The sequence below is a fragment of the Anguilla anguilla genome, chromosome 1 (genome assembly GCF_013347855.1).
Source record: "Anguilla anguilla isolate fAngAng1 chromosome 1, fAngAng1.pri, whole genome shotgun sequence".
Classification (NCBI taxonomy): domain Eukaryota; kingdom Metazoa; phylum Chordata; class Actinopteri; order Anguilliformes; family Anguillidae; genus Anguilla; species Anguilla anguilla.
The window spans coordinates 46,405,506-46,667,215 of NC_049201.1; the positions used below are offsets into that span (position 1 = coordinate 46,405,506).

The 261,710-nt window shown below is 40.5% G+C and overlaps 10 protein-coding genes across 14 annotated transcripts; 5 read left to right on the plus strand and 5 right to left on the minus strand.

Annotated features, from left to right (window-relative positions):
* The first annotated feature begins 54,215 nt into the window (after window positions 1-54,215).
* LOC118234455 (zinc fingers and homeoboxes protein 2-like) lies at window positions 54,216-82,033 on the plus strand. Of its 2 annotated transcripts, XM_035430994.1 has the most exons (4): window positions 54,216-54,685; window positions 61,459-61,569; window positions 77,885-80,520; window positions 81,108-82,033. In XM_035430994.1, the coding sequence occupies exon 3, from the start codon at window positions 78,063-78,065 to the stop codon at window positions 80,508-80,510; it is 2,448 nt and encodes an 815-aa protein (XP_035286885.1). In that variant the 5' UTR covers window positions 54,216-54,685; window positions 61,459-61,569; window positions 77,885-78,062; the 3' UTR covers window positions 80,511-80,520; window positions 81,108-82,033. The 2 variants fall into 2 exon arrangements, with proteins under 2 accessions (XP_035286885.1, XP_035286894.1); XM_035431003.1 differs by lacking the exon at window positions 61,459-61,569.
* Window positions 82,034-94,016: 11,983 nt separating this feature from the next.
* tbc1d31 (TBC1 domain family, member 31) lies at window positions 94,017-110,695 on the plus strand. Its single transcript, XM_035394268.1, has 22 exons — window positions 94,017-94,445; window positions 95,021-95,167; window positions 96,047-96,162; window positions 96,547-96,725; window positions 97,038-97,189; window positions 98,045-98,204; window positions 98,785-98,985; window positions 100,593-100,760; window positions 101,148-101,227; window positions 101,322-101,468; window positions 101,827-101,960; window positions 102,049-102,182; window positions 103,093-103,272; window positions 103,913-104,145; window positions 105,293-105,445; window positions 105,973-106,108; window positions 106,710-106,802; window positions 107,230-107,370; window positions 107,705-107,899; window positions 108,545-108,680; window positions 108,793-108,948; window positions 110,092-110,695. The coding sequence occupies exons 1-22, from the start codon at window positions 94,369-94,371 to the stop codon at window positions 110,283-110,285; spliced, it is 3,312 nt and encodes a 1,103-aa protein (XP_035250159.1). The 5' UTR covers window positions 94,017-94,368; the 3' UTR covers window positions 110,286-110,695.
* Window positions 110,696-112,115: 1,420 nt separating this feature from the next.
* Window positions 112,116-118,303, plus strand: LOC118235601 (protein FAM83A). Of its 2 annotated transcripts, none has more exons than XM_035433143.1 (4): window positions 112,116-113,283; window positions 114,680-114,847; window positions 116,040-116,164; window positions 117,421-118,303. In XM_035433143.1, the coding sequence occupies exons 1-4, from the start codon at window positions 112,768-112,770 to the stop codon at window positions 117,941-117,943; spliced, it is 1,332 nt and encodes a 443-aa protein (XP_035289034.1). In that variant the 5' UTR covers window positions 112,116-112,767; the 3' UTR covers window positions 117,944-118,303. The 2 variants fall into 2 exon arrangements, with proteins under 2 accessions (XP_035289034.1, XP_035289121.1); XM_035433230.1 differs by having other exon boundaries at window positions 116,043-116,164.
* Window positions 118,304-119,419: 1,116 nt separating this feature from the next.
* On the minus strand, window positions 119,420-123,830 carry zgc:101716 (uncharacterized protein LOC492784 homolog). Its single transcript, XM_035433585.1, has 6 exons — window positions 123,491-123,830; window positions 123,171-123,266; window positions 122,935-123,078; window positions 122,192-122,664; window positions 120,478-120,610; window positions 119,420-119,651 (listed from the first exon to the last, which is right to left on the minus strand). Exons 1-6 carry the CDS (start codon window positions 123,593-123,595, stop codon window positions 119,454-119,456), a joined length of 1,149 nt encoding a protein of 382 aa, XP_035289476.1. The 5' UTR covers window positions 123,596-123,830; the 3' UTR covers window positions 119,420-119,453.
* Window positions 122,548-235,623, plus strand: LOC118235692 (tumor necrosis factor receptor superfamily member 11B-like). Of its 2 annotated transcripts, XM_035433359.1 has the most exons (6): window positions 122,548-122,632; window positions 127,968-128,078; window positions 224,909-225,278; window positions 232,773-232,973; window positions 233,882-234,106; window positions 234,775-235,623. In XM_035433359.1, the coding sequence occupies exons 1-6, from the start codon at window positions 122,606-122,608 to the stop codon at window positions 235,164-235,166; spliced, it is 1,326 nt and encodes a 441-aa protein (XP_035289250.1). In that variant the 5' UTR covers window positions 122,548-122,605; the 3' UTR covers window positions 235,167-235,623. The 2 variants fall into 2 exon arrangements, with proteins under 2 accessions (XP_035289250.1, XP_035289345.1); XM_035433454.1 differs by lacking the exons at window positions 122,548-122,632; window positions 127,968-128,078 and adding an exon at window positions 221,155-221,237.
* On the minus strand, window positions 125,038-137,802 carry LOC118235542 (zinc fingers and homeoboxes protein 1-like). Its single transcript, XM_035433021.1, has 3 exons — window positions 137,367-137,802; window positions 133,493-136,367; window positions 125,038-127,229 (listed from the first exon to the last, which is right to left on the minus strand). The coding sequence occupies exon 2, from the start codon at window positions 136,234-136,236 to the stop codon at window positions 133,513-133,515; it is 2,724 nt and encodes a 907-aa protein (XP_035288912.1). The 5' UTR covers window positions 136,237-136,367; window positions 137,367-137,802; the 3' UTR covers window positions 125,038-127,229; window positions 133,493-133,512.
* Window positions 141,358-145,491, minus strand: LOC118235829 (CCN family member 3-like). The gene is made up of 5 exons (XM_035433712.1): window positions 145,362-145,491; window positions 145,005-145,233; window positions 143,875-144,129; window positions 143,338-143,552; window positions 141,358-142,890 (listed from the first exon to the last, which is right to left on the minus strand). The coding sequence occupies exons 1-5, from the start codon at window positions 145,416-145,418 to the stop codon at window positions 142,597-142,599; spliced, it is 1,050 nt and encodes a 349-aa protein (XP_035289603.1). The 5' UTR covers window positions 145,419-145,491; the 3' UTR covers window positions 141,358-142,596.
* Window positions 163,885-175,087, minus strand: mal2 (mal, T cell differentiation protein 2). Its single transcript, XM_035434131.1, has 4 exons — window positions 174,707-175,087; window positions 173,549-173,719; window positions 166,349-166,534; window positions 163,885-165,183 (listed from the first exon to the last, which is right to left on the minus strand). The coding sequence occupies exons 1-4, from the start codon at window positions 174,824-174,826 to the stop codon at window positions 165,106-165,108; spliced, it is 555 nt and encodes a 184-aa protein (XP_035290022.1). The 5' UTR covers window positions 174,827-175,087; the 3' UTR covers window positions 163,885-165,105.
* Window positions 179,219-187,656, minus strand: colec10 (collectin sub-family member 10 (C-type lectin)). Its single transcript, XM_035434009.1, has 6 exons — window positions 187,513-187,656; window positions 186,619-186,690; window positions 182,671-182,742; window positions 181,257-181,310; window positions 181,035-181,130; window positions 179,219-180,146 (listed from the first exon to the last, which is right to left on the minus strand). Exons 1-6 carry the CDS (start codon window positions 187,625-187,627, stop codon window positions 179,743-179,745), a joined length of 813 nt encoding a protein of 270 aa, XP_035289900.1. The 5' UTR covers window positions 187,628-187,656; the 3' UTR covers window positions 179,219-179,742.
* Window positions 235,624-247,251: 11,628 nt separating the features above from the next.
* Window positions 247,252-249,209, plus strand: LOC118235903 (tumor necrosis factor receptor superfamily member 6B-like). 2 transcript variants are annotated; one of them, XM_035433815.1, is made up of 4 exons: window positions 247,252-247,412; window positions 247,678-248,059; window positions 248,339-248,521; window positions 248,721-249,209. In XM_035433815.1, exons 1-4 carry the CDS (start codon window positions 247,410-247,412, stop codon window positions 249,059-249,061), a joined length of 909 nt encoding a protein of 302 aa, XP_035289706.1. In that variant the 5' UTR covers window positions 247,252-247,409; the 3' UTR covers window positions 249,062-249,209. The 2 variants fall into 2 exon arrangements, with proteins under 2 accessions (XP_035289706.1, XP_035289784.1); XM_035433893.1 differs by having other exon boundaries at window positions 247,270-247,485.
* The last annotated feature ends 12,501 nt before the right edge of the window (window positions 249,210-261,710 follow it).

Sequence of the window (261,710 nt, forward strand, 5' to 3'; positions counted from 1 at the left end):
TCTGTAATATTTTGCTTTATTTGGCTTTACATTGTGCCATGTTGGTCTGGCATTTTTCTCAAATTGTATGAGCTAGCTATTTAGTTATTGATGTCGTAACTGAACTACTGGGACAAATACATATTATAATACTGTATCTAATCTAATTGATGGTCATAATATTGATCCCAAGTTTGCAATTCCAGTAATTCCTTTCTATAGACCTATTGAAGGCTTGTTTATAAATATCTGCCCTCAAATCTAACTGCAAAGAAATGTTAAAATGAGAGATATTGACTATTTTGAAGTATTTGTAACTTATGATATGAAAGTGAGGCTCATCACATGAAAAGATGGAGAATACCCATTGTAGGCTACACAACTGTAAATAGTAGGTCAGGCTATGCCTTGCAGAGTTATCTTTATGATTATCAACATTCTGACATTCAACTGATTGTGTTGTATTGCAGCCATTGATTGTGTTCATGAATAAAGATTTGTGAATGGATTAACTCATATTTGCTTATATATCTGTAGCCTAACATTTTAGCATCAACTTACAGACTTTTCAATGGCCATCACTGCACTTAAATGTCCTATATAGCCTAAAACAATAGGTCTAAACACAACTAATGATTAAACATACTTAGCTTGTGATTTTATACATTACCTTGTTAAATTAATTATTGTCTTAGCATTATTACTGTGATAGTATACATTTTTTAGCAGTATCAATTCAAAATCAATGTACAGATGGCAGTAGTAGACCACGGAAATTGGCAGTACACCAGGGCACTTTGAGCCCCGCTTTTTAATGGAATTAAAAGAGGTAATTTGATTGGCTATGACTGAATCCAGCTGCAACATGCCTACTGATAATATATTCAGCATAATCAAGCCCATTGACGAGGTGTGGTCAGGCCCATTGTTTGCGTACTGCGAATTTCATGCAGCTGAAAGCGAAGGCACTATGACCAATAAAAACCTGGCCTTAAATCATGTCATAGTTGTTTCATTGTTATTTTCAGGGTGCAATTTTAAGATGGTAATGAGTCCCTGCAAAGGTGAGTAAACAACATGTGTACACCCTCCTGTCTGTTACACACACACACACACACACGCACATACACACTTGATAAAAAAGATTACAATGTGAAAGGTTATTAATGTGCATATCAAAAAGCACACAATAAAATAAAAAAGTCCTGTTGATCCCAATTGTACAATTGGAGCAATGACAATTAAAATGACCCATTTAATTGGGGAGCCCACTTCATCAACATCCAGCTGATTTGTGAGGCTATGTGGAAGGTTACACATGTATTCACAAATTATCCGGGATCAAGACATGACACCTTATATTGGCCAACCCTGCCATCCTGCAGTCTTCCAGGGGAATCCCCCATCTGGAGGGCTGGCTGTTAGGGGACAATGGCAATCAATTAAAGACATAGCTGATAACACATGTATTGTGTGTGAATTGTCATTCAGTTGAAAACTCACGCAAAAACGCACAGTTAATAGAAAATGCGCTTCAGATGTTTCTATAAGTCAGGTGGAACATTACAATGCAGCCCTCAGAATGCAGTCTGAATATTCTTTGTGGTGTGTTGTGCGTTGCATAACATTGCCAAAAGTCATGGATGTCCTGGACATACATGATAACACATTACAGGACTTTAGAAGGCGTGATGGTGAACTGCATGTGTCAATTAATGAACTGAGGCACGGGCAAGGACGAATCAACTGGCAGAACAGCTGCCACATCTACAGCCTGTTAAGCAAATGAAATGGTTTGTCTGACTGAAAAAAGTTCTGCTAAATACATATAATGTAATGTAATGTCCAGTTTTGTCATCCAGGATGCTTGTATCATGTCAAAGAAATAAAACATTAAAACACTTATCTTTGTGCTGGGTCTCATACTTCACTCATGGCTCATCTGTCTGCTACAGGATGGACGGAGTTCCCATTTACCCAAATTTCAACCTCCCTTTTGTCCACATTTTATAGACCATTGCTCACAGCCACCTTAACACTCAATTTAAGACTGGAGTCAGAAAAAGGATTTTACTCAATGGAATCGTTCTGCAGTTTGTGTTTAAGGTAGCTCTCTGGGAATTGTGTTTTACGCACTGACACGTGTCTCACATTACCTAATGCAGGAACACTTCTCAGAAAATTGCCTCACTGACCTTCCATGAAAGAGTGTACCACACATGAAGCAGCAAATGTTATTTCAAAAAAGAAGAAAAAATGTGATTTCAAATGTATTTTTAATAGATAATGTTTCATAAACATATTTATTGAGCCCTGCCGAGCAGCATATCTCCCCAACATATAACATTTCTTTATTTTATTTGGGGGCGGGGGGGGGGGGGGGGGGGGGGGGGGGTCTTTTGGCTGCAGCCAATTTCTAATATTCCCTCCACTCTAAAGTTGTTTCCATAAAAATAGTCTGTGCAACCACCTGGACATCTTTGACAAATCACACCTGCTTTTTACCACTATTTTAAAAATGTTTCATGGATTATTTGCAGTATATCTCTAGTTTCCCACTGAAAAAACTGTTGCTTTGTACATGTCAGTGGCCTCAGCATGCGGCTGTGTTTGGACATGGAATCATTTATAGGCTGAATACCCCTACAAACAGCATGTTGCTATCACACACTCACAAAGAGAAGAATTGGAAAAGAAAGCGTCCCATTTTCAAGATGACGCTGCCGACAGCTGTGTTCGCCCCGGCTTGCCTTGTGAGGATGTGCCAGCACAAATGTTGACACGTCTAACGCAAGCCGCGGAATCACGCCGTACTTTGTTAATTCAGAATAAATCAGCTTCTCACCTTCCTGACGGAGATAACACGGGAGTTTATGTAACTTCACTGGGGGGCAATGAGACGAAGCATGGCTACATGCGTAATTTAATGTGGCAACATGCGGCGAGGTTCTCCCTCTGTGGAATATATGCCCATTGACTTGGGATGCAACAGATGTACAACAATCTCCGAGAGTGCAGAGCCCATTCAACTACAATAGAAGATATGAAAGGGCTTCGGTGCTGAGTACTGTACACGTTAGAACACATTAGCCATCTGTGAAGCATATGTAGCCTCTCTGCGCTTTTTTTATCCTTTGAACACCTTTTGCCAAGTGCAGTCAACATAAATAAATGACTGTGGTGTATGTATTTGTTTTAGTAAATGTTTATTGCTGTGTCCTCATTTCTTTATTTGTTTCAGCTCTTTTACATCCGATACCCCCTCCCCTCTCCAAGCCCAACAGTAAAATGTGTGAGCCATCTAAATAATAATGATGATAATAATAATAATAATAATAATATTATTATTATTATTATTATTACTATTATTAATAATATTGTGTCTAAATAATTTCAGATTTATTTATGTTAATTTCATAATTAACAAACATTAATTTGGTCATTTTAAAAATACACATTCATACACAAACACACATATATATAGTGGCTTGCAAAATCATTCGGACTGTATAGTTTTCATATTCAGTTGCCTCCCAACCTTTTATTATCTGTTTAATTTCTCATAGATAGTAGAGATGTCTTGATCGCACATTTAGTATTTCAGACCATTTTCTATGCAAATAAGGTTGTTGGTAGGCACACAGCAGGAAAGGGGGGGAAAACTTGATTGTGGTCAACTCAATCGGAAGTGGATACATGTATTGTTCCACTGTCTGTGTGTGTGTGTGTGTGCGTGTGCATGCATGGCGCATGCAAGGATTAAAGTTCTACACGTACATATTTTATTAATGAAGCCATTTGTATTGGATATAACTGTACATGTGCCTGAGTACATGGTCATGTCCTCACATGGGAGCATGCACGCAGGCACATTAACTGTTATATCCAATATAAATGGCTTAATAAAATATATATGTGTACAAATATTTTTTATTCTTGATGACAACAAATTTATTATCTGTAATTTCCTGAATTTCCTCAGGAAATTAAAGACAGAACAAATGATGGTTTTATATTTGCACTGTAAGTTGCTCTGGATAGAAGCATCTCCTAAATGGCAGTGAAGTGTTGTATTTTTATAATGTGATTGTGTCTGATTTAGATTAGTGATCTCATATTGTGAATATTGATGCCTGTTACAAATTGTCTGCTCAATATTTCCACATGTCCAAAAGGTGATTATTCATTGAACATAGCCATCAGTAACAATAAAAAAGTGGGGGCAAGTGGTGCAGTCCATAATGCAGCTTAGAATTTAAGTGCCCAACATGGTGGTTTCATTCCTGTAATCCCATGTCTACCCGTAGATCCCTGTTTGCTCCTGAATAAAGAGAAAAAATACATAAGTGTGAACTGTCTCCTTAGAAAATAAAAAAGGGAAGTAAACTTAAAGTTTGATTTTATTAGCAATTTGGGAAACATGGATGTTTATTAGTTAGATAGCTACAGTAGCTAATGAAATAAATCACATTGAGACAATTACTATGGTGTCAAAATATTAGGTAATGTTCACATGTTCTATTTAACTTAGCTTCATTATTTACCCTAATGCAGTACAGGTATACCCAGATTGCTATAACATCATATCATTACTGTATATGTAATAACTAGATAGATAGTTGTTGATATTGTAGTACTTATTATAGCAAAAACATTTCAATACTTTTCTTTCCTTTCACATTTTTTAGTAATCTATTTTCATATATGTTGTCCTGTTTTAAATACAGGACACCCAATGATATTTATGGGTCCTACGAAGTAGGAACCCTATTGTTTTTGTTAGTATTATTATTATTATTATTATTATTATTATTATTATTTTCCTGGAAATGGTCAAATAACTCAAAAAGTCCTTGACCAAAAATGATATAAATTACCAGGCCGAAACTAGAGACCATGAGTAACTATGCCAGAAGGAATGACCATGATTCGTCCATAGGTGGCGCTATAGTAACCGATTCAAAACACAAATTTCAAAATGCTGGCACGTCAACCCCATTTGATGAAAATTCATGAAACCAGGTGTACTAGTGTCATTCTTCATGAGGAACAAATATGCCTCAAGAACCCATGAAGTCCGCCATGATGGATATTTCTGCAGATTGAAAATTTGGCAAAACCTATAAAAAGTTTATTCTAATCAACCGTAAGTCCAATTGATCTGAAATTGCCCATGTACGTGTATCGTGCATGTCTCCCTATAGCTAAGACATTAATTCCAAGATGGTGGAGAAACTGGTATTTTACAAAAACAAAATTTGGCCACGAATTTCAAATGCTTACAACTTTTTACAACAATAATCTAGGGACTTGAAACAGACTGGGCATAAAGAGGGAACTACCATGTTGTACCATGTCGACGCAGTTGCAGATATCTAAAAAAACAAGGAAATTACAAGAATTAGAATTTTTGGCAGGAAGCTAATGCTAATATAACGCTTTAACACTCATCTTCTCATGAACGCTTTACCTGATTCCGTCACTATCGCACATGTGTACTCATGGGTATTCTCTCCATCAAGGGTGATAAGGAAAAGTCGTTTCGTTAAAAATTGTGTGATTTGTGGCGTGACAAAATTAGCACTTAATTCTAATGCACATTCATGTTTCGAAGTAATGTTTCTTATGAACCAAAAGTTGGATCGTCTCATGCACAGGTATGTAGATTGTCCAAAATCCTGAAATCGATGCCGCTAGGACTCTTTTCTCCTTCGACTAGTATTCAACCGGCTTGGACATGTTCGTAGGGCCCCGCATTGCTGCTTGCAGCTATATTGAAACTTGACATGATGAAAAACAAATTCACTGTATGTAAGTTCATCTTTAAATTAGGTTAGGTTGTGATAGCCGTGCTTATTCCATATTTGGATATATCCTCTTCACATAAATACAAACGTTGGTTGATAGTATTTCTTAATGGTATTTTGCCCCCCCAAAATGCCACTCGGCCCACCCTGACTCGGACAGCTGGAGCCGGGCCTGATTGAAACTGTTGGAACCTTTGAAAACATCAGAAAACCCCTTTAAAATTGATGGAAAACAAGGTAAGTATCATGAATACTATAGTACAAATGCAAAATAATATGAATGAGGTCACTTGAAAAACAAAAATGTTCTCCCTAAAAAAACATGCATTTATTACTCATTGTCTATGGTCATAGGTACATATGCTACTGGAGACTTTTTTTGGTTCATTCAAAATCATTAACAAACCCATGTCCTAACCTTTCTTCAAGCTGCTAAACACAATCGTGAACTTGCCTCAACCCTCAGACTTACCATTTTCCTAACCCTAACCCTAACCATAGCTGTACCCTAGTTTGAGCCCTAAACCCTAATTGAAGCCATTGGTACCTATGAAAACATCAGAAACCCATTTAAAATTGATGGAAAACAAGGTAAATATCATGAATACAATAATACAAATGCAAAATAATATGTATGAGGTCATTTAAAAAACAAAAATGTTCTCCCTAAAAAAACATGCATTCATTACTCCGTTTCTATGGCCATAGGTACACATGCTACTAGTGAATTTTTTTGGTTCATTCAAAATCATTAACAAACCCATGTCCTAACCTTCAATCTGCTAATCACAACCGTAAACTTGTGTCAACCCTCAGACTTACCTTTTTCCTATCCCTAACCCTAGCTGATCCCTAGTTTGAGCCCTAAACCCTAAATGGGCTTGGACTTGTTCGTAGGGCCCCGCATTGCTGCTTGCAGCTGTATTTACACTTGGTTTTTCAGCTGCAATAATCCATACACTGAGATCCATGTAAAACAAACAATCAAAAACACCATGAGGATTAAGACATAATTTAAAGGACACACTGCATATTAAGTATAAAATTGCAGTCCATAGAAAGATGTCAGCTTTGCATGGTTCAGGTACTACTCTCCCAAGTGAGGCTTTGCCTGGCCTGCACTCCCTGCTTTTAAAGAGGATCCCAATTATCGTGAGTATACTTGTTATTGATTTCTTTACTCTGAATACACCCCGTTGTCATTGCATTTACACAGTTCTGTCAGGACCACTGTCATCAAAGTAGAACTTTATTTACAATAAAGGCAATACAGTTATGTTTGGCGGTATAGCTCTGTTCTGGAGCTCTCCCGCCAACCACGCAGCCCGCGTGGATAAGGCCGGGAGGCCAGCAGCCAAACCCCCCTAGAGGGGTACACACAGAACAGATACAGCAGCAAGTTCTTAACACATGGGGATTGAGCAATACAAATTCTTAACACATAGCAATGGAGAATGCAAATTCTTGACGCATGGGGATGGAGCTGGGGTGGTGGAGGGGATTTACGAAGCAACGTGCAGCGCTTGCATGCAGGAGGAGCAGCCGAATGAGTAGAGGGAGGTTGTTTAAGTAGACCACCCTGTTAGTGAATGTACTGTGATAGGCGAACATCACTCAGCTGAGCCATCAGCTGATTCAGCCGGAGCGCTTGACTCTCGTGGCCTGCCATAACTACGCGATGCTGATTTCTGTCAGTGTTAGTTTTCTCTAATTTTAGTTTTGGTATTTTTTTTGTTAAAATGTACAATATATGGCATTGTTCTTATTCTTTTCCCCAAAGACCATTAAGAGCTTAAAATGCACTGTATTCATTCTATATGAATCATCTAAACAGTTTGGTTTCATCTAAACCGCTTAGCCTGAATGCTTTCTTGAGACTTCCAGACAAAAATACTTTCTGAGCCAATTGAAGAGCTTCATGAGATATTATAAGAGTGTGCTATGAGGTCTACTGTAACAGTAGCGATTTAATTACCACTTCTGTCACACTTAATCTTATCTGAACACAAACGTATGTGCAATTTATGTCAACCAGGAACACAATGATGCTTGTCAAGAAGGGATTAAATCGACAATAAGTTTTACAAAGAGATTTTCAAAGAATATTCAATATTCAAGGAGAGTTTAACTGAGGAAAAAGTAATTCAGTTCAAGTCTCGTATCTTGGGAAGCACTCTCAGGAAGGTGACCTGCAATCCTCTCATATTTGACAGATCCCAGGTGCAGCCAAGCACTGTACCTCCTCAACAGTAGTTCTTGAGGGCTGCACTATGAGTGAATGACCCTCAACTAGACAAGGGGACACTAAATCATAAGCAGTTGTTAGAAAATCAAAACAGTTCACAGTCGTGACCAAACATAACCCATAGATGCTACAACAACAGCCTTTGCAAATAGTGTGCATCAAAGTTAATGTTGAGCTTGGACATTTACTGACAGCTCAAAGAGCAACTTATCCTAATTTATATGGAGTGACACTGGTTTCTGCTTATTGAAACTGGGAGATTTACTCCACCAGCACACCAACAGGATCTAAATAAATCACAGTCCACTTATATGATATAATATACACCAAATTCAAGTAGGGCATTCCATAAACAAAGACTTGGAACAAGTGTAAAAGAGGGCAGCAAAAGTAGCATATACACACTAATCTGTCCACATGTAGTATCATTCAACCTTCAAAAGCTCTTTAAGTTCACTAAATCACACCAAGAATGATGTCAAGAAACCAAAAGGATCACCCAATTACAGTTTTGCTGTTCACATCTCATTATGGCTTTACAGAAAGAAACCCGATGCCCTCTCAATGTCACAGTGTGAAGTTATCCAGTTCGCTCACAGTCAGCAAAGAAAGCAAGAATTACATCAACAGCTAATCATTCAAAACAAGCCATGACCCTTTATGTGGACCACCAAAAACTTTGGTCTCATCCTATTTTTGGTCTTACACTTATTTTCACAATTCTTATAGTGATGACATGCTACATCAACACAACAACACTTCCTCATTTAAGTTTTATTGGTCTCTTAACGTCAGATTTCAAAACATTTTCCAGGAAAACTTAATCCCCATTTGGTGACAAACAGAAAATGTGTAAAAGCACACACACTTAGAAACAAACACATGGACACGGACAGACACACACACACACACACACTCAACAGCAATTCATTTGCCATTTTTATTAGGTACACCTTGCTAGTACCGGCTTGGTCTTCTGCTGCTGTAGCCCATCTGCTTCAAGGTTCGACATGTTGTGTGTTCAGAGATGCTCTTTTGCATACCTTGGTTGTAACGAGTGGTTATTTGAGTTACTGTTGCCTTTCTATCAGCTCAAACCAGTCTGGCCATTCTCCTCTGACCTCTGCCATCAACAAGGCATTTTCGCCCAGAGAACTGCCGCTTACTGGATATTTTCCCTTTTTCTGACCATTCTCTGTAAACCCTAGAGATGGTTGTGTGTGAAAATCTCAGTAGATCAGCAGTTTCTTAAATACTCAAACTAGCCCGTCTGGCACCAACAACCATAACACGTTCAAAGTCACTTAAATCACCTTTCTTCCCCATTCTGATGCTTGGTTTGCACTTGAGCAGATCGTCTTGACCATGTCTACATGCCTAAATGCATTGAGTTGCTGCAACGTGATTGGCTGATTAGATTCCATAACCAATACCATATTGATGCCCATAATTTTGCAGCCAGAAGGAGAAAACTTGTGTAAAACTGTGTGTGTGCGTGCGTGCATGCTTGTGCATGTGCATGAAAAATCATTAATAATCCCTGCTATGCAATTATATAAAACTAACAAACTGGCAGCAAACACATTAGTAATGATACAGCCATTACTTTGGTTTTATTGAAGGGTCCATTTATATCAGTCTGTCTAAACTGAATACCTAAAAAGTACATTGTGTAAAGTTGTTGTTTTAAGCAGAGTAAAAACAAGTGAAGTAAAATGTCTGCTGTAATATGTTATTTTAGCTAAGTGGACGATGTAGACCACACCAGAAAAGACAGTAAAACACTTTTTCTCTCTGCATTAATGTCAAATGAAATATGACTTCCTGATGATTAAATAAATATTTTGGAGGCTTATCTTGTTTTGGAAAAATTAGGCATCAATGACCTCTCCCAGTATAAGTCATGTGGTTCGGATAGATCCAGGATGGACAACAAAGTGGTTTCCATAACAGTTGGGTGATTGTAATAAAAGATTGACCTCATAATGTAAACATGAATAATCTGAACAAATTGAAGCTCTCTCTACCATTGTCACAAGGCCCAGCTCAATTTACAGGAAATTATTTTATAATCTCCCATATTCATCAAATAAATGATGTACTGAATGTAATACACAGAAAGTGGTGTAATTATGGAAACCTGAAAAGGCACTGAAAAGTTACTCCAGTAATTTAATCACCAAGCTGATCGATGTACAAACCTTTTTTAGCTGAAAAATGTGAAATGCTAATGGGATTTTCTCAGGGACTGGCTTCTGGTCTTCATTTTGTTGCACAAAACATCTGATCTGGATAATCCATCAAGCAGTGGATTTGCATTCCATGCTACCAAATATAAGATTTCAGTGCAAACCCAGGGAGGGTTACTGGAGAGGGAACTGCAGTCTCACAGATGTCACTTCCTGTTGTCATTTGATTTCCATGGAAGGTCTTACAACGCCAAGTCAGTTTACCGCTGTGAACAGGATCACTGATATTGTATGATCTTCCCTGGCTTTATTTGGTTTAAAAAAGTGCCAACTCCACACCTCCCACAAAAGAACATCTTATGAGAGACATCTGATTAACATACAGTATCATTATCCACGTCTTCCATTGCAGTCGTAGACTACGGAAATTGACAGTGAACATGGCTCTTTTGACTGATTTAATAGAGGCCATTTGATTGGCTATAAGTAAATCATTCTGCACCACACCGACTGATAATATATTAATCATAATCCAGCCCTGTGTTGATCTGTGCCACACACTTTTAGCTGCGCACAGCACTCCTCGCCTCTGGTCACAAAAATACCAACAATCGGTAGCCATTCCCAGTGCACACATGCACCGCGCCATTGACTGCATCCATGCGACATTGATTCTGGAAAGTAGAGCCGAGAGGAAGGAAAGGAAAAGGTGGAACTCTGTAGATGCCTCTTCCTGCTTGACAGCTTGATTTTTTGATACTTCTATGGCCACGCTAAAAATTTGGCCATTTATAAAAACAGCAATGGTGCAATGTAGGCAAACAGAAATATCTTCCAATCACAGTGATCATGAAGGCCGTAATAACATGGCATGAGTGACTCAGTCAGTGAATGGCTTTATTTTAGGGGCTTTCATGCATTTGAAAGAAAAGATGTCGTGCTTTTGAGTTCACCACCAATATATTACACAATTTAGACAACACATAATTTTTGGGGGTAATTTAAAATGTAAAATTAACGTGTATAATTCAGCAGTGCCAGGCTTTCACCCTATTGAGCCCTATGAGAGAACTAAATTTATTTGGTTGACTGTTAGAAGAAATCAAAATCTATTATTCTGCAGCTAATCATGACGCATGATGAGTGACACCTAATACATAGATGCTGTAGCTGAGATCATTGAACAATTGTAAAATGGAGTTTCTAATTTCATAAGCGAAAGCCAGGAATCATTTGTTTTGTGCCAAAGATGACAATTATTTTAGGACTCAGTCAACATTCCCAGCCAGTAAGTATTAAAGCATTTCCATTCAAATTCTGAGTCAGTCATAAAATTGGGGGAAAAAAAGTTTTTCAAGTCTATTAATCATTTAATTAAAATTTTGGATGTGGTGAATGAAATTAATTATTACAACATGGAAAACTGATGCTTTAAATATATCTTTATCAATTGTTTTATTCTCAGCAGCAGATCTTCAATCTCATATGGTTTGTAGCACGTTAATTCTTGAGGTATGACTTTCAAACCTAAAGCCAAATACATTGTCACGTTACTCTGCTCAGTGGAAAAGAAACCGCTGTTTTATTTTTGAATGCCAAGGAATGAAGTGCAAAACCTAGCCATGTAATAATGCATGTTGTTTTAGAGGCATACTCTGATTTTAAAACTTTGTTAATGGGAATTTATGGAAATTACATTGTGGCTCTGCTGGGTGCTCAGAGACGCATAAAACGTTATTGTATGGTCTGTGATTTGTAGGCCACAGCCTGACCCCAGCTTCCACAAGGGTACTTCCTCCTCTTTATCTCAGGCCCTGAAAATGGAGGCAATTTATAGGGTTCACCTCATTCAGAAAGACCTTCATGTGCAGGCACTTAAATTCATAAGAATACAGGACATCCACAAGTGTTTTCTAATGACCCCGTAGTAGCGGTTTGCCCCAATCCCCTTAGATTTTAATGTTCGCAGGATGCTGTCAAAACCATGTTTACACCCCTAATTTGCACCCCCATCCCACATCCTGGTAAGCAGTGACCTGACATCTCTCTTTAGGCTTTAATGTTCTAACAAATGTGAAGGCTGAGGGTCAATAGAGCAATCATAGTCAAGTTCTGTTGTAAAACCAGTAATACCGTGAATGAAAATATTGATATGGAATATTATCATGGCATAACTGAAGAAAACACAGTCCTGTATAGTTATAGAATCTAAAACAATGTCTGGAATAAATACATTTTTTGTAATCTGCACATGGTTTGGAAATGCTTCACTCTCCTAGCGTATATAAAACTTGGCCTCAGGCTGGACAAATACATTTGAATTTCTATGTGATTATGACTATCATATTGCACAATCTGCAAATCTATAAGCAACAGAGTACAATATACAATGCTAATTTAACACTTGCAGCGTCAAAACGTGTTCACACTATCACTGTAAATTGTATTCTGTCAGAGTTAATTTAACACTGAACATTGAAAGTGGCATTGAAAGTTCAAGAAAGTAATTGTAAAAATGTCTTCATTTTATGTTTTCATGTCTGTTAGAAATAATTGCATGATGGCATTGATAATTCTAACTTATTTTTTATTGGACGTATTGTGAAACACCGTGTTCCCCTGAGTCTGACTAGAGTGACCATAATGATATTTAAAATTGCTACAACATAAGGCATTTCATCAGTGCTTCAAACCAAACTTCTCCAGAAACTAAATCAAGGTCAATGTAAAGCATTCAGGCAATTCTTCTATTGGTAATGTGAAGTATATATGTAGGCTAATCTGCTTAAATGCTCATTCATTACGGTTTGAAGTTTTCAGCAGCCTGTTAACTGTGAGTCTGTGCCAGAATAAAGGGGGACGCCAATGTGGAAGTTATTAAGGGGGGCTTGAGCAAGCAGGATATTTCTCAATGAAAGCGAATGGGGTGTACGTCATGTTAATTATCATACGCTTTCAAACGATAGTAATTATTCCCGTACCTCAAGCGATGTGAGTACCACATCCTAATAAATCCAGAGTCTTTATTAAAAACACATGTTATCAGGTGAAAAAAGAAATAAATATATATTACACTTAAACCTGGGGAGCTTGCAAAAAAAAAGTAAGGTTTTAAAAATAAAAATGAAAAAAGGAAATAAAGTGAATGAATGGACATGAGCTGGCTCAAACCATCTGAGGTGTCCTGTGTAGAAATACCATGTACGTGTCTGTGCACCCTAGAGCTCACCAGACAATGCCCCATTGTGAAAAGCATCCATTTCCACGTATGTGAAGCACTGCCAGAATAGCAATCATAATTTGCCTCTGCGTGGTGTTGGTGGTTTTGATAATAAAGTCCAGTTGTTTTATTTCGCATTGATGAAGCTCTCAGGTTGGATTGATTACACAACCAAGCAATGCAAATATGACTAATGGTTGTTTCATTTTACCGTAAGAGAGTATTTAATGCTATTTTAAAAAAGAACAAAATTAGAATGCTTTTTCAAAAAGTTTACTATGATGTGCACATCTATATGTACAAGTGAAGTTTTTATGCTGATAGGGGGCACATACAGAGGTACTTGTATTACTGCATCCTAACAATAGACTCAGATGATTTAATGATGCACAAACACAGCTAACAATTGTGGTTCCCAGAGTAAACGTTCCCAGCATTTAAAAATGTCTGGTTTTCTGGATGTCCCTGAAGCAGTATGATGTAACATTTGGGAAGTGGTTTTAGGAGGTTGTTCATTCTTGTTATGTCTGTTAAAGACAGAACTGAATTGTGGACATTCATTCATGTGGATTTTCTTGTGAGGTTAGCAATGTCTGATGAATATTGTGGCAATGATTACAACGGGGGGTGGGGGGTGGGGGGTGGGGGTGTGTTTCCCAAGTGGAAAACTGAGTTGGATAACCAGTGCGGAGTGCATTGGCAGTATCATGTGACGTGGAACAAATTCAGACTATGCCAATCAGCCTGGTGAGAAGACATTTACTGACCATAGCATTGGTTTCAATTAACAGGTTATTCGCCATCTGCTGTTGTCTCATTTTAAACATTTTTTAATGTTGTGGGGTGTTACAAAAAGTGTCATTCTCATTATTTTATTAAGTTCCAAATGTACATTATAACTTGTTTTATAAGGAGATGTTGATTACATAACAGGAGACATATCCTGAACATTGAATTCTATAAGCTTTAAAGTTGAGGCTCTTTTTCTGATAAAACCACGATATGTCTTTCAGCCTCTCACATCAAGGTAGTCCAGGATATGGACTTCAACAGCACATTGCTTTTGTGCCCTGTAAGAAAGCCTGACTCATTGTTGAAGGTGGACATTCCAGGAAATATACACATGTGAATTATGGGAAATGTGGTCCATGACGACAAGAAGCCTTGTTCTGCAACCACATATTGTAGAGAGAGGGCCTTCTGTGGTCTGTGGGGCAATTAATGGGTTTGCTCAGCAGGCCCCATGTGTATGCGAAAAGGAGCTGTGCCATCTATTTGACTGTGCTACAGTTTGTTGCAACAAGAAACAGTTCAAACATCATGCTGCTTCACCTGTAATAGAGTAGAACTAGGGTTTCTCTCTGGCCTTTGCACTAGGGAATACAGTTATTTCTATATGAACCTTAAATTTCTACTGACAAAGTCTCTTGGAAGTCCTGGAAGTCTCCTTGATTTAAGCCTTCAGCCACCCTAAATGCCCACAAATGACATAAAGTCTCCTGGAAATGGTTCAGATAAACTTAAACAATTAGGTGAATGGAACACCTTTATTTACTGAAATGTCCTTGAAGATTCAGCCAGTACTTCTCTCAGCACTTTCCTGACACCACCGACCCCCCACACAACATTTCCTTACTGACGTCTCTCAGAAACGCCTCCCAATCAGGGCCTGAAATGCCTACAGTATCAGTGGCAGCACTTGTCCTGTCTATTTGTTGTCTATATTTTAGGTTTTCTGACACATGCAACAGTGTCCAGATGTGCTATGCGCTCAGAATCATTCTCAAAATGCACACTCTTATCCAGCACTTTCTCACTGGACTGTGGAGCCAATTTAAGGGAGTGGAAATCAAACATTTCAGGTTCATAACATTGCCTTTCTGTGAACAGGCAGACTGACACACTGATGTGAGGTAAGCCCACCCATTGTTTGGGGATAACTAGTCAATAAATAAACCAAGGGTCAGTTATTCTCTCTGGGGAATCATATTCTTATAAAGGTTGGGCTCTAACTGGAGATCTGAGTCAAGTCCACTCAACCACTGACTTCTAACAAAACACCCGCTAAAACTTGCTAGAATCTAACCGTTTACAGCTAAGCAGTCTCACAGATCGTAAATTCTCTTTCCCGTCTGTCTAGAGATAGAGTACTTGGGGTCAAAACCAACTCTGAACCGTTATAACCAACACAGCGGAATCACTTCTGCATTTTTCCATTTAAAGTTTAGATTGTACAAGTCACAAGAAGAAGAAGAAGCCTTTTTTAGTTCTGCTAAGCCAGAGGCAAAATCTCAGAGCAGATAATTACCAGATGGGTGTTTACATTTGATCACATCTGTTACAGCTCTGCAGCTGCCCATTCTTTCCGATACCAAACCGACACTCCAAACTGCAGCCTTGGGCACACAGTTTGATTTATTCAGGCTCTCCATAGGATTGTGAGCAGTGAAGCGGATTAGAAACTTTCCCTAAATGAAGCATTCACAAGGCCATTAAGCACTGGGGTCCCGGTGTCCCGGTCTCTGTGGCCTGAGAAAGGCAGAGCTTTGGTGGCATTAGGTGTTCAGCTGCAGAGAGTCACGGTGGTTGGGCTAATAAGAACAGCAATGCAGCCTGGCTGGTGTTCAGAAAGTAGATTGAGGGTTGCCAGACATGCTGAGATCATAGGTGAAGCCATGTTGGATCAAGTTTTATGTTATTTTCTGCCATATACAGACTTTGTTAAACAAAAGAAAGTGGGGTTAAATGTGAAAGACTGCCATGGCTTTGTTTGAAAACTACCTTGTGTTCTGGCCAGAAAAAAAATTAACTATTGTTTTGTATGTGTGTATGTGTATATATATATATATATATATATATATATATATATATATATATATATACACACACAGTATATCATGGGGCTTCAGGAAAACAGTGATGAATATTAAAAGTTGTTCTAATGAGGTGCGGACAGAGCTGGGGTTGTTAATGTTGTGGTGGGACTTCCTCATTCACTACATGATATTAAAAAAGTACTGAACAGATTTATGTGGGTTGATCTGGCTTCAGTAATTATTATAGTAATCAAGTTATCTGGGCTGTGTGGGTATGTGTGATTCTGTATGCGTGGGAGGGTGTGTGTAGCCTGCATTACTGCATACTTGCATGCTCGTCTGTCCATCTGTCTGTCTTTTTGTGTGGGTGGGCAGGAGGGTGTGTGTGTCTTGCATTCCTATGTGTTCTCACAACTGTCTGTTCGCCTGTCTGTCTTTTTGCGTGGTGGGTGGGAGGGTGTGGGTGTATTGCATTCCTATTTTCTCTCATGTCTGTCTGTCTGTCTGTCGGCCGGTCTGTTTGTCTGTTTGTCTGTGGATAAGTAAACTGAAAATGGTATTTTCATTATCTGCAAATGAACTTCCTTATGTCATGAGAAAGTCTTCTTGGAGGGTGGGGCATTGAACCCATCTGGCAAGACACAATTCTGATTGGACAGATTTTGTGGCAGTGTTGTCATAGACATATGTATGCACTCCTGCAGTGAGAGAAGGAGAAATATGGGAAGTGGCTTTTCTGTCTACAGATACGTCTACAGGAACGAAGTGTAGCACAGCGGGTAAGGAACTGGGCTTGTAACCGAAAGGTTTCACTTTGTCGAAAAGAAGTCCGAGAAGAAGTTATTAATGTTGGCTTGTTCATGCTTGTTCTTCAAGTGGTGTCTCTGTAGTCTTCTGGTATTGTTACATTCTTTGTAACAATACCATAAAATATAGAAAATAATGGTTTTTTAAAATTATTTTAGATACTACATATGGCAGCAATTTATATGGGGAACACTTTTTAAAGTGACCACCAATGACTTTGATTTGCAGAGATCTTAATTGATATAATTTGTCTCCAAGGATGCCCAATAACGGTTCCAGAATTTAGCACATAATACTTATATTGAGTCTAAGATGTTGACCTCAATGTATAATTTCTCGAATTTCCATGTTTTACCCCCTGAAGGAAAACGTGCAGTCGCCTATTTCTGTTTACATAAAGTCTTTAGTGTACAAGGGTATTTGGACAAATAAACATTATTCCAGCTACGTCTCTTAAATTAAGCCCCATGCATGGTTTTCTTAAACATTAAAATCAGGCTTGCATTCAGCCATGCATTCCCTCTGAATACACCATAATAGGAATGAATGGCTCCTTGCACTAAAGAGCAACAAAGTGAGTTGTTTGCCCCCTCCTCCTCTGCCCTAGTTGGCCCTCAGGATAGGTAATCTATTTTCATGAGGGGCTCTGGAGCCGTTAAGAGGGGTGCTCCAATCAAGGTTTTGTCACTCATGGACTTTTGTGCTGTAAGGAGCTTTCTGAAGTTCAGTGAGAAATACCTCAGAACTCCAAGCATTTTCTTTAGCGGTGGCGAGCAAATATTTTTCATTGGTTTGAACAAACTGGCCACCGTCAGCTGACTGCAGTTCTGCACGCAATGAGGGTCATGAAGTCCCACTCTTCCTTCTCCACTTATCTCCTTTGTGATATGGTGAACCCTGGGTAATTATCTTTTTAAAAATGTCAATGCGACCTAGTGAGTCATATCACAATTCCACAAGAGAGCAGCAGATGACCTTCTTAATGTTTCCATCTGCAAGCATCTATAGCGCATAGAAATTCAGGAGAAACAAGGACCTGTAGTCTTAATTTGCATTAAGTCACGGCAACCTTGCTGAGACTTCAATATAAACCAGCTATGACCAACCCCAGCGTATTGGGGTTGTTTCTGTGGTGACATGACTGTTTTAGAGAAACCCTTTGATGTATAAATGTTTAATAACATGATCAAATTACCACGGCCGAGGGGTAGAGATTATCCTGTTCTCTACAGTAATAGAGCCATCAGAAAGTCTCTTTAGGTGCAAAAGGGGTTTCCCCGGTCATCATTCGATAGGGACTGCTGAGGCCTCTGCATCCTCAGCCGTGATGTCACGCATCAGTGCTGTCCCTCAGTCCGCACGCAAGGACAATGATGATCTGTGGAAATCTCAAAGCATTGCCCTGTCTGCCAGCTCATAATTCAACTATGTTGTTTTAACCATTGTCTGACACCCTTAAGGTCAAGCTTGTAATACTGAATCAGTTGGATGTATGGTGTTGTAATCGACACGGTTGCCATTAAATCCCAGTGAGCTTCTTAGGCTCGTATTGTTTACTATGAAAGGCTATTCCTCAGTGGGCAATTGCATATGTTATTGCACACATAGATCACCGTTTGGCAATAATAAAACAAGTCCTTTGGTGCCCCGCGGTCCAATGCGTAAAGCCCTCTTTGAATCATGCGCGATTTTAAAATCACAGGCTTTGAGCATCAGCTCAGCTGCATTAAAGCCTTCTCCCAGCATTGGCAAACTGGGTCCATAATTCCACATACCTTACACCGCGGCCAAAATAAGCACCTAAATTTTTGTCTGATCGTGCTTTTGTTTTCCTTCAGAGGTTTTTGCCTTATGGTGAAAATTAGGACATAAAAGGAAAAACAAACAGACAGGATGATGAGAGAAAGATTGACTGTCCATTGTTGCCATGGTTTCAATATCTTGTGCCATACTCATAGAGGTTTATTATAGGCCACTCAGCTTACCAAAGCTGCAGAGTTGAAGAAAAAAACATCAAAAGACAAAATTTAGGTACAATTAGATTGACTTATTTTCTGAAGAAGTTTAACTACAGAAATGATATATGTTTACATTTCATACACAGGGTGTGTATGTTTTGTCCTAAGTGTCATTGCACATGCCATGCTTGTAAGAAACAAAAGTCCAACTCCCTATTACTCATACGGAAGGGAATTGTTCCACTATGTTGAATATGATCTCTTTACCTGTGTATGGTCTCTGTGTAGCAATCAAGGACAAGACCAAATTGTTTCTTTGTGTCTTCGAAAAATGAATGGGTTTCTTGGTGTTCTTCAAAATGTATGATTTTTGATGTTATAAATGAGTCTCATGTGAAACTTGTTTATATATATTTTATTCCATGTTTGAGCAAAGCTTAGGAACCTATGAAGCAGAAATGTATTGTACTATTTCTTGGTGATTATATGCATCTGAGGAAATGTGGGAACCAAATGAATTTGTTGCAAAATCAATGTCTCTCAGTTAATGATTTAGCAGTCATATTAAATAAGTTTTTACCAAGTCATTATTACAACAGTAAGTGCACACAGACCTACAGTATAGGCATAAATGCTAAAAGAAAATTACTGCATTTTAATTCAGTTTGCTACATTTTAATTATCCCCAAAGAGATAATGACAACTAGGCCACAGTCTTGGGGAATGATGCTTACTGCGAAAAGTTTATGGTTACCTTTTATTTATTTTCATTGTGCTTTTGTGTTTTAAGGATTCCATTGGTAACAAGATGGTTCTTCACAAGGGGAATATCCTTTCAATACATTTCTTGACTAATAGGGATTTTGTGGGTTAAATGCAGTTTTTCTTTTGCAGTCATATTGTTCTGTTCTTATTCTTCTTTTTTTCTTCAAGCTAACAACTGTAGGTTTCCTGAGTGGTTTGACTAGTTGATACCCATTCGTAGTTCAGCGATGAGCCTTAAAACAATTTGGACCATAAATATTACACATTGTAGATTTTATATCTACAGTGGACCTGTGTTACACCATCCCATTATACCTCCATGGTTGCCTACCGCCCACAATTGCTCATGCGCAAATATCCTCCCATAGTATGCTCTCCCGCTTTGAAGGTTCTGATCAAAAGCAATGTCTCCTAAAGCAGTGGTTCTCAGTCTCAGTCCCAGGGGACCCCTGTGTGTGCTGGTTTTTGTTACAGCCGATCTCTCACTCAATAAAGTTCAACAAGTGTTTAAGTTCCTTCATAATTTTTTCCTTCCTAAACTTGTTAACACAATGCAAGTTTGGCTCATTGTCATTTGCTTTATCTTTCAGTTCTTCATTATCTACCAAATGCTTTGTTTAGTGGCCACATTTTCATCAATTAGGCACCTATTCATTCACCTCAATTTTTAATTTGATTTAATTTTTACCTCTCGTTATGTAATTGCTAGGAATATAGCACTGTACAATTATTACTCATGGCAAGCATAACTATTTCTGACATAATGTGGCTTGAGAGGGTAAATAATCCTTCAAAACATGAAACACTTGATTAAGAAAAATTTACATCTGGGATTGCAATTGTGCTTGGAACGAAACCCAGAATACACAGCGGTACCCCAGGATCAAGTTGAGTACCACTGTCTCAAAGCATGCCAATTTGGAGCGGTTGTCCACTATTCACCACGGAATTGTTCTAGTTACCCGTAAAGTTTTAAAAGAGTGAGTCTGTGAATTTGGAAACATGAATGGCTCATGAATCAGTGAGAAACACATGGGCTGAAAAGACTGTTCAGTCTCATGGTAAAGTGACATGTGTGTTTGTTGGAAAAAATATTTAGGCAAGCCTAGTACAGTATATTAATATTTTTTAAAATATAGTACCCTGCAGTTTTAAGTTGTGCATTATTTACTCACACATTTTTCCCCCACACTGGTTTTATTGCCACCCTTGCTTTTTGTCAGCTTTATCCCTTAGTTTTCAACAAGTGAAGTAATGCAGGAGCATATTTTCATCAATATGCCTTCGCCAGATTCAAACAAATCTAACAACATGAATACAGTACATCCATCTAAAATATATATGTCACAACCATTGACTCTGAACATTTTACTGTAATATTTTATGGGGGAACATAAACCCTCGATGGGTTGTTTCCGACTGAAAACACTGCTGTCAGGTTCGTAACAAATTCTATGACCCACTTACAGTAGGTCATGCTCTCGAAAGCTTTAGAAGCTTTTAGAATCAGGTGGATGGAAAACAGCACTGACTCCAACAGTTGCAATTTTTTTAAGGAAAGGACAGTATGCCTGCCCATGATTGGCATTTTATATTTCTAAAGGGACAAATTTTATCATTGCTCCTCGGCTCTGTAAATCCAGAATAGATTCCACAGAAAGACAGAATGCTGTAACCAAATAAAACGGTGTGTGAGGAAAATGACATAATAGCTCCTCAACCTGTACTCCACACTTTACATTATATCTTTAAAAAAAAGGATTATTGTAACCAAGGATATATAATATATATTTAGACAAATTATTAAAATTCCAGCCATATATATTATTAATGTGTTATTAAGGCTGATTTGTTTAAATATACAAATGTACACAATACTACAGGATGAATTAGGTTTTAGGCCAAAGTGTCTGGGTCCTTTGTGGAGTTCATTATACTATCCATATAAACAATGTGGTACATTTGGAGACTTCGCTTCCCCAAAATGTGGTCAAATTTTGTAGATCTCCAAATGTAACCCTAGGATTTTTCCCTTCCCAAACCATCTGCCTCACTGTCCAAGATATAGTACTTGCATCTTGCAATGTAATTGATTTTTATTATAGTTGAGATATTCAACTTTCTCCTTGGTGATGAATCCTTGGTGATGAATGTGCACCCCAAAACTTTTCTCTCCTCCCCTCCTTTTCTCAACTCCTCTCCAAAGGAGAGAACAAGGAGGCACAAAGAAAATTAGGATGGCTTATCTGCTTCTCCGTCATCAACGACGAGTCAAATCAACATCGATTGTTGATGAAGCCCTATCATAAGTGTTATATTTTTGCTGAGCCCACAAATAGTCCCATAGCCAGTTACAGATGTTACACATGGGCAGCCCATTTAAAGTGGCAAAATAGCTTGTAAGTTTCAAGTAGCTACTTGTAGTTGCATGTACAGTAGCCTATACACGTGCCTGACTGTGAAGAGATGCCCAATTTGTAGGGCCGAACGGAATCTTTTTCTATTTTCTGTGGTAATTTCTGACGAAAATCTATGGAATTTAGCTGAAATGTTTTTTTTTTTTTTTTTGTTTTGTTTTTTTTGCCTCAAGGACATACTACCATCACTTGATAGCATTCCATCTTCATACTGAGTAGATACATTTTTTTATGTCTGATTCATATATCTCCCCAGGATTTTCCATACACTGCTACTGCGGTATGGAAAATGCTCGATAGCTGTGCCTTTTTCAATCCTATTTTTAGTGAGTTTGAAGTGAAAATAGCAATAACTGATTTCAGCAATTCTTTCATTTTATTTTGTAATAAATTGTAATACTTCAGTCTTTCATAGGTGAGAACATATTACCTTCCCCTGATACTTCTCATGCTGTCAATCTGATCTGGATCCTAAAAACAATTATGGTTGCTCCACGATTGGCCTTGTGTTTGCCACACTCTCCAGTAATGCACAGCTATTTTCAGTCATGCAGCAACTGGGCATGCTAAAATATAGTGCTTTTTACTGTTCTGCTTTCACTGTTCCGTCCACTGGAGGAGTGGCTACTGTATGCCGAGGATAGAGATGCCCTGCCAACCGTAACCCACCCTCCCTGGACTACACTATGACCACTTACATGCTGCCCAGGATTTTATCAGACTGAGTGACATAATAACACAGTAAACCACATTGCAAAGACCTGTGTCACACTTGATGGACAGAAGGTGTGCACAAATGGGAGAGGACAGGTTTTGGCCCGTACTCAGAGAGCATGTAGGTTAAATCAAAAACCCCCGATCTGTATTAATCTGAATTCTGATGAGTGTAAATGTCCCTTTATTGACACACACAAAGCATCCATACTGAGTTTGTGTATAAAAGCTTAAGCCTGAATTCCTTTTGGAGTTACTAGTTAACAAACTTCATAATTAAAACATAAATGTTATATTATCTTGATTCTATCCTTTATTCAAGCAAACAACTTGGCAAATATCAGCCCTGTGCTTACCTGGATGAGACTTGCAATTTGAGGTTTATATGGAAAGACCCACCACAGAATAAGGGCCAGTCAAAGCTGTGCATCTTGTGCAGTTTTTTCCAATGCGCAGCCCAACACAACTGTACCTTTGTTAGATGTAACCCATGCTTGTCCAGCTTGGCTCTCTGTTAATTGTTGTTTGCATCTATCTTTAAAGTACTTCTTTTTGACAAACGACCCCCACCCCACAACTCAACCGCCCCCCCCCCCCCCCCCCCCCCCCCCGACCTTTAAGTATCCCCCCCTAGTGCGTTGGGAAGAGACCACCCTGTGAGGTGATTGGCCTGAGACCGACTTTAGCGTTTCTTGGGGATTTTTTTTCTGAAGCATCATGGTTGAATGTATCACTGGGGCAGGAATTTGTTTGGGATGAAACATCATGACTGGCACGGCATCAACGGGACCGAGCACCGCTATAAAAGGGAAGTGCACCACCATTACCGTGTCCAAGTCTAAGGGTGCGATCGAGGAGCATGATACCCCCTGCTATGCCGCGTGTGTGGAGGCAGGAGTGCCTTCGCTAACCTGTTGGAGACTCGTGTTATTAATTAGCAGGAGGGGGGGGGGGAGAAGGGACGTGAGGCCCGGCTACACAACAGCGCCTCTCAGAAGAAAACTCGTTTCTGGGGGATTCAGTGAAAGTTTATTTGCTCTTGGCACCGTTTGACAGACGGCGTGCCAGAGGTCAGAGGACTGGAAATGAATCAGATGGCCCATTCCCAGCGGACGCCGTAGGAAGTGACTAATCTCACGATTGATTTTATGGTCGTGTAAACACTACCGATATTCCCTTTTGCCCCTTGCCCACCTTGCACTTAATTCCACTGTAATTGCATTTTTCAGTTGGCAGGATTTACTGGAAGGGGTAATTATCTTCTATTCATTCAAGCGACTCTTCACACTTTCTCCTTCTCTATCGTGCCTTTTTGTTTTTACAGGGCTATGCTTTTGTATCTCCGAAGGGATCGAACATGATATCTGTGAAAACAATGTCATTTCAGTGATGTCATTTTTCTAAGCTGAGGGAAGGGGATCTAATTGCACACCTCCGGAAAGTTGAGAGTTATTTTTATTCATATTAGAACAAAAATATATGCTTACACGTTTTATTTACTATTTATAACTATTTTCTATTTTTATTTTTTATTTTAAGCGACTCCCACATAGATAAACCCAAGTAACCCTTGTGATACATATCACATTATGATAAATATCATTTTGTTATCAACCCAAAATATATTTGCCGACATCATTTTATAGTATCAATAATTATGTGCATACAGACATTTGTTTGTGTGGGTATATTACTTTCACACACAATTCCTGTCATGATGATTGCATTTAGACTCTGCATCTTTTCGTGACAAAAAGAAAATTTTTATTTTCATGAAATAGGCTTTCTATTAAGAGGCAGCCCTTCAATGTGTTGTGTGGCGCAGTCTTTACAAGTACAGTGACACTTGGTGTGCATAATCCACCAGCATTATGCCATAGCAATTCTGTAAGTGAATGACTTATTCCTTGTCACAAACCCAACCAATTTGTTTCCAAATCTAGCTGTAATAATTTAACATTAGAAAGACAGAGACCAAATAACAGACAGATGGATGAAAAGATGGGGGAAAAAATATCCACCACTCCACATAACTGTGGCAGACAAAAGTTTAAATTACAAAACAGATGGCATATCTATTATCTGATATATTATTTATTAATTTGACATTCATAATGTGGACAATAAGTTAAGTTTGCTCAGGATTAAAGTAAGAATATAGTTGCATTAACAGAAGAATTCTGTGTTGAAGGACATGTTGAAGGAATCAATATGTTCTTTGTGGTTGAATGTATTTAAAAATGTGGGAATTTTGGACAGGGAGTTAACTAACAGTCTATTAATGTTGACTTACCCTGAGAAACTGGTCGTCCTGGAAACAGTATTATCCAGAGCAGACCTGTGTGCTATAACATAGAGGAGGGTGTGACCGACTTCTGTTTCTGCAGCCAGACAACAGGCAACTTGGGATTGAAGCTTGAAACTGAACGCCAATTACAGTGTTGATTTTATTACTAAGAAACATCATGAGGCTTTCTACTTTTGGCATTTGAATAAAAGTTATTTATCAGAAATGGACCGCCACATAATTTAACATGATTTGTTTTGGTTCATGTCTCCAAAATGGCACTTTCATTTTTGAGAACCTGATTTCATGCATTTCATTTCAGCGCCCTGTATGTCTGCACTTATATCTCCAGAGGAGAGAGGCTTGTCTTTAGAAAAACAAAGAGGTTCAAGACTAACAAAAGAAATGTTTTCTTCCCAACCAAATGATGGAATAAGTGTATTTTCTGTTCATATTCGCCCACACAGATGTCTCTAGCCACAGCTGTTGAGGCTGTTAAAAAAGTCACATCAATCATTGTATAGGAGTGTACATAAGGTTGAACAAGGACATTCTGCCAGAGGCAGTATAGCAAGCCTATAGCATGTTCAGATATTACCAGTAACTCCTCTGGCTGCTTGTGTTCTGAACATTGATACCTAAACTTAGGGACAATTGTATCTTCATCAGCTGCCTTTCATTCTTGGTTCCAACTTGCTATTTAACATTTATTTATTTGTATACTGTTATATACAGTATATGTTGTTGAACATCTTTATTTAGAAAAGATCACTGTTGAAGGGTCGTGTATTCTCACATTTCTATATGCTGTGTCCCATTGCACTTTGTCAACTTAATATTATGGTGCATGGTTATTTGAACATGTCATGTTTCAAGGGAACGTAAAATCATCGATCCCATGCTTATGAATGTGTTTGTGTTTCTTTTTGTAGACCTGAAATGGTGGTAAGGCCAAACACACAGTGGTGAGAGCATTTTAGTTTCAGCAAAGCAATACCCCTAAGCCAGCCAATACTAAAGAGTGTTTTAAACTGAGAGGATGTTGATGTGGTAATTGGGGAGACAGGAACCCAAGAGAAAATCTTTAGAGGATTCAAGCAGTTAGATTCCCTCTGAGTCAAAGAGTATTATTGCATCTGGCAACCACGAGAAGGTGTCAATGTTACAGACTGGAGTTCTGAACAACACCCAGCCAACGCCTCATTCAACAAGTGCTGAACTGTGGAGAGCTTAAAGCTCCATACCAACCACAAAGCTTGTTAAGCACCGTCTGGCAAAACCTCAGATTCTGTTTTATCTGGCAACCATTTTGTGCGTATCAGTGTTTCTACGTAATTATAGACAAAAAAGGGGGAATTTGTTTCATGGAATTTCAACTTCACAAGCCAACATTGTGTCTACTGAACTAAAAATCACTTCCATTGTTTCTTTTTTTATTGTACCGTAGTGTGTTTCATGGTGAGGGTACTTGTAATATTTTGAGTATTTTTAAAGAGCTGACTGTCATGGAAATGTAATATAAAAACAGGGACATTGCACCTTACTTTCCAATATAAACCAAGGTGGAATCTACTGACATATAAATATTTGACATATAAATATGTAATATTTATATATCTCCACTGTAATATGTGGAGATATGCCACCATGGCAATATGTATTGTTCCTTCAAGCTGGCCAAGAGGAAGGCCTATTTTGCTACAAAGTCATCCTTAATCTGTTTTGAGTGTGTTGCATTCTTTTTTTCTCTTGGCCTTTACATATAAATTTTATTGTGCAACTGTGGACAGTGAACACATCTGCCAGAAAAGTTTTGTAACATGTATTCTTACTTAATACTGTCATTCTAAATAATGGTTTTAGATTGCCACGTTAAGTTCTTTTAGTCAATGAAAATCATAATTTTAAGCCAAATGTTTCGCTTCCCATTTTAGAACACATAGTCATCTGAGATATATCTTATCATTGTTGTATCTGAGATACAACTAAAATAGGCCTAAAATAGAGATTAAATGCATCAAGCAAGGTTTGCCTAAATTGATCTATGTTCATGAGAACATTGTAGCTGTGAGATAAGCTTACAGTTATATGATTGGAGATGTCATCCCAGAGTAATTGATGGAGGAAATGTTGTATCAGTTTCTAATGAATCGGCATGTCAATGACTCCCACATCTGGGGGGCCAATGTTGGTTCCAAGGGGATCACCATAGTCACCCCCCACCCCGTCCAACCACTGCCATTTGAGATTAGGTTTACAGCTGTGCATGTTGTCTGGTTTTGACAAATTCTAAATCTGACAACCCTACCCATCACATAATTACAGCTTCACATACAGGGTTGCATTCTGAGCTACCATTCACACGTGTACATTTTTGCTGTTTTCCATTAGTGTAATAAATCATACATTTTTATATTTTGTACAGTTGTATGCATCATTGTAAATATCTTTGAGGTTATTGTTGCTGTTCTTGTCAGTAATTTTAAGTATTCTTTAAAATTCGTTTCTGGCCAACATTAGCTTTGACTAGCTGCCGGGTCCTGCTCGAAAGGTCTTGTCACGGAGCCACTTGCTGTGGTGTACACAGCATATGCAGCAGTTAGCTTGCTGTTAGCAAAATACTTGCTTTGGTTGGAAAGTGCCATTGGAACTCAGTGGATCCAGCGTCAATTAAGAAATAAGTGAGCGGACAAAAGCATCCGGTAACTCAACTCTACAATAAGGTCACATGAATTGGTATTAACTAATGTAGTTGTTAACATGAATTGATGATGTGCAAATACATTAATTAAGCATGAAATTCAGTAGGTAGTTAAAAAACACATTAACTAATGAATTAGTTTAATGATTATTTATAATTAAGCAAAAAATAGAATAAACTTATAATTAGTTAACCATTAACAAATACATTATCTGTTTTTTTACCCCAATATGAATTGATGTTAGCATAGTTGTTAACATTAATTAATGATGCACAAATACAGTTACAAAGCTGTGCTTTTCAGTAGTTAGTAGTTAGCCACTACATTAGGTAATACCAATTCATGTGACCGTATTGCAAAGTATTACCAAACATCCAAGTTTTAAATGCCAGCTTAAACTAACTGGGACAGATACGTGAAACTCCATTCATTTTCTTTATAGAGAAATTCTCCTTTGATCTGGAAATCCATATATGGGCAAAGGCTTTTGCTCTGCAATACGTCAGATTTCTAAGGCCTATGAGATTTACTGTGATGAGAATGTATTGTAATGTGAGGTAACAATTCCACATGAAAGGCTGGACAGTATTGCAGGAGGTCTTAATTTAAGGTGTGTTCTCTAATAGGGATGTGGCTGGTATATACTCTAAAATTTTATCTTTTTCAAACCTTCTGATCGGGGTTGCTTTGTGTCTGTGATGGGGCTTTGAAGCAGCAGCATTAAGGGTCTTTCCTCTGACCTTAGACTGAAGTTCACTGGTGGGGTTGGCTTCGCGTCAGTGATCACGCTCATTGAAAGGTGGCGGGGCATGGGTTGTCCTGCAGCTGTCGGCATGCTGAGAAACAGTCTGTCTGGGCCATCCTGCCCAGAGCACAAAGGGCACCACTCAAGACTTTAAATGAAGATGAGCAATCATGAGCAACTATTTAAGTTGAAGGTGTTCAGTGCTCTCTCTTTCTCTCTCTCTCTCTCTGCTAATTGAGAAATTGAGCTCATTAATATGTATGTCAATATTCACCAACAATAATTACTATGACACACTACAATAAAAGCAAGATGCTGTGAAAATAGCTTATATCTTACTGCCAGAGGAGGAATGTCCAGGTGTCAGAAAGTAAAAGTCCTGCTATGTGATTCTTCCACCCATTAACTAAACCAGCTGATTTCACTAATTAGATCCACCTCCTGGCTGAAGAACTGTGCTCATTAGCAAATCCAGGTGACGAGAACAAAATACTGGTAAGGACTTTCACTTTGAGAACCTGGATTTTTCACCTCTGCTTAGTGCATTGTTTCACCATACTTGCATGTGTGAAATGTACATTTTAGCACAGGTATAACTGTCTAAGGTCTGGTTGCAGGCTTCATCCTGGTGTTATTGTGCTGCCGACAACATGAAGAACTGTATTGTTATTACCATCAATGCATTGAAATTCAGTTAGAAGTCTATGTCACAACTATGTGCACTGCAGTAACCCCACACTACCGCCCAAACTGGCTATGGACCAGCAAAAAGTCTCTGAGGTTATATTCTGCTACAGTGGTCCTACACATCAGATATTAATCAGACTTTGAGAAAGCAGGGTTGATATCACTCCAGAAAAGCACATGTTAGCTATTAGATATGTACTGAATTATCACTACATTGGTCTCATTTACATTAAATGTTGTGTTGGTACTGTGTGAGAGTATCCTTTCCACAGTGGCTTAACAGTATGAATGAATATGGCCTTGAAGGTACGCTGCAGCCTCAGTGTTCAACTCAAACAGAATACATCTGAATCCGAAAAGGACCAAATATGTTTTACCAGAGTAAGATGTACTCCACCAGAGTTAAATGTATTCTATCAGAGTTGATTTCACACTGAACATTTTTATTGTGAGGCCGCAAAAAATAAGGTCTGAGAGGGACAACAACGTTTAAAAAGTTCACCAATAGAACTGAGATTATATTTCTAACTGTGTTTGAAATGGTTAGTGGTGAAGCACTGAAGTGGGAGCTATGCTGGAACAGTGTGGGGTTGCCTGGAAACAGTTCTGTGGTGCAGCACAAAATGTCTTCCTCGCTGTGTGTCCCTGCAATGGGCAGCAATCACGCAGAGGCTATCCCTGGTGGAATAATTGAAGTGACAAATCTGCAATATGAGGCTGGGTGAATGCAGCGCAAGTTGAGCCTGGCGAGATGCCAGATATTATGGCAATGCAGCAGGCAGAGATATGGCATCTGAACAAAGGCACACGTGCAGTGCAGAGCCAGGTCGCAGGAGCCGTTGTGGGGACCATCAGTCTTCAAATTTCTGACTTTGGGCCAGAAGTGTTGCAAAATCCCCAAGCCCTCCCCCAACACACCCCCAGCTCAGACAAGACCCCTACCCTCTCCTGAACAGGACTGGATCTGTGCTTCACTCTTTACAACTGGGAAAAATCAAACTGCCAGAAAACTCAAATCACCACTTGGCAGCAGTGGCAGAGAAACTACATCATATTTTGACCTGCATTTATGGTTTTCAGAAAGCCATTGTAAGGTATTAGCAAGATCTTTTTATTTTCTATTTTGTTGAGAACTCTGCAAAACAAAACACTACTGGATGTACTTACCAAGATGATAACCATTCAGTTTATGTTGCCCACAGCAGTTTTCAATTAAAGAATGAAAAAGCAAGTATGAAATGAAACACATTTAAGTGATTTGTGTGCCTTGCTGTGAATAAAAAAAAACATTAATTAAAAGAACTTAAGACAACAATGCCATCCAAACTTAAACCTTAGTTGTGTTTATGTTTTGTGTCTAATCCTGAAGTACAGTACTCTCAAATTACGAACAATGTTACTTTATTCTATGAGTTGGATTGAGAAACTGTTTAATGTTGTCCAAATCTACAAGCAAATGTTCTATGATGTCATTTTTCTAAGACAAAGATGTTTACAATATCCCCAATTGACTTTAATACTAAGGTTTTCAACACAAGAAAGAAGTTAATTTGAGCTTGGAATAGAGTTTTCGAGCATGTTTCAAACATGGTTTTCTGTGTTTTTTTTGAGGAAAGAGTACAGGATCACAGAAAATTGCACAGACTACATATTTGTTAGATAATTAACATGATTGAGGTGTTTTGTTGATCCACGGAGAGCTTGTTTGTTTTTTGACAGCCTTTTAAAGTAGAACTCTAAGCATGACTGTTTCATGCCAAATTCACTAAATAACTTACTGCTGCACAACTTCACTAATACAAATGTCAGCAGCCAAATTAACAGTAACCTTTTGCTGCTTTAATGTTGAACAGCACTTTAATTTAATGTCTCCTGACATGTATTGCTACTTAAAATTGGATCAGGAAAATTGCTCACATTCCTGCAAAGCTTATTAACTTTGCTGACCAGCATAGCAGCCCTCTCCAGACTAGATCAGTATTGACTATTTATCCTAATTCTTTCTAACCGTTAACTAAAAATTTCAGAGGACACGGTGGAAGGAACAGCAGTAGGGTGGTGGTGATTCAGTATATTATTCTAACAAGAGGTAAAATGTGAAGCGCTGGTAAGCCCTCTGTTGAAATAAGCAACCGCACTTCCAATGCTTTTCATAACAGGAAACCCCTGTGTCAAATGTTTCATTAACTTTTTTTACCTTTGCTTGAAATTTCCTTCCTTCTTATTTCTACAATCCCTCTTTTTAAGAATATCGGTACCACCAACAGGCACAGAAGGAATTTAGAATTACCCAAAGGTTAAGTCATTTTAACCCTGTCATTCTTCTGCACACCACATGTTTTATGTACTGTATTCAGAAAGAGTGATGGCTATATGCTCATTCAGTAATTTTTTCAGTTTCCTTGCATATTCTGTGCTGTGGTGCAGTGATATATCATTTAAAGTAGTTTATTGTCACATAAATTGATTCTACTTGAAAATTAAAAGAAGCCTAAGGCATTTTTGTGAGAACATTAAAACTAGGGAAACTCTCTGATTGACCATAGCAGTCATTTCTTAATCAGGCTTTTTAAAGTGTCTGACTTGGTGTGGTTTGTCCAAATGTACTGTCTGTTTTACCGGAGATCATTTGAATTTTATTAGAATTTTCCAAAAGGTTCTTATGAGACATACATATTGAAATGTAATTGGAGGGCAAATTGCTCATGATATTCACTTGCAAGTGGCAAGAAATTATAACACATAATTCAAAAGGGGAGTGCACATATAAGTACACAGTAAAATGTCCAATGTTAACTCAACTGTAACAGAGTAAATATGAGTCCAGTAGGGACCATAGGCACTCTGAAAGAGCTGATTTACTGTAACACAACATATTTAGGCAAAGAACAGATTCAAAAGGCCCCAAAAAGGAGTAGATGTTACAAAATTCCTAGAAGCTGAATTTCTGAACAATTTCTGAAAAAGAATGAGGAATGTATACATTTATATTCAACTCTCAGTTCCAATTAGTATCTCATACCTGTGATAGAAATGTACAGAAGCAATGCCTGTGTGTGGTTTGATAGTTCATAATAGACAGTCAGTCTTATCGTATTTAAAATAACATTGTTAGCAGAGCAAATTGAAGTTAATAGCTTTCTCCATCAGATCTGACATATAGAGATAATTCCATGCATAGCTGAAGGAAGCTGGTGAAACATAAAAACCCTGATGTTGCAGATCATGCTGCATAAGATAAGTTTTTACAGAAATGAAACACAATTAAAAATAATTATTCAGTTTATATGGGTATCACCTCACTGGCTAATACTGTAAAGTAAATAAAAAATCAACAAAGGTCTATACAGTATTTATATTATAAACAAATATAGACACATTCCCACCCCCATCCTCCCCACCCCACCACACACACACACACACACACACACACACACACACACTTTATGAGGACATTGTACAATACAGTTATGAATAATGAGTTTTAAATTACACACAGGTATGCAGGCCAAACATGTATTAATGCATTGTATCCTGACATGATGAATAATTCTGTAAGTTGCACTCTGCTCAGTGAAAGCTGGTGACATTCTTTGGGATGAGCAGCCCCCCTGTGGACAGTAGCTACAAGTGAAGGTAGTATTACCACTGCCGTAGATCACAGGTCAAAGATGGGAATCATCACTGGGCCACAGGACATTGCCTGGGTGACCGAGTTGGATCCATCCCTGTCTGTTAGTTTCAGCGCACCGCACATGCTCGTATAGGTGGCAGACAGGCAATGAGCCCCACAGACCAGCCAATCGAGTCACTCCTGGCCTGTGACACGCCCACATGTGAGTAACTGTGGACGTAGTCTCCCATCTAGGGCTCATTAACTCCTGATCGCTGGATGTGACTCAACCCCAGGTCAGCCCTCCTGGTTTGTCGGTTTCCACTAGGCATTGCCAACATTCGTCTTGCTCAAGAGAGACCATCGAGATAATAAACAGAAGTGCCAAATTGGTCCAATGAGAGCACGCAGATGTGGCTGCCTCGCTGCTTGAAAACACGTTGGAGCCGCTTTTCCAACCATGTCACATAAATGTTACATGAGAGTTAACCTGCAGGACACAGCCCCTCCTCCGAGACCTATTGCATACATTGTATCAGTTACGGCATGCTCCTTCTGAATTTCCACCCTACGCCACGTCCATGTGCCACTTTTATAGACTTCAGAAGTTTTATGGACTGACTACTGCAGAGTTTTCAGAATGTTAGCTTATGAAGTATATGTCATCTCCAACTGCTCAGGCCAGTTGCTTACAGCTTATTAATGCAAGTGTTTGTTGTGTTATTCATGAATTCATTCAAGATTTACCAGAGCTGAACAAGCATGACGTGAAAAAAATAATTCCATTTGTCTGTTCTTCAGTTTCAGCACACAACGAATGCCTCCAAAATGACCGCAGGCTTCAAGACAATGTTTTGTTTATTAATCCTCAATAAACACAGAAAATGAAGTTATTGTAAACAGAACGAGGCAGGCACTTGAGAAGCGAAGGAAGGCAGCGAGAAAATCTTGAGGAAGAAACATTATCCAGGCTCACTGCGGCGGGCAGACATGTTACATTATATGTAGGTTAAATAAATTGCAGTTGAGTATCGTGGTGCCTGAGCCAGTTTGACCCCTGCACAGGAGGAGAAGCATTCAGCAGCACATCTGCATCTGCAGGTCAGCCTGGTAAGGAGCAGAGAGATGAGAGAACCAGATGATAGAACCCCCTCACCCCACCCACCCCCCCTCGAAGGCCGTCTGTCATTGCGTCAGCCCAGGAAGGCGACGGAGGAGAGGAGGGAGGGATATGACTCACCCACTGAGCCCACAGGTGGAGGGTTTCCCCGAGTGACGGAAGTGAATGATGCTGGTGACGGGCTAGGAGACGGGGGCGTGTGGAGCGGTGGGGGGCAAGGGGCAGTCAGGAGGTCCCCTGGGTAAGAGAGTGACCTGGTGACGGCAGACACAGCTGACCAACTGCTGGGCCCGATACGGCCGCCTCTTTGAACTCGATACCCTCTGAAGAGATTACCCAGCGACGAGAAGCCGTCGCCTTGACGTCAGACCCTGGAACCAATAGCCCCTCACATGGCTGATGTTGTTTTAGCCGAAGGTCGGTCACTGTCTCTGAACTGCGTGAGACGTGAGAAAAGGTGATTACAGGCCCTGTCTTGGACGACCCCGTTTGCTGAAGGCTCATCTTCCAGTAAATCTTTTTCATGCTAAGGAACATTGAGCAGCTGGCTGTGTGAGACAGTGACCCAACATCAAATGCAGAGGCGTTCTGCTGGAACTCTGCTGTCCGTGGCCAGACCCAGTAGACAGACACCCCAAGACAGGGCCATCGCCGTGGAAGAAAGTAGTAAACTCATGGAGGCCTGTGCCCTGTTGCGCAGTCCAGACGGTCGACGTACGTGTGTGGCTGGCTGAGTCACACGCAGACCCCTGGCTTTCAGCGCCGAATTCAGGGGAGATAAAAAGGCAATATGAGGGGGGAAGACTGTGGGGGGGAACCTCATCTGAGTGACTCTCCTACGCGGTTCAAAGGCCTCTGAATCACGGAAGACTGTGACGTGCTTAATAAATTCTGGCACTAAATATATCTGACTTAATATGGACCTGGCCTTTCTCACTCTGTCATGCTGTCCTACGCACACCCTCTGGAGCTAGCTGATAGGGGGCCAACCCATGTCATAATCCACGGGGTAGGGGTTGTGCCACAGCAGGGAGTGTGGCCTTTTGGACCATTAAAAAGAGAGATAAACACGAAAACAGATGCTGTGTTTTGATCTGAGGGTCACAAAACAAGCAGAAGCATATCTGAGACCCACAGGAACAAAGTTTTTGCATTGGAATCAAACTTAAAATAATCACCATTTAAAGACATATGCTTTCCACACGAATCCTAGTCTACTTTCTCTATCCTTGACTTCACAGTCAAAACTCAGGAGATAAAGAGCACCCAGGACCTCTATGGATGCAACATATGGTTTTAACATATACACTCATCTTTCTGGCTGGTTTTTCTCAACAATACCCCTGATCAGGGCTTATCGCCAAAACACAATGGCTTTAAGGTTTTTAACGACAAAAACACGTCTGTACTTCCATTTTTCTCCAAGAGTGGCTGAGATTCTGATATCCAGCTGATCCACACCGATCTCTGACCATTTCAAATCTGTTTTTTTACCGGGGAGAAGAAAACCCACACCCACAAGCCCCACAACGTGCATTTCTGTGGAAAGGGGCAAATAAACAAACGTGTAAGTCCTCCATCAATAAACTCATAATATAAGGTGCCAAGCACTGAGCCATCCACACATATACAATCTCCGGCCTGTGGTGTAATGAGACATGGAAGAGGGAGATCCACCTGACAGATGTTGTCCAGATGGCTCTTATCTACTGTCCTGGCCTCCCGTTTGTAACGCGGTGATCAATAACCGCCCTTGTCACAGTTGTGGCCGGCCGCTCGCTGGGGCCAGTGGGAGTGCGGCTTCCTCTTCGGTAATCCCCCGGCTTTGATGCGGGATCAGGGAGTGCGTTTCCACGACCCGAAATGCTCCGAAGGTCCCCCCCCCTCGTCTGCCCATTGCAGCGTCACGCCACTGACGACCACTTCCTGCCCCTAAACTAAGCACTCTGATGATGCCGTATCCCGGAATGTGTAAAGACAAAAAACCGTTGTATTATTTTGTGTGTGTGTGTGTGTGCGTGTGTGTCTACACTACATTCAACTGTAAATAGAGAAGACAAAAATAACTTGTAAATTTAAAAGTTTTCTCAGGTAGATATGTCAACATATAGTGACCAATGTTGGTTTTGTATTTATTAAAATTCTGGATGAGTTTTGGAAGATGATGAGGATTTAGCCTTGTAATAACAGAACCTTAACACATAATCCCCACCCATAATTTTTGCAATTAATTTAATTTTGTCCCCACATATTATATATCACACCATATACTGGAGCTAATCATTTGACCTGTTATTCTCCGGAAGAGGATTTAAACTAGTATTACAGCTGCAGTACCAATGCAGGAGGAGTTCCTCACTATAATCCCTGTCAGCCATATGCCAGCATGTAACATATTGATAAAGGCAGAGAAACATATGCTGTTTGCATTAAGTAATGTCACAGACCTGCCAGAAGCCTGATAATCTGTAAACAGAGCATGTGGTGATGTAATAATCAGCAATAATTAAGATTTCTCTTTCGCACTCCCTTTAAATCAGTAAATACTACCCCATGTTTAGTTTGCCACACACACACGCACGCATGCATGCACACGCACGCACACACAAATATCCAGGCTCATGTGTCTCATAAACACTCTTACATACACACACTTCTCTTCCAGTGCTTTCCATGAGTTTGTATATGTGTTCGTCCATCTATTTTATCGTTCAAGCATAACAAACGAAATTGGAGATTGTCAGTCATCCTGAATGTCAAAGAATGTGTGCCTACCATCCTGCTTCATCTGTTGAGACTGTTGAGCTAATTTTTTAAAAACAATTTTGCCCCTTTTTTCATCCCCGATTTGGAATCGCAAACTGTGCCTCTCATATCCCGGAATCACACTCACTCCACCCCAGCTGGGATGAAGCCAGTTGTGTCCTCTGTTGTGAAGACACTGAGCTGAATAGCTGAGCTGCCTCAGCTACTGCAATGGAGAACCACACAGCTGATGCAGACTTGAGTAGGCACCTGATCGAGCAGGGGAGGTACAAGTGAGAAACGCATTGGTAACTATCATGCCAACTGCAACCCTCCCCCCCGTGTGACAGTACCTGACTTATATGTCACCCTCTCAGTCTGAATCACCCTGCCACGGCCAGCACTGCCACAGCCTGAACATAAGACCACAAGAATACATAATGATGAGAACAAGCCGTTCAGCCCATCTGGAATATATCTGGATTTCAGTGCACACTACACTACTAAGCACCAATTCCATATATAAAATATAAAGAGAATCTGTTGTACTCCAGATGGGCCAACAGCTCTCCACGTGGTCTATCGCTTATTTCAAATAGTACAAACCCAATATATGGCGATGAACAAGAAACTGAAATACAGGGACCACTTCATTTAAAAAACCTGAACATCATTCTGTTTGAAACAATCTGCTTTCCTCCCATGTGTCTTGCGTTAGCACTGCTTTTAGATTTCTCTAAGTGGTCTTGGAAGATCAGGTTCTCTAGAAATTCTAGAAGGATTTCCCTCTTTATGCAAGGGAAATGTTATAAAAGCAAACACGTTAAGGTGCATTACTGTTAGGAGAGAACTTTCATTTTCTTTTCTCATACAGCCCGTCTCTTCCTGTGGTGCTGTCAAAGTGGGTCTTATCAGCGTGTGGTAAAAACTACTCAGTGGATTTCTCATTTCTGAATGGGATATCCAAATTTAGCTAAGCTGTAAGCAGCCCATTTCTAGACCCTGAGACCTTATTTTACTTTCTGCCTTGTGATGATTCTAATCATGCAATTAATCCCAGTACTATCATACTGTCATCTCAAGAGATTAATGCATACTTAGCTAAAAATGTTATTCTTGCTGTTTCTATGGCAACCGCCTTGTGAGGCTCCATTGTTAAGTGAATTCAAAACAGTGAGTCAGTGATCATCTGGGAAAGAAACGGTTTAAGCAATCTCCATTGAATTGTGTGGGATGGTTTTTTGGAGGGCAGTTAGCAAATGGCCCTTTTAATTTATAAGCCTCCTTAGAGAAAACCAAAATGCTTAACAGCCAGGGTCAACCCAGTCTGGTTAAACCCCAAATAAGGTAGCAATGAGTGTAAAATTCTACAAAGAGCCTAGCAGTGAAAACTCTGGCTGCCTATTCAGGGGAAACCCTTTCCACATCCATAGTCTCTTTCTCCTCCACAATGACTGCATTGGATTTGACTAATAAAAAAGGCCCAGGCATTAGTTTTGCTCCCAGCATCCGATCTGCAGGTCCATCCCAGTTGAGGCCAAGACAAAATAATCATGAGTAATTAGAGTGGGATCTCTGCCACTACACTGTATCTAAGATGTGCGGAATAGGAGAAGCAGCTGAAATGCATAAAGTGTTGAGTGGCCCAATACTACTGTGTGCCCTGTAATGTGGAAAACAGTCAATGGCTCACAGGTCTTTGGAGGAGTTTACATAGTCTGGTTGCGATGCTTCTTGTGCAGGTGTGGGTGGCACATAAGTTGCAGAAATAGCATCACAGCTGATACACTGCAGAGGACTGAGACTCGAGGGCTGTAATCAGTGATTCTGAAGGGGAGAAAAGCAGAAACAGATAGCATGCTTTAAAATGCTCTGCTTGATGCCCACTCTACAAATATGAACACATTTTAATGCTCTCAAGCTATGATAGGCTCTTCAGTGTCACCAAAGTCACGCTGAAGCTGTTTCTCCTAAATAAGCGGGGCGATTGTTGCGCATGCAAGGGATGCGTGTGGCAAACTTGAGAGCCAAGGAGCCGGTGACAAGAAAGCCACAGGAGAAGCAAGAAGACAGAACCCTTTCAAACGGGCACTTTCTAGGATTTCCTGTTTGGCGCATGGGGACCATGGGTAGAGTTTAACGCAGTACAAAAGGAGCAGTCATAGAGGCCGAGAACACACAGAGGAGCCGCGGAACACTGCCAGCAGGTGACAAGCAGAGTCAGATGTACCGGTTGAAATGAAATGAAATCTACACAATCAGCATTTCAGAACTAATCATGAAAAAACATGCAATATTTTTTACAGAGCAATATTTTTGTAAGTGAAGAAGATAGCAGACATTGACAAAGCTTCTCTTTTCTATGATAAAAGGAATATGTTTCTTCTCCTGGTCTTCACATAATTATATACTGCAGCAACCAGATCAAAAGAACTTTCATACCATGTTTTGGCTAAATTGTCTTCAACTGAATCATCTTCCATCATCAGCTTTAGTCATAATTATTTAGCATTTATGGGGAGGGGAATCTTTCAAAAGCCTTTGTAGTTTAGTCTGTCTTCCATATTTCTTTATTGTATTGCATGGCGATTTTACTTTCTGTTAAAAAAAGAGTTACAACAAACAAATCTGTACTGAATCTACTTAAAGAGCTTACCTTATAAGCATAAGCAAAAGTTTTAATTTCCATTGCTCTTTTGTTGGCAGGGGTAACCATAATAGATGGTGTGGAAGTATGCATGAAGGCTGGGACAATTCATGCAAGGTTATAAATGAGTTATTTCCCCTTCTAGGACCTATGCTGCTGGGTCTTCAAACACAAACAGAGGTGTAATGCAATCCATTTGTACTTTGATTGTGAAAACCAATGCCCCTGCTGGAGGCCAGACAAGTCCCATCCCACAAACACACTGGCATTAAATTCTGTCATTAGCAGCAATGGCAGTGTAGAGAATACAGTGTTTACTCACCAACTGTTAAGTCTTTGTGGAATTTCAGTGAACCTTAGCAAGGAGAAGGAAAAAATAGGGTTGGTGGGGGGGTGCTGGATGAAATGAGCCAATGAAGATTGGAGTTGCAACACAGAGAAGCCTTTCACTGGTGCCCAACATATCATTTCCACCCGCACCACCAATTCTGCCCATTAAAAATGGCATGAGAAGGCCAAGGGACAGTCCTGTATTCTCTCTGAAAGAAGGCTTGGACACAGGGCTGCAGGGCTGTAGGGCTGTAAGTTCAGTGTGAAACAGATGCTGCGTCGTTCTATAACTATAACCAAGAACAGAATGTGTAACTGAGCTTGCACCCCAGGGGCAAACTATAATCTGTTACTGACTCTTTAATCACAATCTGCAGTACGTGTACAGTAGCCGTATGACTAAATCTATAACCCAGATTGGATAGTATGTTTTTAACGTGTATCCCTGAATGAATGTTTTCAAAAACCACAACATATAGTGACTTACAATTAGAGCCCATAATCCACAACCAGCTGTTTGTTAGTTGAAGCTGTTTCCCACAGTAGAATGTACATTACTGGATCTGTACCCAACAGCAGATGGTATGTTACTGAGCCTATATCCTATTGTATGCTGCAGGCCTAACAGTGTCTGACAGAAGACATTATTTATACCTTTATGGATCTGTACCCCAGTGGCAGATAGAATGGTACTGGAAGTGTATACGACAGCTAAGAGTAGAACCTAAAACCAACAGCTTTGAGGAGAAGCCTTGCTTTTGGCTTTTTGTGTATGTAGGTGAAATGTAAAGAGAAAGTGTCCTTAGATGCTGTACAGAGCACATGCAAGTATTTTCCAAGTCATGCTGTGCTGCCTTCTTATTACGGCTGGAGTCCCGATTTACAGGGTGCTTGTATTGTTGTTTGTTGGTTGGTGCCAACAAGTTAATTGCATGCACTGAAAATATCTGGTTGCCCAAAAAGAAGACAATCTGAAATTCAATTGACATAATAAGAGGGAGGATGCAGCCAATACCGTTCTGAAGATTATGGGTAAGTACTGGCAGGCTTTAATTACAGACCAGGCATATCACTCATATGAAAACAATATTGTGCACCTGGGCCTGTATTACCCACACAGAGCCAACTGGGTTACAGAAGAAGTATTAGATGCAGACTAACATTATTCTTTGACTCTGATTCTGTGTTTTAAATCTTAATTAGAAGGTTGATTTTCTGATGCTATTTCAGAAAATGCATTTCAGAAGGTTTTTCTCCTGTAACATTTCACCATAGATACAATCAACTACAGAGAGCTCCTAATGCTGTTAACGAATACCCTTTAAGGACAAAATACATATCAGAAAAGCCTGGGGTGCCACCAGCGATTTTGTGGCCCATGAAAACTGCGGGGCGCTGTCAGTTAAGGCCCTTGGAATTGTCCTAAGGATGCCACCCCCCCCCCCCCCCCTCCACAAAAGGTACTGATTCTAGCACAGTCAAGTAACTTAATGGATCACTTAAACTGAAATCGCTTAAACAGAAATGTGAAATAAATCCATGAACAGTCTTATTAATATTAACCTTAGAGTGCAGCCCATGTAGAATGAAAATGAAAAATGTGTTTGTGCTGTACTTTTGCTAATGTTGTCTTTAACAATCCCCCATTTATGTTTTAAATGGTAAATGGACTGCATTTATATAGCGCTTTTATCCAAAGCGCTTTACAATTGATGCCTCTCATTTGCCAGAGCAGTTAGGGGTTAGGGGTTAGGTGTCTTGCTCAAGGACACTTCGACATGCCCAGGGCGGGGTTTGAACCGGCAACCCTCCGACTGCCAGACAATCGGTCATACCTCCTGAGCTATGTCGCCCCTAATGTCGAGCTATTTTACTGTCCAACCGCACAATGGAAACAGTTTTGCTTATGCACAACACTACAATGCCTTGCTAAAAGCTCTTAGCATTGAGTTGAGCTACTGCTAAAGCCTTATTAGAGCCACATGTGTATGCCATTAGGACATATGGCCAAAGTTAGAGCAGCAAAAGCCAATTCCCAAGTAGTTTATTTTCAGCATCGAGACATTGGCCCAAGACTAGAGTCTTTTTGCTTCTTGCAAACAAGGTTTTTTCCTCTTTTTTCTCATAATGAATGTTTGGGATTTTTACAAATTTGACAGCTTTCACCATTATCCAGCAGATTTTGAAAAGCATAGCCAACTACTGGGCTGCTTGGAAATTCATTACCTGTAGTTTTTTATTACCTGTACTTTTTACTTTCAACTTCCTGCATAGCTGCCTCCTGGCAACTGTCACACCCAGACAGCAATAGGATTTTTTCTTTTCGTACCATATGCATGTCAGAACACTTTGCAAGCCAATATTTCCATGTAGCTTACACAGTTTCTGACAGGCAATTTAATGCTCATCTGCTGTGTTTAAGCCCAGAGTATCGATGTCTGAGAGATTACATTATGGACTGGATTCCATCCAACTCTGTTCGCTTGCACCGTATCATATAGAAACTCCAGTTCTGAGCAGCAGCAGTCAGAGGTATTCAAATCGTTTAAAACATCCAGACAACACACAAAATAGGATGGTGCCAGACTGGAGCTGCCTGTCCACACCCACACAACAGAAGTTGTTGTATCACCAGAACTTACAGATCTGGCTACCTCCTGCATATTCCGCATAGAAACAGAAAGGCTTCTGTGTGCAGACAAACTGACTGACAAGAAGTTGCACACTTAATCAGATTCAAAGCTGAAAATGAATACACCTGTGACCATTGAATGCCACCCAGTCCTGTATCCCATTAGAAACAGCCCAGCATACACCCAGGTCCATATGCCAAGACCACGGTGGGACCGTGCTGCCAGTTTCCACACCACAATGCAGTGAAGCCTGTCACTGGATGGAACGGAAGCTGTTTTTGTTCCGCAGAAGCTGTATGATGCGAGCTTGGTGGGAACACCTTTAGCACAGAGATCAGGAACTCACAGAGGCCTTAGGGGGCTCAAAGGCTGTATTTAGAGGATTGAGGAGGGTCTGTAATCCTTGGCATTCTGCTTCACTGTCACCATCGGATCTGGGGGGGGTAGGGGTGGGGTGGGTCAGTCTGTTTTCTTAAGGGAAAGGATCATGGGCTGATCCCCGAGCTTGGCACTTTATTTTCTGGGATCAGAGGTGATAAAAAAAGATGAGAGACCTGGGGGGACCCACAGGGAAGGCCTGTGAACTGATCTAAAAACTAAAAAAAAACAACAACAACCAACTGCTACGGAACATTCCGTGGGATCTCTGCCTGAAACATTTATTGTTAGGATTATTATTAAGTCGCCAAGCAGACGAGCCAGCCAGGAGGCCAGTCAGCGCCATGCTCAACATCTGGGCTGCGGCAGTTCCCAGGTACAAATATTTCCCCTTTTGATCTCCCTCTCAACAGTCTCTGGCCCATTTGCAGGGGGAACCCCCGCTGGACTTACTATACACACTGAAGCCCCCTGCCTGGGACCAGGGGCCGCCCGATTGGGACACCTGGCTCACACCTCTCGCTCACACTGATGTCCCCAGAGCATCCTGAATTTGTTAAAGATGGCTGCCTAAACTATCCCTTTTCCTCTAATATGAATATTAATATAACCTCTATAAGATGTTTTCTTTGTATAAATTTCAATGCAAACTAGATGATATCTCTGTGGGCTTTCGCTGCCTCTTTTAAAGAAGGTGCGAATATAGCCCATTCATGAACTATTCTATTTCACTGAGGCTGTGTCACTCTCTATTTCCTTAGAATCTTTTTATTCCTTGTTTTTTTTTTTTCTAATTTGAAAATCATTATTGTATTTGTCCCAATGCTTCTGCCAGTTTCGGAGAATGCATATAAGCACGTGTTCTCTGAAATGCAAATACAGAGTTAGGGCTTCTTTTCCCTTTGCAGTCACTCTGCTGTTGAGCTGTACAGTTACTGTAGTGGGGGTCTGTGCAGCTGCACAATTGCCCAGAGCAGTCATTATTGTGAATTACGATAGGGAATAAAGACAACGCTGTCTGAAACCATCCTCTCCCCCTGAGCAGCATGATGGACAGTATAACGTCTCACCCTACATGACTCCCACGCATTGTTGGCACTGGCATAGTCAGGAACGGGTCCAAACTTTTGGATGGATGACAGCTGCAAAAATAAGTCCTTTAGCCAGATATGCTACCCAGAAGCAATTGTGTGTCACGCTCTTAATTACAGTGGTGTGACAACTACTGCTATAAGCAATGCAGTGCTTGAATTAATGTAGACTACACTTATACGGCTCTGACCATTTATACAAGCAGACTCCCAGACAGCAGGCCCAAAAGCAGGCTTTTCTTTAAGTCATTATGAATACATATACAGTATGATGATGCATTTTTTGGACCATGTCAAAGTCCTTAGCAAAACAATGTATGGCAATCAGCAATGCACTAATCAAGCAACATTCATTTTGTCAAAAGTTGTACTTTTTATTATTAAAATAGACTTTTTACTGAAAATATTCACTGCAGCCCCAAAATTTCCAGTTGCCAAGTGGCTGCAACCGTTTGAAGCTAGCCTTTACCCCGTCTGCTTATCACAAATTATAGAGAAATGCTAATAGTGCTCTTCTGGGGTAAAACCAACAACCCTTGGACAAGATTTTTAAATCCCTTATTAGTACCAGGTTTGTAATTTGTTGCAAGCAGGTGGGCCAAAGGTTTGATTATATTGCCAACATGAAAGGCACTCCCAAATCCATCTCCTGAAGGCAAGATTTCAGTTAGGTACTTGCAATTTGATGTGTGAGGTTTCGTGGAAAATGGCCTCAGTTAGACAATCCATGATAATCTCGCATGTCGGCAGGTATAGTCTTTGCGCTGACCCTGAGCTCAATGGTATTTCACTTACATTTTTCTTCTGTGGTCAGTCCACAGTCATCAGCACTTCCTGTATTCAAAGTATGCAATGTCAGTGGCTGGGAACAGTGCATCAGTGCATTAGCCACCACACCAAATAACCTTGCACAAAGAAGAGGCCAGCAAGAGAATAATGTTATTATTGATGGAAAAAATGACCAGTCAAGGTCGAAACGCACTCCTAAAGAAGCCAAACCAATATTTGTAGGATAGGTCCATGGTTTTTTCAGGAAAAGTTGAGTTTAACTCACACATGCTTCATATAATTTATTGACTAATTTTTTTAAAGTGTGCGTGTGAGGGTAGGGGGTGGTAAAGAGAAAAAAGGGAGATGGGAAGAATGGTAAAAATCACAATCACAATTTCCTCTTCCCAGAAGCCTTAATTCATCTACAGTACTGGCACATTTTAAAGAACACAGTGTAGGCCTTTTTATAATAGCAGTCTTCTTATTTTCTACTGAGCTCATGAAATGCTGATGAAAACCACCTGTTTGTTTTTCATCAAAAGAAACTAACATTTTTAAGTGTCCAGTTGTACCATGCATAATATGGACTTTCATTGCTTACGCAAGACTTACTCATCTACAACAAAAAAATAGGGAAGGACAGCCTATTAAAAACACACACACATGCACACAAGTGCACACACACAGTAATATGCGTACAGTGTGTTCCATAAGTATTCAGACAGTGTCACAATTATTTATTTATTTATTTTGTTTTGTTTTGTTTTGTTTTGTTTTTTTGGCTCTGTACTCCAGCACACTGGATTAGAAAGGAAACAATACATATGAGGTTAAAGTGCAGAATGTCAGCTTTAATTGTATTTGCATCCATATTGGGTGATCGGTGTAGGAATTACAACACTTTTTATACATAGTCCCCCGCATATTTCGGGATCAAAATTAATTGGACAAATGAATATAACCTGAATAAAGTTGTCATGTGTAGTACTTGGTTAGAAATCCCTTGCATTCAATGGCTTGCCGAAAATTTAAGACCCATAGGCATCGCCGAACACTGGGTATATTCCCTGGTGATGCTCTGCCAGGCCTATACTGCAGCCATCTTCCTTTCTGTTTGTTTCAGAACCTTTTTGCCTTTCAATCTTGTTTTCAGAAAGTGAAAAGCATTTTCAGTTGGATTCAGGACAGGTGATTGACTTGACCAGTCAAGAACATTCCCCTTTTTGGGCCTGAAAAACTCCTTGGTTGCTTTAACAGTATGTTTAGGGTCATTGTCTTGCTGCAAAGTGAAGTGCCGTCTAGTGAATTTTGAGGCATTTGGTTGAATCTGAGCAGTTAAAAAGTTTCTGTACACTTCAGAATTTATCCTGCTGCTGCCCTTAGCACATAATCAATAAAGACAAATGTGCTAGTTCCAGTGGCAGCCATACATGCTTAAGCCATAACACCATGTGTCACATATGGGGAGGGGGGGGGGGGGGTTATTTGGATCATGAGCAGTTCCTTTCTTTCTCTACACATTACTCTTTCCATCACTTTGGCACAGGTTAATACTCATCTGATCTGCCCATAAGACTTTGTACCAAAACAAATTTTTGTATGTAGTTTCTAGCAAACTCTAACCTGGCTGTTCTGTTCTTGAGGCTTAGCAGTGGTTTGCATACATGACCTGTTCTGTTAAAAATTAGTTTTTCTTCACAATCGAAGGTATTGTTCAGTTGATTTAGTCTGCTTTGTCAGCCTCATGGCGGTCGGCTTTACTGGCAATGACACTTTGTTCCTCATGTTGAGAGACAACAGCAACTGACTCCAAATGCAAATACCACATCTAGAATCAACTCCAGACCTTCTGTTAGCTTTCTTGTACATGGACTGATGATGCAATGACACACAGCTGGCCTGGAATCAGCTGAGCAGCTCATGGTCCAATTACTTTTGGTCCCTGTCACTGCCAAACTATGTATGGACGGTACTGTACAAGTCTTTCATATACTTGGAGATGTTAATTAATATTTTATGTAATGAATAGCTTCAGGGTGCTGCATTGTGTGAATAAGTCATACATGTGAATGAAGAGAAGAGTTTGTTGGTTGAACTGAGCTCAGTAGGACTATCTTTCTGAACAGAGCATAATCAGACTGGCAGAAGATCTTGTAATTATGATAATAACAATAATAATAATAATACATTTTATTTGTGAAGCACTTTTCCCACACTCAAAGTGCTGTACAGCACAATAAAATGAACAATACAGAACCCAGCATAAATAGCATGAGTGAAATAACATGAGCAAAGCAATAAACATAATATACACAAGGAACCAGGAGAGAGAAGCATAACCACTGTACAAACAGAAGAGCCTACTATGTAGGACAACCAGTGGCATAGGCTTTCCTAAATAGGTAGGTTTTTAACTGTGCTTTAAAAGAGTGGATGGAGTCAGAAGACCTAACATACTCCAGTAGGCCTTTCCAAGGCTTGGTGCAGCAGTGATAAAAGCCCTGTCACTCACAGAGTGGAGTTTGGGAGAGGGTAGAGTAAGCATGCCATAACCGGAAGAGTGAAGAGGGCCTGGAATGTAGGGATTCAAAAGCTCATGTAATGGAGTGCAAGACCAGATTGAGTCCTGTGAATGTCAGATAAGATATTACAAAGAAAAGTAATCTTATGAAGTGCGAAAGAAATGCTGGATTTTTGCAATTCCTCTTATATATTTTGGTTAAAATCATCTATTTTGTCATTTTGTTTCAAACTGTGTGGACTATCACATCTATCAAGGGTAGAGACTGCATTGAATTAATCTGAACATCATTAGTGGTTCATTTGTTCAGGCTGAATGCCTTTGTGTGAGCAAATTTTAATTTGACTGGTAAGCTTGAACAAGCAATAGAAGGCTTGACTTGATTATGTGGTTCATTGCCACACACGAACGGTCTAACCTTTAGACTTATTTTTTAGTTTTATTTTTTTCTTGTTTGAGACATACACAAATCCCTCACCCACATCAAGTTAAAAGAAGACATTACAATGCACAAACAGCTGAAGATCAGCCCAGGAGGAGACCTGGAACAGTTTCAGATCAGTTCAGAAACAGTCTGGTATTAGCCCAGCATCTGTCGAGGTGATACAGAGACAACACATCAAGTGAAAACAATCCTGAATAGTGTGCCCCAACTCCAACCCAGAAAATCCTGCATCCCCAGCAAGTTCAGTGTCAGGCTGATGTGTAATGTGATGTAAACCAGTAGAACAGCCTATGTACTGTATATTGTCATATTCATATAACTGAGAGTTTTTTCAGAATCATACTGATGACAGGTTTTTGGGGAATAGCCTTTTAAAAAGCCAAAATCTTTTACTGAGAGTCATACAGTCCTCACCCCAGTAATTATTCCATTGTCACTAGAACGGATTAATCTTAATTAGTAGTGTGCATGATTAGTTGTGTTATACAGTATCTGACCCTGTTAAATGGGAGACGACCCTCACATAATAGGCTACACACGCAAGACAAGCCTTATTATGTTTCTTCAAAATAAATGGCATCACCTAGAGTGGGATTAAACCTTCGGACTCTTTGTTCCTTTTTTCCAGAACAATGATGAAAGAGACTTTTAGCACAAGGACAAAAGTAGACAATTAGAAAGGTTTACTGAGGTCGAACTGACGTCAGCTGGGCTTGTATAACAACCTTTGCATGGCTTTCAGTTAAAATAATATCCCAGAGACACAGTGAATTATTTTCCATAAAGCATATCTAAAGGGTAAAACTGGATATCATTCAGTGCAGACTTAAGATTAAATTGCAATATATCTGATATATCTGTGCATTGTCTGTTAATTTGCTCGCATTGGGTATTGGTTGTTTAGTCTCACGTTAACCAAATTTAAATCATACCACAAAGAAGTATAATATTGAGCAGCTAATTTTATGTACACTTCATTTTCAAATTTTGCAGTAATCTCCACCAAGCATTTGTATTCTACTATAAAAAGCTTGATGAAAATCTAAATCTGTCAGCTGGCTGTCTTGACAGGGAATGACTCATACCCCTTGTACCTTCATATGCAAGCTGTTTCTGCTAATTAATGAGTTGGGTATCAAGCTGCTCTACACCACCATCAGTGTAAGACTGTCCATTGTTTTCAACTATATGGAAAAGTGTTCTGCAATCAAAAGGATAGTATTTGTATCCTATACTGGGGACAGCTGCACCAGCAATTCAAACAGGAAGTGGTATGACAGGTGTGTAGCTTTAGCCCAACTCAAACTGAATCCACCACCTTGAAAATTCACCAAAGTTGAATCAAACTTCTGCACTAAAATATCTTGTAAAAATGCACAGGAAGAGCAAACTCTTGGAGCTTTGCTGCTGATACCCTATAAATCTTTCTGGTGAGAAGACCCAGGGAGAGCCTTCAACCTTCCCTGTGATCCTGCCTCAACGACCGTGGTCAGACACATCACCAGCCCCCCCACCGAGATCATGGCCATCACCGGCACCATTTGTCCATAACCACAGTGGGTGTCTCTGGAAAGCACTGTGGGGAATGTTTAAGAGGTCAATGCTCTCATCGACACTTTCTGATCATGGTAACATAACCCCTAAGTGACAAAGTCTTGGAGAAGCAACCGCTTGGTTCCAACATCCAGGAAAGGTTGTAAATTCACAATGCAATTTGTGTCACCAACTTGATGGTGCCAATAGTTTTTAACTGCCCCTTGTTTAGCGTCTGAGGATGCTTTCTTTTTCACTCCCCAGAGAGACCAATGTGTTCAATGCAGTGCGTAGGTTAACAGGGTAATTTACATACAAGAGACCCTCGAAAAGATCTGGCAGAGGGCAACTGATTTACATTGCTCTCGCTTTCCCTTAATGGCAGTGTCTATTTCACACTTAAAATCTGAGAAAATGTGACCTTAGACTCCTGATCAACACCGAGAGCCACACTTGGGGAAAAAATTCCAGGAATCTTTATGTAATGCTTCATGACTTGGAAACTTAACATGGCATGGACACCGCATGTTCACACAGACCGATATCATTAGTCATTCAATTGAACTTGAAGAGTGCATGAAATACCCTCAAACACTGAGATAACAAGAAAGCAAAGAAAACCATATGCTTGATTCAAAATAATAACAATTTATTCTGCGTGATGCACTGGCACTTGTCTGTTTATTTATATTTCAATGGCTTACCAAACTGTGGGAATCTGAATTTAAGATGTACTGATGGCATGCTATAATATCTCCTGAGAGACCAGAAAATCCTTCCTCTCCAAGTGATGTTTTGAACATATTCCATGTGTCTGCTGTATAGGATGCTATATTGTAGTTTGCCAGTGAGATGATAGTGCCAAGTTTTACTGGCAAAAACGGATCATTAGAGCTATAGGCGATTACCTCCCTCTAGTGGATCGTTAGAGCATAATTTCAAAACCCTGCTGCTTCCTGCTAATTCTCGTAAAACTGTTTGATAGTAACTTCAGCACGTAGGCAAAGGCGATTGAAACACTGTGATTGGGGCGAAACCCAATACCTTGTATAGAGTTTCAGTAAATGTAAATGCATGCACTTTCTTCGCTTACACCAAGATTAAGCATATTGAGCAACCTTTCTGCCGTCTACCAAACTGCTAATCTCTCTCTAAATGTATTTGTTCCTGACAATATTGCAGAGCTCGAGATTCAGGGTGAAGTAGTAATAAACTATTAATTTAATATGCTGCGTGATTTTCTTCCACGCACCCGTTTCGAAGATCACAGTAAAAACCCCTCAAGATGTGTAGCGTTGCGGAATACATCGTGGCACGTTGCGTGGAGAGACTTTGATTATACTGTACGGTGACTTAACAAGTGGAGTGAAACAGCCTTCTTGTGTCTTTCAATCGTCTGTGTCAATATGCGAGGTGAGTTATAAATCTATGATCTCACTGGCTCCAACTTCAGATTAATGCAGCCCCGGATGGGGAAACCCTGACCTTGGAGGTGCAATAAATATCGCTCCGTTCCAATTTTTTTTTTTTTTTTTTTTTTTTTTGAGCCGGCGATTTGGCACCGCTCATTTTCTAAATTCTCTCAAGAGCGATGCAGAGGCTACCTTAGATGTCTCACAGGAAGGTAGGCTACACGAATGGGCGGAGGAGAGAATGACAGAACGTTATGGAAAGTGGGACTCCTGAGGTCCGCCCCAGATCCAGGGCATTTCGTGATCTCGGCCCATCACGGGGGGTGGGGGTGTTCCCTGTGACCTGGTCGCCTCCGTCCCCTGCCAATCTCAGATCACTTTCTTTCCATGTGACATTTTCCCCTCAATAAAACGATTGTACAGATGACTTTCCATCCTGTGCGTTGCTCAAACGCTGTATATTGATTCATCTTTGTATCTGTTGAAAATGTTGGAAAAAATATTACGTTGAATATGATGTAGCCAGTGCGTGCATGTTCGTCTCTGTTTTTTATTTTTAACGGAAAGGCATTTTTAAATGTTAAAAACCAGTCTACAATGTGTTAGTAACTTACATATAACTGAATGTTGTCACATCGTAGCCTACGTCTTATGTGTCGTTATATTACTGTTGCTGCATAACCTTCAAATACATGTTTAAACTATGCTAAATATCAGTAGAGTCAAGTCTTTTTTTTTTCTTTTTCTTTTTCTTTTTCTTTTTTTAAATCGACTCTAGACATAGCCCACAAATAAATGAGATAGTGGTTTTAAGGTGACTTGCCCTCTGGCACCATCTATGGGAAAAGATATAATACAGCATTTATTCTGTACATCAATTCCAGTTGATCTAAAATTAAAGTATCATTTCCTTAAACTGTCATTTAATCTTTAATTGTCAATTCCTATACAATTGCATAGGTGTTTTGATCGAAATTCCTCAGTGTCTCAACTTTCATTGCAGTTCACCAAATATTGGGGGTCATATACTGTCATATTGTAATATTATAGGAATTAATATAGTAACACACACATGCACATTTATTTGAATGGAACATATATGGAATAATTTTTTTTTATGGAACTCTCTCTTGCTCTCTTTTATTTTCCCTTGATTAGGCTGTATTTAGATTCAGTGTAGCTCACAGCCCATGACTATCATAAATAAGGACCCTCTCCCTTTAAATCACATATTTTCTTTCAGTTTCAGCATTCAAAAATGGGCTTGACTCACTTCAAATAAAAAATAGGGGGACGTTTTCTTAGAAATAACATTTCCTTCTCTTTGCTTTGAGGAACCAGATGTAAAATATTATAGGCTTCAGTGCCCCACTTTGAGATGTTTTTTGCTCATTATCCTGAGCAAAGTCTTTCTCAAATAGTCACCCTTTGAGGAAACAGTCATTTGGCATGAGCAATGTGAGGATTATCAGAACAGAAAATGAGAATTTAGAAGCATGAATAAAGGAGAGTGCATTTCAAACAGAGGACAGAAATGGACAATGCAGATGGCCTGATTTACATACTAAATCTCTGCACTTTTGATGTTTCCAGCATGTGTACTGTGACACATGTCGACTGTTTTAAGCATACAGCATATATGTGTATGAGAGAGAGAGCAATAAATATGTTTTCAAATCAATACATATATTTTAATATTTGTATACTTGTGGCCCTTTTAGTTGGTTAAGGGGAGAGATTTTAAGCATAATTTTTGATTTTAGAATATGTGTCGTCATTGTATGTAGGTCCATGAATGTGCTACTATATATTACTACTATAACTGTCAGATTGAAGTGTTGGTCAAAAAGACAGTACATACTGTAACTGACCCAGTTTATTGATGAGCGGGTAGCAGGGTGAAGGGGTACTATACTACCAGGTGATAATAGTGCAGCTCCTAGAGACATGCCGTACAAACATTAAACTTTGGATGTCAGAAAATACATTCAGGTTAAATGAAGACAAAATGTCTGACTTATTATGACTTATGACTTATACTCCAAAACACAAAGATAGCTTGCAAAATTACCTTGGACCCCTGGCTTCAAGCAGCAAACCCCATGTCAAGGTGGTTAGGGGTTATTGTTGATACAGAGCAGAACTTCAAAGCCCATTAAAACAATGTGACAAAACTCTCATTAATTTTGGTTGCAGCCACATGTGCACTCATCTGATTGAGAAAATGAGGCCCTTTCGCAATTGACTGTGTGTGAGTGTGTGTGTGTGTGTACAAGTTAGGGTGGATGAAAGATCTGTAAAAAGGCAGCACCACAGTGAAGATAAGAAAAGAATTGTTAATAATGCATTAGCTGCTCATTTGTATGTAAATGTGTCCACACACCGTAGCGGCCCGGTTCCGACTCCTGAATAATGCATGAAGTAAGCCTTCTACCACTGCAGAGAACGATGAGCAAGCAATTACCAAAACCTCACCCAATTAACTTTCTTTTCCTTTGAATGTAATTAAATTCAGAAAACCTTCGTAAAACATTGGTAGTCAGTACAACTAGCTTTTATATTTTTTTTGTGTAGCCTACTTTAGGCTACTTAGGCCTATTGCCACGAGTAAGAACTCGTTAATACCCTTACCCTTGAAAATAGAGGGTCTTTATTTAATTTGTACATCCGCTGTGATGCTGTAGTGTTAGATAGGCTATACAAGATCATCAGCTTACAATACAATTCCACTGATCGAGGCAATATGTCGAAACGTTTAAATATTGTATCCAATTTTTATTTCATTTTAACGCTGAGTGCGGATCTTTCCTGAATGTAATTTATTCAAGTATGCATTATTACAAAATTCCATATTTACTGGACAGTGTTATTGAGACTTTATTTACATAAATTTATTGAATGTAAATTATAAATGATAGATTTCAACAAAATCAGAGTTTCACAATGATTTTAATCAAATGACTTGTTTTAAATGATATCAAACTTTAAAAAAATAGACCTTCATAGGCATTGAACACAAGAATGCATTTTTCCATTGATATTTATTTATTTATTTATTTATTGCCGTTAGTTTGGGAACAAAAACGACCTAACTATAGTTTACTGTTCTCAGAAATAACCACAGGGTGTCGCTGTTTACCGTATTTTATTTATTTATTTATTTATTATTTTTAATTCATTTATTATTTGTTTGCTTATTCATTTATATATTTGTTTATTTATTTATTTACAAACGTGTAGTTAATATACAGCCTATATCCTATATGTAGAGGGATGCTTCTTATGCATCGTTTTATTGGAGCATCCGTTAGCTTATTTGGAAAAAGTATGGTGTGCCTGGTGTGAATACATATTTATTCCTTTTCTTAACTATATCAAGATTTTCTGCTACCTCTCTTGATATTTTCTAAAAATATATGTTTTATTTTCAAAAGTAACAAATACATTTTACGTTCTGTGGAAAGACAGAAAGCGCCACTTTCCATTTCCAATTTCCATTCATGGCACAGATATAGAACGATCCAGACACCTGCCAAAACTACAAGGAAAGGGGCGAGAGGGGAGGGAGGGAAAGAGAGAGAGAGGGGAGGTGGGTCCGACGTCTCAATGGTATATTAACCTGAAACATTCAAGAATGCAACAGTTCAGAGAAAATACAGAAGGGGTGCCCCTTGCACTGTCTGCAACTCTAGGTTGCGTACTTAATATTCAATTACGTTGTTTACTGGTACAGGGGCCGTCAAAACAACAGCAATTCATTCATTTTCAAGGAGGAAGCTCTGTTGCAGCAACCACTTTCTTTGCACTCTTTGCCAAGGATAATTACTCGGCTACTTGCCCTAATTTACAACTTTTAAGCACAATTATCTGAACTCTAGATTGGAAATGCTTCTGGTATCGTATGCAAATACGTATGCTGACGTAGGTGATCATGTGGTTTTTGGCGTAGATCCCCCAGTGATCGAGGTTTTTTTTCTGCTGTTGTCTTTAGGATTCGGTAGAATCTTTAGAATTAATCCTCGTATTCGGTGTTCACCTGGCCAAGAACCTGTTTTGAAACCCCGGTGTCGTTGTCTCATCATTCCAGCACCTCATTATCTGTGGGCAGGTAAGGATCTGGTAAACTTAATATTTACCGAATGATGAAGGATATTGGCTGAACAAGTCTTAAAGTTAAAAGCCGTGTTGGTCGCTAGCTAGTTAGCATGATATTCCATCACAGTTCTGCACTGTTAATATTTTAACTTAGTCGCTGAACTTTGGTTGTCCCGGCCATATTGTATGAAGTGGACACCTGAATACCCGCGCATAGTTAGGTAGCGACCTAGCAAGCTATTGATTTGATCTCACAATCAGGAAGTTTGACTGAATTGTTATTGCAGACGAGACGAGACGAGACGTCCGAAAACATGTCTACTTTTCACCGATGTCGAAATAACCAGCAAAATATGGCTTCCAATTTCGACATGGCGTTACGTCGTTACGAACGATTATCGTAGTTAGCCATCTAGAGAGAACCATTTGTACATTGCTGCTGGCCCTCACGGTAATGTGTACTCACTAAGATGTATACCGTTAGTTACATGCCAATAATGCACACGCTGGCATGTGTAGCAACACAGAATGCACGTTATGCAGGCAGCTAACTTTGATTTCGGTTCGTGTCGTATGATGTAGGCAGCGGTGACGCCTTCCACGACCATACTGCATGGCACGCAGCAGCAGCATAACTAGCCCCACTGCAGCAGCCATCATCAGAACGAAAATAGCTGAAGTGCAGTACAGTTAGCTAGATAGCTAGCAAGGTGGTTGACGTTAGTTGTAGACGCAGTAAGGTTCCACCTTGTATTTCTCATAAATCATTGCTAAGTTGACGTGATGGAAAGGTATCTCTGAAGGTTCTTGTCTTGGAAAAATCCCTCCGTATTTGTCCAGGTCTAAGAATTCTTAACGTAATCGTTTTCGTATTGATTTTTCCTCATTCAACAACATAACACCTTCTACGTGCTGCCAGCTTGCAGTCCCCCAAAATCGGTCAGTATTATTGATTGTACCTAGCTAGAGCGAGATGAGGTTTTCTACCTTGACAATAAAGTTTCCTCTTCCTAAGAAATGGCACAGTTTCCTCTATTGCAGTCTTGGTGGCTTGTTTTATTTCCTGTCGTGCCCCTGAAACAGCTCACTAATAGACACCAAACCCGGGCTAGAAACCACCGCTATAAATTTCTCGCATTGACGTCTTGTGCTATTTGAACTTGTCCGCAGGAAGTGAGGCTGCGATTTGTTGAGAAAGTTCCACTTGATTGATTTGGTTCAAAGCCGTGTGGGGTGAAGCAGCGCAGTGACTTGCCTTGACTGTCTTATTTACGCTTCATATTATAATTTAAGGAAACCCTTTCTGATTAATTTGTGGCCTTTTGAAGCAATGTGCCGTTTACCCTATATCACGTATCGCATGAAAAGCCGAGGTGTTTCGTCTTTGCCCTTGGCGTATATTGCAGTGTTTCCCCCCGATGCAATTCAGTTCAAGCTAATTTACAATCAAATTAAACTTTCCCAGTTATCTCATAATAATTTACACTGGTAGCTATTATTAACATAATGGAATTCTCATTGTGGGTAGTGTTCATGATGATCACTAGTTATTCAACCTTTCTGATGTTCTTAGTGTTTGTTTATTATTCATTGTTTATTTGCATACGTAAGTATTTATTATTATGAGCACTTGTGCCCAATATGCAGTTAGAAAGAAAGAAAAACATTTTTGATGTTCAGGAAAGAACCTTGAAGGTCAAGTTAATCCTTGTATTTGAATGTATGAATTGAGTAACCTGGCAGTCAGTTTTAAATACTAACATACGTTGTAGGAGGATGAACTATGTACTGTGTATCATTGTAATTTGTGTGTGCTGTTGTCTTTGAACTAGATGCTTTGTGGTATCTATCACAGCATTATTAGTGTGTGCAATGCATCTTTAATACAATGAACATTGAAGTGTAAACTACGCCAGTCTAATCAGTGTCTCTGATCTTCATAAAATCTGAAGAGAATGAGAAGACATAGCTTAGACTGTGCTGTGCCCACTTTATACCTAGCTGCAGTTCCCCAATTACTTTGAAGTTCACTGTTCTCTGGGACAAACCCCAGTGGCGTAGCAGTGATTCCCCCCTACAACAGGAGGTTAGTCTGTTGAGATGCCGTTGAGTTTGTGGTTAAAGTCACGGTAAAGCTATCAGCAGATTCCTGTAACCAATGGGAATATCTTACTCAAGTATTTTTTTCACTTTGTGCTAGTGCTATCTCCACTTTGGATTCCTTTTTTTTTTTTGAGTAAAGGACCTGTAATTTACTTGGTTAATTACTTAGTAATTGCTGGCCTAACTCTTACACTGTAATGGATTGTGCAATTCTGTCTGACTTGGTGCTGTTATTCTCATTTACAACATTCCCTGCTCAGAGAATTACCTGAAGACACCTGGCATATGTGCCATGTTTTGCTCTATACTGACAGCTGCTGAGAGAGAGAGAGAGAGAGAGAGAGAGAGAGAGAGAGAGATAGACAGACAGAGAGAGAGAGAGTGAGAGAGACCCCTCCACGTAAGAAACACTAATTTATTGTCTCTTCCTTTATTAATTTGTATGTAATCATCTAGTTTGCATGGAACTTCAAAATACTGCTAACAAGGTTTGGGATGTAGTATGTTCTCTAAGTATGCCCGATATATTTTTAGTCTGCTCTATTTTAGATGGGACTGTCTTGAGTTTTGCACTCAAATTCTGCTGCAGGTAGCAGAACAGAGTTTCACCTTTTTTTCGCATTCATTTACAATGCAGTGTGATATTTTTGACCCGGTTCCTAACTTCTTCAAGGCAATGATGTGAAGTGCCATGCTTAGTGATGGAGAAAGTGGCATTTGTGCATTTCTGAAAACCCTTTTTCCCAGGTTGCTTCAGTGTGGGTTTGAGTCATTCTCATGCTTGTGTCGCACTGAAAGGGGGGCAGCGGTTCTGCAGAGGAGCGCGGACAGACAGAGCAGTCCCTCGTCACAGCGACTGCGTGCTCAGCTCACCCACTCTTGCCCATCCTTGACTCAGGCCTGCTCGACTGCACGACGCAGCGCTGACACATTTTCGTCAAAATTTTCTGGACCGACCGAGTCAGCCTTTTTTTGTGCCTTCGTTCCATCTCCGCTGCCTCCACCGCAGGCCCCATGACATTAAGTCGCCTTTCAAAGCGTGAGCCTGTGGAGATTTATGTCCTGTGATAAGAGTGCAATTTATGTAGCCAAACACTTCATAGGTAAGCCTAAATCCTGCGTGAAAGTCTTTTAAAAAGTGAGAAAACGGAGTGCCCTCTAGCCCTCCCGGGGATGGTGCTGCTTCAGGTGAATCCCAGGACAGTCAGGTTTAGAAGTGTAAAGCGGTTTATAGTACTTTACTGGGAGGAAGCACAGTAACGCCCACAGTCACCAGTAGGCTGTGTTGTTCATGTTTTTTATTGAATTGTTAGGCCCTATGTTATGAATGGCTCCCAGTCCATTCTTAACCTATGTGATTGTTTTCTAGATTTTGTGTGCTGTTGTATTTTATTTATTGCAGTTGGAAGTCAGGCATGTTGATGATTGTATAACATGATAATAAAGAATAATAACAGGAAGCACAGAAAGAGTATCCTTGCTAGCTTCAATTCTTTGTCTTTTGAAGTGGTCATCGGGGCCTCCAGTGGCGTAGCCCATAGAGCGCTTTCCACATGCTCATCGCAAGCTGCGACGTCGGCGGTTCGAGTCCGACCTTTGTCGCATCTCTCTCTCTCTCTCTCTCTCTCTCTCTCTCCCTCTCCTCCTAGTTCTTCTTGTCCTTCTACACTGTCCTGTCTAATAAAGCTGAAAAAATCCCAAAAAAATATTTAAAGAAAGAAAAAGAAGTGGTCATGAATCGAATACTTTAAATGTTTTGGCAAATAAAATGGCAGCCCTTTGGTGCTAGTCAGCTGACTCGTTTACAGCGAGACCTTTCGTCAGATGAACTGGCTGATTTAAGATGGCTGCCTGTGTGGGCTGTGCGTCACAGGGGTCTTTGCGCGGGTTTCTGTTCCTGCCTCTGCTACCTAGACACTGCTGTAGGTGACTAAGCCAGTCAGGGCCGATGATGTCATACCTGTGGGAAGAGTCGCTCTGAAAAGCCTGCTTCTCCCCGGTGGCGGCGGCAGCTATGACTTCATTCAGAATAGAGATGCACTGTACGTCTTCCCACATTCAGGAGCCGTGGTGCGCTTACTCATGCCATAAAGCAAATTTAGATTTTGAGCATGAACAGTACCCAGGATCTAACCTTTTAATGTTTAAGTATTGGCTAACGAACACAATAACCACAAAGTCCGAATTTGGTGTTCTGCGTTTTAATGTGGATTCAAATAGGACGTTGAGATGTCTGCATTTGTGGATGCGTGAATCACAATTGTCTCATTGCAATTTAAACATTTTTGTCTTATTTATAATTTTTGTCTCATTTTTGTCTTATTTATATACAATTTCTTATTTTTTGGTTCTCACTTCAAGTGTCATACACCTTCCTCTAGAATTTTTGTTCACTGTCGACATGTAGGCTAGTCTTAATTGACTCAGCTTTTTTAATGAGTAAGTTTCAGCAGTGAACATATCACTTTGTGTGTGTGCGTGTGTGTGTGTGCGTGTGTGTGTGTGTGTGTTTGCACATGCATGTGTGAGCCTGAGACAAGAAACTGCTCAGTGTTTTCTGTCCAGAAAAGATTCCCATTATTTCCAGTCAGTGGTCTTTCTTTGAAGATGAATATTTGAATATCGATTTCAGTCCCACAAGGGTGGGGTGATTAGTTTCCTGGCATGAGCCATCCACAGGTCAAAGGTCATAGGCCAAACAGCAAATATCAGGGGACCAAGTTCAAAATACTGATTACTATCCCTGTTGTATTGGTGTGGCTCTTTCAAATTAAGTCAGGTGTGAAGATCATCTGCAACCCTGGTCCTGGAGAGCCAAAGTGTCTGCTTGTTTTGTTTACCTCCTTAAAACAGCAGCCAGCTCAGACCCAAGAAAGCAGGTGGGGTGAGTGAACTATCACTAAGCAGCTCTGATTGATCAGTGAAGTGCTGAGTAACAATAAAACCAGAACCTGCGGAACCGAAGGCCTGAGTTGCAGAGGTCTGTGCAAATGGAACAGTAAAATGGGACTGTGCACAGTCCAGTTTTAAAGGGCAGGACCCAGCTTTCTCCACTCTCAACAGCATGTCCTTGAAGGACTTCTGAATGCACCAAGTGGTTTTAAAACCACTCTGACAAGATGGGTACCTTGATCTGTACCAGTCTTTTAGCAAAGATATGCTAGATGTTAGTGTAGCACTTAGTTTTGGTATTGGTGTCAGGGAACAGAAATTATTCATGATGTTTTTAAGCCTTTTTTCAGTAACACGATTTAGATCGTGCTGGCTATGACATGGAAATGAGAATGTCGTAACCATGACGTAATACCTGTCATGAAGTGTCATGTGCATACATAACTATGACATACTGGCGTTTTTATAACACAATCTGAGATTTGTGTTATGACACAACTGACATAACAAATCTGCAAAGAAGGCTCACTATGACGGGTATCATAACATTGATTCACTGTGACCCCCTCCCCCATACCCTGTGACCATGACCTGGAATAAGCAGTTTAAGAAAACGAATAGATGGATGGAAGCTACTGTATGTCAGCATGTGCTAGCTTGTCAAATATTGTTACTTCATGCAAAGGCACCTTGTCATGAGTTTATATTCTTTTATATGTAGGTTGAGATGAATGTTAATTTGCTGTGAAACATACCTTAACCTCTGGACCTCACAACCACAAAAGGAAAATCACAGCCCAAAACAGGAATCTGTCATAAAAAAGCAACATATTAATCTCATTAATTGTAATCTCATTCACTTGTGTCATTGGCTTGATCTTGTTGATTTGAGTCATCTGTCTTCCAAATTCATTGCTTTTCAGCTGATAGCTACTCATGTTAGTGGTGAGTAGTCTAGTGTTTACAGAGAAGGCCTTTCTATTGGAAACCAATACAAACCAGAAATCTGTACACAGAATAACAAAACATGGCCATGTCATCATTTCTGCCAAAAAATAAGGTGAAGTTGAGCTGGAGTAGCTGCCTCAAAGGTTATTTAGCATTGTGGCACCTGGGATTCAATCCCATGATCCTTAGAGCCAGAGTTCAGGGCCCTAGCTATTGCTCCAGACTGCTGTTCTTTTGTATTCCTGCCTCAGAGTGTTCAAATCGCATCCTTATTATTGTGTGACCTGTTCAGCGTGGCTCTCTTACCTCACTAAGGCAGATAAATGCCTGTTTATCACCATTAAAGGCGTGAGATTCACAATGGAGACAAAATCATAAGCACAGGAGGATCCGCTGATCACACATTAATAGGCACTGGATGAGCGGTGTCTGAAGAGCTTTCGTCAGAAGGAACGCTTATTATTAAAATGGAGTGCCGTTATAAATCCTGAGTGACATTCCAGAGGAGGAAGAAGCAGTCTTTTATCAGTAGCATAAGTCATGCATACAAACAGAGGCAACAGAAATGACCACAGAATGCATCAGTCCTTGTACCGGTTCTGTAAATTTCAACAACATTTATGACGATCTCAGCTGCTAAGGCAAGAGCTGCCACATGATATGTTTTTGCAGATGGTGTTTGGTAAATATTCATCTGAAGCCGCAAGGCTTTCTTAGCAACATGGGTTTCCTAGGAAACAAACCTTTTTTGGGGGGAATTTTTTTTTCTCCAAAATTTAAGTGGCTAGTGTCTGTCCCTCACAGACTATACCTCTCCCTCCCTTCATGGGTGCTTTTGTTCAGGTTGTGGAGGACACCGCCCCCCTGAGAACTGTTTCACCAGAGACGAAGGGAGGACAAGGGGCGGAGCTCTTCCTCTGGGCCCCGCCCTGCTGCAGGTGCACGACCAATCTGGTGAGTCATTACTGAAGAGCAGTCTTAAGCTGTGGGTGGTTCTAGGTCACTGATGTAATTAAGCTTGATCCTGTAAAACCCAGAATGGTAAATAAGCATCATTCTATGCACTGTTAAAAAATGTTCTATCAAATATTTCATTACATCTTAATGATGCCACACTGTTTCAACATTGGGTCTCAGAATAGCCATTTATTTGCATAACTCTCTGTTAAAACAGAGGGCATTTTTCTGAATTTATACATCTTTTTTGACTGTTTTTGATCTGTTCACCTTGCCTTTCATCAGGTAGTAACAGTGAACTTTAGCTTTAAGTTAAACTTAATTTTTGGCTTCCTATGTTTCTTGTTGAATTACAGAAATACTTTTTAGTATATCGCGTTACTCATCTTAAAGGCATACTGTGCAGGATTTGTACCTTGGAATTTTTTTTAAAATCACCATGCTAAGGCAATTTTATTTTTTATTCATCTCTGTCTTTATGCACTTTTGCCAAATTCGTGTGCAGTTTACCTGTATTTGTGATTCTAAAATGTGTTCGGGACGTGTCTGGGCGTGGCGCTCTTTTCTGTGTGGAGAGGGGTGGGTGTGGCTACAGAGCCTGTGGTTTGGGATCATATTTGTGGTTTGTTGCTAGCTCGCTATCCACTGCAATGCAGATACAGCTAAGAAAAATATTGGATAACAATAACCTTGGAATTGCTTCTCCTCTGTGGCAGCAGCAGAAGTTTTCCAGGGGAATGAAAAGCAATGCGGTGTTGGCTTGTTTTCTATTGGACCTGTAAGTAATGGTAGCTATCTGGTTTGGGTTGCCAGACGTCTTTTTTGTAGACCGGATGTCCCATCTTCAAATTATATGCACATGTCAGGTTTGTGACCTAACAATGCACTGTCGGTCTGAGTAATCGATGGGAGAAATTTACCGGTAGTGTCTGATGAATTTGCGTGTCAGTGACTCGGTAGACACTTTAACACAACTGTCATGCATAAATATTCATAGGTCAGCACTGCTGGGCCCCACGTGGATTTGGGTCCAAAGTTTTACTGCTCTTCAGGTCCACTTTGAATCCAGGCGGAATGCCTGAAGTCTTGCTATGCATTAGAATGCAAGAGACAGAAAATTCCCTGTCTCTTGGTAAATGGACTGCATTTATATAGTGCTTTTATCCAAAGCGCTTTACAATTGATGCCTCTCATTCACCCATTCACACACACACACTCACCACACCAACGGTGAAAGACTGCCATGCAAGGTACCAGTCAGCTCGTTGGGAGCAATTAGGGGTTAGGTGTCTTGCTCAGGGACACTTCGACACGCCCAGGGCGGGGGATCGAACCGGCAACCCTTCGACTGCCAGACAACCGCTCTTACCTCCTGAGCTATGTCGCCCCGTGTCTCTGTGTCTGTGTCCCGCACTCTCTGCTGCTCCTTGCTCTCACTTTAATGCTATGTTAATCAAACTTTTATTTTGCAAAAATCTGATAGTATGTATTTTTAATTCACTAAACTGTATTTTGAGGTCAAGATAGGAATACCTGTGTACACTGCCATGCATTTTATTGTGAAATAGACTGTTGTCAGTGTAGCTAACTATGGTTCGGATCTGTTTCAGTTGTGGTGTCTGGAAGAGCAGGATTACGTCTCGTGTCGCTGAGTGAAATAGAAATGGCAAATGGCTCCTGTTCTAGCTAGAGTTGCGTCAGTGCCACGGCCGGCGGTAGCTATGGGCAGGGGTGGGCTCAGCCCACCCAAATGGGCGTCTTGCCCACCCAATCAAACGTTAAGAAAGTTTTTTTAAATTTATTTTGTACAGCCAATGGAAAAATAGCACAGAAAATACCAGTACCGTTTCTAAATTCTGATTGGGTGGGCAGCCATGGGTTGAAACAGCTAGTTTCTCTGATGCAGTGTACTGCCAGTTGATTTAATTAGCGGTGTTAAAGAGCATATTGCAGGTTGGAGACCCCAGTGAATCAATGTGTAGGAAAATGATGTAGGAACTAGATGTTCATAAAAATATACTTATATACACACTAGTGACTTCTGGAGTCGTTTTTTTGTGAGAGAATTTTACTTCGGCATCTAAAAAACGCCAACCCGGAAGTGACGTAACGGAAGGGAGAGCGGTCATGTTGAACAATAAGAAGAATGGATCTCAACGCTAGTTTTGACACAAGAGGTTGTAAATGTTTATGCAAACGCATATGACAGACCACAGCCTTACTATTATGAGCCTGCTAGGCATCCAAGAGAACAGGCACAGACCAGGGTTACAAGGAATAACGGTCAGAGGAGAGAAATTGAGTTGTGGTGTGAGGAGAACCAGTGGAGAACTGGGCAGGTGTCTTGGTGAGTGACCAGCGTTAGCTTATAGATATATCCACATTATATAATACCACTAACCTATTTAAAGACACTCAATTTAAAAAATAACGTATATAACCAAAATATTTTGAGAAAAAATGAGAAAAAATTTGGTTACACTGACCTATAAAACGCTATTCCAAAAGCAAAAATAGACATGTTATACATTGTTAGAAAGCTTATACTCTCACCTACTGAATAAATGAATTTTCAATCAAGCCCGACCGCACTAAAAAGGGCGACAACGCCGTAATCAACACGTATGGTATTATGCACAGCTATTTTGGAAGGCACCCGGGCGTCACAAATGCACATATATTTCACAAACGGATTGTCCAATACAATATATGACCACTCAGTCTCAAAAGCGACATCTCTACACGTAAAACCAATGGTAAGGTTGTATGTTTATTCAATATTTAGTCACAGATATTGACTGTAGAATGAACACGTATCTATGGGCGTTAGCTAACAATATTAACGCTGTGTTCACATCACAACATTGTAAAGTTTGCTATCATGTATCAGGCTATAACAATACTAGTATTGGTTGTCTAATACCGGCAGGAGTATTTTGTAACAAATGCAGCAGTGAAGTCCCCTCTCTTCACCTGCACAAAACGCACCCAGGCACGAAAGCTAGCACCGTTCCTTTTCCTGTTAGGAAAATTGTGTGCTCGATGTCCTGACAGGCTGGAGTTTGTGCAAACTGCACAAACACAATAATTTACCATGATGATACATGGTGAAATGCAATATAAAACTACTGAAAAAAAAACCAACTCACTATATCACTACCACTAAGACTCACTACTACTGCACATTGGGCTAATATGCCGAAATGTTGAGGGAAAAAAGGCGTTTTTAGGAGCTTTGCTCAAAACGGCCACTAGTTCCTCTGAATGCCCTTATGCCCCCCCCCCCCCGCCCCCCCGGACAGCATCCAACGGCACCCTGTCCCCCTGTTGAACGCACTGGGTGACACCATTCCTAGTGACGAAACTGCGCCAAAGTTGCCCCTATTATTTCTACCAGCCCACTCTAATACAGCAGGCTAAAACCAGCCCTGGTCAGTGCTACTTGTTGATATTGGCTATTTCAATCATGCCTGATTTTCATGATGTGTAAATGGTTCAGCAAAGTGTGCTTTCCCTCTGTGGCTACTACGACACACAAATTGCTTTCTGCACCAACCATTCAGTTGTATCGTCCTATAAAAGATTATGGCCAATATGATGTTGCAGCATACATGTGCTAGAGAGGTGATACATTTGATGCATTGCTGATGGTGTAAATCAAGTGAAAATGTCATTCTCAAAAAATAATCTAATCATAGTCATCTGAAACTTCATGTGTGTGCTCATCTTGTACCTTACTGAACCCGTGTTCAGCAGTTGTCTACGATCATGAAAATGCACTTTTGTACGTCGCTTTGGATAAAAGCGTCTGCCAAATGAATGTAATGTAATCTACTTCTTCCATAAATGTGGAACCCATGTCTTTATTGTGCCATAATTAAGGCTCATTCATGTTTTTACCAATTTTCACAGCTGATTGGTTTAAACTTATTGGTGTAAACTGCTTTTACCCTGATTTTATATTTCCGCACATCAAAAAATGAGTTGCTGTTTCTGCAATAAAGTGTGCATGTGCTGTGCTACGTCCCTGGATCTCTAATTGTTCTATATTGCTTGGCTATGTTGTCTCCCATCTCCTCACATTGAATGCACAATTGAATGAAGACAGGTTTGCTATGATTGTCCTGCGACAGTATAGCTGCAGATTTGAAGCAAATGGAGTAGATGGCTAGCTAGACCATTTTTACCCAAGATGAACACGGAGGTAAAGAACCACCTGTCACTAAGTGAAGTGCATTACAGTCATATAACCACACAAAATCTAATGGACATAGGCTACTCAATGGAAAAATCGATATCACGGAAGGCATACCGTTTTTCTGTGAAATGTTCCATAAGAAAATAGGAAGTTCTTTCCACAACATTGGAAATTTATACAAGTATTTCTTTATCTTTGAACTCTCCATTTCTCTCTGTCAAGTCAGTCACTCATGACAGCAGTGACTTCATGCACATGTAACCATGGAGATGACATGTAGTGTAGCTGTATTGTTGTGCAGGTACAAACAGTAGAATTTTTTTAATTGTGGGGCCTACACGCTACACAGACAGGTTGTGTGTATCATGAAATACGGGAGAATTGTGATTCCAGGAGGACACTGGGTGAGGGCAGTGAATTTTGGAAGTCTCTCGGGAAAATCAAGAGTATGCCAATACAGCCAATCAAATAGGCTATCAGTTATTGATATCGGCCGCAAAATTTATTTTATTATGATCCCCTGATAAACCCCCCTCCCTGGATATATTGCTAGCTAGCTAGCGAAGTAATGTAGCTAGTAAAGTGAACCAATTTTTGTTAGCTAGCTTGATATCTTGGTATTTAATCTTAATTTCTAATTTTATATTGACTGTAATTGGTTTCCATTGAATTAAAGATATTGATTGTCCCATCATCAGCATCAGATTAATAGGTGTGTTATTACCAAATCAGCATAATTTCTGTTACATTATGTCTTCTTCACATTGATGCTATTACTCTGTTCCTGTTTTCAGATCAGCATTCCAGAATGTTTAAACTAACAAAAGTCTGGTTGTTGGCTAACAAACTAACACTATTTAGCTGGTTAATTAGCTAGCTAGCAAGCTTTGTGCAAAGAAATGTGATTCAGATTCAGATCCAGATCCAGATCAACTGTATTATCCCACACAGGGAAATTCATTTGGTCCAGTGCTCCAGACATATAGCTAAACACCATAAAATCCACAGTAAAACAATAGAATGCACAGTAAGACCAAAACATAATCGTAATAAAATACATTAAATCACATTGAGACAGAATAAAACCATAAAGTCAAATAAAAACAGTCAATCCAAATCAGTAAAATCAAGTTTGATATAAAAGTGCAAGTGACCAGCTAAAAGACCTGTTGATTAAACCTGCATGTTATACAGGCTGATGGCTTGAGGAATAAAATAATTCTTGTATCTCCTTGTTTTGAGTTTTTTTTTATTTTTATAGAAGTCTCTTTCACTGGGTCAGGTTGCTGCTGCGACTGAATTTGGAGTGAAGGGGATGGGTACCATCCTGTAAAAATTTTTTTGGAGGTTGAGGTTGAGTTTGGTGTACAGGCTGGTGGCTGTTTCTTGGTTAATGCCTATGATTTTTCCCACTGTCCTGATTTGTAAAAATCCACCAGTTTACATTCAAATGGTAAAGTTTGCATAAAAAGTACATTCTCTGCTGCAATTTCCTGATTTTTGAAGTGGCACAGTCCCTGAAGTTCAGTTTATTGTCTATTTCAATTCCTAGGTATTTGTATGTTGTGATGTGTGCCAGTAAAGCCCGGATTGTATTATGTTTGGATTGGATTAACTGTAGCGTTAAATCTTATTAATTTATGATAGTTTTAATTGAAAGATTGTTGTGTAACTATGTTTATGCTGTATTGAATATGTTTAGTATTTCAATATTACTGAAATTGTCATATTGTCAATATCAATATGAGCTTCATATCGAAAAATATCTATATGCACTCTGTGACCAAAAGTATCTGGACAACCCTTTGCCTGCAGCTGTTTTTCATGGTTTGGGCTATGCCCCTTATTTCTGGTGAAGGCAAATTTTTATTCTACAGAGTAGTCACATTCTAGACGGTTCTGTGTTTCCCCAACAGTTTGGGGAAGACCCTTTCCTGTTTCAGCATGACAATGCCCCTGGGCACACAGCAAGGTCCATATAGAAATGGTTTTGTCAAGAATGGTGTGGAAGAACTTGACTGGCCTACACAGAGCCCTGACCTCAACCCCATCCAACACCTTTGGGATCAGTTGGAAAGTCTACAAGCCTGGTCTAATTGCCCAATCAGTGTCTGACCTCACTAATGCTCTTCTGACTGAATGGAAGCAAATCCCTGCAGCAATACCCCAAGATCTAGTATAAAGCCTTCCCAGAAGAGTGGAGGTTGTTATAGCAGCAAAGGGTTGACAAACTCCATATTAATGCCCATAATTTTGGATGAGATGTTGGATGTCAGGTGTCCACTTACTTTTGGCCATGTAGCGTGTCAAAATATGAACCCTAATTAAAGACTTCAAGAACTCTGCGTTCCCAACTCCCATATTGCTGTATGAGGTCAGTTAAAAACTGTTGTGCAACAGTTGAGAGCAGTTTCTCCAAACTGTAAATGTCCAACAATTTCAACAGTATCCTAAGCTTCTTTATCTCCATATACCTTGAATAAAACCAGATTTATTTTGAATGGTTCTCTGCAGTAATATACCCAGTTCCGCATCTAGTTATGATGGTTCAGGGGGACAGTCTTGTTGGTAGAGAACATCCTTTCTATGTAAATGTAGGTTTCCTGTATCCATTATTTTCAAACTAGGACAATGTTTTACCGTGTTTACCACATACCACATTTAAAAATAAACATTATCTTTGGTGACCCGTGTTGCAGTAGGAGTATTTGTACTGACCAGCGCCATCATTAAATCATAATTTAATTAATGCCACCTGTCACTGCTCTCTTCCACCATATGGGTTTTTTACAGTACAGCAGACCATATGCTCTTGTATTTTTTTTTTTTTTTACTTTATTTTGATGGTTGAAACGGAGAGGGTAACTAACTGATAGAGAAGGGATCGCAGTGCCGAAAGTGCCATGACAGTGAATCAAACCCCCAGCCACACAGAGGGATTCGTATTGTTGAGAGTTGGCCGCCATACAGACTGTACCAATCTATCTTAATCTTTTTCCTAGAATCTAAAAATAAGTCACAAGATGTACAGAATAAATTAAATCTACCAGTGTGAAATGTACCAGCAGGATGTAGGTTTACTCTTATTATTGGTCTTGATGTTGTTTGTGTGCACGTGTGTCACTTCCTTGACACTTACAGTAGGTATACGTAGCGGCATCCTTTCGTTGTTAGTCCCTAATTGCACTATTAGTCATGTGATGTGTCTGTGCTGATTTCCAAACAGTTGCTGAACTTGGAGTGTATACTGGGACACCTGCAGGGTAATTGCTGAAATTGGAACTGCTGCTTGACAGCCCAGATGGCCATGTGCTCAATTATTTCTCCAGGCCCTAAATATAAATTATGCAAATTAACACAGACACAATTTGTTAATTTGAATTATGGCACCATTTTATTTAAGGGACATCCTGGCCATGTGATAAAACTGTGGTAGAGAATGTTACTAACAGTTCTAATCCATAAATGATTCAAGGTTTAAAAAATAAATTTAAAAAGCCCTCCAGTGCCCTGATATAACTTTCACTCATACTCAAAAGAAAAAAATGTTTGATCATGTGTGGTCTGCATACTTCAAATGGGTATGCATTGAATGTTTTGAAGATTGTTAATTTCTTTTAGTTAAAAAAGTGTTCTTCTGACTGACATAAATGTATTCCGATTGCTAGAATGAAATAAATATTGTGCAAAAGAAACAAGCTCTATAACTTGCCTTCATCAGACAACTAGCTTACAGCTGACTTTCAAGCATTGGCAAAACGTTCAAACTGCAGCCGAACTTTCAACCAAAGATTAGCCTACACATTTTTCTGTGGATATCATGAATGGTAACTGAAAACTGACGACTAGTTGCCATTGCAGGCAACGTCACAACCCACAGGTAGGCAGTTGCACCAAAATGTCTCGGCGGAGATTGCCCTCTGCCCTCTGCCTGTGAGACTTGAGAAGACAGGTTACAGTTCTTACTTTTTTTCTGCCCTTAACCTGAAGAAAGCTTTGCATAAACGGTTCAGCCTCCACATTTTATTCTGTGTATAAGAATTTGAATTGGATCTGTGAGAAAATAAATGTTGCTGTCAAACATAAAAAGAAAAGGAATTCACACCTCAAAAGTGGACTTCATTGGTAGATGTTTTGCTGGAAAAAAAATAAATTTATCCAAAAAATATATCTTTTGGCTTTAAGTGTCTCTTAAAGCCATGCTGTCAGAACTTTGTGAGAATGCTCTCTGCTCTTATAAACAACTGCCCCGGACAGAGGAGGCATTGGTCACATTTTCCCCAGTAATCATTTTACAAGAAAATTCTGGACATCAGTATGTCTTGTAAAAGCCTCATTTTTATTTTTTCAGCACTGTGCGTAATGGTCCCATGTAATCTTCAGTACCTACCCACAATCCTTTCATTTGGGCTTGTTTTACTTGACGTTCCCAGATGGTTGGCAACCATCTCTGCTCAGCCAAAATCTCAGTGCTTGGCATGTGAAGACTTCCTTCTCTGAGACAGTAACTTGGGTTTAGTAACATCTCATTGCAGGAAAAGGAGATTACATGATTCAAATAAGATTCTTGGAGAACTGTGTTTTGTTGCAATTTTGAATAGTGCCACAGTGAATACAGGTTTAATTCCATACATGTCATTCTTATGTTTTAATCTTACTAATACCTCTTGTTCATGTAGTTTATGATGTGAAGACGTGCCCATTATTTTCAGCATTCAGTAATTGACAGCTGCATGATGCATAGTCTCGGGGGGGACACTGCTATTGTAGCCCACATTGTCTCATAACTATCCTGCTGTGAAAATGGATGATATGTAAAAAAGTATTTGTTATGTAAGTGGCCATGCATAAAAACGTCTACTGATGAGCCTAATTATAATAATAATAAAATAATTACGGGAGACCGTTTGTGCTCGGCGGACGCCGTACGGCGAGTCGGTGGAATTCTCGGCCGATTGCCATTTTAAGGCCGAAAAATCTCCCTTTTATGTTTGAGCCGCCTTTGTGTTTAAAGACCTCCCCGGTCGGCAGATCGGTGCACAGATCCATGGGCGGTGTTTGATGGCTCTCCAGGAAGCGGGCCGCGGGGAGCCAGGGAGCCGGGGAGGCAGGGATTCGGTTTCTGCTCCTGCCGGAGAAGCCGCATGCGGCCTGCGGGCCCCCCCCCCCCCCCCCCCCCCCCCGGCAGATGGCTTTAGCAGACGCCACGCCTCCGCCTCCGCCGCGCCGTCCCAAAACGTTCCCTGACCGAGTATCCGGTTTCTGCGGCAAAATGGTTTCTGCAGATCCTAAGTTTTTTTTTTTGCTTTGTCATCATTCGCCGTGCGTGTGGACCCCGTCGATTCTCGTCTTGTAAGTCCGTGCTGGATTTTTCTTTGCTTGCGTGCATGAGAAATTTATTGCGAGTCGAAATGTTGCTTCACCACAAAAAAAGGCTGCTAAGAATTGATTTATACCCTTGGGGCTTTAGAAAGGGAAGAATTGCTTCCGGTTTTTTCATAACCCAGCCATAAACCAGCAACACACAATGCGCAGCCAAACTGTTTGGCTGCTTTGCCACTCTCTGAAATAAGGCACTTTAATGAGGCTTGCAGAGGACCCGGTCAAGTTAAAGTTAGTATTCCCGCACGGATACAGTCGCTGCAGGGTGTACAGCCCACTGCAGGGCCTCTTTGGCTGACATGACTGTAAAGAGTGAAAAATGATTGTGCTCTAATGACCGATTTTATTGTCCTGTAGTGGCTTGCATAACTGTACTGTAAATCCACCCTCTCTTCTCATCATTTCAATCACAATTTTTTTTGTTTACAAGGGCCGTCTTGTAAAACTGTTATTTGGATGTTGTCATCTGCATGGCTTTTGATACTTCACCAAGGCATTGTTGCGTTCTGTTGGTGTGTGGATTTGATTTTGTCTTAATTTAGCTAGAAATGATTAGCCTACATTGGATAAACGGTCACGCTGAAGTTTTATTCGTCCGTCCTCCCTCCCCAGTTGCTGTTTGCTTGTTTCCACGGCAACGCTTTTGTCTGGATTTCCACCGTCGTGTCTCAAGTCGGCTCCCCCAGGTATCGGGAAACAGAGCCACCTGTACGGTTTAATTGTGCCAATCGGAGACGGCGGGAGGCGGTGCCCTGAGGGAAGTCTGGCTCCGGGTCCCACCTGTGAACAGATTCCCCTCCGTAAACAACGGGCGTGTTTATGCTCTCCGTCTTTGTGTCAAGGCCTGAAATCAATCGGCCCGCCATGACACTTAAAGCTGTTTGCTGATATGGAGAAACAAATAACTCTTCCAGGCTAAGTGTCTTTGTTCACACACTGTGTCCTCGTGTAGCTTCATTGTCCCTGAAGCAAGAGCTCACACGTTCTGTGTTATCCAAGCTCTTGGGTGCCACATGGATTTTATGTACTGTAAATGATTTGTTACTTTATACCTGTAATATTACCATAATCATTGGCCTGTTGTCACAACCTGATTTTGATAAATATGTACAGAATGAACATTTGTGAACAGAAATATTCCAATAAAAATTTGTATTAGAATAGGTAGATATATATGTATACATATACACACAGTTAGTCTGTTCATATGTCCAACTAATCTGTGAAAGGTCCCAAGGTCCTCCATCACTCAGAGCAAAGATGGAAGCCTGCTGTCAATCAAGGGCCCTAACCTTGGTCCAAAGATTAGGGGGAATTTTCTCATATAGCTTGTGAGCTCTGAGAATTAGACAAGCATGACTCCAGTGAACTATTGACTAAGGACCGCAAGATTACATTCTTTGTGAGACTGGCTGCAAAGCTGCTTTCTGACAGACTGAACTGAATTTATTTTACATAGCATCACAGTAAGGTTTGCAATCGAGGCTAATGTACACCATTCACAAGAGACTAATTAGCTATTAGCAGGCTTGCTGTTACCCAACTGCAGTTTGCAGGCATTTTATGTGCTCTGGATTTCCAAATGTGTGGCTTTTCATGAACAGACTGTGGTACTGAGGCACGCATTAAAACAAAGTTGCTTGTTTTCATTTTAAGTAAATAAATGAACTATCAATTGGTGGGCAATTAACTTTCCAACTCACCTCTGACACTGTCAAGTACTCTCTCACAAAAGCTAAATGCTGTAATCCTTCTGGGATAAGTGGACTGAATGGAGGCGGGAAGTATTTCTTGCAAGATGAGGCAGGGAAACCACAACTGATTATTACTCGCTCTCCCTGGTCAAAGAGGAAGCAAGTGTTTGAGCCCAATTCCAAACCTCCAACTCAATAAAATTCACAAGATTTTTTTTAAGGAAAAGACCTGAAACAAGACCAGGTTAAAACCTTGTATATGGCTGGACCTAACATACATGATCCGGCCGACCAATGGTGTAACTTCATAACTCGGCCGGCCAATGGTGTAACTTCATCACTCAGTCACTCAGTCACAGACATTCGCGTTTGTAGGGCTGGCCCCGCTATTGTGGTCCAGCCAAAAATAGGCACAAGAAAAATGTAGAAATGTTCTCATCCATTGCATCCATTTATTTTTTGTGTCACATTTTCTCTCTGAAATTTGTAAGGCGGACATTTTAATGTTCTCTAGAGTGCAAGCTCACAGGAAGGAGTGGAATGGGCCTTCTACAGTTCCTTAGTGGGTTCCACCCACATGACCTCAATTACAACTTGTTATAAAACATGGAGACAGAAGTCATCACCGTTTTCTGTGCTGAAATGTTAAAGGATTAAGGGCCCATTTGATGAGATTTAAATGAATTATGCATTGATTCCAAATTTAGCCCTCCTGCAGAGAAATGCGGCATAATGTAAGCTCCCTCTTGTCCCTACATGCAGTGGTTGAAGATATTCTTGGGGATGGGGGGGGGGGGTGCGGCAGCAGGACCATGTAAAGGTCGATTGAGTGCATGTTCATTGTTATAATGCAACAGATGCAAAAATGCCTGCCTCTCCCCATCATCAGTTTGTCTTTGATGCACAGTTGTGCCTGTGAATCTCTGCATGTGCACAGATGATTGGATGTAAATGGCATCTGTACATATCAACGTCTGGGATTAAGTTACCGAACGCTACACTTAAGCCGGGACAACGTCTGTATTGTTGAATTTTGCTCTCCAGACTGAAATCCTCAGATGAACCAGGAAGCAGGGTCTAAGCCTGCATCCTCACCCTGTGGAGATCTTATATTCTGTCACTGTTCCTCTTTGCGGGGCATCAGTATGTCATGCCCCCCCCCCCCCACAAATGTTTGTTGTCATTGTGAGGATGGAAATCATTTTTTCATTAAGTTTTTGCTACTTGGCCTTGTTAAGTATATTTCAGTATATTATATCGGCTCTTGCCTATCATCACCGCTGTCCGCTTGTGGAACGTGTCTGGCTGCTTCCTACAAGAGCATCTGGATTGACGTGTGATCTTATTAGTTTTTAAAGCATGTACTCATTAAGGTTAAGGTTGTTTAATGTTTTTGGCTAATTGATTTATTTATTTATTTTGGTTCGTTTTGCAATTTGCAATCGATTTTTTTTCAATAAAGTCTTTTTTTTTCTTCATATTAAATTATCGACTGCATGGGCAGGCTGTCATTCTTGGATTCCAGGATTAATTTCAGTATGCAGTTGTGCATGCAAGTAATTTATACACCTACATATCAATCAATATTTAAAGTTTAACTTTTTGACAAGTGCATTTTGAAATGAATGCATATATATTGCACATAAATATTGAGAAAGTTGACATCATCCCCCTTTGCATTTGTTCAGTAGCTTAAGCCATTTTATCCCATTTCTGTTGTGAATGCATGCACAATAACCATATTCCTTTTGGTTATAAACCATGATAAAGTTCAGATGGTGTTAAGGGCAGGGATGTCAAGTGATGAGGCTGAGAGAGAAGACTCTCTCCTTTGCGGTGCACTCTCTGCACTCTCCCTGCCCATCCATGTGATCACTGTGAGATCAATAGAAGGGGCAAGTGAGTGAAACCGTCTGGGGAAAATCGAGGCTGCTGAAGTATTGACCTGTAACCTTAAGGCTTTCTGAAGTTTTCTAAGCATAACACTTCTACCACACAATGTCTGAGCAAAAACAAAACTGATATTCCAAAACATTTTTGCCCTATAATAAATTATGGTATAATATTATAATACCACATTGTTGTTGTTGTTTTTGTAATAGTAATAATGATAATAATAATAATTATTATTATTATTTGATCATAATAAATAATACATTATAATCATGAGAGGACCAGATATTCCTATGTACAACAGCGACATCTATTATTTACTGCGTTTCACTGTTGAGTTGTGGCTGCAGTGATTGAAGTTGGGTTGCGGAAAGTGCCGGGTCATTCCAAAGCGCGAGGCTCCTCAGACAGGCAATTGGAGAGCGTACGGGGGACTCAGAACAAGACTAGGGCTCATGCATGTTTAATCAGGGACCTACCTCAGTGAGGTCTGCCAAGCAGATGCTTTAGACCGGGACAGAACCATCCCAAAACAGGATGGTTGGATGTACAAATGGGGGGGGGGGGGGGCTTCACGCCAGACCCTCATCGCCACTGCAGCTCTCTTCCCTCCCCCACTGCATTGCGCCTAATTAATACCTGTGAGAAAATCGTTAATATGCAGCAGCGAGGTAACGCAAGGGCATCTCAATGTCTGCCGTTGCCATGGCTACCACATGGAAATGAAGCCCCTCTTAATGTTTAATGAGAAGCCTCTACTGCGACCAAAGTTAGAATCTAGAAATTTCCAGCGACCGGGACAGACATGCAGGCGGTGTTTGCAAGTTTTTTTTTCTCCTTGTAGGCGAATAAATTCATAAGCTGTAAGCTTCAGACATTTCTCATTTCTCTACTGTAGTGAATTCCCTCTACATGTTAATGCAAATTAACTGCTGTATGCAGATAACCTACCGCAGTGAACTGTAACCTGCTCACACATTTCAGTTTAACCATCAAAGTACCTGTCTGAGTGATTCACAGACTATGAGTACAGTCTCACTTCTGTCAGTAATAGCTTTGTCATCCAATACTAATTTGATTTCAGTATGTCTCCATAAGCATATTTATGTTGCCTTCCATTTGAGTGTATTTCCCATTCACATATACTCTGTTTTTAAACCACTCCATGCTGGTTATACAGCTGAACTGCAATAAGAAAAAATGGCTCTGGTTGTCATGGTGGACCCTCCATGGAATGAATAGATTGGGTCTTGGCTGATTTGCATTGCTGTGGGCGCATCAGTATTGGGGAGTGATTCATTTTAGGTTCACTGCCTGCTGGGAGATGGAGCTCTGTGGGCTTCGCATATGAAAGGGTTTTATTAGCAGTATTTTATCTGCTATTGAGTGGGCCGCAAAGTGATCCAGTTCCAGTTACAAAAACAACGCGTGCCCTACAGAAATAGGGCAGTCGTGCTTCAATACAAACAGCAAGCGCACATTTCAGCACAGGCGCCAGAGAGAACACATTTGTGCAGTGTGACAGATAGACAGATGAATTGTAACGTATGGCTCTCAGGCCTACACAGGCCCTTTATCAATGGACTGAAGAAAGTCCCACTTTTCTTTCTATTGCTCTTTGGGACCAAGATCATGACATCATGAAATCGGATCCACTTTGGCATTGCCTCATCAGATGTTCTAGAACTTTGATGGCACATACATTTCTAAACTAGGTTGCTGTTTGTCCTTAAAAGCTAAATTACTGGATAATTAAAAGCGCTTTTTTTGATGCCAAACATATAACTGACATAAAGTTTAACGGTAGCCTTGACAGGCAAAATAATAGCTATTAAACGTAACAGTTATTTAGAATATGAATGTGTGGCCTGAAGAATGGAAGCCTATTGCTGGCTTGCAAGCGCATTCATCGGGGAAGTGAACGAGTTTCACTGGCAGTATGCCTTAGGTGGAGTGTGGGTGCCACAGCAGTGACTTGAATTGAGCACAATTTTGATTCCAAATTTGGGTGTAAAATAGTGATTTTTTTTTTTCCTTTTTTTTTGTTTTAAATATTTTAATCTTGTGATCCACACTGATTCAAGTAGTGCCATGTTTTTTTTTAGTGGTGTCCTATGTCAGATGGTAAAAAAAATCTATTGTCAGTTTCAGACAGCAAGTAATCGAGGGTCAGAAATGTGTGTTGTTCATCTTCCTCTTTCTTCCAAAAAATTGTATTCCATCCCCTATCCTGACAGAAGAACCTTGACTGGACACTTGCAGTTAAAGGCTCTGTACCAAAGATCTGGGAAGTTGCAAGTGTCCTCAAGAGCATGGTCTGCCTATTGGTGGTCTCTTATTGTAATCCATAACATTGTCAGGTCATTGGTCAGCACTTAAATCTCTTGAGCCAAGATGATGCAGCCTTATGCATCCTCTTTTAAGCTTTAAATTAATTTGGAAGGAATTTTGAAATTTAACACTTGAGAACTAGAATATTACAAATTAATATTTTTCACACTTCAGTGTCTTGAATAAAAAAATGCCTGCAGTGATTAAATCCATTTGGAGAGATTCTTTGTTTTAAATTTTTTAATAGGGCAAATGTTGCCATTTAATGTATGTAAAATGCTGATGGACAGAATTTCTCTGCTTTGATGCTGCATAACTTCATATCGTGTTCTATTTTTGATGGCAATTGTGCAACTGCTGAGCTCTTTTATGTAATGTCTGTGCTGAAAACTTCCGATCTGGCTTGGCACTCCGAGAGCACAGATTTTGAGACTCAGAAAGATCAGACGTAATCTTTAGTGGATGTGACAAGACTGAAGATTGCTCGGAAAGATTTTTAACAGTTGTTGGCTTTGGATGTGTGCATGCTTCAGTGTAATGTGGGAAGATGACTTGTTATGTGCTGTGAAATAAAAGTTATTGCTGTTTATGAAGCACTTGTTAGTATGTAACTGTATTTTTAGTGCCTGGCTTATTGTCAAAAATATAGATTTTTTGTAGCACAAATGCATGACACATATGCCTTTTTATTAAAGTTACAGGAGGGGCTGCTTTTGATTGTGGGGTTGTCCTGTCATTTGAAGTCTGGCCTTTCAAACCAGTACCTGAGTATTTGAATCGCTGATTGACTGTTATCTTTTTCTCCTTAATTTAGGTCAGGCTGCCTGTGATGAAGTCTGATGAAGTCCCCAACTGGAGCTGACAATTACAGTCAGCAGAAAACTGTGGTGCAGGAGGAAGGGGACAGAGAGCAGGCCCTTCGTCATCCAGCGCAGACTTGTCCCTTCCTCTCTGATTCCCTTCCTCAATAAGGCCAATTTCAGGACCGTGTTATGGCCAGTCGGAGGAAGTCAACGACCCCTTGCATGATCCGAGCTAGTGAGATGGTGGAGCAAGATGACTCAGATGAGATTGACACTTCCGCTGACGGCGTGCTGGAAAACGGGTCTTTGGAGGCGATGGGCAGTGAGGACTGGGCTTTGACAAAGGACTGCGGTAGCGCAGGAAAGGAGCCGACCGATCAGGAGAAATCGGAGGCGGATGTTCGGCCGCAGCGGAAGCTGCAAGGAGGCTATGAATGCAAGTACTGTCCCTTCTCCACGCAAAACCTGAACGAGTTTAAAGAGCACGTGGACTCGAACCACCCCAATGTCATTCTCAACCCACTGTACCTGTGCGCAGTCTGTAATTTTAACACAAAGAAATTTGACTCCTTAACAGAGCACAATGAGAAGTGTCACCCCGGGGAGAGCAACTTCAAGTTCAAACGGATCAAGCTTAACAGTCAGACCATCCTGGAGCAGACAATCGAGGGAGCCAACAGCGCGGTCATCTACGATGCGACCAGCCCCCAGAATGGGGAAGACTTGACCACTTTTCCCTTGAGCAAATCAATAGCTGCGAAGATGGGCAAGCCAAAAACAGACGGCAAACGGATATTCCGCAAAGGGGATGAAGTCGAAAGTCAATTGGATGCTTTTACCGCGGAGCTCCCGAAAAAGCCGATCACTGCCATGAATGTGCCCAGGACAGTGATCATCCCAGAGACCACACTCAAAGAAGGCCTTTCTCACATAATGCCGTCATTACAGCGTCCACCCAACTTCAACTTGGTACCAAAAATTGCAGTCCCTCTGAACACCACTAAATATAATCCTTCATTGGATGGTAATGCAACTCTCATCACCTCCTTTAATAAATTTCCGTACCCGACACAAGCTGAGCTGTCCTGGTTAACTGCAGCCTCCAAGCACCCAGAGGAGCAAATAAAAGTATGGTTCACCACCCAGCGGCTAAAGCAAGGCATCAGTTGGTCCCCTGAGGAAGTAGAAGAGGCTCGTAAGAAAATGTTCAATGGAACCATCCAGCCAGTACAACACACGTTTACTGTTTTGCCCGCCCAGTTGACTCAGTCTGCCAAAGCTTCACAGTCTCTTTTTCAGACCCTTCCCTGCCATCTTCTTGGGCAGTCCAGTCTGGTCTTGACTCCTGTTGCCAATGGGTCCCCAGTGACCTGCGCTCCTATTGCTCTGACAATAGCCAACCAGGTGGTGCAGGCTCTCAAACGGCCTCTTGCTGCCCCAGTGGTGGCCCCTGAAGTGAAACGGCCCACCATAATTCAGTCAGTTCAAACTCCGCCCAAGTCTGCTTCGCCCACTCCCAGTTTTTCTCTGGACCGCAAGAAGACCCCGGATCAGATAACGACACTGAAGGCTAGCTACAGTCAGAGCCAGTTTCCGGATGATAAAGAACTTTACCGTCTCATTGAGGTCACTGGCCTTTCCCGGAGTGAGATCAAAAGGTGGTTCAGTGACCAGCGCTACCGTAACCAAAAAGGCATCCTGCAGCCCAGCAATGAGTTTCTGTCTAAAGACGTACTCCAGAAGTCAGTCCCCACTCAGTTCCCTCTTCTCGAGAGGGTGAAGGGGAAAACCACTGAGCAGCTAAAAATGTTGGAAGAAAGTTTCCAGAAGACTAGCTTCCCGACCCAGGCTGAAATCGACCACCTAGTGGCAAACACCAGGCTCTCCAAAACCGAAATAGACAGCTGGTTCTCGGAGCGCCGTGCATTGAGGGACAACTTGGAACAAGCCTTGCTGAACTCCATGGGATCTAAAAAGGTGGATGAGGAGGATCTGCCGCAGCAGCGAGGGTCTCTCAATGGTGTGCAAGAAAAGGAGAGCGTCTCCAGGGCTTCTCCTCTCCCTATCATTGCCCCTGCCTCTTGCCCTGTGCCTATTGACAGCAGATCACTGGAACTTCTCAAAGATGTTTTTGCACAAACTCAGTGGCCATCGCCCGAGGAGTATAATCAGCTGGAGGTTCAAACAGGCCTGGCTCGCACAGAAATAGTCCGGTGGTTCAAGGACAACCGAGCGGCCCTGAAGAATGGGACCCTGGAGTGGATGGACCATCCCCAGAAGCAGAGCAGCAATGGGCGAAACGGGCAGAGCTCGTTGACAAGCGCAGAGCGTGCCCAGAGCGTCCTTCAGCAGTACTTCCGGGAAGTGAAGACCTTGAGCGGGGAGGACGTTGAGAAGCTGTCGGAACGGTCAAAGCTGAGCAGCCAGGAAATCACAGACTGGTTTGCCAGCAAGCTGATACAGAATGCGTCTGAGGCCAACAAGGGTGATGATCAACACAGACAGGCACGAGAGGGTCACGGGAGCTGCTTGAAGGAGAATGAGGGGATGACAAATAGGAACACTGGCCTGGAACAGGAGCTGGTCTCTAATGCTGAGGGAGTGATGGGAGAAATCTCTGGCAGAGTGATGGGATGAAGTGTTCAAAGTAAGTTATTTTTCTTAAGGTGGCATAACTTCCTCTCTTGTGATGAATTTCTGCTCTAAACTGCTTTGTTTCACCCTGACGCTTGAGTGAGTCGAGTGGGTTCTATGTAACAATATAAAACAATCCTCCATTACTTCCTTTAATGTTAAAGCTGATAGCTGAAGAGGGAACAAATATGTCTGTTGTTAGTTCACTTTGCCTGAAAGGGAGACCATTAACAATCCAAGAGAAATGCTATAGCTGTACCCTGGCTACCCAGAATGCTGGCAGGGCACAATTCAGTCGGATTGCACCTTCAGAAAAGCAGCTTGGCAGGGAAATGCCCAGCACAGCCAAGCTCTGTGTGTGAGGATATTGCACATTCTCTTCACGTAGTGGCATTTTCCAGGTGATGAGCAACTCTCCAGTTTTCCAGCTGTTATGACCTCAGTGGGTGGCTGCTCACCCATGAGCTGGAACTGCTGTAAGCCTCACAGTCTCTGTCATCAGGAACATGTTAACAAGTGTATGTACACATCCCTCAATGGGACTATCAATAATGTGTAGACGGCAGTGTTGAATGTGTGCTGTAATTTTGCCTTTTGCAGGTCTTGAGTGGTGGCTACTCTGTTGACATAGGAGATGAAAAAGGAGGTGGACTATTTTCATATGAGGAACCAATGATTTCACACCAGCATTGTGAAATCAGAGCACGCCTGACACACTGACCAGGAGGTGATCGCGAGTGCCAAAGCTGGACTGCTGCATTATTACACTTTTAGAAAAAAGGGCCCTTGTAAATATTTTTCTGTACTACTACAGATTTGTACCATTTTGGGGGGAATTTTGTTACATTTATAATTGGAGCAACATGTTCCTTTATGTTCTGGTTAGTTCCTACGGTGGAATGTTCTGCATTTTGTAAAAAGACAGTGAACCACTACATATGTTGGCAATACTATATTCAAATTATTTTACAACACAAAAGTCTTTCTGGGTTTCTTTTTTTTTGTATGAAGGACATTTCTTCAGAAAGTGTTGGCTGTACTGAGGCAGAGATCGTCCAAAAGAACAAGCAACCCCTCTTGCTAAGACCACCCCACTTGAGGTGACATCTTTTTGGGACAGCTGACTGACTCATAAATCCTGTCGGGCAGATGCATTCTACTGGGCAACTAGAGTTACAAACAGGACGATAATCACACTGAATTCAACCCAAAACCATACTGCACTAGCCATCTGTCCATTTTTTTCTGTAACTGTCATTTTATTATTTTCTGTTAAACAAGACACATTACCAGTCTTATATGTGTTTTCTAGGTATCCTAGTTCTAGTTCTGTTTCAGCTGCAGATACAAAACCTGCTTTTCCGATAGCTCTTGTGTTTCACTGCCGCTGTACTGTCATGTTCAGACATGTATTGAGAATACTGTACTGCTTCAGAGATCCTGCTTGCTTTTTTTATTTAAAAAAAGAAAGAAAGAAACAGTTGCTGTCTGCTGTAACCCAATAAAATGCAGTCAATTTAAAGTTAGCATTGAGCCACTTGAGTGTTTTAGCACCTGCTGTAGCAGCACAAATCAGCTAGTCCTGCAGATTAGCTGGTTTTCTTTAACTTATACACTTTCCTAAACTGGGAACATCAGGATTGTAAGGCCTACAATTTGGACAACATTAAGATTGTATGTTTTTTTTTCAGCCATTATTCACATCATTTTAACAGATTTAGATTCAACTGTTAAGACCAATGGGACAAACCTGAGTAGAACTCATCAATGCAGGAAGATTATTATTCATATGTAGGTAGTTGGATAAAGTATACCCATGTAACCCATGACTACTGAAGCCCATGAATTTAATACTTTTTTAACAACAAACTTTTCACACCCTGTAGGTCTCACAGTACTACAGGACAGACTTAGCACCGATTGGAGGAGAGGCTGATCACTCACTGATTATCTGAGTGGTATCATATGGACAACTAGTGCTTGTTGAAAGGAACTAATATAGTGGTAATTTAAAAGGCACCTTACTGCTGGTGGGGTGACACCTATCGTAGCCTACTGCTGCAGAATCATTCATAGTCGGCTAATAGTGAGGCAAATGTTGGGCCCAGCCTGCACTCTTGGGGAGTGCCTCTTCTGCCTGAGCCTGTAGAAGGGGATTTCCAATACCTGTTTAAATGCATTATCATTAGAACAATGGGGGGAAAGTGCAACGATGAAGCAAACCACAAGAAACATCCTGGGTTTGGGTAACTGGTGAATTAAGGCTGCACAAATCTCATGCTTGCTGAATAAATTGGCTGTCTTTTTAAACACAGGTTTTCTATAAGATAAACATTTAATGGTAAAAGCAAACGGAGAGAACAGTAATATTTTAGGACCTAATTAAAAACTGGGGAATTGCAAGATAGACTATATGAAAATATGTGCCATCAATTTAAAGATGTATTCTTGGTATGTTTTTGCAGAGAAATACTATAAGGATTTGAACATAAGACGGCAGAACATAATCAGTCTCCTGTGAAAGCATTTTAAAATTCGTATTGTAGTTTGTATCAAAGATTTATTTAATCTCTTAGAAATGTAGTCATTGCAAGAAAGGTTGTTGAAAACTGCTCTAGACTGTTTTAATATAATATTTAATTTTTTGTAGTGATTTAACAGCAGAGAGTCCTCATATAGGATAATTTACTTATATTCTGTCCAACCACTCATGGATTAAAAAGTGAAAGTGTAAACACACAGTCATCACTAGATAGTTTGCTATAGTTTTAAATTGGGTACCAGTAAGGTAAGTTAAAGATGGCATTTGGTCTTATGTTGCCTTCAACATGGTTTTTTTTTTCAGAAGTGTCACTGTTTTTCAGCACTTGAAATGATTTCAGTGCTTCAGTGTCATTTTTAAACTATTAAGGAATGCCAGTGTATCACTGCTGCAGTCTTTATTAAGCCACTCTTTTCCAGATAGTGGAAAGTCATGTGATGGGCATCATTTGGCAGCTTATTGAGAGCTTGGCTTCCTCTCCTCTGCTCCTGGCAAATTGCATAAAAAGTGCTTTATGTGGGGATCCCAATGGTAATGCACTGGGCTGAGTTCACCCAACTGGACACTGCAAGGGTGAAGTAGATCCAGCTTAGTGCTGACCTTTTACCAATCAGATTCTGTGAAACACGTTTGCCGTTAAATCTTTGGCGGGCTGTATTCACATCATAATTTCTCGATTTCTCCACACTCAGACCAGTGGGAGCTAACCGAAGGATTATGAAACAGCTAATACAATCATACAATGTCAACAAAAGCATTGAACAAGCCTGCAGCTGTGATACTAGTTTAACAAATCTGCTTCCTGTAAACAGTCCAAGGAAAAAAATGATACATAAGCCTTGTGCTGCATCATGTCCATTTCAGTTATCCCGTGAAGATTGGAGGAAGAACCAAACTGAACTCCCCCCCATCTCAGTCCTCCCCTAGCTGGAAACTCTGACCCCAGTTTTGCCCCTCCACCCCCCCCCCCCACCCCCACCCCCACCCCCTTTTGCTTTTGATTGCTAAACTCCTGCTTGGGAGATAGGACGCCAAAATCTGATACTTTGTCTTGTTTGCTGAGCAAAAGTCATGAGGTGAGACATCACAGAGGTATTTTTATGCTACATAACATCACACGAGTGGATGCTGGAACAGAAACTGTACGGGCTGTCAAAATTCCCAAATGTTGGTTTTTGTGCAGATGTTTCTGGGATCTCCTGAGGTGTTAATTGAGCTGTAGTCTGTATAGGGGGCTGTAATGTGTACACATCTTTACTTTTCTGACATTTAACAGATGGTCTTGTCCAGAGAGATTTACAATGCAAACACAAGTGCAAACAAAGGGATGGACATGCAGCAGTTCCCCAGAGGGGGGGAAATATAGTCCCAGGAGAGGCAGCACGTCCAAGAAGTGCTAATTAAATTTACAACTTGTTGCCTATGCAATTGCACATTGAACTAAGTTATACTGTACAAACAAGAACAAAATTACCTGAATGAGCATCAAACCCTGTAGTTACATAAAATTAACAATACACAATTCATTTTGTATTGTGCCATAGTCCATCTCTGCTGAGTCTACTACTCTTAATTTCTCCTTCCAGGTGACAAGTACAGCAAAAGGAACAGCACCTGCAGTCAACCCTTCCACTCCATTCTACATCTGCTGGCTGCCTTACTCTCCCTTCAGTTAAAGGTCCCTATAACAATGTATAATGTAATAACTTACAGTGAATTGAACAATACATAATGACGGTGATTTTGCTCAGTAATTACATTTTTCATTTACGTTAATTACATTATTCATCAGAAATGTTTTGCCCACCTGATAATATAACTACCAGATCATGTTATACGTTGTTACATTACCTAGAAAATGTTATGGCATTACCATTCAACATATACAGTATTTAACATTATTTGGCACATTTCTGGTTTTATCAGATGATAAATGCAAAAGTTATCACGTTATGACTAGTTTTTACATTATCCAGTGTCATTACATTGTGTTATTACAGTTCCTCCTCTGTCACAACTTTTCTCTACTGTGGCCCCCAGTGGTGGAATAAGAACTCCACTATAAGCAGGACAGCAGAGTCACTGTCAGTCTTCTGCCATAGACTGAAAACACACAAAATTGCATCTTGGCTCACCTCATTATTTTTTGTGGTTTTACTAGCCCCTCCTATTCTGCATCTAAAACTTTATTCTCAAGCCCAGTTGCTATTTGAAGCACTACATTCCCAGTCTCCTTTCTGTATCTACAATAGAATTTAACTTTGTTGTAGATTTATGTATTAATTACTTCTAAAGTATGTATTATTCAAACTGTCTCTGTACTATCATGAGCTCATGGACACTGACACAGGCATGATTTGAAATATACTGATGGAGTGCGTCTGAACTTGAACCTGAACTTCAGAATGTAGTACAGGTGGTCCATCTGTTTTCCAATCAACTCATTCACAAAACTGGTGGGGTAGGGCAGGGGGTGGGGTGATAGGCAAGGTGGGGGAACAGTTCCAGCAAATTGATTTCACATTTCAAAAAAATTGGCAAAATTGGCTTGTGCCGCCGTGGTGCCAAGTCTAAGTCCAAGTATGAAATAGCAAATTGTATATTTAGGCTATAAGATTATGGGCCAGTTTTGCAGACACAGATTAAACCTAGTCCTAGATTAAATTCTATTTTGAATGGATTTTTCATACAAAACTCAATTTAGTCCAGGACTGAGCTTAATCTGTCTCTGGGAAACTGGCTCTATTTTCTTCCCTATATTTTCTGTAGTGTGCCTTGAATCTTGGTGGACTGCTATACTCTATGGTCACAAAACCAGTGGAATTTTGCAGTGCAATAGAACTGTCTTAAACTGAATAGACCTCAAACTTGAAGAGTCTTTAAATGTAGAGAAAGGGAGGGTGGGTGATCAAGACAATGCCCACTGCCCAGCTTACTGTTTCAATATTTTATTAGGCTGAACGGCGTGTTCTTGTCATCATATCTAAGTTTATGGTAAGAACTGCAGTGGGACAGAATTAAACCTATTGTCAGTCCTGTAATATGTGTATGACATCAGGCAAATCGCTTTAAAAAGAATATCACAAGTTGCCCTCAAACTGACTCAGAGGTGGAAGAACTTTGCATGGGGATCAACCCAGCACCACATGAGCAAATCTGTTTACAGATAAAAACTGAGATGTAATTCACTTTCCCGAGCAATTGCTATTGAATACAAAAAGAGAAAGAACGCATCAGACTGTTTGATAGCAGCCAGCAGTAAAATGGACCTTAAATCAGTGACATTTGAGAAGGTTAAAACAGCATGACTGAAATGTCCGCTCAGGAAGTAGGCTTTGATGTCAGCTGCCATCCGGGGAACCCCTTCATAACCCCCTGCGATTCCAGAGAGAGCACACGGCGGTGGCACACTATCTGACTGAAACCACTCTAACACTAGACAGAATAAAGTCAGACAGTGAAGGTTACACACCAGCTTTTCCCGTGGGGTTTTGAGGTACGCCTATGGCATGGTGTGGTAGGGCTGCCATAGGGATGAGCTGGCCTCGGCGGTCACTGCTGCAGGTGTCACCGGCTGGCCACGGCCGGCTTACCACGGGCACAGCTGCTGAAGGGACCGGATTTGCTCACAGGGGTGTGTCAAGCCGGAGAGAGAAAACTAAGCATGATCAATGAGAGAGACTGTTCCAGGAGAGTCACAGGCTGGCATTCAAGTCCCTGACACTAGGAAGGCAACCTAGTGTCTGTCTGATGAGCAGTACAGAGTTTTGGCTTGTCACCAGGCCCATCAATCACATTTTTTACTGCACTGATGGACATCCCCTTCCCAGAAAACATCAGATGTGGTTCCACAGAGTGCGTTTTCATTTTGTAGGGGGAATATTAATGTAAAAATCAGGACACCTTACCTAGTCTATGTCACAAACAGTAGACTGATATATTCAAATGTAATTTAATTGCTTGTCTTTCAAATTGACTCTGTTGTGAAATTGAATACTGTGAAAATGACAATGAGCAACAATGCCAAACAATGGCAATATTTTTATCCAAATCTAAATATCGTCATGCAAACCTATAATTTCCAGTTTATTCACCATTTAGACCAGTGCACCAGCAGTCACTATTGCGCATTTAGAAAACAACACTATAAATCCAGATAAAGAAGAGGATTAATATGTTCGTGACTGGCCTTCCATCGAAGGCACCTGGAAAAGGCAGAGCATTTTTTGTTTTTTAGAGTTTGAGTGTCTTCTATAAAGTGCGTGTATCTCAATAATGTGATTGCAAATCATTTGTATCTCCATGTTTTGGAATGCTCAATCTTATCCCATTGCCCACATGTCCTCCGAAATGCATTCAGTCTGCCAGCCACTGCTTTTCACCTCGACAGTCCTACAGCTGAGCTTCTGGTGGACTGTGGAGTTGGCAAAGGAAGGCTGCAGGTGGCAGTTCAACCAGAGGAATCATTAGTGAGCTATGTTATTGGCTATTGGCTTTGGCTAATTATTGGTTGCTATGCAGGACTGATAGCTATAGCTGATTCTGGCATGTTCTGCATTCACCCACTGCACCTCATCACATGTGCCTCAGCTGGATGTGCCGAAGGGAAACCCCACAATCTGTTTTTATCAGGAGACTAGAACAGTCAGGGACGATATCTACTCCTTAATACACAATTCAGCCTGTGCTAAAGCTTTATTTAAAATGCCATGTGGAAAACAAATATTGCACCCTGCCTGAATGAGGTCTTTGTCTTATCCAGGCACCCAACAGTTCCCTTATTATGTATTCATAATTCATTGTGAGCCTGATTGCTTATTGCATTGTCTCGGTGGGCTTAAGGTCTGACACCAGGATCTTTCAGCCCATAAACTGATCTCTCTTACTCGTTCAGACTAATAACACTGGCACTAATTAAATTATTGTTGGCCTGTGGGTGCAATGTCCTAACTGTTCCCAGGCTGGACGAGTACTGGCATAGAAAATGCAGGTTGGCGAACTATGGAAAAATCCTGTTCAAGGACCTATAGGGAATGCAGAGCTGAAGATACCAGTTGCCATTTTTGCAGATAAAGACAACAGTTGTTGAGGATTGTTTTTATTAATTAGGCCATTTATACTTTGCATACCAGTGTCATTACAAAACTTTAGTTGAATGCAAATGGAAGTGTTTAACCAGTCATGTATGAAAACCATTCTGAGCAGCAAGAATTGGGAAAAATTTGTTTTTTCTTCTCACCAGAATGTAGGCATTTAGCTGCTGTGACAGATACAGTAGACCTGTGGAGTCAATGCTGCCACAAAAACAAGACATAATAAAATATCAGCATCTAAACTTATGTCACCCAGCTAGTGTCAGACAAGTCTTTTATCACTGTGCACAAGTGTGACTGAGGCGGAGGCTCGATGACAGCACAGACAGGACGTTCAAGAAAAATGGGCGAATGTATCTGCTCCGTCATCCATATCTGCTTCATAACTCCCTCCTTGGCATAGATAACTGGGTCAGTAAGCAGACGTTACCCCCTCCATCAGAGACTCACAGCCAGCCAGCCAGCCACTCGTCTGCATGCCCACTGAACATTAACGCCGGTGGCCGCTCGCCAAGCAGTTGCACCTCGTGTAGTACACGCATTCAAAATATTCCTGACATTTATCAACAGACACAAATCCGAAAACGGACACATTTCCTGCCGTGGGTGGCATGTGTCTACGTTGGAAACCACATGTCGGAAACGGACATAATTTTGTGCACGGAGGTGTTCTTGTCTAGAAACCTGGCATAAATTACCAGACATGACCGTCCACGTCCATGACACGCCGTGACATTTCAGTACAGGCAGAATCCATTAAACGGAAATGTCCGAGTCAATAGCCTACATCCCTTATCGTAAAACTGCCGCGGTAGTGTGCAGAAGTTTCTGGAAATACACGTGTTCACACTGAGAAAATACCGATCACGACCGACACACCCCAAATTACACTGAAATTTAACAGGTCGGATATCTTAGGAACTTCATGCGGTATTCCCAGCGTGACCAAAGTGCCACAGTGGCTGGTGTGACAAATAATGTAGCCTCATTAGCCAATTCTGCAGTTTGTTCAGAAACTGCAAAGAAATAAGGGCTGGGTGTCTTAGTTGCACTAATGACATTTAAATTCCAAATGTGACATATGAATACTGTTCGGTTCTCAAGAAGAACTGTAAGAATAAAAATCCCTCTGCATTTTTGCGTAGGTCTCGATTCTGTCCCAGACTTCCTGACGTTAATAATGAGACAGAATAAATTGTTGTTTTTTTTATTTTATTTTATTTTATTTTTTAACTTTTCGTCAGTTAATCAGCTAAATACAATACATTATAACGTATTTGCTTAACGGGCAATTTAGTCATGGCTTGCATGGCTTACGTTTTTACTGTATACATGCATCCATTTGTGCATCTGGAGAATTACTGAAGCAGTACAACCAACCCAGTGATCAATTAGTAGCATTGTATCTATACAGTATATTTAGGCTTAATAACTAAATATTTGTATTATTCCTATACAGAAAAATATGAATCTGTCTGTTGTGGCAATTGATTCGGTAGGCTGGGTAGTGTATCGTTTCAAGCACCCACCCCCGGGACTTTTAACCTTGTGGTCCTCCCCCAGACTTGTACGTCCTCTTCTTCATCATGGCTCCCACGAAACATCAGTTATAGTTATCCATTGTTTAATTGTTACAGAGGTGAACTATAAAGGTTGTTGGTCTACAGCGCTATGTGCAAATTATGAAATTTAAGGGTGAGCTGCAATTTGCGATTGTGGACCAGCAGTACTTGCATGGCTGGCTCATGGGAAAGTTAGTTAGGCAATTAGTTTGTGACTGATGTTATAGGCCTACAATGCCTGCTGCAAACTAAGTGGCTAATTAGCTTGCAAAGCAATTGTTATATAGTTCTCATTTATATGGTCACCATTATGCTTTCTGCAAGATGGGTATACAGCTAATGAATTTGTCATTTTGTGTCAACTGCTGCAGCACTCCTGTTATGTTTCCTGCTCATCAAATTCCACAAACCGAAAATTTGAATTTTATTTTGTGAATTAATTCATGCTTAGGCCTATTAGATTCAGGGAACTGGTCACAATGGCCTCTCTTATGATCAGCAGTATGAGAGATAAAGTCGGGAGACGTTCTAGAGTTCTGTATTACTGTGGCAGCCAAAACAGCAATTATCTCTGTACTTGTTTAATCAAGTTTCACAAAGAAGTTACATTTATTGTATCAATGGACACTTTTTAGAATGTCAGGAGTTTGTCACATTGACTCCACTGGCGTTTTGGCCTTTGTGACCTTGAAGTAGGCCTATGTGCACATCGCAAGCAGAGACTAGGGCTTGTCAGTGTGTATGCTACATTATTCATGGGACAAAATGTTCCAGTGTTCTGACAAATAAACCTACCTACCCAGGATGACTCAGGATGATTTTACCCAGTAGCTCAAATTGTGATCCTTACCTTGGCTGTAGTGTACAATAGACCTGTATCATATATCTGACATTATCAAATTATTCTGCACATGACTCTTGAAGTTAAAATGTAATTTTAAAATAAAATGTAAATGATTATTTTATATTTTCTTCATTATATAGAAATATGATCACATTTTCTCAATCATGCCTTTCCTAAATGAACAGGCACTGAATGGCTTAAGTATAAATATTTCACAGAAGCAGTTTGTGTATTTTATCTTAACCTAGACTATTGAGGCATAAAAATGTGTGGTGTGCCTAAGGGAATACTCTTGATACCAGCTAGCTAGTTAGTGGTAAGCTAACTAACATTAGCTATGTAACCTGTGCTACATTCCGACAGAAAACTGTAATGTTACATCGTTTCATCATAACTTTAAAACTTAAAAAACAGAAAAGCATACCATTTCACAGATTTTCAGGCAGTTTTCCAAAATGGTTGGTGGCACAGCAGCGCAGAATTATGGGCAGAATAAACTGTAAAAGAGAGCAACGTGAAAGCCTGTGAAGCACCTGCGTAGTTTGCATAGGCAGGTCATCCTGAGGGGTAGATCTGTTTGTCAGAACATCGCCTTTAAATCATTGTACCCCATTAGGAGTCCCCCCCCCCACCCCCCCCCACCCCCCCACCCCGCCCCACCCGTAAAGGATTAACTTTCCAAGCAAAACACCCGCCCCCCCCACCCCACCCCTGAAGGATTAACTTTCCAAGCAAGACATCCCACCCCCCCCCCCCCCCCCCCCCCCCCCCCAAAGTGGTGTTTTCTTTTCAGGATCTGAAACTGCTAGATCATGGATAATGGTGCCTAGGAGATAAGGATCATTAGCTAGCCAGGCCATCTAGATTTTTGTTGATTTGTGTTGATATTTGTTCCAACCAAGAATATGAGGAACGAGTTATTCTTTCTGCCTACTGGCTGTGGCCCAGAAAGGGATAGCTCATCAGATATGACAGTGCTGTGGGGAATCTATTTTTATTTATACACACTCATTCCATGACATGCATTCACACATAGACTTCACATCAATATCAATTCACATGGCACAACCACAGCACATAATTCACCTCTGAGGTTCTAAGAAAGGCACCTTCATACAGCCCTGGCACAGTGTTGCCAGGGCTGTTCTTTCACATTAATGTACAAGGTGTTATAACGGGAGTTCTGGATGTCCCCACGGCAAGCTCAAACACCAGGGCATGCCAGAGCTGGTCAATGACTCAGTGCTCAGACACTGATGTTGTGGTAATGTGCAAATGCCCGGATAATGCAGGTAATTTAGGCTGCTATTATGACAACATTTCAGGTGAGAAGCTAGGTTTCAGTTATGGCTGTTTGATGTGTTAAGACCAACCTTTGCATGGTGTAAAATTTCAAATGAATTACTCCTTTTGCTTCTTAATATGTGAATGGAAAGTTCTGAAGCAAGAGCAGAACACCACACTAGTCCTAAAAGCAACTGGTAATACCACTGTTCCTAAGTCTGGTTGCCTCCCAGGGTGTCATGAAGCATTTCCTTAGGTGCTTTTATTGACAGCCCCATACAGAACATTGTACAGCAGGTATCTATTGACCACTGTAAGTATGAAATGGGAGTACCAACAGTACAGAAACAACTGTAATGCCCTGAGTCATTTGTTTTGTGGCATTAATTCCAATCTGGAATTCAGTCTGACACCTGAGTGAATCATATTCATATCATATATGGAACTGAAATGACAATTATAATACTGTACAATACAGCAAGCCAGAGGCTTTCTGGCGTAAACCACTGTTCGACAAATCCCCAACTTTTAACTTCAGCTGAATTGTCTCAGCTGTAAATCCAGAGATTGCAGAAAATTGGTATGAATGGCTCCACCTTGTGGCCTTTCTGTTACAGCCACGAAAGGGTTCAAACCAGAACTCAAGGCTACTGCCAATGTTCAAGCATCAAAAAATTAAAACTAACTAACCTGTTTATATTGGGCTTTATATAAAAACATATCAGGTATAACAAAATGTGTACTCCTGTAAGGGAAGAGTGCTCTTAATCTGTCATATCAGAGCAATGAAAAGGGCCAAATGTTAGAGCTGTGATTTTGTCAAATTTTATGTGTGCTATATTGTTGCAATGAGGTTGCTGCAAAATACAAAGTCTGTGATGTTATTTTAAAAATATTGTGAAGACACATTTTTTAACAGTGTTTCACATATCTTGAAGATGGACAACTCCAACAAAGTCACATAGCAATTGTATTATTTTTCATTTTTGTTGTTCTTACTACCTATTCATAATCAACACTATTATCAATACTATTACCATTATTTTTTTATTATTCAAATAACATTAAATGTGTTATTATTATTATTATTATTATTATTATTATTGTTGTTGTTGTTGTTGTTGTTGTTGTGGTGGTGGTCATAGTGGTTCCCAGTTGCATTTATTCCAACTGAATGCATGTTTCACAGGTAGCTCAGTCTGTTGTTGCTAGAATGATAAATCTAACTCACTGGGTGCAAGCCATGCTCAAAGGATATAATGAAATCAATAATGTTAAAAGTCTTCAAAGTGTAATTTAATATGCTTATATTCTTATTTGTAATCAACTGAACACACTGCACTGATGGGGTAGTGTGTTCAAATTTTGGATTTTGAGTTCCGTGAAAGGACAAAAGGCGAATATTCTTTCACCTCCTAACTTTTAAAAAATCTGTTTAATGCCTACATGTTCTTTTTAAATGTTTTAACCCTTGCTGCAATCAAATTTTCCTCTGTGGGACAATAAAATGATTTGTTGATTGAACATCATTTTTTGTATGTTCCATTGTGCATTCAACTTGAACTCAACACAATGCCCAGACAAAAGCCATGGAAATCCCTTTTTAAATAAACCTGTCTTTGTGCGAGTTCTCAAATTGTCCCTGATAAGGCACCATAAAAATCCAAAATAATAATTGTGAGTAAAAATGCTGCTATGTGACACAAAACTCTGACAAACAATGTTGTACCAGGTACAGTGCAGGCATACATATTACGTACAATTAAAACCAACAGCTCTAAAGTAAACTTGAGACAATGCAATGTTATATTGGCAGACATGAATATGTGGGTAAGATGATACGAGTTCACTTTAACATTATGTTTTGAGTAGTGAGTGAGTGGTTGTGATTTTTGTGTTTGAGTAATGAGTGGCTGTGGTCTTCATGTTTGACTGATGAGTGGCTGTGGGTTTTATGTTGCCATTCCACAGGTAAACTGGTTGTTAAGACTGCATAGTAAAAGCACACAACGCTCCGATATTACTGTGTGACTCCGGATCGGAACATATTCCTAAACCAAGCCTAAAATCTACAACACACACGCGACCCTTGCGTCTGACGTTTTGTAGGCTAAAGTGTTACGCACCCACGAAGAATACGACAATACCCACAATGCTCCTGAGTATTTACCTGTTTCGTAACTTCCTTGTATAACGAAGTGAGATTCACTCAACTGAGATATTAGCAGAAGAAATTTACACTTAACCTTATTACAAGGTAAATTTACTATAGTGAAATTGTTTTGCAGGGCGTTCGTGTTTTATGTTTGTAACTAAAGCAACTTCTACCGCTGTACAATTGTAGCTATAGCCAAATGTAGGTAGCTACAAGTCGGTTCAAATTTCCCGCTGTATTCACCGCCAGCAACACTGGCGTAGCTAAATACAGGTAGCTAACTAGCCGGCTTGCGCCGGTGAAAGGCATAGCGACGGTAACTTTAATCAATTCAGAGTCTCTATATAGCATTAGAGTATTACGTTTGTTTACTACGCCAAAATGCAGACAACAGACGTCGGGAACAAGGAGAGTGGAAAAATATGGTATCGAAACCCAGGAACGTCACCAAGTAACGGGTAATGTTATGCTAAGTCTGATTTTTGTTTACATCTGTTGCATGCCTGCCTGTTAGCTTGCTAGTAAACTTTTACCTGTGCGTCGGCGTTCTCGTCACGGAGAACTGCAAAAAAATTTGTCTGAAATTTGAATAAGTGAAAAATATTAAAGATGTCTTTCTGCCACTTGGTTTGCTACTTTTTAAATCTCACATTTAAAGTGCTTTAATCATCTGTGTTTTATTAATATAAAGTGTTCTTACTCCCGAATTTTTCCACAGTGCTGTTTAAGATCGTTTTATTCAACAGCACATTGTTCGATATGGCTGTCCTTCGTACCGGAGCAAATCTGTAGTTAGTTTATTTCAGATACCGCGGGGTATACTGTATTTAAAGTAAAAGGTGCACGGTTAACGTTAACTGGAAGCAGTGTTCAGCTATGCCGACAACACACGATTAGCTATATACAAACACAACGGTATTAAAATGGAAATACTTCACATTCAGTGTGATAATGTAAATATAAAGGTCAAATATGTACATAAATTGGTAGACGCTGTCTGTTTTACTCATCTCTCTCTGGTTATTTTCCACAGGGCCATTGTCAACATTATTCGCAGCACGGGTGGTCATCGAAGCAAAACGGTTCGCTTTCTGCACGTGGCCTTTGACACAACGGGAGAGGAATTTCTGGCCGGCGACCACCATGGAAATATCTACGTTTTTGACATCATCAGAAATAGGTAATAACCAGCAGTTCAGTGTGGCTTCAGACATGTTAATTATGGAAGCAGAAAACAAGTAGATTAAGTTACTGCACTCATATTCTCAGTCTAAAGACCTGCACTTACAGTTCACTCAAGGGGTATGATATACACTACAATAGTCTGGGGGTACCCACAACCCAAATAATGTATGAATACATTTCTTTGATGAACCTCCTAAAATGCAACTACACAAGTTGTGGAATTCAAATGTTTTTAACAGTTAAAAACAACTATATTCACACCCTGACTACTGCAATGGAGTGTTTTGACTGAAGTGTGTGAATGGGAAGTGATTACAAAATTTTTTCATGATTTGTCTCATGACACACTTCAACCCTTCCCATGGCACAAGACTCAGTCCAATCCACTGTTTGGAGATCACTGTGCTGGTGAACGCACTGTCCTCTCATAAAGCTAACTAGGATTTAGCTAAAGTGAACTCTCTTTATCACTTGATACACTTTTGGGAATGATGTCATTTTGTAGCACTTAAAAAATTTGTTTTAGTTTGCTCCCTTGATTTATTTAGTCATACACAGTTTCAGGCATGTTATAAATGGTTTGATTGTCTAAACAACTTTTCATCCAGCTTTTTTAAATATGCAAAAATACTGTATATGCTGCTTCTGCCAATTGAATGAATAATCATAAATCAAAGCAAAATGTAAAAAAATTTTTGCCTGTCATCAAATCATGAAAATGTGTGAGTTGAGGTCATGCTTGTTCTTTATTCAAACAAATGATTCTTCTTGGTCCATAAGTGTTATTTGTTTGAGCAGGTTAAATAAAGCAGGTTTGCGTTTTGTGCAGCGTATGGAGTTGAACCCCGTACCTCTGGTTTGGGTATTTTGATAGGTTTCGGCTCGTACAGAAAACGGCTCAGGCCTGCACGGCTCTTGCCTTCAACCTGCGGAGGACCTCAGAGTACCTGGTCGCTCTGGCAGACTACTCCATCAAGTGCTTCGACAAAGGTACGCTCCCTGGACGCACAGTTTGCAGCCTTATTGAATGTGGCTTTCCAGCCAATCGTCCTGCTGACTATAGGACGGCCTTTCATTCATCCTCAAGTTTAAGTGCTTTGTGCCAACTGCCAAGCCATTGGATCAAGTGAGTGTCAGTTACAGATTTAGAGAGTGTTAGGTACAGATTGAGATGGATCTGTATTGAATGTGTATGTCAACTCTGCCATTCAGCACAAGAACATTGTTTTTCCTGACAACCCAGAGCAGGAGTTAGTGCTTACAGAATAACGAGAGAAGAGGACTATGTTTCTTTTGAAGGAAACTTGGACTCTTGCAGAGACCTAGCAGTATTTTGTATGGCGTGCTCACCGACCTGCCCTCTGTTTGTATCAGACACCAAGCAGCTGGTGAGCTGGATGCGTGGGCACGACTGCTCCGTGTCCTCGGTGTCGGTCCACAGCTCTGGCAGGTACGCCATCACCACCTCGGCCGACACCGCCCAGCTGTGGGACCTGGACACCTTCCAGAGGAAGAGGAAGCTGAACGTGCGCCAGTCTGTGGGCATACAGAAGGTGGGGTGCCCAGGGGGATGAGGGCAGGGTGTGAACATGGACCATCCTCTTCAGATACTTTTACATAATGACAGCAGATACCTAATTAATAATTATGCTACTTGATGTTTTGTGTTCTATGAAATTTAGCGAGAAATCATACTGTGTAATACAAGCAGATCCCCTATGTGAAAGGCTTGATGTGTATTGATGGTTGGGTCAAAGTTCAGTATGTATGAAGGTGTGTGTGTGTTTATGTGTGTGTGTGTGTGCATGCATGTGCACAAGCCTGTGTACATACACAAAGATTAATTCTTGGATGTTCTGTTCCAGGTGTTTTTTCTGCCTTTGAGTAACACCATTCTCAGTTGCTTTAATGACGACTCCATCTTTGCCTGGGAGAGCGACACGTTGTGCTGTAAATACCAGTTACCAGTGCCACAGGAGGGGCCCAGGCTATACTACAGGGCTTTCGCTGTCACACGGTGAGCAGAAAGAATCCTGATAGTAACAAGCATAATAACCTCAGTAATGTTAGCATGTTAGACTAATAGTAATTTGTGTAATATAGGCAAATTAAAATTTAAGTATTCATGATAATAATAGCAAAAATGCAGTGTTTTCACACAGTGAGTGTAAATAATAATTGGAATAAATGTATAGCTGCAAACAGCCATTAAATGGGCCGAGCAAGAATAATCAACTAGAAACGTTTGTGGAGAAACTTTGGAATTGTTCTCTGTTTGATGCAGCAGTCAATGAGAGGAGCAGTAGTTTATTTTTGTTTAGTGTTTGTTCAGTACGTTTCACTGGTTTCACATGCAGATATTTCAGTTTGTAGGCTTGTGCAGGTTTGTACACCCATGTAAAGTGCCTTGCAAAACCCTGGACTGCGTTTACATTTTACTAGAGTACCAATGATATATTCCTGTGTTTATCAATTTAATACTTTTATTCAAACCTCATGCTCAGAAAAAAACCTGGCCTGCATAGTGTGGTGGCAAGAAAGAAGCCATTACTTAAACTCATCTGAAACCTGCAAGAATACACAAGTAACCCACCTAAAAACACAGAAAAATCTTATTTTTCTTCTGAGGAATTGAACTTTTTAGTCTGGTGCAGACATAACAATGCACAAGTCCCACTTACCACTAGTCTTACCGTGGAGCCTAGGCATGGCAGAGTCATAGCATGGGGATGCTACTCTTTGCAAGGACCGGGCAACAGAACTGAAGAGAAAATTGACAAAATTGTGCAAAGAACGGGTAGCAGGTGTGTGCTGAATTGAGGCAGGTGGAGAGAGGCTCGGCAGTAATTGTTTTCCGAAATGTTCTGCACAGGGACGGACGCACTCTGGCCGCGGGGGGCCGGTCCAACCTCCTGCACCTCTGGAGCCTGGACAGCCGGCAGCTCCTGAGGGTCATACAGATGCCGCCCAAAGTGCGCACGGTGCGCCAGCTGGAGTTCCTGCCCGACAACTTCGACGGCGGGTCCAGCCAGGTACGCCAAAGCACGTCAAAGCGCCCACACATCACACAGACACAGCCTGAAGACTTTTATCTGGACTGCAGGGCTATATGCACCTAGACTTTGCTCTCTCACATAGAAACACAGTGAGAACTAACAAAGAAATGCATTAATCGTGCCCTCAGTTAAATGAAGGGATTCATTCTGTGCTACAAATGAGGGATTCCCACACCTATTAATGTCTAAGCCCCTTAAAATGACACCCCTGTTTCTGCGGGTTGACCCCCTTTATATAATTACCACTTCGGATTGCATTGCTATAGCTATGTAACCCATAAGTAAATGGACTCCTCGCTGAATTGTGATAGTCCCAATATGATATATTTATTTTGAACAGTGTCACTATTCAATAAAGACAGATATCATATTACAAAGTATGCATGTACCATAGATGGGTTAGCTCATGTAAAATCAAAAATATATAATTTATGAAATATGGAAATGTTTAAAAAAGCTGAATATTCTCTTAGGAGAATAGTTTTCTTTCATGGAGCCCAGTTTGGGAACAGGGTATAAATTATCTGGTGCTTCTTACTGATCCGTATGTCCTCAGACCCTGGGTGTGCTGAGCCAGGACGGCATCATGCGCTTCATCAACATCCAGACGTGCAAGCTCCTTTTCGACATCGGCACCCTCGACGACGCCATCACCTCCGTGGCCGTCAGTCCCAGCAGCCACCACGTCGTCGCGGTGATGGACAGCGGGGGCCTCAGCGTCTTCAGCGTGCAAGCCCTGACCCAGGAATTCAACAAGGTAATGACCCGCGTCCGCAAGCCCCAAGCCAGCCTCCCGCCCCGCACTCACACACAAAGACCATCTGTTCCAGGAACCCCCTCCCAAAATGACACTCAGTGTTATTTTAATTTTGGTTATGGAGGCACAAAAATATTGGTTGCCATCACTTTGTTGGGTAAGGAGGTTTTCTTACCTTCCACCCACAGGGGGGTGGTAAAGTCAGTCTCTCAGTTCAAAGTTTCTTTAGCTGGTTTAGCAGTCCCACTGTTTTAACCAGGCACAAATATGATATAAAACGGTTATGTTGACTTGATTAAGCAGATGGCTACAGTTGTTAGCCAAAGCACTGCTACCGTGAACATCACCTCTGTTTCAATAAGGAGTTCAAATAGTATTCTAAACAGAGAAAAAGGATGCTTTATGAGAACGTTTTGGCGCAGTTGTTTTAGTTGGAAACAAAGTTCTCCCGTTTGAGGAGTCGTGGGTAAAACAAGAGGCATTGAGAGCTACTCAGCCACGGTGGTGCCAAGCCCTTCACCTTTGTGAGACACGGCGCAGATGGGCGATTTGGCTTCTGGCGCCGCGCTGGAAAGGCGTCGCCTGTTCGGCCGTGCCAGCTGGCTTCGCCCGGCACACATGGCGGAGCGAGCCCGGGCTTGGCACGCCGAGCGGCTGGAGGCCCGCTCGAGTGCCGGAGAAGTTCTGCTCCTTAACTCTCTCCCACTTTCGCTAATTCTGTCAGAAATGATCACATTATTAAAGTACTTCAAAGAAGTTTTTGACTCCATTTTGATTTTATTGTTTCCCATTTTGCTAAGTTATTTGCTACTTCTGACAGTGTAAGAATTAGTGTGTCTTGTTGAAAGCAAGGCACGCTAAAAGTTTCACATTTAAGTGAAGAATGCAATACTTAAATTGTGTATGTAAAAATACAAGTGACCTATTGCAGTCTATAATATTACAAAATATTTTGAGATGGCAACAATAACAGACACACATTTTTGGAATTCTGATAAGTGGCTATCATAGCAAGACACCAGAATGGTTTGTATAATCTCTCTGGGGAAAGGAACCACAGAGTCACCCAGAACGTTTTAGGCAGTAAAACACAAATCTCCCCCCTCCCCAGGGTCTGGGAGAGCACTGCAGGAGGGCGGTTAGAAGCAGTGGAGTGAAAGGTGAAGAAGCAGGGAAACGCAGCCAGCAGGCAGTTTGGTTTGAGAGCGCAGGCCTCAGCTCTGACGGCCTGGGTTGGGCTGGCAGGCACACAGCGGCTGTTGTTTATTTGCAGCCAAGCACAAAATGGGCTTGGGGGGAGGGTGGGGGGAGGGTGGGGGGGGGGCGTCGAACCTCTGTGTCTTCCAAAACTAACATTCACAGCGCACATGATTAGCTCTTGGACATTACATTTGAAGTATACGTATACTCAAATCTTTCTCTGGAAAGCCTTTTTATTTTCCTTCTTTTTTAAAAAAGATCGGTTTTTGACGTTTTAAATGAAGCTGTTCATGGGTCGGACATTCAGAGCAGTACAATGAAATGGATTTGTGTATGTCCCGTGCGTGGCGTGGAACGGTTTGTGCGATGCTGCGCCCCGTAAATGAGTCGGCCTTGTCTCCGCCCAGCCTCCCCCGTCCCTGGTGAAGGTCGTGACGGGCGTGAACGGGGAAGAGCCGGGTCCGAGGGTGAAGGTGCGCGCGGGAGCGGTCCAGAGGCCAGCCAAGACGTCCGGCCGCAGGGTCAAGGCCAAAGTCCTGAGGCCTCGGGACCTCCCCTCTCCAGATGACAAAGAGGTGATTTATCCCCCGCCCCCCCCACATTTACACATCCCACATGCACGCTGTTTATTCTCTGAAAGCCACATCCGTATTACTAACATAATAAATAGGTATCTGATACCTGCAGTGTAAGCACCTGCAATGTGTGTGTAATTAACTTCTGTACATCGTTATAGCAATTTTATATGTAACTGTCAAAGGCATATTTGAATTCTGCCCTCCCAGTGTTTTTTTCTCATAGCTGGAACAAGCAGCTGATAGAGTGCCACAGTGTTTTTAGTTCTTGTGATGTATTCCCACTCATAACATTCCCTTTGAAAAGGAGAGTGGCTCAGTTTGTCTTGGCGGAACACGCCACGGAGAGAATTTTTGTTTTTGACAGAATAAGCTTTTGCCTTGCAGAACGAATTGCCCGACGGATTAAACAAGAGGAGGCTTCAGGGTTTGCTGAAGACTTTTGGGGAATACCCAGCCAAATACAGGTAGCAGGTCTTAAGCAGTCATTGTAAGCTAGGATTTTTATAAATGTGGCCAGGAAGTGCAGGCTGAACACTTCCTGTCGGCCCTTACTTCCAGGATGTTTGTGTGGCGTTCCCTGTTGCGCCTGCCAGAGAACCACTCCGCCTTCAGCAGCCTGATGGACAAGGGCGTACACTCCGCCTTCCTCACCCTGCACGAGCGCTATCCAATCAAGAGCCAGAAGCTGCACCGAGGCCTACAGAGGTACCACGCCCACCAGTCGCCCCCTGGGGACACATCTGGCGCTACGCCCAACCATTATTGCCCCTAGCAACTCAAAATGGACAGCTTTCACCACGCCCACCCTGTTGTTGCCCCTGGCGACGACAGGCCAGTTTCAAAACATCCACCCATAACTGCCTGAGGATACAGCAGGCACCAGACCTGTCCTGCCCTTGGCAACACAGGGGGACAGCTTTTCTCCCACCCCCATTCCCTCAAATATGCTGCACCAAATTGAATTGAATTTTGCTACATTTTTCTTACTTTTTTTGAAATCTATCTGTCCACCTATGTCTCTCTATCTCTCCCGCTCCCTCCTTCCCCCCCACCCCCCGTACAGGTTGTTGTCAGCTCTGACTTACTGGTCTGCCATTTTCGGAGAGACAGACTACCTACCTCTGATGGCATTCCCATTTGTCAAGCTCTTCCAGAACAATCCGCTCATCTGTTTTGAAGTGGTCGCCACCTTGTTAGGTAAATGCCCGGTGGACCGAAACATTTGAAACGGGCGCTTGTGTAGATTGTGGGATTTTAACAGTATGGACTCCCCCCATATTTACAGTGAACTGGTGCCAGCACTGGTTTGAGTATTTCCCCAACCCGCCCCTGAACGTGCTGAGCATGGTGGAGAATGCCCTGGCCCACCATGACAAGGAGCTGCTGCAGCATCTCATGAACTGCGGCATCACATCACAGGTGGGCCTCCTGCTTCCTATCATTAAACTACTGCTTCTGCTTTGACTTCTGTTACTGCTTCTACTGCTACTACTGCTTCTGCTACTGCTTCTGCTGCTACTCTTCTGCTACTGCTTCTGCTGCTACTCTTCTGCTACTGCTTCTACTACTGCTACTACTACTACTACTACTACTACTACTATTACTACTACTGCTACATAATGATAGGATTCTAAGGCAGGCGTTAGGAACAAATGATATTTAATTTCTTTCTGAACAAAAACGGTATAATCAGACATGGGTCAAAACGTGGTTTTGGATTCAAATACTTTTCTACACTTTACTGATCTTGTCTGGTGTATTGGAACCAATTAAATACTCTCAAAAAGTACAAACCCCACCTTCTGGTCATACTGGCAGGCTCAATTACACCAGGCAAGATCAACAGAGCACAGAAATGTATTTGAATCCAAAACAAATATGTATTTGACCCAGGCCTAGGTGTAATTATGTTTCTGTTCACCATTCACATAAATTAATGGAATAACTGATATAAAAAAAATATAAAAACCGATTAATAACATTCTCATGATCTAAACAAGGAAAGTGCAACAATCTGTGAAAGTGTTGTCATAGCAACAGTAAATAAGTCCCAAATTCAGAACTTCTAATTATTGCTGGAAGGTGCTTTCTGTGGAGACTGCAGGCCTAAAGCCGACACTGCTGAACATTTAGGTCCTCTATCAGTCCGTGCTAGTCGTTCAGTAAATTCTTTGGATTTTATATGAATTAATTTGCCTTTTTGGCAGCATACAGTAAGGAACTATTTCCATATAGTCACACTGTTTGTGTTCATTAATCCCAAACTGTTTGTGTAAACGTCTGTCTCAGTCACGTTCCCTCTAACTCTTCCTGTTCGTCTGTGTGGCAGCTGTACGTCTGGCCGCTCCTGGAGACCCTGTTCTCGGAGGTCCTCACCCGGGAGGAGTGGCTGAAGCTCTTCGACAACGTCTTCTCCAATCACCCGGCCTTCCTGCTGATGGCGGTGGTGTCGTACGTCACCTGCTGCCGGGCGCCCCTCCTGCTCTGCACCCAGAGGGAGGACTTTGAGGTGGGGCCATACGCGCGTATACACAAGCATATGATTTAGGGGGAAAGTGGGATGGATGTAAGTGTTCACTTTCACTAGGCTGTGCCCCATATTACAGAGATTAATTATGTTGTTAGTACAATCAACTGTATGTGCATTCATGTTGGCTACCATGTGGTATTGAAGAAGTTTGAGAACTGAGAATGATCCTATAAAGCGAAACTTGTATCTAAAATGCAATCAGTGTGGAAAAACTTGCCATGCTAAATTACAATGACCAAGTTCCTATAAAGCGGTATTTTTTAGTGGTCTGATCTTGAAATTATGTATTTTTCAAACACATATGAAAGTGAACACAGTAAGGCGTAAGAACACATAATAAGCTGTATTTGAATTGAGGTTGGATTCATATCAAAGCGGGGGGGACAACTGTAATGTTGGTGAATTGATGTACAAGGACTTGTATTTGGATCGCTCTGCCTTTTCAACTTCCATGAACCTGAGTAAAATAAAGTAATGGAATTCTGACGCACAAAGTGGTCAGCAGCGAAGCTACGTATTTCAGATGCCCGCTTAACAGAGGCGTCCCGTTCTGTACCAGCAACCAGCTACTGTGCCCATTATGGAAAAACCCCTCTGTCCCCTGTCCCCTGTCCCACAGTACTTCTTCCACCACCGCAACCACCTGGACGTGGCCGCCGTGATCAAGGAGACGTACCGGCTGATGGACACCACCCCGGCGGAGCTCCACCCGCGCTCCATGCTGAGCGACTTTGAGCCCCTGACCAAGGGCCAGTACCCCGTCTTCAACAAGTACCCCACCTTCATCGTGGAGCACCAGTCGCGGGAGCGCGAGAGGATCCGGCAGCAGGAAATGGAGTACCTGAGAGAGAGGTAGGGATGGCGCTCTTCCACACGTCAGCGTATGCAGAACGGTAATCTGAATGTCATGACACAGACCAGTCTCTTCATCCATATGTCCCCATTCACATGGCCTGTGCTTGGCTCCGGAGTATCTCAGTGGGTAAAGGCGCTGAACTTCAGTGCAGGGTAGGGCCTAGAGTCGCAGGTTCATTCAGGCTGTGTCCTTAACTCGGGTGTAGGAAGCAGAGGGGATGGGGGGGAATGTAGAGTAGCTCTTCTTCAGCCTTGTTCAGTTGGCATGCCTCATCCGCACCCCACACTGTGTAAGACACACTTATAGCACATTTACTATGTATGCATTTAGTCGTGTCTAAAAACAGAACGTTTGTGATGTATTTAATTCAGGAATTTCAGTATTGGAGTGTTAAATCAGTTTAATTAAATTTCTTTAACTTAATACTTTAATTCTGGTGCCCTCTTGAGAGTGTCTGTTGTTAGCCTATTACTGACTATGAGGTATCTCACATACTGTACATACAGAACAATAAAGAGACAACAAAGCCAGCTCTTGCAGGTGGGAATGGATGAGGCTACCATGTGTCCTCATCTTTAATACTTTAATTGGCTCTAGTGGAACCAATTAACTTTTCCACTAACTATTATATGTATTGTGGCGACGAGCAGGTAGGGGCTGGGGACTAAATGTCCCCCCCACAATGTCAGACTCACTCAAACGCCCCTACTTTAACTGGATATGACTTCTGTCTGGGGGTGGGGGAGGAATTGGGGGGGGGGGGGGGGGGGTTCTGCCAGGGGCATACCGGGTTTAAGTTGACCTTGGCAACAGCCTGTAAGGTGTAAAATTGTCAGGTGCATTGGTGGAATCTAACAAAGGCTTAAAATAATTGTGTTGTTTGTGCAGTTTAAATTATGAATGTGCGGTTTTCAGTGTTAGAAACAGCTGCTGGTTCCTGCTTCAGGGGAGAGCACACACAGCTGCAGTGGTAATAGCATGGGGGGAAGGTGGAACAGACCCAAGTAACATAGCAAATCCTAAGAAAAAAAGAAGTCAAAAAAGTAATAAAGTCATTTCAATAAATGTATAGATATGAGTTATGTAATCACCTGTATGAGTTTGTGATGGAGGCGAGCGCGTGTCTGTGTGGGCGGGCTGCAGGCAGATGGTGCAGGAGATGCAGGCGGAGACGGTGCGGAGGCAGGCGGCCGACCAGGCCTGGCACGCCCAGCAGGAGCTGCTGCAGCAGGCCGAGGAGCAGCGCCAGGGCATCCTCCTGGAGGAGGAGAACAAGCTGGCCGAGCAGAGAGCCAGGTCAGCGCGCCGCTGCCGCCCCCCTCTCCAAAATCACTCCCCTCCGCTAGGGTGCCGCCCGGCGAGGACGTAACGCTGAAAGAGAGCCAGAGACCCGATCGGGTCACTGAAGATCCGGGGCCGTATTAATAAATTCCCCCCGAGTAGCAGTGCTGATTTCTTATTGGCTCATGACGGTTGGGGTATTGACTGGGGAAACCTAATCCAGGATCAGCATTCCTACTCGAGTGCCTTTCGAATCCAGACTTTATGTAGCGGCTGTAACGTTTGCTTCGCACTGCAGAACCAATATGGCTGTTGTTCTCCTAGTACTTGAAATTGAAGATTTCATAAATTAGAAGGTATGTTTTTCTGCAATAAGTTAGGAAAGGATAGAACAAGCTGCATATGTTATTTTAAAGAATAACATATGCAGCTCGGTGGAGCCAAACTGTACCGTGTTTGTGTTGACTGTTTCGGGCCCCAGCCTTCCCCTGTACTGGCAGCCCCGCTCCCCTGGGGTAAAGTCCTTCTGCTGCTCTGCTCAGGTTGGCTGCTATGAAGCGTGAGCTGAAGCTGAAGGAGCTGAACCTGATCGACGCGGCCAGGAGGCGCTTCCTCAAGCACCAGCACGACCAGAAGAGGGTGGAGCTTCGCCGGCTAGACGATGAGATTCGGAGAAAGGTGCGCGGCTGGTGTGTGAGCGCAGAGGCGTGCACACACTCGCGTATGCACACACACACACACACACACACACTATTAGCCAGGACGTTATGCATTTCAACCAAGAATGGTTTGTACAGGGTGTTCAAGCATTTCTCATGTTCTGTCATCCATAAATTACTATGATTTAGCTTTATAATAGAAATGATGATTGTTGTTTTTCATTCAATGTCAAATAACCGAATACATTTTGGTTGCTATGTGGTACCCCCCAATATTGGAGCAAAATAGGTTTGGCAACCATAACACGCTCAAGTTGGTGCTTATGTACACACACATTCACACACACACACACACACACTCTTTTTGTTTCTGTCATTGAAATGTTTGACTTTGTCCCGAATTCCTCTCAGAAAATGTGTGGTATGTCTGGTTGATGTCTTTTCCTCAACCAGATTGTTGCTTATTTTACACAAACCGTCTGATCACTATTTGCAGTTTTATTTCAGCAGCGTTGGCAGACAACAGAGTGAAATTTTGGTCCTGCCTCCCAGTTAGCGCATCACGCTTTGTCTTACACAATCTCCTTGGAAATCCAGCAGCGGTGTGCTTTTGCCCGTAGATGACCCTCAGGGACCAGGAGACCGCGATCACCATGCAGGACCTGGAGCTGCGGCAGATGGAGCTGGAAGCACAGAGAGGGCTGTTTGAGCAGGTCTGCATCTCAGTGCTGGAGAAACAGGCTCAGAATACCACAATGTGATCTTGGGTGTATGCGCTTTCTAAAGTGCATTAAGAGTGCAAGTACACTAGCCTGTGTGAATGTCAAGTAACCATAAGCTTTGCGCATTCAAATATTTCCAGTTACCTTACTTGGAAGTTCACAGCATTAATTTAAAAAATATAATACTTTCTGAAAGACCATGCATCAAGGATCAGGTTGTCAGGTTGGAGTTTTCCTAGTTTTTTTCCTCCAATTTTCCTGTTTGCTTGTTCTGTGATGTTAGACATTGGTTTGGTGTTTGACGGTTCACAGAGGACTTTTCCCCCATCGCCTTATTTTACTGGGCTTGAATTCTGTGCATAAGAGCAGCAGATCAGGCAGGTGACACAGCGTGAATTTACCCCCCCTTTTCCGGCAGCAACTGGCCAAAGAGCAGGACAGAGTGACGCAGGAGGTGAGGGCGGAGGTGGCGGCGCGCAGGCACGTGGCCGAGCTGGAGGATTCGGCCTTTCAGCAGGCGCTGGACGCCGACTCCGCCCACAACGTGAAGTCCAAGAAGGTGCGCCGCTGTCGCTCGGCGTCGAGCCTTCTATCCTCAAACGATACATTTTGAAAAGGGTGTATCATACACTTTGGGTTGCATGTTTTTTTTTTGTGTGTGTTTTTTCACCCGTTTCCTCTGGGATTCTGTCTGATTTTTGAATAGGGTGTATTTTACATTTAGTGTATGTGTTTTTTATGTGCGTGTTGGCTAAAGAAATTTCATTCATGTCATGCAGAAAGTGCCTGGGATGGTTGTATGGTTAGTGGGAGGAAGCTAAACCCTTAAACCCTTGTGGCTCCCTCCCCAGCATGACTTCAGTTAGACTTTATTCCCACCCCCCCCCCCCCAGCTGCTGGAGGAGTCCCTGGCCGAGGCTGAGCAGCTGAGCTCGGACGCGGACTGGAAAGCGGGGGTCTTGAGGCGCCTGGACTGGGTGGGAGGCGAGCAGGAGAGGCACCAGCAGGAGCTCTCCCGCCTCAGCAAGCAGATGCTCGACAAGGAGGAGCAGCTCATACTCGCCATGAAGGAGGTGGAGGGCAAGAAGGTGAAGCTCCCTGTACTCAAGCACTCTTCAGAGAGTCACTGGAGTGAAGATTTACTCATTTATCTGTAATGTTTTACTAGAACGTTGCATAGGAGATACTGAACTTCTTTTGCAAGTGAGACCTTGCTAAGATGGGGCAAAAGCACAAGAACAGGAGTACAAAGGAGATAAAAGCAGTAAGGCAAAGATCAGGAGTGCCATTGGATTGATTGTTGGTTAACTTATACTATGGTTTATAGCTAGAAAATTATAGTAACTGCTTAAATAAGTCTAACATTAATGTAAATGATAACTACAATAAAATAATTAAAATCCTTTACATTGTATCACTTCCAAAGTGATTAAGGCTCTCCATAATTTAGAAGACATCCAGCAGTCTGTGAGCTTGTCCAGTAGCTTCAGTTTGAAATGTTAGTGGTATAAAAGACTATCCTTCATTTTGTTGGCTGATCATTCAGCTTTGAAACGAAACCAAGAAAAGAGTTTCAGTAATCCCTATAGAAGGGACCTGACTCTTGTGTTTCTGGTCCAATCTTTGGCTGTGTGGTTGGGAAACCGCGGGGTCCAGCCTGCGCTTTGACCGCGCGGTCAAAGAGACCGGCCGTGGGCCGCTGTATGTCTGAAGCCTTCCTCTGTCCCGCGCAGTGGGAGGACGTGCTGGAGAAGAGGGCGCGGCTGGCAGAGCAGAGGGAGGCCAGCCAGGGCGACGGCCCGGCCTGGGAGGCCGAGGAGAGGGGGGAGCACCTGGACCGGCTGCGGAGGAGCCAGGAGGAGCCGCCACGTGAGTCCGGCCTGGGCGAGGGGAGGGAGAGGAGCCGGTAACGCTCTAACCGTGCCCTCTGTGTGGAGAGGGGGATGACGAGCCTGTATGTGTGTGTGTGTGTGTTTTGCAGAAGGGAACTGGAAGCTGGATCTAAGGTCTCCCTGCTCTGTCAGAGGACTTCTGCAGAAACCTACCCCAGCCCACTCGCAGTCCAAGAACATCTGTCTGAACAGCACGTCCCCGCCTGTTTCCCCTTCCTCGTCCATTTCCTCCAGTTCAGCACAGTGTGAGTGCCGCCTGTGGCCAGTTCACATGATGACCATTTAGCAGGTGCTCTTATTCAGAGCCATTTACACTGCTTATTCTTCTTATACATAATCCATGTATGTACAGTAGCTTGATATTTACAGAAACAATTCATGCTAAGTTTCTTGTTCAAGGGTACACTGGCAGTGCCCAACTTGGTATTCAAACATATAACCCTGGAGTTGCAACCCTGGTTAACTATTGTGCTACACTTATACCCCAGGGAAATTCCATCAAATGGTTTAGTGGTATTCAGTCTCAAATTCAGTGTGCATAGGTTTTCCCTTCAGTCGCTTAAAGCAACGGATTACAGTTAACGCCTGACCTCATCCCTTGGGTCTGATCTGGTTGCTGGTTTCAGTTGAAAACCAAAACCAGCCGTCCTGTGGGGCTCAAAGGATAAGAGTGAAGACCAGGGCAGCTTCTGGGTGGCATGTTGTGTTAAGGCATCCTCCAGTAGGAAGATTAGCATGGATGAACTAACTGATTGAGTTCCTGCGGACAACATGTAGCATTGTGGTGGATGTGCTTGGGTGGATTTGATCACTCAGGACCTGGCCATTGAGTCAATCGATGAGGCCACCACGTATTTCGCACCGTACCAGAATATTCTGGAGCAGAATGCTTTGCAGAGCTCTACATGCAAGTGAGCTAGTGTTGAAACAATTCTGTAAGATGGGGTGGTCCTGAATTTCTCCCAACCAGTGTGAGAGACTGAACAACACTTACAGTAAATGTTTACTTAATATTATTGTTGCTAAAGGAAGTTTTTTTAGGGGTAGCACCAAAAAACAAGAAATGTACCAAAAAACAAGAGATTAGCAGAGAGGCACTTATGTTTTCCACAGTCCTGAATAATCACAGCATATATATTTCAATAATCCTACTAGTCCACTTTTATCCCTTCAAAGACATTCAGGATTCCGCTAGCTTCCCATAATCTTGTCGAATAGAGGGCAGCGTAGATCTCTTCAGCTGACAGTTCATAGAGCTCTCACTCTCGTCTGACACTGATTGCCTGTAACCCCTCATTCCTGTCTATACAGCCGTAAATTGCTCCTGCGACCCCCTTCCCGTTCTCTCTCTGTCTGACCCCGATTTACCTTGCGACCCCTCCACTCAGTTTCCCTGGACCGTGGCAGAAGGGAGCTGGAAAGCAAGGAGCGTGAGCTGATGCGGGACGTCCGGGAACTCCGACGGAGGCTCGCCGACCGCTCCAGAAACGCCAATTCCGTCACGTGCTCGGCCAGCATTCAGCCCTCGATCACATGTGGGAGCTTAGCCTCGGAGGACACCATCACAAACACTCTGGCGTAGCTTACGGACCTCAACTCCATATTTCAGACTGGAGAACGATGGACATCAGTGGACATCTAGTCAACAGGCACCCAATATGTACAGCCGTTGTTATTCAAAAATAGATTTAATTAAGTTGTAGCATCAATGTGTGACTGTTAGCTCATTCTGGTTTCTTTTTTCTGTTGACGTTTTTAATCAGTAACGGTCATTACTGAAATTCCTTACGTTTTGAGTGTTCACTAGTGGTTATTGCTAGTGGTAGCCGCACAGAAAAAGGCTATCAATCAGCATTCAGGGAGTTGGAATATTAAATATTAAATGTGATTGGTTTAAGGTGTCAATGTATTAGTGTTTTTCTGTGTCCATTTTACACTGTACAGAGGAATGCATGAATGCACTTTAAATACAGCCAATCTGTTCATTTCTTATTATGCTTTGTTTTTGCTTTTTTCCATAATCCTCTCTTCACCTTTTCACTGTTTTGTACTCTATGGCTTAGATTGCCTCAGGTACGTTATATAAGAAAATATGCAACTAATATACTGCAAGCGCCATAAAACATTTTTTTCTTGATTTGGCTGTGTACTCAACAATTTTAGTTATAATCGAACAATTCACATGTGGTTAAGGTGCACATTCTCAGCTTTTATTTAAGGGCATTTTTTATACATTTTGGTTTCACCATGTAGAAATTACAGCACTTTTTATAAATAGTCCCCCCATTTTGGGGCGTGATAATGTTTAGGACAAATGGCGTCACAGGTGTTTCTGAAAAGTCAGGTGTGTTAAATTGTTCCTTTAGTGCAGGTATAAGTGAGTTTTCAGTATCTAGTTTTTATTATAGCATTTCGATTATTTTTGGAGTCTCTTCTTGGTGTTTGTCAACATGAGGACTGGAGCTGTGCCAATGAAAGTCAAGGAGGCCATTAGGAAGCTGATAAATAAACAGTCAGAGACATAGGCTAAACTTTAGACTTACCAAAACCAACTGTTTGGAACATAATTGAGAAGAAAGATGACACTGGTGAGCTCAGTAATCACAAAGGGCCTGCTAGGCCAAGGAAGACCTCTACAGTTGATGGCTGAAGTATTCTCACCATGATGAAGAAAAACGCCTGTCCGACCAATTGGAAACACTGTTCCGGGGAATGTAAATGACTGGATCTGTCAGTGACTACTGTCAACAGTAGACTTCACAAACAGAAATACAGTGGCTACGATGTACCTAAAAAAGCCTGCAGAGTTCTGGAAAAAGTGGATAAATTAGACCAATATTCACTTGTGAATATTGGTCTAATTCAGAGTGATGGCAAGAGCGAAGTGTGGAGGCCAAAAGGAACTGCCCAAGCCCCCCCCGCCCCACCCTTATCTGTGAAATGTGGCGTTATGGTTTGGACATGTATGGCTGCCACAGGTGCTGGCTCACTTGACTTCACTGATGATGTAACTGCAGATAACCGTAGCAGAATTAATTCTGAAGTGTACAGAAGCATCTTGTCTGCTCAAGTTCAACCAAATGCCTCCATATTTATTGTATTCTATTCACCATAGAAGTCTTGGCTTACCAGTCTCTTTGTATACTCACCAGTGCTCTCTTAATGATGTTCCAAACAGTTGGTTTTGGTAAGCCTAAGGTTTGTCCTCTATCTCTGACTCTTCTTATTTCTCAGCGTCATAATAGCTTCCTTGACATTCATCAGCACAACTCTGGTCCTCATGTTAACAAACACCAATAACAGACTCCCAAGGCAATCAAAAGGCTAGAATCAAAACAAGGTACTGAAAGCTCTCTTTCCTGCACTAAGGAAGCAATTGAACACACCTGACTAATCAAATACCTGTGATGCCATTTGTCCCAAACATCATGGTGCCCTGAAATGGGACCATTTATAAAAAGTGTGGTTTGGTTACATGCTCAAACCAAAATTTATTAAAATATCCTTAAATAAAAGCTGAGTGTGCATTTTAACTGTATGTGAATTGTTTGATTATAAATCCAAAACTGTAGAGAACAGAGCCAAATAAAATGTATGTCTTTGTCCCAATCATGGCATTCACTGTATATTGAATGTTTTGACATATTTTACCATAAATTAACAAATGCCCAACTGATATTTGCATTGTAATTGTAATGTAGAAATGTAGATAATGTAGAATACTTCTACTGTGTTTATCATTCAAGTAGTCCTATTTATTGTGTTGCCGTCACCCAACCGATGTGCAAGCATGAGTGATGAATGAAGTCTTTTCAGTAATTGCACAGGCGAGTGTAAATGTGTGCGCTCAGATGATGCTGATCTCATCTGGCAGCCCTGTTTTCACTCGTCCCTCACCTGCCTTCACCTCCCAGGCAGGGTGGGGCTAGCAACCAGGACTCTGCCTGTTGCTCCTCGGTTTCTCACAGAGCGAGAGAGAGAGAGAGAGCGCATCACTTGCGACCAGTGCTCTACACGCACTCTCATAGCAGACTTTTCAGACTTCGCTGAAGCCCCAACCGGTCATGAACCTGGAAAGCGGTGGCCTCATGGTGGAGTGGTACCTGAGGTCCAGACAGGTAGGCAAGGTGAGGCGACGGGTGCAGGAGATGCGGTACCCCTCGGCCACGACGGCGAAAATGGACCTGAGCCACAACGAGAGCGCCAGGCTGGCCACCGACGCCCTGCTGGACCGAGGCCTCGCAGCCTATCGGGAAGCGCTGGCCGGCGAAGGGGAGGTGGACTTCCTGTCTGAGGAGGAGAAAGCTTACATCCTAGGGAACGCCAGGGACCTGACGGACAGCGGCCGCCGCTGTGAGGTCGAGGAAGAGCAGGAGACCGTGTCCTCCCCTTCGGGGTCCTCCGAGATGTACCTCCCGTTCCACTCGGAGAGCGAGCCGCCGGGCCTGGACTACGGATGGCCTGTGGCCGACTGGGGCTATCACCTGCAGGGCAAGCCCAGAGTAGATGTGTACTTTCAGTCTGACAGATCCTCCAGATTTAAAGACCTGCTGAGAGAGTACATCAACAAAGCCACTACGGTAAGAGCTTATCCCCTCTTGGGTAGTTATGGGGGAGAGTGTGCACTACTTCAGGCATGGGTCTAGCTCCAGTACAAGTTGACACAGTTTAATCAGAAAATTAATACACAGAAATCCTTTGGCAAGGAATAGGGTTGTCCCTAATATGGCCAAAAACGTTTTTGTGGTTTAATACATGGATAATGAACATCTCTGCAACAAGAACAGTTAGGGATCAAACTCATTTTCTGACTGGATTTTTATTTATACAAAAACAGTAGGCCTATTAGAAGGCAAACATTCTTCAAAAAATAAAGTACTCTGAAACAGTCTGCTTGGCATAACTTACCGCAATACTAAAACTGTAACCTGCCAGATAATAAAAAGGCATGTGAAGCCTATTCCAGAAATGTAAATTAAAGGCATACTATGCAGGATTTCTTTCTTTGCTGCACTCCTGTGTTTACAATCAAGAATGTCTTCTCTGTTCTCAACCTTGCCTACCCCCCCAAAATGATGAAACACAACAAAACTAGATATTTTGCATTGGCTAGCAATATTGGTAGCTTTGTAACATTGTGTTGCAAACCGTTGGAACCACATTTCCTTCAAAAATATAGCAGTAGCTGCATCCATACCAGTCAGGAAGTCACAAGTATGTATCTGATAGTAAAAGCTCCTGCTTCACTTTCATATGCAGCAAAGTTGTGGTAACTAGCTTTAGCTTCTTGGTGAAAGCTCTCTAGGGGCCTGCCCTTACCACTGCTAGCTCTGCACCAGTGGGTTTTAGACTGCTCCACCCTGCCTGGAAGCACAGCAAAATCCTGTAGACATAAGCATGCAAAAACCCTAACAAAAAAAATTTCATCCTTGATGAAGTGGACATATTTCTATTTTTTCATGTGATCGAACCCCCTATTTTCTCCCCAAATTTATGCGCAGGAAAATTTATGCACAACCTTTTAAACGTAGTTTGTATGAGATTAAATTTTACACACATTTTTTAACCTGCTATATTGTGTGTATTTAACTATGCATTGCATATTAAGATTTCTCCCATCTACAGGAATATAAAAATCCCAAATTCTTATGTTAATTTTCTCAGGAGACCAGACTGCAAATGACCCCAGGTCCCAAGATCCAACCCTAGAATAACACAAAAGGATGGGGCAAATTTGTGGATACCAAATTATTCATGCTTTACATAAACAAAAAAGTCCTTCAAATATCCTTTGCTAATGTGATGTCAGGCTTTAAATCTGTTGGGCATATCATAGGTCAATTAAGGATATACTGTTCACATTTATTTATTGTTGGCAACTGTATTATAGGGCAGTCACTATTTTATCATTAAAGTACATGTATTTCCTGACTGAGTTTGAGGATTAATGCAAAGATGATGTGTTTGATGCTGCAGCTTCTGGCAATTGTGATGGATACCTTCACAGACGTGGAGATCCTCTGTGACATCCTGGAGGCCACGAGGAAGCGCAGAGTGTCCGTATACCTCCTGCTGGACCACGTCAACCTGCACCTCTTTGTGGAGATGTGCGAGAGCCTGCGCATAAGCAGCTCTCATCTTAATGTGAGTGACCGTCTCTGACGTTTTTACATTAACACGGGGCTCTCCTGGGGCCTCCCCATGTATGCTAAGGTTTTCATGCCAGCCAAACTCTGGATCAGTTCAGGTTATTGAGAATATCTGTCCACAAATGTTTCAGTGCCTAGATGTTCACACTTTAAGCACTTGATTGATTGAGAAAGAGCCGACAACCCCCAGAAGCATGTCATTTTTAGGCGCCATTTTAACCTCTCCCTAAATTCTTCATTCCTTTCCCTTCCAACTTCCATAGAAGGCTCATATTATAACCCTCAGGGCCCATTAGTTAATTAACTAATTACCATAATTAATTAATTGATCGACCAATCAAACACTGGCCACATTCTGATGCCTATTCCCACCATTCAACCGATCATCGAATATGCTTTGTGATACCTTGATAAGCAACCAATCCTAACTATGCTTCATGGTACATTTAAAATACCAATCACATGCGATCAGACAGGAATTCATAGCAGATTACAGGATGTGAAAGTCTGAATACTACTCTTGAATCTGAGTTAAATGTGGGATATTCATTGTGCATTAACATTCATCCAATTTCTGGCATAAATTGGCCTAAAGAGGTTAAATTGTTCCCCATTAGACATTGTGTCAAATTAAGAGCAATTAACAGCTTGTCACAATTATGGTTGAAACAAAAACCAGCATGGAGGCCCCCGGGCCAAGTTTGAGAACCCCTGCTTTCATGCAAGTTCACAAGAACTAATGAGCCTTTTTTGTTTGTCTTGCAAGTAATAAAAAAGGCAACTGCATGAATCCAGTCAGTTGTTGAGCAAGCAAACAAACTGGGAAGCACTCAAAAGTAAAAATAACTTTGTCAGAAAGATACATAATTATACTATAGGGATCCTGTAGTAACTCTGGCAGTCATGGGTCACAGGACATGCTGTATTTTGTTTTCATATTAAAATCTGCAACCAATTCAGACCCAAGACCCTTTCGTGAGGTGAGTTAGCTATGTAATTAATCGCTAACAAAAACCTGCATCTGTCCTGCAGGGTTGAGGATCTCTTTACTTTAATATTAATGAAATACAACTTGAGATGATACTCAGAAAAATACTTTACAATACAATAATTACAATTACAATAACTGCTTTTCAGTGTTTAAAATTTGGGGCTTTCTTACTACATCCCCAATACTCTTTTTGCAGAAGATGTCAATTCGTAGTGTTCAAGGAGCGACGTACTGTGCGAAATCTGGGAGGAAATTCACCGGTCAGATTAAAGAGAAGTTTGTCATCATCGACTGTACTCACGCCCTTACGGGTTCATTCAGGTAAATTGTGTTGGGTGACATTTCCTTCTCTCAGATCTCCAGAATATGACATGCTTGCAAACTATGAACAGTAAATTTCTGTAAAACATTTTTTTAGGGTTTTGTTTTGTTCAACTACCTTTAGTGCAACATAAGGACTACTGTAGCATGCCAGTGTCATAAAAACAAAAACTCATGCACATTTTTTCTTAGCAAAAGGCATCATCCATTATTATGGACTGTAAATGTCTCAAAACTGAACTAGTTGGTTGACAACCCCATGGGTCAATTGCAGTGTACATCCATTTCTATAGAACACGGCATTGTATTAAGGCAGTTTTCCAAAGTACATGATTAACAAGGGTTTAGCAGTGTGTCAAGTTTAAGAAAATCTGATTACAGTTTACAATAAGAGTTATACGCCAGCTAATTTACCTGCACTAGATACTAAAATAATGCTTCTGTCAGCCAGTACAACAGGGGCGCTGAACTCTGTTCAGGGGGTTTGTGTGTACCCTAGTTGTTTTTCCTAGCTTAATTTCCTAAAAATCAGTTTACCATAGTTGGCTCACCCCTATGTTGGACCACAGCAAAATGTTTTAACCAAAGATATATTTGTGGTCTGAAGCTGCAGCCCATGACATTATCTGAACAGTCTGACCAAATAAATGATTGAGATAATATAATTATTCTCATATCAAAAAGGCACTGGCACTGAAACTATGAACAAAGACATTTAAATAGTAGACTTGGCTAATACAAAAAGTGAAAGTGCAAAAAGGTAAAAAAAAAAAAAAAGAATGTTTTGGCTTATGCCTTCAACAGTGCTATAGAAACAATGAAGAGGCATACACTAAAAGAGGACAAAAAAAGGAACACAAAAATGGCCTACTGGCATAAGACCAATAGAGGGGTGAGTCTGCATCTGAATATATTTGAGATATCTGAACTGCAGTAGTGCTCTTGAGAAATTGGTTTTAGCTACAGCAGTTATTCATTTAATTAAATGAAGAGGTGAGATGAGGGTCTTCACCTAGAAAATGAAAAGTAGCTGATGCAGTTACCATCTGCTACATCATTATGTGTTTCGTTATGCAATTAGTCTCCTATAACTGGGAGCCTGGAGATATACCAACCGACCCCACAATCTACTTTGGACTTATTGCCTAGTTGCAGACCCTCATCTCACACCTTTTCCTCTAATTAAAGAGCAGTAGCAAGCTAACTGGCACACACCTACTGCAGACTCACACCTCTCATTCCGCCCTGTCCCCCAGCTTCACCTGGCTGTCCTGGCAGGTCCACAGGAGCATGCTCGTGCTCATCAAGGGCAGCGGCATCAAGCCCTTCGACCTGGAGTTCCGCCGGCTCTACGCCACCTCCAAGCCCGTGCCAGAGTTCCCCAACAGGGTTCCCCCGCCGGACGTCGTCCAGCCCCCGGGCCGCAGAGCGCAGCCACGCCCAGTGCACCCGCCCCCTGCTGCAGCTACCCCCGTGCAGGCTGACCGTACCTTACCTCAGCATGTAGCCCCACCCAGGCCGTGCGACGCCAGACCCACACCCGTGCCTGCGCCCCAGAAGAGCTACACGCAAGCAGCCAGAGCGCAGTACATCCGCCGAATGCAGCCCGTAAGCCAGCCCGTCGTCCATCTGAGGTCTCTAAATGACAACACTGCTGGGAACCTGGGCTGGCGCTTGAGGAACATCTACGGAGGGGCACTTGGAAGGCCGAATGGCCAGTTTCTGAGATCAACCATTGGTTACTCCTCCTTCAATAAACCGGACACCAAACCACAGTGACCATGTTCATGATTGAAACTAAGCAACCCATGAGTTTCCAGCCTTTCACTTAGTGCCAAATGCAAATGTTAATTTTACTAAATTAAAAATTAAGTGTTTTACAAACAAAGATGTGTTCATTTTAGAAATTAAGGAAGGTATCAAAATTATTGCTTATGTCTAGACTGACCATTTTGGTTCAATGAAACCTTCAAAGCACTGAAGTTTCACTCAAATTCTTTTACTTATTTTAGATGTCATGAAGAGAATGTTTTTGGATATTATCTGTATATTAATGTGAAAGCAAAAAAGGGATATAGCATTAAAAGAATTAAGATTTTGACATTCATCTGAACTGGAATAAAAATGATTTAAACCTCAGTTCTGTTTAGTTGACCATCCATTTAGGAGTTACAATCCTTTCCATTTCAAACAAACCCTCTCAGAACTTCAGCAAAAAAAGTCTTTCAGCACTTTTATATAGGAATAACCCACAGTAATATAGAAGGTATTGTCTTTTGACTTGACTTTGAAAATAAGCGACTTTTAGCTATATGCATTACAGCATGCATGACTGCTGCTGAAGAAAACAGTTTGGCCTAGCCCTGCAGCACAAAGGCAGATTTTCTATCAGCCCAATTAACTCTGGAGAGGTTAACTGTGACTGACATCTAGCATGTTCAACACTACTTAGAAGGCTCAATGGGGAAAACATGACACTCCTCATCACTACTCACGCTAGTCATCCACAACACTGTAAAGCGCACCTGCTTCCCAGACACATTCCCAAAACCCAGATTTCAATATTATCACCTTATTATGCGACTCCTTAACTGAAACGATTCGAATCAAAGAAGTAATTCAATCTGATAAATTGTTTCTTCTACTGCAGATCCTGTGCGTGTTTGTGAAAGTTGAATTATTGCAATGTGTTCCTTAGCTTGTTTGCTGGTTAGCTCATTAAAGTGAAAACGACTAAAATATGGTACAGATTCAGATTCTTTGTTTTCATAGTTCGGAATCTAGCCATTTTTACAGGTCGAACAAAAGGAGTGATTTCAAAATTTTTATTTAATTTGTTACATTTTCCAGGTACAGTACAAGATGCCAAACAAACAAAAAGAGTAAAATAAATTAACTATAAAGACTCTACACCTCATCTTTTGTTTAGCAGCTGTAGGAGTGCTGCAACCAACCTGAGGAACCCCACTGGCCACAGGTCAGGCTTATAATCGAAGAGTACAATTAGCCTGACCAAGTGGACACTGATGTGAGAATCAGTCCAAATTCGAGGATTGTGCTTTCCCAAGAAACCAACAGTCAGTTACTTATCCTGCAACTCATGATCTTTTATAGGTGGGACTCCAGTCGGAGGCAGTGGTTCAAGCTGATTCAACCACTCACCTGTGATGTAATTTGGGCTAATACATGTTAGAATCAGCAAGATTCCAAGAAACTAATCTCACAAAGTAACTGCTCTGTCCAGATGTTTTAGAGAGGAAGTCTTCTCTGGGGAGACATGCTGACTCGGTTACTCCACGAGGGGCGCTGTGACCTTTAGCGTCTTTAGATGAGCTGCTCTATTCAATGAGTCATCAATCAGCAGGACTGTCTGTTTAACTTTGTTAAACCACTTCTCCTCAAAGTCTGAGATGCACAGACCAGCCAAACTCTCGCCGTCCTGGTTATCCTCTCTCATCTTCTCGGCAACCAGATCCTTCCCCATGACCTGCAAGCACAAAGAATAGACCCGCTCCTTAAATGGACAAGGCCAAGACTTTGGGGGGAAAAAAGCCAAAGGAGCCTGGAGCGGATTTTCTAAGTGACTGGATTGTAATCCCAGGCAGCAACTAAATTGTAGTTTAGTGCCTGGATGGTTATTTCCATACAGTTATTGGTTCGAAGCCCAGATGGGCACTGCTGGTGAATCGTAATACTAACTTCAGGAAGAAATGTGAGTTTCTCATATTTTGATTAAACTGCCTCGGAGCGAAACTGACAAGCAGCACCTTGACTGTGGAAACAGAGTCAATCCCTAATCATAGACTACACAACTAACAAAAGGTTCCCCCTCCCAACATGGAAGACAACAAATTAAAATAGGTCCAACCTGTTTAACTCAGGGGTTATTTGTTCATTTATAATTAAATAATCCAACAAATAATAAAATTGTGACTTCTGTTCCTCAGTTCAAAATTTTACCTGTAATGATTTTCTACTGTGCTACATCACACAAGTTTCATAGACTGGGTTTTTATTGCCTAGCTCTAGACAAGGGTTCTGCAACTCTGGTCCTGGAGAGCCACAATCTCCGCTGGTTTTTGTTTTCACCTTAGTCAGCAATCAGTTCAGAGCCAATTTACCAGGTGATGATAGTTAACTTTGTAATCAACTGTTTTAATTGATTATGTGCATAGTAGCAACAACCTAGCAGCAAGGACCGAGGACTAAGGTTGCAGACCCCATGCTCTAGACAATAGTCATCTTGTAGTCAGGCCCAATACCACCATTACAAGGCCTTAACCCACACCCTACAGCTGAATTAGTTTCCTGACCTCGGTGATGAGCTGATGTGTGCTCTCCTGTGGGTCCAACCACTGCAGTGCCTCTTCAGCTGCCAGCACAGCCCTCTCGCTGCTCTTCAGCACAAAGGAAGACTGCTGGAAGCGCAGCATCCGGAGGAGAAGCCTGAGGAGGTGGGAAATTAGTTTTACACACATTTCTTAGCTCATGGCAGGTCACATAGTAGAATCAGAAACCGTTGGGGTTTTGCAATAACAAGCAATAACAACCAAAAGGCTAAGCCTAGTTGGGCTGAACAGCCTGGTTTCATTACCATTAACGTCTTATGTAAAACGCGTGCTGAATCTTCAACTGGCAGCTCCCCAAAATACCACATAGGTTGCAAGAATACATAGTATGGACATATTTAATGGTCATGGCTGAGACAGGCAAAGTAAAACCCAAAGCAGATGAGGAGTAGATGGATGATTTGGACGATTTGGACTCAGTGCAAGTCATTATCTAATGTTAGCTTCCTGCAATTGTTGAGATGGGCTACACTGATTGCTTCATAGTTATGAATAATGTTACTGTGATAGCAGCAGTTGCATGGTACATTGATAGTGAATTGCATGGCAAGCTTTCAAAAGTGAACATTATGCGTATTTACCTGTGCATATTTTAATTGGTAAATGGTAAATGGATGGATAATTGATGTAGGATTGCGATTTGCATTAGGGTGCCCTCGTTAGGTGGCTACCTAATTGGTGTGCATCACCACACATGCCAAACGATGAAGTGGGCTTCAATCCTAGTCCTGGAAGAGCTGCAGGGTCTGCTGGCTTTCATTGTTACTCGGTACATGAGAAGTACAGCTATTAATCAGTTAAGCAGTTGATTACAAGGCTAACTCGGGTCACCTGGTTTCCTGAATCGGCTGCAGATCTTTAGGCAAAAATAAAAACCAGCCGACTCTGTGGCTCTCCAGGACCAGGATTAAGGATAACTGGTTGAGATAAGGGATGTTCAGTCTTATCTGAAAATGGCTGGTGTGGATGTAGGTTTTTTTGTTTTAGCTCAGCACTATGACACCAGATTAAGCCACTTATTAATCAATCAAGACCTTGTAAGTAGAATCAGGTGTCTTAGTGCTGGGCTAAAACAAAAACCTGCACCCACATCAGCCTTTCCACATAAAATTGGATTAGCAGTTATCATCAAACCTGGTCCTGAAGAGTCAGCAGGTTTTTGTCTTTACCTTAAGATCAGCAGCAGTTTAAGGCCCAAGTAACCAGGTGACCTGAGTTAGCCTTGTAATAAATCAACTGCATTAACTGATCCGATGCTGTGCTACTTAACAGCATAAGGCAGCAGACCACGCAGCTCTCCAGGAGCAGGATTAACGGCCACTGATGTAAGCCACGCTTAAAAAAAATAAATTTAAGAAACCCCAGGGAGAAAAATGCCAATGCACATCTCAGTTGACAAAGGCCACATTTTAGTTCCGTTGATCTTCTGGTTGTACTGCACCGTTTCCAAAGTGTGGCCAAGTCCTATCCTAATCCATGATACCTGGGTATCCTGACACAAACGGTCCCAGTACTGGGAAGTTTTATTTCAGCCAAGGTTTGTGCTTTCTGTCTTTAAAATTTAATGTACTTTCACTTACAATTAGATTTTAGGACCAACAATGACATGAAAATGTCATTGAAAATAAGTTTTAAACTGAAAATGTGAATGGAGTTGCTCTTTAAAAACTGCAGTCACCTGGTTCTGATGAAGCACATGCATGCCTTTAGCCACACACTTTCACACTCTTCCTTGTGTTGATCCTGCGTTCTGGTGCTGATCTGGCCTGCCACACAATGGGCTCCAGCGCTGTCCCTCTGTGTACAGCCCAGCCCAACACATCTTCCCCTTCCCTCTGTATGCTCCCCAGGACCCGTCTTTGAGTTTTGATGGTTCCTCTCTGGCAGGTTTGAGGACCCCTCACAGTCTGTTCTCTCTTCTTGTCCATCTCCAAGGAAGTGCACGCCAGAGCTGGAGGCAGCTAAGAGGGACTGCAGAAGCCTGAGAGATGCCTCTGCCAGCTTCTTCCACTCCCAGGGGTTGTAGGGATGGAGGGAAATGAGGTGCTGCAGCACTGATATCTCCTCCCGGAGTTCCCCGAAGTGTTGACTGATGGCCAGCTCCAGGTTTAAAACGCAGGTCAGGTGGCAAGTGTTGGTTGCTTCTTTTTTCTGTCCATGAAAGAAATTATAGGTCATGTAAATCTGGGTCATTCCTCATTAAATCCAACCTATTATGACATGGCCCTTTTGGGTTTTCTCCCCCCAAAGTTGCCAGATATAGCTACAACTGGGGCCACAGGTAACCAGGTCTGTAAATGTGGTTACCTTCATATGAGTGGTTCACTAAAAACGGTTTAAAATACGTATCAGCTGCACATATATTTTAAAATTCATATCCCACATTAGAGTAAGCAACCGATAATGGCACGGGTTCCTCACTAGTTTGTCGATTATCTCCAATGCCTCTTCCCGTCTGCCAAGGTAGCAGCAGCATCGCGCCTGGCCCTCCAAAACGTCGCGTCTGATGGTGAGGTTGCCCTCTGGCACCAAGGCGAGACATATGGAGTAATCTCCCAGTGCTGTCTGAACACAGAGACCAATAACGTTGCATCCGAATTCCGAAAGCAGATAAATCAAACTGACCGGCCTGAACTCTAAACCATGCAAGTTTATACCTGATAGTCTTTTCGACTGTAAGCCAGCTCTGCCCGAAATTTGAAGCCTTTCTGTTTCTCCAACTCATCCTCTGTGGTAATGCTTTCACAAAACCACTGAATGAAAATTAAAGATAGAAATTATCGTTACAGCACATAATTACGGCTCCACGTAAACTCTTATCTGAAATTCATCTTTTGACACAGCCACAACGTTACAGAATACATTACAGGTTTATATCTTATAATGTTACAAAGCAATGTTGTCACACGACAGCGAATTATTGCTAGTGGTTGCAATGCACAGCCATATAAGAATAGCAAATGTTCCCCAGACTCACCTCTGGTTCACATAATTTTGCGTTATAAGATGGAAGAGAAATGGAGATCTTATTTCTGGATTCTTCAAAAACAGAATCATCAAACGTGCTCCCTAATATTTCCATTGCAGTTTCCTAACTCGCTAATTTAAGTTTGAATTGCTTTCTGTGACCAGCGCATGCAAGCTTCTCAAAGATTATTCACAAACGGATTTTGGATTGTTTTTTAAACGTTCTCTCTTCAAAATGCTTCTAATTCAAGAATCCATTGTCGGAACTTTTTTTATTAGAACGAATATTACTACAGACCGGAACTCTATACAGACGAGGAAAATTTCTGGCTATGCAGTCAGCGCAGTAAAAAAGGTATTTTTGTGTGACACAATAAAAAGACCGACAAGAAAGAGGCCTTCATGCACAATGTTCCGCATCATCAAAGCCAAATGGCTTTATACATAGCTTTAGATTAGAGTTAATAAGAATGTTGCTCGCTACAGCTGGCAATGAACTGATGTGCTGTTGAAATTCTGTCAACAAAAATCTAATTTTGGTAAAGAACAAGTGTCTACATATTGTTGATGCCGGTGCAGTGTTTACCAGTTTTCTGTATCTTGTAATCTTTATTTAAAGGGCTAACAAACACTAAATCACGTTTTTTGAGTTCTAAAGCCAACTATCTTGTCTCCATTCAATACATCACTTTAATGGTATTGCAAAGAAAAACTAAAATATAATAAGCCGTAACAGTGCATTCTGTGCTTAAAAACAGCCAGGCACTTCGAAGCTGAAAAGATTTGTTTGGGCCCAGCCACTGAGCTGTATTTCATTGGGCCCAGCCAGCCCACATTCATGATGTACAAGTTATAAAAATCTACTCAATTTGGAACAGATATGTGGTGTTGCAAATAGCAAATTAAAACTCATAACCGTATACATCTTAAAGAAAGACAAATGCATATACTATAGCACTTGCAATATAATTTTAGGAGTGTTCAAGGTGCACAAATTAAATGCTGTTACTTATGTCATTCAATTTGGAGACTGTAGTTATGTGACAGGCAATGGTCCAGCCTTGAACAGTATGCCAGGCACACACCTCTCAGTTATAAGTCTGGCTAAAATGGAGCAGTTTCGAGTGCTAAACCTGCTCATTTTTTCAGAACATATCCCAGTACCTTTTAACCAATTACATCAGTTTAGGGAAGGCAGGTGAGGGGCACATATCAGCTTAGAATCTGACCTGTTACAGTCTGAGCTGTTCCCACCCAAGTTGAGTGCCATGAGATCACCTGTGAGCTGACTGCAGTCTGAGAATACCAAGTGTGTGCATAGTTTTGAAGGGTACACGGGCCACTACTATCCACTTGCAACCAACAGAGGGAGATGTAGATTGCTGGGCTCAAAGTGCAGGATGCTGGGACAAAGGATACCTCTTCAGTCTTCATGCAACATTTTAAGGTGAAAATGTTAGCATGTGAGCATTACAGCCCGCATTTCTGATACTCCTGTGAAAAGCTTTGAGAGCCCCACACTCAGGTCAAATTTTAAACAAAAACAGAAAACACAAATGTTTCCTTGCATTTTATTAGATACGATTTTCAAACACAAGTATATAAATATATATTTTATCCCTAGGCTACACCTTAAATCATCAACTTAAATTAACTGTGTTACACAATGCCTATTCTACGGAATAAAGCTCTTGCCACAGATGAAGTGCATTCAAGGGTCCACAGTATATCCCTATATTATATACAAGCATGTGTGTTTGGGTATACATATACAGCACGTAATTCATATACCGTGTTATATGTGTATACCTCATTTACATGCATAATTCACAATCATCACATGACTGTTTGCTTAAATTACTACAGTAATGGCAAACACCTTTTTTAATTGCCAGAAACAATTACAAGATTTGCTATTGATGCAACCCCATAAAATAATACAATTTAGCTTTTTAATGACTTTGAACAACCATTTTAGAGGATCCATGTTTAAAGAAATTCAGGCTTGTGTAACCACTATTTGAAGTAAGTCCACGATAAAGAAATGATTGACACATCCTCCCGATTGACACATGATATGGCACATGGAACAAGGCTGAGCTGTAATCTCTTAAAAGATAAAAATGCCAGTTTAAAAAAAAAAAAAAAAAAAAAAAACCTTCATTCCAGCAATCACCACATTTCTATCAAATTACAATACAGGTGTAGCTCCACTGTGTAGTGAATACCTAAGCTACAAGCTAAAGTCACCTTATGCAGGCAGAAGCGACTGACACCTAGTTCACAGGAAGACAAACAGATGCTGTATCGGTTTAAATCTTCATGCCTTCCAATTTCCCGACATTGCTTATCGGGGAAAAATAAACACTATATTCGTTAAATGTCTATGAACACCACAGAAGCAAAGCGTGGAAGCTAAGGCTAGATCAATCACAACCTTAAATATAAAAAAGTATAAAACCGTTAAAAACTACTACTGTAAAATACGACCGAGAGAAATACTTTATGTACAAAGTAAGGTTCTCTTCTGCCTTCCCTCGTGGGCTACTGTAAGTGGGGGCACTGAAGGTACGCACACAGAACATTTGAGGGGTGCATTTTTAGAGTACCCCTAACCTCTGCACTGCACCGCAGTGTCCATAATGAGTGGCACATGCTCTCAGTGGTACAGAAGGGCATTCTCCATACTCTCTCCAGGCTACATCCAAGCACAGCAAAGTGCATTGCTTTACATGCATTTAAATTTTATTTGTCCATCACTGGACATGCCAAGTCCTTTCGAAATTAAATGTTATTGCTCTACAGTTTAGTTTCTTTTCTTTTTTTTCTTAAAAAAAACAAAAAAAAACAAACATATCAAACAATAAATAATTGTATATACTACTTTAAAACATTACAGACCCTGTAATTAAAGATGCTTGAAAGACTTGTTTCACTGTATTGTATGCATGTCAAATTCTTTTTCAGGCAAGGCCTATGTACATGTAGTTCTGCTTCCTTCTTGCCACCTGATTTCCTTCTGCATACCAGAAAACTTGGGGTTTAATATAGTCCAACTTGACTGAACCAGGGAGTGTTTTTTTTTTTTTTTTTTTTTTTTTTTTGCACTTGCAGGGCAAAAAAATGGCTCCTCCTCTTCACATCTCAGGCAACTGCCTGCTCTCTGTGCTTTAAAGAGACTTCCAACAGCCGTGTAAAAACATTTAAAAAATCTGACCCTTTGAAATTAATATAACAGCAGTTAAGCACCGATCTACAGGGAGACTAAAATCAAAAGCACAGGTTACTCCTTTGTGTGTGTGTGTGTGTGTGTGTGTGTGTACGTGTGTGTTTTTAAAAAATAAAATAAAAATTTTTAATCTAAATGTAGTCAATTCCTTCTGATTAACAGAATGGAGAAGAGAAAGGAAAACAATCAGGGGGCTGTCATCTTTAACACACAGTTCAAGATGACCAAACCGACATGACAGATGTTCTCTCATTTTGATCAAATTACTGAACGCATTATTTGCTGAGAGAATAAATCTGCTGGATCTTAAAGGTGCAAACATGATTCGCGATGGGGAACCGGGCTAACGGCACAGGAAACCAAAGCCAGCACTGTTGCTTTGGCACCGCAGATCCACTGCGGTCTTGAACCGTTCCTTCGCATCCAGGCACTTTACTGTTAGACACAGTAATGGAATCTTCCTCACTCCATTCGCACGTCATAATCTTCCAGCTTCACTCTTCTTAAAACACAGATCATTCTAAAAGAGGGACACAAAAACAGAACATCAATATGTAACATGAGAAGTATTCAAATGTCTTGCTTTTATCCACTGAATTCTAGAGCATAGGTTCTGTCCTGGTTTGAATCCCGCATACACGTTTCTATACTGTGTGAGACTGAGAGGCTGAAGTCTCTGTGGGCCCACTGATGTATATCATCAATTGGAGGTAACCTGCCTGTTCTCTAGAGTAAGTGACATTGAAGCAGATGTTCTTCCTGCACACCATTGTTTTGCTACAGAAAAGTGTATTTTCAATATATTAATGCAATCTGGAAGTGAACTGCTATTGAAGCACCTTATTTTTTATCTGGGATCAGAGGAAAAAATGAATGCATGCCTACAACACAGGGAAAAAAACCTGGCATTACCTTGCAGTGTCAGAATCATTTTTCGGTAGGTACTTCATTATAACTACTTCAGAATAACAGTGGTAATCTTACACATTCCTTTAATTTCATATAGCTACCAATTTCATTGAAATTGAAGCTAGTGAATGTAAACTACAGCACTATGGTCTTGCTAGCTATCTGGAAGCTAGTTCATTTCTTTGTGATGCTAGTTAGCTTGTTAGGATTCATTGTTTGTTTGTCAATGTCATGCCTATTTTATTTCTTATGAGTTTCATATGTCATTATGATGCTAATGAGTTACTCAGATAACTAATTTAATGTTTGCTTGAAAGCTTGTAATGTTAGCTAATCTGTTTGCTTCCAGCTAGTTGGCTCATCCACTCAGTACAGCAGTCCAGAGCAGAAGCATAGTTGCAGCATCTCATCTTTCAAGCCCACAGCCCATTTGGAAACTCGTGCCATATTGTACTCTCAGGTAAGGACTTTATTTTTTAAATTTCTCCTGTTTTAGTAGCCAAGCAACACAGCAGCTGCACGCCCAATACTTTAATTGGTTCCCAGTTTATTTTGTGGTATAGCCTATTACTTTTCTCCTCTATTACACTTAATTAGCACTTTTTGCAGACACTGTACTAAATAATGTTTCCATTGGTGGAAGGTAGCTGGCAGTGAAGAGTGACGGCACATATAATACCCTCTAGCCTTATTTTAAGGTGGAATTTCTGAAAATTATCGTTGCCAGATCTCTAAAGACTTAAAGCCACATGTGTCCACAAAAGATGACAAGTGGCAAAGAAAGCAGAAACAATAAAATGAAGTCAAACAAAACCACTACGACGCCAAAGTAAAATGTAAGAAGTAAAATTTATCCCCTCAAAAGTTTCCTCCAGAAATGAGCCTAATATTTCATGGAGTACAATAACTGGGACCTAATGTCAAAGAGAACAACATTAAAATGCTTGTTTTTTGGGTTTTTTCCCCTAATCCCTCATAGGAAATGGGATCACAGCACATTTTATGAAAGACAAAAAAACGACATTACAGAAATCCTTTAACTGATTAATTTCTTTTCAAATGAAAGCTCCATTCTGTCACAAAACTAATGAAAATGTTATCTTGACCTAGGAAAAAAGATATTAAATAAACGTCCACTCAAAGTGTAAAATCAAATATTTTCATTTGTGCCACTTCATTTTCAAATGTATATTTATAATAAAAAATTTTAAATCAAATTTCAAAATTTTTAAAACCAAAGTTTCACTGTCACAAATAAATTACAAATGTTCAGCAATTTTTTTATTTTTTTATTTTAGCTTTAGTAAGATGACATCTGATCATTATCCATTACATTACTGTACTGTGTGTCTGAACTCAAAGCACTGTTCTCTTGCGGGTCATTTGCTCCATATATCTGATCGGCACTGAAAAGCTGCAGTGCTCTTTTGCTGACTTGCCAACATTTACCTTGGAACTGCAACACAGAGTGCACCCCCACAAGTAAATTAACCAAAAGTAATCCATCCGATTACACAGTTTGGTTTTCACTGAACTGACTCCTGAGAACATTCTCTCCAGAAATGCACTGCCCACAAGAGATGACTAACGGTCAGTTTTAAAAGGAAGCACTGTTCCCTTGTGCTCATCCTCGGGGGACAATACCTCGAAAAGAGGCTTGATGACACAAGACAGTGCTCCTTAAAAACCACTTTGGGATTTGAGCAAATAGAACACCCAGATTAGAAGGGAGGTGGTTGAAGATATTCCAGATGCAGAAAGCTAGGGAATGGCGAATGTACTTAATCTGTTCATCTGAATGCAATTTGGGAATTCAGAGTCTGGACAAAACGGAATTGTGTTCTCCCCATGACTGATGCGCTATCATTTCCAAAACCTTGGAATAGCTTGAACTTGACAGCTTGAGGCCTATACTCTCTACTCAGGTCTTCAATGTGTTGAATAAATCCTCCCCGGTTCCCTGTACTCTCACTGAAGAATCTTACAACCACACAGGGATCCTTTTCAGAAGACACATCATTCCAGTCTTCAATAAGCAGTGAAAATGGCTTACCATTGACATCATACTAGGTTTGCCGTGGTGTTCAGTTTAACCAGTGGCATACAGTGCATGAGCCTACACTGGTCTTATCTCCACACTGCCAATACCAGTATTTTGTAATCGCAATATTAAAATAAAATTAAAGTACAAAATAGAAGTGCATCTGCAGAGTTTCAAAATTGGTGTTATCAGATGAATAGAAGCACATTACATAGCCTACGTGTCCTTATCACTGATCAATGACAGCATTAGAAAGGTAAGTGTTGGAAACACTTGAATAAACCTGCACTGAGCACTGATGTTGCTGGTAGTTTTCAGTTCAGTCCACCCAAGAATTTGGCTGGCACAGTTGTAATATAGATTGCAGGCCTATTTTATAGTAATTATTTTGCACGGCCATAGATAGGTTACAGTTTTGTACCTTGTTTTCATTCATTTTATAGTTGTTGCGTATTTGCAATGCTGATGCTACTTTATTTACTTTTGTTAGGTTTGTAACAGGGAAATTAAATTTAGGCTATTTATTAGCAAAGTTAATTCATCTTGTATGTTTAACATGTCTTAATCACCTCTCTAGGTTTATAAGTGTATCCACCAAGCTAGCTAATGTTAGCTATCTGTGTAATTCACAACTGCTAGCTAGCTAGGTAGCCTTCTTAGCTACTAACTCACAGGCTAGTGAGGCTACTAAGTTAAATAGCATACCAGTAGCTATACATCTGCAAGCGCAAAACTAAATGTGAAAGTGTACAATCATGTGATACAGTTGTATCAAATAAGGGGTTGATACGTGAGAATGACACAGAAGCTGGAAATAAGGTGTTGCGGTCTTCGCAGTTGCACTGTCAGCAAGCCCCCCCCAGCGACAAAGGTCGGTAATACTGGTATCAACTGTGTTTTAGATGGAAATAACACTGGTGTCAAATATAGTAACTCTGTGACAAGCCTACATCACAGATTAGATCTTCTTTTAAGGCAGGCGAAAGAATGCTGTGCACTCTGAACAGTGAATATGGACCTCGTCCAGGGTACCTCCTTTAGCATTCTTGTTAGCATTCCTCTTGGTGGTCAACTGTTGCTAAAGACAATGACAAGACACTGTAACTGCCAACTCAATCTCTGCGCTCTTCACAGCTTCGTTTACTCTCACCTACTGCTTTACTGCTAGGGGCCTTGATTCATTTGCTGCATTTATTTTTCTCTCTCTCTCACTCACTCACTCACTCACTCCTATCATGATCAGTCAGGCTTGACACCCTTGGCTGGACAGCTGAATTACACACTTTGAGGGAATTTTCAGTGCCACCTGAGGCCTTATTTTATCAAGATATACAGTGGCTGGAAAGTTTTTACCCCCCCCCCCCCCCCAATTGATCATTTCTCATTTTGTTGTGTTGCAAAGTCAAATGAAGTTATAATTGAACTGGATTTTTTCCCTCCCATGCGCATAACTTTCAATAATGCCAAAATTAAGTATTTAGGATTAAGATGTCTTCAGAATTATACAAAAAATAAGAACATGTATTGATTATTTAATATGTATTAAAACAGAATTAATACCTTTAACCATGAAAATGGCAGAAATATACTAAAATGGCAGTGCTTCTTCCCCACACTAACCAGTCAATGCAAAAAGCTGAATTCTAGCAACCCTGATTGTTTCCTACCTGTCAACATTTCCCTTCTGAAGCAACCACTGCATGGATACATGCTTGCTAATGTCCAAGACCAACCCACTGATGTATCTCAACCTCCAAACAGTGCTCAGAGCGTATCACAGAACAGCCTTGTATAGCAAACAAACAATTGGCCAAATATGTATTCTCATCAAAATCTTTAAGTGTATAATACTACTAGCAATTGCAAAATGAGGCCTAAATTTATTTTTTCTTAAGTTCACTAAAGAAGCTAGTTATCTATAGCAACTAGAAAATCAATCAGAGGTGTTCTTTACTAGCTAACATTATCTAGTTAGCATGCTAAAATGCTAATGTCACAATCGCCAGCTGAAAAAATAAGGAAAACATTTCAGTGCTGGATCAGAAATAACAATGCTTTAATTTTCTAATGCATGTTTAAACTAGCTTCCTAGCTTCTGTCAGTGTTCCAAGAGACAGCCATGGAATCAACCCTCCTAGCCAGTAGCCAGAGCAAGTCAAATGTTTTGCAAGACTTCACAAAACCTTAGCAAAAGTCTATGATATTGTCTAACCGATATTGCTACGGCAAGCATCAAAGCAGACTGTTAGTTGATAGACCTAGCTGGTTAGTTTCATATACAGAGCAGTCCATAAGCATTTGCACAGTGACACATATTTTTTTTTTTTTTTTTTTTTTTTTTAATGAACCTAAATTTATTGGAAAAATGGCTGCCCGGCTGTTTCTTGGCCAGCTGTGTGTGGACGCACTGTACTGCTAAAGCAATCAAAGAGTTTTTCAGAGCAAAAACGTGGAATGTTCTTGACTGGCGAAACAGAATCCAATTAAACATGCGTTTCACTTGCTGAAGACGTGACTGAAGGAAAAAATCCCACAAAACAAATAGGAACTGAAAATGGCAGCAATACAGGCCTGGCAGAGCATCACCAGGGAAGATACTCTCACTCTGGTGATGTCTGGGTCACAAACTTCAGGCAGTCATCGATTGCAATGGAATGCTAAATATGATGACTTTCTTCAAGATTGTTAATTTGTCCAATTACTTTTGGTCGCCAAAAATGGGGGGCTTTGTATAGAAAGGGCTGTAATTCGTAGATGGATCACCCAGAATGGATGTAAATATCCTCAAATTTAAGCTGACAGTCTGGGCTTTAACCTCATATTCACGGTTTCATTTCAAATCCAAAGTTCTGGAGCACAGAGCCAAAACAACAAAAATTGCGTCACTGTCCAAATACAGACACCACTGTATCCGACTCAAAATGGTGACTTACAAATGGCAGCAGAAAATAAATATGCATTGCTGCAATACTTAAAAGTGGCTTAACTTTGATGGTCAATATCAAAAAAGCAGTATCTCCCAAAGAATTCAGATTTAGGGAACGTCTACTTTATGTAGTTCTCTAGTGTTTGAAGTTTTCAGAAGTTTTATAAGGCTCCTCAATTGGTGGGAAGCACTTTAGGTCTATCTAAAGCCACATTAGCTAGCTAAAAACACCTGGCGCACATCAGGTTACTCCTCTGTTCATCCACATTATACAAGGCTGCATATTGGAATCAGGGCAATTAAATCCAAAAAGACATTAATTCTCTGATGCCTCTACTAGTACTTTAAATGGGTCATTCATTTTCTGTTTTTATGTTATTGTAGTTTTTGTTTTACCTTGGCTTAGATATTTTTTGTGTGTGAAAAAGGATATTTAGACATTTACAGATGTTTCGGATTTTACGGTGGCAGGCAGCCTACATGGCATTCGGGTTTGTGGTCTAAAGCAAGAAAATGCACTTGAAGTAGCCTAACTATTTTAACTATTTTACTATAGATTATCAGACCTTCATCATAGAATTGTGAATGACTCTGACTAAAGTCTTCTGACCAAAAGATCTGCTATATTAAAAGGATCTGCAATTATTTCTAGTGTGCCAAAGTTTCAATCATTAATACAGTTTTTCCTCGGGCACCTAGGCTACAAGTAGTAGCCTATAAGATGTAGCTATAAGATGTGCAGATTCTCCCTTTATTCGGTATGTTTTGTTAAACATTTCCCACAGCCGATAAAATAATTCGGTAATATTATGAAAATCAGTAGGAAGACTACCAGGTTTGGCTCATGAATCAGTCATTCGAAGTAGAGCCCCCAGTAATCTTTAAAACATATAGGCGAGTGCTTTACCTTTTGTCCATTATCAAGCCTCAAGCCTCAGATACAGCCAGCGTTCTTCTGACACTCTGTGGTGGCTCCCAACTGTCACTGTCATCAGATTCACCTTCCTCATCATCTTCATCACCAATGCCATCTCCCTGCTCTTCAGCTACCATCTCACTCTCACCTGGGGATTCCTCCTCTTCCTCCTCGTTTTCAGCAGTATCGTCAAATAGGGTCACACCAGCGTCCTCCCTACGATGGACCTCAGCAAACCACTCTCTCACCTGCTCATAGCCCATATTGGACTTCGCCACAAGCTCATCCAGGTCCTGCTCATTCAGAAACTTGTACTTCAGGTAGTATTCCTTCAGGATCTCTTTCCCCGATTTGAACTTCATTGTCGGGGGCGACTTGCCTCTGCCTAGGGCAGACTTCTTGGCCCTCCTCCCCCAAGACCTTCCGCGGCCTTTGCTCCGAGTTCGGGCCCGCCCTCTCTTCTTGTTCCCACTTCCGTTCATGGCTCCCGCATTTCCACTTTGGTAGTAGAAGAACCACTTCAGATTGCCGTTCTTCCATGCGTAGCGGCTGTCTCCAAACCAATTGACGACGTATGACCTGGGTAGGCCACTCTCCTCAGCCAGCTGGTCATACTCCTCAGTTGAGGGCCACTGTGTGCGCACAAAAGCATTCTTCAAGACATGGAGCTGCTCAGGGGTTTTCTTCCCAAACTTATCCTTGCTTCCCCGTCGCCCGCCAGGTGGGGTCTGAGCCCGGGCCCCCTGTCTGGAGGTTGAAGGCGATTTAGTCGCCTCATTGTACATACGTTCTGATCGGAGTTCAGCCAGCTCTGCCATTGATTTCCGCTTTTCTGTGAACCAGGCATCAGTCTCTCGCCTGGTGAGCTTAGTCTCTGTTCTCAGCCGATTCAACTCTTCATCTGTGGGTGTATCACACTTCTGGAAGCTCTCCTCCAAGACCACCAGCTGCTCTGGGGTCTTTTCCTTGAACTTCTGGAGCGTAAAGTCAGGGAACGGGTTCCAGGATTTGTTTCGAGTTTCTTTCTCTTTCATGGGTACAGGTGCTTGTGGGACGGGCTCCGCTGTTTCGTCACTGGAGTCAATCACAATGGTGCTGCTGTTACCAGAAGAGGGGCCTTCGTTGAAGACAATGATGTGGCTGTTCTTGGAGTTGCGCTGGTTGTAACGTGTGTCACTGAACCACTTCTTGATCTCGCCCTTGGTGAGGTTGGTCAGTTTCATCAGCCGGGCAATCTCAGCATCACTAGCAAAGTGGTTCTTCAGGTAGCTGGCCTTCAGCTCCGCCAGCTGCTCCTTGGACTTCTTGGGCCGCAAGCCGAAGTGGTCAGCACTGAGCGCAGAGTTCTCCTGCGGGGTCAATGTAGGGGGCTGGACAGTGGTGGCTCTTTTGGTCTCTACAGTAGCTGAGGCTGGCTGGCTGGCAGCAGGCTTAGGTGGCGCCACCTGGCCAGGGACCCCTGCCACAGCTAGGGTGATGGGCGTGGACACAGGGAAGCTGCTGGGGCTCCCCACTTGTGTCAGCACCAGGCCTGGCTGCCCCATGATCTGACAGGTCTGTAGTATAGACTGCAGGCCATTGGCCTCAGCAGAGAGGTGGGCTGGAATCACTGTGATAGTCTGTGGCACAGTGTGCACTGTTCCATTAAACTGCTTCCTCCTGGCGTCCTCAACCTCCTCGGGAGTCCAGCTCACGCCGTGCTTCAGCCGCTGGGCAGAGAACCAGATCTTAATCTGCTCCTCCCCATACTTAGTCTGGGCTGCCAGTCCGGAAATCTCCGATGCGGATGGATAAGGGAACTTGTTGTAGGTGCTGATCAGCAGAGCGTTGTTATCCATGGCCCCATTGTACGTGGGGATGCTGCTAACTGGAATGAGGAGCTGCGTCTGGGCGTTCTGGTGGGCCTGAAGGGCAGACAGGATCTGGGCCAGACCCGCGGGAAGCATGGTGGCGGGGTTTACAGTGGCCTTCTTTGATTCTGCCAGGACAGGGTTAGGGTTGCTGACGATTACGCTGGGTTTTGCTGGCTCAACAGGGAGCGAAGCTACTGCCGCCTCAGCGGGAGTGGGCATGGCCAAGGGGACCGCCTCCTCACCCTCCGCCCTCGCCTCACCTTCATCGGCTACTTTGTGGGACACGGCGATCCTCTTAGCCTCAGCTCTGCTCTTCATTTTCATGATGGGCGTCTTGCTTAGTGAGATTCCGTGGACTGCCACGTCCTCAGAAGCTCCAGCCTCCTGCTGCACCGAATCACCATTGAAGGGGGCATCACTGGCTTGATCGGAGACCGTTCGGCCGCCGTGCCTCGCTATAACCCGTGCAAAGCCATCTTCCCCTGGGTGGTGGTGGGCATTGTGCTCCAACAGTGCATCATACTGCTTGGTGAGAAAGTTGCACTCCACGCAAATGTAGGATGAGTTCAAGGCCACGTTTGGGTGCTCAGAGTCAACGTGGAATGTGAACGCGTTGAGCTCTGGGGTCTGGTAGCTGCAGTGAGCGCATTTGTACTCGCCTTCCACCATTCTCGATGCCATGGATTTGACGTAGCGCTCAACGTCTCGCGTGTCGTCGTCATCTGGCTCATTTTCAGCGGGGATCGTGGCGCTTTCTAAAGGGGCTTCAGCTGCATTCTCTGCACCATCCTCCCCCTCTGTCACCTCCATATCTGGGTCCTGTTCCATAGTGTCTGAAGGAATGACCATGCAAGGTGTTGTTGACTTCCTCCTGCTTGCCATTGCATCAACTGGCACCCAAAGAGAGGTGTCTTTAGAGAACAGTGCTGTGTTATCTCCCTTGCTTGTGCTTCCTCAGACAGTTAATGATCACATGTTAGCCACTTGTCAGATTACGCCGTTTCACTCTTACCCTGTAATACAAAGAGAAAATAAGAGACTAAATTTAAGAGGAATATGTTTATGAAACTTTACAAAAATGTATTGTATCATCCAGTCAGAAAAGTCCAATTTAGATTCAATATCACTGTCAACACTTTAGACTGGCATCTCTTTGTCCAGATTTGAAATTCAACGTTTGCATCGGCGTAGCCTTTTTTGTTAAAGGATGTGAGAACGTTCCTTGGACCAAAATAACCACGTTTTCCCTTTGTCCTGGTACTAGTTTTATTCACTGGCGTTGCGTCAAGATGTTTTCATTTTCCTTTGCAAGCACAAGCTTCCAAACATTCGAACGACTCGTATACTTTCTGAATTAAGCCCGTTACACGTTTGTGTTCGCTCCGTCACATTTGCTAAACACATTTCGCTGCCACAATATCAATAATATAAGTGTAAAAATAATAGATACTGTAATCTAACAACCCCATATTGTACCTGTATAGGCAACTAACTAGGGTAATTGCAACTTTGAGAAGTTAAAGCAAGTGCAAATTATTGCTAGTCAATAATGAGTGCACAAAAGTGGGTGTGGTTCTAATTTACATATATAGTATTATAAATATTCCAATCCCGTCTATAGGATTTCATATAATCCAACTGATCATTGTTCATATAACGATAGCTAGCCAGCTAACAACATTGAGGTAGGTACAGTCGCTGGCAAGCAAACTTTTCTCAATACGTCACGAGCTCATCCTTAAATTCCAAAAAGTCAACAATCCAAAAAATGTAATCAACGTTTATTTCCTTCCCTGTAAAGCGGGGTAACTAGCAAGCTAGTTTGTTCTATGCGAGCTGGCAACTGAGGCATTGCTTCAAGATTATATCGGGTTACTACGGTAGCTTGCCATCAGCACCGTTAGTTGTGCCAATGGGATGTGTGTAGCGGCAGATAATGCCCTTTCTAGGTCGACATGCAACACTTCAGTGCTGAGCAGCTAGCTAGCTATGTAACTAGCCGACAAACTCACCTGGAAGAACACTAGCCTCTCCGTTGCAGCACAAACCCAGACTTCACCGTTTTCTACTGCGCACAGTCTTCTGTTCTGGTCGCTAGCTAGCTGCCTGGGGTTAATGCTGCGAACAGGTTAAAAGATTGCAGCAGTTTCGTTAAGTGGACTCCCCAGTACTAGAAGCAAACGAAAATGATTCCACTACTTGCCTTTAGCCAACGCAGATGGACAACAAAAATACTGAACGGTTTTCGCAACTGCGCACCTTTTGTTATGACAGGTAAAAATACATTTATTTTAAAGATCGATTCAACTCATAAAAGAAATAAAGCTTCTGTAAGTTATCCATTAATGAAATGCAATAATATTTAGTCTTAATATTAGCAGTTTTTATTTACTGGGCGTCACCACCGATGGAGCACACCCTGACGTCATTGCTAGGCGACTCCACCTCATGAACTATGATGGGCTGAGTATGGAGGGTAATATATGCCAAAATTAAAAAAGACTTAAGTGATGAAATAAATTTTCCATGGGGAATAGATTCCAAATTGGCGAAAATAAATTAGGAACAGAAAAGCTAAATGTTTGTTTTCATAGGTTTACCTGGCAACATTATTGTCCTTGTTTGGCATTCATCTTTCTCAGTTTAGAAGTTTGCCATTGATTTTCTTCCACTGAAATTCCAATGATTTGTTTATTTTTAACTGTTCAATGGTATCCAAATGAATTCTGTAACTGAGATAAGCAGATCAGTGTAAGGTGGTTGTTATTTGCGCCTGTGTATTTTGAGAATGAAATACCATCATTATAACCCAGATCATTTGGTTGAAGGACCCCAACACACACTGCACGCATTCTTTTCTGGAAAAAAGTTATATTGTTATATGCAATAACTGAAACATGGTATACAGGATAAGCTAAGAGTTTTATCACCATGTCATCTGGTGCAATTCATTACTTGTGTACGTCTCAACTTTGGCCATGCAGTTCTGGTAACCAAGTTTCATATCATGTCATTCAATCTGTCTACCTTTTTCTAGAGCCACGCTAGTTCAACATGTCACAACTTTTTATGACTAATTTGTGAATCATTAGATAGAGAGACCAAAACTAATGTATGAGCAGTCCAACAATGTATTGTGTTATCTAAATTTATTTTAATACCTTGGGCAGGGGTACGCATATGGACATTTTTATTTTTCACAAGCTGCAAAATTTCACAATGCAAAATACATGACACTTGCTCCTTGCTATCAAACTTTTAATCATACTGTATCTTCAAATTCCATGGTAGAACAGTCATATCTGCTTTTAAAAACTGGCAGTTTGTGAGAATCTTTAAGAATATTGTGAATGACAGTAACACATGTTTTTTTCAGTTGCTCTCCATGCATTTTGAAGGTTTGAGCTGCAATATTATTTGTCATTATTTTATAATTATTCCATAGTATGAGACTGATTAATATTACATAAACACATCAATGGTGTTTATAATTCAGTATGTCTTTTGTCATAATGAAAAGATCAAATCAAAAGTCATATTCTACTTGTATACATTCATGTATTCAAATCAAAAGGCACTTAAATTAGGGTTTATGTGGAACTTAATACTCACTCAGCTGATTAAGTTTATCAATTTAATAACCAGCAGAGAACCAATGATATATTCTTGTCCCAGAAAATGTTTTAAAAATACAAAATTTTACAAAACCAAAAACATAGTGTAATAAAGGGTTATAGGCAGTACAAAATAAATTGTTGCAAAGTAGAACATAGAAGGATTAGAATAGAATAATTCAACCAAAATAGTAATTTTACTATTTTCAAATAACACAAACACTCAGTCATGACACAATGCATTTTATAAATGTTTATATTTATATTATGAAGAAAAGTATTTACTGTTATTGTTTTGCAATGTGAATAAATGTCTAATATTTTTTCTTACAATTCTTATTTGTTAAAATAAGACATTGTTTAAGTTTGTGATTTTCATGTACAGCTTGATGTAGGCGTGCACAATTAGATGTACAGCTTGATGTAAGTGTGCACAATTAGACTAATTTCTTCAAGATACAAAAATTCCAGTGACTTTATTTTAAATGGTGGAATGAACTTCTTAAAGATCTCTAACGAAGAGGGGTTTCTTGTAATGCAGGTATGTATGGGACAGTATTTGAACTCTTTACTTGATGGAGTGATAGAGAACCTGACACCATTGTAATTGAAATTTTTTGTAGTTAAACCCTAACAGTTTTTTTCTAAATTTAGGCATGTAATCGACGTTTGAACTCTTACTCTCAAGGTGTCACTGTTGACACTGTAAACTCGGAAATGGTTCTATTTAACATCACAGAAGCCACTAATGAATTACCATCAACAAGTAATTAGACAAACATTGTCAGGATCAGTGCACATTATGATGCAATTAAAGGAAAGTGACACCAAAGTGTAACATTGATGCACCAAGGACATCTCGAAAAATGACAAGACAGACTAGCAATATTCACCTGGTTCATTACACACCGGCAGAGATAATAAACAAGTGCAAATCCGCAATAGCTGCGACCGCACACGTGCATGCATCCATGTGTGCATGCATCCACGCACACACCCTCACACCAACACGTGACCTCTTTTTTGGCTCATGAATAACCTTTCCACAAAATCTTGTGCAGATCTGTGAATCCATTCGGGAGTTATGCACCTTTTTGTGATCACCACGCCCCCTTTTGGTCAATCAGCCTTGAGAGTTACTCAGCTCTACCTTTGGTCATGACCAATGTCCATGCCAAATTTCAGCCTCCTGGGGCGAGAACTGTGGCTGCTACGGGGTGGGACACTTTGTGGAACTCAAGGATTCTCTCATTTATAAAATTGGATACCACAGCTCAGAGTGCTGCACTGATTAAGGATTGTTCCTGTGAGTGTGTCCATTGAGGTTGAACTGCAAGTTATGCTATATCTTAATATTGATGTCATCAAATATATATACAGAAGTTTGTGGACAATTGTGGTGTTCTAGTGGAAGTACTAAATTTTCTGAGAATACAATTTCCTTCCATTGAAAGGAAAGTTCCTAAACATGCCACAAGGTGACACTGTTTACTTGAAGGCCTTGAGTTGGTATAACTGCCTTTTCAAACAAGCAAAATTGTATATGGTCTAAATTCTGTGGCCTCATGTGTAGGCAGGCTTTTAATACAGCCACTTTCTTGATCCAATAGAATTCTTCCATATTTTTATTTTACTTACACTTATTAACACAATACAAGTTTGAATTGTTGCAATTTGCTTTTTGCTTGTTGATATGAGCTCTTCCTTTTCCACATTTTAATTTCATTTAAGTGACCCCTTCAGCCCTTAGGACCCTGCTGGTTTCACCTATCAGTCTATAATCAGTTAAAGGATCCATGTGCCATATAGCACACTAAATGAAAGCATTAGTGGATCTGATGGATAAAAATCCTGGGATATGTGAATATTGAACATTAATTCATGAAATATTAAGTATTTGACCTTAAGAGGGCAAGTCATCACACGGACATAACAGATTTAAACTGTCCAAGTATAACAAACAGCTGTACAATTCCGTTGTTACAACTGTTGGTAAAACAGGTCCCCAGAACTGATTTTGAGAACCCCTGGTTTATGCAAAGGAATTCAAAAATGGCATTTACTGCCAATATCAACAGTAAATTTTTTTAAAAATCGCTACGTCATTTGTTACAATTCATGCTTTGTTTTTTTACATAATGCAGTGCATGGAATAATGGTTACCCAGCAGGAATCTGACCCATTCTGGGACTGAATCCTGTGTGAGACTATTGTACACAGGAACATGACAACTCTCCCTGGATAAGGTTGTCCACTAAACAAATAAGTAATAAACTAGCAGTGAATGGAAACATCACTTTCCAGTGTATACTTCATAGTGCAATAAGTGTTCATGAATGGATGACTTCATATCAAAACATGAATGTTTGAAGAAACTTGGAGACATAGCTTATATAGAAAAAAATACAAATTTAATACCAATGCATTAATGCATATTTAAGTAGCACAACATCATTAATCATTGCTGGAAAAGCTGAGTATGACAGATGTAATTAAAACAATATATATACAACTCATATATACATAAGCTTACAATACAAAAAAATATGCATTAGATAAACACAGGGACAAAATATACAATGTATTTACATGTGTTTTCCCCAGCATATTCAGCATAAGTCTTTAGAATAAAAGGTATTTTAGTGTACTAAAATAGTTCCACTAGTTTAGATGTCCAGCGTAGTTGGCCTGCTTTTGACACGGGTCCCTATGAAGGAATCAAATCTTATCTTAGGTTGCATGATTTACCTTTTGCATAGCCAGGGGAAAAGTGACAGTCTTGGGAAGACTCAGTGCCGTCAAGTCAACATTTTGGACTCCAGAGGTCCACTCAATGGAACATTGGTCAGGATTCAGTAAGACATGCCCCCATTTTAAGAATAAGGCCTATATCTCATTTTAAAAAGCAGAGATCAGGGTTGTCCAACCCTAGACCTTCAGGGGTCAACCAGCTTATAGCAGCCCCTTGGCAAAGATGCCAATATATTTAATGAGGCAGAAAATGAAATTCCATTTCCTTTGTTTTAACAAAAATATCAAGAAAACTATTCAATCTGTAGCAATATCAAATGCCAAAAACTTGCATGTTATCACATGCAATTGGGGTGCATGAAGGAAGCTGAGTGTCACAGGACAGCGTAATGGGTGGTGGGGCGGCAGTGTAGCACAGTGGGTAAGGGACTAGGCTTGTAACCAAAAGGTCACAGGTACGATTCCTGGATAGGACACTGCCGTTGTACCTTTGAGCAAGGCACTTAACCTGAATAGCTTCAGTATATATCCAGCTGTATAAATGGATGCAATGTAAATGCTTTGTAAAAATTTGTGTAAGTCGCTCTGGATAAGAGCGTCTGCTAAATGCCTGTAATGTAATGTAATGTGTGGTCTGTAGTGTGATATTTCTGCAACATACCAACTTGCTCCAGGCTTCAAACCCATTTGCTAAAATTCAGAGAACATAATGGGTCTGGTGTTTGAGATTTTGAAGCATGTCCAAGGCAAGCTCAAGACTCCACCTCCCATCAACCCATTTGCGAATTTCCTGCAGCACTTTGCCCCCCTGGAGTCACCCCTAGCACACAAGTGCAGTTAGCATCTGATTTGATAGGGGGCAGCAGAGAGCCAAAGGTTACATCGTCAGTCCACTATACACCAGGTCTCTCAGGTGGAAGACGGCGTTGTCGCGTGGGCAGTGGTGGTGGCAAGCACAGGAGTTGATGAACATCATGGGCTTCTTGATCGCCTTGCCCTGGGCGCACCGGAACTCCACCTGCACGGTCTTGGTGCTGTGGGGGGTGCAGCAGCGTCCGGCGTTGCATGTGCCGCAGTACCGTGGCTTGTAGGTCTGGACACTGGTGCAGTTCTTGAAGGTGAAGTGGATAGGCTTCCGGCTCTTCCTTGTTCTCAGGCACTTGCTAACTTTCTAATAGAAAGTAGATCATTTTAAAAACATTAGAAATATATAGTCTGTCTCATAATGTACACACCAAGTTTTGGATATCCCACATTTATCATCAGTTCCCCCCCCCCCCCCCCCCCCCCCCATCCCTTCACCATCTAACAGTTAGTGTGACATTGCAATATGGATAGGGTACTGCTCAAGTAACCTAGAAGCTGCATGTTTGTGACCCAGGAGAGCCACTGTCATTGCACCTTTAAGCAAGATACTAAGCAGCAATGAACCTAAATTTCTTCAGGTTCATTGCTACTTAAAGTTAGCATGTCTGTTAAATAAGTAATGCAGTAAAAATAAAGATATCTTTGAAGTGAGAAACACAGGAGCCACATTAGAATACATTTTCATATATTCATAGTGATATACTCTCGTACTTTCAGCACAGCAGTTGTTGTCCACGATCTCGGGCCATACCTTTGGTGTCCGTCGAGGCTGCTGTTTTTCGCATGGCCTGACGATGCACAGTCTGCTCTGTTTGACCAGCTCGCAGCGCGCGTTCCTGTTAGTGACTCGTGTGGACGTGCCCATCCCGCAGGAACGCGAGCATGCCCCCCACTCGGTCGTCTGCTCAATACAGTTCAGGCTGGAGTCCCAGGTGTTAAATCCTACGGTCTCCTCCTGTCTATATGCTGGGGACCAAGAATGAAAAAGCATGTTATTGTGTATAAATCTGGGTTACTTATGCTTCTACTGTAGTCCGTGATTGTGCATTTAAACATTAGGCTTTTCTAAATCCATGCAGCTTTTACACTCAGAAACCATGAGTGCTTTGAGGCAGTGTTGCTTATATACTTATTTTACCTTTATCTGGTTTGTCATTGATCAACAGTACTCTGTGCTTTGTGCACAGTGACTACTCTCACTGGTCAAACGAGCTTCCACAAGCAATGTTGGTTTAGCACGCTCGCGCAAGGGTGCCAGTGACGTCAAAGCAGGGGTCGGGGCGCTCACCGGCCATGGCGAGGCCACCCAGGGGGCTAACTTCCGCCTCGGTGTCACACACCCACTTCTCGCAGCACTCCCCCGGCACCTGCACCTTTCGTGGGAAAGGGCAATCGGGTCCCGGCAGCATGACATCGAGGTTGCAGCGCGGTATACAACCGATCTGGCCATCTCGGCACGTGCACTGATACTTGCAGCTGGGATAAAAAGTCTCGCCGTTCTGGTAGACGGCGCCGTCGAACAGGCAGATGTCTCCCTCACGAGCTGCCAGTGAAGGGGAAAAAACAAGATAATTATCCCTTTTCTCTGCTGAAAAAATAGAAATTTATTGGCTGCTAAAATTGCAAGCATCTTATTAAACTTGATGACAAACCGTTATCTCTAGTCTAATCATGGCAGTAACATCAGGCATGGAAAGGACAATGTTTCAAGGTTGTTGAACAGGCATGTGTGACCAATTGCCATTTTTATTATGAACATTTTGCCTTAAGAACCTCAAACCTCATAGGCAATGTTGCACTGTTCACTCATCAGACTGCACAGTGATGCAGTGGACAAAACTGTAAGGTCGGAGTCATACAAGAGATTCCGCCGTTTTATCCCTGAGCAAGAAATAAGTATTGCCTCAATAACTAATAATTTGTTACTGCTTCAGAAGCACATTTTCGATAATATGTATTGGAATAGCCTGCACGAATTGTGTATTAGGAGTCGGAACCTAGTACTGTGGAAAAATAATGCCAATCAAGGGTTTGCGTTAAAATTCAGTATTTTGGCAGGGCAAATATTTCTCTTAGCATAACATTGTGTACATGTCGTGAAATGTTGGTACAGGGAGACCTGTTAAATCGACAATAATAAATTTTACGGTGGGTAAACAAGTTAGTTAACAGTAATAAATCCGTTTAAACCAAATCAAGTTATTCAGTTCGACCCTGGAATAGGAAGACAGATAGACTGTAGGAAAGCAGACCCTGGACTGTTATCTTCTTACAGTCTAAAGACTGTCTGTATCTTTTCCCCTCGCGGTAAAAGCAAATAAGTCTCCGTTCTCCACTGAGCTTCCCAACAGATAAATTACGCGCATTTAATTAACTGCCCGCTGGCAAAGAAAAACTCGCATGAGAACCCCTACTCACCCATACAGACACCTGTCCTCTTGTTAACATCAGCCGCATAATCGCAGTGTAGACCCTTCCGAATATCACACGGGTTCATATCTGAGCAAACCTCCCCATTCTGTCGAGCGCACACGAGACAGCACGCGCAGTCATCCAACACGAGCTGCACACCAGGTGTACACATCGGTGGTTCTTGCGGACAGCTGCATCGAGATGGACATGACTGCGCCAATGCCAGGGAACACAACTGCAACCGTGACAAGAGAGAGATTTGTATTACTGCGTTTATGCTGCCATATGTATCCTCTCGTGCAAAGCAAAGACCTGTGTAAAACGGGGTTGGAGAAGTTGTAACCTTTGCGCAGACTAACTTACCTGAGCTGAAGCACAAAAAAGAAAAACGCGCACAACTCTCTCGACAAAATTAGCCATCTTTCACAGACTCGCGACCTAGCTTCGCGTTTCCACTTTTGCGCTTCTTAAAATTCTGTTGCTCGCTGTAAGCAGAACAATTTATAAAGCCATCTAAGCAGGCAGTGCTATGATTGGGTAGGGTAAAAATAGGAGGCGAAGCCCTGGACTTTTGGCTGACTTACTGGATGACAGGGAGAACTTCCAATCACATGACTGTTAAAACACCCAGTTCTACGTTGATCCTCAATAAATGTATTATAGATGGCAAAGAAAACTTTACGGGCATAGTTAATCCCGTTGTTGTATCGTCATAATGGATTACAAAACACAACTGGGATATATTACAAAGTTTCATATGCTGAGTAATGGGATATTCAGTGTGCTGTATCCAAACTAATAACACAAAAACAACAATGCATTGTGACTAATTGTGTGATATAGCTGCACTAGCCCACGCTTCTTAAGATCTTATTTATTGATGTGATCTTTTTAGAACAAACATTTCTGTCCCAAACTGAAAACCTGTTAACCCCACCAAGTTCTTACCTCATGATTTGTTTGCATTTTGGCAAACAGCAGACCCTCTAATCCAGAGCAACTTCTTTGCATCCATTTATGAAGGTGGATATTTACAGAAACAATTCTGGTTAAGTGCCATGCTCAAGGGAACAACAGCAGTACCCCAGCAGGAAGTCAAACTCAATGTTTGCGCTACAAGCCCAGTTCACTGCCACATGTATTGGGGGCCAACATTTCTTGTCTCTGATGTAAAATCATATTTGTTCCTAATGTTCTTTGGCGTTAAGCTTTATGTAATGTATGTACTGGCTCATTCGGTACATGGGGATTTACCTGTGAGAACAAAACCAGGAGGAAAAGGACTAAAGGTTACTTGGCCCAAGTTCTAGAGAACCGCAATGACTACAGACTTTTGGCCCAGCTGGGAACCTAATGATTTGATTCAGCAATCTTTCTGTCTTACTGGAACATTTGTCTTGCCTCCATGGTTCTGAGAGTGTCTGTGTTTGAAGAAAACTAAAATAATATTGGAGCCCTTCAGGACTGGATCTGACTAGCCCTGCCATAAATGTCGAGAAAATAAATATTCTTCTCCCAAAAAATTTTACTGCATGAAATGTAGAGTCTGTGTTTGCCTTTAACAACAAATACAGGGGGTGGGATTAGAGAATATCCTGAATCCATTGTTGAGGGCAGAATGTTACCAGGGTGAAGAGTCTGTAACCATGTTACCATGACATCACACCTAGGTTTTCCTGTGCTCCAGAATGTTCCAGTCTTTCGGCACCTCCATTTCCATGACTTTGATCACTGGGACAGGTGTATGTCAGTGTCTGGGTTTGTTGGGAATTATTTTGCTCTAGAGAAAGGGACTGAACAGGCAATCTACCTCATTCTCAAGGAAGGACTGCTCCTGTATGAGGCTGGTATTGTATCATGGGGGTGATTGGCTGTTATTGTATGGTTATGAAAATGTGTCATGACTAACGCTGGAAACCTCTGCTGATTATAAAATACTTTGCCCTATATGCACTCAGTACTTCCCTTTGAGTTTGTAAGTAAACACAGGCAAAGTTGTTAAACTGTGTTTGTGAAGAAAAATTCTTGATTGAATCCCGGCATTGTTTCATCAACAAGTTTGGTGTTCAGTTTTCCCCCCCACATACCATAAACAGGTGGCAAAAAAATGATCCTAGTGATTAGCAGGGAGGTCGGTTATCACTAATTATCCCACACAGCTGCTTACTGACTGCACTATTCAGTTTTGTTAATATGTTTGTGAATATGTAACTATTAAGCAATGTGCAGTTCCCATTCCTATCACTCCAGGGCGCACACTTGCCGCACCTGAAATGCCTTCAGCTCGGGGAGTTTATCTCCTCTGCAGCATTCCTTTCATTCTTCCTGCATTTCCCTTTAAGAATCAATGAAATATTTACTTCCTGAAGTCCACAAACAATGCTTTGCTCGCCCAGCCCCAATTAACTTTCTTGGTCGTGGATCAGATGATGGAATGAGCTCTATAAACGACCTGTGTGTTGGCACCATTTTATGCTGCGACATGATTCACAACTGGTCAAATAGTTTTACTCTGGAAGTTGAAAAATGTTAGACTTCACAGTTCTCTGTTTGCCGACTGTGTCTGAGACGCTGTTCCAGACTGGGAGCTTGCAAATCATACGTCAAAGCCGCACGTAGGAAGACGCATTTTGGAATTCCACCTTTGTCCGCGGACTTTTCACAGCTATATACTTTTATCATCTGCGAAGAAATAACAGGGTTGGATGTTTCCACATTTCCATAAGCCCTGGAAACTTGTCCATTTTTAATACTGCTTATGTTCCATGATTAGGAACTCAAACATTGGTCTTCTGCAAGACATACATTTTTTTTTTAATCATAAGAAAATTATGAGGTGGGAGCGAAACAAAATTATTTTACCTGGTTTATTTAAGTTGTTTTTATGTGTAAGGTGTTTTATGAGAGAAGTAGCAATAAAATTAGATAAGGAATTTTATATGCACTGCTGTTGTTGTGTATGTAGTTAACCTGAATAATAATTCAGAGGGAAATGTTGGCATGTAATGTCCCCTAAAATACCATAAAAATATTATATCTTGTTTCAATGAACTGAAGCATTGCATTGAAAATGAAAAGTGAGGTGATGCCCAGACCAGTGGTTGAAGTTATTCGTTTGTCCCTGTACTTTCTCCTTGAAACATTTTTTGAAGGGTCCAAATCAGCAGGATTTTCTTTCAACATTTCTTTTGTTTTAATTGCACTCACTCCAGTACAATAATAAAGCACTATATATTTATATACAGTGAGCTTCGTAAAGTTTGGGACAAAGACATTTTCTTTATTTGGCTCTGTACTCTAAACAATGCTATTCTTTGGTCATCATTGTCTTCCTTGGCCTACCAGGCCCTTTTTGCAATTACTGAGCTCACCAGTGCTCTCATTCTTCCTAATGATGTTCCAAACAGTTGATCTTGGTAAGCCTAAGATTTGGCCTATGTCTCTGCCTGTTTTTTAAATATTTCTTAGCCTCATAATTGCTTCCTTGACTTTCATTAGCACAACTCTGGTCCTTATGGTGTCATGCCAAAAACAGATCGCAATCAAAAGCCTAGACTCAAGACTAGATATTGAAAGCTCTTTTACTTTCACCAAAGAAGCAACTGAACACACCTGACTAATCAGAAACACCTGTAAAGCCATTTGTCCCAAACATTATGGTGCCCTAAAAAGTTCTCCTATTTATACACGATGAAACCAAAATGTAAAAGAATACCCTTTAATAAAAGCTGAGAAGCTGCAATTTAACCACATTATTTGATTAAAAATCTAAAATTATAGAGCCAAATCAAGAAAAAAACATTATGGTGTTCACTGTGCATACATACAAATATTGAATTTTCATGGTGTGAAAATCGCGAAAATATCTCTCCCAAGAAATACTGTGAACTGTTTTTCTATTAGCTTATGTATTTAGTGCATGACACAAATATTTTCAAGTAGGCAAAGGATGGAGCAAAATTATGTATTTCATAGATGATGTAAGCTGTTCTCGGTACATGATAGAAGGAGGGCTACCAACGCACATTATTGTGACCTGTGCATTACTTCTGCTGTACTCTGTATGTCATCATGGACAGGAGCCAACCTGGGTGGAGGAAGCAATGATTAGCCAGACTTTCAGACTATATTACCCTGTCACCCAATGTGAGACACATCAGGGGGTGTAGCAGGGGGTCTGTGGGCATAGGGGAGGCAGTCACAAAAGAATGAGAACATCAGACAGGAAGTAGCATTGTATTGAGTGTTGAAAGGAAAATTTAATGGCAGCCTTCTGTCCTGAATTAGTTCTCTGGACAGAGTCTAGGCCTTACATGCATTTTTGTTGAACAGCTGAATGCTTCACAAGTTCTGTGGGTTCATATTAAAGAGAGAAATCAGGGTTGTTCACAGTTGTGCAATGACACATGCTGCCATTGCATGTTATCATAAAATTCTTGCAAATGTCTAAATAATTTTAAAATTGCCCATGGGGAAATTTCATACAGAATCTCTGAATAAAAAAGGCCTACACACCACCTACTGCCTGGCCTTCGTAATCATGGAGCAAGGAGACATTAATAAAATGTAACTTCTCTTCTGTACCTTAAATTCACAAAACAGTGATGTTTCAGTCAGTTTGCCCTCAAAATTGAACAAAAATGAAATTTTGTTCATTTTGTGAATTACATCATTTCCTTCCCGTTGACATTGTTTATATTTTATTCCAAGCCTTGGTTGTGCTGAAACTGAAAGACCCTTCTATGGAACAAGTTAAAATGGATGATGAAATCGGTAAAAATAAACTAACAAACAAATTAGATTCAGCCCGCTAGGACACAGTCTTTTCTAGGTACTCCCTAGTGTTGCTTTGTACAAGTGGTAAAGTTCACAAAGACTTGCTAAAGAAACCTGTAGATTTGCACTGTAACAGACATTCTCAAACATACAGAATGGTTCAGCCCGTAAGAACAATGAAATGGCTTTTTCTGCTACACTCGAGTTCAGCATAGAATCTGAGCTATAGTGTTAAATTTTTTTTGGGGGGGGGGGCTTTTTTCAGCTTTTATTAGACAGGATAGTGTAGAGAGACAGGAAGAACCAGAAGGAGACGTGACAAAGATCAGCGGTCGGACTCGAACCGCCGACGTCGTGGCTCGCAATGAGCATGTGGAAAGTACTCTATGGGCTACGCCACTGGAGGCCCCCTGAACTATAGTGTTTAATGACCGTAACTATTACAAGGATGGAGCGGTATCATTGTTAATAAAATGGAACGTTCCCTTTTTTAGGTTCCATGTGCAGTTCACACAGTTGTTCAAAATGATTTTAGTCAATGAAGTGCACTCCGTGACTCGCAATATTGGTTAATGCAGCATGAGAGCCTGTTCCAGCTTTGCCAAATGACTGTCTCAGGATGAAATGTATCAAATTAACCAAATATATTTAGCCTTGCAGGGTATATCATGGGCAACTACAATTTCCAAACACTTAATTCTGGTGTAAATGGCATCCCCGAGAGTGTCTCAGGAGCTGGATCATTTTTGGAAGACAGCCACAGTGAGAGAAACAAAACAGTTTTAGAGGTTGATTTTTTTTCCCCAGTCATTTTTATAGGTTGTAAGGGTAAACCCAGCATGACAGTAGGAAACATGAATCAACATTAGAATAAACTTGTAATTTGAAGGGGATTCCTCATGAAGTATAATGCCTGTACTGACCTATGTGGTTTTCTGCTGGAAGCTTGTATGGGTGATTAACGGTGAAATCAAAAGGGCCCAAATCACAGCAACCACATTCTGAAGGGAATGCAGGAGCTGAGCATGTTTGTTTAGACACATTCCAGGCCAATCTCCAGAGCCACACCAAACTCAAACAAACACCGCAGTGTTTACCTTTTCACATTAAGTAGTTCACTCAGCTGCACTTCTGACGCCATAGAGCCGAGCCTTGCTCTGCCATAAAACACCAGTTTGGCCCATTGTTACAACAAATATGGTGTGCCAGATTTGCCTAAAAATTTGAGCCTGCTTTTACAGCCCAACTAGTTGGATTTCACATATGGAGTGGACATAATAAAGGGAGAGTGCTTATTTTGTTTTTGTTTAAGTAACATAGCTTTGAAGAGAACTTGGATACTGAAAATGAAAACTTTCAGAGTGTGCTCAGATTTCAACGAACAGTGAGGGGAAAACACTGGTGCTCCTGTTGAGTGTGAGGCCTTCATTGTACTCAGTTTCAGATTAAGTTCAAGTAAGGACAACTGGTCAATATTATGGAGTAATGCGAATTCCATCGTGACGAAGAACCAGTGACATAATGCAGGTGGCGCATGCATGCAACAGTGCTTGCTTGCACAATGCAAAATTAATGTGAGGTTTTTAATGTTAAGGAATCCAATGAAGTCTCTGTGGCCCTGCACAGTATGTCGGGGGACATTAGCATGGCAGATGTATTACAGTTTTGCTGCCAGACGTAGTCAGAGAATCGGTATGCTTAGCACATATTCTACCGGGGGAAATAATAGTATGGATCTCTTGTGCATTTTCCACATGCACTCTGACTGGCAACCTGCCAAACTGGACATTTAAAATTTTGCACACATGTAGATAGGCCTACATTCTGCTTCTGACTCCAGTTCAGAAAGCATGTGGAAGGGATCACTGCTACTATACTTTATTGCTGATCTACGTTTAGGTATTTAGCAGATGCTCTTATCCAGAGCATAAATTCCTATGGGTTTAGGCAACAGCACTGGTGCTAAGTCATCAGGGTCACACCCATAGTAGGGTTCAATATATAATCTTACAAAATAAAGTCAGATGCAATAATAGAAGCAAGAGGGAAATAGAGAATGTAGAAAGATTAGAGGGAAAATGGGTTTGGGGTATTGGGTTAGATTTAGCATAGGTAGCCCACGTGAAATGTTCAGCATTAGGTGAGCCAAGGCACAGCTTAAATAGGTGCATTTTCAGTCTGCGGTGGAAGATGTGCAATGACTTTGGTGTCCCAGATTACAGTGGGGAGCTCATTCCACCACTGGGGGACCAGGACAGAGAAGAGATGCGATTGAAAGGAGGCGGTAGGCACTATGCCAGGGTGCATACAGGCTATGCTGACACATGATGACCCATTGACCCATTAAGTGACTTTACATTGATGTTTCTTAGTTTTGTTCATTATCTGCATAGCTGATTAACAGAGTTTAGCCTTTAAGGGTGCTTACGTATCTATTGTCAAGAAAATATAATGCACTGTGTAAAGTAGTTACTGGCTCTCAGGCCAGTGCGTCAGGAGAGCATGCTCTTTATGTATCGTGCCTCTAGTGCAGGAGGATTGTGGTGACTTCAGACAAAATTGACTGTCCTAAAAGGATCTGTGCTATAAACTGTACAAGCTATAAAGAAACGGTATAAACTGACATCTTAACAAGTGCAGTTTCAATCGTTTTCAGGCATTGAATTAGATCCACCCATGGAAACTCTGCAATTAAATGCAGTATTTTAAAAGAAAAGAAAAGAGAGGCTATTTTTACCCTAGTATACTTAAAAGGCGGGGATTGTATTGCTTTAACTCATGATATACTAGTGATAATGTCTAACAACAGTTTACAAGATGGCACTCGAGCCCAGAAATGGCACAATTCACACAATATGCTAACTCAGAGATCACAAGTTCATATTTTGACACGGTACCTATTTAGTCATTCAAACCACCTCTGCCTGGCTTTCTCCATTTTCAGTCTTCTGTTTGCTTATTTTGTGTGATTATTCCATATTTTACCATCTGTAAAAAAGCCATCTGGCATAGGTGTAGCATGGAACGAAGGCACTTTGAAGCTTGTACAATTTTCAAAACATGTTTCTCATCCAACAAAGGACTGGATGTGTTTATTGCAAATATGAGTATGCCCCTGGCACACAAACCTAAAGCACTAGGTGGATTTAAAGCTCTGTCATAGTGCATTATTGTGAAGCTCTCCATGTCACAAAATGTCTGATACAGACTTTAATTTACCAATGAACACAAGCTGTTTGGAGAATGATGTCATGATGCCATTGGGATTTGATGAAAAGTTAAATTAAATCATATACCTACTTGCTTTGTGTTCTTTTTTGATTACATCAGAGGATATGTAATAAACAAAATAACAAACAATTAAAGAATTGGAGTTTATATGACTTATGTATTAGACATTATGAAATATTATGTTTTTTGTTATTGTATAATGCCATTTTTCAGGCAGCAGGGAATGGTGTATGGGGGAACCAGACTCCTTTTTTATTAAATATGATTCTAAAACCACTCGGTTGACATTTTGGAGGAGGTCCATGGTGAAAGCAGGGCTCTGTTCTGGCACACCCACAGCTCATAGCCCATGTCAAAGAGAAAGGCATTCAACCACATTTGGATTCATATAGCACACTCAACAAGCCCGGCTTCCTTTAAAGAGCAATGTTTAGAGGTGTGAAAATTGAAATTGGAACCTGTTGGTTCAGACATGAACAAAAGGTGTTTTTAAAAAAACCCAACACAAGCTGATACACAATGTGTGCTTGAGTCTCTGGGTATTTGGCCCAGAATAACTGGTTTAGCATCATCACCAAAACAAATAAGGCACCTTTTTGCAGAGTGTGGGCTTGCCACCTAAAATAATACTAAACCTCTAATAATACACACAGAATCCCCCTATTGTTTTGTGGTCATCCCATAGTCCTCAGTTAACCCCCATGTACCACCACAAACTCCTATATCCCTCAATATTTGTATTATCATTCATGAAATTTAACATTCAGTATGCTCTGTGGATTTAAGGGCAAATGAGCAGCAGCAGTTTGGTGCTATCATCCCAGCTGAGTGAAAAACTATTTTCCTTGAGTGACTTCTAACCAATCAAGTACCGCCCTATGGGGCTGTCAGGTACTGGCACAGTTGGTACTGGCACAGTCCAGATTTGATCATCCCATCAGCAAACTAAATTAGTGACTTAATACTGTAGGATGAGCCTACCGGTTGCATGTCCTTTGCATGCAATAACTGATTGAATTCTGTGACTCATAGACATCACCAGGTGCTGTGTATCTTCTCTGGTGATGCTCTGCCAGGCCTATACTGCATGCAGCCATCTTCAGCTCCTGCTTGTTTCTGGGGATAGTTGAAGTTTTCACTTCAGCATATGAAATGCATGTTCAGTTGGATTCAGATCTGGTGAATGACTTGACCAGTCAAGAATTTTCCAGCTTTTGGATAAACTCCTTTGTTACTTTAGAAGTACGTTTGGGATCATTGTCTTGCTGTTGAATGAAGCACCGTCCAATGAGTTTGGAGGCATTTGGTTGAACTTCTGCAGATAAGATGCTTCTGTACACTTCAAAATTCATTCTGTTGCTGCTATAAGCAGTGGCATCATCAATGGAGACATGTGGGCCAGTACCTGTAGCAGGCAAACGTGCTGAAACCATAACAACTGCAGGAGGGCACTTGGGCACCTTCGTCCTCCTCACTTTGCTCTTGCCATCACTCTGATACAGTGAATCTTGGTCTCATCTGTCCACAAGACCACCAGATCTTCGTAGGTTCTTTTAGGCTCTTCATATCAACTGTAATCTGGCCATCCTGCTTTTACAGCAAACTAGTTTTTGCATCTTGCAGTGTAGCCTCCGTAATTCAGTTTGTGAAGTCTTCGGCAGACAGTGGTCACTGATACATCCACACCTGCCTCCTGTTTCTAATCTGTCTGTTGTTTGGGGGGTTTTTCTTCATTGTGAGAATTCTTCGGTCATAAACTATAGAGGTCTTCCTTGGCCTACCAGGCCCTTTGAAATTACTGAGCTCACCAGTGCTCTCTTTCATCTTAATGATGTTCAAAACAGTTGACTTTGCTAAGGCTAAGGTTTCGCCTATGTCTCTGACAGTTATTTTCTTAGTTCTTTTTCTCAGTCTCATAATGGCTTCCTTGTTTTTCATTGGCACAACTCTGGTCCTCATATTGACAAATACCCAATAACAGACTCCAAAGGCAATCAAAAACTGAGAATCAAGACTATATACTAGATAGGTAAATGTTCTCATACCTGCACTTGATGCAGTTGAACACATCAGACTAATCAGAAACTCCTGTGAAGCCATTTGTCCCAAACATTATGGTGCCCTGAACCGGGGGGTCTATGTATAAAAAGTGCTCAAATTTCTTCATGGTGAAGCCAAAATGTATAAAAATACCCTTAAATAAAAGCTGAGAATGAGCACTTTAACCACATAAAGGCTTTTACACACAGGAATGCTTTTGACAGTAGAACAAATAGGGTTAGGAATTAAGGAGAGGTTTGACTGATTCTGGGATTCCTAACAGAAGAATATTTAATTTCAGAATTCTTTTAAATCTCACCCTTGGAACGAGTGACTGTCAGGCACTGCTTTTTTTCATGAGAATTGTTTTTAAAGAAATTAGAAAAACGAGAAAAAAAAAATGTTTTGGAATAGGTTTACTTGCCTGTCAGTTCAAATGGAACTGTAACTTGAATTACCTGAAGGTTTATCATGGAACTGTTTCTCATGAAAATATTTTCTGTAATGAGGCATAAGTGCAGCTTGTAGCCCTGAAAGAATGAGCAGTACAAAGCCCTCCCCAGACATTGCTATTGCCTTCCATTATGTGTCCAGTTAGGAATGTTGGACACAGTTGAAACCCCTTGAAAGATACACAGAGGACCTCTCAGCTTTAGGCAGTGTGGACATCTTAAAAGCCACGGCTTTCTGAAGGGGAAGCTAATAATCGCTGCAGTGACCATGGACAAGACCACAGATGCAGACATTTACACAGGCATGCACATACACCCAGGTACACACGTGCATACATGTAGAAGCAGATGTACATACACATAATGTAACAACGTAGACACTCATGGTCCGTGCACACAAAAGCGCACAACCAGAGTGATTGATTCTCATGAGGCTAAAAATGCAGACCAAATGGCCTTGTTTTAACCGTCTGCTCTTTTCCATAATGGTATAGAAAAGGAAGTGTGATTGTGCTTAACTACATGGCACCAAAATGCTACATGAGCCTGGAATCTTTTACTTCAGTCTGTAGGTCCCTCAAATAAATAGTGATTGAGATTTGTGGAGGTCGAAGCTCCTAAACTACTAGTAAAATATCAATGTGTTGGCACTGATTTACGAGGGAACTGTTCTTTATATCATTCTCCAGAGAAGTAAATATACAAATGTGTGGGAGGCACAGGACCATGCTGTCCATTGCAGCCTGCTACCCTGTCTCCCAGAGGGAACTCCCTTTGGGCCAATAAACCTTAGACTCAACTAACCATCATCTTATGCAATAGGCATTCACCCACTGTTTGTGTGTGTGTGTGTGTGTGTGTGAACAGTTATGTGTGTGTGCATGTGTAAATGTAATTGTACTGTACCTGTGTGTGTATGTGTGTGTTCTGTGTCAGTCTGTATCAGTGAGAGTGAGTTTGTGCATATCCATGGTTTCCCTACTGTGTGAATTTTTGAGTGTACTGAATTTGGCCCTCTTGTTAATCATGCATGTCATCAGAGTTCATTTTTAGAAGTTGCATATGTGGATGTGTAGGCTCCCAGTTTCTTGACTAGATTGGTACCCATTGCTGGGTCAGAGGATCTCTGCTAAATATTTGGAGTTGGTCCATTGTACATATTAACCTTCTGCTAAATGAATACATTAAAACAGCTGAGTATATACTGTGGACCATGTCTACTTTAACAGTTATTACTACTGAATCCTGTTTTTTCCTTTGGATAGTAATATAAAATGCATATAAATGATGATGTTATGACAACTAGTTGTTTTTTGAAAATAATTACCAGCTAGCTGAGACTAATTGTGTCCCTGAATAAAATTGCTCTTTATGTGGGTTATAGGACTGGGCAGAAAGTTTGGGAATCCTCCTAAATCATATTTTTTATATAATTTCCACCTCTACATAAAAAGGAATTTCGGCACCAAGCCCTGGAAGCAAAACAGGTTATATAGAACAGCCACACTGATGAGATGAATATTCTGTTCTCTGTTTAAATTAAAGCAATTTTGAAAAATAGCTCACAATTTAGACTTGCAGTTGTATCAGCTTTGACCATTGAAAACTGGACACAAGCTAAATGTTTTGTAAACCTTACTGTGGTATGAAACATTTCAGAGTAGAAGCTTATTTATGTGGTTCCTTAGCTGAATTATTCTATCCCTCATGGTGTTGTCTTCTTTTAATTTTCTCGCATTTTTTCTTGTCTATGCTGAAAAAATTCTAAAGTAAATAACTCGCAGCCCTTGGGTCCCTGGTGCATGAGAGCATCTCGTGTTTGTCTTCTGTGCGTGCGGTGTGCAGCAACACACGGGTTTCTGGAAATGTTTCATTAAAGAAATAAAACAAATTTTATGAGCAAACTTTACAGACATTATTTTTAGCCTTGTGCTTGACTACAAAAACAGAGGAGCCCCTACAGGTGGTTTGGCCTTTCTCTGGAAAAAAATGTGGGCTAATAATTCTTCACAGACGAGCAATCAAAGCGTCTTCTGAACCCTTTCCCTTTGCAAAGCACATCTGAGTTTCTTTGAAAATGACTCAGCTGCCCATTAAGGGCAGAAAACAATATAATCATAACAAATTGTTATGAGGGTCGTGCTTCTGCTCTGTGCTTTTCACATTAATTGTATTTCCCCTTAAAATGCAAGTGCCACATGTATTTGGCAATTCATTGAACGCATATTGAGAAATGATTATCTGCACCAACTGTTGAATGATGTCATGCCAACAAATGCTTTCAGAAAGATGGGTGTTACTTGTTGAAAAGTGAAGTCACATTTTACTCTTTTACTACAAGTGACTTTTTGACCTATTCCTTGAAGTGAGTGAGATCACCCAATCAGGCAGTGATGTTCTCCATTAATTCTCGGTGCCTACAAATGAGCAATGTTTTCACCAGAGAGTGCTGGACTGCCAAGAAAAGCCTGTAAGCCAAGCCACGTGATCCCTGTCTTTATAATCAAGTTGTTGATGACTAAGTGATCTCATTTTCACGTCATTGCCATTTCTCCTAACGATTCCTCATGTAGAACCTGGCACCCTCTCTCATGCACAATGCGAGAAGCTACATTTTTATATACGTTGTGCACAAAGACATCTGCTTCTGGTTCTTGGACTTACAAGGCAAACTGTATTTGTGCGTGTGTGCGTGTGTGCGTGTGTGCGTGCGTGCGTGCGTGCGTGCGTGCGTGCGTGCGTGCGTGCCAGACCATTCTACCCCTCACATTTTGGTATAATCTGTGGACATTTACTTGTTTATGTTGGTTATTGGTCACATTTTTACATTGTAACCACATTTATGCAAGTGTTTTAATTAAGTGAAATAGGAGAAGGGAACAGCAGTGAAAAACATGCTATATGTACTGTAGGTATTTCTGATGTATGGCTAGTGGAGCACATTTAATGTGAATGTGGCGGACTGCCCTCCCCCTTTCCTTTGCATTATTGTTTTCTCATGTTTATGAATTGATTGTGATTAAAATTTTCATTATTTTCCCGACTGGGCACTGTACTTTCTTGACTTGGTGTCCAGTTATTCCAGCCTGATAGTCAGACTGAAATTTACAACTATTATTCAAGTGAGGCCCATCTATCTGGGCCCTCATAACTTGGCACCATGAATGGGATAGTGCTCTGGGTTGTTATTCAAAAAACAACATGGACTTACTGCCCACAAGGAGCATAGAGATCTACTTCTAAATACCTTTGTGGGAAACATATTAAGGGGGACTAGGAAAAGGAGGAGGTGGTAATGGCAACAAATATTTGCCTCTTGTGAAAGGGACATACATTTGAGCAGTGAGTTGAGTCAACTAGGCGATGAACTAAACAGATATCAGTTCATGACTGTGGGACCAGTGGTTATCAGGGTTCTGAATCACTTGATGGGAATCTGTCCTTCAGGCAGGGCTTTTCAAGTTGGCCGCAACATTGGAGGCTGACACGTGTGACCCCATGACCCAGACAAAAGCGGAGCAGTGGTTGATAGATAAGACTGTAGTGGAGGTTGGTATATGGCACATACAACAAGAATGGATGAGCAAGGAGGGCGGGACAGTGGCCTTAAACGTCCAGTTATAGCAAAGTCCTTTTACAGAAGAACAGTGTAGTAAGACTGTCTACTTTTGTATCAAATATGAGGATGTTTTTCTAAGCTTGAAGAAGATTGAGTACACACACACACAAAATCTTAAATGTAATCCCAACTGGTGATGCAGCTCCTGTTAGATGTTTATGGTTTGATAAACACAGTATTTGACTATGGAATAATCTGGAAAAGTTATTGAACTTGATCAGCTCCAATAGTCTTTCTCAGAAAGGGTGATAGCCTTTAGGTATTTTTGTATGGACTATAGGAAGCTAAATAAGAGAGCACTGCAGTATGCTTACCTATTACCATGCAGAGGAATTCAAGAGTCTTTCCCACACTTGCAAATAGACCAAGTAGCTATTGGCAAGTTTTTATGCTGACTGAAAAAAAACTGCTATTTTCCTGCCAATGGGTTTTTTGTTTATTTTATCTTATACCTTTTAGGTTGTGCAATGCCCCTGGAACTTTTCAGCTGTCGGTAGAAGCTTGTCAAGCTGACCAGAACTAAAACACAGTTGTACCTAGATGATATAATCGGCTACTCCCCTTCATTCCACCCATTGAAAATCTTTCCATCAGTGCCCAGCCTACTTTCACCGGCAGAAATTAATACTGGGTGTTGTAGGTGGAAATTGCAGAACCTTCCACCATTTTGCATTTCATTGCAAAACCAATGTAGGTCCTGTATTATGTCTGATGGAAAAAGATGACTTTGGACATCAGTTTTCAATGTGCCTTCATCAATCATCTGCTGCACTTAAGCAAGTACCACATATGTGCAGAGAGGCCCTTGGCTAGGTGAACAGGTAACACCAGTCTGTCTGTAATGACTACAGTGAATACTTTGTTCAATACTGAACTATATAGCTTTAACCGTACCCTGAAACACTTTTGCGTATTGTTGCACACTGAAAAGTCTTTCACATTTCAGTTCATATTTTTGTTAACTGAAAACACTTAAAATCTAGAATGACATGAATTTTGTCATTTCAGTTTCTGGCTCTCACTTTAATATGAAAGCTTGGAGAAAAGCCAATATGCCTCAGCTTTTTGCATTTCAGAAACCACTAAAAATAAGAATGTGTGTATCAGTGAAATGTGACTGTAAGGACATCTGTGGAGCCAGCTGCTAATGCATTTCTGCTTATCCATATCAGAGGATTAAAAAATAAAATGACTGCTATAATATTTACCTCGGCCAAGGAAGTTATGTAATGGCGTCTTTCCATCCATGACTGGCTGCCTGGAAATGTAATGGGAATCGCCATGATATTTGCTGTGTGCATTCATGTTCCCAAGAGGAAGAAACCTATTGATTTCCTCTAGTGCCACCATCAGATCAAACATATCTTGAGAAGTAGACTGGATTTGCAAAGACATTTGCTGTGCACATTCATGCAAGGGGAGCCTTGGCAGAGGTCTGTACTGTACTGAGTGTATTCTTTTTAGTTTCATCTTTCTTAAGCTTAGATTTTCTCACCATGCTTTGGTTCATCTTAGGCCAGTAATGTGGCTAGCGCCTTGGCTGTCTTGGAAGCATGGACTCAGATCCAAGGATTTATTTTCTTAAACAGCCCAGTCAGTTCAAGCAGGATACTTGAAGATGATATGATTGATCTAATAAATTTACACATCTCAATCCTCCCCCCACCCATAAGGAATTACATTGCCTTTGAGCTCTCAGACATGATGTGGTAATTGTAATTGTAGCCATGTGTATTGAACAGTTTTGTCATGTAAACAAATAGTACATGGTAGGTTTGCTGTGGTTTAGACAGGATTTGTCTCTGTTACAAATACTCATGACCAGAATATTTCATAACTTATTTAATCATGATCATACACTGTAACATGATCACGCCATTAGCACCAATGCGATTCTGGCAATTTTATGTATATGATGTTCGTATATGAACTGAAGCTTAACATTAGCTCATGAAAGCCACATGTTTAAAGACGCCTGTTTATGGGAAACAACTTTTCCAAAAAAAAAAAAAAATTCCCTGGGATGTCCACTTTTGCTGTCAGTGGATTTATTGTCAGAACATTTTTTGGTCATCGCCTTTTTGTTTGAGGGATCGGAAAAATGCACTGTGACACGCCCAAGCCGTATTTCATGGTCGAGCCAAACGGGGCGGCGGAAAATGAAAGGTCAGGGGGGGCCTTTGATGTAGCGGGCCTGTGGAAACCGTGCTCGGTAACCACAAGCAGCCGAGCGCGCTCGGCGCAACGGCGGTAATCGTCGGCATTCAGAACGGCTCATCTGTGTTTCTGCTCATTGGAAACTGACCTGGAATGCGCAGCTTCTCCAAGGAGAAGGGCAGAAATGCTCCTCGCAAAGTCAGTGTGTTTTTTGTGCCCGACAATTTACAGCACCCGCTTATTTGCTGTTTACTCTGCGTCCTCTCGAGGCGGAGAAATGAGAAAAAGAGGTCCTTGAGATTTACTGCGACTTCGTCTGCCCGGGGGAAAGTGTCTGGTGCCACGTCCTCCGTAAATCAACCGGTACAGACCAGCGTGGCTGATGTTCTTGGCGATTCGGCAGAGTTTGGAAAGAAATACGTTGCGGCGGTGCTCGACCAGGAATGGGGGACGCCGCGCCAAGAACAACGTTTGGGGTCCTTTAAAAAAAAAGTAGCATGCTAAATTATTTAAATATATGTCTGCCGTAACACCACCCATGAAGACCCTATCATAATATTAGTCAGGGGACTGGGCATGAAAAACACTGGATATGCCGTAAAGGAGATCGAATAAAGGGTGTTCCAAACTGCGAGTAGGCGGTCAGCAATGTTCCCGCTCATCCTGGAGCCAAAGGCATCTGCCTTTCCAGAAAGGACCTTTCTAGAGCACCCTCCAGCCGCATACTCACCATTCCCAATCAGTTATCTTCCGTCTGGATACACTTAAACCATGAAGCCTTGCCAAACTCCATTCTACTGCAGTTCAGAGCAGCCTTTAAAGGAATGTCATGAATGAGGACTATTCTGCTATTAAACATATTTTTATTTATGCTTTGCCAGCAACTTGTCTACTTCTTCATCTGTGCATTCTTAGTTGCTGTGGTGAGATGTCCACACTGAGGGATTTATCTGTAAGGAATGAATATGTTTTGATTTCTAAGTAAGTCACAAAATTAATGCAGTACAATATTCCAACATGAAAAGCATCAATGGAGAGTAATGTCTATTTGAGTTACATTATTTTGCAGAGCTCTTCGAAGTAGGCTGACTGAAGAACCAATTTATTATTTCATCAATAGCTTCGAAACATTGGTTCATAAAGCATCTAACCACATAGAAAAGATTGTTTCCAGAATCAGCTATCAATTTTTGTTGTATTTTTTATTCTTGCAAAGGAAGACCACTACATTTTATCTTTTCTGAAGTTCTGCTGAGCGCAAATCAGGAGTGACCAAGACTTGTGGGTGAGAGAAACCAGGGGGTCAGAAAGATCAGGTGTGTTAAAACTGACAGCACACTGCTAACACCACAGGTTCCACATGCTTAGGAGGTTCTCAGGGTTTTTTTTTTGTTTTTTTTGTTTTTTGTTTTCAAGGGACCCTCACTATTTTTAAAGTTACCTGAATTTAGATGACTGGACTTTCATACGTTTTGTATAAAGATTTGATAAATAATGATGAGCAAACATTGAAAATTGTGTATTCTATTTAGTATTTTCTATGTGTATGTTATTAAACAATTCCTTTAAATATGAAATTTCCATTCTTGTGCAGTAGAGTTACATATACAGCCATTTGAAACATGAGTCTTACTTTGTCTGGTCCCATTTGTATTGCTTATACATGTATCTGGGTTGTTGGTTCAGCATGCAGACTTGGGGGCCCTTGTGAAATAAGTGCCATTTCATGCCAGCATGTGAATTGCGTATTCAGTGTGAGACACCACTGACCTGGAGAGGGAAGACTCAAACAGGGTGACCTCGGAACGAGAACTCTAACCACAATCTAGATAAATGCACAGCCATTATCATAGCCCATATATCAAAGCACTGAAACACTCTAAATACAGCCGTAAACCCAATTTGTGTAGAGCCATCAGCGCTGTAATGCTGTAACCTGACATACAAACACATATATTTGCACCAACCAGTACCTTAATTAAAACCGTACTTGTAGCCTGTATAAATGTACAGCAACCATCAACATTAACTTTAACCCTGGTCATGACCCATATTAATACAGAGCGCAAGAAGCTTGTCATACCCTGTCAATCTTAACCCATATACATGTGGGGTTCACAGATTTTCATTGTGCAGACAATGCAGTCACTGTTTAGTCGCAGTTGCTGACACTGTACTGGATTAACATGGACTACTGCAACAAAAAGCTTACATGGCACTGAAATTGTCACTTGCAATCTTCTGAATGCAAATACAGATATCATCCATGATGTATTTTGTTTTGTCTTCAGTGTATTTGCTATGAATTGGAAAATGCATTTCGTTTATAGCAAATTTACTGGAAACAGTGAAATGTTCAAAAAGGCTTGACAGTAGATTCAGAAAATGTCTATAGACAGCACTTTTCTCACTGAGAAGACTGCTCTCTGGTGGCTAAGATACCACTCAGCATGGCTAACTGTATTTCACAAGAGTTGTGATCTGCTTGGCAAAACAATCATCTGGCCTGAAATGTGGAATGGAACACTGAGTATTGTAGCCAATAACAAAATTACTAACAAGCATTTCCTTTTCAGGTCATAGAAATAAAATATGCACATAGCTACTTACATATTGGCAGTATTTCATTCTTAGTTTTTATTTAAAATATTCAAACAAAACAAAAAACAGTAAAAGGTTCCCCTGACCATGACCACTATAAAAATGAGAAAAACAGGGTAAGGATTACAAAAGAGATGGGATTTCGAATAGAATTATAATTACAGATAAATGTTCCTGAAAAAAAAAAAAAAAATTCATGGAGGAAATAAACAGCACAACATTCCACTCAGTTGCACTACAACTTAAAGTTGCATTCGGGTGACAAGTGATTTTTCAATGCATATTGATACTAATCATTATTTAGGCATATTAAATATACTTCTAATTTTATTTATCCTTATTTGGTGCAAAGAGACTACTTTGGATGGGTTGTGAGATCCGTTTTTTCTGATGATAAATGAGAGCTAAGGTAAGAGACTATACTGAGAAATAGACAATGGACAGGGTTCAGTACCTTCAGTTTATTTTCTATGAAGTTCCCTTTTTACCACCACCTAATTAATCCTGTGATTAGTAACTGTAACCTTTTTCATTGGTTATCATATGTGAAAGCTTAGCCTTGGTCCAAGCTTAAAAACAAATTTCAGTGCATTGAACAAGTTTTTCTTATAAAGCAGGATTCCAAGTACCAAAATGTTTTATCCTCAAGCACAATGTTAAAAACACACTGAAAAATAACAAAAAATGGCACACACAAATATAATTTAACACAGCTACACAGACCAAAATTCTTAACCAAACAGGAATGATATGGTCGGTGATTTTCTGTTAACCAGGAAAACAACATTCAACATCAAGTGTAGCAGCACAATCACATAAATCGAATGGCCTTACGTTTGACTATAATCCTAATAAATATGATTGCAAGTTCACAGGAAATGTTAGAGCTGTACACACTATAGAGGGTATAAGGGAATTCTAAATGGAAATGTTTAAACCTTTCTCCCCCCCACAAAGCAACACTACAGTCTCCACATAATCAAATACCTGTAGTCTCCTTACATTTTTTCTGTGCACAAGTTCTAATTCAAAGAATAGCAGATGATATACATTCAGTGCTACAAATAAAAGCTAGTGACTACTCTAAATAAAAAATATATTTTCTGAATTTTAATCGTGTTAACAGCAAATAAAAACTAATGATTATAAACATGTTTGTTCAATACAGTATGGCTCCAATTCTATACGTAATAACACCATTTCCATAGCTTATGTTCATTCCCATAATGCATCAACGGTACATTCTCCATCTTTTGAAGCCCATGAACATGCTGCAACCATAGCATAGTGTCACCACAAATGCAAATATCTAGAAAGTAAGTAAGAAAAATATCAACGTTAACATTACACGGTTGTCCCAACTGTAAGGTCATGCTGATAGAACACTCCCTGACTGTGATTAACAAATAAACAAATTAGTTTTCCAGCCACAGACCCTGGAGCATTACTTCATAAAAACTAACTGTGGAACTGAAGCACATTAAATATTGACATTTCCTGGAAGTTTGAAGTAAGTGTTCCATAGGTTGTGTTTCCTTTAAACAAAGGCAATATATGCCCAGCTCATGTATTTAAGAAAATTTGCCTAAATAAAGTACTTTTTTTTTTAATTAAAAAGTACTTAAAGAATAAAAAAACCTGCCAGCACTTACAGTTTTATTTTTTTTTTGTACCAGTCTACACACAGGAATTAATCTGGAATCTGCCTTTCCCTGTGTGCATATCACACAGGAGAGAAAATGCATTTGCCTGCCATTAGCCTTTGGTATTTGCTCCTTGATGTGACACACACGCTGAGGAAGGCAAACACTTAAGCTAAATATCCATGTACACACTGCTACTGAAAAGGTCAAATGAATCTTTGAAAGTGCAGGCTAATTTTATTAGGTTTTTATAAAATTTCATAAATACATTTTTTTACTTGAATGTTGTTTACTTAATGGATTCCTGCACCCCTGGTATTCAGACAACACAAATGACACATGCTAGTATGCTAAAAATAACAAATCTTCAAAACAAAAAACAGCTTTGTGTATGTTGGTTACACTAGTCAAAAACATTCAAACATGTTTCAATCATTATTCAAATGTCCAAGGTAAATGAGAGTATAACTGATGGCTCATCCTGGAGGGAAAAGTATTTTTTCCTTACCTGACACAAAGCCTAAAGACTACATCTAGGTCTTAAGTAAAACCTGGTTTTTCAGTATTTCACCAACAATGCCTTTGCTTCTTAAACATAATAACAAATAGAAAGCCTGTAAAGCCTCTCATATGTCCATAACTAGTTTGGCTATCTTCACTGAATAGTAGTGGGCTTGTACTTGTTTTTATCTTACTTTGGCATGCTGTACTTTGAATCTAAAGGTTATCTATCGGCGTCTAAGGCAGTCTGAAAAACGTGTGTGATTACAGTTTCTTGAATGCAACTCAACAACATCTCTTGCTAGGGGAGAATTGGGGATAAATACTTACTGTGGCCGCTACATTAATACTGTACTGGCGACCATCCATGAAGGTGACGATATTCCCGCTTGAGAAAGACACACACACGGACACGTTGGTGTAGGTGAACGAGCGGCCATTCGCTGCAGTGGCCGCCGCCTCGAGGACGAAGGCTCCAAAATAGAAGAGCAGTGCGACAAAGTGGTAGACCAAATCCTTTCATTGAGACACAAGCAACAACCACAGCAATATCAATCGACTGATTACCAAATTTAACAGAATCATTGTAGGATGAAGACCTCATTCCTATGTGAAGAGTGAAGACTGATACAAGGTTTTTGATACCGAAAGACGTTGTTACCCTCATGTCTTAATTCATAATTCAAGAGTTTGAAATAAATTTTAAATGGCTACTTGCTAGCATAACATGATGCACTTAATCAGGGCAACACACACTTAACAGGCAACAGTCATGTAAACAACTGGATATTAACAAAATATTTGCCTCCCTCTTTGCACTGGCTGATACATGGTAAGCGTTCTGCCTCAAAAAGGCTGCTGTGCATCACCCAGATAGACACATTAGTGATGGTTCAGTTTCTCCACCTTTTTAAAGTGTTACATAAATGCATTATTATTATCCATCATCTATACCCGCTTATTCCTGGCAGGGGTCACAGGAGGTGCTGGAGCCTATCCCAGCATGCATTGGGTGACAGGCAGAAACACACCCTGGACAGGTCACCAGTCTGTCGCAAGTCCCACACACCATTCACTCACCATTCACTCACACACTTAAACTCTCCACTTAACCTAACCTGCATGTCTTTGGACTGTGGGAGGAAACCCACGTGGACACAGGAAGAACATGCAAACTCCACAAAGAAAGGCCCCAGCTAGTTTTCAAACCAAGGACATTCTTGCAGTGCCACCCACTATATAAATGCAATTATTATTATTATTATTATTATTATTATTATTATTATTATTATTATTAATAATAATAATAATAATAATAATAAGAATATTTTCTGATAGTCATATCAGAAACAATCCCTGCCAATCCAACCCCATTAACAGCAGTTACCCAAACCATCCTCACAGTAGTAAGCAATCCACAAACTGACCCCACATAAATCTCACACAAGCTTCAGCTAGGAGCATGTCATACACCAGGCAGGAAGTATGCCAAGGTGACAGAGTGTACCTTACATGGCAGGTTTCATGTGTTTTAGTTACATTCTGCCTTGATGAGGTCAGCCTTTTTTTCACAGAAAGCAGGAGCAATTTGCTTGGCCACTTTTGTTATCTGCATTGGAGAGCAACTGATGGCATAATTCAGGCTGCCTGGCACACAGTGAACCCGGGAGGTCCAATCAGAGTCAAGCCAGTAGCCAATGTAATTTGATACAGGGCAGGAAGTAGTTCCACCCCCCACCCCCCCATGTTTATACACATTACAGGCCTGGCCCATCAGGTCACCGTGAGTTAGGCTATACTTTCATTACTGTGAACAAACTGAAATACTGTTTGGTCTTGTAAAAAATTAATTTTCCCCTACAAGTTGCCCTCCGTTTAACATCTGCAATGCTAATGTGAACAATGGTAGCATTGTTAAATACAAAGACCCACAGATTAAGGTGGAGCTACTAATCAGACACCACAGCTTTGTCTGTGGAAACAGCCATTTAGTAGTGAATAACATACATTTTCAATCTGAAAAACTAGCGGATTCACAGGTGACATTTTAACTTGTCACTAACATTTAGTTGAAAAGTATAATTTAGAATTTAGAATCTGAACAATGCTGTAAAATAATGCTATAGTTCTACATGCTTGCAACATTGAACATTCTACCTTAATAATCCAGTCACATTACATGGGTGGAAATAACAACTATACATATATATATATATATATATATATATAGTTCATTGGTTCAACAACAAGAAGAAACCCCCACTATGAAAGCTAATCTTGCCAGTTTCTCACCTCTAGAATTTTTCCATAGCACTGTTTTGGAAAAGTGCGTGCAATGTGAAAGCACTCTGAATGGCAAAAACACACATCGATAGAGACAATGGAGACTCAGACAAACAGACAGACCATTGTGTAGAGGGCACTGACACGTGTTTACTGAACCTGGAAAAGCAGTGGCTTTATCACCAGCAATCCTCTAAGGTCATTTCTAACTGCTCAAACTATTGGTGTCATTTCTGCAGGGAGGTTCTTATAAAACTAAGAGACTCCCTGAAAACATGACAATTATTATTAAAATGAATGACAGGCAAACAAAAAAAATAAAACCACTTCATTAAGTGAATTTCTCTAAGAGCTATGCGCTTCTGTTGTGCACATGAACCGTTACACCAGTATAAATCTTTTCTTTGAGCGTTCTGTGCGATGCATTCACTAAGAAGTTTGTATAAACAGAAAATGGTGGCACCAAGCTGTAAACGCTAGCCGGTGGCACGAAATGGCAAACACCTTAGCGAGCGTTGCTGGACGTTCTGTACATTGGTTATTTCATGTGTGCAACTGATGTTATGTTCTCCACATGTTCTTCCCAATAAATTACATGATGGCAAGTCTAAAGTATTGTATGAATATGCAAGCATATAAGTTTTCATTCATGGGAAAAACCTGAACATTAATTGCAGTCACAAAGCAAACATCATACAGCCATGATTTGGGAATTGAGCCAAGGCTGCAATAGCTGGCCTGGAAAGGTGTTCTACATTATATGGCCAAAAAGTCCACTCCATGCAAGCTTAGCTGTTGTCTGCAGTGTGAAAAGAAGCAGGGTGATTACGCTACGTGTTTGGGAGGGGAACCACGCATGTCTCCCCCGATAGTTGCATATTTGAAAATGGAGTGAAAATTGGACATGTTCAGCCCTGTGTTGAGTGACAAATTTATATTTAGAAATAATAATAATTAAAAAGTGTGGTTGTTGGGGGGGTGTATCCACCTAAGGCACAAGCCCTAAGTGTAATGACGTGCACCACAGTTCAGAATGACAGTAGCATGGACTGTGACCAGTAGCCTTTTGCCCTTGTACATAGCATTGACCAGGGAGGACAGGATTCAATTGATAGTGGATTCCTTATCTCACCCTACAAGACTGACTGTTCTTGCCAACCAGAGGAATCTCCCTGTCCCAGCTGTGTAAACCTCTTGCTTGATGGTTGCTCAGCTAAGCTCCGCTTAGGTGGACTGGAAAGCAGAGATAGAGGCTTGATCTTATGGGCTTGGGAAGACCTCTTAAAACCACATAAATATGGTCTTGGTCTGGATCTTGGTTTCAACCCACAAAGTTTGGTCTGGGTTTTGGTCCGGGCATGTGGTCTTGGGGCAAGACCAACGTTTCTATTCAGCATTCTCAAGATAGTAATCACTCCACTCCATCAGTAGTCTGTACCATAGAGTTGCCACTGTAAAGAATTGCAAGTTTCCTTTGTTGCATGTACTGAATTGGAATTGCCTACCCCATGGCTACCTAGTGACATAGCGATAAAAGAGAAATGACGACTGCCCCCCAAACTGCATGTGATTGAATGCAATAAAATATTTGTCTACTCACTCAAGACTTAGCTGAATATAATCATGAATCACCCATGAATATCTGCATGAAAACTTGACATTCATAACAAGCCAGCTAGCTTAATAACATTTTTAACAACGATAACATTGAAGCAAGCTAAAGAAAGCAATATTCAAAATGTCTTTATTATATCAAGTGGCACTTTCAATTCATAGCATTCTTATGGATGGTGTATGTTATTTTTCTAAATATTACATATCCTTTGCATCTTAAAACTGGCTCGCTAAATCGACTCTTCTTTGATGCAAGGTAACTGGAAAGTTGCTGGGACATTACTCCTATCTGACAACCTTCCTGCAACAAACACTACACTTTCATTAGAATAGATTTCATTGTTTGCTATTGAAATTTTGGAGCCTTCCATTGTGAAATTTGAGTTCAGAAGCAAATGATGGCAAATTTGAAATGTCACTGCCCAAACTGCAGACTATTACCCTGCTTTATCTGTTCAGCTTTCCCCCATAACCTACTTCAGACTTTTAGTTAGACAACATCATAAAGCATAACCAGCATATGGCTATAGCTTTTCCATACTTAAATTCAACCTCTATACAGCTTCAAAACTATGTTGTTTCACTATAAATAAAGTTATGACCTTGAAAGCCCAGTTTCAAAAATTTAAATAATCTGTCTTTTATATAATCCTATTGTTTGTTATTTTTGTATTTTATGTAAAATAATTTGATTGAAAAATGTCCAAATTTTGGGGAATAAAAGCATGTGATGACATTATCTAAATACAATTCCTCATCTGTAACTTTGCATTTAGCACAATTTTGCTGCCTCAATGAAAGTGGCCGGTCTTGGTAAAAGATCTCAGTCTTGATCTTTTAACAACCTGTTAAGTCTGTTTTTCTGTCTCTCTTGAGGTTTCCGGAGAAAACCTCAAGAGTCTGTGTCATGAGGGGGCTAGTCTTTGTCTGGGTATTGGTCTTGAAGATCTGGTCTTGGTCTTAGTTTGGGTTGTGAGGGGTCAGGTCTTGGCCTGAGTATTGATATTGGGGGATCTGCACTTGGTCTTAGTCTTTGGCTTGAGGGGTCTGATCTTGGTCTTGGTATTGGTCTTGAGGGACCGAGTCTTGGTCTTAGTCTGTGTCTTCAGGAGGCTTGTCTTGGTCTTGGCCTGTGTCTTGATGTGTCTGGTCTTGGTCTGGGTCTGGGTCTTAAGGGATCTGGTCTTTTTCTGGGTCTGGGTCTTGAGGGGTCTGGTCTTGACTCCAACTCTGCTGTAAAGTGAAACGTGGCCACTGGCTACATGCATTTCAGAATGTCCAAGTCAGTGCTCCCCTAACAGATGTTAGATGCTACAGTGTTGGTACAGGCCTGCAGATATTATACAGAGCTGCAAATTGGGGGAAAAGAACGTAAAAATATCATTTTTAGAAGCCCGTTTTCAGAATAGTCTCTACAATTATGTTTAATAGAAAACTCAGTTTTGAACATGATATAATGTTCCATGCCAACTGGCGCTGGGCGCAATGTTGGACAGTATACTTTCAAAGAGCAGCCTTTAGCACTGCACAATAACTTGTGAACCCAATGTCTCCCATGATTCCCATTTGCATCATCTGCAGAGTGTGTAGTCACAAATTAGATACTTCTCTGGTATGTAACAGTACCCATAATGCCGTGGAGAACACCTTTTGCATGATTAACATCACTGTTTTTGCATTAACCAGCCCACTACAATATTTACTGATAGGTTTGGTTCACTGGTGCTTTCGAGTTCCATGGCACCCTCTACTTATACAAATGCTAAGGGATGTATGAACGGTATTTCTTGCTGTCAGGTCAAATAAATTAGTTGTTTGTATTGTTATTAATTAGGCCTACATCATGGTGATTTTGAAATGTATGTCCAGACTGGTTGAATATACATACAGTAACTCGGTAATCCAACGAACTTGGAAATTAAGTAACACCTGTAATAATAATTAATGCTAACAATCCCAATAACAATCCCTAAGTGAAAAATGTTCATATTCTATAATCCCTGCTATAATGTAAAAACTGATAACAATTTTTGTAGCTTGAGAATGCACATAAATATTGGCACTTATATAATATAGCCTAAGTACTTATAATCACTTTAATGTATAGTTGTGATATTTAACATTGGCTAGGCATCTTAACATCTACAGTCTGTAATATGTGGCACATATGTGCCCCTGATGATGATTTGTTCTCATTATGTAGCACCTGCCCCAGCCTATCAGCTTTAGGCAAAACAAGGGCATCCATTACATTCAATTTACTCTGTGATGCTGGCATGCCAGGGACTTACATTTGTTTGATGCTATTTTATGCATAAGTTATAATGGCATTAAATCAGTAAAAGGTGAGTTGCGGCTTGTGGCAGTGCTATAAACAGAAAATGGATGGCAAACCTCCTGGGATTCTGTTTTTATGAAACACAAATTGGCAGTATCTGCAGTCCCCACAGGTTTCACAGGCCTCACAATAAACCTTATTCTCTCTCACACACACACACACACAAATCTCTTCATTTTGCTTGTTCCAAGAGGACCCACTGTTCTTACAGTGCACCCTAATGATAATTAACATTGTTGACGCCATCTTACTGTAGTTACAGTGACAGGCTAAACTGGAGTGTGCCAATGCATACATTTAAAATGACCTATTTCAGTAAAGGTGTGTCAAAGCCCCCACTAAAACACTCTGGAGTCTAGTACTAAGTGAGACTTCTATACACAGCATTTTTTAATCATTATGACAAAGTCTCAGGTGGCTAAGAAATTTTGTTTTGTGCTATTTAAATGTTGTACTGAATAATATTTAAATGTGGGACTAAGGTATCACAATATAATCAAGCTATTTTTCTGTTGAAATACAGCCTGGCTTGCTCAAGACAGCGCATTATATAGTATACTGTATGTCATAAGATTAGATTTCTAATCTAGATTTCTTCACTAGCTAGTAAAACAACCTTTGTGCTGCCGGACTACACTTCAGTGCCAACACCTGCATGAAGAAATGAGCTTTCAGATGACTGATTGAGAAGGCGGCTTTACCCAATCATTTTGCGCTATTTTATTCCAATATTATATTAAGTTTGGCCTCCTGACATACAATTGATATATGTCCCCTACAGACCATGAGCATTACAAAGCCATTTCCTCACAAAGAGACATATAAGCAATGTGATATTTCACTCTTAAAATAAATTTTGCCATAAATTAGAAGAGCTCAAAAAGTCCAACATACACTGAGTTCTATCTGACAGTAAATTAAGTTGGAAATGAATATTAGTCTAACTATATTCCTGTACAATGGCAATCAGGAGATATTGGTAGATCCCACCTATGTCAATAACAGCCTGCATGGTTAATAATGCTCCACACACATTTAGCAGATTTAACAAGTATGTGACCTCAGTATCTGAAAGCATTCATGACTAGATTAAAAACTGAACAAGCAAACAGGACGTGCCTAGCAGCACATAATGAATGCATTATTTACAATGGATAGACCCAATACAAAATACTCAAAACAAATGAGAATGTACCATTGAAAATGTAGGTCTACCTTGAGGTGAAAAACCTTTGACATGAAATGAAAAGCTAGTTACAGCAATTGTCTTCAGAGATAACTGTATTAGGCCTTACCAGGAAATTCCAGTCAGTATTGATCCTATCAGCCAAGCCCAGGAGGAAAACAATGAGGTACACCGTGGAGAAGACAAACATGCTAACAGACACAAACATCACCCAGCCCTGCAACAATGGCACTGGTACGTTGGAAGATGCCACCAGAATCCATACTAGTCCTCCAAACAGCTGAAATAAATAAGACATTGGTCAGGAGAATTTTCTTCGGGATGTTGCTACATCATTAGTCCACACAGTGCTGGGTCCTCAACTTTTTTAAAATTTTAAATAATGTCAGTAAAACCAAAGGGTTTTGGAACAGTAACACCTTTGACATTAGCCTATTTGTTAACGTGTCCTCCGAAAAAAAGATATGTAACAAGATAATAATTAAACTCCTACTACAATACCAAAATATAGGGCCAAATGTTTATCCCCAAAAACATGTTTCTCTCAGAATTAGCTAACGATTGTAATGGAGAACAGTACTGTGGTCTAATGTTAAAGAACTGTGCTTATTAAAGCAGAATATCTGCTTACTCGAATCATTAAAATGCGAAACATATATAGGCTACCAAAATTCCTATGTTTTCTTTGCCAACCAGTCAAGAGAAAAAGCCAAATGTAACTTAAGGATGCCATTCTGGCAACCCTGCATAATACACCTATCCACACGTGCCCATGTTGGCAAGGTGGCAAATATTTCTGTAGTTGTAAAATACAGGCTATGTAATCAATGAAAGCTGTAACTGAGGACAGGATTTTTTCTTCGTTGGCAACACTGGTGAATGTGCTAACGAAACTAGGCTAGGACTGGGTAATAAAATAGCCTAGAGAAAAGTAAGTAGGCTAGGCAACGAACGTTATAATTGCACCTGTCAGAGCTTGTATCAAAGGATTAGGCTTCATATTCACAATATTCTTTTATTCAAATGTTTTACACAGGTTGCTAGGCTACATAATGTAAATCATAGATCGACTCAACGGAAGAAAACGCAAGCAAACGTTAGCTACTTTCACAGTACATCACTCTACTCGATCTAACAGCCTACTTGGGCACACGTTTAGATTCTCAAACTTTTAAAAGTGGGGCTTGGAAAATGGGCTATCTAATATGTGGCGCTTTGTTCAGTCGCTAATATTAGGCTACCAGACGCGTGAAAATAGGCTACTCACGATTTCCAAGCAGACAAGAGCCCCCGAGTATGTTCGCAATATGTCAAGTCCAACAGGTAAAGAAATTGCTGGAGAAGGGAACGTCGTAGCAGCCGCCGCCGGATCAGCAGGAGCAGACATTGTTGTCGGGATTTAGAGCTGCGGCGATTGTTCAACCGTGGGGCGAGATCGGAGGAAAAATTCCTTGTGGCCCAAACAGGTCGAACAGGTGTACGGCCACTCCCTTTGGTTCTCAAATCCTGCGACAACGCCACAGCCCGCAGAACTCCTTCTTGACAAACAGGGTAAAGATTAATTGACCGTGAAAGAGCTCCACCAATGTAGGCCTATGTGAGATGGAGAAAATGGTGACAAACGCCATTAGAAAGCCGACTTTAATATTTTAAACAATGAGAATAAGACAAAAGGGTTTTGCAGCAGGAGCGCTTATGTGTCCTCAAACAGATAAAAAACGAAACCCCTACAATACCACAGTGAAATGACTAATTATGTATCCCCAAAAACATTTTTATTTTGGAATGACTACATTGTCATGTTGAACAATGTTTTTAAAAGATGTACATTCAGAAGTAGGCTAAATATTTAAAATATAGCTATAGTCATATAAGGAGCAGTGAATAAAAAACAATAGCCTATAGGCCTACATGTTTTTCACTTTGGTTTTAATGCTCATTGGCGAGCAGCAACTCCAAAAATAATTTTTTTAAAAAATTGTAGACTACAATTTTGTTTATTGTTCAGTTAGTTTGCCAGTTTCAATCATGACATGTTGACCTTATTGAAAAACAGGCATAGTCCGAAAAGAGTAAGAAGAAAATATATTTAAAAGGCAAAACCCTAGCAGAACTAGATGGACCATTTCATGAATTAGAAAATTATAGTAAATTACAGAAAAAGAATACAGCAAACAGTTGGGACTGAGCAGAAACATGCTTAAGTATTTTAAAGTCTTTGGAATTAGAGCCTTACCATATCTCTCAATACTGGCAACTGTTCTGTTGGACACAAGAAAGTTAATTATTACATACTTATGTAAACAGAAGTGAGTTCATCTCTAGATCCCAAGTGTACATTTACCTGCCCACTTACAGAATTTTGTCAGCAGAATGTAGGCCTATTCATTTAGTGAACCACATTGTTTTTGCGGCCTTAAATAAAATGAGACTGTGAAATGCAGTTGCTGCCAAATTCCAGAAATCCATGGAGACAAATGGACTAATCATTTACTTCTGGAGCTGTGACGTTCTAGGGGAAAAGAATAACATTTAGTTAGCAATCAAGAAAGACAGTCCTGTAAATTCAGGACAAACCCCAGATTGGTAATTCCATCCAGAGCTTTCTGCCATTGTACTCAACAAATAACAATGTCACCCTTACTGCCTCTGGTTTTTCTTTTTCTGATCCAGAGACCAAACCAGTTTTAAGTAGACAAGGACTGCATGTTCTGTGATAATGGGCCAGTGATAATATTAACTATAAAGAACCCAGAAGAATAATGAAGGGCTAAAATCTGTGCTGCAGGAGTAGACAACTTTCATCCTTGGATGCCTATAATGTTTCTGGTTTTTGCTACATCTGAACCCCTAACTACATAATTTGATTACTAGGCTTAATGAAGGTGAGTGACCATGCACTGGAGGTACTGTACTTGGTATTTTACCATTCAGAATCTTTTAGCTCAGTCTCTTTCTGATTGGTGAAAATATGCAATCAGAGGGAAGATCCCCTACTTCTGCTGTAGTGTATATTTGCTTGAAAGTGTTCTGAGTTTGAAGTATAACGAATCAATTCTGGGGCACAATTTTGGCATTTATTTCTAACATAAGCATAGCTAACATTAGCGAACGTCTTGGGCTACTGTTTTGCAAACCTTGCATAGTATTGTTATTCCAACCAACTATTCTCTAACTTAGGAAATGGCAGATAATATTTTCTAGCACTTTATCAATGGAAGACCAAACACTGCCTTCCTTTTCAATATTTCCACAGTTTGATGTATTTCCTATTTATACAGTATTTTTGATATTCTATAAAGCCAAACTACTTAACAAAGATACTGGATTATGCTTCCAAAAGCCATCTGTAATTCATGTGGTAAAGTGAATTCACTCAAGTAGATGACTCCAACTTCTTTTATCATACATAGCAACAGTCACTAAGGAGGGCGGGACTTTTAAGGAGGGTGGGATATTTTGCAAACAGTCAACTGTTTCCAGATATACTCATTCATAGAAAATGACCGTTCACATTTAAATTCTGGAACCCTGATATGCTTTAAAAATAAAGACCAAAATTGTGCCCCAGAATTGATTCACCCATTTTGACATACTCATCTCTTTGTCCTTAATGCATATTAACAAGGTTTATGACCAATTCATAGTGTGTGCAGTTTTTTATCACTTAAAAATGTATAAGGTGTTGCAAACTGTGCATGTCATTTTGGGGTGCCGTGTAAATTAAGATTATTTACAGGGGTGCCTTGGGTCTGAATAGTTTGTGAAGCACTGGTCTATATGGTATAGACATGAAGTTGCAAGTGTCACATAGTTTTATCGACAACCGACACTTTTCAGAGTTTGTCTTTGACTTGAGGAATGGAATAAAAATAACTACTTTCCCTATTATTCCTCCATTTTCTGTGAGTTGTAGTGTATTCTATGCTTGTGCCATTATTGTGTAAGGTAGTTGGAGGAATAATAGGGAATATTATTCCTATTATATTCCTATATTGGGTTGTTGTGACCAACACAACAACCCCCCCCCCCCCCCCCCCATCGCCACCGTCACCGCCCTTTCTAAATATGGGAATGATAGTACTAGCCCTCAATCTTGAGTTACAGTGAATATCTTATGACTGTGTCATTGTTGTTTTCAGTTGGCCAGGCACTAGACCACTTACCTTCCCCCTACCTGCCAATCAAGAATCATAGCCCTATTGCCCTACATATCTCATGTGCTCCAATGAATATCTTATTATTGTGTCACCATTCTGTGTTGAGAACAATAGTCTCACAGACTCGTGCGTGCTGGCATGCGAGACAACATAGAACTCAGCATGAGGTCAGATACTGCCCATTGAATACAATATGAGGACATTGCAGCATGGGATATACAAATAATACCTACAAATGTGTTGTATGCCTCTGTTATACAGATAATAAAAAACACTTCTGTATCACACTGAATAGGGAGACATGGAGTCATATGAAGAGAGACAATATGATTATTTGAGGAGTTAAAGAGTAAAATAAGAATAAAAGTTCAGCATGTGTTTCTTGTTATCAACACAACTAAATAGTTTTAAAACTAGCACAACTTTGAGTGTCTTTGAGTATTCTTACTGGAAAGCATATTGACCATTTCTGATACCACTGAAGCCCAATTTTTTCAACATGTTGAGAAATTTTCTCCAAAACATAAAAATTCTCATTTTTCAACATATTCGTCATCAGAGGCGTCATACAACAAGGTTTTAAGGGTTACATTTCTTTTCAATTGTATCACTGTCTGGGGTCTCACAGGGTTAAATGGCCTTAGTACATACTGGATTGTAAGTGACAGAATGAAATGAGGAAATAATTATTTAACAAAAAAGCCAGTTCTATTTAATAAATGTTTAACTTATGACCAAGATCTCCTTGGTTGTTACATCAATTCCTTATTGAATGGTGTTTTATAATATGTTGTTTCATAATGTACCTTTTAATATGAACCTTTAATCCGAGTTTCACACATTGCAACACTTCACTACACATCAGTCCAAAGGGACATTTCCCAGGCCAGTTTAAATGTCACCGTTCCACTTTGCATATATATCACACTAATGCATATGCCAAATATGTGTCCCAAAGTAGAGGACAATAGATTATAGGACAGAATAAATGCATTACACAATCCCAAATGTTGTTCTGTAGGGTATGGAGAATATGGAGCAGGCTGGTGCAAGTCATTAGGACTTAATAGCATGTTAACACTTGTAAAATCCTTATTACAATTTATTTTTATAACCGCTTTTTACCCATGTGTGTAGCTTGTGAGGTTAAAAGGATTTCAGTGGTTAAGGGTTAATTGAGCCTGGCCCACCCTTGAGTTGGACACAAGAAATGCTTGTGAAAAGAAACGGCTGGATTTTCTATGGCTGCATTTAAACAACAACCATGGATTTTTCACCTTTCATTGCCAATCAACTGTTGAATCATGAAATGAAAACAGAAGTGTGGCATTCAAGCTTTATATTTGAAAGAGGGTGCTGGGAGAATGTATATGCATCTGTGTGCACACATGCACATGCATCCATGAGTCCTTGCATGTGCTCTTATTTTCTTTGTTTCTTCTGTTCCATTTCTACTCCCTTTTCCCTGTTTTTGGTCCTCAAGAACTATTATCCACCTATTCTGGGAAATTATGTAGGGCATAATTTCGTCCACTAGGTGGCGGTGCCAGATACATTTTCTTTTAACGTTTTTTGGTTTCAGATCAAAGAGCTACAAAGCAAGTCTAACGGTCGAGTGCATGTAAGTCTGTCTTGGGTTCAGTATGACCTTTTTATTGAATTTTACCCAGTACAGATTTTGCCATTCAGAATGCCAATGAGTATCAAATCAATAAAACAAAATTTTGCAAATGTGGAATACTGTTTTTAGCATACACAACACACCATGTTATGCTTTTTCAAAAACTGTAATATTCACCAACCATGTAGTAAGGGGTACAGGCATGTCTCGGACAATATAGCACAGTATAGCACATTTCATTTATATGTTGCAATTCTGCCTCACTAGTTCCTACCATCACAATGCGTGTATATTTTTAGGGACATTTTTTCATTATTAGACACCCTTGCCTTAAAATCGCTTCTATTCTAAATGCTATTTGATTATACGGTTGGGTATTTACTCAAAAAATTAGGTTTTCCTCTCTGAAAAGGGAGAAACGACAATGGCCCCACCACTCTGCTTTTGGGTACCGCTGAAGTCCGCTAACTAATGCACCACACTGTCACCTGTAGTAACAGTACGTGCTGTTGTGCGATGACCTCACAGTACGCTGGGAGGACCCCTCTTCCTCTTTAGGAACTCACAGACGTAGAACATGGTGACGTCACACTCCGACTGGCTCCAGGCCCCCGTGCTGCTCATCTGCACGCAGCCATCTTTGGTGGGAGGTTCCTTAGGCTCGCCCGGGGCCCAGGCCGTGTAGTTCTGCGGCTGAGAGTCATCTAGGTCCGCGCCCTCCTGACCTTGACCGTGCTGCCCGATGAACACATGGGTGAGGCCGGCCTGGGCAACGTATTTGCCGATCAGGGAGTTGGTGTCCTCTGTTTCGGGGGCGGCTAAGGCACCTCCCCTGAGCTTGCAGTTCATCTGGGCCTCTTTGAACTTCCGAGCCTCCTTCACTATCAGGTAGAACTTCTCCTCTGTCTCTTTGATGCCTAAAATAACTTGAAAGATACAGAATACCAAGTAAAGGAGGAGACCAGAATGAAATATATTTAATGCAAGATCTATGTGTAAATAGGTTTATCTGTCTTTGCGTCTAAGCAATCTTTCTCCTGTTCTGACCTTACTTTGTATTCTACATGAGGTGTCATATGGTACTTGTTCAATGCTCTGAGATTAAACTGTGGCTCCAGGAAACTCTCATTCCCAAAGGACATCCTTGTTATCCACACAGAGCCTGATTGTTTGTGATCAAGATTTGTCACGATTGTTGCTGGGCCTTCAGTTGTTGTTTGACATTTCCTCCTCTAGAGAAGAGATATTGGGCCAACAAGATTACTGCTTTAAACAAATGGCCAGACTCTATCAGAGCCTCTAATCATTTAGTATGACTTGGAACCAACGGATTATTGTTGTATTTGGAGGTGCTCACAGGAAGTCGCACTATTATTTGCAAGGAGTTTGCATTTCTGATTAGCAGGTGGGTTAATGTTCTATAAGTGTGGTGGAAGTACACCAAGGGGAAACCAGTGTGTTGGCACAGACGGAGGGCAAATTATATGCAAATATTCAAACTCTTTTGACACAAGTTGAATGTGACAATCCCTGATTCCACATAATAGCAAAAAATGTGCAATCATAGGAAAGGGCAAATTTGTTCTGAATATTATAAAAAATATTATTTCTTTTGGAATTTTCAGTTAGAAGCGCAGATGCTGTAACCAGGGCAGGTATGGGGGGGGGGGGGGGTGGTTCCTGGGGTGTTGTGACCCAATGTGAGATCTTTTCATGGGGCCCAAAGTCCCTGGCAGCGCCCCCTGTTTGTAAACGTATTTCAGACACACATTTCAGACTCAGTTCTCCTGGAGGGCAAGTGTGGAGGTCCTTACCATTCTTCATGAACTTAACTGCATTCTTCAGCTTGCTAATGTTGATATCCAGCTGTCCGACAAATTTCCGGTACCTTCCACAGTCGCATGTCGAGCCTGTCAGTGTGGACATCTCATGATACAAGCTTTCCAGGAATATTCATACAGTTTTGCATTTAGCTAGGCAGAGAATAAAATATAAATTACCGGTTTGTATTGGATTGATATTTTCTAATACTGTACCAGGTTTTCCTTTGAGTCCACCGGGTCCATCAGCACCCTCTAATCCTCTGTCTCCTGAAAAAATGTACAAGTGGAACTTTTGAACAAATAATAATTCATGGGCCTTTTTTGGATAAATGACTTTCATTTATGATTATTGTCATTTGTAACATGGTTTCCAATTTGTTAAAAATGTAATTGCTCCTTTTTGAGACAACATTCATTCCCTTACTTTTTAACGACATAACATTGTTTTGAAATGTCATTTGTCCTTTAAAATAATATTATGCTTTCTGATGACTCATAATGTGCACACAGCTTAAATGTGTGTGGCTAATTCCGGTCCATTGAAAGTTCCCATCACAGCATTAGATTACAGGTCATATTGTGTTGTTAATCAGGCATGCCACCCTACTCACTTACATATGGCTTCAGCAATGGCCTCGCAAGCACCACATGGACATGGTTTAGTCGAGTAAACATGCACATTAAAGACCTTCCTGCCTCCCCCATACAATCAGAGGACCTCAGCAATGTTGATGAAAAGGTAGAGATGCAGAGTTAATACAAGGTATCCGGCTAACTCTGATAGCTTCCTGGACTCAGAATTCAGTGTCCTATTTAAGCTAAATTACCATGACAGCAAGCAACTCACTGACATTTCTGGTCAAACGAAAAGAGTGGTTTACAATAGTTTGGCTTGTGAGCTTGGGAGGCCTTTAATATTGTAATTGTCAAAATGGCTATATGGGTGATTTGTCAGTTGGTACAACAATCCAGCCACATCTATCCAGCTCATTGACTCACACATCCTTCCAGTTGCTATCTCACAGACACATTTTTTTTTGTCTGCAGGCTGCACTAATAGATCCATTAACAAACAACCAAAATTAACCAATAGCAGATTTCTTTAACACTTTTCTTGATATTATTCTTTTCAACAATATATTTCTTATAACATCCTGTTCTAATTATTTAAAATACCCAGTCTTAACGGTAGGCCTGTCCCATCCACTATCAATTAAGCAGGGTGCACACAGCTTCTCTGGGCAATGTAATGGCCAATCAGGTTTATCCTGCAGTACTCTGGCCCACAAATGGTACTGGCATGGTAATGATCAAATCCAGTCTGTAGAGCATATCTCCCTGAATCCCTTACTGAGTACCTCAGCTGGATAGGTCAGTCAGGATCCTACTATGGAAACCCTTATATTTATTTTTATTTAGAAGCTCTTATCATAGCGGTCTACAACACAGTGCTCAAGGTAACGGTAGATGAACACGTGTACAGAGAAAACATTGATTGTAACACGACTGAAACAGAGTCATCATAAAACAACTCTGTAATAAATATGTTTTTATGAATACGCGCCATCCTGAAGTAGAAATATTAATGCAAGCACCACTTAAGATGTCTCCCCAAAGTTGCCGGTACCTTTTGCTCCAGCAGGGCCAACCTTCCCCACCTGTCCCATGTCGCCCTGACTCCCGAGTTCCCCTCGCGATCCTGCAAGGAGAAGATGTGTCCTTGTGAATGAAAAAACACTGTCAAAGTAAAGGGCAGGTTTTTGAAACACCAGTGACTTTGTCTGATGCTCCACTGGATAATTTTACATTATCTTACTATCATTCAGTTTTCATTTAAAATACATGTGAGGTTTACATTTGTTCACACGACACAAACGCTGAGGTCTGCATCCATCCTGCAAAGTAGGTTCAGTCATTCATTATTGAATGTTGTTATTCAAAAATTTGAATAATAACATGCACAATACTATTTTGAAGTGGGGTAATATATTGACAAGCGAGCACATTAATACACCTAAAATAAGTGTGTGGTGCATTATTTATGTCTTCATTAATATTTATTATATTTATGAAAACCTCATCCCCAGCACTGTATGATGAATAATATTCAGCTGTATGCAATTTGCAGAACGAATTAAATTATGAAAGACCATTGGATAGTTACTTTTATGCTGTCAAATAGCATGCATGTTCAAAAAAAAAATATATATATATATATATGAACCAGACTGAGTTAAAAATCTGAGTTAAAATTTCAGTTTTAAAAGCAACAATTATCCATAGTAATACATACTGGGATGTGTCTATTTTAAAGTCATGTGAGTGTGTGGTCCCACTTTGGCTACCCATGCACCAAAAATCTAATTAGTTTGGCAAGGCTAGTATGACCGATTTATTAGAATTCAGAATTTACTATTCTGAAACTACACTTTTAGCATTTCAGAAAATTTTATATACTTCTTTAACAGAATGAGCTAGCTGATGTGAGTGGTGATTGTACCGGCAGTGGTAGCAGCTAACTACAGTATAGTGCATTGGAATTTCACTTTACAACACTTCTGGGGTCATTTTCACACCTACCCGGGCTTTTGTGTGCACCCCTGACAGTTTTTAGGTTGCTTGCTTCAATATTTAGATATTTGATGCCCGTGTGAGCAACCACACCCCCTCCCCCATCAAATAGAAGCCCGTCAAACTCCATATTAGACTCATTGTAAACACACGTCCCTGCTTCTCATGACTGATGTTGTCCTTCTAATGAATGTGTCGAACTTCATTTTTAGATTAGTTATTTAATTTTAAATGTCTAATGTTAGAAACAAAGACCTTTTTTAGCGGAAGTCCACATAGTAGTACGGTTTTCGGTTTTTTTCTTCTTCTTCGATTTCGTTTCGCGCAAAATCGAGAAGAAGCGAAGCAAAACATTCCGTTAACTTAGCGTTGAAATCGAACAAACTGACGTCTGCTAGCTTTTGTTTGATGCGATATCGGTGTAATAATGAGGTGCATTGTACTCAGTTATTATAATGTCCCCGTTAAACCCGCCTTGAAAACACATTTTCATAGTTTTCTAAGCGATGCAACTTTGTACCAGACATGGCTGGATGTAATCAGACACCACAACATAACAGCCGAAGAAGTTCGCAAACGAGGACCACTTTGCAGCCACCAACTAGGCCTACCAAGGCGACCGTCTGAAACCTGGAGCTGTACCCACCATTTTCCCATTGTTGGTCGAGGTAGGTACTAAGCGGGTAGGTACTAAGCGGGCTGGCTATCGCGTCTCTCTGTGATACATAGAATGTCTACGGTAACAGACAGCTTTCTGGCTGTTATAGGGTTGCCACCATCCATTGATTTGACTCCCCATCAGTAACGTTATTATTGAGTTGTCCAAGTGTAATCCCATGATCAAAAACAAAATCTCCTTCATCATCAGACAACCTAAAAACTACTTGAAGGAAGCAACCTAAAAACTGTCTGGGGTGCACACAAAAGCCCGGGTAGGTGTGAAAATGACCCCAGAAGTGTTATAAAGTGAAATTCTCCTTTAACTTCAGTTTTACATTAACTTACTGATGTTGAGTAGCTGAAAAGGTTCAGGAGAAATTGACTTGCAATTTCAGTATTATAGAGAAACTGGACAGTCCTGCCTGCCATGCTATGGCCTGAACTTCAGAAAAGACAGAGAAATGTCACGGACAGCTAGAGGATATAACCTACAGTTAACAGTCAAGCACCACACTACTAGGCAGCCATTGAAAGGTAGGCTATTGCATATTCCCAGAAATCACCCCTTCATAGCAGACAGAACAACTTGACTGCACAGAGTAAACAGACTGGTAGAATTGGGGGGGGGGGGGGGGGGGGGGGGGGGTTCTGAATGGCAAAACTTTAATTTTCTCAAACTGAAACTTTTTTTGCTTTTACTTCATTTTTTCACCATGCCGTGTGTATGTATGGTACCTGCGGTATATTTTAAAAACTAGCGAAGGAACCGCAACCTGTGGCATAGATTTTTTTAAACCACTAGTTCATCTTAAAATCCCAACCGCGGACCTGGCAGCACTGGGTCGGCTACTGTATGCAAATATATGTTTACAGTTGGACTGAACCATCTGCCATTTGTCTCTTCTTGACGCACTTGGAAAAAAAGCCAGCGCAGTTCACTGGTAAGTAGATAACTTTTGTTTACTGTTGCTGTTTTTGTTCCCAGCCAAACAAACATTAAATATTCCCCACAGCTCCCAGGTCAGACGAAAGAAGCCTGTGTTTGTGAATGAAGGCGCCTCGCTGAGAGGAGTGAACCAGTCGTACGGAAAGTGTAAACCGTAAAACAAAACTGTTGCCTGGAAGGTGTTGTCAGAAACAACGGCAGTTCTGACTTGTGAGCTCACTCAGCCAAATACAGCGGCAATTAGCGAGTCTGCTTCCGCAGCTGACTCCCCTTAAGGAAAAGCCCGTGGTACCGTCTGTGCCGTGCTAACTTTGGTCTCAGCCTGTGTCCAATTAGCGTCGGAACAGGGGCACAGTAAACGATTGTTTCACGATTAAATGGTGAAGACTAATACAGTAGCCAAGTTTTCCTGATCGGCCTTTTCAGAATGTAGTTGCAGATTAAATTATGAAACCTCCCACATTTACACTTTAAATGAATAAATCCGCCGCAGTGTATAGGCTATGGACTATGAAAATGAACATCGTCTTTTAAAATTTAAAAGTTAATATTCTATTCTGTGTCATGCATTGGGTCATTTCCACAGTACCATTACACATATTACCATGGAAGTACTGCTCTCCAATGTTATAATAGTGAGTTCAACTACTTAAGAACCATGTGCATATGAACTCAGCCTTTACAATATTCGCTGTCTGTTTCTGCAAATGCCCATTTTCAGCATCCTGTAGCCTACCTACATGACCTAGCCTTAATCTGACAACTAATCTAATAACACGTAACCCCACTTCAAACATGGGCCTCATTCACGAGAAATGGGTACTAACCGTTTTGATAGTTAACTGTGCTTATGAATGTTTCCATGAGAATTTCAGCATTCATATTTTTTAATTATTTTTTATCAGAATTTGCTATTTGGTAAGATCAAAATTTACTTGTTTGGAAACGGGTGTAAAGGCATACGCATAAAATGTTTTTATTTATAATGCTTTATTATTCAGGTTAAATCATTTTAAGCAGTTATCAAGTAGTTGTTTTTCAATACAATTATATTAATATTTAATTGCACACAACCCTGAAGGCAGCATTACGAGATTGTTGGAGTGTTTCCTTATGCAAATCAACATGAACAGGCGCAGCATTCAATTTACTAACAGCTGCCGTTCATCTTCTGACACTCGGAATACGCAAAAAACGGAAGATTTGTGCATGTTTCATGAACCCCACTTTGGTTTTTCGTAAGAACCTTTATTAAGAACAAAAGTAAGAATAATTTGAGAGAAGTTTTGAGAATGAGGCCCCATGTATTTAGGCCTCAACTAAATACTAAACTATTCGATAACAGATTTTTTTTTTTAAACCTATGGACGATGTACATTTACAATCCAGCATATTAACCTCTTAGTCCTGGTGGGCCTGCCTTCCCCAGCCTTCCTTGGTCCCCGTCATCTCCCCTCTCACCTTGATCGCCTGTTGGCAAAAGAGACAATGGTCCAGACTTTCCCGTCATGCTGAGTCCATATGGACAGCGCTAGCCTGGACTTCTCTTAACTAAATAAGCGGCTTTATCGCCTAGCAGCTGAACAAACAAAGATGCTGGTTCAGCGGCAGCGGCATTAGGTGTTTGAAAAAGCGTGAAAACTGAAAGGGGGAGTTGGTTTGCCAGTGATTCTTAGAATTATTCATCTCTCTATTCCCAGCAGAAGTTGCACAAATTTTGTGAAAACCCGGTGTTGTCATTTCCTCCTCCAGTCAACCAGAGCAGTTCTGTTTGAGTTTAAACTGCAGGCACCAATGTATTAATACCGCAGAATCGCCCACTGCTTGGGAATTTCACGACGCCCTGACAAACGCGGCATCAATTTTACACATGGTTTTTGTTTGTTTAACAGCAGGAGCTGTGTTATGAGACAAGCTACCATTTTCAGTAAAAATTAGAACCGGGGCATGGACTATTATCTCATTAAACAGCCTCTAAAGTGCTACATGCCACTGTGCATTACTTGTACTTCCCTTGTCAGTTCTGGTTTTAATATGTCAACTAGGCTGAATAATGAAATATACAATGTTTAATAGCATCACAGTGTGGCATGAACACTTAATACAATAGCCTCCCCTAATACTTAGCTCTAAAATTAATTTTTCACAAATATTGTAGTTCATTAGTGTCTGCCGAAAAAATTGTAAACAATTAGTATCGTATTTTAATTTGGCTTACATACTGTGGAAGAAGAAAGGTACTATATAGCATTAAAAAATCATGCTATTCAAATAAAAAAAAGTTGTTTTTACCTTTAGATCCTGGCAGTATTGTGTTTGAGCAGACTTCTGTGGCACAGATTAAATTAAATGTTTTCAATAGCACCAAGAGCGCGAGGACCCTTCGGCTGCCTTGTGGGCTCCCCATGTCCTTTACTCTTGGAGCAGACTATATGTGCAGTCTTTGGGAATAGGAATTTTAAACTGTTTACTGTATCTTATCACTTTGCTTTCATGCTGTCAAACAACATTGTCCAGAGCGCGAATTCCATTATCAAGCACATTAGCTTCTGGTATTTTTGTGTTTCTTTCAATTTTCTATTTTCTGTGATATATTCAGTTCTTTTGATGATGTTGCACTGACATAATATAAAAATGGTACTCCATAAATTAATAATAACCAATAAATACATTTTATTCTAACTGGAGTAATTAACTACAATTATTTAGCTGTCTATAGGAGCTATCCATTGCCTGTGAGCACTGCTGGTGGAATTTTCCAGAAGTCTAATCTGGAATGTGTTTTGTGCGTGCTGCATGTTTGAATGGGAATTTGAACACAACACTGTGGCATGATTAGATCATTGTGAAAATGGCCTAGGTCGATGGGGCAGAGCTGATACTCAAGCTTTTACAAAGATTCCAGTGAATCTCATGTTTTTTCCCTGCCCTACCCTTCTGTTGTAAGGGTGGCTCCTTACTACAGAATGGTTGGTAACACAATATAGAACCAACATAGATGGTGTTCTGATCAGAGCTGAGTAGATGGACTGGAATCCCAGGACCATAGCATGGGAAGGGTGATGGATTGTGGACAAGTGTTGGAGGACTGAGGCTGGGCTCCCTGCTGTTACGATAACTTAAGGTCTGCTAGTACCAAGGTCTCCTAGTAGAGAGGCTGTCACTGAATGCATTAGCACTCTGATAGCCAGCATGAATCTACCTTGTCCTGGGAAAGGCATTTCTATATAATGGAGGCCTTCTCGTTTTGATTTTACAGGACGAGAAATCTGCATTTTTCCAAGGGGTTGTATGCAGATTCTGCACTCCCTCAGTGAAAAACGATCTGCAGCACGTCTTGGCAACCTTTGGTTTCCTCTCCTCGTCCTCCAATCGATGGAAAATGTCGTCTCATCCATCTTGTGTGGTAATGGTATTGTAAAAGGGGACTGTGGGGTGTGGAAAACCACCCAGAATGCTCTAATCCGAAGGAAGCATTAAAAGCCCTCTCTGCTAATCAAGTTGCCGCATTCTTTCTTTAAATATTTACACTGCCGGGGTCTGGGAAATTGCCACTTTCTTCTCCTCTATCCATCCTGACACATAAATAGTGCTGGACACTGAACTACACTTTATCATGAGGGCTAATAGCTTACATGTGTCTTAATAGGAACCCTCTCATTAACTGAGAAAGGGAGACGGAATGATTCACACTAGTGAACTAGTGAGTATAGATGCTTTACACCGCAAATCATTCACAGAGCAAAAAAAACTGTAACTCTGCAAAGGAAAGTTATGCTCTCTGATTTACTGGTGTGGGAAATGGGAAATAGGACTTCCCGCTGTATCGCTTTAGGACACGCAACGCAGAAATGACTGTGTTCATGCTTGATCTCTGCTTTAAGATGACTTGCATTCATGGACGTGTGCCCCATACCGCAGTCAGTCCACCTTCTCGTTGCTGTGCAGTTTGGTTTTCTGATTGCAGCTATAAAAATCTGCATGCAGATTTGTGACATGCACTGGTGGGACTTGCATATGTATTTTTTAGAAGTTATATTTTAAGCAAACCATTTATTCCCCAATTAGGAACACTCAGTCTCAAAAATTTGCACATCAAAAATGTATTTTTATAAATATGTATTTGAACTATTTTAAGAAGTTGTTTCAGTTATATAAAAGGTCCCATATCTTAGAAATTGGTATTTACCTAGTATTGACGTTGATTGTGCAGTGTGACATGATGCTTGCGTGCTGGTATTATGAACTCTCTTTTACAGAATATTTTTTGCATAAATCCGCCCTTGGTCATCTTCTGCTAAGAAGAGGTAATGGCTGCTTTTTTGTGATTTAGCATTTGAGACCACAGAGTATAATGAACGAGCAAGCAAGATTTCAAGCATGACTACCAAAATTAGATTAGATATCAAAGTTACATATCAAAAGCTTACCATTTGAACAGTTCTTGCGGGGCCCTTGGTTCTTGAACCGGCTCCTGCTTTTCCTCCATAGCTCGAAATCTGAGATCCGACTCCTGCTCTTTGAGCTGACCTTTTATACATTCAAAAACACTTCAACCATAGTTTGCCCTGTGAAACTGCAGGTGCCCTAGAGGAGTCACTCTTTTGTAGCAGAAACCCAGGTAAACCCCGCACCCCCCCCCCCCCCCCCCCCCCCCCCCCCCCCCCCCCCCCCCCCCCGGGCTATCTTAAGGTCAATTACATGTTGTACCATGGGATCTCCTGACTCAGTTGGATTGCTCAGTCTTAGATTCCACACCAGGACACGCATTATTGCACTGATAGTGTTCCATGTGCCACATTAGCCAGGTCTCTTTATACAGGTGACCCCAGGCATGCTCCCTCTTTTCTTCAGATGTCCTCAAGTGACACCACGTCACGTAATGTTGTCTAAACCAGTCCTGGTCTGTGTCACTGCTAGTAGTTCTACACATCTGGTGGATTTGGTTTGTAAAGGGCAGAATTTTTTTACCATTTCTAAATAAATGATAAATTCAGATGTTTATGTAACGAAGCTATTTCAAAAATTTACCACTGCAAATAAAGCTTGACTCACCACATGAAGTCACTGTCTGGCTTGTCCAGAACCGTATTGATCGTAACCACTGACGTTTCACTCACTGAAGACCAATTAGCCATTTCTAAATTTGCTCTACCAGACGCATTACTGCTCTCCTACTCCACCTCCCACTTGGCTGCTTTCCTGGTGGTGGCATTTGGTCAAAATCTAACCAGAGCACTCTGTTAGCTTCTTGAAATGCTCATATATAGTCTGGGGACAGGGACAAAATGAGGTAGTTGTGTTTATCTGTTTAAGACATAAACTCATGAACATGTTTCATGAACTGCAGGTAAAATGGAATTTCTCTTATTCCTCCATTAAAAAAATGGAAATGGAAGAATATGAAACAGCAAGATCACACCAAGATATGAGTTTACAAAAAAAACAGTTTTTTCTACTTTTGAGTCTTTATTTATTGCGCAATATATTCAAATACATGCAGTGTATGCAAATGCCACCATGAGACCATCAATTGGTTTGTTTCCATGATTCCATAGAATGCGGGCGGATGTTTATGAGAGATTGTGTGGGGGGTGCCAGAATGCAGTCTATCATCACAGGTATCTGGTGACAACCCGACGCCACCATTGCTCGCCAAAACAGCAAGGTGGAGACTTCCCACACCGCTCTGGTAAACCAGACGGCCTGTCTCTTCTGACTGTCCCAGACTCCCTGCTTGACAAACCGCTCCTGCTTTTGGCTAGCACACTTTTCCCACAGGCTCAGGGTGTTGAAGTACTGCAGCCTCCAAAGGTCATTTTTGGCCAGTGTTGAATGACACAGTAGGAATTTTGTAAAATAATATATTGTGTGAACCTCTTTATGCTGCTGCTTCCCTGAGTCCAGTTCCTAATTCAATTTTTAAGTTATTCCTTTGGTTGACTATTCTTTGTTGAATGCAAGCTCTGATGTTCACGTTGTTAGCTTTGTTTGACATTTGTTTAATGTTAACATGAGCTAACAGGTTGGGGAGTGGTGGTGGTGGAGGTAAGAATAGGCGAGGGGTTAGGGTTAACAATGGGCAGGCCTCTGACAGTCATTTGCCCTTTTCTACATTCTTTTTTTGTCCACCCACTTTTTTTTCTCCAATGTTTGCGCTTCTGAATTCCAGAAATTAATTTCTGTCAAAAATACACCTCCAAATCCTACGGTAATTAGTGGTCTTTGTGAATCTCCCCATGTCTCGATCAAGCTAGTTCAGGCAGGATACTGGGTTGCTAGGCAATTGTAAACATCACTGTCAGTCTGCTTCCAGTCATCAAAACTCAAGTACTGTGGTTACGTGCAGTGTTTCATGCAAACCTATATTACCCAGCTTGTAAGGAAGCTTATTTTCTGTGCTTGTACTTTCCTTCTAAGAGTACAGTCAGTTATAGCAGGATTTACAAAAAAAATTTGTCAGACAGTGCTTCACAGGTTACTACTGTAGCGTACAGGCTACAGTTTAAACAAAAAATTGTATGATTTTTACCCAATTTTCTCCCAGTTTAGAATGCATTTACAGTCATTCTCATGCTGGGGTCTCCACAGCCAATGCAGGAAGGCATAGATAAGCACACACTCTTCTCTGAAGCATGATATTACCAGATGTTTTTTTTATTTTTGTTTTTTTTTACACCACTGCCCACAAGCCAAGCTTGTACAGACAAGAGTCAGAGGATGACAGGTAGATCATGGGCACCTGATTGACCAACAGGGGTCACTAGAGAGACGATATGCAGGTACAGGCATGAGCAACACTTCCACAAATTATGCATCACCCTGTGCGGCTACCGACCATTCAGCACTGCTATGGTGAGGATTTGGTCTTCACAGTTAACAATTTCAGCTATGATAACATTTTCATATCAGGATATTTTTATCAGTGTAGTGCAGGATTTTGTCATGATATTGAATTAAAATTACAGTAAGACTGCAAAGTGTTATGGCTGCTGGGTGGCTAGTCTGGTTAAGGCACTGTTCTAGTGCATAGATGGGCCTTATGGTCTGGTGTCTGGTATCTGGTGTGGTATGTGCCAGTGCTCACTGTGGCTGGTAGCCCTACAAGACAGCACACAGTTAGCATCACCCAGGGAAGGGAGGGCTCTCAGTTGATTGGGATGACAGTATTTTGCACACTGTGCACTTTGCAAACTATTGTGAGGTCATGCTTGTCTGTGCGCGATTAAATCAGTTGGAGGTTACAACAATGCGTCTTGGTCATTATAATTAATTAAAATTCCAACTGTATAGCACTTTTCTCCATTAAGTTTAAAAAAAAATTATTATTTATGATCTCTCACTTCTATACATGACACAGCATGTATTTTAATAACCATTTTGATTATTCTATGGTAATCGAAGTCTCACAGTATCAATGAGTAACAAAACTGCACTCTATGAATGAATTGAATAAATCAATATTAGCAGGTACACTCACCTTTGAAGTCATGCGCCCCCAATCTTTACAAAGAATAATGTTAGTTATACAAGCGAAGGTCTTAGGTTAACTTAACTCAGATTAATTTTTTTTAGAGAATCAGAAAAATTGATGACAATTTAAGACACATTAGCAAAAAACCTTTCTTTATCCTTGTGACCCAACGCTATGTCAGTCACTCAGGAGGGTGTGAGCGGTGCAACAGATCAACACACTCTCAGAGTCTGTATGGTTCTGGCACAGAAATGCGGAGACTTTTATTTTGGAAATATTGGTCAGTGAGACAAAGAAAAGGAAAACAAAAGCCTAGCTCTAAGTTTAGCCTTTTTACTTCACACTGGACAGCCTTGACGTTTCTGTCTAACACCAGGCAGGTACACAAACAGCCAAAAGTAATAAAGTTTTAAACCCTTAAACTAACCAATCTGTAGTTTTCTTCCGTTGGACCACATTGTCAGGAGATGAGTTGAAGGGTCAGGTGGAGGTGCTACTCCCAGTCTGATAGCGCACATAGTTCTTCCTCTTCCACTAACTCTACCGCACCTTCTCTTATACCCATCCCTGCTGATTAGCAACATTGTTCGGGAGTTCACAACGAGGGGCGGGACTGTCCACGAGGGTAGTATCTGCCTTCCAAGACCACGCCTCTTGCTGTGTCACATCAATTTAAAAGGATTAATTAGTATATTAACCGTGTTAAAATACCTTTAAGTATCATGCTCAAATGTCTAAAAAAATGTATTTGTGAAGTTATATTTTGGCCGTTTAGCCCACCTCTACGGCTGAATGTCATTTTTAACTTTTGTTCCCCGAAAACAGCCATATCATCCTTGCCCCTCCTCATGGCAAACTGCTGAGGCTAAGCAGGTGTGGGCTGATTTGATACTTGGACAGAAGACCTTGAAAAATAAGTTGCTGCTGAAAGAGGTATTCCTGAACCAGTAGGGGGCATGCTTTCTTTTGGACCAAAATAAAAATCTAGTGCCCCAGCACAATGATGGGATACTGTGTTGTAGGAGGTGACACCCTTTGATGAGGTGTTAAAAGCTCCTGATACACTCATTAAAGATCCCACAGCACTTCTTAAAATACTTTTTACAGCAATGTCCAGGTTAAATTCCAAGAAAAACTGTTGGATATGAAATGCCTTGCATTCATTTCCTGCTTTGATTCCCCAGGTCATCACTGTAAAAGAGAATGGAAGTCTTAAGTGACCTACCGGTTAAAATAGATTTAACTTCGCAGACGGAAAAACAGTTTCTGCTTCCTATTTGATCTTTCTGGCTAATGTATCCTGTGGATTAGGGTCTTATTTCAGAGATAAAGAGAAATGATGTGAACTGCTATATAAATAACTGTTCTTCACTCTCCTGCTGTTTGCATTATGGCCAGATTAGATTTATTGGTGGTGTCATGCCAATGTGATTTTAAGCATCACTTTAATGGCATTCTCATGTTGGTGTCTGATGAGAACTACCCAAAGTCACTGAGAAAACCTCTCAGTGTACCGTTGTGTGTATCACTGGAATTTCTATCTGTGTCTTAATCACTTCATTGACTTGTGTTTGAGTGATGGCAGGAGCAAAGTGTGGTGGCCAAAAGGAACTGCCAAAAATCCAAAGCACCCATGGTGGAAACATGGTGGTGGTGGTGTTATGGTTTGGGCATGTATGGCTGCTGCAGGTACTGGCTCACTTGTATATATTAATGGTGTAACTGCTGATAGCAGCAGCAGAATTAATTATGTACAGAAACATCTTATCTGCTGAAGTTCAACCAAATGCCCCCCAACTCAGTGGACAGCACTTCATCCTACAGTATGACAATGATCTCAAGCATGCTGCCAAAGCAACAAAAAACTGAAAAATTTGACTGGCCAAATCATCTATTCTGAATCCAATTGAACATGCGTTTCATATTTTGAAGAGAAAGCTTAGGCGACTAGCCCCCAAAACAAGCAAAAATGGGCAAATGTGGACTGAATCCAGGCCTAAGTTTTAAAGAATGATTTCACATCTGCATGTAAGGCCTAGTTCGTTCGTTGTCTGCTCTGATTTAATGACATATGATTAAGCAATAGGCAGATGCCATTTCTGGCCTTACAGGAGACTCCTCTGTGAGTTGTCAGACTCCTCAGATCAAGGCTTAAAGCTAGCTTTTCATCTGGAGGACCGTTTTCCTCACTGTTGATGAAACGTAGGATTTACAGATGTAAAAATCTGTCAGTCAGTGGCAACAGAATGTGTGAGTCAGAACAGAGAGGGAGAAAGCAAGTCACCCTAAAATAAGGAAATGGTTTTGGTGGAGCAAACTCCCTTTTAAAGATTCTCCTCAAAATATCCTCAGGAGAGCGCTGAGCTTTTCTGTATATTATTTTAAAATACAGGATATTATGCCATTAGCCAGATCATAACACTTTTCAGTTAAGTTGTACTCAGTTGGGTTAGCAAGGGGCCTACTGCACTTATCTATGGAGTATAGTACTTCCTAGCTCAGGAATGCATGGGTGGTCTTGTGGATGAAACACAGGGTCTGTGCACTTACTGTGTTTTTCTTAAGTTCTGTTGGCATTACCAAACCAAACCAATGAAAAAAAAGAATCCCCACTTAACATGACTGGTTGTGAAATACAGACTCCAACTCCCATGTGTTTTTCTTCTTGCTGAAAGCTGTGGCTGTGGCTGTTAGAAATGGCTACCCTTCAGACAGAAGATTCTGAAATGCAGGCATTATGATCTCCGGCTGAGCTGCGCTGCTCAATAACAGAAGTATTATAGTGAGTTTAATAACGTATCATTAGCCACCATATTCTTCTTATTGTGTACTTATCTTTGATTTGTATTAAAGGTCATGAAATATAATGAATGAGTGTATCCCTTAATGCAGATTCTAAATATTAAAAAGCAGCAAAAGAAATTAACCAGAAGACACATTTATCTTCTTAGATAGTGTATAATTATGCATTTAAACCATTTTTTTTTTCAGGAATGTATGATCAGGTTTTGAGAAAATTAATTTCAGCTGGTGTAAAATTGCCTAACCTCCAGTGAAAAGTTTTTGAAGATATTGTCCCAGTTTGTGTGGAACACTAAGGTCTTTATGTTAAACAGGCTTTTTAAACTAGCTTCTAGTATGGCACTGTAGAATGATAACGCTATGCGACAACATGGAACAGAGACCTCTGGAATTATTTCTTTGTTCTAGAATTTCTAAGGAAAAAATAATTATTAGCAAATTCCACATGTGATCAACAGGGTCCAGGTGTAACTCACATGTGATATATATACAAATGCATGTACTCTACTGGTGAAGTAGATCATCTCAGAAATGGAATTTGTGGCATATGATTTATTAAATTGCTAACATTTTTATGGAATCCCAACTGATTTCGGCCATTCAAATGTTGCTTTAGGCAGGTCAATCTAGGACTGACAAGGAGCAGACTTTCTTAAGTCATACTTAGGCAATCCTGTTTTAAAAAAATAAAAATAAATTATGGTTCTGGCCTGTGAAAATGGCAGGGGGATTCTGTATTGCAAATGTGCCACGGTGCTGCTAGATTTTATTTTTGCTCATGCGAGGGGAAAATTCTCGCTCTCCACGAACTGGCAAGATTACAGCATAAAATCATGGGGACAGGGTAGGATGACACAGTATCGAATGCAGTCAAAGATCAGCTACTCTTGACTTTGGATCAATCATGGGGCAGGACTGAGTAAACAGCCTATGAAAGCAGTGCACACAATCACAAATTGAGCACAACTCTGGGTAAAAGCTCAAGTCATACTTTGGTATGGATGATTTTAATTAATGGTATCATAACGTGATTCAGTCTAGTACTGTTTACACACCCCAGCACTCAGCAAATGTACTAGAACTTACTGTACCCCCAAAGACACGGCCTGTTTAACAGACCCATATCATACTCAGATAAATTAAGGTAAATATGTTAAATTATTTTGCATCTAGGCCACATTAATTTAACGATTTACATTCACATATGTAAGTCATATATTGTATATAATTTTGAGTCAATAGAGGCATACACTTTTGTGATAATATCAGTGAATCTGGAGCTTGGCAAGAACTTCAAAGAAAATACAGTGATTGCAGTTATCGTAAATTCTGGTTGGTTTTAAATGATATTCCCTTAACCAAGGACCAATGTAATGCAGCTGTACTCACTTGCTATATTTTATCCCCAGTACTGGCCTCCACAATGTCAAACAACATTTACAGTATTCTCTCCAATGAAAACTGATGTCACCTGGGCCAACTGCCCGTTCACCACCTTGTATTAATTTAGCTTCATTGCTCAAAGGAACTGTTGTGCACATTATTAGTTTGTTTTGATTCAGTTTCAGGGCTGCTAAGTCCATTGCTATGTAAGTGACACAGTCTCTTTGGAAGCATTCAGTTGTTCATGAACCGACTTGGAGTGCCATAGTCCTGGAGCTGTCAGCGTATGCTTAATAAAATAATCTGAATGCTGTTACTTTGTCATTATTGCAGTCATTTCATGTAGTGTTGGCTGTGCAACGGTTGGAAAAATATCACACTGACAGTCCAGAATGCATCTCTTTGTTTTCACTACGTTAAGATCTCGAAGGAAGCAAGTGTACTAATGTGAGTTTAGAAGCTGAAGCTATTTGAAGATAGTTTCTGCATTCAAATCTGTGCCATTCAAGATGAAGGGCTCATTTCCTCTCTCAAGTCAAGCAGCAAAGTTCAAACCATAGTTTTATATTTGTATTTACACAGGGCTAGGGAATTGTGGTATTCCACTTATACCCCAAGAATTGGACATTCCACATGCCCTTTCATTCATGTTAATTTTTCTCTTAAATCTATAGCCTTTATAAAGCTCCTGAGCACATGTTGGTTGTACTGAGTCACCAGAGTAGATTTGTGGTGTGATGACGAACAACATTATAATTTCCTAAACATGAAGAGACGAGGACTTGCTCTATTACCGGAAAAAGTTTAGTAGTATACACTGTTTATTTGATTTGAAAGCTTTGGATTGCAGTAGTGAATCTATACAGTTGTGTATAATCCAACCATTTGGCACTGATATATGGAGTAATTTCTCAGGCCATTTAAAATTAATAAGCCATTGAAAAAACAAACAAACAGAAAAATCATGTTTCCAATATATTATGGGAAAAAAAGTTTTTGCATTCACTTATGCAAAAATTATATTCAATCATGATTTTACTTCATTTTTAGGATATTTCAAATTTATGAATTTATACTTATTAATATTTTCAAAATAAGGTAGATTTATAACAAAGATTCATGATTTTCATGACACTGTGAGCTCAGTAAATGTTAGTTGCAATACATAATGTTTTCATGTGTTATTGTCTGTTCATGCATACGCATTTGTTAAGTGGTGATAACATCAACTGAAGAGATAAAAGGCAGGTGATTGGCAGTTAAAAAGGCACAAAGAACCTATTCATCGTGTGCTGTAGAAGTGTGGAAACTCCCACAGCACAGTCAGACTGTATTCATAACTCACCATTACCTTTTTTTACATTGCATAAAATTAAGTGATATCTATTGAACAAACAAACTAAAAATTACAGACGGGATTCTGCCATTTCAGAAAAGGCTGCTCTATAACACTTGCCGTGATAAAAGACCTGCATTCCCTAAGAATTGTAAGCATTTACCTTCATTGTTTCATATCTGATGAACACAAGTTCGTTATTTCTGTACTCACTTCTCCTATGCTTTGCAGCCAAAGCTTGACATCATTGGTGTGTGCATACTAGAGTGTTTGTGGGAGGATGTACTGTTCCACGGTGAAAAACATAATCTTTTTTGCACATTTATGTTCTAATCTGGTGAAATGTCCTGACAGCATACTGTACATTAGGATCTATCACATCCAAATGGTAAAGATCCTTTGTATAAACTGAGTATAAACATAATTGGTCGAGTGTTGTCTTACCCTCAGAGAGCCAAAGTTTGTCCAGGGTCTGTTTGTCTCTGGAGTTGACTCTCCTCACCTGCTTTTTTGAGTGTGAATGTGTTGCTGATTTTAAGTTATTACAAAAACTAGCTACCCTGTGATTGAATGAAACTCCTCTTCTCCTTTCGGGAAGCAAATGAACATACAGTGGTGTAGCCATTACTAAGAAATATGGCACTGCAACAGAGGTTTTCATCTTTATTGTTTAAAATAGATAGCGGGCAGTATGGTTATCAGGGAAATGGTCTGCAGGCTTCTGAATCAGAGATGTAAATAAGAATGACTGACTGCATCATCTATCTACCTAGTCTTTTCATTCAGGGCAGCCTCTATCCTGTAAATCCTGTGTCACATTATAGTAATGCTGTCAGTTTAAAGGACTTGTGGAGAGTCTCCACTCACAACAATCCCCACATGAAGGATTTGAACCAGTAGTCTGCCACTCAGCAGCCAAGTGTGTTAACCTCTACTCATCAGGGCAGCTGAGTGGCTCATTGTGTTAAGGCTCTGTTCTAATGTGTGGTTTAGCGCCACACAGTCTGGTATCAGTTGGCATTGCATAACTTGCAATACACACATACACACAAGTGTATGTTGAGACATGCAATTTGGCATTCCATGTTGGAGAAAAAATAAAAATCCATCCTCATCCTTAGATTCAGACCATGTATTAGCCCCTGGGTGGGCAATTCTGGTCCTGGAGGGCTGGTGTGTATGCCGGTTTTTGTTTCCACCAATAAATAAGCTGATTGTCCCAAGCACTAACACTGATTCACTAATAGATTGGATCACAACAGTAAAACATTTCACGTAAGGACACAAACAGTCTTCAGCAATCATTAGTGCACTTATCAAGAAATAATATACCTAAAATGTTATATGGTGTAAATGTTCAGGCTAATTAAGTAATAAAGACCAGAAGCTGGCATGAAGTTCAGAAACAGATATGGCCCTCCTTGCCTACTTCTGTATTAGCTGCTTAATTCTGTTGTTTGGTTGTTTTTTTTTTTGAAAGAAGGTGAAGAAACAAAAGGGTTGGCTGTGTGCTGGCTGGGCTATCTGAAGCAAGTTAAAGGTTTGGCACATCAACTGTCATCACTCATTGTTTATGGATATTCCTTCAGTGATGCATAATCGTCAAGGCTGGGTGTTTATCACGAAAGTTCCTGGCGTCATGGACTTTGCCATTTTTGGCAGTTCTGTGGCTTTCCCAATTTTTGCTGTTTCTGCAGTTCCCTCCATTTTTGTGCTTTCTGTGATTTTTCGGTAGTTTTGGATGATAACTGTCAACCTTAACATAGCCTACAGTGTTATTTGTATAGGCATATACATTTTAGCAATATTGCCAAATGCTGGGAGAAACAAAGTGCAACAATGTTTAAGATTCTGGAATGCGCTGGATCAAGATTCCTGTTCTTGTCAGTTGCAATCAGATGTTTGATGGCCCCTGTCAACAATGTTGATGCCCAATGCTCCTTCCCCCTTTATGGTAACATTCAGTGACAGGTGGCACTCCATAAAAGACAAAACTTAGCAATGTGCAACATGTTGTACCAAAACTGACTTGAAAGAAATAAAAATTGATCCATGGTAACCATGTTTTATTTTAGTAATGCAATTTGAGCACGATCTATTTCTAACAACATTCTGTTAAATTAAAGGCAAAACAGCATGTTCTTTCTTTCCACGATTAAATGCAATGGCCTATAAATGTACTTCACGCATGGACTATTTGTACCCAGAAACCAGTTACTGCAGTTCATTTTTCGACACTTCAAGCACTTGTTACTGTTGCTACATTTGTACCTGTCATTTCAATCTTTCTCACCGCTGTGCATGAAATCTATTAATTTAATAAATAAATTTGTTTTTTAAACTCTGATTTTTTCCGCTTCTTTCAGCTTTCCGTGATTTTCAACAACTTTGTTGTGACTGTTCCATGACTCCAGTCAATATTTTTCGTGACAAACATCCAGCCTTAATATATTGTGCATTCAGATGTTACTCTAAATTCCAAGGTATGCACACCTAGATATGTGATATATTTTGAAAGTTTGAAAGTTCTTGCTCAAACACAGTATCACTTTTCCTATAATTTCCTATAAGTGTGTCTCATCCAAGATATTCAGTACGGTACGGGTTTTATACTTAAATGATGACTTCACTCAGACTTCAGACATTCAATTTGGCGGTCCCTTTGTACGGCTGCAAAAAAAAAGGGAAAAAGGGGAAATTGGAACAATATGTGACCACAGAAAGGCCATGGATTTAATACAGAGTAGTAAAAAGGAAAAGCCAGAAAAACAAAGACTCGGCGTGCTACTTGATGTAGCATCTCTTTCGCAATGGCCCAGAGACAGCTGCAGGCTGGTGCTGGGTGTGTCTGTGGCTGCAGTGACATGAGCTCTCTTCAGAACTGCCCCGTTCCGAAATGCCGGAGGAAGCCCTTTGCGGCCTTCCAGCTTCCAGGCAGCTGGGATTCTTGGAACCCATCTGCCGTTCTTACTGCTGAGCAGCAGCCCATGGGTTTCACCAGCTACCAACAGAGCTTCTTTAAGATTTGGCACACTAAGATCTTAGAAGGCAGCCGTATGGTCGGCAGATTGACATTTAATAACGGGTGGTCTCTGTGAGTACTTGGTCTCCCCATTGGAAGCATTGGTTATCTGTTTTTTCCCCCTGACTTTTCTGTATAGGAGTGGGGTGCTCTCTCTTGTCAGCTTGATCCCTCTGTTTTAGGACTTCTTTTCTTAGATGAGATTCAGTTTTTGCCAAAACTTGTAAAACAGCGGTGAATGTGGCTATTTGAACCTGTATGGTTACAAAACGACAGCTGGCCATATTTGAGTCATCCAGAATGACCGTTTTCTCACCGGACCGCAAATATAGGCAAATGAGAAATGAGCACGATAACACGCTCCATTTTAGCCCAGGGGACTCTTTGAAACACAGAGGGTTTGGAGGACCTTTTGAGCTTTATTCATACTCTGGTTACCCACAGCACACCACACACTGTGCTCTGAAGTTGCCTTTGAGAACCAGATGTTAATCCCTTTGGTCCATGTTGTACACCAAATGGACAAATCTGAGGGCTAAACAACCAAAAACCAAATGATAAAATTCTAAAAACTCTAACTTGTAGCAAAGAAACAGGTGGAAAATAAGTGATTTTCTTGTGCGAAGTTCTTAAAAATTCACTCAATAAATCACTACAACTTTCGCCAAACTCAGGAAATAATCTGGACTTGCAGCATCATTCTCTTATGCTTCTGGCAGGATGGGGGTTGTTGGCACTAAGAGCAGCAAGATATAAATAACATGCACACAAAAAATCCAATTTACAAATTGGCAGGCAGTAATTTCTTTAAAATCAACAAGTCAGGTTGAGACAATGGGCCTTTGTGATGCGTGATACTGTCCACTTTAGAATAAGTACACCTTTCCCATTTACTCTGGCCTGCTGACCTTGGGCAACAAAATTGTTTATTTTTCTCTATCTCCAAGGTACTTATTATCGTTCAGTCAAGGCCTTCATCATTGTTCTTCCAAGGACTCATCCAGACCCATGTCCATATTAGCAGGGGGACACGTGACCAGTGTGAGTTATTTTCGGAGGCCATTCCCACCGCTTCTTCTCCAGGTTCCCCCTCACCTGCCTTTAAAGCCTTGGGTCAGCCCTCACGACACCAAAAGCCATGAGTGAGTCAAAACGTGGCAAACTTTTGAGTCACCCAGCCGCGGGATTCCTCCCCCAATTCCACACGAGACACCCTGACAAGTGTGAACTTTAGACTCGCTGTGGTTTCTGGGTTCTTGGCAGAGGTTTGCTGCCAGCCCGCATTAGCATGGAGAGGTGGTGGCGTCACAAGTTTCAAGCCTTTGGGCTGATCCCTGCACAGGAGCCGACGGGCATAAAGGGCCGCTTGAGCTCACTTTTGACCACTTGCCGAAAACACCTCTGCGGACCTGGCCACGGCACTCTCATGTGGAGCAGCTCCACCACCACCACCCCCTCCCCCAGTCCTGTCCAACAGGTACTACACTGAACTACTATGCTGTTTCCAGTGCATTTGTTATTTTACACATGCTAATGTACCCCGTGTGGGAACATTTATGTTCCAGTGTGGAAGAAACTGAAAAGTTTTGCCGTCTCGCTCCCTGAATCACTCTCCTTGGCAGTTTAAACTGCCAAGATGTCATTATAAGGGCACACTAATGAGCACCAACCATAAAGCTTGGAGCAGTGGGAAAATGGAAGAGGTATTATCTGTTATATGTTCATAAACTATGTGTTATTGCATTGAATACCATAGAGGTCAATCATATCCTGCGGTGTGAGTCAATGCCCACAGCAGCAGTGTTTCCCTTCACAGGGAATCACCACGGAGGTGGAAGTACGGTCATATGACAGAGGTCTGACCAGTGCGATTCCAAAGGTTTCCCTGAGTGGCTTATGGGTAACCGTTTTTAGCCTTTTTTTTCCCTCAAAAACATCACAAATGTAACAATTACTGTACTTTGAAGAAATTCACTGTTGCTATAATAGTATTTGACAAATAAATATTTAGCTTTTAAAATTATTATTCAATGAAGATCAAATCTGACATGATATAGTTGCTAATAAGCACTTATTTTCAAATGTACTATTTTATATCTCACAGTCATGAAATTCTAAATTTCAGTAAAATGTTACTCCTGTAGTTACTCCTTTTTACAGAGACACATTAACATACAAAAATAAATGAAATGGCACTTTGACCTGGGGTTGGGGAAGGGGTACTGTCTATCTTGTGCTAAATCTATCAGTGCACATTTTTGAGGAACCTTATGTCTAATTTGCAAATCCAGTGTCAGAAACAGCAAGCCAAATAATTGGGACAACAACTGGGCCAGGCATTGAAAAATGCCACAAACACAGATAGCTTAACCCTTCCTATATGTCCAGTGTTTTCACCTTTTCTGTATGTGAAAAACTTCTGCCTACTGCTGTCCTCCACATCCAACATCCATGGAATCAGTTCTATGTATGAGCAGGCCTATATATATCTCATTTTGTGGAGCAGTCATTCATGTGCTCCGGAGATGTCTGGAGAAGCCCAGGTTATCCCCCCAGACAAGTCATCATCATTGGAGCCTATTTCAAAAGGTTGCAAAACACTTGGGTTCCCTGAAGCCTATTATGTGGTTGGCAAGACAGCTTCCAAAAAAGACGAACGGGTACATAATGCAACCACAGGATGACCGTCAGTGTACCACCAGTGGTTTCTGAAGAAGTCCCAGTGAAAAAGTCTCGGGACGGAAGAGTTTAAGAAACCTCCTCTCGACAGCCCCCTTAAATAAATAGGGCATGGTGAAAAAAAACCCAAGGAGCGCATTCACTGATATTTATTTTTTTTCTTTCCAAACTGGGTCTCTCGTCTTGAATGAGAGACTTATTTCCATTCTGCACCTATCAATTTCTACCAAAGGATTAAACAGTTTCTTCTGTTCTCTTTCCAGTCACAAAACCTCGGCAGACAAATATAGTTTTCAACGCCCTTTTACTGGCAATGAATTCATTTTATTTAGCCCTCCTTGTTTGGCATTCTGGCGCAGTCAAAGCATCCTTGTGCTTAACCTTGAGTCTGGAATAATCTACATTCTGTGTATTCTAAGACTCATGACTGTAAAATTAGCTTGGGCTCTTAAATCATTAGAAAGACAAACATGACTAATTGATTAACCAAGCAGATGAGGTAAAAAAGAAAGCTGAATAAAAATTAACAATAGTTATCCCTGTTTGATTTAATTACCTGTGTGTGAATAAATTATTTGTATCCATTGCTCTGCACAGGTAATGGCTTATGTACCATATTCAAAAGGACATTGGAGACAAAATCTATTGTACACAATATGCACAATTTCATCTACTGTGACACATAGAAGTACTGTAGATTTGGGTTTAGAAATGAATACATTTTTCTTTGTATTATACCTACTGAAATTGTACCTGAATTGCTCGGATATGGTATTAATTAGTTTTTTTTTTTGACCAGACAGAAAATTCCACTTTAACCTAGCCTGCAGCATTTGCCCACCCACTTTGGGCACCCTATTCCATTTTGAGCACAAAATGATTTAGCAGACATGCGTATATTTACAGGACTACTAATGTCACTACTGGGAAGTTAAGTAATTTTCCAGCATATGTTTTTATGGGTGAGTCACGATCACATCTAATTGAAAACCGTTCCCTTGTTTGTTTTTATTTGTACCTGAAGGATACAGAAAATGTTCCTAGCCATGTTAATGCCTCCGTTTTCTTCAGTAATGACAAATCCATTGCTTTTTGTCCTAATGTCATGTGCTCAGCATTTACTTCTAACACCAGGTGTTAGATTTGGTTATCACATGGGCTGTGTTTTACGTGTAATTATGGAGTGTTAGCTGGCACAGTTTATTATGACCAGTCAAAAACCACCAGGTTCCAAAGTATGGAATGCAAAAAAGTCCTGAAGTGAAATAAGTGAATAGATCAGACTAATTTTAGACTGACTACAAACAAAAAGTAACTTTTTTTGTTATAAAACTTACAATTAAGCAAATGTCCATGTAGGTTTAGCCTCCACTAGGTCTACTGCCATTATTGCACTGCTACTGCTTATCTAAGTTGCCCTGTAGCCTGTACATAGCATAAATTGAGTGCGATAATGTTGAGGTTAATGGAAGCATCACATGAGACATTCCAATTAGTGGCATACCTATCTGCCTGCCTTGAGCTCCCTACATGTACAAGGCTACTTGCTCACCTGTGATGCTTCACTGAAAGACACATTTTGGGCGCTATTTTAACAGTCAAGGGGCAATATTGACTAATGCTAACCCTAACACAAGGCGCTGACAGGTCCAACTCAGTTTTGATCATTTAGTGGTGGCAGACTGTAGCAACAACAACTAACTAACTGTGGGTGTGGTGGAGGTTTTTAAAATAAACAAAAATGGCCACTTCAACTGAGATTCATTATTTTCAAACATGTACTTGATACAGTATGCTATGAGTGTTTGATGACTTCTTTCCTTAAATAAATGAAATAATAATTAATAAAATGTGTTGTGTGTTTACTCAGGTTCCCTTTGTCTAATATTACATTTTGTCTAAAGATCTGAAACCATTCAATGCGTCAAATATGCAATAATAGAGAAATCAGGAAGGGGGCGTATCGTTTTTTACGGCACTGTACGTGTGGTGCATCACTACCAAAATAGCACAATGCGGCATTGTTTCAGTTTTAACATGGTCTAGGTTGATTTCAAACTCACACACATTATTGACCACCAAATTAGCACAGCGGCAAATGTTTTCATTGACACGCCCTATTGCATCGACAAAATCATGTTGATGCAAACAAGTTTACTGCCGACCACAAAACTGCCAAACCTGGCACAGGTGACAAATATTCTGTTAGCCGGAGACAAAACTAGTGACAGACTTACATTGTCACAAAATCAAACGTCATGTTCTCTTCAAAAGAGGAAGGAATTATATCTGGATGAGAAGTTGTCTGCTGAAAGAAATGATTTTTTTCAGTGCAATTGGAGAACTGCTGGAGGATTATTGTATGGAAAATGCTTACTAAGATATCACTGGATAAGAAAACAATGCTGAAAGAAATCAGAAATACCAAGAAGGAAACATCATCTGTCTTGATGGCCTCTGAGGCTTCGTATGCTCCTATTTCTTTTGATGCTATATGGCTATATATATTCATTATTTTTCAGTACTCTATATGAAGTCAGGGTGTAATTTAAATATGACCGATGTATACTTCCTACATCACATTAAAACATGTTCAGATACACTGCACTCTGCCAGATGTACACTGCCATTAACCCATTGGTAACTTAATGATGATGTGAGTTCTGATCTTTGCTGACGAAATACCATGAATAGTTTGACTGCCTAAAAAGTAGCCAATTAATTGAAGGGCCTCAGGCCTGCTTTCAGTGAGAGATTAAAAATAGCTTCCAAGGGCTGTGCAACTACACGGAGGCCTGTGGCCACAGTTGCTTCCAAATCTGCGAGTCTCATCAAAAGGGCCCTTCTCTTCTGCTTTGAAGCTGCTGTCTCTGAAGTTAAGGCCTTACAGTATGTGTGCAGTACATGCAGCTTTGTGTTGGTACACATCCATGGTATATTGTGGCTTCTGTGAAGGAACTGCTAACCACGTTCTGAAACTTGACTTCAACTGCCGTTTTGGCCCTGCAAACACGGAGCACAGGGAAGACATTCATCCCAATTACCACAAAACAGATAAAACAAACAAAAAGCAAGCAGTTTCCCCTGGGTGTTTACTTTTGCTCAATCTTATACTCTTGGTGGCTCACACTTTTACTCTTGGTGGCTCAGACTTGAATGTGCAAATGGTTAGTTTTGAGCATCACCGTAATACACATTACTGTAGCCCCCAAAAGATTTGGTCAAGAAACTGATTGTTGCAATCAGCACTACATAAAAAAATATGCTCTCCTATGAGATTGCCCACTGCTTGACCTTGCAGACCTTGCATGTCTGTGAACACCATATTCAAAATGTACCTTTTTGTAAATAAATAAATAAATAAATAAAATAAAAATCGTGGAACTTGTGAAGGCCATTCCCCTTTAGCATTTTTATTTTTTTTCAATGCAGTAATCATTCTCTAGAAAGCCATAAATCATGCAAAGCAATTTATTGATGTGTCTTATGGGCAACACCCTCTCTTGCCAAATACTAAATCCATCAACCACAGAATGGACCACAGGAACACACCCAGTGCACATTCACTGAAAAGCAGCAAACACACCCAGCTATGCAAATGCAACTAGCATAACCTAGCTGTAATAATTACCTGGCTGGCAATGCTTTAATCTGTCTCCCCTGAAAATCTACTTTACTGTTCCAAGAATCTGCCTTAAATATCTTTATTGTAAAAAAGAAAAGCATGTGTAATGTATTTTTGGGTACTATTATTTAATTAAACTATTATTTTATGAAACAAAACATTTTAGAGCCTTTTTAAGAGGAACTTAAATCATGTATAATGTATTTTTATGTTTTGTGACATGCATTATGCATGTTTGTGCTGCAGCATATATATAAATAAGTTAAAAACAAATCACGTAAATGAAGGCCTAATTCTGGTAAATTTGATTTATAATGTACAGAGTTTTGCCTCTCTTTATTTGAAAGATTATTGAAGTGCTGAATGGTCTTCTGCAGAATAAATGCTTATTGCTAGCTTGATAAAGCTTTGTGGATTATCCAGGAATGCTGGTTCCCATCTATAATTTAATTGCTTGTAAATCATAAAGAAACAACTCATCCGTTGTCATCGGTCAGAATGCATAATGCATGTGTCTTTAGACATGTTTCTGGCATGATATAAAGTTTTAAAGACACACATGTTAATTTTGGCAATAATCTGTATGTCACTATATGGTTTCAGTTTTTTAACAGATCAGATATTACAATCTTATGTTTTGTATCATCATCACATATTTTAAAATGACCACCATTCTTGAGAAAATGGGCTGCTCTTGCCCCAGGGTGAAATTTACAGTCAACTTATCTGGACTTGCTTTTCTGCTTTGCTTTGGGATTTCTATGTATGGAAAAACACGATCCCCCAGTATGCATGTCTGACCAATACTTCCCTTTGTTGATATTTTTCCCTCAGAGTTCCATATTGATGTATCCTTTCACACAGCAGCTCAACATCAGCAAGTGCAGCTGTTTCAGTCACTGACACTCCTGTCAACAGTCAGCACTCTTTCAAAGTCACTGAGGAGTCCTCTCACTGCAACGCTAGCTAAAATTAAGGGCATCAAGGACAAAGGCTGATCCACAGCCCTCACTGGCCACTTTGTCCAGCAAGCGATAGGATTAGCTCACTTAGCTAAAGACTGGGGTCCCATGCTAAAGGGGGTTTCACATTCAGCAGAGAAGCCAGTATCTCTGAACTCCTCTCCATTTTCCCCCTATAAACTCCCACAGCAACCTCAGCCATCTAATAGGCATTGGTCATATTATCCAAGTCATGGAAGCACTGTAACGGACGTAGGTCTGCAGCAGGATTAAAACCACAGCCCACTCCAGCCACATCACAGTATGAGAGATACAATTTTCCAACTGAACAAAAGACCAAGGTCTCCAGCCAAGGGAGCTAATTGCACTCTTATCACTAAAGTTGCAGTGGCCACTGGTGAGACAAGGCCAACTGTGTCCCTAATGACATGCCCCAAAACCAACAAACTTTTACTTACTGAGCCAATCTGATGTCCATTCAGCTTCATTTTTCGTTTAAGTTTGAGGTTCTTTTTGCTGGCTGTTTTCCACTTTTAGAATTGTATAGTATGGTGGAACTCACCAACATTAAATTCCTACTTTGCATTTCTACCCAGACACACATTAATTCTGTAACATTTTTCTGGCTCTATGGTATGCATTTTCATTCACATGAGAAATTCAGTCTTGCTGACTATCTGCAAGCCACTGTAGTAATTTAAGACTATTTTGTGAATTCCCTACATTGATGTAATCAGCATGTAATTCTTCTCTTTTATATATATATATACTATACAGCTGGCCCTTCATTCCTTTGATAAGGAAATTTCTGTATGTGTATGTGTCCTGACACTACAAGTGGATTGAGTAGCCCTCTAAAAAATGTGCGATGCCCTTACGTGGGTAAAATGAGCAACTCAAGAAAGAAATCAATGGGGGAAAGCACTTTAAGAAGAATGGTAGCTATAACGGGGCAAACATCCCTGAAATTCTGTTTCATGGGGGCGACATAGCTCAGGAGGTAAGAGCAGTTGTCTGGCAGTCGGAGGGTTGCCGGTTCGAACCCCGCCCTGGGCGTGTCGAAGTGTCCCTGAGCAAGACACCTAACCCCTAACTGCTCTGGTGAATGAGAGGCATCAATTGTAAAGCGCTTTGGATAAAAGCACTATATAAATGCAGTCCATTTACCATTTACCATGTATATCAAAAGCACGGCCGGATCTAGAAGTGGGCATGGGTGTGCAATGCCCACCCAAATTTCTGCTGTGCCCACCCAATTGGTCAACTTTATTCTGCGCCATTTGAATCTGTCAATCACGTTTATTTCATTCGCCCCGTCAGAATTTCCTGATTTCTGATTTGCTGGTTGGACAAAATAATTAGATTGTGTTAATTACATTAGCTAGCTAGCTAACGCAACGTTACCTGATATGAGAGATGGATACTGTGCGCAACGTTGTCTAAACTAATGTTGTCTTTCATGACATGGTCCGGTAGGTAGCGTTAGCTGTGCAAATAGCTATGTAATTTAGTAAAGTTACATTGTCATTAAATGTAATACAAAATCTACATCAACAAATAGTATGATCTCTCATGTTGCGCAAAAACTTTTTAGGGCTCCATAACTCCCCCAACCCCCCCTTTCTCTGTTATTGTAACGCATGCAGACATCGGAAAAAAACAGTATGCCGCTCACACACAAGTGAGTTGAAGAGCGAGCCTGTTGCGTTAGTTCCGCCTACCCTCTCTGGCAGACCAACCACTGATGGGTGATGAAAAACACGTCCCTAACTGTGCGCCGCTTGTGATTTTTTCCCGGGAATGTCGCCACAGACACCAAGTTTTTTAATCATGAATTATGATAATAATAATAGTATAAATTAATATAAAAATAGGCTCAATCACCATTGTGTTACCCAATGCAGCGATAGATAATGACTTAAAAGACATTTATTTTAATGAAAATCTTCGAGATTATTACTTTAAATTAACATTCTGCGGAGCATTGTAGAGCCTGTGACAGTGGAGGAGGAATATCAGTTCATTCTTATTGAAGCTTATTCTTGTTAAAATTTATCTTGTTGCTGTAGTTTGTTGTTGTGTTGAATAAGGATCCTTACTGGTAGTGGTTTAGTTTACTAGGTAAATAGCTAGCTAGCTAGCTAACGTTTCTGTTAGCTAGCAAGCACACTATAACAGTATTTCACATTTGACAGTTTGCTAATGTTTATATCAGCGCTCAGTATAAACAAAGTTACCTGGTTAGATAGATTACGTGCTAGACTTCACTTAAAGTAGTCATACACAGCCATAAACACCATGCAATGATTTTTGGTTGCCAAATCAAGGCTTGCTACCAGCAATTCAGTTACAGCTGCTCTTAGCTCGAACTCCCAGGCTTCGGAACCGGTGCCTTCGGATCAAGTGTAATGTTCAAGCAGTAATGTTACATCTTCCCTGCCCACTTCGCACCAACACAGTGCAGTCAGCGGTGTAGTTCCTGCTGCTGAAAATCATCTAAGTGATCTGAATAATAGTGCACCATCCCAACCAATACTAAAAGTAATTCCTAAACGAATGTTTAGTCTGACGTCTCGTTCGTTTAATCCGAGCTGGTACCGATCACGGCCGTGGTTGTAATACTCAACCAAACTAGATGCATGCTTCTGCTTCCCCTGTCGTCAGTTTGCTGGCGCGGCTGAGGGAGACGCGGTCCTGATTAAAGGGATGACTATGAGAACATAATGTAGAGTTCACAAATATAGTTCAAACAGTTCAAATAGTTCAAACTTGAAATATGTCCATGTGCGAAATTGTTCTAGCCCCAGAAGTCAGTAAGTGCTAGTGCTCACACCTGATACTTCTCTATTAAAATCTTAGCCTATTCCTCATGTGCAAATAATTTTGAGTGCAACTGTAGAGTGGTAATGTTTAAGAATAGACACATCAGTCGTATATTAAAACTAGGAAAACAGCTCAACAATGTAGTATAGCCCACTGTGTGAAAAAGTGCCCACCCCAAATTTCTAATAGCCCCCCCAATCTGAGCAGTCTAGATCCGGGCCTGATCAAAAGTATTCTTTCAAACCAAGGATATTTTGTTATAACTATTTAAAGTTTCACCTAGCATGTGTCAGTGCATTCCGCTTGCTTGCTATCACAGTGTAATTTTTATTTATTTGTGAGAGGCCACATTGATAAAGGCCAACATTTTGCTTTGCATTTCGAGCCTCACTGTACATCTTCCTGAGATTTGCCTCAGAAAGTGTTGCACACTTGATTTAATTACCCAAAAATGAGAGGCAAAATACAAACCAAAATGGGAGCATTCAGAGAGACCACAGGGCACAGTGAGGATAACTTGAGAAGGTCACATACCTCGTGCAGATTTCCAATGGTCGGCAGAGGCCTCGTCCTCCACATGAATTGGTCTCAAGTCTTTCATCCTATCCAAGCATTTTTTGGCAAATTTCATTGCTGCCACGCAGACCATTTACCAACGGAGGTTATGCAGCATTTGGCAATTTAGTTACCCTATATTTCATTTGCTGTATACTCAGATGTCATTTTCGTGCAGAGCAAAGGCCAACAGGTCTATAATTTTGTCCAGGCTTTGATTTCAAAGGTAGGCTATATAGGGTTCTGTTTAATTTAGATTACGGCAATTACTCTTTACTGTTAAAGATCAACAAAAAGTGCATTTCATAAAATTTACGTATGTATGTATGTATGTATGTATGTATGTCACAGATAAACTAAATGTGCATTTCATAAAATGTATGTATGTATAGTAGACATGCATGTACTGTATGTACTGTATCTATGCATGGATTTTCAGGATGTATGTCACAGATTAACAAATTGTGCATTTCATAAAATGAATGTATGTATGTATGTATCCATGAATGTTTGTATGTATGTATATATGTACAGACTACACATATGCATGTATGTACAGACTACAGTTGGCTGCCTGAATACAGTTCCATATCTATAAGATTAACAGAGATACTCTGGGAAGCTTGGTGAGGTCTTCCCCCAATTAAGGCTGCAAATAAATATTGCACTATCTGAGCGAGAGACCCGCCTTTAAAATAAAAAAAAAGATCTGACAGCCTGCCCACCTTATGCATTTTTTTACTCATTACTCATACAGGGGTATGCAGAAAGGATTACAGACCGAGATGATGTTGCTGCACGGGACGTGCCATGTCGATGATTGAACCCCTGGCCATACAGGAAAATTCTCACATGGACTGGGAGTCATCCCACCCTACAGATTGCACCACCACAGTCTCCCTCAAGAAACTTGTTTTGAAAACTGATTCAGTGTATTACTTTGAAAAACAGTTTAAATTTCTTCAGAAATTTCCCTGTGACACATAAAGGGCTTCCAAAACACCATAATCTTCTTTATGTTTCATCTCAACCTTGTGACATATCAAGTGCTGTATTTTGTTATCTCAGTATAATGGTATATTGCCCGTGGCCTGGAGTGAGATTCCTGTCCATACGCTTATCTGTTGTGAGATAAGTAAGTAAATGAGTAAATAAGTAATATTTTAAGTCTCCCCAGGTACCAGAAAAATGTGAATTAACTGTTAGCAGATAAGGCGAGATAGCAAAAGTCAAGTAAAATACGGAGAAGCAGGTAGCATGGTTCGTATACTCTCTTACAGTTTTGGATGATCTTTTATCTATTTCACAGAACAATATCAGGAATGATCTTTTTTTTATCTCTTGACTTCTCTGTGTAGAACTGGAGGCATCCAGCACAGAAATTGTCTGCCCAAATGGGACTGATTTTGACTTTTTAGACACTTTACACTTGGGAAACTTTATACAAATTACACAACAGCAAATCCACATTCACCTATTAATCACCACTTAACACACACTTATATATGTATATGTAGTGAGCTCCATAATGTTTGGGAAAAATTTCTTGATTTAGCTCTGTACACCACAATTTTAGATTTTTTTAAATCAAACAATTCACCTGTGGTTAAAGTGCACATTCCCAGCTTTTATTTAAGGATATTTTTTCACCCTGTAGAAATTACAGCACTTTTTATACATAGCCCCCCTATTTCAGATCAGAATAATATTTGGGACATATTAATGTCATGTGAGTACTTAAGTTTAGTACTTTGTCGCATATCCTTTGAATGCAATGACAGCTTGAAGTCTTTGACCCATCACCAAGTGCTGAATATCATCTCTGGTGATACTCTGTCAGGCCTATACTGCAGCCACCTTCAGCTCCTGTTAGTTTTGGGGGCTAGTTGCCTTAGGTTTCCTGTTCAGCATGTGACATGCATGTTCAACTGGATTCAATTCGGGTGACTGACTTGGCCAGTCAAACATTTTTCAGTTTTTGGTTTTGAAAAACTCCTTTGTTGCTATAGCAGTACGTTTGGGATCATTGTCTTGCTGTAGGATGAAGTGTCATCCTATGCATTTGGTGGCACTTGGTTGAACTTAAGCAGATAAGATGTTTCTGTGCACTTCAAAATTCTGTTGCTCTCAGCAGTTACATCATCAGTGAAGACAAGTGAACCAGTACCTGTGCTAGCCATACAAGCCCAAACCATAACAACCCCACCACCATGTTTCAGAGATGCTTTCACTTTGCCCTTGCCATCACTCTGATACAAGGGAATCTTGGACTCATCTGTCCACAAGACCTTTTTCCAGAACTCTGCAGGCTCTTTTAGGTACATATTAGCAAACTGTAACCTGACCATCTCATTTTTGCAGTGAACTAATGGTTTGCATCTCACAGTGTAGCCTCTATAGTTCTGTTCCTAAAGTCTTCTGCAGACAGTAGTCACTGATAGATCTGCATTCATCTACATCCTCCTAAACAGTGTTTCTGATCTGTTGGACAGGTGTTTGGGGGTTTTTCTTCATTATGTTGAGAACTCTGCGGTCATCAACTGTAATGGTCTTCCTTGACTTACCAGGCCCTTTGAGATTACTGTGCTCACCAGAGCTCTATTTGTTCTTAATAATGTTCCAAACAGTTGATTTTGGTAGGCCTAAGGTTTGGCCAGTGTTTTCGACTTTTTAAAAAATTTCTCCCTCATAATGGCCTTCTTGGCACAACTCTTGTCCCCATGTTGACAAACAGCAATAACATACGGAGAATCAAGACTAGATACTGAAAGTTGTCTTATACCTGCACTACAGAAGAAATTGAACACACCTGGCAAATCAGAAACACTGGTGAATTTGTCCCAAACATTATGTTGTGCGGAAATGGGGGGATTAAAAAACTGCTGTCATTTCTACATGTTCAAACCAAAATGTATAAAATATGCTCTTCAATAAAAGTCGAGAATCTGCACTTTAACAGCATTTAACCCTTTTTTGTTCACACCCCTGATAAACATGTGAAAAAACTGTACAAAATAAAGAATACAAGTACATTTTATGCTCACAAAATTAATAAAATTCTAAACCTACAGTGTGAATATTATTTTACAGTAAAACATATTTGTTTTAATAATATTTTATTTCCAGAAAACACCTGGATCACCATTATTCACACTCCTATCTACTCTTTTAAATACAATCCAACAACAAAAAAAAACCTTCGCAAATATACAACTTACTTGATGTTCATTGGAAAGTTAGGAAATTGTGTAGTGGCCTACAATGGTCTCATGTTACTTCACGTTATAAAAAGGAGGGAGCACACATTTGAAATACTTTAGTCTTCATGGTGAAATGCCAAGAACTCCCTGAAAGCATCGGATAAATGCATTGACTTCTAAAGATCCGGAGATGGCTACAAACATGTTTATCTTGCTCATACATGGATGGTTCAAAAGGCAAAAAAGGCCAAGGGGCACAGTTCATTATCTTCAAATTAACCCAGCATCATGGCGTTACAAGGTATCCAAAGCTACGATTCCATGACGCCTCCATGACAATGGCTTTTATGTTGCATGAAGCAAGCCTCTTTTGAAGACAGTCCAATGAAAATGGCATCTTGAATTTGCTAAACTACATCTGAACTACAATTGGAACTGTGTCTTGTGGTCAGATAAAACAAAAATCAAGCTTTTTTGACAAGTATATCAGTATTGTGTTTGGCATCCAAATAATGCAAGTAATGTTGAAAAGCACCTCATGGTGGATGTTTAATGCTTTGGGGTTGTTTCACATCCACACACCCTGGGGCCCTTGTTAAAATAGATGAAACCAAGACATTTTGTCCAAAAACCTTGATTCCTCTGCCAGAAACCCACACCTTATCACTTCCAATCAGATAGAATCTTTAAAATACTTCCAAAGCAACAAAAAATGGTTGACAGAGTACAAGATCAATGTCCTGAAGTGGCCATCTCCATTTCAAGACCAGAATCCGGTTGAACGTTGGTGTTTTAAACTCCGTGTCCGTGGACATCAACCCAAGTATCTGAAGGACTAGAGCAATTCTGCGCACAAATGAATGGTTGAGGACCCCACCCCTAAAAATGTATAACCTTATAAATCACAACCGAAGGTAACTACTTGCTGTTATAATGGCCACGGCAGGAACCACAAATAAGAACAGGGGTGTGATTATTTGTGATTCTTGATCGTTTTTTTGTCATTTTGTAAAACATTTGATTGTGGTCTGTGTAATGCATTATAATTTAAAATATATATAATTTTCTGCATTTCTGAGAAAAATATATACCTCTGTACTTGTATATTTTATATATTTTTTTGTTGAGTTTACTGTATGTACTCTATATGCATGTACACACAGACACACACACAAATCATTCATTGATATTGGGATTTTTATTTCTTCATAAGTTCAGGCCGTGAGCCTGGAAAACAGTAGCGACCACTAGGCATGGCATTTGTCGTTTGTTATTAGTGGGTGGATTTAAGTTTGGATTTGGTCGAGTTTCTGGTTTGTGCTACGCAGTAGCTGGTTTACCTCCTGACACCCACGTCACCCTCCCAGTACGTGGAGTAACACACAACTCCAAACCACAGCTCAGCTGACCCCTGTTTGCTTTCTCACTGATAGCTTCCCTCCGTGTGCACTACGTGTCCACCTACCCTTCTTCCGTTGTTGTGGTTTAGTCCGCCTTGTAATTTGCCCAGAGGATTCCGCCACGGCCCTCAAAAAACCATGGTTGTAGTTTCAGCCTCCAAGAAACCCCAGCCACGTCTTGGAACGTCAGTACTGTTTGTGTAACGACTGCAGAAGTCTCTGGTCTTGTGAGGGATTGTTCCAAGTCGTACCTTCCTTCAGCAGGGGAGAAAAGGGCGACTGCAAAAGCAAGAGCTGGTCTTGCTAAGTGCTTAATGTCACCATGAGAGATTGAATTTGATATGCTACCAAAATCCAGGATCTTTAAGGCAGTAGAGGACAAAGGCCTGGATGTAATGAACATGTTCTTTACTTGTACTTGCAAGCAAATCTAAGTGTTAGGCTCTTTTTTCCCAAAAAATGTGGCGAGTTAATTTTGATGAATAATGAACTTGTCAAAATGTTTATGAAGAAGAACACTTAACTCTTATATTCATTTGTAAGTCAGTCTTAATGAAAATGTTGATTGAATTGTGCACAAATCTTATCTCATCTTATTCATAATCAGCAAATTCTAATCATTCTGCATTTGTCTGTCATTACTGTACTTCCACCAAGGGCATAACTTCAGTTTGAATATTAGGTAGATTGGAATAAAGGGGGTCCTGGGGCATGCCTCCCTGTAAGATTTTTGTTTAAAGAACATCATTTCTGGTCAAATCAAAGAGGAAATTACTACAGAGTAAATACTACAAATCACGGATCAGTAAGGGTATTTGTCGCAGAAAATGTGAAATCGCGGAGCTGTCATGGCAAAGTTGTTGATAATCACGAAAAACTTAACAAAAAATGGAAGACATCACAGAAATCAAGAGTTCAAATAACGTAAATCTGTTAAATTAATGAATAGATCTCATGTGTAGCAGTGGGAAACGAATGAAATGACATGCACAACTGTCACAGCAGTAACAAGTGCTTGAAGTTTATAAAAAATCAATGGGCTGTTGCTGGCTGCAAAAGAACCACCTACAAGTCAGGGGCGTGTCCAGGAGAGGGGGCTGTGGTGGCACCTGCCGCCCAAAAAATTTGATTGGCCACCCCAAGTGCCACCCTACACACTCTGGGAAATTATACGTCATTAGGTTGTCAATCACACTGACTCGGAGCGGCTACAGTCTGGGTTGTTCCATTAGAGAACACCTGTGTTTAAAAGCAAAGCGCAAATATAAAGCCCCAGCTTTCGCACACATGCATTTTAGTCCTTAAATGTTCCCACAGTTTTCATTGTCAGCATCCTGTGAGAACAGAGCCGGAGTTGATTTTCCATGTAAGCAGCAGGGGCGGCAGGATTGAATTAGTGGGTGGGCCAAGGTAATAATGAGTGGGCCAAATTATTTAAGATATTCTTAATCAGCAAAGGCAGTATTTAATTTAAATAGGACAATACGCTGGTAAAGTTAAAGTCATAACGTCATTGTCAGAGTGCAGAGACATCCTTTTCTTAATTTGTCAAATAAAGGCTTATCATCACTGCATGTAAGACCTTACATCACTACATGTAAGACCTTCCTCCAATTATTCAGGTCAGTACCTGGAAGCAATGCTTATGGATAAAGCATATAGAAGGTGATGACATTCTTGCTTAAGACCTCATTTCTAGCACAATTTGTTTATTAAATATTTTAGGCTACTGAATCTGCCCTTTCAGTAATTCTTGCACAAAGCATTGCTAATAGAAAATGTTGGAGCTGCATTGTGATTTTATGAGGTACATTTGAACATTTAACCTACTGTAGAAATGGAACAAACAGCACCACTGTCTTTGCTTGGCATGGCTTTGTCTTGTAAAAAACACCATTATGAAATTGCTTGTGTGCTATTTAGGCCTAATTTTCCCTGGTAAACATCTTTGCCAGTTGCTTTTTTCACACACCATGTCACCTGAAACTACTGTGACAAACACCTAGCCTTACTGATCAGTATATCCCAGTCACATCATGAAATCCCCATCTTTATTATTAGGAGGTCAAGCACCAAGGGCTTGCTAGCCAAGCCCCAAGGGTGTGTAGGACCCCTATTGTTTTTGCTAGGATTCTTCTTCTACCTATTTTTCTTCTCTCTCGCTACATTTTCTCCCCTTTCCCATGCTGACAGGCAGGCACGCTTCACTTGCATATCACATTACATGAGCTCTTGTGGGAGAGAAAAGGATAGGCAGAAAGGAAAGGATGTACAGCAGGCTATGGGGGAAAAATCGACAGCTCAAAGGAGTACTTTCAGGGAAAATGGCCTGATGCTCCACCACCATAAGTACCATATGTGTGCATGTGCCAGGCTGGGAAGAATGAATGACTGGACCTTGCACACTGCTCGTCTCCTTCTCCCATTGAAGTATGCAGTGCACCCAAGCAGCGCAACTGTGGTATGAAGGCAACTAAATCGTTACAAAGTTTTGTTTATGTTTTTGCAGAAATTTCAGAAAGACACAAATTGCACGCAATGATCTGCGGCTCACCCTTGGTGCTTGGCCCCCAACATCGCTGCTTGCAGCTATATTTTGAAATTATTTTTCTCGTCATCATGCTATATTATTGAGGGGTTATTTGGTCTGTTTTGTATATAGGGAAGGGGTATAACCCCCATATCCCCCCACAACTTGCACCCTTGACTGTCGCTGTGTTCTTCAGATTCATTGCACTGTCCTCTGCCACAAATATGAAGCACATTTTTTTTTACACATTTTAACTGCAATATCTCTGATGTTGACAACAAAAATCTGATATGCCAATTACTCAGATTTGACTGGAACATGTATATCATGAAATTTTGATAATCATCATGTAAAGTTAACATCATATAACTTATTATAGGTTCCAAATAAATATTGCACAAAATGTGAAAATTTAGATTTTATAGCAGCCATGTTCCACAAGCCTTTAAAAGTTCTACTTAGGTTGTTGGTCTAAGTTTAACCTAGAGCACTTTGACTTTGATATAAATTATCTTGAAAAATGCATTAGCTGAGATCAGAATATGCACTTCAATTAGAAGCATTGGAAGCATAACATATTTCATACATTCTAAATATCATTGAATGCAAAATAGATGGAGCAATGGAAGTGGGAGGAATCTCACTGCAGGCATGTATCATGGGTAATATCTCAGGGCAGGGAAATGGAATGAACATGCGAACCGCACAGCCATATACTTTATGCAGTGTAAAAACAAACCTAAAATATAGTTTATTTTATGTATTTCTTCCTACAGCCAATGATATGGTCTGATCCACGTAAGACCATAAACTAAGCCTACACTGACCACACACTTACCGATTAAATATATGCCTTTCCAGACACCTACTGTGAACTTGGTGGCTGATATGCAGTCCCAAGTGACCTGGGTCATGTCACTAAAGCCAGCTTTTCCCCAATGTGCAATGGCCTTTGAGTGCAGCGTGTTACACTCTCTTGTTTCAGCATTTGCTTGGCTTTGACCAGAGAATCAAGATCTGGGAACTGTTGCAACTACTCTCTCCAGATTGTCACAATGTATTGTACACAAAGTATATCCCTTTGGTGTTACAGCTGTCCCCACCAGCTGAAATATCTAATCTAGCTTGAATGAGAATGGACCTCAAACCACTTGCCGGCAGCACGCCATGTCCTAGGTGTCCTTACCACACCCAGTTTTTAACTGGTGCACCCAACAATTGGAGGTTCCCCCCGGTTTGCAGTCTCGATCTATCTCCCTCCAGCCTCCAGCTCCATGATCACAATGTCCCCCCAGTCCACCTGAAAATTTCTGTTACACCTGTGATTGTAACTCTGGCACTGCTACTGCCTCGAAGTCAAAGTGCTCTTGGTTAGGTTTAGACCAACAACCTCGGTGTATTGTGCCTTACGGAGAATTAAGACTCTGGTTGTGGAAACATTCTAAACAGAATGACCCTGTACCAAAGTAATCTGTAAAATCTCTCAGGTATGGATGCTACAATTTGACATATCAGTTGCCACAAGAGATTGAAGAACTCACTGTATATTACACTATTGAATTAAGCTTGGCACTGAAAAAGGAGTCCTGCATCACTTGCTTTTCCAAGAAAGCAGTGAGCTCAAAATGTTCAAGCAAACAGCTGATGTGGAATGTATCAGCATATATAAATCAATATCTGTCTTTCAAGAGAATGATAGTTACAGAGGAATTTATCAAGAATAAGGTCAAGTTTACTGTTAAATGTGGAATATATTTAAAGGGCAGGAATGTTTTAATTTATACGTTTTCAAAAATCAAATACTTAAATGTAGTTATTTTCTTTTGTTAGAACTTCTGTAGTCAAGAAAGTATCTGCAAATTAGTTGACAATAAACTTACTAAACATGTGCTCAGTAGTAAATTGCAATGCTGACCTATGTATGCTCCAAAAACTCCCACCTTTTGTATGGAAACTTGAAAAAGAGTCACTGTACTCTCTAGCACAGAAGCAAATCAACAATGTGGTTTGAACTTATTTGTGAAGTTACACCTAGAGCGTGCAGCAAAGTCTAAGAGGAAAAATCTACTGGCCGTGGAAATGCCATGAAGTGGGCTGGGCAGAGTTTTCTTCCCTTATCCTTTACTATAAGTATGGGATAAGAACTTGTACAAACGTATTTCACTTGGATAGAGAGAGGTCAGTGTTGGTAATATGAGATCACAGTCAGCAATGAAATTACACGTGGTGAGTTATGGCAAGCGCTTTCTTTTCTCTTCGAGCTACATGATAGGCAAATATTTTTATTTGTTAACGCCGTTTTCCATTGTAATTTGTTGATCGCAGCATCAGTGGCATCGTTGAGCATCGTTACACTAGAGACAGGCGCGCATGCTGTGACGAGAGCGGATAATGCTAGTTTAGGCTATCATACATGATGGGTTTTTGTCGTGAATAATTATTTTACATAGGGACCTTTCTTGACATTATCATTCCTGTCAAAGGGCTTAAGACACCGTTGTTTCAGAGTTTTGCTAGAATTGAAATTGAGAAAAGAATGGAATAGGAAAAAGAAAGATTTTTGGAATGTTGTTTCATTTATGGAATTGTACGACTTTTTAATGAAAATGTTTTATAACAAGGGATATTCGATTTAGGTTACTGATGCCGATTTTAAGAAATTCGAAGTACCTCGAACTGCTGTATGTCGGTTTTTGTCGCAACAGGCTACACGAGGATGAATAAGTAACGTTCTCCAGTTTTTCGAACGAATCTACGTCGGTAGATGTATGAATGGGAAACGCTATACATGTAGGCTATACAACATTCACTTAATTTTATAGATTTGTTAATTCAGAGTAATTCTGCAAATTGGTTTACATATTTGTGTGAAAAATGTAAGTTGTAAATAAATATTATAGATACGTTTGTTTGTCTTCCGTATGCCTACAGACGAGTTCGTATGGAGTAGTAATAAAATTATGTCACAGAGTGAATTAGCATTTTAAACAGCCTGTCACGAGAACATCGTGAATGCGCTGTTTTCCACCCAGAACAGCAGTAGCCTGTAAATCCTCCCCGATCTCGCGCACACATGTAAGACTGTGGTTTCTACTTAGTAACCGCAGAGTTGAGAAATGTACAGCTTCACGAAGATTCACGGAGGCTATGTAGCTAATTACTGGCCCGTGCATTCGTGCTGGAGCGCATTTTTTGAGAATAAATTGTGGAAAAGATAGATTTAATCTTGCACAATTATGGGGACTTGGCATCAAGAGAATGTACATATAACCCATAAAGAAAATAAGGAAGAGGCGTAGGCCTACAGTTGGCAAGGTTCTATGGCTGAAATACATTTAAACATCGATTGTAATATAAATGATCACAAAGATTGCTCATTCTCACGTTAATGGATAAGTATTATGCTCCGTCGGTGCGTTGTTTTGTGCCATAACATAATCTGTTTTAAACAAGTACATTGCTGTCTGCGCTGTGTTTTGCATGGTCAGCTGTATTTGTACAATATCATTATTTGCATATGTGCCTGTTTGATGTTTATCTATGGCAGTATATATACTCAAACTGGTTTATTATAGATGTGTTTTGTGTAAAAACATTTAAGTTGATATTTGATGTTCGGCGTTTTTCTATGGAGTTATCAAGCCATTGTACACATATTTTCGCATTTAAAGGCATGGCTACAGATTATAAAATTGGCAACGTGAAGTGTCAAATATCATGTTGTAGGTTTGTGCTGATAATTTGTTGAGTGTGATATCACCTGGATTCTTACCAGTATATGTACCTGGAACCTCACAGACCTTTAAAAAGAACAGGTGGTATTTTGAACTTCCTCCAAATTAGTTATTTAAAGTCAGTTAAGAGAGCCTGGGGGCTGTAGATTTCTTAAGGTAATGACATTTATTTTGGCACCGTCCTTTTTACATAAGCAGAACCTGTTCACCACTGAATTCTGTTGGATAACTGAAAGTAGAACTAGCTTCACACCCATCAAACGTATATTCAAAAAGGAACAACAGAATGAAAGGAGGCTCAGAATGATAACTTCCTCATTCAGGTGTGTTCAAGGGATAGAAACGTTAAAGTCCACTGTTCCTTTTATTAGCACAAAACAGTCCCCTTTACTCATTGTTATCATGGCCTTATGACCGATATTATTCAAAATAGCATACGAAACAAGGAAAACAAGCTGATAACAAATGGGCTTTTCTCTTGTATCCTTTGTGGAGGACAGCTGCAGGTTTATTGCTGAAAAATTAATATTTTAATAGCATAAAGTGACATACACAAAGTATGAAAGCCATATGGTTTTCAGGCACATTCATATGAGCACCCACCATCACGGCCGAAGATATGAAAGGATACATAAACACATAATATTGATAGTATAAACAGGCATTTAAGACTCTCATATTTAACCAAATCACAAACAGTTAAGAAAATTGTTTGTGGTGTTTGGGAGGACCACAAAACATTGGGGAGAATGTTTCAGATTATGTAACACAAGTATTACAGTTAATGGGAAAAATAAGCAGACTTCATCATGCTTGATCTGTCATCCCCCTGTAAGTATGTTTCTTAGTCTATGATAAACAGGAAAAAAATATTGTGAATTGTAGGTGGGCTCGGGAACATATAATATCCTGTCCTTTGAAATCTGAAGAACTGTGTGGACCTCTCTCATTTGTTAGAAACGTTGATGGTTTATGATGATGTACAAAGGCTGTGGTGCTGTAGAAGGCTAGGGTTCCAAGGGGGGGGGGGCACTGCTTACGTACAGAATAGTGTGCCACAAAATTCTCTATGTGAGTTGTGTATACTTGGAACAGATTTTGATGCACTCGTTCCTTCACAAGGTGCTTTCTAATCTTACGGAAGACCAATGGCACCACACAAAACTGGAATGATCAAGATAATTGATCATTCAACTTTGTTGGAGCCTCAAGAGCATTTATCAGCCAAACTCGAACGGTGTGATTTCCATTTAAATTTGTATCTAAATACAAAATTAAATTTGTAACCGGATGAGTCGCGTGCTGTTGATTGTATTGTCAGGTCCTAGTGCAGAGCTCTTAAGCTCACTTTACTTGTGGTTTGGACTTGGTGTCCAAGACCCAGAGCTTGGAAGAGAATGAAGACTGGGAAGTTTCCAATTTTGTTGTGGGTGGCTGGAAAAACAATATTTACAGTGTGGAAAAAACTTGAAAACTTTTGTGATTTTCTTGCTGTCAGTTATAGGGCTATATAGGATACCTTTAAATCAAGCGTTTACATTTTGAGCTGGCTGTAGGCTACAAGTGTAATTTTTTGTGAGTTTCTTTCAGATCATTTCAACGATGTAATTATGGTCGTCAGAGGCCCTGTACTACCATGTAATTTTGGTTTTGAGTGCTGCGTGTCGTCAAATGGCAATTTCCCACTGAAAGGGGGAAAGGTTAAGAGTTCAGGTCCTTTTGCTTTGCTGAATTCCAATACTTATGATGCTCTCCCACAATAAATGGTGCTTAAATACTTAAAATATTTCTCTAACAAATGCACTTGATGAGAGAAGTGGACTTGTTTGATGCTCAGGCCTAGTGTAGAGTCTGCTGAGGCAGTCCAGGACTGTCCTATGTGTGACGCCAGCATCCTTTGAATAGGAGCCCGCAAAAGTCACACCAGGGCAGCGGATTGCGCGCGCGTTGAGCTTTTTATGGCAGCTGGGTGGGGGGGGAAGTCCGCTGAGAAAATTGCTTTGTGATGCAGCCTGTGACTTCTGGGCCACACGCGGCCTCTGACGAGTAGAGCCTCGCTGTGCCGTTGGCACAGCAACGTCGGGGGAAATCCAGTGACAAGTTCACGCGCCTCTCTCCCTCCCGCTCTCCCCCACCCCACCCCTCCCCCCCCCTCCCCTGCAGCTGTTTGCCGTCTCCTTCACCTGGGCGTTCCACGAGGTGCCCCCACCCAAGTACCAGCACCGTGACCCCGTGACCTCCGAGGTGCACCTGTGCGACCAGTGCCCCCCCGGAACGGCCGTCCAGCAGCACTGCTCTGCCGGCACGCCCACCGTGTGCGCACCCTGCCCGGAGCGCCACTTCTCGGAGCAGTGGCACTGGGGAGACTCCTGCCAGTACTGCACCTCCGTCTGCAAGGAGAGGCAGCTGGTGCGCCGCGAGTGCAACAGCACGCACGACCGGCTCTGCGAGTGCATCCAGGGCTACTACCTGGTGGTGGAGTTCTGCGTCAGGCACTCGACCTGCCCGCCTGGCTACGGAGCCACCGAGCTCGGTAGGTGATTTTAGCCGCGACGCCTGCTAACAGCGGTACTTCCATCAGAAACCGTGCTCCTTTCTCAACCAGACACCAAAACTGCTCTTTTCTTTCTTTTATAATAGTTTGCTATGGAAGACGCTCAAATCTTTCTAATTTCCGGAATCCACGCCCTTCTGATTTAACAAATGAGAAGAAAAGAAGCATGACTGCAAAGTGTAATCACTTGTAGCCATGTAACACCCAAGGCAGATGTTTTTAATTTTAGCCATGTTGAAATGTGTTTAGTTAGTGAAACACAGCTGCTTCGTCGTACCGTTCAATTTTATAGCAGGAGCTGAGCCTTACCAAAGTTGTGGGCTTGGCAGGGGTGTAGTGTTGACAGTGAAAGACAGGGTATTAATCAGTGAGAATAACGTTGTTATCTTTAGGAGCTTCATCCTGTCAGCGTATGAAGCTAAATTGCAGTAACTGCCTTGATTCTTTGTAATTTGTACGTTATCGAGTTCCTGTCCTCTTTTAATCACATGTCTGGCTCTGTACTTCAATCCTCATTTACCAATCGGAAGTCTCCCTGCCCAACCCGGTGATTTCCCTAGAGAGAAATCTCATGCCAAACCTCTTCGCATTGACAGCCTTGGAAAAAAAGGCTTCTCAGAAACAGATGATGAATGTGGGCGCACTAAATTCTGTGTAGGTTTCATAAAAACATTGCTTTCATGCTTTTTAAAAAGTCGTCCACTGGTGTGACATGTCCTGATATCTGAGGATAAAGCATAGCATGTGTTACAGTAAATGGGATTGGTTTTCTGATTGGACAGTTTAAAGCTCTAATTTTAGGACAAGACCCTCTGGTGCTATAGTAGTGTGTTGTGTACATGGATATCTTTTGTCTTGGGTGGAGCAGACTATTGACTTTAGGTCAGTTATGGCCCTGTTGTCCCCCTTATATTCGTGTATGAGTTGTGCATTGCAAATTCCATCTCACAGCAGTCTGTCTATAGTGTGTAAAGGTTTGCATTGCATCAGGTGCGTAGAAGGCATGCATAAATTATCAGGTGCTGAAAGAAAATACAGTATAAAAAGATTATCGCTTATGAGTAGACAGATTATGACACAAAGCAGAGAATCTGGATCAGCCTTAGCTTTTAGACATGAAGTGGGTGGAATCTGAATAAGAAATGAGTTCTTCAGGCAGGAAAAAGTCCTAGGAGCTCTTATTGCTTGCCAGAGGTGAAAAAGAAGTGTTTGCTCATTCGTTCATCCTGTTGAGGTACTGTTGTAGTGCATAGATGAGCCCCACGGTCTGGTTTTGAATCCTGACTGTGGCCTTCAGCCCAGTAGGATAACCATCAGTTGGTTCTAAGGTCACCCAAAAAGATGAAAGGGTTTGAGCCAGCTGGAATGACAGCGTCTCGTCATGCGCTAGGGCCTCGCATTGGCCAGTCGGGCACTGGGAGCCTGCCTGTCAAAGTGTCTTCCTCCAGCTTCCTTCCTCACAACAATGGTGTTATCAGAAGGCTGACATTGCATGCTTTAAAGGAGAGCACTTTCCCGTCTGCACTCTCCCAAATATAGTGGTTTCAGCAGTTAGAGCTAATGAATATGATTGGGAATAAATACATTTGGAGGAAAAGGGAAAAAAATCATAAAAAAAGAAAAAGTAATGTCCCTTGTCATCCAGCAGATGGAGACATATATCTAAAAACTGATATACATAGTTTCCTTTAAAGTGTACATCTTGTGTGACTACACAAAATACTTACATTTTGTTAAAAAGGTTCATACAATATTCATTGTATTTTGTTTAATTCATATTCACTCACCAAATATCGTGCATTTCTTGCAGCACATACTTTTCAATAAGTTGCATTGTGAAGGTTTGAATTTATGACATAAATAAATGTGAGTATGAGAGCCTGTGCTTACTGCACATATTTATGTCATTTTCTATAACCATGAACATCAAATGATAACTCATTCTGCAATTACAGTAATGATATGAGGAGCAGAGTAGGTAGGGAATACATGAACTCATGTGGCCTGTCCAAATGTAAGGGGGTGATTACAAGTATTCATGGTGTCACTGTTACACCACAAAGGCCACTTAATTGAAGACTACCTTGTACGGACCAATTAGTGGTACTTCAAGCAGAAACCTGTTTTTCCAACTATTTTCAAAACCCAGTCCCCCAAAACAGGGGAAAGCTACAGAGTAGCATGGCTGTCCGCAGATGCTATGGTTACCAGTGTGTGTGCAAATGGATCAGACTTATCACCCTGTAATCAATTTCACAACTTATCAACTTCACAATGTTTCTGATTAGTCAGATGTGTGCAGTTGCTTCCTTAGTACAGGTATAAGATAACTGGTATGGATGCCATTATGAGCCTGAGAAATAAGACATAGGCCAAACATTAGGCTTACCAAAATCAACTTCTTGGAACATCATTAAGAAGAAAGAGAGCACTGGTGAGCTCAGTAATCACACAGGGCCTGGTAGGCCAAGCAAGACCTCTACAGTTGATGGCTGAAGAATTCTCACCATAATGAAGAAAAACCCCAAAACACCTGTTTGGCCAATCCGAAACAGGAGGATGTGGATGACTGTGGATCTGTCAGTGACTACTGTCCACAGAAGACTTCACAAACAGAAATACAGAGGCTACATTACAAGATTCAAACCAGTAGTTTGCTGCAAAAAAGGATGCCCAGGCCTAAAAAACCCTGCAGACTTTTGGAAAAATGGCCTTGTGGATAAATGAGACCAAGATTCACTTGTAGATTGCCAAAGTGATGGTAAGAGCAAAGTGTGGAGGCCAAAAGGAACTGCCCAAGATACAAAGCAGCCCCCAAATCTGTGAAATGTGGTGGGGAGTGTTATAGTTTGGACATGTATGGCTGCCACTGGTACTGGCTCACTTGTTTTCATTGATGATGTAACTGATAGCAACAGCAGGATGAATTCTGTACAGAAGCATCTTATCTGCTCAAGTTAAAGCAAATGTCTCCAAACTCATTGGATGGCACTTCATCCTACAGCAAGACATTGATCCCAAATATACTGCTAAAGCAAAAAAGGAGTTTTTCGAGTTTTTCAATAACAAAAACTGGAATATTATTGACTGGCTAAGTCAATGTGAATCCAATTTAAGGTGCATTTCATAAGCTGAAGAGAAAACATAAGGCAACTAGCCCCGAAAACAACCTTGAGCTGATGATGGCTGCAGTACAAATGATGAGTTTGTGGTTACAAGCAAGAAAATGCACTTCAGCTTGAACATTGAGGTTATGTTTCCAGAGGCTATACATATGAACATGTTAATTTAAGTTTTTGTGCACAATTATAAACAAAATTATAAATATAAGTTTTTATATTGTGCTGGTACTTCCTTACCAGCTCATAAGTGGCACTCTTGCCTCTGTTCTTCCATGTCTAACATGGACAATGAATGGTCAAAGATGCAATTAAAAACATCCACATATACAACCTCTGGAAGTATAGCAGAGTTGTGGTGTGTGCTCTGGAGTTACCTGAAGTTTGTTTTCAAACTTATCACTGCCCCCTATACCAGCCATTGTGAAGCCAGCAGGTTATGATAAATTGTCTGGGCCAATCAAAAACATGCATAAAAATTGAATCAAACAACTCCAGTGACTGAACTCTCTTTAATCTCTTTAATTTGTCCCTTTAAATATGGCCAGCTGCACTGAAGTGCACAGGGTTGTGCAGGGAGGACTGAATCAGGAAGCTGCTTCACTGGCCTGATTGTCACACGGGAAAGGATCCTCATTAACTCGACTCTAGCAGAGTACAATATGCCCCTGTTGCATTAACAAAAACTCTGTTCACTAGATTTAACCGTAGTGTAATTGCTGTGTGCAATTCAGAGCAAATAACAGGTTTAGAGTATCTTTCATGTAACTTCTTACACATGTCAGACTCTGCCACAGCAGATGTATTGGTGATGCCACAGAAGATCAAGTGATGCCAGATCACTGCTCCTTTCCCTTGGTTTTCTAATATGAATACTGAAAGCGCTGCATGCTCTGTTTCTTCCTCAAAGTAGTTTTTTGTCTTACCTCATTTCTGCAAAGGCTTTTTATCAGCAAATTCCACAAAGAGAACTGAGAGATGCGGCTCCAGTCTGCAGCCATCCATGACCAGCTTGTGTGAGGCCTCGGGCAGATACTCAGTGCCAGCCGTGGTGCAGTAGGGCCATCTGTACAAGCACGGCATTCCGTGGCTGAAGTAGGAACAGCCAAGAATGTTTCGGGAAATCAGGCTAGTGCTGAATTTCTCATTTGGTGCCACTCGGTAAATATTTAGGTAGCCTTTCCCCCTATTTTTCGGAATTCCAGTTGTACACTGCGCTCATGAAACTCCTGTGTGGCCTGCACTACGGTGGAACTCATGCAGCTACATGTATTCACACCTCCAGTATGCTCACCCAAAGGCCTGTGGCTATTTTCAACACAGTAAGAAATATTGAATGCAAATACATCTGGGATACAACTGGGGTCTGGGATACACCTGTAGGTGCCTGATAAGGAGTTAGGTGCTTATTTGGCACTACCAGGAGGAGGCTGGGCTGTCTTAAACCTATGGGACTGTTATTGTCTCTGTATTAGTATTATTGTCTAAATAAATAAATATATCTGATCCACAAATGACTGTAACTGAACCACAAATAAATGTAGCTGATCCTCAAATAAATGTAGCCAACCCACAAATAAATGCAACTGGTTCACATTTGAGACAATCCTTGTGACATGATTAGCAAAAATAAATAAATAAATAAATAAAGTGACAGGTGATGCGTAAATATGAACCAGCTGCATTTTTTGTGGATTTGCTACATTTATTTGTGGATCAGTTATGTTTATTTGTGGATCAGCTGCATTTATTTGTGGATCCACTGCATTTATTTGTACATCAGCTACATTTATTTGTAGATGAGCTGCATTTATTTATGGCTCTGCTATGTTTATTTGTGGATCAGTTACATTCATTTATTTATTTTTGATTCCACCCTACCCCTAGCAAAGATCAACTTTTAAAATCTTACTAAATAGCCACAGAAAAAAGTGTATTCAGTAGCCAGAAGCAGGTTAATTAATTACCATAGGCAGATATTTTAAAGACAAACAGCAGCATACCAATTACCTGGAAACTGCACTATAGAACAGTAAATAAAGGAAGTCAAAGAACAACACTCTTATTTGAATGACTAAATCAGTCTTCATTGTATGAATATCAAAGAGAGAAAGCATGTTTGACCTGCATCTTTCACAATTAGTGATCCATTGTGGTCTGCATGCTCATTGTTCCTGTTGGGAAAGTCACACTGGCCAATGCAAACAATGGCAGTCGTCTGGACAACATAAGTCATGTGGTCTGGGGGAGGGTGTCACCTGACATGACCAAAAACATGAAGCACACCATCACACTTTCGCACCTTTAGTATCGTTTCTGAAGGAGAAGGAATTGGTTGTAATGCTGGGATTTGTCTTTAGCAAACAGGTACTTCTGCAGACAAGTCTCACCTTTAGAGACCTAAGGTCCAGGCAACTGGATTCAAATTGTGATTATATTCCACAGAAGTGAGAATTGATTGTCTTCTTAATATTTCTTTCAAGTTTGTAACCCAGTTATAACCATTAAATTGAAATAGACAGTACTAGATTATTGTGACCTGTTCAACAGACAAGGAAAGGGTGGGCATGTATCCTCCACTCATTAGCATTCATATCCGTAAGAAACGTCATATGCAAACCATTCCTCATTGCTAGCTTGGTTAGAGCCATAACCTTACACTACAAGACAAAACAAAAGAAAGCAACATAAACTAAGCTTTACCATAGTTATAGTTAAACCTGAAGATTATTCAATATGTAATAACATTGTAACACTGAGCTGCTGTACACTAACACGTCTCTATAGCAGTCTCAAACTCCAGACATGACACCCGAATACAGGCTATTTAATTGTCGCTAGCTAACAGTAGGCCTACTTACCGATCCACTGCATTCTGCAACAAGTTGAAAAGCTAAGTGTTATAAGTGCAGAAAATGGGCACTGCATATCCTAACTGTGTGAGTTATTGTAATATCGCAGTACCTGTGGGCTCCAGAAATAAAACCCATTTCTTGTAGGTCTCTTGATTTTTGGGAAAAGAAAAAAGCGGATTGCTTTCTCCTTTTACATATCGTTTACATACTACATGCAGAAAAGATTTCACTTGAATTAAGGTTTTGGTTACGTAATTTATACCCAGTTAACCCCGCCTGGCGTTTGGCCAAGGGGGAAAGCAAGCCAATTTTGGCACCAGCTTTCATACGTTTATTTGGTTTTTGCAAGAATCATTTTAAAATACCCCACGGCCCTCTGTGAATGCAAAAAAGTATTAAAACAATATATCAACAAAGATTGGCAGATTTCAGTTTCGTGAACTTTAAAGGTCATTTTGGTTTCAAGGGCAAGGATTCCCGAGAAAAGTGAATGGAGCGGAAAATCTTGTGCCAATTAAAAACTGACATTCTGTCTGACTTGCCTCTACGTGGTAGCTTCTTGTTCATTTTATTGGCTGCAGGCAGTCTTTTAATTCTTGGAATTCCCTCTACGAATTGTGTGTCTTCCACAGTGCATCCGGAGTGCTATTCACGCAGGTATTCACTTGAAATGTAGTTTCCAGAAATTTAATCTATATGAATATCTTACAACTTGCATGCAGATTCAAACATGTATTTCTTTTTTGTCAGCAATATTTATCCCAAATTTTTCTCCCCAATTTGGAATTGCCAGTTGTATTCATGGGCCCAACCCATTGCTGCAGCATCTTCTGTCAATTACAGAGGGCAATAACAAGGGTGAGCAGCCACCGAAATGCGTTGTCTTAACACTGCGGTCCACCAACCAAACAGATACAGTTATTCTGCAGGAGGAACGTTCAATTGATGTAGATACTGCAAGCAGATTGCTGGCACCCCTTCCACCAAAGGAGTTGCTATTGTGCAATGAGGTGGGCAGAAACTTCCCTACATGGCCGGCGCTATGGCCAATTTAAAGTCACCCAGACAGTTACAGAGGCTCGGTCTGGATCCAGCCCAGACCACTGGGTGGATCACTGCAGTGGTTCCCAAACAGTGCAGCTACAAAGGGGCCAAGGAGGGTCATGAGATACAGTTTAGCACATATTGTACACTTTACAAAGACAAACCAAACAATTAAATCGAAAGCTGTACAGTTTACATCCCCTACAATGTACATTTAATTGTTTTGACATAATTAAAATTCTATATTTGAAAACATGTTTGGGTGTCTTTTAAATAAAGTCTAGGTCACAGATAATGTATTTATTTGTTGAGGGGGTCATGGCCTCTAAAAATGGGGGAACCACTGCATGCTGTGCTTGACACCTCAACAAAATATGCTGCTTGGGAAAGGATTTATTTAGCTAAATTGCTACATGTTTATTCTGTCATTTGGATTGTTTTCATGTTTTACTCAGGCACGCCAGTAAGTGACACACTTTGTGAGAAATGTCCGGAGGGCTACTTCTCCAGTGCGGAGTCTGCAACAGAAAAGTGCGTCACCCACAGGAAGTGCAGCGAGCTGGGCCTGCGCACACTCCATCCCGGGACGGCCACTCAGGATGCAGCGTGCGAAGGCGAAGCCACGTGTTCTACCCAGCACCTGCAGTGCCACACAGGTAAATACATCAACATGGTCAACTAGACCACACCAGGACCTCGCCCTGGTGTGGTCTAAAGGCACTTAAATACCTAATGTTCCAAGATCCAAGACTGACACTAACATCAGCGGAGTGCGGTGAGCCAGGTCAATCGAGTGCAGACAGTCAGCCCCAAACTGGGCCGTAAACCACCTTAACAAGGTGCATTTGAAGATCTTCTGTCAGGACTATCAATAACCTCAACCAGATGGGGGCAAATAATTTAAGGAGGACTGCCTATCACTTAACTCAGTGACTAAACAAGGCTGTAAATAAGTTTTGATTTTGAAATTGTCTGGGGCCAGGACATTCAGTCCTCAATCTAGGAGGCCAACCTGCCAAATCAGGGGCAGTCAACTGCCTCAATTGTGCTATTCTTCTTGGGTGACAGTTGCGAGAGAGAGAACTTCCCGAGGTTGAAACATTGAATTATTTACGTCAATGTATTAGTCAGTTATAATGGTGTATTACTCAGTACCTGTAGCAGAATCATAGCCTGAGGGTAATTCACCCGATGTTGTCTGATTAAGTGTGCTGACTGAGTGTCACAACTTGTTAGAGAAATTCATCGAGAAAATATTTTGAGAACAGGGAGAAGGTTGAATGTTGTGAATTGTTAAGCAGCCTAGCATAAGCTAAGGATGCCAATGAGTAACCAAATCTGAAAATGAAGTCATAGTTAGTCACACTGAAATGAAAACCAACAGACCTTTTAGATAGTGAGTTTCTATATGACTGCAAAAGCTGGATGAACTTCACAGCAGAGGATTAGCTATTAATACAGTTTGTTTTTGTTTTATATACAGTGCACCATATTCTCAGTCATGATAACTGTCTCCTCAGGGCAGTGACACATTGACGGCAAATTTTCTTGGTCTCTCTTCCAGATGTTACCCTCTGTGAGGAGGCGATTTTCCAGTTCCTGGTCTCTCAGAGGATGTCTGCAGCACAGATGGACCGGCTGATGGAGAACCTGCCAGGCAGGAAGGTGGACCGTAAGAACGTAGAGCGTGTGAAGAAGGCCTGCAGCCCCCAGCAACAAATCCTGCAGCTGCTTAGGCTGTGGAGGGAGCAGAACAAAGACCAGGATAAGCTTTCCAGCATTATTCGAGGTTAGGCGCCCCCTGGTGGACACACACACATTGCACCCATGGTCTCATCACGTTATTGGCTCAGTGCTGGGTCGCAGCTTTAAGTACAGGTCCACGGTGCAGTGGCGGGCCAACTCAACTGGAATCAAATTCTCCCTGTGCCAGTGCTGATTGTGGCCGGGAGTCTCTCGAGGCAACACACAATTGGCTGTGGATTTGCCAGTAGATTGAGGGTTTGAGTTGGCTGATTATTGCATGCCCAGTCTATGGCTGGATTGCTGGTCTGTGTTTTCCCAAACTGGTGGAAAACACTACAGTTATAGGATAGGCCTGCACATTTGATAATTTTATTGTCAATTCCAAATAGATAAACCAATTTAAAATAGCAGATAAAAATTGGCTATAAAAAAATGATCTTATAATATAGTAATATGCAGATGTATCGTAAATGACTTTGAAATGGAATTTCTGAGCAGGGTTAATGAAATATTAACACATTAGTACCAAACTGGAGGTAAACTTGATAACAAATGGTGTGACTTAGGTGGACACTTAAGCATGCCTTGGCATATTTGTTTCTTGTAGCTAGCTAGCTAGCTTGTTAGTCTCTGCCAACAGGCCTGTGGTAGTTTGTCTCTTGAGTTGGTTGCATTAGATAGGCTAAATGCATGCCTATCTGTGTCCCACAGGTGTGGATCACTGTGAGAGGAAAGTGTCCAAGTGCACCAGCCTGAAGAATCTGACCCTCAGTGACCTGGTTGCTATGACAGAGAGCCTGCCAGGGGTGAAGGTGAGGGAGGAGGATGTCCAGGAGGTGGTGAAATCCTGCCAATCACAGCAGTACATCCTGCAGCTCCTGCGGATTTGGAAGGCCCGGAACAGCGAGCAGGACATCGCCAAAGGCCTGGCCCTCAGCTTGCGAAGGCTGCGTACCCGTGATGTTTCACGAGAGCTCCTCAGGAGCATCCGCCGGATTGGCCGGATCTTCAGCTCTGCCTCCATACACAAGATGCACGAGAAAATGTTCCTCCACATGATTCAGGACAGCAAGTGTTTTAAATCAAAATCCTACAATGACTAGCCCCCCGCCTCTGTACCATCTACCCTAACCCCCAACCTTACCCCACCTCACCCCATCTTCAAGGGAAATTCGACCTAAACGTAAAACTATTTAAATTTAAAAAAGTTGTACATAATCCGCAATCTCAGAGAAACCTGAACTGTTTGAATTTTTGGAAGAGCATGTTCAGTTCTGTCACTGGTTAGATGTAATAGATGGAGTTTGATTTCACACTGAAACATTACTCCATCCATTCAAGTTGGACTGCTGAAAAAAAAACCCCAAAAAAAAAACGAAGCTCCCTTTAGCTGAATGTACACAGGAGTGCAATCTTTTTATATTTTATAGTAATGTTTCTTATGAAAATTATGCTTGGATTTGGACTCTTAAAAGTCAGGTTCTTATTATGAGTGTTGTGTAAATTGTGTGTTTTGTATTACATTAATTTTCTTTGGCTTTTATTTTTTCAATAAATATTTGGCAGTTTGACAGAACTTTCCAGTTATTTTTAGCAACATTTAACGTTATTTTAGTATTGAAATATTGATGAGCCAGGCTGATGTGATATTTCAGTGCTCAGAAATATTCTGTCGAGTGAAAGTCATGGAGGTGTATTCAGAATTTTTCCTGTGATATTAGCTCATAAACTGTTTCTTACACAGCACAGCACACAAACAGGGCTTAAATCCAGTTTTTTTTTTTACTGCACCCTAATATGGAATTTCCAATAGCGTCTCTGCTGTACCACCCACGCAAATACTGTGGAAATTGAAGAACGGAAGAGTCCTGCATATGCCTGCAAGCCAGTAACTATAGTATTTCATATACCACCAGCCACGTACTGTAGTACTACAGGACAGTGAGAGCTGACTCGAGGAGTTTTTCTTGCTAATGAAAGCTGGCAGTCTGTGAACACCTGGGGTGCATTTAGGAGAATCTAATGCAGTGATAAGCCAAGGAAGCCAGGCTGAATTAAACCCATCCAATATTTAGGAAGAGGCCTATTTCGTGGATGATGGTTGAAGATGGTTGCTGTGCCATTTTTTTTTTTTTGCAGGTAACATATTGACCTAATAAGTTGGTGACCCAGATTCAAGACAGTGCTTTACCTATTCAGCAGAATGCTTTAGCAAAGCAATGCATGCTAGTTGACTAAAAACAACTCAAAAGCACTTATAACACTCAGCTTTCAAATTTAGAACCTACCGGTTAGAATTGAAGTCTTTTAACCACTACCCCACCCTGCTGTTCCGCAATTTGCCCAGCAAACTGAGCTAATGCATTCAAACCTGTTTCCTGGAACATGGTAGTCTACAGCAGTGCCATAAAGAAAACATATAATTAACATTATATTTGTGCAGAGATGCGCAGCCATCTCGAATGTGTGTAATGGCTCCGTTTCAACAGGATCACATGACAGATTGTCCTTGAACAAGCATGACAGTGTTATATTAGTCATAAGAACAAATATAGGGGCTTTTAAATCAGGAACTGCGCAGTTTCAGTGTAATAAAATTAAACTGGAAAGTAAGAAGTTTGGCAAAATGGAAGCAGCTTACACTCCTTTTGTTTGCTCTTGAACTTAACAACCAGCTCAGACCCAAGCAACTAATTTCAGTGAATTAACTGTAATAAATTGCTTTAACTGAGTTTACCTCATGGCTGTCTAGAAAGACAATTAATGGGAGAGAAAGCAGGTTGACAAATACGTTGGTTGGGACTGATGACTTTTTGGCCATTCTGCTAGTAATTGTCTATGAGTCCTCATATTGGTTTCTGAAGGTTATTATTATTCCCTGCACCACCAAGTTGGTGTTAGTTACAGGCATTCTCCACAGGAATGATAAAATGGGGACAAGACCATGGTGATTACATTACATCATTTTGCAGCCAATCTTATCCAAAAAAGCAATTTACCCAGACTACATCATTGCATACAAATAATTTGTACTGCTGGTCATTTTTATTGAAGTGATCCAGGGTAAGAACCTTCCTCAGAGGTATAACAGTAACACAACAGCTAGGAATCAAACCCAGAAACATTATACTACATTGTCACCCAATCCAGGTCAGTGATGTAACCTTACGAGTAGAAATGAGGTACTATGCCGAAATCAGGTATGAAATCAGGTACTGTCTTGAGTGAACCAACCTACAATAGCTTCCCTCCTGACCTCTGCAGTGTTGAAAGATTCAAAGAGGGGTGAGTAACCTTCCTCGTAGAATGCCAGGGATACCTGTGGCATCTTCCAGTACAATCATCAATAATTTTATTTGACAAATTTTTAGGCTAAAGAAATGTATTACTACACTACAGTGTTACTAGAAATGAAAGTGTTCACACTCCACTGTGGCAAGTTTAGCTGTGCCTTGGTACGTAATCAAGTGCCAATAATGCAGGAAACAAATATGCCAAGGCATGCTTAAGTGTCCACCTAAGTCACACCATTTGTTTTCAAGTTTACCTCCAGTTTGGTACTAATGTGTTAATATTTCATTAACCCTGCTCTATTCCAGGAATTCCATTTCAAAGTCATTGATGATACATCTGCATATTACTATATTATAAGATCATTTTTTGTAGCCAATTTTTATCTGCTATTTTAAATTGGTTTATCTATTTAGAATTGACAATAAAATTATCAAATTTGCAGGCCTATCCTATAACTGCAGTGTTTTCCACCAGTTTGGGAAAACACAGACCAGCAATCCAGCCAGAGACTGGTGTCTTTATACAGGTGTCTGCATGCTGAATATTAATTTCAGGTTTAGATAAATATATTATTAATGTGTTCTGATTTATCATTTTCCCACTCTCCATCATTATGAAAATTCACAGGTGAAATTAGCCCCTGGTTATTAATCTTAATAAAGCATAAACACCTTCCTTTTGATCTTTACGCAAGTACCCCTGCTCTACCAGGTTGGCCAACAGAGGATGGGCTCTCCCACTATAGCTGAGTTCCTCTTGAGATTTCTTCCCATCGGGGCCTCGATTTCAATTTGCTTGGGTGGGGAATTTCATCCCTGATATGGCACTTTCTCAGCAGTGGTCCCTTTTCTTTCTGATGCCCTCTATGATTGTGGTTGTCTGAATAAAGCCTAAAACATGACAGGAAGTTGGGGTGACCTTACATTTCTGCCCTGTTATTCACAACATTAAATAGGATGTCCTCAGGAAGTAGCCAAACATCCTCATTGTGGTATCGACAAGCTCTCAGTGAGCACACACATGAGAACTTCCTCACCCTACAGTCAATTAACACTTCCAGATGCCTGACATTTAGATAATAGCTAAACAGTACTGTGACCTTTATCTGTTGTCCATGTATCTAGGTTACACAGTAAACTTTATACCATGCAGTTTCTGTTCTGTTTTTTATTATTATTATGGGTATTGAAACATGACAGATTTGTAGATGCATATTGCACATGTATGAGTGTGGGTTTATTAGGTGAGATGTGAGGTCTATTTTCTTGTTTCTAACAAGAAAGGCTCTGTATTTTTATTAGTATGACTAATTCCTTGTCTTTTTTGGGAAATAGGGGTGAAAGGGAGTCAGAACTGCTTTAGAAAGGTATGACACAATACTGAGTCCGCACTGAGTGGATTGTGTGTGGTAACACCATTGGCATTAAAAAGGCATTCCACATGATAATGACCTGACGATAGTGGCAAAAATAATAATGTGATGAAAATGCCTAAATTCCATGATGGGAAGGACTATTGCATTTTGGATTTCATATAGCAAAAATATGACAAGACAGAATGTCCTGGAAAATGTGTGGTAAAAATATCTCCAATTAAGAATTTCCAACATCCTGACCAATCTTCTATTAAAATTAGTTCCTAATAGTAAGATACAGAATCTGGGTTATTTGAAAGTGGTGCCATTATTTGATGAAACTCATTGAAACTCATTGGCTCCTTTTTTCCCCACCTGGATTCAATTCTCCATAGATTAAAAGATCAATTTTGTTCACACGCTGTTAACTGTCGATTGAAATGATGTCCCTGATCGGTACTGGGAGGAAGAAAACTCACATTTGACAATATTTTAAATATAATGATCAAAACCCACTGCACACTTAGCTTGAGCTCAGGGAACAATGATGTTACCTGTAATTACATAATGCCTGGGGAAAAAAACATGACCTGAAGAAGCACATTTGCCATCCCAACATCTTTGAAGTGGTAAGTGGGGAATTATCTTTGTGAGTTAACTTAACTAGCTATATAACGCTAGATAGTTTATACCTACACAATGTCAGGAATCCTGCCTGATTCTCCTTGTGTTCCGTTTTAGTTTTGTTTATTTTTTATTTTCTAGTGTGTATTTATTTTTATTTTCAGTTTACTTGTTTTCGCTTGCGGTTGTGTTTTCTGTGTTCGTGTGCTTGGGTGTGCGTTTGTTATTGTTTTTCCCCCTTAGGTTCCTGGTTCCTGTCCACGCCCACGCCCCGCCCCAGTTCCACCGGTTTCCGCATCTGCAATCAAGCCTCCACTTACCTTCCTCACCTGCATCCCATCTTCACTCATTGGCGTTGCTATTTAGTTTCTGTATGCACCTTTTTTCTTTGCCAGATCGTGCCTCTGATTTTTCGAGTAGCCTTTCCAGCCTTGTTTAGTGTTTTTGTCCTTCCTGGTTTTTGACTTTTGCTTGTTTGTTTCCGACCTCGAGTTTAGCCTGCCCGTGTTATTCCTTGCCTTGGTATTTTGACCCTTGCCTGTTTAATCGACCTGCCCCCCGGTTCCCGTTTTTGTGCCTCTGCCCTGTCTACCTGATTTCCCGGATTTTGACCCCTGCCTGTATTTGATTAAGAGACTGCTTCTGATTCTGTGCTTCGCAAAATAAATCGCATCTTCTACTAACTCTGGTCCGCTTCTGAGTCCCACCCCAGACCCTGACACACAGTAGCCATTGGAGATAGTAACATTAGTTAAGTAGTTAAGTTGTCTAACAACTGTGTCTTTTTCGTTGTGAAAACAAATTCTTAATCCACAGTGGTGAAAGGTGTTGGAGCATATGTAGATTATTAGATAGCTTACAAAAAAATGTTCTCCCCGTGTCTGCATGGGTTTCCTCCGGGTACTCCGGGTTCCTCCCACAGTCCAAAGATATGCAGGTAGGCTAACTGCCTATTGCCCATAGCTATGAGTGTGTGAGTGAATGGAGAGTGAATTGTGTGTGTCCTGTGATAGATTGGCAGCCTGTCCACGGTGTATTCCTGCCTCTCTCCCAGCGCATGCTGCGATAGGCTGCCCAGACCCTGCACAGAATATGCGGGAACAGATAATGGATGGATGTACAACTATTCTCCTTTTATTAAATTTGTCATACAGTCAACTATATAAAAAGGAAGAAAGAAATTAAAATAGAGGATATTTCTTTATCTAATATGAATAATGCATATATATATTTTGAAATACATGTTTTGATTGCAATTATGCTTTTTGTTGGTGAGCCGTCGTATAAGCGGGATAATGTCAGAGCGGCTGAACGTCCAGTGCCGAGGGAAATTGCCTGACCAGTGCCGAGGGAAATTGCCTGACCAGTGCAGAGGGAAATTTCCTGAGGCAAATACCTCTGTGAACTGTAATGAAAACACGAGCTTCAAAATAGGTGATTCCACTGCAAAGGACACGTTTGTAATATCACTACAGTGGTATTACAAACTCGGTCCTGGGGATCCTCTGTGTATGCTGGTTTTCATTCGAACCACAACTGCAATCCCAGAATTTTAACAAGCTGTTCATTTTCCTTAATTAGGTGCTTTACATGTTTAGAGGGATTTTTTTACAACCATAAACCACATTATGTCAGAAATAGCTGTGCAGGCCATGAAGAATAAAAGACCCATGTTCACATTATGCTTGTTGAGCTATAAATGATAACGAGCCAAACTTGCATTGTGTTTGTGTATACTTAAACACGTGACTGAGAATGTAATCAGGAGCATATTGATTCCCCTCAATCCTAAATTTGTTCAGTTTAAAATTTTTGTTACCGCCTCCTATGCAGTTGCAAATATAGCACACAGCAATCTTCCGCATGAAGTTAATTAACCCGCAGCTCAATATCCATCTAAACAGAAGCTACTGCTCAGCACACTTCACTAAAATAGCACCTGAACATTTTTAATAATTGAATATCAATAACAACTGCCCATTTTCTACAATGTCTGAATGTGGCTATGCCAGATCTGACTAGGATCCTGGGAGTGTGGGTGGAGCTAACTCTTGAACAGGTGCAGTTGCTAAATATAAATTTTGTTGAGATATAACCAGGCTAGCTGATCTCTATACAGGCATTCATGGACATCACGCTGACACTGTTGCAAGTATGACAATGTAACTGTTGGCTTGCTCGCTCTTACAAATTTCCTCTTAATTTATATATTCAGACCATTGCTCATTGCAGGCGTTACCACGTCCACACTGCATTTGCTTCTGGTGTAGATAACCTCTTCCACTGCTAATATTTTGGGTACACTTCACTGATAGACAGTTAATTTGAGCCCGCACATCTGCTACGTGTGGGGTGTAGATGAGCCTGAAGTTCCGATGTGTGTCATAGTATGATCCAATAATCTGTAGACTGACTCATAAAATTATCAAATTAATATCTAGATAACATAATAAAACACTACAAATCTAAATGCTCATGTAAGGCAATGTAAACAGCATGCCTTACCAAACATTAGATTTTCAACACCACGGTAAATCACTGATAACCGAGAATGTCTCAGTCAACATATTTTTTTTTTTTTTCAAAAATATTTATTAACAAAATATCTGACAAACAAAATCAGAAAGAAAGTTCCTCAAGACTTAAGGCACCTTCTGAACAATAGCAATACATTTGTTAAACCATAAAAATACCTTAAACGCCTGTTATGTACCTGTCATCATACCTGAAGTGCAGTAATTCCCTGGTGGAGGTAAAGTAGTCCCAGGGGAGATGGCAAGGCAAAAACTATGTTACACCAACAAGAACAAAACTACACCAATGAGCACTAAACTACATTACACAAACAACAGCAAAGAATCATAGGCTCTGAAAACAAAAAAAAAGAAAAGAAAAAAGTTACATCAAATTTTTGGTGGTCAGACTAAGTAAATGGATTAGAGTGGGTCAAGTTGGAGGAGCTGAGATGCCATCTGAAAAAGTGGGTATTCAGTCTGTCTGGTAAATTGGCCAATGTCTCTGCTATTCTGACTGCTGTGGTTATAATTTTTATGAGAGCAGTGAAGAGTAGCCAGTGGAGGCCACTGAGGAAGAAGCTTGCATTGGATTGCTTTGGGAGGTTACAATCCAGTCAAGCAGCAATATTATTGTGTGGTGTGGAATCATCCACTATGAGAACAGTGTCTACTGGACTAACATTTCTTCTTGGGTGAGACCACCATTAACACATTTGTAACTAAGATACTGTAATTATTATTTTGTTCATTTGCAGAACAAGTCAGTCTGAACTTGACACTATCTGTGAAAGGAATAAAGCTAGTGATTTACAGACACCAGGTACCATTAATGGCTTAACAACAGTGTCTTTAACAATAGCAAGTTCTTTGGGGTAAGAGCTTCTAAATCGTTGGGCTCATTGAAAGCCTTGTTGATGGGTCTGTCCTTGATAACAACTTTGAATTCACAAAATAGTCTAAAAAGCCTTCTTTGTCTGCTATTGCACAACAGAGTTAAGCACCTTCTGTGCAGTCCTTAATTCTCTTTTCCAGAGTCTTCCTTGATGTGATCCAGTCGGAGGATAGAACACCCACCCACAACATGCTAGCACTCAGTGCAGCCTTGAAGTCTCTCATTTGCTTTTTATTATTATCTCCGCCAGGCGAGAGCCCGTTTGGTCAAGTGTGTGTGTGTGTGTGTGTGTGTGTGTGTGTTTCTGCATGTGTTTGTGTATCTGTCCGCAGCTAATCTCGCAAACTACTGGGCCGATCAGCCTAATACGTGTTGTGCATGCTGGCAGCAGGCCAAGGACCTGAATTCTCGAATATTTTGCAAATCGGTCAACGACAAGTATTTTATTTGAATTATTTTCCATCATTGTCCTTTGAAATACATTGAGTTCTAACTCCTCACTCCTCCTAACTGGCCGGTAGGGGCCGCAAGTGATCAACAACGGCTTGCATTTGGAATGAAAGACCAGTGATGTAAAATGTCTATTTCGACGTTAAAATGCCACCAAAATAATCTGCCAACTAACGGGGTACGTTAATGTTTGAATCTGTGGCAATTATTTTATTGCCATTTTCACACTGAAATTGATATTTTACATCGCTGGTCTTTTGGAATTGTTCCTGTCCAGATTATTCCTGTCCAGATTTGAAACGAAAGTGCCAGACTATAACGTCAACATTAGCTCTGTCTGACACATCGTGGCTGATATGAATGACATTAGCTAACATGTCTCCACCTTTAGTGTTATTTCACTGAATCAGCGTTTTTGGGCTTTTCAGTCACATGGTAAAAACGTGTACTATTGTATTTGTCTCGTTGCATTGATTGTGTAGCCTCTATTGTTGCATCAGCAAAGCTAACACGGCTGGCGGAGATCTGCACTCTACTGAGTGCACTCTTCTAGTCTTTATAATTATTATGGTTTATGTCACAAACCTGTGAGTTAGCTCAGGGGTGTCAAACTCCAGTCCTGGAGGACTGGCATGTTTAAGCGCAAGAGATTAAGTCACTGACTAGCTAAAGAGTCCACACACCTTGTTCTCAAAGGCTTAGCTGGCTACTGATTGAAAGGAAACCACAATAAATACCTGCAAACACGCGGCAGCCTCCAGGACTGGAGCTTGACACCCTTGAGTTGGCTTATGCAGCTGTCAGTTTACTTCTCTCCTAAGTAGGAAGTCCTAGTGCAACACTACTCAACTTCAGGTCCTGTGGGCCGTAGTGTCTGCAAGTATTTTAGGTTACTTTATTATTTTAGTATATTACTAAGTTCCTCATTAACCGAGACCCATGAGGGCAATGAACAAATACCATTTTGTTTAGCCAAACTCATACAGCAAAAGACAAGATAATTAGTATTAAACATGATTTTGTCAGCACAGTATCAATCCTTCACTAAAACCTGAACAGATTGACACAAATACAATAAAATCTGAGACAACTGCGAAGCTAGCTGCTGAAATCATCAATGAAGTTTGAGAAAGTTGTCTAGAGAATATACACCACTGCTCAAACAATACAAAACATAATTTAGTGCAGTTTAAGACTGTTGATAGGCTTCATTACTCTAAGGTTAGAATAAACAAAATATTTCCTAATTTTTCAGCTGTCTGCAAAAACTGGAACAGTGAAGAAGGTATCCACTCACACCACATGTGCCAGGCTTTTATATTGAATATCCATTTCTGACTTTTTTTCAAAAGCATTTGGAAAGAAACGGGAACCGCATCTGCTGTATGTTCAACAAACAATCCTGAACTTAATGTTGGTAGGGACAAATGGGTTGTGTATTTGGGCATGATACTAGCCAAGAAAATTATATTACAAAAGTGGAAAACAGATTCAATCCCCACATTTGAAATGTGGCTCAGAGGGTTGGGTGAAGTCCTTTATCTTGAGAGGCTGCCATATAAGATGTGTGACAGATAGTAAAGTGTGTGAAAAAGCATGGACTCCTGTGTCAAAATGTTTGGGGTATATAAGGTGTGGCTTAGATGTATTGTAAACCATGGTATTTTTGGATGATCTACAGCCTTTGTTTCATGTATCTAAAAGATATTTATGTCAGAGTATATCATCTGTGCTCAACTATGTTCCATAATCCATTTTAAAATATGACAAACACGTTTAGGGCAGCATGGTGGTGCAGTGGGTAGCGCTGTCGCCACACAGCAAGAAGGTTGTTGGGTTCAAAACTTGGCCTGGGCCTTTCTGTGGGTAGTTTGCATGTTCTCCCTGTGTCTGCGTGAGTTTCCTCCTACAGTCCAAAGACATGCAGGTAGGCTAATTGGCGACTCTCAATTGCCAATAGGTGTGAATGGTGTGATAGGTTGGCAACCTGTGCAGGGTGTGTTCCTGCCTCTTGCCCAATGCATGCTGGGATATGCTCCAGCACTACACCTGACCAGGATAAGATGGATAAAAACGTTGGGAAAACGACCAAATCCACACCTATTACAACAAAAACATGTTTTCAACATTCAAAAATTCTAGGCCTTTCCTTAGAAAAATTGAGGTCAAAATGAGGCCAAATTACAACAAACAATGTTGGCTATCTTAACTAAACAAATTAAACAACCAATGTTCCAAAGCAATGACACCCAATGTTTCTTTAATTATTTCATGTAAATTGGCCCTGTGTTTTTTCATCTTACCATCTGAAGAGAATGTGGTCATTAAAACTTTGTGTCACATATTTACTAGTGCAATTTGGGTCAAGTATCTTGGACAAGGTACAATAACAATGTCCCACCTACAACCTCAGAGCTACAAGACTAGCTCTCTAACCATTATGCTACACTGCCACCCTTACAGGATTCAGAGTGTGCCGAGCCAAGCTGTAGTTTTCTGTTATTGGAGGTGACACGTTACTTATACAAGAGGAGGGGACTGTAGTATATTGGGAATTTACAGTATAATTATACTTGCCTTAGGTAACCTCTAGGTGGCACCAATGCCTTAGGTCATTTAAAATCATGGTTATCAAGTAGCCTAATCTGTGGTAAAACAAAATTTATTGTGGTGTCAGTCCTAGCATAAAGATGCTAGGTCTGACACCACAATAATGATCTTTGTGTTGTAAGCTCCTGCAAATTCTTCATTATTAAACACTGAATGCTATCCGGACTCGTGTGTGTTGTAACGCAGGCCCCACAACACTACGATAACATAGGGCTAAGCAAGTTAGAAATGTATTTGCTCTGTTTATTACTTGATACACAACTGAGCATACAGAAACCAAATTAAATAATGTAAAAAAAAAAAATTTAAAAAGTCAATCAAATAGGCTGTATTGTATAACTTTTGTAATAAAATATAAGTGAATCACTGCACATTTAATCAATGCTATCCCAGTCTGATGTTAACCACCATCTCATTTTCCAACTCCGGATCCAAGTAATATGCTAAGTGAAAAACCACAGAAATAGTTTTTAAAATACCGAGATTAAAAAATGGAGAGCTCCATCACAGATTATCAGATCATTAAACTAATTTTTACAAATTTTGCTGTTAATCCAGAGTAATCCAGACTTCCAAATTGTGCTATTAAAACAGAGTCTCCAGATTCCCCCTCCACATCCTCAGTCCATATTTGCACATGCTGCTGTGTGTCCATGCTTGTTGCACCCTATTTCCATTACACACCTTTTGGATGTCCATGCATTCATTCTATACAAGTGAATATAAAATTAAATTACAATGCCTATGCAATGATGATAAAACACGCTTCTTAAAAATGAATAAATTATGTTCAAATTAAAGAACTGTACTTTCATATTCCCTTTGTTCACACTCTTTGCCATCAGCAAAAAAAGAGGAAAAATGTTCCTCTATTTTCAAAAAGATAACCCCTGCAATCCTTTGATAAATATCTATTTTAACATTTACCATAATATGTTGAAAAAAATTTAAAGCAGTACCTTAGCTAGATCGTCCTTATCATAGACTTCATTCATTTTTGAATTAGTACTTGTGGAATATTTCTGATTGTCTATGCAATTCGATGTATGGGATATGTGCATATAGTATCAACACATATTCATTCGAATGGGTGGTTTTTTGTCACTTAATTTTATGCTATGCAAGATTATAGGAGCTGTTTAGCTATGTTAGTCAGTAGTCATCTTGCCAGACGTCGGATCCTGCGCAAATATCACAAAAGGATTCGTTACGGGTTTCCTTTGTAATAGTCGTATTTATCCGCGTTCAGACAGTTAGCCATTTCCTTAAGATATATATTTTTTTATTTCAGTCACAGCTCTGTGTCTCACACATTTCCTCGAGCACAATTCCTGTTCAAAATTCACAATGAAACGACAAATTTCCCGAAATAACCTAACGGTCAAAATTCAATCCTGTACAATGACGCACCCGTAGAATGACTGGATGCGATGCTTATAGGACGAGGTAGCGCGTGGGCGTAGTAGTCTTTCTGTTCAAACCCACGCACATATCAATAGTTTCTAGCTTTCACTCTCTTTTCCCGCCTACAAACGTTTGCAATATAAACCCGTAAAATTACTTACTCAACCTCACAAGCGGCAGGACAGGAGTAAAGTGCAATAAAATGGTAAGTTAAGGCAGCAAGATTGACTGACTGATCAGGAGGCACAAAAGTGTTTCTCAGCTTTGGCATATAACAGGTATTATTTGGAACGTTTTTGGCAGTCAAATGTTAGATTAACTAACAATGAAGTGCGTAAAAGAGAATTGGCATAATAGAGAAGTTTATATAATGAATCCTCTGTAGGCTACATCCTCTCATACCGTTAGTTGTAAAGGGAAATGCGGACCTTTGATGCTGTTTAACACGCACCCTCTTCCTTGATTTGCAGTTGCTCTTAGTGGTGATGTTTCTAGCTGTGGTCACCGATGCCACGACAATATCAGTACCTACCTACGAGCGCCATGATCCCGTCACCGGCGTCACACTCACCTGTAACCGCTGTCCTCCAGGATACCATAAGCATGCGGACTGCACGGCGACACGTGAGACCCAGTGCGTCCCGTGTAAACCGAGACACTTCACCCAGCACTGGAACTACCTGTCGAAATGCCTATACTGCAACAACTTCTGTGGGGAGAACGAATTCGTCAAACAGGAGTGCTCTCCTCTCACTAACAGGGTCTGCGAGTGCAAAGAGGGCTATTATCATAACCATGGCTTTTGCATTAGACACACGAGATGTCCTTCCGGGCAAGGAGTGGAATTGAAAGGTAATGTAGGATATTTTCTCAACAACATTTGACTTGAAATGCAATATTTACGCACGCGCGTTTGCACGCATCATTAAAAATATATTCCATAAATTGATGGTTATTTTATGGGAAAGCACTTTAATGAGTAGGCCTATGTATTTTAAAACGGATTTTTAATCGTTCTTACGTGATTATGATGCAGCCTCGCGCCTTGCGCACACATATGTGTGTGTGTGTGTGTGGACCACAGCATCGATATTAAATTAGCTGGTAATCAATTACTCTTTCATTTCTCAGCGACTGCACACAGGGACACGGCTTGTGTGAAGTGTTCGTCCGGCACGTACTCCGCCAGCAGCTCAGCGTACGAGACATGCATTAATCACACTGACTGCGCGGCTCTAGGTCTCCAGACTGTCGTCAAAGGCACAACCTGGCACGACAATATCTGCGCCTCTTGTGAAGACCTTGAAGTTCGAGGTGACGTACCATATTGTCGTTGAATAATCGATTTTAGTATTCATCATATGACAACGTCAGTTTGATTGGTTCTATAACTTTTAGAGTAAATTTTCCCCTTATTGTGAGAAGTTTATGTAATTAATGAGAAAAAAAAACTGCTAATTGTTCAGTGTTTTTTGTGATTTGGTGATTTTACTGATAGCCTATTCTTTTGCAGGTGTGTTAGGTTATTTGAAGGAAATCCTTCCAGCTTTCATTGCTCACCAGAGGATAAAGCCAAAGAAAGTGCATAGATTTATGAGAAGGCTTCTAATAAAGAGCAACAACGAGAGACTACCTGAGTACACTGGAGATTTTGATACCTCAAACATTTTGGAGAATCACTTCAGGAAGTGGGTCAAAGAGGCCAGCAAAAATAGGCTGAAGGAGCTCCCTGAATTTCTCCGGAAATTCAGACTGTATAATGCTGCCGATAAACTTGAGAGAAAAATTAATAAAGTTGAGAATGGTGCTAAACTGTGCAGCATGCCACCTTGTCCGTTCCTCTGCAACATATAGTAACTATATACCTCACCAACGTACCCAATGTTTTGTGAAAATCATGTTGCTTCCCTTATCCATTTCCTGTGTGTAAATTTCATGACTGAATACATTTCACATACTGTTTCTGACCCAAATAAAAAAAATAAAAATAGCCTTGAATTGATTGCCAGATTTATTTAGTTTTTCCACAGAACTATTTCACTGTCACTGAGTTAAACTTGCATGAGTCATACATTCAAGACTGAGTAAGAAAGAAGTACTACATATAGTACACAATAGCCTTGGACAGAGGTGGCTGTATATAACTGTCGTGCTCAGCCAAAAAATCAGTTTTTGGACAAACTGAGAAGTGGGCCTGGTTTAAATTGGAAGTTTTGTCAGGACTCGTGGGGGGTACGGACCCAAAAGCAGAGGGACAAAACTCACAACTCCAAAATGGGAGGAGAACAAAAGACTTTACTAACAAAAAGGCAAACAAGCAGGGAACAGAAAAGGCCTAGATGGGCAAAAACACAAACTCAAAAAATATCTAATAAAACAGAAAACTAGAGGAACTCAAAAACACGGGTAGGGCAGAACACAGGCAGGCAGGCAGGCAGGCAGGCAGGCAGGCAGGCAGGCAGGCAGGCAGGCAGGCAGGCAGGCAGGCAGGCAGGCAGGCAGGCAGGCAGGCAGGCAGGCAGGCAGGCAGGCAGGCAGGCAGGCAGGCAGGCAGGCAGGCAGGCAGGCAGGCAGAGTATAAGGGCAGGTACATATGGTCAGAGCAAACACAAGTAGGAAGCAAACACAAGGAACCAGCACCTGAGTCAAGGGGACAAAGAACTTAAAGACAGGGGGTAACAAGACACAGGTGAACTCAAAAAACAATCAAACCAGAAAAGGAGGGGATAACAAGACACAGGTGGGAACAATGATAGAATAACGAGACAACAATAATACAATTAACAGGGGGGAGCAGGACACAAAACAGAAGTGCCGCCATCTGGCGGCCAAACAAGGGAAACACAGACAGGAAAACACAGAACCATGACAAGTTTTGTAAAAAAGAAAATGTAAGGGTTCTAGCCTAATGTCCTTTGGTATTACAATTACTGTGGTTTCACAGCACCAGACTCTACCTTATCATCACAGAAAAGTACCATTAAATATGGGTATAACAACAGACTGTTTCTTTTTAAAGGTGTATTTTACAAATTACACTAACCTAGATGTTTTAAGTGATTGGTCTACATCAGTGATCTTCATTCCTGGTCCTGGAGAGCTACAGGGTCTACTGATTTTCATTGTTACTCAGCACTAAATTGATCAGCTAAAGCACATGATTACACAGTTAACTCACCTCATCTGGTTACTTGGGTCTGAATTGGTTGCTTATATTAAGGCAAAAGCAAAAACCTGCAGACCCAGTGGCTCTCCAGAACCAGGAATGAGGATCACTGGCCTACATGATCGCCAGTACACTGAAGACTGCCAACACATCACTACAGGTTCCATGGGAGCAGGCAGCTCTATCAATTTTCTATTGACTGCAACTACTATGCCATTAAAAAGATTTCCTGATTTTCTCTATTATTGCATATTTGTCACAGAATGGTTTCAGATCTTTAGACAAAATGCAGCATTAGACAAAGGGAACCTGAGTAAACACAAAACACTTTATAAAATGATTATTTTATTTATTTAATGAAAAATTTATCAAACACCCATGTCACCAGTGGAAGTGAAGACAAAAAGAACATGATGTTTTAGTGTGTCAGAGAGTGGGAAATTATAAAAAGAGATGATTTGCACATATACTGTTTAACATATTTCATAATCATGTGAGTAACAGACAAACAAAAACATAGACACAAAGAGTTTAAAATTGTGCAGATAATTGTATTTTAGAAACTGGATTATGTACCCTGTTTTGGAACTTTTTGAACACCTTGTATGACCCTTACGTGTAGGATCATGTGCATTTGACTATACAGTATATTGAAGAGATTTTACCCTGATTGGCAGAGTGGCAGCTGATCTCCTTCGGGGGCTGTACCTTTCCATGCTGCATGAATAAACATAGCAGATTTACAAACTACACTAAACTCATAGTGGTCATTTTCCCAGACATCCCATGTGAAAATGTATTTGTATTTGAACAGGAATTGTGCTCCCTTACCTACTCAGTCAACTAATTAACTAAATTTAATTGATAATTAGATTCACCTGTTTAACACAGCCAGACTTGATTGCAGCCAGCCCTGTTAATCTAAACCTCAATCATATTGAACCATGAGTGAAGTAGTCACCACAAAGTTTCTACAAGCAAACTATGCCACGATCAAAGGAAATTCCAGCAGAAATGATTTTTAAAAATTGCTGAAATATATCAGGCTGGAAAGGGTTACAAAGTCATTTCTAAGGTTCTGGGACTCCACTAAACCACAGTGAGCGCCATTATCCACAAATGGAGAACACTTGGAACAGTGGTGAATCTTCCCAGATGTGGTCGGCCTGCCAAAATTTCTCCAAGGGTGCAGAGCACTCATCCAGGAAATCACAAAAGATCCCAGAAGAACATCCGAAGAACTGCAGGTGTCTCTAGCCTGAGCTAAGGTCAGTGTTCATGACTCTACAACATGGTGGTAGTAGTGTGATTGGTGGGGATGCTTTGCTGCCTCTGTACTGTATCTGGACAACTTACCATTGTTGCAGGAACCATGAATTCTGCTCTGCATCAAAATATTCTTAAGGAAAGTGACCGGTCATTTATACATGAGCTGAAGTTAAAGCGTAATTGGGTTGTGCAGCAAGACAATGATCCAAAACACAAAAGAAATTCCACATCTGAATCGCTGAAAAATAACAAAATTATAGTTTTGGAGTGGCCTATTCAAAGTCCTGACTTGAATCTTATAGAGATGCTGAGGCATGACCTGAAATGAGCAGTTCTACAAAGAAGAGTGGACTAAAATTCCCCCACACCAATGTGAAAGACTGATATCAAATTATAGGAAGCATTTTGGTTGCAATTATTGCTGCTAAAGTTGAGGAAACCAGTTATTAAGTTTAATTTACTTAAGTTACCCTAGTTATTTTTTTCCACATGATTGATAGGGGTGATTGGTATCTTTTTTCATTAAATAAATGAAAAAATAATTTTAAAATGAATTTTGCATTTGCTCAGTTTCCCTTTGTCTATTACATTTTGTCTAATGATCGGAAACCATTCAGTGTGGAAAAATATGCAATAATAGAAGAAATCAGGAAGGGAGCAAACCTTCTCACAGCACTATACGTTGTCCTCCATTACGGGGGAAAAAAGAACAATATTGGACTGTTGACAGCTAGGTACTGTAGCAGGTCACATTTGGCTATAACTGAGCAGGCTAGCTGCTGCTTCTAGCACGAGCACATGTTCCTTCTTACAAATTATGGTCTTGCTTGATGTGAATGGTTCAAAGACAAGACATAGATATATAGACAAGTGAAAGTGACAGCAACGCTCGTTAGTGCAGTTAAAGCTAGCAGATCTCTCTCCCTCTGGTTGTGTGTGTACCTCTTAGGAGCAATGGCTCTACCATGAGGTCCTCCTGGACAACTGAGTTCTTCACTCTATCAAGGTAGAGACCACTATTATAACATATAACATCAGTAAGAAATATATTCATTCAATAATATATATGACATATATTCCCCTAATTTCACCATTTAATTTGTCAAACAGATATAATAGAATGACTATAAGTCACCATTATCCTGTCGTGTACCCTTTGTGTCTTATGTATAGGAGGTGGACAACACCCAATGTGTGAGGAGGCCTATGATGTCATATTGAAGGCACTGAAGGGGGAATTTAATGTCCCGATAGCAGAACAAACAACAACTTTAGTTAGGATGTGAAGAAACAGAGATGTCCATTCCCTCAGTGAAGATGGCCGGACATTAACGTGTGCAGGAAAACAAGTAGCATCTTGGCGGTGCAAACTAGTTAAGAGGAACAAGGCTGTGAATGAGATTCACTGGTATTTAAGTTTTTTAAGGTTAACTGGCTTTTTCCGTACTGAAAGTTAGCCAAAATTATCATAAGTATCACAAGTGAAAAGGTCAGTGACACACAAATACCAAGTAAAGATACCAAGGAAACATTAGATAACACTGAATTAAGGGAATAAAATGTACTGGAAAAATCTACAAACATTTAACATCAACAACACGCCATAGAGGATCATAGTCAAGGGTTCAAACTAAATGTTTTATGCTAGATAAATCGCATAAAACAGGAAACATGGTAATATAATACCAGTTGTATAAAAAATGGATTACCATAAACCCAGAAAGTACAGACCAGTTGGTTTAACATGTACCGCATATAAAATCTTGCCAACACAAAAAGCATTATGATAAATCTGTCTTGCAAAAGAAAACTCAGGATATGTAAATAACAATAAAACCATCTTCCCTCACACGCATTCACAATATGAGCATTCATCATACACAAATGAGATTTTAACAAGCACTGTCAACTGTAACATGTTTTCATCAGTGGTGTTTTGCATTCTGTTCCCTCTCTAATACTAACTCTTCCTGTTAGTTTAAATATTGACTCAATTTTACTTGGAAAGTACACGGAAGTACTCTTCCTATGAACAGAAAATACATGTCCTGTGATGGAAAAAATAATTCAAATTTAACACACACCAACACTTCCCAGAAGTCCCTCCATAAATGTTCCCTTAGAAAATATAACATTAAGATGTGAGCTTCATAATGTTTGGGACATATTTTTTTCCTTGATTTGGCTCTGTACTCCACAATTTTAAATTTGCATCAAACACTGACATGTGGTTAAAGTGCAGAGTATATGCTTTTATTTAATGGTATTCTTACATTTACATTTTGGTTTTGCCATAGAAATAACATCATTTGTTATAAACAGTCACCCTCCTCCCCCCCATTTCAGGGCATTATTGGTCAGGCATGTTAAATTGCTTCATTAGAGCAAGAGAGCTTTCAGTATCTAGTCTTGATTCTAGGATTATAATTGCCTATGGAGCCTGTTATTGGTGTTTGTCAGCATAATAATCAGAGTTATGCCACAGAAAATCAAGGAAGCCATTATGCTGAAAAATAAAAAAATAAAGAAACTGAAATTGTACAGAAACCTGTATTGGCATAAAACTGAAATCATTAGATCAGTATCATATCAGGATTAAATTCCAGCTTTAGATTAACACCATTACCCATCGGATATCCATTCATCCATTATCTATACGTGCTTATCCTGGTCAGGGTTGCCGGGAGTGCTGGAGCCTATCCCAGCATGCATTGGGCGAGAGGAAGAATTACACCCTGGATATGTCGCCAATCTATCGCACATTATCCAGTCACACACTCATACCAATTTAGAGTCTCCATACATTACCTGCATGTCTTCGGACTGTGGAAAGAAGTCAGAGTACCCAGAGAAAAATGTAAAGTCTATACAGAAAATGCATTGGTAAAGTTATCGTGTTACCATTGCGTAATACCACACAATTTTGAGTGCACAATCGACTCTAGGTATCAGGCATGGGCATGCTTAATGTAACAAACATTTCAACAGCAGTAGATTGGCCACATTTCATGTCAATCAAGTGTAAATGACTGTCAGGCAGTAGTGGTCTGGAAAAGGAATAAAAACAGGAAGAATTTAAATTTTAATTCTACCAGCATGCCCTCGTTGATGCACGTATTAGGCACTACTACACATAATGCCTCCCATTGGTCATCAAATTGCCAACCAGCTAAATAAAGGAACGTACCAAACTGAGATGCCACCACAGGTCTAAAACTGTGGGGCAAAAATTGTATTCTACAGACCCACCGAAACATAATTAGACTAGACCTATTAACAGTCCATGGCATATACATTTACCACCTGTGAATGAATTTAATATACTGTTTTTCTTTTGAGGAAAATTACAAAAAAGACTTGTTTCAAGTGTGTATCTTTATGTCTGGTGCCTTGTCTTAGTTTATGAGCTGCCCAACATATAGTTTGGGTAGGTAGTCAAGTATGTAACCTCCCATTTTTACTTAGTTCCCTTAGAGAAAGATTTAGTGTTGTTCCTTATCTGTTGAAGAACTATACATCTCTCTGCCTGTCTAGAAAGTGTAAAGCCTGTTGAGAGGACTACACAGAACCCAGACAATGTATTTCTCTCCATGACATCATGTACTAAAGCTTATCAACCTTGATCGAAGTCTCCTTGAGTTATTCCTCAACACCACCATTCATAACCACAATCATTATGTATGTATATGAACTTTGGTGGAGAACTACAGTTCACTAATAAAGTAGCATTAGAAAAACAAACTTCGTTAAGCACAATTGTTTCATTTACTTATAAAGGTTTTCATGTCATATGTGTTTCAGTCAAGTCTGTTGAGCAAAAAGTGAAAAAGGAATAGACGTTGCTCAACAGTGTCTGTGACTGAAAAATACAAGTCAAACCTATGCCGACTTGTACCAGGAGATATGACCGAAATGGTGTGTAGGCCTATTTTGGTTTAATGAGTGCAAACATTAAAGAGTAAAATAAATAAATAAATAAATAAAACACTTCCTATTCATGAATTTACTCACGTGGATGTAAGTTTTTTTTTTTTTTTTATAATTCTCCCAGAGTTTCAGAGAGAACTTAAACGTGGAAGTCAGGACACAGCACAGCACATAAATGAACGAATTTTCATTTTGTGACCTGCATCCTTGACTACATCCCAAGGCAGCGAACGTTATTAAGGTCGTTAATATTAATACACCTCGCTAGCTATTCCGATATTCCGAACTATTAATACTGGAATATTAATTAAGAACTAGTAATTTAATGAGAGAACGAATTAGCAATCCATCTGGACAAGATCTGGACAGGCGAAAGCCCGCTCCGTGATCTATGAGGCGCCTACACAACGGCGCCGCATACGGTCTTCCGTGACGGGTCTATGAGAGCGAGTTTGCACTAATTATAAAATTATTATTTTAGAAATAGTGCAAACTCTCTCTCACAATTTCCGTACACAACCTGAGGTTGCTAATGAAATACTGTTTTGTTACCAAACAAAATAAATAAATAAATAAATAAATAAATACATTTATTTATTTATTTATTATGTCTGTCTAGAATACAGTGTTTAACAACTGAACAGTAGGTCTATTTCATTGGTCTCATTTCCAAGGTAAGATGTAGTCTGATGAGAACTTGTGGAGAGTTGGACAGGTGTCTTGGTGAGTGACCATAGGTCGTGATACCACTACTGTGGGTCTAGCTATCTGACCTTAGCTGGCTCAGATCAGCAATATGGGTGAAGCGAATGTACAGACCAAGTTTTTAATTTCACATGGAATTTGTTTTTATTTCACTGCATCTAGAACTAGTATTCAGATCTAGCTAGCTAGTTTACATGATGGTAGCCATGTCTGTCCATGCTTGGTCAAATAGCTTATTATATATGGAGAGCAGGTGACAGGTGAGTGATGTTACAGTCTGTGGCAAGTTTAAACTAGTTTATACCCCTGCTGAACAGACAGGCAAATGTGATTTGGAAATGCAGGTGGCAGGTGCCCAGAGGTAAGAGAATGGAAAGGTCTGGTAGGCATGTAGGGCATGTTTGTTCCATGGATGCAACTATTACTACATCAGTCACTGAGAATTCATTATGCCTTGTGAAACTTGTGTTGAAACAGTGTTGGGGATGAAGCGTGTGTTTGATGTATATCAAATAACAATCACAAAGTGGGCCCATGCTACTCAGTGTTCCTTGGTAACATTTCCTGTAGCCAGCTAAGTTTTGATGACTATTATTTCAGCATATCCAATATTTTTCAAATGGTGAACATGTGCTTCAAATGCACCACAAGGAAGCAAGATTAACAAAATAAAAAAGATTCAGTGGTGTAACCTAACTGCTTCCGATGCACAGGATAGTTGGGTAGCTACCAGTGTATTCATTACAGAGCAAATGGAGAGTGTTTTGGAGATGTGTTGCAGGTCAGTTCAATCACAGGCCGCATATGTGTTACCTTTCCAGAGAAGCTGTCTCTGGTTGCAGTGTCGCCGAACTGTAGGCTTATGTGTTTATATTGCGCTCTAGTGGACATACACCGAAGCGAAGCTGGTCTTTGTTCTGAATTCTAATGAAATAAAAAAACGTTTTCAGTGAACTACCGTGGCTTTAGCTGAAGATGGACTTTTCCACAATATGGAAATTTCTAAAGCATAGTTGCTAGTTTTTTTCAGGGACTACTTTCGCGCACTTGCACGATTAATTGTTTGGATTAAGTATTATACCATAGTAGCCTATACGATTTCACTATACGATTGAAGGATTTAGCGAGGTAATTTCTGAAGTGACAGATCTCACCTATTCTCATTAAAGATGTGTGATGTTAGTAGAATTACTCGTTTTACACTGGTCTCTTTTTAAGAGAACGATTGTTAAAAATAAATTTAAAAAGTCCATCCACAGGGTTAACAAGCTGACGGTGGAAAAATATAAATTTAAACGACAAATGACATTATTATTCAGCAATTTGACACTGCTGCTTGGTTAAACAGACATCAACGGCAATATCATGTAGCTAGAGTAGCCTAAACAGCTTATTCATGGTATCATCATCAAACGTAGGTTTCACAACAGAAATACTCAGACATCCCGACAAAAATTATCACAGCCAAAGTGCTTTTAATACATATGTATATACCATTACATACTTATATTTCGCCTACATGTTAGTCTTTTACGTTTATCCCACGCTGAAAACGCCTGTTCTCGTCGGTTCTCAGAAGTCGGACCTGGTTAGTATTTCGATGGGACCGGCTGAGGTTACCCGCCCCATTCTTTTCGAACGGCATTCAGAGGGCCGTAGGCTATGTCTTCATACAGAGGGTGCTGTTCCCTACAAACTTACACTGCAGGCTAGTTTTACTTTTGCTCGCTCTTGGTTTATAATGATGGATTGCGTTGTGATGCTATTATAAGTAAAGCGAAGAAGTTGACTTTCCTTTGAATATTGGTAGAATGGGACTGAATTTTTCAATAGGCAAATGAACGTGGCAAATGATGACCCACTTTAAGCTCTAGTTTAAATGTATAAGCTACTGCTTTGTTGAATATTCAAGTACAATAATACAGGTAGCCCTATAATTCACTTAAACTAGCTTAGGCTACTTTACACTTGTCGAGAAGATAATCATAATATTCAATACACACACTGCAACACAAACTGCATTTGTTACTTTGCTGCGTAATGTTAGTAAAGTTATTTAAATTTCTTTTCTTTCTTTAAGAGAGAGATGGGCACAATATTGGCAAAGAAAACATATAAAGGAAAAGAAAACGTACCAGGATGGGGTTTTACAACCATGGTCCTGGAAAGGGTGAGTTGATTGCTGTTGACTCAGTTAAAGCAGCTCATAGCACCTGATTTACCAATGTCAAAACTGATTTTTTTTTTCAATTTATTGGTAAATAGCTAGGAAGGGTATTTTACACTATTTCCATAATATAAATTAGTGCACAGATTCACAATTCTCCAATAGTCCAATTACACTCTTAATGTGTAGTGCAATTAATCATTAATTGTAAATCTGCATATACAGACATCTGGATTAACTATGAATTCTTGATTAATTGGTGGGAGACTACCAGGAAATACCTGGTTCTGTAAGCCTTTTGAACTGCCTTTGTACAGGAGTTGCTGTTTCACACCAAATTAAAACTTAGTCTGCAGTGTTCAATCTAATTTCCTTTTATGGGTGATTTTGCATGTGGAGGTACCAACATAAGCAATAACATGAGCGATATATTCTACTACACCTAATACCTAAACTGTGACATGCAGAGAGCTGAGCTAGTTGATGTGCAATCTGCCAAAGAGCTCATGCCAAGGAGTGCAAAACAGTGCTGAGTGAGCGGGTGTTTCTTTAACCCCTTAGCGCACAAGCCAAATCTTGCCAATCCTTGCCCATTTAGGGGGTACCCTATTTAAAGCTTTATAACTCCAGATGTGAACACCACAAAGACTTGAAAAATGGCTTAAAGGAAGCAAGACATGTGTACAATTTATAATACTAACGCAGATTAGTTTATATTCATAATTTTAGAAGAAATAAAGTGCCACAAATGCAATTGTTTTGACAAAAAATAAATTTGCACTTTTTAAGTTTGCAATGAAATACTGAGAGATTGCATATATACAGCAGGTTAAACTATACATGTGCTAGATCAAAAACTTCTTGACCACAAGTTCATAAAATATAAGGGTGGATATGTAGAACTGCTATAGAAAAAACTAAGCAGTGTACCCAGCGTCTCCAACTCTATCCAAAATGTCTAAATTATGCATTGCTGTAAATCACAACATATTCACGTATTTCACTACAAATCAACTGTTCTGACTCAAGAAAATCACTGTTGCATAATTTTCAAATGGGAATTACAAGCTTTCAGTCAGTACAGTGGTCTAAAATAGCTAGGTGCCCAGAAACACCCAAAATCTCTCCAAAATTGAATAAAATGCTTTTTGTTCATTAAAGCATATAAACGAGCCCCTTATGAAGGTTTAAGATGAAACATTGCTATCAGGTTAAAAAAATAATGCAAAACTATTGTCACACAATGCGGTACGGCACCTAAATGTGTAATAATTAACTCGTGTGTATTTCTATACTCTGTACTATCGTATGTTTTCTTGTATGGGGATGGTACAAGATGAGAACAATTTTCAACCGTCCACCACGTTTTGGCAATGTTCCAACTCTCACGTCATCGCTGTTGCATGCTTCACAAAAACTATTACACTACCATCTAACGCTTACATTACAGTGTGAAATATTCACATTAGCCTATATAACACCACTAACCTATTTAAAGATACTCAATTTCAAAAATAACGTATATAACCGAAATATTTTGAGCAGTAATACTTACATAGCAATGATGAAATCTCCTCTATGTTCAGTAGATGGAGACAGAGACAGTATCAATGATACTGTTCTATTCGCTTCTGTTTTGCTCAGGAAAACGATGTCAGCTAGGTCTATCAGCAAACATATGGCTTAGCTATGTTCATAAGTCCTCAATAATAATAGTATTTTCCAAGAAATTACGAAATATCGTTGACCACGTTTCGTTAGGTGAATGCGTGAATGCGTAAGTGAATGCGATGATAAGAATATTTTCTGTTACGCTGATCTATAAAACGTTATTCCAAAAGCAGAATTAGACATGTTATACATCATTAGAAAGCTTATACTCTCGCCTACTGAATAAATTTTCAATCAAGCCCGACTGTACTAAAAAGGGCGACGACGCCGTTAACAACAGGTGTGGTATTACGCACAGCTATTTTGGAAGATACCCAGGCGTCACAAATGCGCATATATTTCCCAAACGGATTGTCCAAGACAATATATGACCACGCAGTCTCAAAAGGGACATCTCTACACGTAAAACCAACAGTAAGGATGTATATTTATTCAATATTTAGTCCCAGATATTGACTGTAGAATGACATGGTATCATTTTAAAAAACCTTTTCTCGTTTATTTCGTTATTCAGTGAGCAGCGGTATAGGCATATCTTAGGGCTTTTGTCGGGTTTATCTTGTTGCTGTGAAGGAATATGATTTTTTAGTGGTGAAAGAATGTTTTTATGAATGTCAAGATAGACAATATTGTATATTTTGTCAATGGTGGGGGGTGTTTTTTAGATGAGACTGCAGGGAGGGGTTGCGTGTTAAATGAACGACCAGAGAGACAGTGGTGGGGCTGCGAAACTCCGTTTTCGGCATAGTTGTCGTGTATCCTCTACTAATGAAACTAAAACATCGCGTTTCTGTTTTTATCTCACACTTTGGTTGCAGTAGCACCGAATGTTTGGGTTTAGTAATCTCAGTTAGCATAATAGTTTCTACTCATGGATCCCAACTTTTGTTTTCCTTACCATGCTCCATTTTCTTTGTTCCTTCTGAACATGAGTAAAGTTTTCATAAGAATTTGGACATCGTCATTCACTACAGTGTCATTTCGTGACATCATCGTTCGGGAGTGACGTTGAAACCCCCCAGGATGTATTTGTTTTAATTCATGGATGGATTCAGCAAAATGTGGGACATCAGCAGAAGTGAGACACTTAATCTTTGCATTACTCTGCTATGTACGAATCAACAGCCAATAAAAAAACATTCTTGAATTGTTGCTACAATAGTTACTGTCATTCAACAATTGTTTTTTTTTTGGACTGACATCTTTAAACATCACTGGTGCAAGTAGAAACGTTTTCGATAGTCTCCTACTGAATCTACCAAAAAGTGTCACACATTTGCTGAATCCACCTTATTTTAACATGCCTTATATCATAAATAGTGTTATGTAACAATTTTGTTATGTATATGATATTTCAAAAGTGGCAGTACAAATAAAATTGTGTTTATTGTTTGATTTAGTTCCTTTTTTTATTTAGCTACTTATTTGCAGTCTTACCATTGCCACAAACTATTAGTTAATGATATCACATTTCTGTAGAGTTTGCTCTTGTAACTTGTCACTGTGATTTAAATACAGTACATCTGCAAAATATATCATTCCTTCATTTCTTTCCTCCTTAGTTGTGCTTCAGCTTTTCTGTCACGCTTTCGATTACC

Coding starts and splice junctions, on each gene's coding strand:
- LOC118234455 (XM_035430994.1), top strand. CDS start 78,063: ATGGCCAGTCGGAGGAAGTCAACGACCCCTTGCATGATCCGAGCTAGT.
- tbc1d31 (XM_035394268.1), top strand. CDS start 94,369: ATGCAGACAACAGACGTCGGGAACAAGGAGAGTGGAAAAATATGGTAT. Junction 104,146..105,292: donor ATGGAGTACCTGAGAGAGAG/GTAGGGATGGCG, acceptor GGCGGGCTGCAG/GCAGATGGTGCAGGAGATGC. Junction 106,803..107,229: donor AGAGAGGGCTGTTTGAGCAG/GTCTGCATCTCA, acceptor CTTTTCCGGCAG/CAACTGGCCAAAGAGCAGGA.
- LOC118235601 (XM_035433143.1), top strand. CDS start 112,768: ATGAACCTGGAAAGCGGTGGCCTCATGGTGGAGTGGTACCTGAGGTCC. Junction 113,284..114,679: donor ACATCAACAAAGCCACTACG/GTAAGAGCTTAT, acceptor TTGATGCTGCAG/CTTCTGGCAATTGTGATGGA. Junction 116,165..117,420: donor GCCCTTACGGGTTCATTCAG/GTAAATTGTGTT, acceptor CCTGTCCCCCAG/CTTCACCTGGCTGTCCTGGC.
- LOC118235692 (XM_035433359.1), top strand. CDS start 122,606: ATGGCCAGCTCCAGGTTTAAAACGCAG. Junction 225,279..232,772: donor CTACGGAGCCACCGAGCTCG/GTAGGTGATTTT, acceptor TGTTTTACTCAG/GCACGCCAGTAAGTGACACA. Junction 232,974..233,881: donor GCACCTGCAGTGCCACACAG/GTAAATACATCA, acceptor TCTCTCTTCCAG/ATGTTACCCTCTGTGAGGAG.
- zgc:101716 (XM_035433585.1), bottom strand. CDS start 123,595: ATGGAAATATTAGGGAGCACGTTTGATGATTCTGTTTTTGAAGAATCC. Junction 123,267..123,490: donor CAAAATTATGTGAACCAGAG/GTGAGTCTGGGG, acceptor ATTTTCATTCAG/TGGTTTTGTGAAAGCATTAC. Junction 120,611..122,191: donor ATGTGCTTCATCAGAACCAG/GTGACTGCAGTT, acceptor CCACCTCCTCAG/GCTTCTCCTCCGGATGCTGC.
- LOC118235542 (XM_035433021.1), bottom strand. CDS start 136,236: ATGGCAAGCAGGAGGAAGTCAACAACACCTTGCATGGTCATTCCTTCA.
- LOC118235829 (XM_035433712.1), bottom strand. CDS start 145,418: ATGGCTAATTTTGTCGAGAGAGTTGTGCGCGTTTTTCTTTTTTGTGCT. Junction 144,130..145,004: donor GAGGACAGGTGTCTGTATGG/GTGAGTAGGGGT, acceptor CTTCACTGGCAG/CTCGTGAGGGAGACATCTGC. Junction 143,553..143,874: donor GGGTGGCCTCGCCATGGCCG/GTGAGCGCCCCG, acceptor CTTGGTCCCCAG/CATATAGACAGGAGGAGACC.
- mal2 (XM_035434131.1), bottom strand. CDS start 174,826: ATGTCTGCTCCTGCTGATCCGGCGGCGGCTGCTACGACGTTCCCTTCT. Junction 173,720..174,706: donor CTCTTGTCTGCTTGGAAATC/GTGAGTAGCCTA, acceptor TATTTATTTCAG/CTGTTTGGAGGACTAGTATG. Junction 165,184..166,348: donor GTATTAATGTAGCGGCCACA/GTAAGTATTTAT, acceptor CTTACTTTCTAG/ATATTTGCATTTGTGGTGAC.
- colec10 (XM_035434009.1), bottom strand. CDS start 187,627: ATGGGGAGCCCACAAGGCAGCCGAAGGGTCCTCGCGCTCTTGGTGCTA. Junction 181,311..182,670: donor TGGCCCTGCTGGAGCAAAAG/GTACCGGCAACT, acceptor ACATTTTTTCAG/GAGACAGAGGATTAGAGGGT. Junction 180,147..181,034: donor AGTTAAGTTCATGAAGAATG/GTAAGGACCTCC, acceptor GTATCTTTCAAG/TTATTTTAGGCATCAAAGAG.
- LOC118235903 (XM_035433815.1), top strand. Junction 248,060..248,338: donor GCAAGGAGTGGAATTGAAAG/GTAATGTAGGAT, acceptor TTCATTTCTCAG/CGACTGCACACAGGGACACG. Junction 248,522..248,720: donor TGAAGACCTTGAAGTTCGAG/GTGACGTACCAT, acceptor ATTCTTTTGCAG/GTGTGTTAGGTTATTTGAAG.